The sequence below is a fragment of the Symphalangus syndactylus genome, chromosome 13 (assembly GCF_028878055.3).
Source record: "Symphalangus syndactylus isolate Jambi chromosome 13, NHGRI_mSymSyn1-v2.1_pri, whole genome shotgun sequence".
In the NCBI taxonomy this organism is placed as follows: Eukaryota; Metazoa; Chordata; class Mammalia; order Primates; family Hylobatidae; genus Symphalangus; species Symphalangus syndactylus.
This window is the reverse complement of record NC_072435.2, coordinates 34,404,286-34,685,985: the sequence shown is the minus strand read 5'-3', so window position 1 is coordinate 34,685,985 and position 281,700 is coordinate 34,404,286. Positions and strand designations below refer to the sequence as shown.

Below are 281,700 nucleotides of genomic sequence, written 5' to 3'. Positions count from 1 at the left end.
TGGTGCAATCATACCTCACTGCAGCCTCGATCTCCTGGGCTCAAACAATCCTCCCACCTCAGCCTCCTGAACAGCTGGGAATACAGGCATGAGCCACTGCGCCCGGCAACTAACGTCTCTCTTTCTTTCATGACGCCACTGCCTGTCTTTCTTCCTCGTGTTGTATCCTCACTGTGGGGGCTGGCATATAGTAGATGCTTAATAAATACCTGTTGAATAAATGAATGAATGAATGAATGAATGAATAGAATCCTCTCATCACCCCGGACTCTGATTTGATAGGTGAGGAGAATGAAGCTTGTTCACTTAAGGTCACACCAGAAATCCTCACTTGTCCTGTGCAGATCCCACCCCAGTCCCCCCAGGCAGCCTCCCACTCCTGGCCCCACTTCCAACTTTAGGACAATGGTTCTAAACCCAGGGGAAAGTTGTCAATGTTTTTTGTTATCCCGTCTTGGGAAGTGCTACTGTCACCTGGTGGGTAGAGACCAGGTGCCTCCACTGGTCTCTAAATATTTACGCTGCTAAATATCTTACAATGCACAATGCAGCCCCCCAAGACAAAAGACTGCCTGGCCCCAAATATCAATAGGGCATGGTGGAGGGGAAGTGCCCACAATAGGGCATGGTGGAGGGGAAGTGCCCACAGCTGAGCCTGTTAGGAAGATGTGCACCCCAAATAGGCTTGGGCCCAGGAGCTCCCAGCTCGGAAGTGGTGGTTGTAACACCAAATCATCCTGATACCTCTCGATCATTCTGTTTCAGGCATGCAGGCCTCCTTGCTCTTCCTTCAACACACCAGGCACTGTCCTGCCTCAGGGCCTTTGCACACGCTGGCTGTGCCCTCTGCCTGGAATGCTCCTGCCAGATATCTGCATGGCTGGTCCTCTCTCCCAATGCCTGTAACCCTCTCGGTTCCCCCCTCACCAGGGAGAGTCCCTGCACCCACCCAAGACCCCCAGTCCTGCCACACCCACCAAGCCCCTCACCCTCAGCCTTGAAGTTTGAGAACAAGGTCGGAATGGAGTGTGGTCTCTGAGACCCAAACATCTAGCTCTTTTGGCCCATGTGAGCCAGTGATTCCCACCTCCAGGGCTGATCACAGGTGGTGGGGAAAATGAGGGGTGTCCTGCCTCCTCTCCCCATCTGAGCAGGGCTGAGAGCCCCCCAGAAACCTGCTGCAGTCAGACGCTGGCCTCATTGTAATTATTCCAATGATTCCTCAACAAATCTTTGAATGAAAGCACGGTGTGGAGGGACAGAGAAAGAGGTAGAGACAGAGAGATTTACAGTGAGAGAGGACTGTCACTCACCCACTAACTACAATCCCACTCACAGCGATCAGACTCCAGCAGACAACAGCTGGAGGTCTGTGTCCCTAACTTGCCTGCAACAAATACTCCCAACCCTTTAGCAACTGTCACTCACAGCAGTCACGCCCCCACAACCATCATTCTTAAAGCAACAGGACCCTGCAGCAGCCAGAGTCCCCAACGACCCCCTGCAGACAAAAGCAATCGCCAGGCCGGGAGCCGTGGCTGATGCCTGTAATCCCAACACTTTGGGAGGCCGAGACGGGTGGATCACGAGGTCAGGAGATCGAGACCATCCTGGCCAACATGATGAAAGCCCCTCTCTACAAAAAAAAATCAGCTGGGTGTGGTGGGTGCCTGTAGTCCCAGCTACTCATGAGGCTGAGGCAGGAAAATCGCTTGAACCAGGGAGTTGGAGGTTGCAGCGAGCTGAGATCGCACCACTGCACTCCAGCCTGGTGACAGAGTGAGACTCCATCTCGAAAAAAAAAGCAATCGCCAATCTCCACAGATTTGGACCTCCCACCGGGGAGAAAACCGCCCCCCTCCACAAAACCACCCCAGACAGGCACAGGAACAAGACTCCTTTCAACAGCAGAGCCCCCAGAATACTGCACCCCAAATCCTTACAACAACTGGATCCCCTCAATAGTCAAACGCCAACCACGGACAGCCCCCGGGACAAAGACCTTCAGCACGGCGACTGGACCCACCTAACCACCAGATTTACAGAGCCAAGCTGCACTCCCCCACCTCCCCTAGAGCAGATCCCAAGAATAACGACCCCTACAGCCACACGACAGCCAGACCCTCCCTGGTCCATGAGGCATCATCTTTGGAGACCTCCAGACCTCCCTTCAGTTCCCCGCTACACACACACAGGTGTCGCCACCCATAGGGGCCCAGGATTAGCTGCTTTGCAGAGGTGCAAGGAGGCCATGCTCTTCCATTCACCTAGCACAGGCCTGGGCACAGCAGGCAAACATTGGGCGGCAGCAGCTGTGCTGTGTGGGGAGCAGGGCCAGGTGCGGGGGCTGCACCCGTAGAAGTAAAAAGGCAGAACAGGAGTTTGGAGCCAGGTGGGAAAACAAGTGGGGAGAAGGGGAGCTTCAGAGAGAAGGTGGGCTGCAGGAGAAGGTGGGCTTCAGGAGAAGGTGGGCTGCAGGAGAAGGTGGGCTTCAGGGAGAAGGTGGGCTTCAGGGAGAAGGTGGGCTTCAGGGAGAAGGTGGGCTTCAGGGAGGTGGGCTTCAGGGAGGAGGGGACTTTGGAGGAGGTGGGCTGCGGGAGAAGGTGGGCTGTGGGAGAAGGTGGGCTGTGGGAGAAGGTGGGTTTCAGAGAGAAGGTGGGCTGCATGGAGAAGGCAGGAAGGTTTCTGGGAGAATGTGGGTTTCAGAGAGAAGGTGGGCTGCATGGAGAAGGCAGGAAGGTTTCTGGGAGAAGGTGGGCTGCAGGGAGAACACTGGCTTTGTGCACAAGGTAGGCTGTAGGGAGAAGGCGGCTATGGAGGTCCTTCTCAGATGGAGGCAGCATGGGGGTCTGCAGCCTGGTGCTCCCTCCTCCTTCCTGGGCAGTGCCTGGTGCTCCCCCTTAGGGACCGGGTCAGAGTAAGCCGACGAGGGAGAGAACCTCGGAGAGGGTAGAACCTGTTCTCCCCACCCTGAGAGCAGGGCTTGGATGGGGCAGCATACAGGGACAGGCAGAGACACAGAGAGAGACAGAGACTCAAACAGAGACAAAGACCCCCCTGAACCAGAGACCCAGGGAGAGAGAGGGCCAGAGACAGCGAGAGAGACATCGGGAGACACAGAGAGAGAAAGAGACAGAGCATGGAGAGCTCCAAGACAGTGAACAAGACCCAGAGAGAGACAGCGCCGGAGATAAAGGACAGAGTTGAGAGGATGGAGGGGACAGAAATGGGGAGACAGAGTCAGACAGAGGGCCCGAGACAGGCAGGGGGCGGCAGCTGGGTGTGGGGTCCCTGAATGTCCTCCAGCCCCCTGAACAGGCCAGCCCAGCATGCCGTCCTCACCTGCTCTGGACGCTGTCTCCCCGGTGAGTCCCACGTGAGCCTCATCAGCCTTGTGGAACCTCCCGCGGTGGAGGTAGTCACCGGCGCTTCCGTAAAGGTGACACCCGGGCCCCCAGCCTGCAGCTTGTGGCTTTCCCTCCAGGGGTGTCCCCGCACCTAGTGTCTGCCCAGGGAGCAGGTGCTGTGGGCTGGCCCAGACTCAGGGACATCACTGGAGAGTAAACAGCCCCACCAGGAGGGCACAGGGGGAGGAAGACCTTCTTGTCCAGCCCCTGGGAGCCCAGCAAGTGGAGTCTGAGCTGGCCACAGCTAAAGTCTCCCATTCCAACCCCGTAAGACCCTTCTAGAAAGATCCAGAGGCAAAGGGAAGGAGGCTCTGTCCTTCCTTACATCTGAGGACACTCTCCTGCTCAAACACCCTCTATGGCTCCCCATTGCCTTTCAGATTGTCTAATTCCTGGCCCTGAACTTTTCTTGGACAAAGCCTCTCTGTCCAGCCTCTGCATCAGGGGAAACTGAGGCACGGAGCAATTAAGTGGTATGCCCCCAGGAAGTAGAGGAGCTAAGGACTATATGAGTTTTCTAATGAAAGGGCATTCCAGGCAGAGGGAGCGGCAAAGGCCCAGAGGTAAGAGTCCTGTCCCGGGAACCCAACAGGAAGTGGAGGAATGTGGTCAGAACTGCTTATAGGAAAATTTCTGCAAGTGGCTGCGGGGTTGACTGGACTCCAGGGGCAGAGTGGGAGCCTTGCGGTGAGGGAGGAGACCGAGCCACGCTGCAGATTGGAAGAGGAGACGTCCTGAGTTGCGACCCTGAGGAGGGGCTGGAGTTGAGATTCACCCTGCAGAGTCGCTGAGCGGGCCTATGCTTGGGAACACAGCGGCGCCTGGTGGGCGCTGTGTGGAACTGCACCCTCCTTCATTGGTTGATTCAACAGATATTTCTTTCTTTTTCTTTTTTTTAATTTTTCTTTTTTATTCTTCTCTTTTTTTAATAAATATTTTTTGAGGCAAGGCTCGCTTTCTCTGTCACCCAGGCTGGAGCGCAGTGGCGCCAACACAGCTCACTGCAGCCTCGATCTCCGGGACTCAAGCAATCCTCCCACCTCAGCCTCCCTAGTAGCTGGGATTACAGATGCGTGCCACCAGCCTGGCTAATTTTCTGGTTTGTAGAGATGGGGCCTTGCCATGTTGCCCAGGCTGGTCTCGAACTCCTGGGCTCAAACAATCCTCCCGCTTTGGCCTTCCAAACTGCTGGGATTACAGGCATGAGCCACCATGGCCAGCCATAAATATTTTTTTTAATTTCAATAGCTTTTGGGGTAAAAGTGGTTATTGCTTTTTGTTTTTGGTTTTTTGGTTGGTTGGTTGGTTGGTTGGTTTGCTTGTTTGTTTGTTTGTTTGTTTGTTTGTTTGTTTGTTTGTTTTGAGACGGAGTTTCGCTCTTGTCCCCCAGGCTGGAGTGCAATGAGACGACCTCAGTTCACTGCAACCCCCACCACCTAGGTTCAAGTGATTCTCCTGCCTCAGCCTCCGGATTAGCTGGGACTACAGGTGCCTGCCACCATGCTCAGCTAATTTTTTTGTGTTTTTAGTAGAGATGGGGTTTCACCATGCTGGCCAGGCTGGTTCTCAAACTCCTGACCTCAGGTGATCCACCTGCCTTGGCCTCCCAAAGTGCTGGGATTACAAGCGTGAGCCACCACCCCGGCCTGGTGTTGATTACATGGATGAATTGTTTAGCGGTGAAGTCTGAGATTTTAGAGCACCTGTCACCTGAAAATGTACACTCTACCCAACATGTAGCCTTTTATCCCTCATCCCCCTCCCAACATTTCCCACCCCAAGGGCCTGAAATCCATGATTTCATTCTATGCGTTTGCGGCCTCATAGCTTAGCTCCCACTTATAAGTGCATGAGGACGCACAGTATTTGGTTTTCCATTCCAGAATTACTTCACTTAGAATAATGACCCCTAGCTCCATCCAAATTGCTGCAAAAGACATTATTTCATTCTTTTCATGGCTGAATAATATTCCATGATGAATATATACCACGTTTTCTTTATCCACTCATTGATTGATGGGCACCCCGGTTGGTTCCATATCTTTGCAATTGTGAGTTGTGCTGCAAAAAACATATGCGTGCAGGTGAACATTTATTTCGAGCAGTATTCCTGGTGTATTTGACACCAGCTAGGATCATTTTTCGATTTCTCCTCTCTATAAAATAGACTCATCTTCAGCAATAATCATGAAATAAAACAATAACCATGAAATAAATGCAGGCCAGGCACAGTAGCTCACGCCTGTAATCCCAGCACTTTGGGAGGCCAAGGTGGGCAGATCAACTGAGATCAGGAGTTCGAGACCAGCCTAGCCAACATGGCGAATCCCTGTCTCTACTAAAATGCAAAAATTAGCTGGTTGTGGTGGTGCGTGCCTATAATCCCAGCTACTTGGGAGGCTGAGTCAGGAGGATCATTTGAACTTGGAAGGCAAAGGTTGCAGTGAGCCAAGATCGCACCATTGCACTCCAGCCTGGGGAACAAGAGCAAAACTCTGAGGAGGAAGGAAGGAAGGAAGGGAGGGAGGGGGGAGGGAGGGGAAAGATAGAGAGAGAGGAAGAGAGAAAGAGAGAGGGAGGGAGAGAAAGAAAAGAAAGAGAGAAAGAGGAAAGAAAAGAAAGAGAAAGAAAGAAAGAAAAAGAAGAAAGGAAAGAGAAAGAAAGAAAGAAAGAAAGAAAGAAAGAAAGAAAGAAGAAAGAAAGAAAGAAAGAAAGAAAGAAAGAAAGAAAGAAAGAAAGAAAGAAAGAAAGAAAGAAAGAAATGCAGACACTGAAAATCTGGTTAATGCCTAACATAATCGTATTTTATGTAAATAATTGTCCGGTAACTAAAGGAACTTTAATAAAACCGAAATATCTGCAAGCAGCGCAATTCCAGCAAGTCACTAAATCAATGGTGTAAAGACTGATGTAAAATGATGTAACATTTTATTTTCTTGCCTCATTCTTTAGCGTGAAAACAATGAACAAATTTTAAAGTGTAAGTTTCCATGTTAAAGATATCATTCGAATTCAGCACTAGAGTTCATGTATGAACTAAAATTTACACTTGCAAACAAGTATACCTAACGGTTTGCAATGCTCCACTGGTTTCAATAAAAATAAAATCTCCCAGTGGTCACAGCAAAGTACAGAATTGAAGTCATTCAAGTTCTGTGTTTTCATCTTTAAATCATCTTTTATTATTTCTTTCTAGTCTAAATCCAGGAAGACTTAGAGGTATTATACTATCATGAGGTTTAGAGACACTCAAGCCATTCCAAACCATTATGTTTCTCCAAATGAAAGTAGATAGTTGAAGGATGGTTACCAGAGGCCAGGAAGGGTAGTGAGGAGGAAGAGGGAGAAGGGATGTTTAATGGGTCCAAAATACAGTTAGAGGCCGGGCATAGTGGTTTGCACCTGTGATCCCAGCACTTTGGGAGGCCACAGAGGGAGGATCACTTGAGGCCAGGAGTTCAAGACCAGCCTGGAAAACATAGTGAGACGCCCATCTCTATTAAAAGTTTAAAAATTAGCCAGGCATGGTGGCACATGCCTGTGGTCCCAGCTACTCAGGAGGCTGAGGTAAGAGGATCGCTTGAGTCCAGGAATTTAAAGCTGGAATGAGCTGTGATCTCCCCACTGCACTCCAGCCTGGGCAACAGAGCAAGACCCCGTCTCTAAAGAAAGAAAAAAGTTAGATAGAAGAAATAATACCTAGTGTTCCGTAGCACTAGAGAGCACCCATGGTTAACAATAACTTATTGAAGGCCAGTCGTGGTGGCTCACGCCTGTAATCCCAGCACTTTGGGAGGCCGAAGCGAGTGGATCACTTGAGGTCAGGAGTTTGAGACCAGCCTGGCCAACATGGTGAAGCCCCGTCTCTACTAAAAATGCAAAAATTAGCTGGGCATAGTGGTGGGCACCTGTAATCCCAGCTACTCAGGAGGCTGAGGCAGAAGACTCGCTTGAACCTGGGAGGCAGAGGTTGCAGTGAGCTGCAATTGAGCCACTGCACTCCAGCCTGGGCAAGAGAGCAAGATTCCATCTAAGAAAAAGAAAAACTTGTTATATATTTTGAAATAATTAAACAATTGTAATTGAAACGTTCCTAACACAAAGAAATGTTTGGGGTAATGGACGTCCCAATTACCCTGATTTGATCATGACACATTGTATGTTTTTATCAAAATATCACATATACTCCATAAATATGTACACCTATTATGGTTCCACAAAAGCTAAAAATAAATTTAAAAAAAGAAAGCGGATAGTTGAATCCACTTGTGTCTGGACTGCCTGTGTATATGGGAAGTTCTCTGAATTAATTTCCATGGAGAACACAAAGTTCACGACCAATAAATGATGAAAATGCACTAAGTTGAAATTTACATGTACATTATGAAACCTCAAAATAAATAAATACATAAATTATGAAAAGAAACGTAACTAGAGAAATCCAAGTAAACTCTGTACTGGAGGGAATCAGTCATATTCTATCAGCATCAATGGCCTGATTTTTTTTTAGCATGAGTTTCCTTTTATTTCTAGTTCTTTCTTTTTTTTTTTTTTTTTTTTTTGAGATGGAATCTCGCTCCATCTTACAGGCTGGAGTGCAGTGGTTCAATCTCTGCTCACTGCAACCTCCGCCTCCCGTGTTCAAGCAACTCTCCTGCCTCAGCCTTCCCAGTAGCTGGGATTACAGGTGCGTGCCACCACGCCCGGCTAATTTTTGTATTTTTAGTAGAGACGGGGTTTTGCCATGTTGGCCAGGCTGGTCTCAAACTCCTGACCTCAGGAGATCCCCCTGCCTTGGCCTCCCAAAGTGCTGGGATTACAGGCGTGAGCCACCGCGCGCAGCCTCTGTTAATTTCTTTATACCCATCCATGTAGGGCTAACTCACTCATGCAATGTGCTGACCTTGACACTGGACTGTGGTCATGTAAGACCTTGTTAGAGGAAGCTGGGTGCAGGGGACATGAGAGCTGTGTGCTATTTTTGCAACTTCTTGTAAGTCTTAAACTATTTCAAAATGTAAAACTTATCAAAACAAACAACCACAAAAAAAAAAAAAAAAAAAAACTCAGCTGTAACCGCAGTAATTTTTTGGAACCAATTTTTTTTTTTTTAGACGGAGTCTTGCTTAGTCACCCAGGCTTGAGTGCAGTGGCATGATCTCGGCTCACTGCAACCTTCGCCTCCCGGGTTCAAGCCATTCTGCTGCCTCAGCCTCCCAAGTGGCTGGGATTACAGGCGCCCACCACCAAGCCGGGCTAATTTTTGTATTTTTAGTAGAGACGGGGTTTCACCATGTCAGGCAGGCTGGTGTCAAACTCCTGACCTCAGGTGATCTGCCCGGCTCAGCCTCCCAAAGTGCTGGGATTACAGGCGTGAGCTACCACACCCAGCCAAAAGATTTTTTTTTCAGGGTATTTTAATACTAACATTCTTTAGAATTGTGGGCATATGTGAATGATAAAGGCAGACTGCCTTCTGGTGATTTTTATTCTTGCTTTTCAATTCTCTGCAGACAATGTTGTGAGGCAACCTGCTTTCCCCACCCTGCCCAGGGACTGGGCTGGACCAAGAAGACACAAAGATCAATAAAACAGGACCCATACAGCAGAGTGGGCAAGACAGGCACTCACGGAAAAATTATGCTTTGAAAATGCTTAATTAGGCCAGGCACAGTGGCTCACGCCTGTAATCCCAGCACTTTGGGAGGCCAAAGCAGGTGGATCACCTGAGGTCAGGAGTTCAAGACCAGCCTGGCCAACATGGCGAAATCCCGTCTTTATTAAGAATATCCCATACAGAGGAAGTCACTTTTCATAATGAGGCTAGTGGGCTAGCCTGGAGGTTATGGTCTCTAGTTATAAAATCTTTTAGTCTGCTCTGCCTGCCCTAACAACATAGGGTCTCTGGTCTTAAGGGTCCACATAATTAGATTGGGCCCCCCTAGATAATCCAGAATAATCTCCCCATCTCAAAAATCTGTAACATTAATCACATCTGCAGATTTCTTTTTGCCATGGAAGGAAATACATCCACAGGTTCCGGGGATTAAAGTTTCTATAGCTTTGGGGAGAGGTGGGCATTATTCTATGTGCCACACACGGACACCATACAGGTAAATACGGGTCAGTGGCTAGCTCACAGAGCACCTTTGTGCAAATTAAAACAAGTCATCTGCCAGGTGCGGTGGCTCACACCTGTAATCCCAGCACTTTGGGAGCCCGAGGCAGGCGCATCATCTGAGGTCAGGAGTTCAAGACCAGCCTGACCAACATGGTGAAACCCCATCTCTACTAAAAATACAAAATTAGCCGGGCATGGTGGTGTTTGCCTGTAATCCCAGCTACTCGGGAGGCTGAGGCAGGAGAATCCTCTGAACCAGGGAAGCGGAGGTTGTGGTAAGCCAAGATCATGCCATTGCACTCTAGCCTGGGCAACAAGAGCAAAAACTCAGTCAAAAAAAAAAAAAAGTCATCTGGCTGGACGTGGTGGTTTAAGAGTGTAATCTCAGCACTTTAGGAGGCCGAGGCAGAAGGATCGCTTGAGCCCTGGAGTTCAAGACCAGCCTGGGCAACATGGTAAGACCCCCATCTCTACAAAAAAAAAATTTGTTTAATAGCCAGGCGTGGTAGCATACACTTGTCCCAGCTACTCAGGAGGCTGAGGCAAAAGGATCTCTTGAGTATGGGAGGTTGAGGCTGCAATGAGCCATGGTCTCCACTGCGATCAGCCTGGGCAACAGACTTCAAAGTCATAGCATAGACTGACTTTAATAGCATGAGACTCTTGACTGACCTCTGCTGGAAATGAGTTGGAATACATGTACAAGTTGACCCTATTACCGGCTACGGTGGCTCGTGCCTGTAATCCCAGCAATTTTGGAGACTGAGGCGGGTGGATCACTTGAGGTCAGGAGTTGGAGACCAGCCAGGCCAACATAGTGAAACCCCGTCTCTACTAAAAATACAAAAATTAGTTGGGCGTGGTAGCAAGCGCCTGTATCCCCAGCTACTTGGTAGGCTGAGGCACGAGAGTCATTTGAACCCAGGAGGTGGAGGCTGCAGTGAGCCAAGACCATACCACTGCACTCCTGCCTGGGTGACAGAGCAGGACTCCATCTCAATCAATCAATCAATCAATCAATCAATCAATGCCCTGTCTCCAAATTCAGTCACACTGGGGTTTGGGGCTTCAATACGTGCATTTGGGGTGGAACAATTCAATCCATAATGGGGGAAGGAGGTGTTGGGGGAATGCAAATGGCTGAGAGAACCCCACAATAAACGAAGAAATGGAAATGTCCTGTGAATTAGTCAGAGTTCTCCCGAGAAGCAAAATCAATAGGTGATCAGAAAGATGGAGAGAGACAGCAACAGAAAGAGATAGAGAGATCTAGCGTGAGATTTATTATAAGGAATATAAAATTACAGGGCTCATCTGATTATGGAGGCTGAGACATCCTATGATCCGCTTTCTGCAAGCTGAAGATCCAGGAAGATTCGTGGTATTGTTCAAAGGTTGGAGAGCCTGAGAGCCAGTGATGCAGATTCCAAGCCAGGTCTGAAGGCCTGAGAGCCAGGAGCACCAGGGATAGAAGATCAATGTCCCTATTCAACAGTTTGACACAGAGAGAATTCAATCTTCCTCTCTGCCTTTTTGTTCTATTCTGGCCCTCAACAGATTGGATGAGGTCTGCCCACGTTGGGGAGCACCATCTGCTTTTCTCAGTCCACCAATGCAAATACTAATCTCTCCCAGAAACACCCTCCCAGATACACTCAGAAATAATGTTTAACCCATATATCTGGGTGTCTTATGGCCCAGTCAAGTTGACACATAAAATTAACCATCACATTCCATACAGAGGAAGTCATTTTCCATCATAAGACTGGTGGGCTAGCCTGGAAGTTATGGTCTCTACTTATAAACTCTCTTCTTTTGAGAAGTGAAAACACGTGAAAACATATCTTTAGAGTCAAAATCCTTAGCCAGGTGTGATGGCTCACGCCTGTGATCCCAGCACTTTGGGAGGCTGATGCAGGATGTTCACTTGAGCCCAGGAGTTTGAGACCAGCCTGAGCAACAGAGGGAGACCCCATTTCTTCAAAAAATTTTAAAATTAGCCAGGTGTGGTGGTGCATGCCTATGGGTCCAACTATTCAAGAGGCTGAGGTGGGGGGATAGCTTGAGCCTAGGAGGTTGAGGCTGCAGTAAACTATGATCACACCACTGCACTCCAGCCTGGGTGACAGGGAGAGACCCTGTCTCAAAAAAAAAAAAAAGAGTCAAAATCCTTTAAGTTGAAACTGACAGTTCAACAACCAGCCACTCGCCAGCAAACATGTGTGGCAGATTGGGGAGTGGGAAGAACAGCCCCAATATTTACAATATTTGTCACTTCCTCCAATCAAGAGATAGATCCTGTTTCCTTACTTCCTGAGTCTGGATTTGACCATATGGCTTATTTTAGCCAATGAGACATCACCAAACATGACACAGGGAGAAGTGCTTGCACATTAGGTCTATATTCTCTGCTTTTCCTAGCAACTCTGCAACTACCATGGGAATGAGCTTGAGCAAGCCCACTGGAGAGGTCACATGGAGAAGAAACAAGGCACCCCAGCAAACAGCCTGCTAATGGACTCATGAGTGAAGCAATCCAAGGTAGTCAGCCCCAGCCAACCCACCAGCTAACTGTAGCCACATGCGTGGGCCCAAGCAAGACCAACAGAAGAACCGCCTGGCTGAACTCAACCAAGTTGCCAACCTACAGAATCAAGGGTTAATAAGTGGCTATGGTTGCAATCCATAGGGTAGTTTGTTACACAGCAAAGGCTAACAGATACGATGTGTAAACACATTCTCTTTGGAAAGAGACATAGCCACTAATTCCCCAACAATAACCACACAGGCAAAGATATGCATGTGATCACCATGTTTCAGTGCTACAAACCCTACTTTATTCATCACAGAACCACTAGGTGGCAGGAGTTCTTTGGTTCAAACTTTGACATTAACTACAGGCTAAAGAATCAACTTGGGTCTACACTTAAAAAAGAAAAAAAAAGAGAACAGTGATAAAAATTAGAGCCATAGGCCAGGCATGGTGGCTTCACACTTGTAATCCCAGCACTTTGGGAGGCTAAGGCAGGAAGATCATTTGAGCCCAGGAGTTCAAGATCAGCCTGGCCAACATAGCAAGACCCTGTCTCTATAAAAAACATAAAATGTAAAAAAAAGTACTAGCTGGGCATGATGGTGCACATCTGTGGTCCCAGCTACTCAGGAAACTGAGATGGAAGGATCGCTTGAGCCTGGGAGTTTGAGGCTGCAGTGAGCTGTGATTGTGCCACTGCACTCCAGCAGCCTGGGCAACAGTGAGACACTCTCTCAAAAAAATAAAATTAAATTAAATTAAAAAGCTAACATTTATTAAGGCATTGGTTCTAAATGCTTCACATATATGTCATGTGATCCTCATAGCATCCCTACCAAGTAAGTGCTATTATTATCCTGGCTTTGCAGATAGGGAAACTGAGGCACAGAGAGAAGACAGCTAGTAAGGGAACTCACATCCAGTTCTTACTCTAACACCAAGGTCTGTCATGAAGTGTCTGCATAATCCTGAGCAAGGCTTTGTGCTCTTTTGACTCAGTTTCCCCATGTGTAAAATAAGAGAACCAAGCTAGATCAGAGGTTATTAACCCAGAATTGGAATGGGCTCTGTGGATAAAATTTTGGAGCACCACAATACCATATAACTATCTGCAAAATCTTTTGGGTAAATATATTTGTGGTGGGAGGAATTGTGGCAATGGGCCAGCGGTGGTCTTTAGATTTGGGTGAATTCCTAAACAAGTCTGCGGTCCAGAAACATTTAAGAAACACTGGAGAGGCCAGGCATGATGGCTCACACCTGTGATCTCAGCACTTTTGGAGGCTGAGGTGAGCGGATTGCTTGAGCCCAGGAGTTCAAGACCAGCCTGAGCAACATAAAGAGACCCCATCTCTACAAAAAAATACAAACATTAGTCAGGCGTGGTGGTGCATCCCAGTAGTCCCAGCTACTCGGGAGGCTGAGGTGTGAGGATCACTTGAGCCTGGGAGGTCGAGGTTGTGGTGAGCCATGAGAAAGAAGCACTGGAGAATATGCTCTTGAAGACCCATTCCAGGGATCAAGCTTCTATTCAAGCGAACACCAAATGCTACAATTACAAAGATGCAGAAACCAAGCAAACCTTGCAGGGAACAGTCTTAGTTACAATTTGGTCCATATTACCAAGGCATTGAACTGCAGTCAAGATTAAGTGTAACCCTGGTCTTCTTCCAGGCTTGAGTGATATGCATCTTTCCAATACTATCTGCACCCTCGTCTCAGAACTAAACCAGTTCTGGGCTTATCCCATACATCATGACCTGCCCAAGGAGGTTCTCCTCACCCCTGCCCCTTGCAAGGTGCTGTTGCTATAACTTTGACCTCTGGTCCTTGAATATCCACATCCTGAGAAAGCAGTTAATGATTACAGAAACTGTGAGAAGAATCCACAACAGATTCTGTTGCCAACGCTTGCCTAATTTTCCAGAAGTCTGGTGCAACTTGGCTGTTTCTGGTCTCTTGAGGTTTGTCTGGGGATGGGTTGCTGTCTCTCATCGTGTCGCCGCCTCAATTTTTCTGGAATGTGCCAGCTCTTACCCAACCGGGAGCAGCAGCATTCAAGGCAGCTTGACATCAAAGGCACCTCCTGCTGCTCGCAGCCATTGGCCCTGGGTGTCCTAAATGAACTTCCCCTTCACAGGACAGCCTGCTAAACTCCAAACCAGTCATCACGCTCTATGCTGGGTTACGTAAGAAGTGTGTAAACTTTTCCTGTTGGCGGTGGAATGCTTTGTCAAGCAACATCTTATGCAGAAGCTCAAGCAATGGTTAAAAAAAAAAAAAAAAAAAAACTACAGCAGGATCAATAGGGTCTTGCTACATTGGCCAGACTGGGAGAGCACAGTATCTTGAGGGGGAACTTGCAGGCAGTCCATGTGCAAGTGTGATCTGAGGAAAAATCAAGAACACAGGACCGGTTCACCCACAAAGCATTGGCCCCAGGAAGGTGGGTAAGAGCAAGAGTTCAGCGGGCAGGAACTCAGGCCAAGATGCAACCATGAGAACAGAGGCCCTGGGAATTCACAAGCATCTCGCAGAGGGCACCAGGCTTCCCACAGGTCGTGGGAGAGAGGCAGATGCCAAATCTCTGAGGCTCTATTGACCCCAGCTGACATCTGGGTAACATCTGTTATACAAAAGAGCCGGGACCCAGCCAAAACGCGGCAACCCCAGTAGGGCTTTTAAACACCCGGCAGAGTTTTTTAAATAGTGTTAGAGAGATTCTTTCACAACAACAAACTCACTAATGGCCACCTGGCTCAGCTGCCGCCCAGACACACCCAACACACACACGCCCACTACACATAAAAATAAACTAATCTTTACCCCATGTGTGGTATACGCCAGACACTGGCCTATCACTTTACACATATTAATTCATGTCGTCTTTCAAACAACTCCTTCAGGTAGGTGCTATTATCATCCACCCAGCAGCCAGAGAGGACACCCTCAACTCAACACATCCCAGGGTAAAAGCTTGAGTACTTTCTGCAACTCTTTTTTTTTTTTTTAATTTTCTTAAGAGACAGGGTCTGGCTCTGTAACCCAGGCTGTATTGCAGTGGTGCGATCATAGCTCACTACAGCCTCGAACTCCTGGGCTCAAGCGGTCTTCCTGCCTCCTGAGTAGCTGGGACTACAGGCACATGCCACCTAATTTGTTTTGTTTTGTTTTGTTTTGTTTTGTTTTGTTTTGTTTTGTTTTTGTAGAGGCGGGAGTCTTGCTATGTTGCCCAGGCTGGTCTCAAACTTCTGGGCTCAAATGATCCTCCTGCCTCAGCCTCCCAAAGTTCTGGGATTACAGGTGTGAGCCACCATGCCTGGTCTGCCATGCCTGTAACTCTTGAGATCTTGTGAGCTCTCCTTCCCCACAACACCCACTGTCACCTCCCTGCCTTCCCCCTCCTTCCTCTCGCCCCTTCTGTCACTCTGCTCCAGCCACACGGACCTCCTCGCTGTTCCTTAAACAGCCAAGAAGGCTGGGCTTGGTGGCTGACACCTGCAATCCCACCACTTTGGGAGGCCGAGGCGGGCAGATCACTTGAGGCCAGGAGTTTGAGACCAGCCTGGCCAAAGTGGTGAAAGCCTGTCTCTATTACAAATACAAAAAATTAGCCAGGCGTGGTGGCGCGCACCTGTAATCCCAGCTACTTGGAGGCTGAGGCAGGAGAATCCCTTGAACCGGGGAGGCAGAAGTTGCAGTGAGCCAAGATCATGCCACTGCACTCCAGTCTGGGCGACAGAACGAGATTCCATCTCAAAAAAAAAAAAAAAGCAACAGCAAAGTAAATTCCTGCTTCAGGGCCTTTGCACTTGCTTTTCCCTCTGCCAGAAAGACTCTCCCCTCCCCTCCATCCCCCTAGAAGCACCTCACTCTCCTCACCTTCCCCGGGAGGCCCCCCACCTCTAAAGCTGCAGCCTCCTCCCCATGTACACAAACGCAGCCCTACCACCCTGTGACATACTGCAGACTTGACCAACTCTTCATCTTTATTTCTGCCTGCCTGGCCCACCAGGGCAGGCATTTGTGTCTGTTTTGTTCACCGCTGCAACCCCCAGTGCTTGGAATGGAGCCTGGCACACAGGAGGTGTTCGTTCCGTAAATATTTGTTGAATGAATGAATCCACACTGAAAGAGGAAACGGGCAGGAGAGAAGTTGGGCAATTCGCCCAAGGCCCCACAGTCCTTAAGTGGCAGAAGCAAGACGGGAGCCCCCACAGTTCAACTGCACAGGCTTCCTAACCACCGTGTGAGGTTTCCCCCCAGGCACATCCCTTTGCACGCCCACAAATGCACACAGCGGCTAACGCACATGCACACTCATGAACACACGTGTAAATTCCACCGCCAACAGGATAAGCGTGCGCACTTCTAGCATCACACAGCGTAGAGTGTGATGCCTGGCTTAGCGTTTACCGCAGAATGGCAATGAGTTCATTGTAGAATCTAGGGGTGGGTGTGCCCGTGCACAATTCTTTCCATTTTTCTGTGTGTTGGAAAGATTTTCTAATGTCGAGAAAATTTGACTTCCCATGGCAGCTACTGATCTTTTCTCTATTACGGTGGCCCAGCAAGGTCATGCTGGCACTAACCTATGTTGGGGAAAGGTCTATGAAGTCCTTCTCTGTTCTACAAGAGCAAGGGGACTACGTGGAGGCTTTTTCTTTTCCTTTTCTTTTTTTTTTTTTTTTTTGAGACAGTCTTGGGTCTTGCTCTTGTCGCCCAGGCTGTAGTACAGTGGCGCAATCTCAGCTCACTGCAATCTCCGCCTCCCTGGTTCAGGTGATTCTCCTGCCTCAGCCTCCCAAGTAGCTGAGATTACAGGCATCTGCCACCATGCCCGGGTAATTTTTTGTATTTTAGTAGAGACAGAGTTTCACTATGTTGGTCAGGCTGGTCTCGAACTCCCGACCTCAGGTGATCCACACGCCTCAGCCTCCCAAAGTGCTGGAATTACGGGTGTGAGCCACTGTACCCGGCCTTTTTTTTTTTTTTTTTTTTTTTGAGATGGAGTCTCACTCTGTTGCCCAGACTGGAGTGCAGTGGTGCAATCTCAGGTCACTGCAACCTCCACCTCCCCAGTTCAAGCTATTCTCCTGCCTCAGCCTCCCAAGTAGCTGAGACTACAAGTGTGCACTGCCATTCCCTGCTAATTTTTGTATTTTTGGTAGAGAATGTTGGTCAGGCTGGTCTCGAACTCCTGACCTCAAGAGTTGCTGAGTTCTATGGTAACTTTGTGTTTAAGATTTTGTTTTGTTTTGGTTTTGGTTTTCTTTCTATTGCCCAGGCTGGAGTGCAGTGGTGTGATCTCAGCTCACTACAATCTCTGCCTCCTGGGTTCAAGTGACTCTCCTGCCTCAGCCTTCTGAGTAGCTGAGATTATATGCGCACGTCATCATATCCGGCTGGAGAGCACAGTCCTAGCTCACTGCAGCCTCGAGCTCCTGGGCTCAAGTGATCCTTCTGCCTTGGCCTCTTGAAGTACTGGCGCTACAGGTGTGAGCCACCACACTCAGCCGTGCCCATTTTTTTTAAAACTAGGCAAGGATTTGGTTAGAATGAAGATTCTGGCCTCCCCTCCAGGCACCTTATCCTATACCTCACCTGATTCGCACTTCTATATCTTCCCCTTGGCCCTAGCTCTATCCCTGACTGTCCCCCTGCAGTACCCAGGGGACCAGCGTCCTGTCTCTCCCTACAAAAGCCTCCATATAGGCCAGGCACAGTGGCTCACGCCTGTAATCCCAGCACTTTGGGAGGCCAAGGCAAGCAGATCACCTGAGGTCGGGAGTTCAAGGGCAGCTTGACCAACATGGTGAAACCCCGTCTCTACTAAAAATATATATTAAAAAATAAAATAGCTGGGCGTGATGGTGCATGCCTGTAATTCCAGCTACTCAGGAGGCTGAGGGAGGAGAATCGTTTGAACCCAGGAGGCAGAGGTTGCGGGGAGCCGAGATGGAGCCATTGAACTCCAGCCTGGGTGACAAGAGCAAAACTCCATCTCAAAAAAAAAAAAAAAATTAGCTGGGCATGGTGGCACACACTTGTAATCCCAGCTACTCAGGAGGCTGAGGCAGGAGAATTGCTTGAACCCAGGAGGCAGAGATTGCAGTGAGCCGAGATTGTGCCACTGCACTCCAGCCTGGGTGACAGAGCAAGACTTTGTCTCAAAAAAAAAAAAAAAAGTAGCTACAAGGAATAAATAAGACCTAGTATTTGACAGCATAACAGGGTGACTATAGTCAATAATCATTTGATTGTACATTTAAAAATAACTAAAAGAGTACAATTCGATTGTTTGTTACACAAAGGATAAACCCTTGAGGACATGGAGACCCATCTCCATGATGTGATTATATGCATTGCATGCCTGTATCAAAATACCTCATGTACCCTATAAATATATAAACCTACTATGTACCCCCAAAAATGAAAAAAAAATTTTTTTTTGAGATAGAGTCGGGGCTGGGCACGGTGGCTCACGCCTGTAATCCCAGCACTTTGGGAGGCCGAGGCGGGTGGATCACAAGTTCAGGAGTTCGAGACCAGCCTGACCAACATGGTGAAACCCTGTCTGTACTAAAAATACAAAAATTAGCTGGGCATGGTGGCACGCGCCTGTAATCCCAGCTACTTGGGAGGCTGAAGCAGGAGAATCGCTTGAATCTGGGAGGCGGAGGTTGCAGTGAGCTGAGATTGCACCATTGCATTCCAGCCTGGGCGACAGAACAAGACTCTGTTTCAAAAAAAAAAAAAAGAGATGGAGTCTCACTCTGTCACCCAGGCTGGAATGCATTGGCACGATCTCGGCTCACTGCAACCTCCACCTCCCAGGTTCAAGCATTTCTCCTGCCTCAGCCTCCCAAGTAGCTGGGACTACAGGCATGTGCCACCATGCCCAGTTAATTTTTGTATTTTTAGTAGAGACGGGGTTTCACCATGTTGGTCAGGCTGGTCTCAAACTCCTGACCTTGTGATTCACCCGCCTCGGCCTCCCAAAGTGTTGAGATTACAGGCATGAGCCACCACGCCCAGCTGAAAATGAAATTTTTTTAAAAGGCTGGTTTTGGCTGGGTGCGGTGGCTCATGCCTGTAATACCAGCACTTTGGGAGGCTAAGCCGGGCAGATCACTCAAGGCCAGGAGTTCAAGACCAGCCTGGGCAATATGGTGAAACCCCCTCTCTACTAAAAATACAAAAATCAGCTGGGTGTGGTGGTGCGCACCTGTAATTCCAGCTACTCTGGAGGCTGAGGCAGGAGAATAGCTTGAGCCCAGGAGGCAGAGGTGGCAATGAGCTGAGACTGCACCATTGCACTCCAGTTTGGGTGACAGAGCAAGACCCTGTCTAATAAATAAACAAATAAATAAAGAGAGAAAGAGAAAGTCAGAGACACAGAGAGAGAATAAGGACTCATAGGTATTCACTGTAGAGAAATGAAAACTTACCTTCACACCAAAACTTGCACATAAATGTCTGGCACATTATTGTTTATCATCGCCTATGAATTTGGCTATTCGTCGCCAAAACTGGAAACAACTCACATGTCTGTCAACAAATGAATGGATGCATGGTGACACATCCATACCAGGGACTCCTCAACATTAAAAGAAACAAAAAATGCTGACACCCAACAACATGAATGAGCCTCAAATGCATTCTGCTGCCTGGAAGAAGCATGCGCCAAAAGCTGCCTATGGTACGATTCCACTGACATAATATCCTAGGAAAAGGCAGAAATATAGCAACAGAGAGGAAGTCAGCAGGGGCCAGGGCCTGCAACTAAGGGAGAGAAATTGACTCCAGAGGGGCACGCAGGAATTGCAGGAATTGGGAGAGAAAAGGGTATTCTGTATTTCTTTTTTTTTTATTTATTTTTTTTTTTTTTTTGAGACGGAGTCTCGCTCTGTTGCCCAGGCTGAGGTGCGGTGGTACGATCTTGGCTCACTGCAACCTCCACCTCCCAGGTTCAAGCGATTCTCCTGCCTCAGCCTCCTGAGTAGCTGGGATTACAGGCGCCCACCACCACACCCGGCTAATTTTTGTATTTTTAGTAGAGACGGAGATTCACTATGTTGGCTAGGCTGGTCTTGAACTCCTGACCTCAAGTGATCCACCCACCTCAGCCTCCCAAAGTGCAAGGATTACAGGCATAGCCACCACACCTGGCTGGTATTCTGTATTTCTACCGAGGCTGTGGTTATATGGTTGTGTGATTTGTCAAATATCACAGAATTGAATACTAATTGTTTGGGTTTTACTGTCAGTAAATTACACTGTTTTTTTGTTTTTTGTTTGTTTTTTTTGAGATAGGGTCTTGGCTAAAGTGCAGTGGGGCCATCTTGGCTTGAAGCAGCCTCGACCTCCTGGATTCAAGTGATCCTCCCACCTTAGCCTCCCAATTAGCTGGAACTACAAATGCACACCACTACACCCAGCTAATTTTCTGCTTTGTTTTCTTGTAGAGACAAGGTCTCACTGTGTTGCCCAGACTGATCTCCAATGCCTGAGCTCAAGCGATCCGCCCGCCTCAGCCTCCCAAAGTGCTGGGACTATAGGCCTGTGCCACCACACCTGGCCAGTAAATTACAATTTAATTTTTACTTACATGAAAGGAAGAAACACTATAATAATAAGGCCCAGCATTTTGGTAGGCTGAGGCAAGAGGATTACTTGAGGCCAGGAATTTGAGAGGGATTCCATCTCTACAAAAAATGAAAATTAGCTGGATGTGATGGCACGCACCTATAGTTCCAGCTACTCAGGAGGCTGACGTGGGAGAATCACCTGAGCCCAGGCATTCAAGGCTGGATTGCGCCACTGCAATCCAGCCTGGGCAACAGAGTGAAACCCTGTCTCAAAAAGAAAAAAAAAAAAAAAAAAAGGCCAGGCAGGGTGGCTCACACCTGTAACCCCAACACTTTGGGAGACCAAGCGCGTAGATCACTTGAAGCCGGGGGTTCAAGACCAGCCTGGCCAACATGGTGAAATCCCTTCTCTACCAAAGATACAAAAATCAGCTGGGCATGATAGCACACACCTGTAGTCCCAGCTACTCGGGAAACTGAGGCAGGAGAATCGCTTGAACCCGGCAGGTGGAGGTTGCAATGAGCTGAGATGGCACCACTGTACTGCAGCCTGGGTGACACAGTGAGACTCTATCTCAAAAAAAAAAAAAAAAAGGAAAGAAGAAAGCAAGCAAGAAAGCAAAAAAGAGAGAGAGAGAAGGAAAGAAGGAAGGGAGGGAGGGAAGGAAGGAGGGAAGGAGGGAGGGAGGGAGGGAAGGAAGGAAGGAAGGAAGGAAGGAAGGAAGGAAGGAAGGAAGGAAGGAAGGAAAGTTATACTAATGATATCTGAGTAAGAAAGAAAGCCATACTCCCCAAATCCACTTCCTCCCCTTCCACAACCTCCTGTCCAGCCTCGACATCTGTTTCTCCCTCCCCAGGACCCTGCTCCCTTGACCAGGAGGCAGGGGCCCTTGTCCCAGGACGAGAGCTGAGTTGGGCAAAGCTAAGCTGGTCTTCAGAGCGGGCAGGAAGGGAGGCAGGAAACCATCCTCAGAGCTGCTGGAGGCCTCTTCCCACGGCAGCTGCAGGTGCACTTCCAATAGCCAGAGGTGGGGGAAGGTAGAGAGAGGGAAAGGAGCTGGCCCTCACAGCCTAGGCAAAGGCCCAAGGTCAAGGTGTCAAGTTCAAGGTCAAGACACCTTCCCTGTGCATCCTCAGCTTAGCCGCAGCTTTTCTATCTCATTGCCAACACCACCAACTTTTACTGGAAAGGGGTCCCGATCCAGACCCCCAAAAGAGGGTTCTTAGGTCTCGTTCAAGACAGAATTCAGGGCAAGTCTGCAGAGTAAAGTGAAAGCAAACTTATTAAGGAAATAAAGGAGGCCAGGCGCAGTGGTTCCTGCCTATAATCCCAGCACTTTGGGAGGCCGAGGTGGGTGGATCACCTGAGGTCAGGAGTCCAAGACCAGTCTGGCCAACATGGTAAAAACCCGTCTCGACTAAAAATACAAAAAATTAGCTGGGCATGGTGGTGCATGCCTGTAATCTCAACTAGTCAGGAGGCTGAGGCAGGAGAATCCCTTGAACCCAGGAGGCAGAGGGTACAGTAAGCCAAGATCTCACCACTGCACTCCAGCCTGAGTGACAGAGCAAGACTCTGTCTCAGAAAAAAAAAAGGCCGGCGGAGTGGTTCACGCCTGTAATCCCAGCACTTTGGAAGTCTGAGGTGGGCGGATCACCTGAGGTCAGGAGTTCGAGACCAGCCTGGACAACACGGTGAAACCCTGTCTCTACTAAAAATACAAAAATTAGCCGGGTGTGGTGGTGTGCCCCTGTGGTCCCAGCTACTCAGGAGGCTGAGGCAGGACCATCGCTTGAACCTGGGAGGCAGAGGTTGCAGTGAGCTGAGATCGCACTACTGCACTCCAGCCTGGGCAACAGAGCGAGATTCCGTCTCAAAAAAAAAAAAAGGAATAAAAGAATGGCTACTCCACAGACAGAGCAGCCCCGAGGCCTGCTGGTTGCCCATTTTTATGGTTATTTCTTGATGATATGCTAAACAAGGGGTGGATTATTCATGCCTCCCCTTTTTAGAGCATAGAGGGTAACTTCCTGACGTTGCCATGGCATCTGTAAACTGTCAGGGCGCTGGTGGGAGTGTAGCAGTGAGGACAACCAGAGGTCACTCATGTCGTCATCTTGGTCTTAGTAGGTTTGGGCCGGCTTCTTTACTGTAACCGGTTTTATCAGCAAGATCTTTATGACCTGTATCTTGTGCCGACCTCCCCGCTCATCCTGTGACTTGGAATGCCTTAACTGTCTGGGAGTGCAGCCCAGTAGGTCTCAGGCTCATTTTACCAAGCCCCCATTCAAGATGGAATCGCTCTGGTTCACACATCTCTGACACAATAGCAGCAATAATAACCCCCCAACACATACACACACTGCATGGCCGGGCAGTCAGCCCTGAACCTGCCTCTCCCTCTGGCTCCTCTAGAGCATCCCCAGTAATAAAACACAATGGGTGCAGTGGCTCACGCCTGTAATCCTAGCACTTTGGGAGGCCAAGGCAAGTGGACCACCTGAGGTCAGGAGTTCGAGACCAGCCTGACCAACATGGTGCAGCCCCATCTCTACTAAAAGTACAAAAATTAGCCAAGCGTGGCGGCAGGCACCTGTAATCCCAGCTACTGGGGAGGCTGAGGTGAAAGAATTGCTTGAACCTGGGAGGCATAAGTTGCGGTGAGCTGAGATCTAGCCACTGCACTCCAGCCAGACAACAAGAGCGAAACCCCATCTCAAAAAAAAAAACAAAACACACACACACACACACACACACACACACACACGGGCGAGGACTGGAGTGATCAAGCCCCCAGGGTCCCCATCACTAGAGATGCTTCAAGAAGTCAGCGAGTGTAGACAGAGGAGGCAGAAAGTGAAAGGCCAGGAGGCTGAGAGGCTGGAGCCGCAGCAGAAAGGGGCTGGACACGAAGGCCTGGCGGCTGGACGGAGGGGAAGCCAGGCCAGCACGGCCTGTTTACTTTCAGAAGAACAGGGCCAATCTGCGGCCTCCCACTGTGACCCTGGACTCGGGGGAAGAGGGGGCCAAGACTCAGATGTTTGTCTACTGAGCTAATCCCTGGGCTTTGTCCCAGGGGACTCCGCCGCCTCCCCGAAAGACACGCCTGCCTCCAGACCCCCCAGAGATCAAGGGACAGGCAGAGGCAGAACTCCAGTTCAGAACCCTGCCTCTCTGTTCGGTCCCCCTGTTCATCCCAAGCCTAGCCCCCAGCCCTGCCTGGGCTGACCCCCTCCAGCCTCCCTGTGAGCTCCTAATTTGGCCTGCCTAGAATTTGCAACCCCACTGGGCCACCCCAGAGAGAGCTGTGGGGTGCCAGCCTTGTTCTCAGTGCCTGGGTCCTGGGAGGGGGAAGCAGAGAGGGAGGAGCAGGAGGAAACCTTTGATGCTTAGCCAGAAGCCTTTGCCTGAAATTCCACCATTCAGGCACCCTCTTTGAGTTAAAGCAATGATTCCTGTATCCCTTCCAGAAACCCCTGGTACCCCAAAATGCCACAGAGGAAAAAATATCAAGGGAGTTAGGTAAGTTTGAGAAAGCTGTGCAAAGCACAGGTGTCTATTAAAGGCTCTGAAAAGATCTGCACGAAATGATCCTAATCAGCTTCGCTTAATCCCCTCACTTGGCCACAGTTCCATGCAACATGACCCGGGCATCCAAGGCCCCAATTAAAGGCACATCATGAGATCCCAGAGGGGAGATGGAGGCAGTTAAGCTGCAGGGGGCATGAGCTGATCCAACCGGACCTGTGTGGGGGTGAGGGGAGCCTAACCCAGGTCTGCATGCCCTCCTGTGTCAGAGACCAGAAATGTCCCACCCAAGGCATGGGAAGGAGGACTCAGCCTCTCATCATTACCACCTTGCTTCCTGCTCCTTGCTCCTCCTGGCTCTCCAGTCTTCCACCCAAGCCCTCGGGTTCCCCCAGAGCTCTTTCCCACTTCCTAGTCCCCAGCCATGGCAGAGAACTCCGTGCCCGCGAACAGGGTTATAACGGAGATATCCCACGTACTGTCAACCAACAAAGTGCCATGGAGGTGACATTATAAATATCAGTGATAGGCTGGGTGCGGTGGCTCACGCCTTTAATCCCAGATCTTTGGGAGGCCCAGGCAGGTGGATCACGAGCTCAGGAGTTCAAGACCAGCCTGGCCAACATAGTAAAACCCTGTCTGTACTAAAAGGACAAAAAATTAGCCAGGCATGGTGGCACGCGCCTATAATCCCAGCTACTCAGGAGGCTGAGGCAAGAGAATCATTTGAACCTAGGAGGCGGAGGTTGCGGTGAGCCGAGATCACGCCATTGCACTCCAGCCCGGGTAACAGTGTGAGACTCCAACTCAAAAATAAATAAATAAATATCAGTGACAGGAGTTTGAAGCTAGTGAATACAATGTTCGTGGACACTATGAACACTCATGGGTTATTCCTGATGCCACACACCAGTGTGGATTTCAACTGTGCATCTACCACTGCACAATTGTGTGATCCTGGGGAGTGAGTTAAACTACCAGACCTCATCTAGAAGTTTGTAGTATTTTGTTATAGCAGTCAACATACACTCTCTCCCTTTCTCTCCCTGTTTTCTTTTCTTTTTTTTAATTTATTTTTATCTTTTCTTTCTTTTTTTTTGAATTGGAGTTTCGCTCTTGTTGCCCAGGTTGGAGTGCAACGGCACAGTCTTGGCTCACTGCAACCTCCGCCTCCTCGGTTCAAGCAATTTTCCTGTCTCAGCCTCCCAAGTAGCTGGGATTACAGGCATGTGCCACCACACTTGGCTAATTTTGTATTTTTAGTAGAGACGGGGTTTTACCATGTTGGTCAGGCTGGTCTCTAACTCTTGACCTCAGGTGATCCACCCGACTTGGCCTCCCAAGGTGCTGGGATTATAGGCGTAAGCCACCGCGCCCGGCCTATCCTTTCTTTCTTTTTATTAATTTTTATCTTTTCTTTCATTTTATGTATTTTTATCTGACTGAGATAAAGTGTCCAACACCAGGAGATTGTGGGGTTTCTGTGAGATACTGAACCCGGACCCTAGCCTGCCCTTGTGCTATCTTGTCCTTCTCTGGGGTCTCACAGCCTTCCTCTGTCCACAGTCCTCCACGGCTCCCACCTCCCTCAGGGTAAAAGCCCAAGTCCTTCCTGCAGCCCACAAGGCCCTTCATGACCTGTCCCTGTCACCTCCCTGTCCTCACCTCTCCCCTATCAACTCACTTCCTTCCAGCTATACACACAGACCCTGTTATGATGCCAGAACAGATAACAAAACAGGCACAGCCCAACCTCAGGACCTTTGCACATGCTGTTCCCTCCACTTAGAATGCTCCTGTCCCAGATCCCCTTGACTTCAATCAGGCCTCTGATCATATATTGCCTCCTCCAAGAAGCCTTCCATGCTTCCATGAACTCCCTCTCTAAAAGAGCCCCCTGGACTGGGTTGAATAGTGTTCCCTCTCCTAAATTCATGCCCATCTAGAACTTGTGAATGAGACTTTATTTGGAAATACTGTCTTTGCAGATGAAATCAACTTCAGATGAGGTCCTCCTGCATGAGGGTGGGTCCTAATCCAATGTGACTCATGTCCTTATAAGAAGAGGGAAATGGCCAGGAACAGTGGCTCATGCCTGTAATCCCAGCACTTTGGGAGGCCAAGGCAGGCAGATCACCTGAGGTCAGGAGTTCAAGACCAGCCTGACCAACATGGAAAAACCCTGTCTCTACTGAAAATACAAAATCAGCCAGGCATGGTGGCCGGTGCCTGTAATCTCAGCTACTTGGGAGGCTGAGGCAGGAGAATCACTTGAACCCGGGAGGCAGAGGTTGCAGTGGGCCAAGGTTGCACCATTGCACTCCAGGCTGGGTGACAAGAGTGAAACTCCGTCTCAAAAAGGAAAAAAAAAAAAAAGAAGAAGGAAATTCAGAAACAGAGACAGACACACGCAAAGGAAAAGGCTACACGACGGAAGCTGAGATTGGAGTGATGCACCTACAAGCCAAGATAGCTGGCCACCACCAGAAGCCAGGGAGAGGCGAGGGAGGGTCCTTCAGAAGGAGCATGGCCCTGTTGACACCTTGATTTTGGACTCCTGGTCTCCTCAACTGTACAATAAAGTTCTATTGTCAAAAATCGCCAGTTTCTAGTATTTTGTTACAGCGGTCCTAGGTAACTAACATACACTCTCTCCCCTTGTCTCCCTGTTTTCTTTCGTTTTATGTATTTTTATCCTTTTTTTCTTTCTCTCTTTTCTGAGATAGAATCTCGCTCTGTTGACCAGGCTGGAGTGCAGTGGTGCCATCTCGGCTCACTGCAACCTCTGCCTCCCAGTTACAGCAATTCTCCTCCCTCAGCCTCCCAAGTAGCTGGGATTACAGGTGCATGCCACCACGCCCAGCTAATTTTTGTACTTTTAGTAGAGACAGGTTTTGCCGTATTGACCAGGCTGGTCTCTAACCCCTGACCTCAGGTGATCCACCAGCCTCGGCCTCCCAAAGTGCTGGGATTACAGGCATGAGCCACCGCGTCCAGCCTATTTTTATCTTTTTTTTTTTTTTTGAGACAGAGTCTCGCTCTGTCACCCAGGCTGGAGTGCAGTGGCGCAATCTCCGCTCACTGCAAGCTCTGCCTCCCAGGTTCACGCCATTCTCCTGCCTCAGCCTCTGGAGTAGCTGGGACTACAGGTGCCCAACCACCACGTCGGGCTATTTTTTTTTTTTTTTTGTATTTTTAGTAGAGACGGGGTTTCACCATGTTAGCCAGGATGGTCTCGATCTCCTGACCTCGTGATCCGCCCACCTCGGCCTCCCAAAGTGCTGGGATTACAGGCGTGAGCCACTGCACCTGGCCTATTTTTATCTTTTTAGAGACAGGGTCTTGCTCTGTCACCCAGGCTGGAGTGCAGTGGTGCAATCATAGCTCACTGCAGCCTCAAACTCCTGGACTCAAGCGATTCTCCCGCCTCAGCCTCCCAAATAGATGGGACTACAGACACGTGCCACCACACCCAGTTATTTTTCTAAAAAACATTCTTTTGGCAGAAACAGGTCTTGCTATGTTGCCTAGGCTGGTCTCAAACCCCTAGCCTCAAACGATCCTCCCACTTCAGCCTCCCAAAGCAATGGGATTAAAGGCGTGAGTCTGTTTTCAACCCAGCCTTTTATTTCCCGCACAACATTCATTTCCACCTGTAATAAGATACAGCTGATGCTTATTATTCATGGATTCTGGCATCACAAATTGGCCTGCTTGGCCGGGTGTGGTGGCTCATGCTTGTCATGCCAGCAATTTGGGAGGCCAAGGCGGGCGGATCACCCGAGGTCAGGAGTTGAAGACCAGCCTGGCCAACATGGCGAAACCCCATCTCTACTAAAACTGCAAAAAGTAGCTGGGCATGGTGGCAGGTGCCTGTAATGCTAGCTGCTTGGGAGGCTGAGACAGGAGAATCACCTGAACCCGGGAGGCGGAGATTGCAGTGAGCCGAGATCACACCACTACACTCCAGCCCGGGCAACAGAGCATCAAAAAAAACAAACAAACAAACAAATTGGCCTGCTTGCTAAAATGTATTTAACCCCAAAATCAGTACTGGTGGGGCTCTCATCAGTCATGTGCAGACAGAGCAGCAAAAACTTTGAGTGGCGCTACACACCTGTCCCCAGCTGAGGTCACCAAGGCGACACTCTGCCTTCCTGTCTCAGCTCTTATCGTATAAACAAGTGCCCTTTTGGAGTCTATTGAGTGGTGCTGGGGTTTTTTGGTTTTTTTGCGGCTTGTTTTTTCTTTTCATTTCTGTGCTTTTTTTTTTTTTTTTTTTTGGTGATTTTGCTGTTCACAATGGCTCCAAGCACAATGCTGGTGTGGAGTCCTGTGTTCCTGTGCACAGTGTCTTATTTCACTTTGTGCTGCCATCACAGAATTCCATAGACTGGGTATTTTATGAAGAACAGAGATTTATTTCTTACAGTTGGAGGCTGGGATGTCCAAGGTCAAGGGGCCTGCACCTGGCAAGGGCCTTCTTGTCCCATCATCCCATGGCTAAGTTTCTTAGAAAAATTACACTTTTCCAGACCAGGCGCAGTGGCTCATGCCTGCAATCCCAGCACTTTGGGAGGCCGAGGCGGGCGGATCACAAGGTCAGGAGATCGAGACCATCCTGGCTAACACAGTGAAACCCCATCTCTACTAAAAATACAAAAAATTAGCCGGCGTGGTGGCGGGCACCTGTAGTCCCTGCTACTCAGGAGGCTGAGGCAGGAGAATGGCGTGAACCCGGGAGGCGGAGCTTGCAGTGGGCCCAGGTCGCGCCGCCGCACTCCAGCGTGGGCAACAGAGCAAACTCCGTCTCAAAAAAAAAAAGAGTTCGAGACCAGCCTGGCCAACATGGCAAAACCTCGTCTCTACTAAAAATACAAAAATTATCCAGGCATGATTGTGGATACTTGTAATCCCAGCTACTCGAGAGGCTGAGGCAGGAGAATCTGTTGAACCCAGGAGGTGGAGGTTGCAGTGAGCCGAGATCACTCCATTGAACGCCAGCTGGGGCAACAGAACAAAAACTCTGTCTCAAAAAAAAAAAAAAAAAAAGAAAAGAAAAAGAAAAATCACACTTTTCCATTTTTTGTTTTGTTTTGTTTCAGAGACAGGGTCTCACTCTGTCATCTAGGCTGGAGTGCAGTGGCGAAATTATGGCTCATTGCAGCCTCGACCTCCCTGGCTCCAGTGATCCTCCCACCTCAGCCTCCCAAGTAGCTGAGACTACAGGCATGTGCCACCCTGCCTGGCTAATTTTTCTGTTTTTTTGTAGAGACGGGGCCTCGCTATATTGCCCAGGCTGATCTCAAACTCCTGGCCCCAAGCAACCCTCCTGCCTCAGCCTCCCAAAGCACTGGGATTACAAGCATGAGCCACCTCGCCTGGCCAGAATTATGTATTTAATCTAATCCTTACCACAACTCCATTAGATGGTGCTATGGTTTGAATGTGTCCCCCAAAATTCATATGTTGGAAGGGCAAAGAGAGAGTGTGAGAGAACAAGAAAAATCAGGCTCATAGCCTCAATCCTCCTCTCTTTTTTTTTTTTTTTTTTTTTTTGAGACAGAGTTTCACTCTTGTTGCCCAGGCTGGAGTGCAATGGCGCGATCTCAACTCACTACAATCTCCACCTCCCAGGTTCAAGCAATTCTCCTGCCTCAGCCTCCCAAATAGCTGGGATTACAGGCACACATCACCACGCTCAGCTAATTTTGTATTTTTTTTAGTAGAGACGGGGTTTCTCCACGTTGGTCAGGCTGGTCTCGAACTCCCGACCTCAGGCGATCCGCCCGCCTTGGCCTCCCAAAGTGCTGGGATTACAGGCGTGAGCCACTGCGCCCAGCCTAATCCTCCCCTTTTTTTGAGATAGAGTTTTCCTCTGTTGCCCAGGCTGGAATGCAGTGGTGTAATAACAGCTCCTGCAGCCTCAACCTCCCTGGGCTCAGGTGATCCTCCTGCCTCAGACTCCCAAGTAGCTGGGACTACAGACTCATGCCACCACACCCAGCTAATTTTTTTTTTTTTAGAGACAGGGTCTTGCTATGTTGCCCAGGCTGGTCTCAAACCCCTGGCCTCAAAGGATCCTCCTGCCTCAGCCTCCCGAAGTGTAGGAGTTACAGGCATTAACCACTGCACCCAGCCCTCAACCCCTTTTCAAATTGGTCCTAATCTATTCATGAGGGTAGAAACTTCATCACCTAAACACCTCCCCTTAGGCCCCACTTCCCAACACTGTTGCACTGGGGACTGAGTTTCCAACACATGTCTTTTGTGGGGACACATTCAAACCACAGTACACAGAAGACTGTGATGAGTCTCACAGAGAAAATCTATGTGTTAGAGAAGCTTCATTCAGGCGCGAGTGGTCTTGTTGTTAGCCGTTGAGTTCAATCTGAATGAAGCAACTATATATATTTAACAAGGTGTCTTTAAAAATCAGCACACATAGGCCGGGTGCGGTGGCTCATGCCTGTAATCCCAGCACTTTGGGAGGCTGAGGCAGGCGGATCACTTGAGGTCAGGAGTTCGAGACCAGCCTGACCAACAGGGAGAAATCCTGTCTCTACTAAAAATACAAAATTAGTCGGGCGTGATGGCGGGTGCCTGTAATCCCAGCTACTCGGGAGGCTGAGGCAGAAGAATCACTTGAACCCAGGAGGCAGAGGTTGCAGTGAGCCGAGATTGCACCATTGCACTCCAGCCTGGGTAACAAGAGCGAAACTCCGTCTCAAAAAATAAAAAATAAATAAACACATATAGGGCCGGGTGCAATGGCCCACATGCCTGTAATCCCAGCAGTTTTGGAGGCCAAGGTGGGCAGTTCACTTGAGGCCAGGAGTTCAAGACCAACCTGGCCAACATGGCGAAATGCCATCTCTACTAAAAATACAAAAATTAGCCAGACATGGTAGTGCGCACCTGTGGTCCCAGCTATTTTGGTGACTGAGGCATGAGAATCACTTGAGCCTGGGAGGCAGAGGTTGCAGTGAGCCAAGATCCTGCCACCACACTCTAGCCTGGGCAACAGAGCAAGACTCTGTCTCAATAAAATTAAATTAAATTAAATTAAATAACACATATAAAGCAATGTTATGTATTGATCAGTTGATTAAAATGCTGTGACCAGAGGGTCATAGGAACCTAACCTTGTATCTCCCCAGGAACAACAGTTTAGTGTTCCCTAATTCAGTGTCCATGGCAACATCAAAGAACAGACCTATCACAAATAAAGAGAATCTACTCTGTGTGTATTCGTTTATTGGTTCTTTTGTATTTTTCTCCTGCAATGAGAGTGGAGATGTTGTTTTCTTCTGCCTGAACAAGGCACACAGTAGGGGCCCAATAAAGGTTTCTTGAATCAATCAACTAATTAATGATATCAGAGTGGCCGGGCACGGTGGCTCACACCTGTAATCCCAACACTTTGGGAGGCGGAGGCAGGTCGATCATCTGAGGTCAGGAGTTCGAGACCAGCCTGGCCAACAAGGTGAAACCCCGTCTCTACTAAAAATGCAAAAATTAGCTGGGCATGGTGGCAGGTGCCTGTAATCCCAGCTACTCAGGAGGCTGAGGTTGGAGGACTGCTTGAGCCCAGGAGTCTGAGGTTGCAGTGAGTTATGATGGCACCACTGCACTCCAGCCTCTGGGTGGCAGAGTAGGACCCTGTCTCAAAAAATAATAGTAACTAAAAGGCTAGGCATGGTGGCTCATGACTGTAATCCCAGCACTTTGAGAGGCTGAGGCATGTGGATCACCTGAGATCAGCAGTTCAAAACCAGCCTGGCCAAAATGGTGAAACCCAGTCTCTACTAAAAATAACAAAAATTAGCTGGGCATGGTGGTGGGCACCTGTGATCCCAGCTACATGAGAGGCTGAGGCAGGAGTATTGCTTGAACCTGGGAGACAGAGGTTGCAGTGAGCCAAGATCATACAACTGCACTCCAGCCTGGGAGACAGAGAGACTCTGTCTCACACACACACACACACACACACACACACACACACAAAATAATAATAATAATAATAATAATAATAATAGCTTCTGTGCCAGGCACCATTCTAAGTCTTTTATAAGAATTACATATTTAATCTAACACTCACCACAAGGAGCTGCCAATCTGGGTCTCGGATTCTGTGGCTGAAAAGTGGAGATAGGAAAAGGCTTAGGGGCTGTGGAAGAGGGCGGTGGGAGCTCAGAGCCTTTTGGAGACAGGGGTTCAGGGGAGATAGCTGCAGCTGAGCCCAGGTCCCAGCCCAGCCCAGACACAGCAGGAGACAGCAGGGAGATGGCTCCAGGGGACACTGGCATGGAAGCAAGAGGGAGCAAATCATGGTCTATATGTACAACGGAATATCATTCAAACTTAAAACATGTATCAGCAGCCAGGCACGGTGGCTCATGTCTGTAATCCCCAGCATTTTGGGAGGCCGAGGCGGGTGGATCACCTGAGGTCAGGAATTTGAGACCAGCCTGACCAGTATGGTGAAACCCTATCTCCACTAAAATATGAAAATTAGCCAGGCGTGATGGCAGGTGCCTGTAATCTCAGCTACTTGGGAGGCTGAGGCAGGAGAATTGCCTGAACCCGGGAGGTGGAGGTTGCAGTGAGCCGAGATCACACCATTGCACTCCAGCCTGGGCAATAAGAGCCAAACTCTGCTTCAAAAAAAAACAAAAAAAAACGTATACGAGCTTGCTAGGGCTGCCAAGAAAATGCACTGCAGACCTGGCTAAAACAACAGAAATTCGTTTTCTCACAGTTCTGGAGGCTGGAGGTCCAAGTTCAAGGTGTCAGCAGGGTTGGTTTCTTCTGAGGCCTGTCTCCTTGACTTGTAGATGGCCACCTTCTCTCTGTGTCTTCACCTGGTCATTGTTGGAGGGCTGGTGGGGCAGGGTTTTAAATGCTCACAAAGGCCAGACTCTGTGGCTCACTGTAATCCTAGCACTTTTGGGAGGCTGAGGCAAGATGGTTGCTTGAGGTCAGGATCTTGAGACCAGCCAGGGCAACATAGTGAGACCCCATCTCTATAAAAAATTTTAAAATTAGCTCGGCCTGTAGTCCCAGCTACTCAGGAGACTGAGGTACAACGTGGGAGAGGATCACTTGAACCCAGGAATTCAAGGTTGCAGTGAGCTATGATTGTGCCACTGCACTCCAGTCTGGGTGACAAAACAAGACCCTTCCTCTTAAATAAAACTAATTATTTAAAAAAAGCTCACTGAGAGGCCGGGCGCGGTGGCTCACGCCTGTAATCTCAGCACTTTGGGAGGCCAAGGCAGGTAGATCACGAGGTCAGGAGTTCAAGACCAGCCTGGCCAAGATGGTGAAACCCCATCTCTACTAAAAACACAATAAATTAGCCAGGCGCGGTGGCAGATGCCTGTAATCCCAGCTAATTGGGAGGCTGAGACAGGAGAATCGCTTGAACTCGGAGGGCAAAGGTTGCAGTGAGCCAAGATCGCACCACTGCACTCCAGCCGGGGTGACAGAGTAAGACTCCATCTCAAAGAAAAAAAAAACACTCACTGAGTTTTGTCTCATCCTGGGTCCCATTCCTTCATCTGACTAACAGCCAATGATTGGCTCCTACTGTCTTAGAGAGAGGATGCCTTAGCAAGACAAAAAGCAACAACAAAATGTCTTATGAATGTCTAAAGTAGGGATACTGGCTGGCCACGGTGGCTCATGCCTGTAATTCCAGCATTTTGGGAGGCTGAGGCAGTTGAATCACTTGAGGTCAGGAGTTCAAGACCAGCCTGGTCAACATGGTGAAACCCCATCTCTACTAAAAATACAAAAAAAAAAAATTAGCCGGGCATGGTGGCGGGTGTCTGTAATCTCAGCTACTCAGGAGGCTGTGGCAGCAGAATCACTTGAACCTGGGAGGCAGAGGTTGCAGTGAGCTGAGATCATGCCACTGCACTCCAGCCTGGGCAACAGAGCAAGACTCCATCTCAAAAAATAAAATAATAAAATAGGGATACTGGAATAATTAACAACCTGGGCTGAGAGGAAATCTACTCTTCCTAGTGGATGGCAGCATAGGCAGAAGATGACCCAGGATCAGACTGGTTGTTCTCACTCCCACTCCCACATCTGCAGGGGACACTGGACAGTGTTTGGAAATGTTTTTCATTGTCACATTTGGAGGTGCTACTGGCATTTGGTAGGTAGAGACCAGGGATGCTGCTGAACACCATACAATGCATAGGACAGCCCTCCACAGCCAGGAACTATCTGGCCCAAAACATCAGCAGTGCTAAGGGTGAGAAACCACATGCTGGAAATCGTGTGGTCCACCACAGGCATAAACATCATCACCATCATCATCATTATCACTATCACCAACATCATTATCATCATCACCATCATTATTATCATGATCACCATCATCACCATCACTGTCATCACCACCACCATCATCACCATTGTCACCATCATCATCATCACAACCACCAACACCATCATCATCCCCACCATCATCACAATCTTCACCATCCTCATCACTATGATCACCATCATTATTATAATGATCACCATTATCACTGTCATCATCAGCACCATCAACACCATCATCATCACCATTACTATCATCACCATCATCACCACCATCACCATCATCATCACCATCATCATCATCACTATCATTACGATCATCACCATTATCATCACCATAATCATTACCATCACCACCACCAGCAGCAGCAGCACCATTATCACCATCATCCTCACCATCATCATTATCATCACTGCCATCACCATCATCAGCACCATCATCATCACCATCATCATCGTCACCACCACCACCATTACCATCACATCATCACCACCACCATCACCATCATCATTATAATGATCACCATCATCACCATCAGCAGCAGCACCATTAATACCATCATCATAACCACCATCACCATCATCATCCCCACCATCATCACCATCATCACTATGATCACCATCATCATCATAATGACTACCATCATCACTGTCATCATCAGCACCATCAACACCATCATCATCACCATTACCATCATCATCATCACCATCACTACCATCACCATCATCATCACAACCATCACCATCATCACCATCATAATCACCATCACCATCATCATTACCATCATCACCATTATCATCACCATCATCATTACCATCACCAGCAGCAGCAGCACCATTATCACCATCATCATCATCATCATCCCCATCATCATCACCACCATCATCACCATCACCATCATCACTGCCATCACCATCATCAGCACCATCATCATGATCACCATCATCATCATCACCACCCCACCATTACCATCACATCATCACCAGCATCACCATCATCATTATAATAATCACCATCAGCAGCAGCATCATTAACACCATCAACACCATCATCATCACCACTATCACCATCATCATCACTATTACCATCATCAGTATCATCACCATCATCATGGCCATCACCATCATCACCATCAGTAGCAGCAGCACCACCCTCATCAGCACCATCAGCACCATGATCATCACCACCATCACCATCACCATCATCATTATATTGATGAGATTTACTGTGCACTAACTGGATATCAAGTCCTGTTCTAAGTGCTTTACATACATTGACCCTTTAACCCTCATAACAACACTATAAGGTGGGTACTATTACAGTCCTCATTTTCAGAGAGGGTAACTGGCTGCAATGGACTGAATGTTTATGTGCTCCCAAAATTTATATGTTGAAATCCTAACCCCCAAGGTGACGTTACTGGGAAGCAGGGCCTTTGAGAGGTAATTAGGTCATGAGGGTGGAGCCCTCACGAATGGGATTAGTGCCCTTATAAAAGATACCTCAGAGAGCTCACTCGCCCCTTTCACCATGTGGGGCTATAACAAGAAGATGGCGCTGCCCTATGAATCAGGAAGTGGGCCCTAACCAGATATGAAGTTTCTGGCACCTTGATCTTGGGCTTCCCAACCTCCAGAACAATGAGAAATAAATCTCTGTTGTTTATAAGCCACTCAGTTTACATAGTTTGTTACAGTAAGCAAAAGTCACTCAACTGGTAAACAGCAAAGACAGATTCCAACTCAGATGCCTGGCCACCCCCAGGTAGGGGTGGCAGAATACCCCAAAACAATTGGATCAATTGGGCTTACATTTTTTCTCCTGTAGCTGAATGAAGACTTGGAATAGGAGTTAAGAGGGATTATAAAATATTCATTCTGCCAGACGCAGTAGCTCACACCTGTAACCCCTACATTTTGGGAGGCCAAGGCAGGAAGACTGCTTCAGCCCAGGAGTTCAAGACCAGCCTGGGCAACATAATGAGACCCCATCTCTACAAAGAACTAAAAATTAGCCAAGCATGGTGACACATGCCTGTAGTCCCAGCTACTCAGGAGGCCGAGGTAGGAGGATCACATGAGCCCAGGAGGTTGAGGCTACAGTGAGCCATGTTTGCACCACTGCACTCCAGCCTGGGTGACAGAGCAAGATCCTGTCTCAAAAATATAAAATAACAGGGCTGGGTGCAGTGGCTCACACCTTTGGAATGCCAAGGTAGGCACTTTGGGATTCCAAGGTGGGCAGATTGCTTGAGGCCAAGAATTCAAGACCCACCTGGCCAACATGGTGAAACCCTGTCTCTACTAAAAATACAAAAATTAGCCAGGCGTGGTGGCACATGCCTGTAATCCCAGCTACTCGAGAGGCTGAGATAGGAGAATCGCTCGAACCCGGGAGGTGGAGGTTGCAGTGAGCCAAGACTGCACCACTGCACTCCAGCCTAGGTGACACAGCAAGACTCGGTCTGCTCAAAATAATAATAATAAAAATAATAATAATAATAATGAAGTAACAAAATAAAGTATTCATCCTATTTCTCACGCACCTGAGCTTTAGGATTCATGTGTGTGTGCCTCCCTCTGGGAGTACCAAGCCCCCACATTGGTACTTGTGGGACATTTGCTCCAGCTATGAATAAGCTGAGCTCTTCCTATTACAGAAATAATCTTGCTTGGCTGTGGGGCGATGGGGGTCTGTGTTGGGACTAAACATGAGGCTAGTTATTCCAGGAGCTAGTTCAGAAATTGGAGGGTGCAGCCGGGCACGGTGCTCATGCCTGTAATCCCAGCACTTTGGGAAGCCAAGGTGGGCGGACCACCTGAGATTAGCAGTTCAAGACCAGCTTGGCTAACCTGGCAAAACCTCGTCTCTACTAAAAATACAAAAATTAGCTGGGCGTGGTGGTGGGCGCCTGTAATCCCAGCTACTCAGGAGGCTGAGGCAGGAGATTTGCTTGAACCTGGGAGGCAGAGGTTGCAGTGAGCCAAGATCGTGCCATTGCACTCCAGCCTGGGCAAGAGAAGGAGACCCTATCTCAAAAAAAGAAAAAAAGAAAGAAATTCAGGGGCGTGAGGGACAGTGCAGCAGGACCCACATGCTGCCATCTTCATCCTCATCATCCTCATCATTATTAATAACTCCACAATAACAACAGTTCACACTAATTGAGCACCTACCATGAACCCAGCCCTGTCCTATATCCGTTAGGTTTTTAACTCAACCATCCCCAAAGCCCTGTGAAATCGATACTACTCATCAGCCTCACTTTACAGATGAGGAAACTGAACCTCAACAAGATCAAGCCACCTGCCCTGAGCCATTCGGTAGAGGGTGTGGCTCCAAGGCCCCTGCTCTTCTCCCAGAGCTTCTTTTTGTGTGTGTTTGTTTTTGTTTTTGTTTTAAGGCAGAGTCTCACTCTGTGGCCAGGCTGGAGTGCGTGGCAAAATCTCGGCTCACTGCCACCTCCGTCTCCTGGGTTCAAGTGATTCTCCTGCCTGCCCAAGTAGCTGGGACTACAGGCACCCACCACCACACCTGGCTAATTTTTGTATTTTTAGTAGAGACGGGGTTTCACTATGTTGGCCAGGATGGTCTCGATCTCTTGATCTCATGATCTGCCCGCCTCGGCCTCCCAAAGTGCTGGGATTATAGGCATGAGCCACCACGCCCAGCCTCACCCAGGGTTTCTCCACGTCCATCTGCTGTTTGCACTTGAGGCTGGATCATTCTTTGTGACGGGGGCTGTCCTGTGCATGGTAGGAAGTTTCACAGCATCATCAGCCTCTACCAACTAAATGCCAGGAGGATCCTCCCCCAGTTGCAATGACCAAAAAATGTCAGATATCCCCTGGAGGGCAGAATTGCCCCCTGATTGAGCGCCACTGCCTTAACCCTGTGCTTTGGGATGAGGCAGGGAGCAATTCATATAACTGAGGTCTGGCTGCTGCAGCCCCAGAATAATCTATAGCCTGCCATGTGAGCCAGTAATAATAATCAGCATGGGCCGGGCATGATGGCTCACACCTGTAATCCCGGCGCTTTGGGAGACCAAAGTGGGCGATCACCTGAGGTCAGGAGTTCGAGATAAGCCTGGCAAACACGGAGAAACCCCCTCTCTACTAAAAATGCAAAAATTAGCTGGGCGTGGTGGCACACACCTGTAATCCCAGCTACTCGGGAGGCTGAGGCAGGAGAATCGCTTGAACCCAGGAGGCGGAGGCTGCAGTGAGCCGAGATTGCACCATTGCACTCCAGCCTGGGTGACAAGAGTGAAACTCTGTATCAGAAAAAGATACTAATAATCAGCATGATGACAATACAGTGATATAGCACCTACTATGCACCAGACCTTTGAAGTCTCTTCCCTCATGTCATCTTCACGAGGACCTTGCCAAGGGAGGAGGACAATGAATCCCATTTGCAGGCGCAGAACCAGGAGCAGAGGGAGGAGGAAGGATTCCCCTGAGGTCACGACACTTTTGCCTGACTGCAGAGGTGATGCTGGTCAAGACAGGTGAGAACAGGGGAAAATAAGTTCTAAATTTGCAACAGCAGAGCCTTCTGCTAGGTTTTATTGGGGACCCACTGGGTGCTCCATGCCCTGGCGAAAAAGAGAGCGACAAAGCTGATCTTGAGCTCTTCACCTTCCTGCCTGAACCCTCTTCTGTCTGGGATTCCTTTCCCAGCCTCTCAATCCAACAGCCAGAAAAGAGCGGAGAACCTATGAAGTGCCAATATTTGCATCCTCATTTAACACATGCACACGCTGGGGTTCAGAGAGGCCAAGCAATTTGCCAGGGACACACAGCAGTCGGGCAGGCACTAAGAGGTTCTCCCTCCATTTCTCCAGGTCCCTCTTTCACCTGTGATAAATTGTCAGCAAGAATCTACAGCCTCCCCGGCCCCTACAGCAGCCCTGACCATCCTGGCAATCATCGATCCACACTTTCAAGTCCACAGCCCTGGGGAACTGCCTCGGTGTTGGCAGGGTCTGAGTCCAGAGTATGTGTTTGCTTTTCTCTCCTGATGGGGGCCCAGCAAAAGGCTATAGACTTGAGGGGAGGAGTTTTGGGGTCTCCTAGACGCTACCCCTCAGGGGACCCTCTGGAGCAGAAACTGCTTCCCTCGGGACGTCCACCATGTCTGCTTCTTTTTTTTTTTTTTTTTTTTTTGAGACTGAGTCTGGCTCTGTCGCCCAGGCTGGAGTGCAGTGGCGCCATCTCTGCTCACTGCAAGCTCCGCCTCCTGGGTTCACGCCGTTCTCCTGCCTCAGCCTCCAGAGTAGCTGGGACTACAGGCACACTAGAGACGGGGTTTCACCATGTTAGCCAGGATGGTCTCGATCTCCTGACCTTGTGATCCGCCCACCTTGGCCTCCCAAAGTGCTGGGATTACAGGCGTGAGCCACAGCGCCCGGCCCACCATGTCTGCTTCTTTTCCCAGCTAGACTCCACCAACCCGACTCCCTCATCCCTCCTGATCCTCCCCAGCAGCCTCCCAATGCCTGGTTAATACTTGGCCCCTTTGGGCCAGGTGCGGTGGCTCACATCTGTAATCCCAGCACTTTGGGAGGCTGAGGTGAGCAGATCACGAGGTCAGGAGATCGAGGCCATCCTGACCAACATGGCAAAGAAACCCCGTCTCTACTAAAAATACAAAAATTAGCTGGGTGTGGTGGCACATGCCTGTAATCCCAGCTACTCAGGAGGCTGAGGCGGGAGAATCGCTTGAACCCAGAAGGCGGAGCTTGCAGTGAGCCAAGATCGCGTCACTGCACTCCAGCCTGGGCGACAGAGCGAGACTCCATCTCAAAAAAAAAAAAAAAAAAAAAAAAATACTTGGCCCCTTCTACCAGACCCAGGCCACCCCAGAAAAGGTGGCCACGGGCTACTCCATTCCAGGCATGACTTCCTTGGAGGACCGGGAGATGGATGCCCGGGCAAGCAAACCACTTGGGCATCTCTGGTCCTCAGCACCAACAGAGAGCTGGTTCTAGACGAAGAACTGGAGCCCCAGAAGCCAACTCGGTTTTTTCTGAAGTTGGACCCACAGCCTGAGACCTTCTTCCGCGCTCACTCACCACCCCTCCACCCCAGGCAAGGGGTAAGGAGGTCACACTCCGGGGTCTCTCACTCAGGGGTGGGGGATTTTTTTTTTTTTTTTTTTTTTGAGGCAGGGTCTTGCTTGTCCAGTCTGGAAAGCAATGGTGCAATCACAGCTCACTGCAGCCTCCAACTCCTGGGCCCAAGCAATCCTCTCGCCTCCTCCTCCCAAAGTACTGGGATTACAAGCATGAGCCACCACACCCAGGTGGGGATGGGAATTTTAGTCACCTTCTGCCAAGTGTCCCCTGAGAAACCTCTGGGGTGGTCAAGGTGGCAGAACAGGACCAGAAGGTGCAAAGACAGCCATCCCCCCGCCCCAGGTGTACCAGGGGCAGCACAGAGGCCCACCTAGAACAGGACAAGAAAGGGGGCAGTGTTTGAAGTTTACATCGAAATCACAAAGTGCTGGGCTCGAGGAAAATCACGGGGGATGCCGGGAGCTGCACTGCATCTGCCCCAGCTGCAGAGGGGGAACTGAAGCCAACCCCAGGCCAGGTCTGTGCAACAGGAGTGATTATCCCACCAGGAGCCAAGATGGGAGCCAGGGCGGGGAAACACATGAAGCAGGATCAGAGCATCTCCTGGGACGGGCTGAGACCGGGAAGCCAGGGATGCCCAGGGGAGACCAGATGCAGTCAGGAGGATATCAAGGAAGGATCAGAAGAAATTAACATTGCATGAAGTCGCAGAGACAGGGCGTCTCCCCAGTACCCAGCACTCGGACCTCCTCAACACAGCTGCACCCAAACACCCCCTCCTGCCTTATCCTCATCTTCCTCCTGGCCCATGCAGCCTGGACACCTGGGCAGTTTGGGGCACTCCCACCCCCAAACTGTGACAGCATCCACCCCACACTCAGGCCAGGCACACAAACCTCACGTCTGCTCCCTGGGACGAGGGACCTGTAGGGACCGCCCGCTCTACGACCTGTTTCTGCCCGTTCTATCCACTTCACCAGCACTGCTCCCTCCATGTGGCCTCAGGGACCTGCACGGAGCTGTCCAGCCCACATGTTGTGACCTGGTCCCCAGCCTGCCTGAGGTTTTCTCCGTGCCCAACTCCAGCCTCCCATCCAGAGACCTCCCCCCCAGGTCTCTATTCTTCCTCCCACCCAGAAAATCTCTTTCCTGGACACTGGGCTGGGATACTTGTTTCTTTCTTTTTTTTGTTTGTTTTGTTTGTTTGTTTTGTTTTTTGAGACGGAGCCTGGATCTGTTGCCCAGGCTGGAGTGCAGTGGCACCATCTCACCTCGCCACAACCTCCACCTCCCGAGTTCAAGTGATTCTCCTGCCTCAGCCTCCTAAGTAGCTGGGACTACAGGCACGCCACCACGCCTGGCTAATTTTTGTATTTTTAGTAGAGATGGGGTTTCACCATGTTGGCCAGGCTGGTCTCAAACTCCTAACCTAGTGATCCGCCCGCCTCAGCCTCCCAAAGTGCAGGGATTACAGGCGTGAGCCAGCACACCCGGCCTACTTGTTTCCTATACAAGATTCTCTCTGGCTCACACCTATAATCCCAGCATTTTGGGAGGCCAAGGCGGGCAGATCACCTGAGGTCAGGAGTTTGAGACCAGCCCGGCCAAGATGATGAAACCCCGTCTCTACTAAAAATACAAAAATTAGCCAGGCGTGGTGGTGCATGTCTGTAATCCCAGCTACTCGGAAGGCTGAAGCATGAGAATCGCTTGAACTTGGGTGGTGGAGGTTGCAGAAAGCCAAGATTGCATCAGGACTGTACTCCAGCCTGGGCAACAGAGCGAGACTCCATCCCAAAAAAAATAAAAATAAAAACATTCTCTCAAAGCTGTTTTTGCTGGAAGCCTTCCCTATCCCCGTAGGCATTATGGAACTTCGGGTCCAGAAAATGCCTCTTTTTTTCCAAGGTGGACACTCCCTTCTTGGGGATATGAGACCAGTGCCCTTGCTCAGGGAAAGAACAGAGTAGAATAATAATAACCACAAATATTTTAAAAAAAAAAAATTTAAACAAAGCTTAAAACCAAAAAAAGAAAAATAAAGATTAATAAACAGAAACATTTCTAAAAATCAAATCAAAAACAAATAAATGTTAATAAACAAAGCATTTTAAAAATCAAAACAGAAAAATGAGTAAGGTTAATAAACAAAAAAATCAAAACAAAAACAAATTGGGCGCAGTGGCTCCTGCCTGTAATCCCAACACTTTGGGAGGCTGAGGTGGGGTGATCGCATGAGCCCAGGAGTTTGAGACCAGCCTGGGCAACATAGCAAGACCCCATCTCTACAAGAAAAAAAATTTTAAATAGCCAGACAAAATAGTACATGCCTGTAGTCCCAGTTTCCTGGGAGGCTGAGGTAGGAGAATTGCTTGAGCCTGGGAAATTGAGGCTGCAGTGAGTCATGAGTGCGCCACTGCATCCCAACCTGGGCAACAGAGCAACGCCTTGTCTCAAATAAAAAAAAAGAGAGAGAGATGGGAGCTCTACCCACTGGGAAAAGGGTCAGCCCTCAGCACAACGATCCCAGGGCCCCCCCAGGACTCCCTCCTCCCCCCGCCATCCCATGGGAAGGTCTTCAGCCTCAAAGTTCACCTGCCTTCCCCCTAAATGGTCAAATTATGGGTGACTTTTACCTTGGTTGCTCTATTCCGGTTCTACCACTCCTAGCTGAGAGACCTTGAGCAAGTTACTCAACCTCTCTGGGCCTGTTTCCTCAGTTGCAAAATGGGCACTTACCTCGAAAGGCTGTCGTGAAGTTAAGACAGACCTCACGGCCCATGCTCCATCACCATCACCATCATTATCACCATTATCATTGCTACTTCTTCTTCTTTTTTTTTTTTTTTTTTGAGACGGAATCTCAATCTGTCACCCAGACTGGAGTGCAGTGGCGCGACCTTGGCTTACTGCAACCTCCGCCTCCCAGGTTCAAGCGATTCTCTCGCCTCAGCCTCCTGAGTAGCTGGGATTACTGAATAGCTGGGATTACAGGTCCACACCACCACGCCCGGCTAATTTTTGTCTTTTTAGTAGACACGGGGTTTCACCATGTTGGGCAGGCTGGTCTCAAATTCCTGACCTCGTGATTCGCTCGCCTCGGCCTTCCAAAGTGCTGGGATTACAGATTACAGGCGTGAGCCACCGCGCCCTGCCGATTAGCATTACTTCTATTTTCCTAATTCCTACTTTCCAAGGGAACAATGGAGTTCCATTGCGCCCTCCTGTGGCAGAGCTGCAGTACTGCATCCCTAGGCACAACCACTCAGGATTCTAAAGGTTGCAAAGAATCTGAAAAACAATTTTTTTCTTTTAAGTCAGTCCAGGCTGGTTTAAATAAAAAGAGAATGGGCACAGGAACCTTGCAGTTACTGTGCACTCCTCCTAGAATGCCTTCATCCTCACACTGCTTCTTTTTTTTTTTTTTTTTTTTTTTGAGACAGGGTCTCACTCTGTCGCCAGCACGTTCACGGCTCACTGCAACCACGAATTCCCTGGCTCAAGTGATCCTCCCGCCTCAGCCTCCCAAGTAGCTGGGACTACAGGTACGCACCACCATGCCCAGCTAATTTTTTTTATCAGTAACAGGCTCTCTTTCTTAACATTCAAACCACAATGTCATTGTCACCTCTTCTGAGAGCCCTTTTACTTACTAGTGAGCCTATTTATTCAACAGTGGGCACTAACTGTGGGTGAGACCCTGCTAGGCACCAAGGATACCGCTGTGGACCACACAGAGGAAAACCCCTTCCCTCACGGAGCTGCCATTCCGGTGGAAGACACAGGAAGTCAGCAGATATAAGTATTCCATAGAGTATGTCCAGTAGTGACTCACACTAAGAGTAAAATAAATCGGGGAGTGGGAAAGGAAGCCCGTTGGGGTGTCCTGTTGAAGTGAGGGGATCAGTGTAGGCCTCCCTAAGGAAATGATGTTTGAGTCAAAACTTGAAAGATGGCCAGGTGCAGTGGCTCACGCTTATAATCCCAGGACATTGGGAAGCTGAGGCAGGCAGATCACTTGAGGTCAGGAGTTCGAGACCAGCCTGGCCAACATGGCAAAATCCTATCTCTACTAAAAATACAAAAATTAGCCAGGCGTGGTAGCATGTGCCTGTAATCCCAGCTACTCGAGAGGCTGAGGCAAGAGAATCGCTTGAACCCAGAAGGCAGAGGTTGCAGTGAGCTGAGATCGTGCCACTGCATTCCACTGAGATCACGCCACTGCACTCCAGCCTGGGTGACAGATCGAGACTCTGTTTCAAAAAGAAAAAAAAAAATTTTTCAAAGACAAAACAGAGCTGGCCATGGAATATGGGGGGTGGGGAGGGAGGGTGTTCCAGGCAGAGGGAACAGCAAGTGCAAAGGCCTTGAGGCAGGACGGTGACCTTTGTGGGATGGAGATTGTTGTTCCTGGCCATGTCCCCAGTACCTGGATCAGCACCTGATACAATATAATGCTCAATAAGAGTGTGACTGGATTAAAGCCCATCATAGGCTTCAGGAACAGCTTGCTCAGGGCTCAAATCATGATGGCCCCAGGGCCATTACTCTCTCCATCCTCTCCATCTGGTGACTTCATTCATTTTTTATTTTTATTGTATTTATTTACTTAATTTTTTTTTTTTTTTTTTAGAAAGAGTCTCACTCCATCACCTCACCCAGGCAGAAGTGCAGTGACCCAATCTCAGCTCACTGCAACCTCCACCTCCTGGACTCAAGCCATCCTCCCACCTCAGCCTCCTGAGTAACTGGGACCACAGGCATGCACCACTACGCCCTGGCTATTTCTCTGTATTTTTTAATAGAGATGGGGTCTTGCCATGTTGTCCAGGCTGGTCTTGAACTCCTGAGCTCAAGCGATCCACCTGCCTTGGCCTCCCAAAGTGCTGGGATTACAGGCGTGAGCCCACGTTCCCAGCTGGCTTCATTCTTATAAGAGGCCTCGCTCTGTTGTCTCAGATAGGGACTCAGCTTCAAATCCATCCCACTCAAGACGCAAAAGTCAGGCCAGACTTACTGGCTTACAGCTGTAAATCCCAGCACTTTGCGAAGCCGGGGCAGGGAGATTGCTTGAGGCCAGGAGTTCAAGACCAACCTGGGCAAGAGAGAGAGACCCTGTCTCTACAATTTGAGGCCAGGCACAGTGGCTCACACCTGTAATCCCAACACTTTAGAAGGCTGAGGTGGGTGGATCACTTAAGGCCAGGAGTTCAAGACCAGCCTGGCCAACATGGCAAAGCCCCATCTCTACTAAAAATACAAAAATTAGCCGGACGTGGGTGGCTTGTGCCTGTAATCCCAGCTACTTGGGAGGCTGAAGCAGGAGAATCGCTTGAATCCGGGAGGTGGAAGTTACAGTGAGCCGAGATCGCACCACTGTACTCCAGCCTAGGCGACAGAGCGAGACTCCATCTCAAAAAAAAAAAAAGAACTTAATCGGGCATGGTGGCTCACATGTGTGGTCCCAGATACTCAGGAAGCTGAGGCAAAAGGATCATCTGAGCTCAGGAGTTCAAGGCTGCATTGTGCTATCATCATACCACCTCACTCTAGCCTGGGCAACAGAGCAAGATCTTGTCTCCAAAGAAAAAGACACAAAAGGGCCAGGTGCAGTGGCTCACGTCTGTAATCCCAGCACTTTTGGAGGCCAAGGCGGGCAGATCACAAGGTCAGGAGTTTGAGACCAGCCTGGCCAAGGATAGTGAAACCCCATCTCTCCTAAAAATACAAAAATTAGCCAGGCATGGTGGCACGTGCCTGTAGTCCCAGCTACTCGGGAGGCAGAGGCAGGAGAATTGCCTGAACCTGGGAGGCAGAGGTTGTGGTCAGCCGAGATCGCGCCATTGCACTCCAGCCTGGGCAACAGAGTGAGACTGCGTCTCAAAAAAAAAAAAGGAAAAAGAAAAAAACACAAAAGTTTGTTTCCCAAGACTCACCACAAAAGCCTTAACACAGCTCACTGGAGGCTTCAGGTGGGGAAAGTGCATCCCCTAAACAATCAGCCAGGCTCTAGAGGGCCACACACCCTCGAGGGAAAAAAGAGACACCCCCCCCCAGGGAAGTCTGGGGCTGTGGTGGGAAGTAGTGGGAGTAGAATTGTCAAAGTTTCACAGAGTAATTTTTTTTTTTTTTTTTTTTTTTATGGAGCTGGAGTTTTGCTCTTGTTGCCCAGGCTGGAGTGCAATGGCGCGATCTCGGCTCACTGCAACCTCCGCCTCCCAGGTTCAAGCAATTCTCCTACCTCAGCCTCCCGAATAGCTGGGATTACAGGCATGCACCACCACACCCAGCTAATTTTGTATTTTTAGTAGAGACGGGGTTTCTCCATGTTGAGGCTGGTCTCGAACTCTTGACCTCAGGTGATCCGCCCACCTCGGCTCCCAAAGTGCTGGGATTACAGGCGTGAGCCACCGCGCCCGGCCTCACAGAGTAATTATAATGAGAGGTTTCACAGCTAGGAGTTCCAGAACCTGGGAGCGCCTGGCTCAAAGTAACCCTGAAATTCCCAGTGCGGTCTGGAAGCCACCCATCCTTAAGAGGAGGGACTGGTGGGCTGGGCGCAGTGGCTCATGCCTGTAATCCAAGCACTTTGGGAGGTCAAGGTGGTCGGATCACTTGAGGTCAGGAGTTCAAGACTGGCCTGGCCAACATGGTAAAACCCCATCGCTACTTAAAATAAAATTAGCAGAGCATGAGCCGGGCGCGGTGGCTCACGCCTGTAATCCCAGCACTTTGGGAGGCTGAGGCAGGTGGATCACAAGGTCAGGAGATCGAGACCATCCTGGCTAACACAGTGAAACCCTGTCTCTACTAAAAATACAAAAAATTAGCCGGGCGTGGTGGTGGGCGCCTGTAGTCCCAGCTACTTGGGAGGCTGAGGCAGGAGAATGGCTTGAACCCGGGAGGCAGAGCTTGCAGTGAGCCAAGATTGCGCCACTGCACTCCAGCCTGGGCGACAGAACGAGACGCCATCTCAAAAAAAAAAAAAAAAAAAAAAAAATTAGCAGAGCATGGTGGCGGGTGCCTGGAATCCCAGCTACTCAGGAGGCTGGGGCTGGAGAATTGCTTGAACCCGGGAGGCGGAGGTTGCAGTGTCGGGAGGCTGGGGCTGGAGAATTGCTTGAACCCGGGAGGCGGAGGTTGCAGTGAGCCGGATCACGCCACGGCACTCCAGCCTGGGCAACACAGCAAGACTCCATCTCAGAAAAAAAAAGTAGGGACAGGTGGCTAGACCAGTCACTAGGCTAAGAGTGAGAGCCTTAAGCATCTACGGCAAAGAAAGGAAGCCACCACCTCTTTGATGGAGAAAGAGGGCCCCATAGGTAGTAGAAGAAGAGCTAGCAGAGGCCAGAAATGGCTGACTTAACACTCGTTCCTCAAATGGGGGCCCGAGAAGCCCTGGTGGGAAGGAGGGAGTGTGGGGAGCAAACAGGAGGGTGGGGGCTGCGCCTCTGGTCTAGCCTGGAGTCCCAGGAGGTTGGGGTAAGGTAGTGTGGTGGGAACTCCAGGAGTCTGGTATTTATGCAGCGCCTGCTGTATGCGTGAGTAATGACATGTCATTCCAAGTTCAAAAGGAAAAATTCTGAGTTGGGAAGCTGCCCTCCTGGTCTCAGCTGTGTCCCTGGAACCCAGCACGTAACAACAAATCTTTGCTGCAGAATGAAACCCCTCCTCCACCCCCTACTCCAGCCCTGGGAAGGCTGTTATTACCCCCACTGTGTGGATGAGTAAACCCAGACTCAGACAAAGCCAAGGCCAAGGTTCTGCCCAGCTCCCTGGGGGGGCGTTCCTGGGAAATGCCTGCAATTGTGAGGCCTGGGGGTCACCGCCCTTCCCTGGAACCAGGCACTGTACCAGGCACCTGGGGTTCAAATCCCAGCCCTGCCCCAACCATCCAGGTCCTCATTATTCACGCATTTGTTCACTTTATGGAGCGAGACCCAGAGTGACCAAGACCAAGAGGGCTCCGGTTCCAACAGAATTTTCACTCTCCCCATCTCTGTGGCCTCAGTTTCCTCATCTGTGAAATGGGACCAGCTGCGCCTACATCATGGCAAAGGAGTTAAGGCACAGAGACGAAGGCCAGGCCCAGGACCCATCAAAACCCCCTGAGAGCTCAGAGAGGGCGGGGCCGAGCTGGGACTTATTTCCCGCCCCGGGCACCGTGCCTGGCACACGGGAGGCGCCCAATAAATGCTTGTTTGAGCCAGGCCCAGCCCTCAATAAATAACAGCTGTTGTTGATGCCGCAGAGGCTGGCGAGGAAGTGGGCTCTCCCCTCCCCAACCCCAGCATCTCATGCTCCCATCCCCCCTCCTGCCCCATTCCTTACCCCCCTCCACTCCTTCCCGTGGCCCCCAACCCAACTCAGCCGCTTCCTCCAGGCCCCCACCTCCCCCCACCCCACTCAGCCCCTCCTCTAGGCCCCCACCTCCCCCCACCCCACTCAGCCCCTCCTCCAGGCCCCCACCTCCCCCCACCTCACTCAGCCCCTTCCTCCAGGGCCCCACCTCCCCCCACCCCCCCCACCCCACTCAGCCCCTCCTCCAGACCCCCACCTCCCCCCACCCCACTCAGCCCCTTCCTCCAGGCCTCCATCTCCCCCTACCCCTTCCCATTCAAACTTCCCCCTCCCCCAACCTCTCCCTTCTCCTCTTCCTCCCTTTCCCCGAACCCCCACCCGCCCGATTCTGCCTCCATCCCCATCCCCCACCTGATTCTTTCTCCCCTCCCCCGCCCATTCTCCCCGCCGCCACTCGATTTCTCCCGCTTCGTCCCCTCCCCGCCCCCCGCGGTTCCCCAGCCCCCTCCCCCGCGGCGGGGGCGCTGGTCCCGGGCGGGGCGGCCCGAGTTCCCGGGTCCCTGGCTGGGGTCCAGCCCGCGGCCCAGGCCGGGCGGCGGCGGGCGGGCGGGGTTTCTGGCCGCGCGCGGTTTGGGGGTTTTTTTATAACCCTGGCAGGCGGCTCAGGAAGTGCCTTCCCCGCGCCCCCTCCCCCGGCCACGCCGCCGCGCTCGCTCGCTCCCTCCCTTCCTGCGCGCGCGGGGCGGCGAGACAGCGGCGGCGACGGCGCGGAGGCCCCGGGCGCGGCGCAGGTAGCGGCGCGGGCGGGGGGCCCGGGGGTGTGTGACTCAGTGGGACTTCGTGTGTCCGCATCGGGCTGTGAGGGCGTGGGGCTGTGGTGCCCTGGATGGGGGAGGGCGTCCCGCTGTGCGACTCCGGTCGGTGCCTGAGGTCCCCAAGTGCGCGCGCCACTGATCGCGCCCGGGGTTGCCGTGGGTTTGTTTGCGCTGTGTGTGTGTGTGTGTGTGTGTCCGTCCAAGTAGGGGCAGAGTGGTTGTGCATTACATGTGTGTGTCAGTGCCTGGGGATGAGTCTCTTGTGTGTCTGTTTGGACAGTGTGTGCGCATAGGGGTTTGCTATGTGCGCGCAGATCTGGAGGTGAGTGTGTGTGTGTCTGGGTTTGTGTGTGTGTCCTCAAGCATGTGTGCGTTTGCCTCTGAGTGTGATGAGTGTGTAAATGCCTGTGTGTGTGTGTCTGGTGTGGGGGGGTGTCTAGGTCTGTGGGACTCGTGAGTTTGTCTCTGGTTTGGTGTGAGCATGCAAATGAGTGTGTATGTGTCAGCGTGTAGGCCTGTGTGTCTGTCTCCTTGGATTGTCTGTGTATGTATGTGAGTGTGTGTTTCTGTGTGTGTAGGCCCCGGGTGCGTGTATTTGTGTGTCCGCGTGTTTCTCTGTCTTGTCCCGTGTGTGCGCGTGTAAATGAGTGTGTGTTTACACATGTCTGGAGTGTGTGGTTGTGTGTCTCCATGTGTTTGTCTCTGGGTGTGTGAGTGTGCACTGAGCCTGTCGGCGTGTGTGTCTGCGGTGGAGGCGTCCTGGCGTCTTTTGTGGGTCTGCAGTGCCCGAGCGCCGGTCTCTGGTTGTGCGGGGTGTGTGTGTCGCTGCCAGTGTGTGTTTGTGTGTCTGGGTGTGGGAGTGGCGCCGCCCACTTCCCCTGAGTTGGTCACTGAGGCCACAGCCGTCTGTCTCAGGGTGTCTCCAGCGGTCGGGCTCAGGGCCTTTAATTAGCGGCCGGTTGTGGGGGACCAGCTCGGGCGCCGGCCCCCTCCTCCTGCAGGCCCCGGCTGGGCCTTTGTCTGCTCTCAGGCAGGGGCTGCCTCCTGCTGGCCCGGCCAGATGTGCAGCCGAGAGGAGGCCGGCAGGCTGGGGCCTCTGCCTGGGGAGACTCGGCCTTGGCCTCCACGGGGGACCCTCCGTCGGCCTTGTCCCCTCAGCCTGGCCGGAGAGGTCTGGGTGTGGAGCTTAGCGTCCCTTCAGGATCCCCGGGATGGGATGGGACGGGACCCAGCCTCTGTTTCTAAGCCACTTCCATTTCCCGGAGGCATTTCCTCCTCCAGGCCTGGCACCCTCCCCGACGCTGGCCACCTCCCTCCTGCCTTTGGGGAGGAGGGGCTGGAGGAATGGCCAGGCCTGGGTACACACACACACACACACACACACAGGGTCACACACACATGCTGTAATGCACATGCAGTCACGCACACACACAGGGTCACACACACAAGCCATAATGCACATGCAGTCACACGCTCACAGTCACACACAGGGTCACACACTCACATACATGCTGTAATGTACATGCAGTCACACACACACACGCCGCAGTGCAGATCCCTCACTGACATCCTGTTGGCCACCACCATCTCTGTCCCTGAGCCTCTCTCAAGCTTCATCTTCTGCCCCAGACCCACTGCCTTGTTCATGTCCCCCCACCACCCGGTGCCCTGGGCTGTGTCACACCTCCCCACCACCCTGTGGGCTGGGCCCCAGCTCAGACACCTGTGAGCCTTCTGCAGACCTCCCTCCTCCCCCTACCCCATACACTGTGCACAGGTGAGTCCCCTTCCCCTGTCCTCACCCCCTATGCTGGGTCCTTCCACTATGTCCCAAGCCTTGTCCCTCATACCCCTCCTGAGCCCAAAGCACAGAAGGGGGTGTGAGGGTTTTGGGAGGAGCGCCTCACTTCAGAGGACAGTGATGAGGACTGAGGGTCTTAGGGGGACCGGGACAGACCCAAAGACACTCTAGACAAGAGCAGAGAGAGCCCCTGAAGGACGAGGACAGGGCACCAGGCCTGGCAGTGCAAGAACAGGAGAGGAGGGAGGGAGCCAATGGGAGAAAGGGGTGAGGTCCCTGCTTCACTTGCAATGAGAATGTTGCCACCTTTCGGGGGTGGCTCAGGGCAGGAGCAGGGGTCAGAGGTGCCCAACCAGGAAGGGCCTTGATCTGGGAGCTGGTTGACACTTCCAAAGGAATAGGGGAGAAGAAGCAAGAAGAGAGGGAGAGGGAGAGGAGGTAGGTTTTTGTTGGAGGGGGTTCATTAGGAACAGAAGAAAGAAGAAGTCTAAGAGGAAGTTCTCCAGGGGCAGAGAGAGGGTCAGAATTTCCTCAGCGATCCCTCAACTACAGACCCAGCTCAGTGCTGAAGACCAGCCCGGCTCCTCTTCTTTGACCCCTCCCTGCCCAGGCTCCAAAGAAGAAGAAACCAAGGCCCAGAGAGGCCCAGGTGCAGGGAGCAGGCGAGGGAAGGATCCATACAGGGGCCCAACACCACTCCACCAACTGAAGCCCCCAAAAGGTAAAAAAAATAAAAATAAAAAGGAGAGAGAGGCCAGGTGCTGTGGCTCACACCTGTAATCCCAGCACTTTGGGAGGCCAAGGTGGGCGGATCATGAGGTCAAGAGATTGAGACCATCCTGGCCAACATAATGAAACCCTGTCTCTCCTAAAAATACAAAAATTAGCTGGGCATGGTGGCACACACCTGTAGTCCCAGCTACTCAGGAGGCTGAAGCAGGAGAATCACTTGAACCCTAGAGACAGAGGTTGCAGTGAGCAGAGATCGCACCACTGCACTCCAGCCTGGTGACAGAGTGAGACTTCGTCTCAAAGAAAAAAAAGAAAGAGACAGAGAGAGAACAACAACAAAAGGAATGGACATTAGCCCAGCTAAAGAGTGCAGCGGGGTCATAGAATATCTATGAGTGAGCTCCCCGTCACTAGAGGGATCCAAGCAGAAGTGGGGAATGTGGGCTTCTCGGCCCATCAGCAACTTGGCAAAAACCTGGCTCCCTCCCTCGGGGCTGAACTGCCCTGTTTGGGGATTGACTCTCAGACTTGGCTGGTCTGCAAAGAAAACAAGACTCTGTGATTAAGGGATTTTGCACAGAGGAGGAGGAGGGTGGAGACAGGAGGGTGGGGGAAGAGGGTTTGGCACAGGGTGGTGGCCCAAAGTGGTGTCTGCGGCAGGCTGGCCTGGGGCAGATGCTGGAGAGACTGAGACCTGCGGGGCGGGCTGGCTTGAAGCCTTGAAAGAATCTGAATAGAGGACGGGGACGGAAACACAGGGTGGAGGAGAGGCCTGGGAGGGTGGGAGTGAATAGTGCTACCCGGTGCGGAGAATCCAAAGACGGCCCAAGACAGTGGGTGCGTGGGTGGGCATATGAAAGTCTGGAGGACTGGAGTACTAGCCTTAGCTTTAAAAATCTGGCTTGAATGGTGCTACCCATTTCAGAGAATCCAAAGACAGGGCCCAGGACAGTGGATGCGTGGGTGGGAGCCTTAGCTCTAATCTGGCTTGAAAATTCACACTGACCACCCCAGCCTTCAAGTGCCTCTGATGCCAGCCTCCCCTTGCTCTTCTGCACCCACCTTGCCTGGGCGCATGCCAGGCTCTACCCCACTTCCAGACCTTTGACCTTGCTGTTTCCCCTCCTGGTGCACCTTCTCCTGTCTCTTCACACCGTTGATTTCTTATGCTTTGAACCTCTGCTTCCCAGTCTCCCCATTGATACCTTCTAGAGAACATGTCACAATCTGAACTATTCTCCATTCACTTGACTGTTATCTGTCACTCCTAAGAGATGGAACCCCACAGGGCTAGGGCAAGTAGGGGTTGCTATCCTTAGCATGCCTGGCTGTCATGCCCCCCTCCACCCTCCACCAGAGGCTATAACCCAATGAATGAACCCAGGTTCCACCACTTTCTAGCAACGTGACCCACGGCAAACTCTGTCACTCCTGAGTCTATTTCCTCATCTATAAAAAGATGAGTGATACGAGTGTGATGCAAGGTCAGGAGTTCGAGACCAGCCTGGCCAACATGATGAAACCCCATCTCTACTAAAAATACAAAAAAGTAGCTGGGCGTGTTGGCACGTGCCTGTAATCCCAGCTACTCAGGAGGCTGAGGCGGGAGACTCAAATGAACCCGGGAGGCGGAGGTTGCAGTGAGCTGTGATTGCACCATTGCACTCCAGCCTGAGCCACAGAGTGAGACTCCATCTCAAAAAAAAGAGCGTGATGACCATGACTTCTCAGTTATTTTGGAAATGAAATATGGTGGGCTGGGTGCAGTGGCTCACGCCTGTAATCCCAGTGCTTTGGGAGGCCGAGGTGAAAGGATCCCTTGAGGCCAGGAGTTCAAGATCAGCCTGGGCAACAAAGTGAGACCCCCGTCTCTCCAAAAGAACAAAAACATTAGCCAGGTGTGGTGGCTTGCACCTGCAATCTCAGCTACTTGGGAGGCTGAGGCAGGAAGATTATTTGAGCCCAGGCGGTGGAGGCTGCAGTGAGCTATGATCACAACACTGCACTCCATCCTGGGTGACAGAGCAACACCCTGTCTCTTAACAAAAGAACAGAAATGCAGTGGTGTGAAAACTAGGGCCAGTAGCTGGCACATAGGAGGTACTCCCAGCGTTTCAGTCCCTGCCTGTCCTCTTGTAGGCGTGTAGGAAGGATTGGAAGGGGAGGTGGGGAGAGGGGAGTGACTGAGTGAGAAAATGCGTTGAGAATCTTCAGAGTCAGGTGAAAAGCTTTGGCCATGATTGGCCTTGGCATTGGTTGTGCTGGACAGCGGGACCAGGCGCCCCCTTACCTGGCTCCCCCCTCCCAGGAGCCCGGTGATGCTGCGCAGGCTGTGAACAGGGGAGGCGGCACTGTGGGGGCTGCCGGCAGCCGGGGCTGGGGAGAGACATGTGGACACGTGGCCTCTATGGCTCCCGCCTGCCAGATCCTCCGCTGGGCCCTCGCCCTGGGGCTGGGCCTCATGTTCGAGGTCACGCACGCCTTCCGGTCTCAAGGTAGGGGATGTCCGGTGGTGGCGGTGGGGAGGGAGCGAAAAATGTAAGAGACCAGATGGGCTCCAACAGAAAGAGGTATCAGGGGGCTGGCGTGGGGGTCAATGGGGGAAGGCCCTGGGGTCAATAGGCGGGAGCCTTGCAGCCAACTCCCTGGATTTCGGGGGTCAGTGGGGCCAGCATCACTTGCTCCAGCAGCCTAACAGCCAGGACACAGGGGTCCACTAAAACCAGGGCCCACCCCAGGCCTCTGACCCTCACCCACAGATGAGTTCCTGTCCAGTCTGGAGAGCTATGAGATCGCCTTCCCCACCCGCGTGGACCACAACGGGGCACTGCTGGCCTTCTCGCCACCTCCTCCCCGGAGGCAGCGCCGGGGCACGGGGGCCACAGCCGAGTCCCGCCTCTTCTACAAAGTGGCCGCGCCCAGCACCCACTTCCTGCTGAACCTGACCCGCAGCTCCCGTCTACTGGCAGGGCACGTCTCCGTGGAGTACTGGACACGGGAGGGCCTGGCCTGGCAGAGGGCTGCCCGGCCCCACTGCCTCTACGCTGGTCACCTGCAGGGCCAGGCCAGCAGCTCCCATGTGGCCATCAGCACCTGTGGAGGCCTGGTGAGCTGAGGATTCTGGAAAGTGGGGGGAAATGCCCACAAGTTTGGAAGTTAAGAAAAACACTTCTACATAAAGGGCAGAGAAGGAATGATAGTGGGACATTTTTAAAGTGTTTTGAGCGAATCAGTACTTTGGGGATGCAGCTAAAGCAGTACTTAAAGGAAAATGTACAGCCTTAGGTAAGGCTGAAAATGAATGAGCTGAACATCAATCTCAAAAAATTAGAGGCTGGGTGCAGTGACTGATGCCTGTAGTGCTGGCATTTTGGGAGGGTGAGGCGGGCAGATCACTTGAGGTCAGGAGTTCGAGACCAGCCTGGCCAACATGGTGAAACCCCGTCTCTACTAAAAATACAAATAAAAATTAGCCAGGCATGGTGGTGTGTGTTTGTAATCCTAGCTACTCAAGAGGCTAAGGTGGGAGAATCAGTTGAACTCAGGAGGGGGAGGTCTCAGTGATCCGAGATCACAACACTGCCCTCCAGCCTGGGCGACAGAGCAAGACCCTGTCTCTTTAAATATATATATATATATAATATATATATTTTATATGTATAAATATATAATATATAATTATATATGTGTATGTGTATATATACACATACATACATAATATACACATACACTATATATAATTTTAAAATAAAAAGAAATTAGAGGCTGAGCATGGTGGCTCATGCTCGTAATCTCAGCACTTTGGGAGGCCGAGGCAGGAGGATCACTTGAGGCGAGGAATTCGAGACCAGCCTGGGCAACATAGTGGAACCCCATCTCTATGAAAAATAAATTAAAAATTTTTTAAATTAGCCAAACATATTGGTGTGCTCCTGTAGCCCCAGCTCCTTGGGAGGCTGAGGCAGGAGGATCGCTTGAGCCCAGGAAGTTGAGGATGCAGTGAGCTATGACTGCACCACTGCACTCCAGCCTGGATGACAGAGTAAGACCTTGTCTCCAAAAAAAGAAAAAAATAAATAAATAGCATGGATACTAATTACCTATGCCAAAAAAAAAGAAATAGCAAAATAAACCTGATAAGAATGAAATCATAAAGACAGAGAGAAGGTCCCAGGGGTCCTAAGCTCCAGAACCTGATCCTGAGAGCTTTCTGTCCCACTTCTCAAAACCCAGCACGGCCTGATTGTGGCAGACGACGAAGAGTACCTGATTGAGCCCCTGCACGGTGGGCCCAAGGGTTCTCCGGGCCCGGAGGAGAGTGGACCACATGTGGTGTACAAGCGTTCCTCTCTGCGTCACCCCCACCTGGACACAGCCTGTGGAGTGAGAGGTACATTGGTCTTTCTGGGGATGGGCAGAGGGCTACACAGTGTCTTTCCCTTGAGGCAGCAGTGTCTTTTTATCCAGAAAGTCAGCAGGCAGCTATGCGAGGGGAAGAATGGAGCTGCTGAGAAGGGGACACAGTGATATAATTACGGAGTTCCGGCCGGGTGCAGTGGCTCACACCTATAATCCCAGCACTTTGGGAGGCCGAGGTGGGCAGATCACCTGAGGTCAGGAGTTCAAGACCAGCCTGACCAACATGAAGAAACCCCGTCTCTACTAACAATACAAAAATTAGCCAGCCATGGTGGTGGGTGCCTGTAATCCCAGCTACTCAGAGGCTGAGGCTGGAGAATCGCTTGAACCAGGGAAGTGGAGGGTGTGGTGAGCCAAGATCACGCCACTGCACTCCAGCCTGGGTGACAGCAAGACTCCATCTCAAAAAAAAAAAAAAAAAAAAATCAGGCCAGGCGCGGTGGTTCACACCTGTAATCACAGCAATTTGGGAGACCGAGATGGGCAGATCACCTGAGCTCAGGAGTTCAAGACCAGCCTGACCAACATGGTGAAACCCCCATCTCTACTAAAAATACAAAATTAGCCGGGTGTGGTGGCGCATGCCTGTCATCCCAGCTACTCGGGAGGCTGAGGCGGGAGAATCACTTGAACCCGGGAGGCAGAGGTTGCAGTGAGCAGAGATTGTGCCATTGCACCCCAGCCTGGGCGACACAGCAAGACTCCGTCTCAAAAAAATAGGGAGTTCTATCCAGGGGCCAGCAGAGACATATCCTCAGACGGCAAACCAGTGGAGCTATGGAATAATCTTATCCCTGCTGTAGTCACCTAGCCCAGCGCTGAGTAAGACAGCCAGAAAGGTGTTCAGGTATAAAACCATTCCTTCTCTAGGATTATCATCCGATCAGACAGTTAGACAGTGTGGTGGTTGTATCAGATACTCCAGCAGTTATACAGCCAAAAGGCCAGATTTACGATCAGACTGGTAGGAGGATGGTTGCACAATCAGGCATTTAAGAAATGAGAGAGAAGGAAAGCTGTATACCAACAAAATACTTACCAACACAATCGTACTGCTAGGAAACCAGGTCACATCGGGCATGGTGGCTCACACCTGTAATCCTAGCACTTTGGGAAGTTGAGGCAGGAAGATCACTTGAGCCCAGGAGTTTGAGAACAGCGTGGGCCACATAGTGAGACACTATCTTGACCAAAAATAGAAAAACTAAGCCAGGTGTGGTGGTGTACTCCTGTAGTCCCAGCTACTTGGGAGGCTGAGGCAGGAGGATCACTTGAGCCAGGGAGGTTGAGGCTCCAATGAGCCTTGATCACACCACTGCACTCCAGCGTGGGCAACAGAGCAAGATCCTGTTTCAAAAAATATATATAGAAAATCAGGGTCAGGCACAGTGGCTCACGCCCATAATCCCAGCATTTTGGGAGGCCGAGATGGGCAGATCACTTGAGGTCAGGAAATCGAGATCAGCCTGGCCAACATGGCGAAACCCTGTCTCTACTAAAAATACGAAAAAGTTAGCCAGGCGTAGTGGTGCACGCCTGTAATTCCAGCTACTTAGGAGGCTAAGGCAGGAGAATCGCTTGAACCCGGGAGGTAGAGGTTGCGGTGAGTTGAGATTGTGCCATTGCACTCCAGCCTGGGCGACAGAGCAAGACTCCGTCTCAAAAAAGAAAATCAGATGAATGTTAGATGGAAAAGCAGAACAGTGTGATATTGAATTAACTATATAATCAAATACTCTATGAGTAGGATGCTGTGGTAGACATACAGCCACAGTCGGCAGTACAGACAGAAAAAAGGTGGATGATGTCACAGTTAGGTGGTCCATGAGACCATCTGGTTGTAGTACATCAGGCAGTATGATTGTTCTAACTGCAGTGCTTTGCAGTTAGAACTAACTGATCTAATTGGGCAGTGCATTGATTGGAAAGTTGCTCAGCTAGAAGGACAATGTGTTGTCCAAGCACACAGTTCAGATTGCAAAACAGGCTGGTTCACACCATTCCATTCGGGCAGTGGAATTGTCAGTGAATTGTACAATCATGCTGGTCATCATGGGACAGTGGTTCAACAAATCAGCTTAGCTGTGGGACAGTCGTGCAAGTGTTCAGTTGGACATTTAGGCAGGGGGGCAGGCTGGTAGCTGAACAGCTTGGCAAACAGGCAGTGGAACAGCCATACAACCAACAGTGGGAGAAGTCAGGCTGTTATTCAACTCAACAGTTTGGCAGTGGGACAGTGACATCATGGTAGACTACAATATTCTCAAGAAGTAGGACATTGACAAAAAAATAGAGATGGTATTGCCAAGATGCCCTGTAGACAAACAATCAGGCAGTCGGGCACAGTGGCTCACACCTGTAATCCCAGCACTTTGGGAGGCTGAGACGGGTGGATCACTTGAGGTCAGGAGTTCGAGACCAGCCTGGCCAACATGGTGAAATGCAGTCTCAATTGAAAATACAAAACTTAGCTAGGCACAGTGGCACATGCCTGTCATCCCAGCTACTCGGGAGGCTGAGGCAGGAGAATTGCTTGAACCTGGGACGCGGAGGTTGCAGTGAGCCAAGATCGCACCGCTGCACTCCAGCCTGGGTGACAGAATGAGACTCTGTCTCAAAAAAAAAAAAAAGAATAAGAAAAACGATGAAGTGTTTGGCAGCCCATTGGGCAGACAGACCATGACACAGGTAGCTGGACAACAAGAGAAGGCAGCAGAATGACCAGAAATTGTCTGTCCAGACTGTTGGGGAGAGAGGTAGCCAGTCAGAGGTTGGACAAGACAGTTGTCAGGCAGCTCTGCATCCCACCAGCAGGGCAGGGCTTAATTGCTCTACTGGGTTCCCTAGATGAGAAACCGTGGAAAGGGCGGCCATGGTGGCTGCGGACCTTGAAGCCACCGCCTGCCAGGCCCCTGGGGAATGAAACAGAGCGTGGCCAGCCAGGCCTGAAGCGATCGGTCAGCCGAGAGCGCTACGTGGAGACCCTGGTGGTGGCTGACAAGATGATGGTGGCCTATCACGGGCGCCGGGATGTGGAGCAGTACGTGCTGGCCATTATGAACATTGTAAGTGCCTTCCCCTCCCTGGGCACACAGCCCTGAGGACTTGGAGCCAGCCTCCAGTGTTAGGCAAGGGGGTGGCTACCATCCCACCCCAATCCCTGACGTGGGGACACGAGTAGAAAGGAAGGTTGCAGGCTGGGCACGGGGGCTCATGCCTGTAATCCCAGCACTTTGGGAGGCCGAGGCGGGCGGATCACAAGGTCAGGAGATTGAGACCATCCTGGCTAACACGGTGAAACCCCATCTCTACTAAAAATACAAAAAATTAGCCGGGCGTGGTGGCGGGCTCCTGTAGTCCCAGCTACTCGGGAGGCTGAGGCAGGAGAATGGCGTGAACCCAGGAGGCGGAGGTTGCAGTGAGCCAATATTGCGCCACTGCCTTCCAGCCTGGGCGACAGAGCGAGACTCTGTCTCAAAAAAAAAAGAAAGAAAGAAAGAAAGAAAGGAAGGTTGCATATGGCAATGAACGAGGAGGAGAAAGAGCATAAGCACAGTGACTAGATGCAGAGGTGCCCTGGGCAGAGGGAACCTGCCTGGGCTTAAATTTCCACTCTGCCACTTTTTAACTATCTGCCTTTTAGCAAGTTACTTCACCTCTCTGCCTTGTCTTACCTATCTGTAAAATGGGCATAATTGTGGTATCTACTTTATAAAGCTAAGGTAGATCCAGTGCATTCATAAAGTATATAGAACAGTTCTTGGCATGCAGTAGGTGGCATATAAGTGTTTGCTGTGTGTAAAAATACACACAGGCGGAGCACAGTGGCTCATGCCCAAGGTGGGCAGATCACTTGAGGTCAGGAATTCGAGACCAGCCTGGCTAACTTGGTGAAACCCTGTCTCTACTAAATACAAAAAATTAGCCGGGCGTGGTGGTGGGCACCTGTAATCCCAGCTACTCAGGAGGCTAAGGCAGGAGAATCGCTTGAACCAGGGAGGTGGAGGTTGTAGTAAGCTGAGATCACGCCACTGTGCTCCAGCCTGGGCAACAGAGCAAGACTCTGTCTCAAAAAAAATTAAAAAATAAGCACACAGCAGCCTGGGAAACATAGTGAAACCCCATCTCTACAAAACATTTAAAAATTAGCGGAGCATGTGGCACACGCCTGTAGTCCCAGCTACTCAGGAAGCTGAGGCAGGAGGATCACTTGAGCCCAGGAGTTTGAGACTGCGATGGGTTATGATCCCTGTCATTCATTCATTCATAAATAAATAAATAAATCGCAGTAGGCTGGGCACGGTGGCTCACGCCTGTAATCCCAGCACTTTGGGAGGCCAAGGTGGGTGGATCACCTGAGGTCAGCAGTTCAAGACCAGCCCGGCTAACATGGTGAAACCCTGTCTCTACTAAAAATACAAAAATTAGCTGAGCGTGGTGGTGGGTGCCTGTAATCCCAGCTACTTGGGAGGCTGAGGCAGGAGAATTGCTTGAACCCGGGAGGCAGAGGTTGCAGTGAGCCAAGATCGCACCATTGCACTCCAGCCTGGGCAACAAGAGGGAAATTCTGTCTCAAGATAGATAGATAGATAGATAGATAGATAGATAGATAGATAGATAGATAATAGATAGGTAGATAGCTCACTCACAGGTACTCGTTGAGGTTAGCAGTACACACACAGGCACACATCTGTATTCACGCAGCATTCTTGCACAAGCACCTACTTATAAATTCCTACAGACTGACCTCCCTGACCCACATTCAGATATAGTCCATTTCCATCCGAGATCTCAGGCAAGAGTCTTGACCTCTCTAAGCCTCAGCGTACCACTGTATCAAATGGAGATATAATGGTAGCTACCCTAGAGAGTAGGGATTGGTGGGAGGGAAGCCAGGTAGGCTATTTGGCACATAGTAAGGGCTTGATGAATGGTGCTCTTGTTTCACTGAAGCAAAAGGGAAAACAAAAAGTTTAGCAGACAGGCAGAGGGTCCAAAATGTTGTGTAGTGTCGTCCCTGATGGCACTCTGTTGTGCCTGAGCCTGGCCTCTCTCCCTAGGGCGTTCAGAATTTCCTGGGGGTTTCCAGCCCAGCGCAGTGGCTCACGCCTGTAATCCCAGCACTTTGGGAGGCCGAGGCAGGTGGATCACCTGAGGTCGGGAGCTCGGGACCAGCCTGGCTAACATGGTGAAACCCCATCTCTACTAAAAATACAAAAATTAGCTGAGCATGGTAGTGGGCACCTGTAGTCCCAGCTACTCGGGAAGCTGAGGCAGGAGAATCGCTTGAACCCGGGAGGTGGAGGTGAGTGAGCCAAGATTGCGCCACTGCACTCCAGCCTGGGCAACAGAGAAACTCCATCTCCAAAAAAAAATGCTGGGGATTTCCAGACAGGGAAATGATTACTCAGGGTTCCAAGATCCCTGCACAGCCTGGCCCCTGACTTCTGTGCCAACTCATCCCTGGGGCTGCTTCCTCCTTTCCTCTGACCACTGTCTCCAGAGCCTCCTGCCCTCACAGTTTTACTTTCCTGTGGTGATGGGCAAATTGGTACCTTCAGACAGCTGTGGAATGAACCCAGACATGTATATCCCTCAGGTCGCCTCTGGACAAAGACACTTGAGGCAGTCAGCAGGGTAAGCAGGGGTTGGGGGACTTGACTCTCACTTCTGACACCTACCAGCTGTGTCCTAACCTCTCTTTGCATGTCTCCTCATCTGTAAATTGGGGATGATAATAGCACCTATTCGTGAAAAGACTGATGCATGGCCAGGCGTGGTGGCTCACACCTGTAATCCCAGCACTGTGCCAGGCCAAGACAGGAGGATCACTTGAGGTCAGGAGTTCGAGACCAACCTGGCCAATATGGTGAAACCCAGTCTCTACTAAACATACAAAAATTAGGCAGACATGGCCGGGCGCAGTGGCTCACACTTGTAATCCCAGCACTTTGGGAGGCCAAGGCGGGTGGATCACGAGGTCAGGAGATCGAGACCACGGTGAAACCCCGTCTCTACTAAAAATACAAAAAAAATTAGCCGGGCGTGGTGGCGGGCACCTGTAGTCCCAGCTACTCGGAGAGGCTGAGGCAGGAGAATGGCGTGAACCCGGGAGGCGGAGCTTGCAGTGAGCCGAGATCGCGCCACTGCACTCCAGCCTGGGCAACAGAGCGAGACTCTGTCTCAAAAAAAAAAAAAAAAAAAAAATTAGGCAGACATGGCTGGGCACGGTGGCTCACGCCTGTAATCCCAGCTACTCGGGAGGCTGAGGCAGGAGAATCGCTTGAACCTGGGAGGTGGAGGTTGCAGTGAGCTGAAATCACATCATTGTACTCCACCCTGGACAAAAAGAGCAAAACTCTGTCTCAAAAAAAAAAAAAAAAATTAAGTGGGCGTAGTGATGTGCTCCTGTAGTCCCAGCTACTTGGGAGGCTGAAGCAGTAGAATCGTTTGAACCCGGGAGGCGGAGGTTACAGTGAGCTGAGATTGCACCACGCACTCCAGCCTGGGCAACAGAGCGAGACTCCATCTCAAAAAACAACAACAACAACAAATAGTAACAACAACAAATGCTACCTATTCGTGAAAAGACTGATGCATGGCTGGGTGTGGTGGCTCACACCTGTAATCCCAGCCCTATGGGAGGCCAGGCAGGAGGATCACTTGAGGTCAGGAGTTCAAGACCAGCCTGAGCAACATACCAAGACCTCCATCTTTAACAACAACAACAAAAAAAAACCCTAATAGCAGGTTTAGCCTAAGACCCAACACACAGTAGGTGCCTGATGAAAGCAAAGCTGTTATCATGGTTTTTGCTTTTCATTTTCTACCCTGGGCTCCTCTTAAGACTCGGTCTCTCTTGTTTCTTGGAGGTCAGGTTGCCAAACTTTTCCAGGACTCGAGTCTGGGAAGCACCATTAACATCCTCGTAACTCGCCTCATCCTGCTCACGGAGGACCAGGTGCGGGGGGCTCCCTCCCCTTCCCCTTCCCTTTCCCCTTCCCCTTCATACCAGCATGTCCTGCCGTCCCCTGGGTGGTGGGTGCCCACGCACTTCCCTCTGTCCATCCCCAGCCCACTCTGGAGATCACCCACCACGCCGGCAAGTCCCTGGACAGCTTCTGTAAGTGGCAGAAATCCATCGTGAACCACAGCGGCCATGGCAATGCCATTCCAGAGAACGGTGTGGCTAACCATGACACAGCAGTGCTCATCACACGGTGAGGGGACAGGAGAGGTCTAGGACTGGGGCTGAGAAAACAGGTGGTCCAGGGAACCGTGAGGGTCCAAACAGAGATCACTTCTGCTGGGTTTGCGAGGAGCAGAGAAGCTTGGGCCACCCATAAGGGAGCCAGGGATGGGGAGGGGCTGCATGAGAATAATGGGTAAGGGAGGTTTGGGACCATTTGGGCACTGATGCCCTCATTCACTCATTCTCTCGCTCATGCATGCATGCACTCATTCATTCATTCAAGTGGTCAGTCACTCCTGTATGCAGCTTCAGGTGAGAGGCAGATGGCACCTCCAAGGCAGGACTCAACCCCCAGAGCTGGGCATGGTGGCATCAGCAGGGCTTAGGGAGACAGCCCAGCCCCCTCACTGCCCCCGTCTCCTTTTACAGCTATGACATCTGCATCTACAAGAACAAACCCTGCGGCACACTAGGTACCTGAGCCCCGTAGGTTTCAGGCGCCTATGAAGGCAGTGGGCTGGGGTGAGACCTGGCAAGTGGATGGGGCCAGCCAGCACCATCCTGAGCCTCCCAGCCCCATCCCCACATGTCCATCTTCCCAGGCCTGGCCCCAGTGGGCGGAATGTGTGAGCGCGAGAGAAGCTGCAGCGTCAATGAGGACATTGGCCTGGCCACAGCGTTCACCATTGCCCATGAGATCGGGCACACGTGAGGCCGGGGCACACAGGAGGGGGAGGACGGGAGGAGCTGGGCGGGTCCCTCAGCGCCCGGCAGAGCCGACACCCCTTTCCCCAGATTCGGCATGAACCATGACGGCGTGGGAAACAGCTGTGGGGCCCGTGGTCAGGACCCAGCCAAGCTCATGGCTGCCCACATTACCATGAAGACTAACCCATTCGTGTGGTCATCCTGCAGCCGTGACTACATCACCAGCTTTCTAGAGTGAGGATGCACTTGAGTGTCCCTCAGAGCGGGTCACACTCATGGTGGGGCAGGGTGCATGGGAGATGATAGAAACCAGGGCTGCTCCCTGGGACCCCCATCCAGCTGAGGCTCCTGAGCTCTTGATTTGCAGCCACCTAGCATGACAGTTGCTTTTCTCTCGAGGCAGCTCGGGCCTGGGGCTCTGCCTGAACAACCGGCCCCCCAGACAGGACTTTGTGTACCCAACAGTGGCGCCGGGCCAAGCCTACGATGCAGATGAGCAATGCCGCTTTCAGCATGGAGTCAAATCGCGTCAGTGTAAATACGGGGTAGAGAGAGCCTTCCTGCTTTCCTTCCTGGGAGGGGAGGGGGCCGCTGGGGCTGGGGGAGGGGACTCCACCAGGGCACCCACCTGGGAAGTGGGGGGGTGGGAGAGCCGGGAAGGGGGTGAGGTGAGCCCCCGTGGGGACCTGGGAGGACAGAGGTGCATGGAGTGTGCAAAATGTCCCAAGCAATCAGACAGTGCTTGGGAACAAAAATGGGATCACCTGCTTCTCCAGACCCCCGATTTGAGGGCTGGGCTGGGGGGCCACCTTCTGTCTGGCACATCACACCCCCTGTGGGCTACAGCAGGATCAAAGTCTCAAGACCTCTCACGGGGCAGTTTTTAACTAAACATCCAGTCCTGATTGAAATAATTTCCCTGGGGATGAGCCATCTTCCCTACTTGGCAAAGAACTAGACAGAACCTTCCAGGGACTCCCTGTCTGGAGGAGCTCTGAGCCTCCTGACCTCTCCCCACTCTTTCCTGAAGTTTAGACTCCCAAAGCCCCATTCGTGCATAGAGAAGGGCATTGGGGGCAGGGGGTTCCACTCCCAGCTCCCCCCAGGAAGCTGAAGACCTACTGGCTTCCTGCTTCAGCCACCCACCCGCCTCGATTCCCTAAATGCACCCCTAAGCTCCTCACAGTCTCAGCCCTAGGGGCCCAGGCTCAGCCCCAGTTCTTCACACCATCACAACTCAAAGGATCAGAGTTTTTGTGATGCCATGTTAATGCAAAGCAGAGGGCAAGCAGCTGCCAAATTGCCCTCCCTCCATTCCACTGCAAGACAGAGACAAACCCTGGAACAATTTCTGTTTCATTGACATTCCACCCTTGACACCCGCCAACACCCTAACTTAGCTGGTAACTACAGCACTCTCTAAGGAATTGCTAAAGAATTCCGAAGCTACTCCTCAACATCTGCTGTGACCCAGGTATCCTAACAATGATCGTGGTATCTGACATTTACTGAGCTCTATGTGCTAAGCATGTGCTGTGTATCATCATCTAAACTCCTGACAATCCTATTAGCCCCCAAGTTACAGAGGAAGGGACTGAGGCATAGCATAGGGAGGATGACTTGTCCAAGGCCACAGTTCGAGACCATGACAGAGCTGGGATTTAAATCCAGGTCTCTCATGACTCTCTAAATTTTACAAAGGGGCAGGGGAGGGGAGGAGCTGTCAAAATATCAAGCTTGGGCTGGCAGCGGCTATATGTTGAATTGAGCCTTCCTTTTAGTTTTTGAAGGAACATCTTTCAAGCCATCTTGGCAAAGGGGGATTTATTTACTTCATGTGAACTGGTTAATATATGTAAAGGGTTCAGTCTTGTGCCTGGTCCAGAGATAGCGGTGGTCATTGTTACCCAATAATGGCATTGGTGCAAGTCCTTTCTTATCTATCCTGTCACGTGCCTCATAGCCATTTATATAGGCAAGGCAGGCATTAGGCTGTCCATCTAGTAGATGAGTAAACTGAGGCCCAGAGAGAGGAAATATGTTGTAAGTCGGTAGCAGAATTGAGGTCTCTGCACAACTCAAATATACCACAGTGCCTCCTTGTGGAGAGGAGGACAAAAGCAGGGCTGAAATCATTCACTTGAAGAGGTGTCAGAAGTGGGATTGCGACTGGACTGATGTGATATTTTTAGATATGGCCAGAAGGACACAGTCTGAGTTTCTAGCTGAGAAGTGTCTTCTGTAAGGCAGAAGGCAGAGACTCTAGAGGACCTTTGAGGGAGAATGTGTTTGAGAACAACTCTTCCAACTTCTCACGTATGTACAGCTATCTCTCAGGGGCTGACCTAGGAAGGGTCCCTTCCAATGGCCATTGATCGATCCAGTCCCACATCTGGAAAGCTTACAAGAATTGGGTTCAAAGAGGGGATTACACTTGATAATTACAGAAGGACCACCTACTTCTTAGAGGAAAGACCCTGGGAGATTGCTTAGGATGTGGGCCAAGAGGGTCAGAGATTTTGCTTCACCTGAACTCAGTGAGGCTTCTCCAGGGATATTAACCTGGACTTTAAGAGTCAGAGTGAGTCCCTGGGACTAGTCCAGCCCATCCAGCATTCAGACGGGAAGAAGATTGGGCTGATTTTTCACCTGGAGAAAGAGGAATGTCGCACACAGACCTAACTTGGCATTATCCCCTCCCAAACTCCTACCCCTCCCCATAGCTTAAAAGTGTTGGGAGCTTCTCCACTTTAGATGGGGGAACAGAGAACCAACAGCTGGAAAAAACTAGAGATGAGGCCTTTGGCCTAGTCAACATCCAGGCCGATTTCTCAGAGCCACCACTTTCCCTTCGGCTACTTTGCCCGTCCCATAAAAGAACCCCAAATCCTTCCTGTTCCTTCCTCAGCAGGTCCCAAGTTTCCTTCCAGAAACTCAGAAGGCACCAGGAGCCGAATTGCAAAGTTCGTTAGAGCACAGACTCTGAATTAAAGAGCTGGGTTAAACTCCAGGCTACTCCCTTAGTAGCTGTGTGACCTCTAGCAAGTCTGAAGCTTGGTTTTCTCCCAGTAAGATGGGGTAGTACTGCCTAAAGGGGTATATGGCATGTATAAGGTGTTCCATAAATGGAGCTTATTGGCAGAGGATAAGTCACAGGCCATGCCCTGCAAGGGGATGCACGAAGACCCACTGCGAGCCAGGAAGGGAGTATGGGGCTCTCTGCTCCGGGACCGGCAGTGAGCCGAACATCTGGGTCCTCCCAAGCCGGGCGGGCTGCCCCAGGGAGGAAGGGAGGGGGGCGAGCCTGAGCGGGCGCCTCGGCCCGCAGGAGGTCTGCAGCGAGCTGTGGTGTCTGAGCAAGAGCAACCGGTGCATCACCAACAGCATCCCGGCCGCCGAGGGCACGCTGTGCCAGACGCACACCATCGACAAGGGGGTGAGCGCCTGCCAGGCCCCCCAACCTGGCCACGCCCCCTGCGCCACCTCCCCCGTTGGCCACGCCTACCCGCCTGTCCTTCGGCCTATTATCTGGTCCCTCCCGCATTGGCCACGCCCGTCATCTGTGCTCCCTCGGCTGTGGCCACGCCTACTGCTTGCTCCTTCCCGCGTTGGCCACGCCCACCGTCTATGCTGCCCTTGGTTCTGGCCACGCCTGCTGTTTACTCCCTCCCGCGTTGGCCACGCCCACCGTCTAATGATTCCCACGGCTCTGGCCACGCCTACTGTTTGCTCGCTCCCTCATTGGCCACGCCCGTCCCCTGTGCTGCCCTCGGCTCTGGCCACGCCTACTGCCTGTAGACCCCTCCCCGGCCTGGAGCCACGCCCCACCTCGTCTCCACGCTTATCGTGGTCCTGTCTACACCCCTCCCCATTCAGCACCCTGTGCTCAGGACACGTCTCTCGCTTGTACCTTGTCTGTCTCCCAGACCACTCTCCTACGTAACATGACCCTGTCCGCATGTTCAGACTCCGCCTCTGCCCATCCCCTTCCAGCCCCATCCCGAAGAGGCTGATATCTCTCTGGCTGGGGCCTGGAGTAGGGAACGGTGCACGGGGCCCGGGCTGGACTCACTCCTTCCTGTCTCCCCCCACCCAGTGGTGCTACAAGCGGGTCTGTGTCCCCTTTGGGTCCCGCCCAGAGGGCGTGGACGGAGCCTGGGGGCCTTGGACTCCGTGGGGCGACTGCAGCCGGACCTGTGGCGGCGGCGTGTCCTCTTCTAGCCGTCACTGCGACAGCCCCAGGTCAGCCCTCAGGACCCCCACCCGGGAGGGCAGAGCGACCCCCGCCCCCATCGCCCCCTGCCTCATCCCTCTCCTATCCCACCACCCTTTCCAGGCCAACCATTGGGGGCAAGTACTGTCTGGGTGAGAGAAGGCGACACCGCTCCTGCAACACGGATGTGAGTTCCCCCAAACCCCTTGAGGAAGGGGGGAGGAAGCACTAAAAAACAGCTATCAGAGGCCGGGCACCGTGGCTCACGCCTGTAATCCCAACACTTTGGGAGGCCAAGGCAGGCGGATCACGAGGTCAGGAGATCGAGACCATCCTGGCTAACACAGTAAAACCCCGTCTCTACTAAAAATACAAAAATTAGCTGGGCGTGGTGGCGGGCGCCTGTAATCCTAGCTACTCGGGAGGCTGAGGCAGGAGAATCGCTTGAACCCGGGAGGCGGAGGCTGCAGTGAGCCGAGATCGCACCACTGCACTCCAGCCTGGGTGACAGAGCGAAACTCCATCTCAAAAAAAAAAAAAAAAAAGACTCTCAGAGTGCTTCATCCGGGCACCTGCTGCCTCCTAGGGAACCTGCAGCCGCCACCCCCCTCTCTTCCCTCCTCTCCCTGACCCCCACCACCATCTAGTCCCCAACTCCTCCTCCTTAAAGACCTGGCTCCTTCCAGCTCTCTTTTCCTCCTACGTTTAGACTACAAGCCCCCATCTTGAAATCACTGCTTGACCCTCACAATCCCCTACCATCCAGTCTCTCCCCTCCCTTTACAGCCCAACTTCCCCGGAAGAGTCCCACCCCTGCCTTCTGTCATCCCCCAAAGTTGTAGCTGAAGCTTCCTCTCACCAAACCCAGTGACAGGTGTCTGTCCTCTGCTTCTGCCCTCAGCTGACCTGGGACCACCAGTGAGCAGTAAGAAGTTTACTGGGGAGGGGGTGTTTCAGAGGGCAGTGACAGCTTCGGACTCTTCAGCCGCCCGGCCGGGGGGACCCAGGTCTTCAGAGAATCCACATGCTAGCACCTTCTATAAACCCTGATCCCTTCCAGACCTTCTCTCTCAAGAAAGACTCCATGTGGCCAGGCACAGTGGGTCACGCCTATAATCCCAGCACTTTGGGAGGCTGAGGCAGGCAGATCACCTGAGGTCAGCAGTTCGAGACCAGCCTGGCCAACATGGCAAAACCCCGTCTCTACTAAAAATACAAAAATTAGGCCAGATGCGGTGGCTCACACCTGCAATCCCAGCACTTTGGAAGACCGAGGCGGGAGGATCACCTGAGGTCAGGAGTTCGAGACCAGCCTGGCTAACATGGTGAAACCCCGTCTCTACTAAAAATACAAAAAATTAGCCAGGCCCAGTGGCGTGAGCCTGTAGTCCCAGCTACTCGGGAGGCTGAGACAGGAGAATCACTTGAACCCCAGAAGCGGAGGTTGCAGTGAGCCGAGATTGCGTCATTGCACTCCAACTTGGGCAACAAGAGCAAAACTCTGTCTAAACATAAATAAATAAATAAAAATACAAAAATTAGCCAGGCATAGTGGGATGCACATGTAATGCCAGCTACTCGGGAGGCTGAGACAGGAGAATCGCTTGAACCCAGGAGATGGAGGTTGCAATGAGCTAAGATCATGCCACTGTACTGCAGCCTGGGCGACAGAGTGAGATTCTGTCTCAAAAAAAAAAAAAAAAGAAAAAATGCGAGCAAGAAAGATTCCATAGTCTGGAACCAGAAACCCAGGTGTGTCCTGCCCAACTCACCCTCAGACCTCTAATGAGGGATCCAGTCCTATCCCAGATGTGTCTACATGCCCAGCCCAGGCTACCTTCCAGGCCTAGTCTCACACAGACCGCCACAGCCTCCTCCCTGGCCTCCCTGCCTCTAGCCTCCCTCCTCCACACCATCCTTCTCCGAGCACCCCTTTTCTGCTCTGACTTCATCCCCCAAGCCTGGCCTCCCTCCATCTCTCCTCTCCTGCCCCCAGGACTGTCCCCCTGGCTCCCAGGACTTCAGAGAAGTGCAGTGTTCTGAATTTGACAGCATCCCTTTCCGTGGGAAATTCTACACGTGGAAAACGTACCGGGGAGGTGAGTGTGGGACTCCGAAGGCTGTGGGGCTGTGAAGGGCAGCCGTGGGAGTGTCCAGCAGCAGGTGGATGAATGCAGCATCCCGGGGTCTGCCCTGAGCCCTGTCCCCACCTAGGGAGCCAGAGTACTTGGGATATGGTACTATGGGGGTTCAACATGACGCTAGGAGCCCCCACTCCCTCTGCCCAAGCTGCCCTTCCTCTTGGGTCTCGGGTCTGTCTCTCTTGGCCTCACTCCCCCAGGGAGCGAGCAAGGAGTTCCGGGGTGGTCTGGCCCATGGTATGACGGGGCCGTGCCCCCCAGGGGGCGTGAAGGCCTGCTCGCTCACGTGCCTAGCAGAAGGCTTCAACTTCTACACGGAGAGGGCGGCAGCCGTGGTGGACGGGACACCCTGCCGTCCAGACACAGTGGACATTTGCGTCAGTGGCGAATGCAAGGTGGAGGGGACTCCCAGGGAGGTGGAGAGGGGATGGGGAGCAGGGGTGGGTTAGGGGGTCGCCTCACTCATGCCTTTTCCATGCAGCACGTGGGCTGCGACCGAGTCCTGGGCTCCGACCTGCGGGAGGACAAGTGCCGAGTGTGTGGTGGTGACGGCAGCACCTGCGAGACCATCGAGGGCGTCTTCAGCCCAGCCTCACCTGGGGCAGGTGAGAGTCTCCAGCTTCCCTCCCACACTCCCTGCATGGGCCAGCTGGCTGTGGGTGGAGCTGATCTCAGTGCAGTAGTTGAGATCACTAACTCCTCAGACCCCAGGGGCCCCGTGGAGTGTCAGGAGTCCCCAAAAGTCCTGGGGGCTCAGCCAGGCAAAGTGGCTCAAGCCTGTAATCCCATCGCTTTGGGAGGCCGAGGCAGGAGGATCACTTGAGGCCAGGAGTTTGGGACCAGCCTGGCCAACATGGTGAAACCCTGTTTCTACTAAAAATACAAAGATTAGCCGGGTGTGGTGGCGAGCACCTGTAATCCCAGCTACTCAGGAAGCTGAGGCATGAGAATTCCTTGAACCTGGGAGGTGGAGGCTGCCGTGAGCCGAGATCACACAACTGCACTCCAGTCTGGGTGACAGAGCGAGGCTCTGTCTCAAAAAAAAAGAGTGTCTCAGGAGATAGGAGCCTAAATCTGTCTCCTCTGCCTCCTGGAGGAGCTCATGCCACATCTGGGTGGAAGCGAGCGTCACTTTCCATCCTCTGTGAGCCAGAGGAGCTGCAAGAATGTTCTGTGCTAGCAGGGAAAGGCTTACAATGGGAGGGGATATTCAGAGAGTGTAGAAAGCACCTTTTCCAGCTTGGGCTTTGGGCGAGTGAGAGAGAGCCCAGGGGAAGAGGGGAGGAGGCTCAGGAAATATCTGGAAGGCTGAGGAAGCCGTAGGCACTGTCAGAGGGAAGGAGTGTGTCCAGGTGAGGCAGGAGTAGGTTGCAGAGTGTGAGTTTCATTCCCTAGGTAGAGTCCCATTGGGGTTTTATAATAAGCAGCCTGGCCGCTGGCATCAAAACTGAGACAGGCACCGTGGCTCACGCCTGTAATCCCAGTGCTTTGGGAGGCTGAAGCGGGAGGATCCCTTGAGCCCAGGAGTTTGAGACCAGCCTGGGCAACATAGGGAGACCCCAACTCTACAAAAAACAAAAATTTTTTTTTGAGACGGAGTCTCAATCTGTCACCCAGGCTAGAGTGCAGTGGCTTGATCTCAGCTCACTGCAACTTCTGCCTCCCAGGTTCAAGAAATTCTCCTGCCTCACCATCCCGAGTAGCTGGGACTACAGACATGCACTACACAGCCGGCTAATTTTTGTATCTGTAGAAGAGATAGGGTTTCACCATATTGGCCAGGCTAGTCTAGAACTCCTGACCTCAAGTGATCCACCCACCTAGGCCTCCCGAAGTGCTAGGAATACAGGTGTGAGCCACCACACCTGGCCAAACTCTGCAAAATTCTTTTTTTTTTTTTTTTTGAGATGGGGTCTCGCTCTGTCACCCAGGCTAGAGTGCAGTGGCACCATCTCGGCTCACTGCAAGCTCCGCCTACTAGGTTCACGCCATTCTCCTGCCTCAGCCTCCTGACTAGCTGGGACTACAGGCGCCCGCCACCACGCCCAGCTAATTTTTGTATATTTAGTAGAGACAGGGTTTCACCGTGTTAGCCAGGATTGTCTCCATCTCCTGACCTCGTGATCTGCCCGCCTCGGCCTCCCAAAGTGCTGGGATTACAGACATGAGCCACCGCGCCAGGCTACAAAATTCTTTTAATTAGGCGGGTGTGGTGGTATACACCTGTAGTTCCAGCTACTCAGGAGGCTGAGAGGCAGGAGGATCCCTTGACCCCAGGAGGTCAAGGCTGCAGTAAGCTGTGATCGCACCACTGCACTCCAACTTGGGTGACAGAGTGAGATCCTGTCTAAAAAAAAAAAAAAAAAAAAAGCTGGCCAGGCTCATACCAGTACTCCCAGCCCTTTGGGAGACTGAGGCAAGAGGATCACTTGAGCCCAGGAGTTTGAGACCAGCCTGAGCAACTTATGGAGACCCCAACTCTAAAAAAAAAAAAAAAAAAGTTTTTTTTTAGTCAGTCAGGTGTGGTGGCTCACACCTGTAGTCCCGGCTACTCGAGAGGCTGAGGCGGGAGGATCACTTGAGCCTAGGAGTCTGAGGCTACAGTGAGCCAAGATCACTCCACTGCACTCCAGCCTGGGCAACAGAGAGATCCTGTCTCCAAAAAAAAAAATAAAGAAAAAAATAATCCCAACCCAGCCATTTCCTAGCTGTAAAACCTGGTCAAGTTCTTTAGCTTTTCTGTGCCTCAGTTTTGTCATCCCTAAAATGGGGACAATGAAACACCTGATTCACAAGGGTGGGGCAGAGGTGCAGTTAGATGTGTGTTTAGCGCAGTAACAGTTAGCTGTTATCCTCATGGGCCGGGGACAGGGGAGGCAGGCAAGTGTTGGGGACATGCCAAGTGGGTGACATCTGAGCTCTGCTGTTCAGGGTACGAGGATGTCGTCTGGATTCCCAAAGGCTCTGTCCACATCTTCATCCAGGATCTGAACCTCTCTCTCAGTCACTTGGGTGAGCAGATGGTGGGGAGGGGATGAGGATTAGGGGTTAGTGGGGAGGGAGGTTTTAGCATGACTAGAATTCTGAACCCTGCACTGTGCCCTAGCCCTGAAGGGAGACCAGGAGTCCCTGCTGCTGGAGGGACTGCCCGGGACCCCGCAGCCCCACCGCCTGCCCCTGGCTGGGACCAACTTTCAGCTGCGACAGGGGCCAGACCAGGTCCAGAGCCTCGAAGCCCTGGGACCGATTAATGCATCTCTTATCGTCATGGTAACAGGGAGACTGGGGGCAAGGTGCAGCCTTTAGAATTAGAGACTCCATGCGATCCTTCCACTGGCTGCCGCCCCCTTCCTCCAGGTGCTGGCCCGGACCGAGCTGCCCGCCCTCCGCTACCGCTTCAATGCCCCCATCGCCCGTGACTCGCTGCCCCCCTACTCCTGGCACTATGCGCCCTGGACCAAGTGCTCGGCCCAGTGTGCAGGCGGTGAGGCCGGGGGTGGGGGAAGGCACAAGATACCTGGGCTGAGGTTCTCTGGGCCGGGAGGGGCTGAGCAGGCCTCTCACCCTCCCCCAGGTAGCCAGGTGCAGGCGGTGGAGTGCCGCAACCAGTTGGACAGCTCCGCGGTCGCCCCCCACTACTGCAGTGCCCACAGCAAGCTGCCCAAAAGGCAGCGCGCCTGCAACACGGAGCCTTGTCCGCCAGAGTGAGTGCCGCCAGGGGGCAGTGTTGCTCAGGGTGAGAGGAGAGTACTCCCTGGAGTCAAGAGCGAGTGCTCCAGGGGGGTGGGGACCAGGTTAGTGCAGAGTCAGAGTGACAGTGGGCCGAGTGCTACAGTAATGGTTCTATAGAACTTGTGGGGGAGTCCAAGGTAATAGTGCCCCCAAGGTGGGGGTCAAGTTTGCATGGCCCTGGAGTCAGAATGATGGCGCTGCCTGGTCACTCGCATTGTCCAAAGATTTATTTCTCCTTAGGGTAATGCACCTCTCTGCTCTCTGCCCCGAGTCTGGGTGCAGGCTAACGATGCCCCAGGTGTGGAATGTGGAGGTGACTGGTGCCAGTTTCCACATGACGGCTTGGTGGTTGGAAGGGTGGGGGTAGGCTATAGTGCCCCCTGCTCTAGTGTTGGGACCCCCTGCCCTGCTTACTTGCTCAGACCCCTTCATCTCCTACAGCTGGGTTGTAGGTAACTGGTCGCTGTGCAGCCGCAGCTGCGATGCAGGCGTGCGCAGCCGCTCGGTCGTGTGCCAGCGCCGCGTCTCTGCCGCGGAGGAGAAGGCGCTGGACGACAGCGCATGCCCGCAGCCGCGCCCACCTGTGCTGGAGGCCTGCCACGGCCCCACTTGCCCTCCTGAGTGGGCGGCCCTCGACTGGTCTGAGGTCAGCTGCCCCCTTCCTTCGCGCCCACTCCCTGTGCAGAGAGGGGCAGGGACTGGGATGCCTAGGTGGGGTGTCCACGGAGACGCCTCTGCGCGATCTCCGGGTTAGCTGTCCCCTCCTCACTTCGCACTGGGGCAGCACCCTGAGCACGAAACGCCCCTTCCAACTGCAGTGCACCCCCAGCTGCGGGCCGGGCCTCCGCCACCGCGTGGTCCTTTGCAAGAGCGCAGACCACCGCGCCACGCTGCCCCCGGCGCACTGCTCACCCGCCGCCAAGCCGCCGGCCACCATGCGCTGCAACTTGCGCCGCTGTCCCCCGGCCCGCTGGGTGGCTGGCGAGTGGGGTGAGGTAGGAGGGCGCGCCCCAGAGGGGTGGGGGCCAGGGCAGGGGCTGCGGGACAGCAACTGAGTGGTGCCCCCTCGCAGTGCTCTGCACAGTGCGGCGTCGGGCAGCGGCAGCGCTCCGTGCGCTGCACCAGCCACACGGGCCAGTCGTCGCACGAGTGCACGGAGGCCCTGCGGCCGCCCACCACGCAGCAGTGTGAGGCCAAGTGCGACAGCCCAACCCCCGGGGACGGCCCTGAAGGTATGTGGGTGACCAGCCAGGGTGCGCCAGGAGGGTCCTGGCCAGAGCCAGCCACAGAGGGCTTTGGGGATCCTGACTTCATCCTAGAACTTCTGGAACCTCGGAAATGCATTGCTTTGTCTCTGCCAGGCCATCCTTCACCATCCCCTCCCTGCAAGCATTTATTAAGTGCCACTGTATGCTGAGTGTTTCAGGCACCTGACCCTTCTGTGCACCCAAACTTGTGACATTTCTCCAGTCACTTTCATAACCTGTACCTATTCATCTCCACCTGTAGCACACTTTCCTGAATATTTTTCCTTTAAATCGGTTTTTCAACCTCAGGCACTAGTGACATTTTGAGCTAGATGATTGTCGTGGGGAGCTGTCCAACGCAGTGTACGGTTTTTGTTTGTTTTTGTTTTTTGGAGAGATGGCGTCTTGCTGTGTTACTCAGGCTGGTCTCCAACTCCTGGGCTCAAGCGATCCTCCCACCTCGGCCTCCCAAAGTGCTGGGATTTGTGCCAGCCTGTAAGATGTTTAGTAGCATCCCTGGCTTCTACCCACTGAGTGCCAGTAGCAGCCCTCTCCCAAGTTATGATGACTAGAAATGTCTCCAGACATTGCCCAATGTCCCCTGGGGGTCAAAATCGATCACTTCCCTTGAGAACCACCACATTTAAGTATACACATTTTTTATGCCTAATTTTTTTTATTTTTTTATTTACTTTTTTTTTTCTTTTTTTGAGATGGAGTCTCGCTGTCACCCAGGCTGGAGTGCAGTGACCTGATCTCGGCTCACTGCAACCTCTGCCTTCCAGGTTCAATCAATTCTCCTGCCTCAGCCCGCTGAGTAGCTGGGAGTACAGGTGCCCGCCACCACACCCAGCTAATTTTTGTATTTTTAGTAGAGACGGGGTTTCACCATGTTGGCCAGGCTGGTCTCAAACTCCTGACCTTGTGATCCGCCGGCCTTGGCCTCCCAAAGTGCTGGGATTAAAGGCGTGAGCCATCATGCCCAGCCTTATTTACTTATTTATTTTTGAGACCGGGACTCACTTTGTCACCCACGTTGGAGTGCAGTAGAGCGATCTCGGCTCATTGCAACCTCCACCTCCCAGGCTCAAGCAATCCTCCTATCTCAGCCCCCCAAATCTCCCCAAGGACTACAGGCAAGAGCCACAGTGCCCAGTTAATTTTTGCATTCTTGTATTCTTTGATAGAGACGGGGTTTTGCCATGTTGCCCAGGCTGGTCTTGAACTCCTAGCCTCAAGCAATCCACCCGCCTCGGCCTCCCAAAATGGCGGGATTACAGGCATGAGCCACTGCACCTGGCTGTAATTTTTTTTTTTCTTTTTTTGAGACAAAGTCTCACTCTGTCGCCCAGGCCGTAGTGCAGTGGCACGATCTCAGCTCACTGCAACCTCCACCTCCTGGGTACAAGTGATTCTCCTGCCTCAGCCTCCTGAGTAGCTGGGATTACAGGCACGTGCCACCATGACCAGCTAATTTTTGTATTTTTAGTAGAGATGGGGTTTCACCATATTGGCCAGGCTGGTCTTGAACTCCTGACCTCAGGTGATCTGCCCGCCTTGGCCTCCCAGAGTGCTGGGATTACAAGCATGACCCACCGCGCCAGGCCCATAAATTTATTTTTGATAGAGAACGATTAATTTCTTACTCTGGGCACTGCAACCAAACTACCTGGGTTCATCTTCCACCTCTGTGTTTTTGTTTCTTTATCTGTCAAGGGATGTAAATGATATATTCACTTGAGGGGTGCCCCAGAAGGGAGATGCAATAAAATGATCCACCCAGGCCAGGCGAGGTGGCTCACACCTGTAATCCCAGCACTTTGGGAGGCTGAACTGGAAAGATTGCCTGAGCCCAGGAGTTGGAGACCAGCCTGAGAAACACAGTAAGACACCTGTATCTACAAAAAACAAAATTAGGCTGGGCGTGGTGGCTCACGCCTGTAATCTCAACACATTGGGAGGCCGAGGTGGGCAGATCACCTGAGGTCAGGAGTTTGAGACTAACCTGGCCAACATGGCGAAACCCCAGATCTACTAAAAATACAAAAATTAGACAGGGGTGATGGCATGTGCCTGTAATCCCAGCTACTCGGGAGGCTGAGGCAGGAGAGTCTCTTGAACCCAGGAGGTGGAGGTTGCAGTGAGCCAAGATTGCGCCACTACACTCCAGCGTGGGCGACAAAAAAAAAAAAAAAAAAAAAAAATCCATCTGTAGCTCTTAATTTGCCCCAGGTCCTGCCATAAATCACTGGCCACTAGATGGAAGCCCATATCCATCCATAGTCATCAACAGATATCCTGATCACACAAAATAGTCAATGCTCTGAAAAATACCCTGACTCACCCACTCAGCTGGGACTCAAGATCTTCAGGTTTTGTTTTGTTTGTTTTTGTTTTGTTTTGTTTTGAGACAGAGTCTCACTCTGTCGCCCAGGCTGGAGTGCAGTGACACGATCTTGGCTCACTGCAAGCTCCACCTCCCGGGTTCACGCCATTCTCCTGCCTCAGCCTCCTGAATAGCTGGGACTACAGGCGCCCACCACCACATCCAGCTAATTTTTGTATTTTTAGTAGAGACAGGGTTTCACCGTGTTAGCCAGGATGGTCTCAATCTCCTGACCTCATGATCCGCCCGACTCAGCCTCCCAAAGTGCTGGGATTACAGGCTTGAGCCACCGCGCCCGGCCTGTCTTCACTCTATTAAAAAAGAAAACGAGTGAGGATTACAGCCCCAAATGGACATTTTTTCCTGGGTGCTATGAAAAGGAACGATGGAAAGGAAAGGGAATATTTGTCTTCTTTTGTTTTATTGGGTCGTGTTTGTTTGTTTTGTTTGACAGGGTCTCGCTCTGTCGCCCAGGCTAGAGTGCAGTGGTGCCACCATAGCTCACTGCAGCCTCCACCTCCTGGGCTCAAGCAATCCTCCAGCCTCAGCCTCTTGAGTAGCTGGGACTACAGGTACATGCCACAACACCCGGCTAATTTTTCCTTTTTTTTTTTTTTGTCGTTTTGTTTTGTTTTGTTTGGTTTGGTTTGGTTTGGTTTTGTGACAGAGTCTCGCTCTGTCTCCCAGGCTGGAGTGCAGTGGCGTGATCTCGGCTCACTGCGACCTCCGCCTCCCGGGTTCAGGCAATTCTCCTGCCTCAGGCTGTCGAGTAGCTGGGATTACAGGCACCCGCCACCACGCCCAGCTACTTTTTATATTTTTAGTAGAGATGGGGTTTGATCACGTTGGCCAGGCTGGTTTCAAACTCCCGACCTGAAGTGATCCACCTGCCTCGGCCTCCCAAAGTGCTGGGATTACGGGCATGAGCCACCATGCCCAGCCTATTTTTTTCTTTTAATTAGTTTTTGTAGATGCAGTGATCTCACTATGTTACCCAGGCTGGTCTCGAATTCCTGGGCTCAAGCAGTCCTCCTGCCTTGGCCTCCCAAAGTGCTGGGATTACAGGCATGATACACTGTACCCGGCCCTTTTCTCATTACTAATGTGTCTGTGTTGGCCCCCAACCCTACACTCTCTTAAATCCTCAAAACAGCCCAGTGACATCGGTGCTATTATAAGCCCCCTTTGATAGTTGAGGAAACGAAGGCACAGAAGTCAGGCGTGGTTTGCTCACACCTGTAGTCCCAACTACTCAGGAGGCTGAGGTGAGAGGATCACTTGAGCTCAAGAGTTGGAGACCAGCCTGGTCAACATAGCAAGACACCATCTGTTAAAAAAAAAAAAAAAAAAAAGTAAATCTAAAAAGAAAGAAACTAAGGCAAAGTCACTGGCCAGGAAGCACTGCAGGTCATGTGCGCAGCCCTGCGGGGAGGGCGGCTAAGACCTGATTTTCATTCCTTCTCCCGCCCCCGCAGAGTGCAAGGATGTGAACAAGGTCGCCTACTGCCCCCTGGTGCTCAAATTTCAGTTCTGCAGCCGAGCCTACTTCCGCCAGATGTGCTGCAAAACCTGCCAGGGCCACTAGGGGGCGCGCGGCACCCGGAGCCACAGCTGGCGGGGTCTCCGCCGCCAGCCCTGCAGCGGGCCGGCCAGAGGGGGCCCCAGGGGGGCGGGAACTGGGAGGGAAGGGTGAGACGGAGCCGGAAGTTATTTATTGGGAATCCCTGCAGGGCCCTGGCTGGGGGATGGAGAGGGGCTGGCTGTCCCCCTAGGGCCCCTCTTCAGCATCCCCCCCTTCCAGTTCACATAGTGAGACCCCCTCCAGGGTGGGTCTGGGAGGGGACAGCTGTTCACCCCAGCATCCTTTGCACCCACCCTTAGGGAGTCCTCAACACTCCCCCCCTCCTTTGATCGGAATACGTACTGTGAAGAGTAGGGGTGGGGAGGGGGTCTGCCGGTGCCCTGCCCCCCAGCACTGCCCTACCCCTCCACTCCGAGCTGGGGGGGAGTCTGTGTCTGCTATGGGAGAGGGGGGTAGCACCACCTCCCTGACACCCTCCCCTGACCTGACCAGGGGGAGGATCCACCCCAACCTCTGCCCTGCCTGCCCCAGGGGCACCCCGACATCCAGGCCACCCCCTCATGGTGCTACAGACCCTGCCCTGGGGCCCACACACTCCTGCCAGGAAGCCCCTACATCAGTAAAGTTCTGTCTTGTGTAGATTTCTACGAATTGCAGTGTGTGTGTGTCAGTGCATCCAGTAGCCCCCACCCAGGTCTGGAAAGGACCACCCATTTTCCCAGGTCTACCCAGCAGGCAAAAGGGGACTTTTTTTTTTTTTTTCTGAGACAGTCCCTGTCGCCCAGCTATGCCTATCATAGCTCACTGCAGCCTTGATCTCCTGGGCTCAAGCGATCCTCCCACTTCCACCTCCTGAAGAGCTGGGACTACAGGCGTGCACCACCACACCCAGCTGATTTTTTAATTTTTCTAGAGACGAGGTCTCGCTCTGTTGCCCAGGCTGGTCTGGAACTCCTGGGCTCAAGCGATCCTCCCACCTCAACCTCCCAAAATGCTGGGATTACAGGTATGGGCCACCATGCCGAGCCAGAAGGGGACTTTTAACAATGCAGACAGGAACCCAGGGATTTTAGGAGAAAAGTACAACAGCTTCTCGTGGAAGCTTTTTTTTTTTTTTTTTTTTTTTGAGACAGGGTCTCACTGTGTAACCCAGGCTGGAGTTCAGTGGCACGATCTCAGCTCACTGCAGCCTTGAACTCCTGGGCTTAAACGATTCTCCTGCCTCACCCTGCCAAGTAACTGAGATTATAGGTGCAACAGCACACCTAGCTGATTTTTCAATTTTTTGTAGAGACGAGGTCTTGCTATGTTGCCCAGGCTGGTCTGGAACTCCCAGGCTCAAGCGATCCTCCCACCTCAGCCTCCCAAAGTTCTGGGATTACAGGCATCAGCCACCATGCCTGGCCCTCACAGAGGCTCTTAAAGCCACACGGTCTAGCACCTGCCACCCTGGCCATCGCACTCCCCGTCACTCCGCATGCTCCAGCCACACCAGCCTCCCTGAACTTCCTCAATTGCCCTATGGTTTTCCCATCTCTGGGCTTTTGCTTGAGCGGTTAGCATGGCCAGGTGCACGCTCCTGCCCCTCTTTACCTTTTTTAACTCCAGCTTACACGTCGGTGTCAGCACAAACGTTGTCTCTTCCTAGAAGTCTCCCCTGATGGCCCCCAGCAAAGTGGGGTCCTCCTACCATTCATATTCACTCTTGAGTGCCTGGAGGCATTGCTGAGAATTGCATGCACCAAGCCCATCAATTCTGCAAACTCGCTCAAGAGATTCCAGCAGAGACGGGCTCCTTCCCAGCTGTGGCCACTAGGGGCGCTGCATATTAACATCTTCAAGGGGGATGCGGGTTTATCGCCCTGGACCAAAGATGGATCTGAACATGGGTTCCCCCACGGTCTCCCAGGGTCGGGTCCTGCCTCGGCCACCTCCTTGCTGGGTGGCGTGGGGAAGTAACAACCTCTTAGAACTGCCATTTCCTCACATGTCAAGAGGATCCTCAGGTGGTTGGCTGGTGTCCCAAAGACCATCTCATGGGCTGACACGTACATCGGCCAGGCTCTGCTGGGGGGGACCCACGTTCCCATTTTACAATGAGAAAAGGGAGTGACTAAGTCATCTAGGAAGTGGCCAAGCTGGTGGCTGTTAAATCTAGATGTGACGTCCAAAGTCAGGGAACTTTCAGATGCACCTGCTTCCTGGTACCCTCCACTTCTGCACACAAACACGTGTGACTTCTGAGGGTCATCTAAAGAGGGAGGTTGGGCCGGGCATGGTGGCTTATGCCTGTAATCCCAGCACTTTGGGAGGCCGAGTTGGGAGGATCACCTGAGGTCAGGAGTTCAAGGCCGGCCTGGCCAACATGGCGAAACTCCGTCTCTACTAAAAATACAAAAATTATCCAGGCGTGGCAGTGGGCACCTGTAATCCCAGCTACTCAGGAGGCTGAGGTACAAGAATCGCTTGAACCCAGGAGGTGGAGATTAAAGTGAGCTGAGATTGCACCACTGCACTCTAGCCTGGGCGACAGAGCTAGACTCTTGTCTCAAAATAATAATAATAATAGTAATAATAATGAGGGAGGTTGTCCAGGGATGCCCAGAGCAGACACAGCTGAAGAAGGCACCCTTCCCTGTTTTTGTTTTTTTGGTTTTTTGGTTTTTTGGTTTTTTCTGGTTTGTTTTTAGAGACAGGGTCTCACTCTTTCACCCAGGCTGGAGTACAGTGGCACAATCACGGCTCACTGAGGCCTCCACCTTCCATTCAAGCGATCCTCCCACCTCAGCCTCCTGAGTAGCTGGGACTGCAGGTTCATGCCACCATGCCCAGCTAATTTTTTTTTCTTTTCATTTTTTGTAGAGATGGGGTCTTGCTATATTGCCCAGGCTGGTCTCGAACTCCTGGACTCAAGTGATCCTCCAATCTTGGCCTCCCAAAGTACTGGGATTACAGTCGTGAGCCACCTCCCCTGCGCCCCTTCCTTCATTTTAAAAAGAGACCTGGGAAGTCCAAATGCTTCCTGAATCGCCCTGAAAAGAGGTGGTCGGTCCTGCAGCCAGCTGACCCGAATGTTCCTGCAGCAGCCCTGTCCCCAAGGAGTTGGGGAACGGGCCTCTGAGGTCCAGTAGTGGCTGCCATCAAGTTCTGACCCCTCCCTTCAGGCTCAGAGCCCCAAACAGCCAGCTCCCCGCCCCCCTCCACACCCAGCTTCCCTCCCCCATGGCCTCGGCCCCTCCCGCCAAAGGAAGTGAGAAGGGGCTGTTGTAAGAGGAACTAAAGCTGGGAGTCCGGTGAAGGGGCAGAAGCAGGGCCATGCCCAAGCCACCCCCGAGATCCCCCTGAACCTGCACCTCCATCACAACACATTCAGGTGCCTCCAGGAGCCCAGACATCAGCCCCCCACCATGGTAAGTCCTTCAAGGATGGGATCTGGAAGTGCAAAGATGAGGGACACCAGCCAGGTGGTCCTGAAAATGACCATCAGAAATTGGGGTGAGGAGAGGGGCATGGTGGACTTCTGTGGGGGCGGGGGTGTCTCAGTGCAGCTCAGGTGCCTCCAGCATCCCTTACCAGGGAGCAAGCTCCCATCTGTAGGTGGTGGGGATGCCAGGGTGGTAGACAGAGATCCAAGGATAGGGCAGGACCTGGAAGACAGAAGGTGGCCCAGGGAGAATCACAGAGTCTGCAGGGACAAGGACATACTCTCCTTTGCTTGCAAATTAAGGGAGCCCTTTCCCAGTCCAGCCCAGTCCCTCGTCTCCCTGTGTAGCCTTGGGCCAGTCACTTCCCCTCTCTTGGCCCCGGTTCCCACAGATGTCATATTTGGAAGTCCGTCTAGAAGCGGAAGTTGCTCTTCAGGGGTCTTTCAGTTGCAACATTCTCAGGGTCTGTGGGTTCTACACAGAGTCCTCAGCTGAGATGGGAAGCTGTGTCTAACAGGCTATGGGGTGGAGTGACGCCCTCCCTGTGCCGGTGACGGGCGGTGTGGCTGCAGCAGAGGCAGGAGAGGCTGAATACGTCCATGCCACCCTTTGGTGGCCATCCCTTATCCCAAGACGAGGATGGCAGCCAGAGGTGTTGCTGCCTGTCGAGTTTGAGGTCTGTTGATGGTGGCAATGGGGAGACTGTCGTGATCATGGGGCTATTCCTAGCAGCATCGCAGCACCATAAGACGAAAAGTAAGAGGTGGCCAGGGCTGACTACAAACCCCACCCCACAGCTCTCTGCTGTGTAGACCACTTCAGCTTTCATTTTTCGTCATTCGGTCAATGAGAATGAGAGCATCTGGCTGGGACAGCGGCCACTGCAGGATTCTTGGCAGGTACAGCTTACCAGGGTGGAGTCAGGGACATAGGGCAAGAGTGGTGTTAGTCTCAGGGACACCTTTCAGGAAGTCAGTGAGGGCCAGGTGTGGTGGCTGACACCTGTAATCCCAGCAATTTAGGAAGGCTGAGGCAGGAAGATCACTTGAGGTCAGGTGTTCGAGACGAGCCTGGCCAACATGGTGAAACCTCGTCTCTACTAAAAAATACAAAAAATTAACCGGGCGTGGTGGCACACGCCTGTAATCCCAGCTACTTAGGAGGCTGAGGCAAGAGAATAACTTGAACCCAGGAGGCGGAGGGTGCAGTGAGCCGAGATCCCGCCACTGCACTCCAGCCTGCATGACAGAGCAGACTCCGTCTCAAAAAAAAATTTAAAAAAAGGAAAGCCGATGAGAAATTGGGCATCCTGGAATTCACACCCAAACCATCAGCTGGAGCTCTGAGATTGTTGGGGTGGGAATTCTTCCAAGATGAGAAGCAAGCCAGGGGGCTCAGGTCCTGGGATGGGCAGGGCTTTGATCAAAAGAACACAGGAAGTGATTTGCTACTTGAATGAAAGGCAACCCCTCCCCAAGGAAGCCCTCTGAAAATGCTTAGTCAACAGTCGGCTTGGCAGAGAAGGTCTGGGAGGGGCCAACCGTATCGCAGAGGATGATGGAAGAGAAAAAAATGACCCCCACTTCTGTCTGGGGATGCTGAAATCTTCCTGGAAGAGTGGTGAATGCCAGGAAGATAGCTGAAGGATTCAATGACACAATATTTCTGAAGTCCTTTACATCAGGGGTCCCCAACCCCCGGGGCCACGGACTGCTATCGGGCCATGGTCTGTTAGGAACCAGGTCACTGAGCAGGAGATGAGTGGCAGGTGAGCGAGCCTGAGCTCCACCTCCTCTCAGATTCTCAGAGGCGCCTTAGATTATCACAGGATCGCAAACCCTGTTGTGAATTTCGCACACGAGGGATCCAGGTTGCATGCTGCTTATGACAATCTAATGCCCAGCCGGGTATGGTGGCTCACACCTGTAATCCTAGCACTTTGGGAGGCAGAGGCGGGCAGATCACGAGGTCAAGAGATCAAAACCATCCTGGCCAAAGTGGTGAGACCCCGTCTCTACTAAAAATACAAAAATGAGCTGGGTGTGGTGGCACATGCCTGTAATCCCAGCTACTCAGGAGGCTGAGGGAGGAGAATCGCTTGAACCCAGGAGGCAGAGGTTGCAGTGAGCCAAGATCGCGCCATTGCACTCCAGCCTGGGCGACAGAGCCGGACTCCATCTCAAAAAAAAACAACAAAAAAAAAAAGAAAATCTAATGCCCTTGGCAGGGTGCAGTGGCTCACGCCTGTAATCTCAACACTTTTGGAGGCCGAGATGGGCGGATCACCTGAGGTCAAGAGTTCAAGACCAGCCTGGCCAACATGGCAAAATCCTGTCTCTACTAAAAATACAAAAATTAGCCAGTCGTGGTGGCATGCACCTGTAACCCCAGCTACCCAGGAGGCTGAGATAGGAGAATCACTTGAACCCAGGAGGCAGAGGTTGCACTGAGACGAGATCACACCACTGCACTCCAGCCTGGGCCACAGAGCAAGGCTTCATCTCAAAAAAAAAGAAAGAAAGAGAGAGAGAGAGAAAGAGAAAGAGAGAGAGAAAGAAAAAGAAAGAGAGAAAGAAAGAAGAAAAGAAAGGAAGAAGAAAGAAAGAGAAAGAAAGAAAAAGAAAAAAGAAAGAAAGAAAAAGAAAGAAAAAAGAAAGAAAGAAAAAGAAAGAAAGAAAGAAAAAAAAGAAAGAAGAAAGAAAGAAAGAAGAAAGAAAGAAAGAAAGAAAGAAAGAAAGAAAGAAAGAAAGAAGAAAGAAAGAAAGAAAAAGAAAGAAAGAAAGAAAGAAAGAAAGAAAGAAAGAAAGAAAGAAAAAGAAAGAAAGAGAAAAGAAAGAAAGGGAAAGAAAGAAAAGAAAGAAAAGAAAATCTAATGCCCTACTCCACCGTCCATGGAAAAGTTGTCTTCCATTATACCGGTCTCCAGTGCCAAAAATGTTGGGGACCATTGCTTTACAGAGCACATAACAGGCACTTGATCCATGGTAGCTGCCATTAGCTGGGATGTCCATTCATTTCTGGATTTAGCAATGGGGATGGACGGAGGTGACGATTGTGGTAATTAGGGAGGAGCTGCTGCGAGTGGTCATTGCTGGGTTGTTGGTATCATTGGTTGTGGTGGTGGTTGTGGCTGTTTCTTGTTGCAGGTTCGTGGTGATAATGGCTCTTGCGGGTGGGCTGGCGGTGGTGGCGGTTGGTGTTTAATGTTGTTCATTGGTGGCGGATTGTTTTCAGCTGGAAATGCTGGAGATGCTTGGTGACCAGTGGAATGATGACCGTCGGTGGTTGCTGTTATTTGGAGAGGAAGGGTGTTGGTAGTAGCATTCACTTGCTGCTGGTAGTTTATTGTTGGTTTCTGGTAAGATGATGATCAGCAATGGTGGTGCTGGTTCAATGTTGGTTTTTGAACAGAATAGGACTGGTGACTGCTGCTTTCTGGGGTTGCTAATGGTAGTTGGTTATGTGTGGTTGTTGATGGCTAGTATTGTTTTTTTGTTTGTTTTGTTTCTGAGACAGAGTCTTGCTCTGTCACCTCGGCTGGAGTGCAGTGGTGCAATCTCAGCTCACTGCAACCTCCGCCTCCTGGCTTCAAGAAATTCTCGTGCCTCAGCCTCCCAAGTAGCTGAGATTACAAGCACCTGCCACCACACCCAGCTAATTTTTGTGCTTTTAGTGGAGACGCAGTTTCACCATGTTGGCCAGGCTGGTCTCCAACTCCAAACCTCAAGTGATCCACTCGCCTCGGCCTCCCAAAGTGTGAGATTACAGGTGTGAGCCACTGTGCCTGGCCGATGACTGGTGGTTTGTTATTATAGCTTGGTGGTGGTGGTGGTGATCGTGGAAGAATGTAACGAAGGCTGATAGTGGAATTGCTCATGGTACCTGTCTGACATTGGCTAGTCATGATGGTATTGGAGTTATCAGCAGTTTCTGTTTGTCTTCGAGAAGGGTAGGAGAGAGAGTAAAGACGTTCACTGGTTGCCTTTGGTTGGTGATGGTGGGGATAATAGTGGATAATAGTGATTGTCTTTTTTTTTTTTTTTTTTTTTGAGACAGAGCCTTGCTCTGTCACCCAGGCTGGAGTGCAGTGGCACGATCTTGGCTCACTGCAAGCTCCACCTCCCAGGTTCATGCCATTCTCCTCCCTCAGCCTCCCGAGTAGCTGGGACTACAGGTGCCCACCACCATGCCTGGCTAATTTTTTCTATTTTTTTAGTAGAGACGGGGTTTCACCGTGTTAGCAAGGATGGTCTCGATCTCCTGACCTCGTGATCTGCCCGCCTCAGCCTCCCAAAGTGCTGGGATTATAGGCGTGAGCCACCACGCCTGGCCAATAGTGATTGTTTCTAAGGTACAGTCACAGGGCCAGGAACAATGGCTCATGCCCGTAATCCCAACAGTTTGGAAGACGGAGTTGGGAGGATCACTTGAGGCCAGGAGTTCGAGACCAGCCTGGGAGACATGGCAATACCCCATCTCTACAAAGCATTTAAAAGTTAGCCAGGCGCCGGGCACGGTGGCTCACGCTTGTAATCCCAGCACTTTGGGAGGCCGAGGCGGGCGGATCATGAGGTCAGGAGATCGAGACCACGGTGAAACCCTGTCTCTACTAAAAATACAAAAAAAAAAAATTAGCCGGGCGTGGTGGCGGGCGCCTGTAGTCCCAGCTACTTGGAGAGGCTGAGGCAGGAGAATGGCGTGAACCCAGGAGGCGGAGCTTGCAGTGAGCCGAGATTGCACCACTGCACTCCAGCCTGGGTGACAGAGCGAGACTCCGTCTCAAAAAAAAAAAAAAAAAAAAAAGTTAGCCAGGCATGGTGGCATGGACCTGTAGTACCAGCTAATTGGGAACCTGAGGTGGGAAGATCACTTGAGCCCAGGAGTTCCAGGCTGCAGTGAGCTGTGATGGCCCTACTGCACTCCAGCCTGAGCAACAGAGACAGACTCTGTTTCTAAACAAATAAATAAGATACAGCCACAAAGCAGGGAGACCAGTGAAGTGGCTGCTGGGTCCAGAATCAGTGGCCATGAGGATGGACAGGAAAGGCTGGGAGTCAAAAAGAATTTAGGAGAAAGAATCAGTAAGACCACTAACTGGGCACCGGCACAGTGGCTCATGCCTATAACCCCAGCACTTTGGGAGGCCGAGGCAGGTGGATCACTTGAGGACAGGAGTTCAAGACCAGTCTGGCCAACATGGTGAAACCCCGTCTCTACTAAAAATACAAAAATTAGCCAGGCAGGGTGGCATGTGCCTGTAATCCCAGCTACTCAGGAGGCTGAGGCAGCAGAATCGCTTGAACCCGAGAGGCAGAGGTTGCAATGAGCTGAGATCACACCACTACACTCCAGCTTGGGCAACAGAGCAAGACTCTGTCTCAGAGGGAAAAAAAAAAAAATGCCCGTAATTGATTGGATGCAAAGAGTGAACGTAGCAATGAATCAGAGACAGGCAGGTTTCTGTCTTGGGGGTTGGGGACCACATCCCAGAGGATCTTCCCCAAAAAGCAGGAGGGGCAACACCAGGGTTCCCCAGCTCCAGCTTCTGCGTGGAGATGTTTGAGGTGGTAGCCACCGACTGTCAGCATCTCCAGCGACGAGACAAAGGGCCCAGCTCCAGAAAGACAAGGGTCCCCACATACAAAGGCCGGGCGCGGTGGCTCACGCCTGTAATCCCAACACTTTGGGAGGCCGAGGCATGCGGATCACAAGTCAGGAGATCGAGACCATCCTGGCTAACACAGTGAAACCCCATCTCTAAAAATACAGCGGCCGGGTGCGGTGGCTTACACCTATAATCCCAGCACTTTGGGAGGCCGAGGTGGGCGGATCATGAGGTCAGGAGATCGAGACCATCCTGGCTAACACTGTGAAACCCCATCTCTACTAAAAATACAAAAAATTAGCCGGGCGTGGTGGCCGACGCCTGTAGTCCCAGGTACTCGGAAGGCTGAGGCAGGAGAATGGCGTGAACTCAGGAGGCGGAGCTTGCAGTGAGCCGAGATGGCGCCACTGCACTCCAGCCTGGGTGACAGAGCGAGACTCCGTCTCAAAAAAAAAAAAAAATACAAAAAAAAATTAGCCAGGCGTGGTGGCGGGCGCCTGTAGTCCCAGCTACTTGGGAGGCTGAGGCAGGAGAATCACTTGAATCCGGGAGGTGGAGGTTGCAGTGAGCCGAGATCACGTCACTGCACTCCAGCCTGGGGAACAGAGTGAGATTCCATCTCAAAAAAAAAGAAAAGAAAAGAAAAGAAACAGAGTCCAGTCCCCCTGCTCCCCTGAGGGATGGAGCCTTTGGGGGTGAGAATGTTGTTTGCACAGTGCATGGACGCAGAGTGTGGCCCCAGAGCCCCACTGAGCTGGGGGCAAGGCTCCAGGGCCACCCCCAGGCACCAGGGCAGGGTCTGGGAGCTGAGAGCTGGCTCCAGAAGCAGCTACGGAGGCTTAGCTCTCCTCCCGGCAACCACAGCTCGCAGGACCCGGGCGAGGAAGGAAGTGGCTGTTGGTTGCTGTCTTCAATCTAGAGCTCTTGCTCATCACACCCAGAAAAAGCAGACAGCCTGGAGCTCACGGGGTGAATTGCAAAAGCTCCCTCCTCCAGCCCTTCCTCTTGGCCAGCTCAAGGCCACCGTTGACGAGGCAGTGAGGAAGGCTAGCATTTACACTGGACAGAAAAGAAACAGAGTCCAGTCCCCCTGCTCCCCTGAGGGATGGAGCCTTTGGAGGTGAGAATGTTGTTTGCACAGTGCATGGACGCAGAGTGTGGCCCCAGAGCCCCACTGAGCTGGGGGCAAGGCTCCAGGGCCACCCCCAGGCACCAGGGCAGGGTCTGGGAGCTGAGAGCCGGCTCCAGAAGCAGCTTTGTTGAATCAAGCAGCTTTGCTTCGTTGAATCTGCAGAGCAGCCGTGAGACCTGCATCCCTCGATATTCCCATTTTCCAAATGAGGAAACTGAGGCAGAGAGGTTAAGTGAGCTGCCCATACAACCTAAAGTGAAAGAGGATTTTGACTCAGTGACTCCCAAGGCCGCACTATTAACAGCCATCTTGGGCGGGCGCAGCAGCTTGCGCCTGTAATTCCAGCGCTTTGGGAGGTCAAGGCAAGAGGATCAGGAGCCCAGGAGTTTGAGACCAGCCTAAGCAACATAGTGAGACTTTGTCTCTATTTAAAAAAAAAAAAAAAAAAAAAAAAATGTGGCTGGGTGCGGTGGCTCATCCCAGTACCCATCATCCCAGCACTTCGGGAGGCCGAGATGGGTGGATCACGAGGTCAGGAATTCAAGACCAGCCTGGCCAACATGGTGAAACCCCATCTCTACTAAAAACACAAAAATTAGCCAGGTGTGGTGGCGTGCACCTGTAATCCCAGCTACTCAGGAGGCTAAGGCAGGAGAATTGCTTGAACCCGGGAGGCAGAGGTTGAGCCAAGATCACGCCACTGCACTCACACACTGAGCAACAAGAGCAAGACTCCATCTCGAATAAAAAAAAAAAAATGTGGCTGGGTGCAGTGGCTCACGCCTATAATCCCAGCAGTTTGGGAGGCCGAGACGAGTGGATCACCTGAGGTCAGGAGTTCGAGACCAGCCTGGCCAACATGATGAAACCTGGTCTCTACTAAAAATACAAAAATTAGCCAGGCGTGGTGCACGCCTGTAATCCCAGCTACTTGGGAGGCTGAGGAAGGAGAATCACTTGAACCCAGGAGGCAGAGGTTGCAGTGAGCCTAGATCATGCCGCTGCACTCCAGCCTGGGCAATAGAGTGAGACTCCATCTCAAAAAAAAAGAAAATGTATTAGCCAGGCGTGGTGGTGTGCACCTGTGGTCCCAGCTACTCAGGAGGCTGAGGCAGGAGGATCGCTTGAGCCTGGGAGGTCAAGGCTGCAGTGATATCAGTCAACCCACTGCCTTCCAGCCTGGGCAACAGAACAAGACCCTGTCCAAAAAAAATAACAGGCACCTTGACCACAGCCTCCTGTCCTCCTAAGCGATGAGAGGCCAGCAGGACTATGTGCTGACCCCACAGGGCCTGGGCTGTCCATCCCTCCAATACCATGACCCTCCATTCCAAACAGACTAGAATCCTGAATCCTGGTGTCCACCACACACCCAAGGCCTCTGTGGCTGATGTCTCTTGCAGCCACCACTGATGCTGCCTGGAAAGTTCATGTTGCAAGACCTGCCTTCCACAGGAAGCCCTCTCGCCTCTCCACAGTACCCTCCAGCCATGGTCTCCTTTGGGCAACTGAGACACCACTTGGGGAACACCGAGCCCCCCAAGGAAGGGCAGGTTCTGGGCCTGGTCCACCTAAGCCTGGTCTCCACCTACCTCCATGCACAGTAGGGGCCCAGGAAGTGTGTTCCCTCCATGGCACACATCCCCCAGCCCCATAGGCGCCATCACCTTCACCACAAACAGCCCCTCCTTGGTGTGACACCAGGAAGGTTGTCCCCGCCTGCCCTAGTTCTGCCTTCTGCCTTGGGGTAGAGAGACCTCTCTGAAGAGCTGAAGGAAGAAGCTACCCGTCCTTCCTACCCCAACCATCTCAAGCCCCTGACTGCCTTTCACAAGAGCTCCAGCAGGTTGAGTCATATTCAGCTTGTGGTCAACTGTGACCACAAGCTCTTCGTTGCATCCCCACCCCCAAGGAAGAGACTTACAAACAAACAGTTTTGACTTGACCCGTGGAGACTTGGAGGCCACAGAATGAGAGAGATATCTGGTAGACATGGCAGGGGGCAGTCTCATCCCAATGGGACTTCATTCATTCATTCAACAAGTATGTATTGACCAGGCTTTCTGTCCAACACTGATGCCTTAAATCCTCTCAAGGTCACAGATGACATTTCCTGAGGCATCTCGGTGCATTTTTTCTCTTTGTTCGCTCCTGTACTCCTTTCAGAGACCCCACACAAGTGTCATTATGGAATCCATTTGGTTATTTGTTCTTGTTATTGTTGCTGTTGTTGAGATGGAGTCTCATTCTGTTGCCCAGGCTGGAGTGCAGTGACATAATCTCGGCTCACTGCAACCTCCGCCTCCTGGGTTCAAGCAATTCTCCTGCCTCAGCTTCCCAGGTAGATAAGACTACAGGCACCCACCAGCACACCCGGCTAATTTTTGTATTTTTAGTACAGATGGGGTTTCACCATGTTGGCCAGACTGGTCTTGAACTCCTGACCTGAAGTGATCTGCCTGCCTCAGCCTCCCAAAGTGCTGGGATTACAGGCGTGAGCCACCATGTGCGGCCAAATCCGTTTGCAAAGAGGGGAAACTGAGGCTTGGAGAAGAGAAGTGACTTTCCCAGAGTCACACAGTCAGTCAACTGTCAAGCCAGGCCTTGACTCCAATCTGTCACATGCCAAAATTCTCGACTATCCTCCCCGTACGGTATTCACTTGAGCAAAACCCTCTCTCCCTTCGATGCAAACAGCCTGTGATTTTTACGATTGGCTGGAGCATGGAGTGTCTGGGGGCCTCTAGTGCCTGGGGCAGGATAGAGAGGGAGAGAATGGTAAGAGAAGAGGGCCACTCTACCGGATGAGGGAAGAGGGGAAGGGCAGGAAGAGGAACCAAGTCGTCAGAGCCGGGAGAGCCAGGCGAGCTGACGGGCCTAGCCAGACACAGCTGACCCCAGTGAGGGGAAATGGCCTTGGGTCTTAGTTCAACCTGAGTGGCCTGGCAGGCTGAAGGCTGGACTGGCCCCCAAAGGGGAAATTGTAGACATGACCCATCTTCTCCCCACCCCATCCTCATCTGACCTCAGCAACAACCCCAGCGATCTCTGATACAGACCGGGCTGGGGATGGACAGCTTCGTGGGTCCTCCCCAAGGTCCTCTCTGCACTGCTGTGTGTCCTTGAAGAGGACGCTTAACCTCTCTGTGCTGTAGTTTTCTCTTCTATAAAATGGACCCAGGACGGGTGCGGTGGCTCACGCCTGTAATCCCAGCACTTTGGGAGGCTGAGGCGGGAGGATCACCTGAGGTTGGGAGTTCGAGATGAGCGTGCCCAACATGGTAAAACCGCGTCTCTACTAAAAATACAAAAATCAGCCGGGCACCTGTAATCCCAGCTACTCAGGAGGCTGAGGCAGGAGAATCGCTTGAACCTAGGAGGTGGAGGTTGCAGTGAGCCAAGATAATGCCACCGCACTCCAGCCTGGGTGCGACAGAGCAAGACCCTGTCTCAAAAAAAAAAAATGGACCCAGTGGGCTGGGCGTGGTGGCTCACGCCTGTAATCTCAGCACTTTGGAAGGCCGAAGCAGGTGGATCACGAGGTCAGGAGTTCAAGACCAGCCTGGCCAAGATGGTGAAACCCCGTCTCTACTAAAAATACAAAAATTAGCAGGCATGGTGGTGAGCGCCTATAATCCCAGCTACTCGGGAGGCTGAGGCAGAGAATTGGAATTGCTTGAACCTGGGAGGTGGAGGTTGCAGTGAGCCGAGGTCATACCACTGCATTCCAGCCTGGGCGACAGAGCAAGACTCCATCTCAAAAAAGAAAAAAAAAAAATGGACCCAGTGATAGGACTGACCTCAACCAGCATGTGTTGAAATGATAAGATGAAGTAATTCACATAAAAAGCTTAGACCAGGCTCGGCCTGATGGCTTATGCCTGTAATCCTAGTACTTTCATAGGCGGAAGCAAGAGGATTGCTTGAAATTCAGGAGTTCAAGACCAGCCTGGGCAACATAGCGAGACTCTATCTCTGTTTGTAAACATATATATTAAAATAAATAAATAAAGGCCAGTTGTGGTGGCTCATGCTTGTAATCCCAGCACTTTGGGAGGCCGAGGCCGGTGGATCACTTGAGGTCAGGAGTTCGAGACCACCCTGGCCAACATGGTGAAACCCCGTCTCTACAAAAAATACAAACATTACCTGGGCATGGTGGCATGCACCTGTAATCCCAGCTACTTGGGAAGCTGAGGCAGGAGAATTGCTTGAGCCAGGGAGGCGGAGGTTGCAGTGAGCAAAGAGCATGCCACTGCACTCCAGCCAGGGCAAAAGAGCAACACTCTGTTTCAAAAATAAATTAATTAATTAAATTAAATAAATAAAAATAAAAAATTTTTTAAAAAGCATAGACCAGGCCAGGCACAGTGGCTCACGCCTGGAATCCCAGCACTTTGGGAGGCTGAGGCGGGCGGATCATGAGGTCAGGAGCTCGAGACCATCCTGGCTAACACGGTGAAACCCCATCTCTACTAAAAACACAAAAAATTAGCTGGGCATGGCCGTGGGAGCCTGTAGTCCCAGCTACATGGGAGGCGGAGGCAGGAGAATGGCGTGAACCCGGGAGGCGGAGCTTGCAGTGAGCGGAGATGGCGCCACTGCACTCCAGCCTGGGCGACAGAGCGAGACTCCATCTCAAAAAAAAAAACGTAGACCAGAGCCTGGCACACAGAATAAGTGCTAGTTTGGTGTTTGGGTTTTTTTTGGGGGGTCTTCGTCTGTCATCCAGGCTGGAGTGCTGCCACAATCATAGCTCACTGTAACACCAAACTCCTGGGCTCAAGTGATCCTCCTGCCTCATCCTCCTGAGTGGCTGGGACCACAGGCACACACCACCATACCTGGCTAATTTTTTTTTTTTTTTTTTTTTTTTTTTTTTTTTTTGCAGAGACGGGGGTCTCACTATGTTGCCCAGGCTGGCCTCAAACACCTGGCCTCAAGTGATCCTTCCACCTCAGCCTCCCAAAGTGCTGGGATGACAGGTGTGAGCCACCACCCGGCCAGGTGTTAACTGTTGTTGTCATTGTTTTCTATTGTTGTTATTTCCATCCAATCTCCACCCTTAAGCTCTTCAGAGACAAAATGCACTTCCTGTGTCCCCACCCACTGGCACAGCTGTGCCTGTCCCCAGCCTCTCCCCAAATACCTGTTTAGAAAAAGAACAGACCCTTACCTCTCACGACCCTGCTTCTGCCCCACTAGGCCCATGAATGATGCCACTTTGCCCACAACTATTTATTTTTTAATTTTTTTATTATTTTTTTTTGAGACAGAGTTTCGCTCTTGTTGCCCAGGCTAGCTTGCAATGGCACGATCTTGGCTCACTGCAACCTCTGCCTCCCAGGTTCAAGCTATTCTCCGGCCTCAGCCTCCCGAGTAGCTGGGATTACAGGCGCCCTCCACCGCACCTGACTAATGTTGTATTTTTAGTGGAGACGGGGTTTCGCCACGTTGGTCAGGCTGGTCTCAAACTCCCAACCTCAGTTGATCTGCCCGCATCAACCTCCCAAAGTGCTGGGATTACAGGCGTGAGCTACTGCACCCAACCTGCCCACAATTTTTATTGTCTCTTCTCATCAACCATCTGGTCACCCCATCTTGAAAATGAAATGAGCTGGGCGTGGTGGCTCACGCCTGCACTCCCAGCACTTTGGGAAGCTGAAGTGGGTGGATCACTTGAACTTGAGGTCAAGAGTTACAGACCAGCCTGGCCAACATGGTGAAATCCCTGTCTCTGGCTGGGCACGGTGGCTCATGCCTGTAATCCCAGCACTGTAGGAGGCTGAGGTGGGCAGATCACCTGAGGTTGGGAGTTCGAGATGAGGGTGTCCAACATGGTGAAATCCTGTCTCTACTAAAAATACAAAAATCAGCCGGGCTTGGTGGCGGACGCCTGTAATTCCAGCTACTCGGGAGGCTGAGGCAGGAGAATCACTAGAACCTGGGAGGCGGAGGTTGCAGTGAGCCGAAATCATACCACTGCACTCCAGCCTGGGTGACAGAGCAAGACTCTGTCTCAGAACAACAACAAAAAAAAAAAACACAGGAAACACGGGCTCCCCTGACCCCACTTCTCCCCAACAGCCTCCCTCCCTCTTCCCCTTCTCAGCCAGATCCTCATTCCTGTCTATACCTCCTAGCCTCCCAATCCTGCTTCTGACCCTGGGGCCCCTCTTAGTCTCCAGTGAGCTCAGACACTCTTCAGGGTTGAGTTGATGGCTCCTAACCCACCCTCGTCCCATCTGGGCCTCCCCGGCCTGGTCGGGGTTTTGCCTCTGACTTCCCTGGCAGTTCCTACTCAGCCAGTCTGTGGTGAGGGTCAACTTCACCCCCTCCACGCCACTGCTCCCCAGGATTCTGTCATCTCCCAACGCACCCCAGGGGCTCTCAGTGCATCCCAGTCAGCACCTCCTTCTTTTTTTGTTGTTTTCAAGACAGGGTTTCACTCCTGTTGCCCAAGCTGAAGTGCAGTGGCGCGATCTTGGCTCACTGCAACCTCTGCCTCCAGGTTCAAGCGATTCTCCTGCCTCAGCCTCTCGAGTAGCTGGGATTATAGGCGCCTGACACCACACCTGGCTAATTTTTGTATTTTTAGTAGAGACGGGGTTTCACCATGTTGGCCAGGCTGGTCTCGAACTCCTGACCTCAAATGATCCACCACCTTGGCCTCCCAAAGTGCTGGGATTACAGGCATGACACACCATGCCCGGTCAGCACCTCCTTCTTTTTTTGTTGTTTTCAAGACAGGGTTTCACTCCTGTTGCCCAAGCTGAAGTGCAGTGGCGCGATCTTGGCTCACTGCAACCTCTGCCTCCCGGGTTCAAGCGATTCTCCTTTCTTAGCCTCTCGAGTAGCTGGGATTATAAGCGCCTGACACCACACCTGGCTAATTTTTGTATTTTTAGTAGAGATGGAGTTTCACAATGTTGGCCAGGCTGGTCTCGAACTCCTGACCTCAAATGATCCATCCACCTTGGCCTCCCAAAGTGCTGGGATTACAGGCATGACACACCATGCCCGGCCAGCACCCACTTCTTATAAAAACACCTAATCTGGCCTCCTTTAAATCCCGACATTAACCTCAGACAATGGACACACTCGACTCCCATAGTTTCAAAAAGAATCAATGTGATTGCCTGTAATGAACACCTTAGTCCAAATATGAGAGTGCTAGGGTCAGGCCAAAGCTAATCTCAGCACTTTGAGAAGCCAAGGCAGGTGGATCACCTGAGGCCAGGAGTTTGAGATCAGCCTGGCCAACATAGAAAAACCCTGTCTCAAGCCAGGCGCGGTGGCTCACGCCTGTAATCCCAGCACTTTGGGAGGCTGAGGTAGGTGGATCGCCTGAGGTCAGGAGTTCCAGACCAGCCTGACCAACATAGTGAAACCCTAACTCTACTAAAAATACAAAAAAATTAGCTGGGCCTGTTGGCGGGCTCCTGTAATCCCAGCTACTAGGGATGCTGAGGGAGGAAAATCACTTGAACCCGGGAGGCGAAGGTTGCAGTGAGCTGAGATCACATCATTCTCCAGCCTGGGCAACAAGAGAGGAACTCCGTCTCAAAAAAAAAAAAAAAGAAAGAAAAAAGAAAGAAAGGAAGGAAGGAAGGAAGGAAGGAAGGAAGGAAGGAAGGAAGGAAGGAAGGAAAGAAAGAAAAAGAAAGAGAGAGAGAGAGAGAAAGAAAGAAAGAAAGAAAGAAAGAAAGAAAGAAAGAAAGAAAGAAAGAAAAGAAAAATCCTGTCTCTACTAAAATTACAAAACATTAGCTGGGCGTGGTGGTGCATGCCTGTAATCCCAGGTACTCAGGAGGCTGAGGCACGAGAATCGCTTGAATCCGGGAAGCAGAGGTTGCAGTGAGCTGAGATCTCACCACTGCACTCCAGCCTGGGCGATACAGCAAGACTGTGTCTCAAAAAAAAAAAAAAAAAAAAAAAAAAAGCCTGTAATCCCAGAACTTTGGGAGGCCAAGGCGGGTGGATCACCTGAGGTCAGGAGTTCGAGACCAGCCTGACCAACATGGTGAAACCCCATCCCTACTAAAAATACCAAAAATTAGCCGGGCATGCTGGCAGGTGCCTGTAGTCCCAGCTACTCGGGAGGCTGAGACGAGAATCACTTGAAACCGGGAGGCAGAGGTTGCAGTGAGCTGTGATCGCACCACTGCTCTCCAGCCTGGGCGACAGAGTGAGACTCGGTATCAAAACAAAAAAAGGAAAGAAGGAAAGAAGGTGCTAAGGTCAGCAGTCCAAGAAGGCCCAGGAGAGCCACCAGGTGCTCCCACCTGTACACAAGTAGGAAAGTCCCACCTACAGGTCATTTTTTTTTTTTTTTTTTTTTTTTTGTGAGACGGAGTCTTGCTCTGTCGCCCAGGCTGGAGTGCAGTGGCGCGATCTCGGCTCACTGCAAGCTCCGCCTCCCGGGTTCACGCCATTCTCCTGCCTCAGCCTCTCCGAGTAGCTGGGACTACAGGCGCCCGCCACCACGCCCGGCTAATTTTTTTTTGTATTTTTAGTAGAGACGGGGTTTCACCGTGGTCTCGATCTCCTGACCTCGTGATCCGCCCGCCTCAGCCTCCCAAAGTGCTGGGATTACAAGCGTGAGCCACCGCGCCCGGCATCATTTTTTTTTTTTTTTGAGACGGAGTCTCGCTCTGTCGCCCAGGCTGGAGTGCGGTGGCGCGATCTCGGCTCACTGCAAGCTCCACCTCCCAGGTTCACGCCATTCTCCTGCCTCAGCCTCTCTGACTAGCTGGGACTACAGGCGCCCGCCACCACGCCCAGCTAATTTTTTTTGTATTTTTAGTAGAGACGGGGTTTCACCGTGGTCTCGATCTCCTGACCTCGTGATCTGCCCGCCTCGGCCTCCCAAAGTGCTGGGATTACAAGCATGAGCCACCGCGCCCGGCCACCTACAGATCATTTTTAACGCCACCACCGGCATGACTTTCAATGAAGTGAGCTTCCAAAATGTTTAACTTGGCCAGGCACCATGGCTCATGCCTGTAATCCCAGCAGTCTAGGAGACTGAGGCAGGAGGATTGCTTGAGCCCAGGAGTTAGAGACCAGCCTGGGCAACACAGGGAGATCCCATCTGTAAAAAAAAAAAAAAAAAAAAAAAAATTTAAGTAGCTGGGCACAGTGGTACTTGCCTGTGGTCCCAGCTAGTCAGGAGGCTGGGGTGGGAGGATCACTTGAGCCCAGATGTCAAAGCTATAGTTAGCTATGATTGCACCACTGCACTCCAGCCTGGGCAACAGAGCAAGACCCTGTCTCAAAAAAATAAATAAGTAAATAAATGTTTAAAATAAACAAAGTGTTGAGCTCTTAGCACACTGAACAAAACTAAAATCTCCCAGCCGGGCCCAGTGGCTTCCACCCATAGGCCCAGCTACTCAGGAGGTCAAGGCAGGAGGATTGCTTGGGCCCAGGAGTTCGAGGCTGCAATGAGGTATGATCGCACCAGTGCACTCCATTCTTGGTGACAGAGTGAGACCTTGTCTCAAAAAAGACAAGAAAAAGAAAGGAAGGGCCGGTGCAGTGGCTCATGCCTATAATCCCAGTGCTTTGTGAGGCCGAGGTGGGCAGATAACGAGGTCAGGAGATCGAGACCATCCTGGCTAACATGGTGAAACCTCGTCTCCACTAAAAATACAAAAAAAAAAAAAAAAAATTAGCTGGGCAGGAGAATGGCATGAACTCTGGAGGCAGGGCTTGCAGTGAGCCGAGATTGCATCACTGCCCTCCAGCCTGGGCAACAGAGTGAGACTCCATCTCAAAAAAAAAAAGAACAAAAAGAAAGAAAAAAAAGAAAAAGGAAGGAAGGGCCGGGTGCAGTGGCTCATGCCTGTAATCCCAGCACTTTGGGAGGCCGACATGGGTGGATCACGAGGTCAGGAGTTCAAGACCAGCCTGGCCAATACGGTGAAACCTCGTCTCTACTAAAAATACAAAAATTAGCCGGGTGTGGTGGTGCGCGCCAATAGTCCTAGCTGCTCAGGAGGCTGAGGCAGAAGAATCGTTTGAACCCGGGAGGTAGATTTTGCAGTGAGCCAAGATCACGCCACTACACTCCAGCCTGGCCAACAGAGCAAGACTCCATCTCAAACAAACAAACAAAAAAAGATAGAAAAAAAAGAGGAAGGAAGGAAGGAAGGAAAGAAGGAAGGAAGGAAGGAAGGAAGGAAGGAAGGAAGGAAGGAAGGAAGGAAGGGAAGGGAGGGAGGGAGGGAGGGAGGGAGGGAAAGGAAGGGAAGAAAGGAAAGAAAGGAAAGAAGGAAAGAAAAAATGGAAGGAAAGAAAGAAGAAGAAAGAAAAAAGAAAGAAAGAAAGAAAGAAAGAGAAGGGAGGGAGGGAAGGAAGGAGGGAGGGAGGGGAGGGGAGGGAGGGAAAGAAAGAGGAAGAAAGAAAGAGAGAAAGAGAGAAGAAAGAAAGAGAGAGAAAATAAAAAGAAAAAAGGAGAGTGAGAGAGGGAGAGAGGGAGGAAGGAAGGGAGGGAGAGAAAGAGAAAGGAAGGGAGGGAGGAAGAAGGAAGGAAGGAAAGAAGAGAGGAAGGAAGGAAGGAAGGAAGGAAGGAAGGAAGGAAGGGAGGGAGGGAGGGAGGGAGGGAGGGAGGGAGGGAGGGAGGGAGGGAATTCATGCTGACTACTCAGGCCAGGAGCAGTGTGAGGGGTTGAAGCCCTGACTACCCCAGCATTCCATTCTCTGTCCCTGCTGCCACCACACCTCCACACCTTTCCCCAGTTAACCCTGGCTGGTGCACCCTTTCTCCCAGCTGTTATCAAAACCCTTCTCAGGCCAGGCACAGTGGCTCACACCTGTAATCCCAGCATTTTGGAAGGCCAAGGTGGGAGGATCACTTGAGCCCAAGAGTTATAGACATCAGCCTGAGCAACAAAGCAAGACCATATCTTTATGAAATATTTAAAAATTAGCCAGGCGTGGCCAGGCGCGGTGGCTCACACCTATAATCCCAGCACTTTGGGAGGCTGAGGTGGGCAGATCACAAGGTCAGGAGATTGAGACCATCCTGGCTAATACAGTGAAACCCTGTCTCTACTAAAAATACAAAAAATTAGCCGCCATAGTGGCGGGCACCTGTAGTCCCACCTACTCGGGAGGCTGAGGCAGGAGAATGGCATGAACCCGGGAGGCGGAGCTTGCAGTGAGCTGAGATCGTGCCACTGCGCTCCAGCCTGGGCGACAGAGCAAGACTCTGTCTCAAAAAAAAAAAAAAAAAAAATTAGCCAGGCGTGGTGGCATGTGCTTGTAGTCTCAGCTACACAGGAGGCTGAGACAGGAGGATCACTTGAGCCCAGGAGGTCAAGGCTGCAGTGAGCCATGACCTTGCCACTGCACTCCAGCCTGGAAGACAGAGTGAGACCCTGTCTCAAAAACCATACCAAAACAAAACAAAAAAATACTTCTCAGCACCAGCCCGGCCTCCTGTGCGTGTAGATAGAGGCAAGAACCTGTTCTTTTTTTTTCTTCTTTTTTTGAGACCAAGTCTACCCCTGTTTGCCCAGGCTGGAGTGCAGTGGTGCAATCTCGGCTCACTGCAACCTCTGCCTCCCAGGATCAAGCGAGTCTCCTGCCTCAGCCTCCTGAGTAGCTGGGATTACAGGCGTGCACCACCACACCCGGCTACTTTTTTGTATTTTTAGTAGAGACGGGTTTCATTATGTTTGCCAGGCTGGCCTCGAACTCCTGACCTCAGGTGATCCACCCGCCTCAGCCTCCCAAAGTGCTGAGATTACAGGCATGAGCCACCGCGCCCAGCCAAGAACCTGTTATTTGCTGTTGAATAGACCCAGGTTCAAATCCCACACCCTTGGAAACAATACCTGTATCTTTAGTCCAGTGTCCTTAAGGAAGCTGCTATACTTCTCCAGCTTCCGCTTCCCTTCGAGCCTACCCCACACTGAGATGGTGTGATGATGGCTGGCAGTATCAATGATCTACATCCCCCAAAGCAGGCACAGCACAGGTGCTCGGTGAGTGTTAATTCTTTCTTTTTTTTTTTTTTTTAAGATGGAGTTTCACTCTTGTTGCCCAGGCTGGAGTGCAATGGCACCATCTGGGCTCACCGCAACCTCCACCTCCCAGGTTCTAGTGATTCTCCTGCCTCAGTCTCCCGAGTAGCTGGGACTACAGGAGCCTGCCACCACGCCCAGCTAATTTTTGTATTTTTAGTAGAGATGGGGTTTCACCATGTTGGTCAGACTGGTCTCAAACTCCCGACCTTAGATGATCCACCCGCCTCGGCCTCCCAAAGCGCTGGGATTGCAGGTGTGAGCCACCACGCCTGGCCGTGTTAATTCTTTCAAATGCCCCTCAGCCTGGCTCTATCCTCATGACCACTCAGGCTTGGGGAGGGGCACCAGCCTCCCATCCCACCTTGTTCCCCCAGAGTAGTTCATCCTCTCATCAACCCTGGGAAGTGGAGCTGCCATTCCCTTTTTATAGATGAGACAATGGAGACGCACAGCAGCATCTGTTCGCCCAGTCAGGATCAGAACCCAGATCTAACCCCATGCCAAAGGCTGGGCTTATTTAATACCCATGGGCATCCCTCAACAACCTCTAGCTGTCAGCATGTCCAGAATCTGATCATGCACCTCCACCCCCCCCCAACCCCACTCAAGAACATTCCGTGGCTCCCCAGTACCCCCAGGAGAGACTGGCTCCACTTCTGCCTTACAGTTGCCCATGTGGACACTTCTGCTTGTGCCCTGCCTGTATCCCTGGAATCCACTGGCAAACACAGTCCACTTTAAAGACTTCAATCCCGGGCTGGGAGCGGTGGCTCATGCCTGTAATCCCAGCAGTTTGGAAGGTCGAGGCAGGAAGGTCGCTTGAACTCAGGAATTCAAGACCAGCTTGAACAACATGGTGAAATCTCATCTCTACCAAAAATACACAAAATTAGCAGGGCTTAGGTGTGTGCCTGTAGTCCCAGCTACTCAGGAGGCTGCGGTGGGAGGCTCACTTGAGCCCCTCAGGCAGAGGTAGCAGTGAGGCATGGTCTCACCACTGCACTCCATCTAGCCTGGGCAACGCAGTGAGACCCCATCTCAAAAAAAACAAAAATACTTCAATTCCCAGCTTTGTTTGCTCTGGTGGTTTTTGCTCTGAATCTGGGTTTCTTTCTTTACCTTTGTGCCCTGTTATTTGACAGAGAAAAGACTCAGCCCCAATCTCTGTCTCCAGGAGCTCCTGGTCTGGGGATGGGGGGCTTCCAGGAGGAGAGACATCTTATCTGACCATGAGTTCACCAAATGGGGTAGCTCCAAATTGCCATCACTCCTATCTGTCAGACTACTCCTTTGCAGAGATGTATTGAATAGAGATAGAGTGAGCCTGAGAAAGGCAGGGTGTTTAAGGCACTAGATAAATTCAGTCGGGCTAAAAGGAGAGCAACCAGGGCAGGCTTCCTGGAAGAGAAGTTTTTTGGAGAGCATGTGCCTCAGTCTCCTCCATGGGGCCTAAAGAAAACGTTGTCTGGGTCAGGCAAGGTGGCTCATGCCTGAAATTCCAGCACTTTGGGAGGGTGAGGTGGGAGGATCACTTGAGGCCAGAAGTTAAAGACCAGCCTCAGCAACATAGCAAGACCCCATCAATACAAAAAAATTTAAATATTAGCTGGGCATGGTGGCACACACCTGTGGCCCCAGCTATTCAGGAGGCAGAGCTGGGAGGATCTCTTGAGCCCAGAAGGTCAGGGCTACAGTGAGCTATGATCCTGCCACTGCACTCCAGCCTGGGTGACAGAACAAGACTCTGACTCAAAAGAAAAAGAAAAAGAAAAACTGAGAGAGGAAATGAAATGAAAAAAATGGCAACCTAGGAAGGTGCTGGCATTGCTGAGGGGCAAGGTGAAGGGACACAGAGGAGAAGGCCGCGGCAGGGGCAGCAGGGGCAGCAGGGAGGCAGGGCTGGGAGTAGAGGGTGGAACTGAGGAACAAAGTCATACACAGGCAGAGTGCAGAGGTCACAGCACATGGTGGCCTGGAGGAGCTCAAAGGGACCAGCTGGTATGTGTGACCACAAGAGAAGAGGAGAGGTGGGAGGGGAGAAGGAAGGAGGCCACCTGGCAGCAGTGGGTCAAATGCCACAGAGAAGTCAGGGACTGGCCTGGGCCTGGGGAGGGGACGGGGGATGTGAAAGGGAGAGGCTGGGAGGCTGGCAGGAAGTGGGAACCGGGATGCGCCCACTCCCCACCAAGCTGCCCGGTCTCCCTGCTCTGCTCCTGCAGCCTGCAGAGCCCCAAGCACCCTGTGCCCTGCCCGCCAAGCCTGGCATCCTTCATGGGAAGTGAGGGGCACTAAGTGGGGTGACGGATGGACAGAGAGACCAAAGGAGAGGGCTGAGGGGCTGGGCACAGTAGCTTACGCCTATAATCCCACCACTTTGGGGGACTGAGACAGATAATCCATTCAGCCCAGGAGTTCAAGACCAGCCGGGGCAACATAGCAAGACCCCATCTCTACGAAAAAATACACAAATTATCCAGGCATGGTGGCACACGTCTGTAGTCCCAGCTACCTGGGAGGCTGTGGTGTGGTGGAAGGATTGCTTGAGCCCAGGAGGTTGAGGCTGCATGGAGCTGTGATCACACCACTGCACTCCAGCCTAGGCGACAGAGTGAGACCCTGTCTCAAAACTTTTGTTGTTGTTTGTTTGGTTTTTTTGTTTTCGTTTGTTTTTGAGACAGAGTCATCCAGGATGGAGTGTAGTGGCAAAATATGAGCTCACTGCAACCTCTGCATCCTGGGCTCAAGTGATCCTCCCACCTCAGCTTCCAGAGTAGCTAGGACCACAGACACATGCCACCACTCTTATCTAATTTTTCTATTTTTTGTAGAGATGGGGGGGGTCTCACTATGTTGCCCAGGCTGGTCTTGAACTCCTGGCCTCAAGCAGTCCTCCCGCCTCGGCCTCCCAAAGTGTTGGGATTACAGGTGTGAGCCATTGCGTCTGGCCCCACTGATCTTTTACTGTCCTCATAGTTTTGCCTTTTCCAGAATATCCTATAGTTGGAATAAGACAGTATATAGCCTTTTCAGATTGCCTTCCCTTTTTTTTTTTTTTTTTTTTTGAGACAGAGTTTCGCTCTTGTTGCCCAGGCTGGAGTGCAATGGCACAATCTCGGCTCACCGCAACCTCCGTCTCCCGGGTTCAAGTGATTCTCCTGCCTCAGCCTCCCGAGTAGCTGGGATAACAGGCATGTGCCAGCACACCCAGCTAATTTTGTATTTTTAGTATAGACAGGGTTTCTCCATATTGATCAGGCTGGTCTCGAATCCCGACCTCAGGTGATCCACCCGCCTTGGCCTCCCAAAGTGTTGGGATTACAGGCGTGAGCCACCGCGCCTGGCCCCAGATGGGCTTCTTTCACTTAGTCATATGCCTTTAAGTTTCCTCCATGTCTTTTCATGGCTTGAGATCTCATTTCCTTTCTTTCTTTCTTTCTTTCTTTCTTTCTTTCTTTCTTTCTTTCTTTCTTTCTTTCTTTCCTTCTTTCTTTTTTATAGAGACGAGGCCTTGCTATGTTGCCCAGGCTGGTCTCGAACTCCTGGCCTCAAGCGTTCCTCCTGCCTCAACCTCCCAAAGTGCTGGGATTACGGGCATGAGCCACTACACCTGGCATAAAAAATTTTTTTAATTAAAAAAAAAAAAAAAAGTCGGGCGTGGTGGCTCACGCCTGTAATCCCAGCACTTTGGGAGCCTGAGGCGGGTGGGTCACTTGAAGTCAGGAGTTCCAGACCAGCCTGGCCAACATGGTGAAACTCCGTCTCTACCAAAAATATTAAAAATTAGCTGGTCGTGGTGGTGGGCACCTGTAATCCCAGCTACTCGGGAGGCTGAGGCAGGAGAATCACTTGAACCCGGGAGGTGGATGTTGCAGTGAGCTGAGATCGCGTCACTGCACTCCAGCCTGAGTGACAGAGTGAGACTCTGTCTTTAAATAAATAAATAAAAATTAAAAATAAAAAAAATAGAGGGCTGAGGGCTGGATCTGAGCACTGCAACTTCTGTCTGAGGCAGGGGGCCTGGCTTGGACCCTGCCAGCCTCTCCTGGAGTTGGGGAAGGAGGAATGGAGGTGGGGCAGGGGAGGTGGGACAGAACCCGGAAGCCGATGGTGTTGGTGAGCCAGGTGCCGCGTCCCCGTGCAAGGACTCACCCCGACCCCCTTCTCACCCCCCAGGGCAGCAAGGAGCGCTTCCACTGGCAGAGCCACAACGTGAAGCAGAGCGGCGTGGACGACATGGTGCTTCTTCCCCAGATCACCGAAGACGCCATCGCCGCCAACCTCCGGAAGCGCTTCATGGACGACTACATCTTCGTACCCTGGGCCAAGGCTAGGGGTGGGCAGGCAGGGAAGGAATGAATGGCTGGGCCATGGACGGAGAGGAGGGTGAAGGAGCAGAGGGAGGAATGGGCCGGGAGAGCACCAGGCGGTAAGACAGAGGACAGATGGAGTGACAGCAGGGCTCTGATTGGGGGCAGCTGTGGCTGCCACTGCTCCCTCTGTCCTGGGGAAGCTCAGCCCCAGCGTGTTCCATTTCCCCCATTCGGGATCCAACCCTGTTTGTTCTTTTTTTTTTTTTTTTTTTTTTTTTGAGATGGAGTCTTGCTCTGTCACCCAGGTTCCAGGCTGGAGTGCAGTGGCACGATCTCAGCTCACTGCAACCTCCACCTCCCGGATTCAAATGATTCTCCTGCCTCAGCCTCCCAAGCAGCTGGGATTATAGGCATGCGCCACCATGCCTGGCTAATTTTTTTGTTTTTGTTTTTTGTGTTTTGTCTTTTGTTTTTGAGACTGAGTGGCTCTTGTTGCCTAGGCTGGAGTGCAATGGCACGATAGCTCGCTGTAACCTCTGCCTCCCAGGTTCAAGCGATTCTCCTCCCTCAGCCTCCCAAATAGCCGGGATTACAGGCACACACCACCATGCCCGGGTAATTTTTTGTATTTTTAGTGGAGACAAGGTTTCACCAAGTTGGCCAGGCTGGTCTCAAACTCCTGACCTCAAGTGATCCGCCTGCCTCGGCCTTCCAAAGTGCTGGGCTTACAGGCATGAGCCACCACGCCTGGCCAGCCCTGTTTTTTCCAAGAGACTCGAGATGCATCCATTATCTCCATCTCTTCCATCTCCAAGCAATGGAGTTTTAGGAAGCCCTGGGTGGGGGCAGGATGAGGGGACACGGAGGACAAAACCTACCAGGACACCACACGACCCTTAACCATCCCTCAGACCTACATCGGCTCCGTGCTCATCTCCGTAAACCCCTTCAAGCAGATGCCCTACTTCACCGACCGTGAGATCGACCTCTATCAGGGCGCGGTGAGGCTGGGGCTGGGTGGGAGGCACAGCCCCAAGACCTCTGGCCCCCCGCCCCGGGCTGAGACCTGACCTCCCCCGCCAGGCCCAGTATGAGAATCCCCCGCACATCTACGCCCTCACGGACAACATGTACCGGAACATGCTTATCGACTGTGAGAACCAGTGTGTCATCATTAGGTATGGACAGAGTTGGGGGCCACAGACCCTGCTGACCAGGCCCCCGCTGAAACATCATCATCGCCCCCAGGGAGGTTTGCCTGAAACTCCCAATCTGAACAGAGCCCTGCTGTCCCTCTCTGCCCTCATTCTGTTTTATTTTCCTTGTCACCATCTGACTCACGATGTATTTTATCGATTCATTCTGCTATTGTCTGTCTGTCCCCTCTAAATGTCACCTCAGGCCAGGTGTAGTGGCTCATGCTTATAATCCCGGCACTTTGGGAGGCCAAGGCAAGAGGATCTCTTGAGGCTAGGAGTTCAAGACCAGCCTGGGCAACATGGCAACACCCTGTCTCTTTATAGATAATAATTAGCCAGGCACGGTGGTGCATGCCTATAGTCCCCAGCTACTCAAGAGGCTGAGGAGGGAGGATTGCTTGAGCCCAGGAGTTCCAGGCAGGAACAGGTGCTATGATCACACCACTGCACTCCAGCCTGGGCAACAGAGTGAGACCCCATCTCAGTCAATCAATCTATGCCAGCTCTATGAGAGCAGAGAGAAAGAGAGAGAGAGAGAGAGAGAGAGAGAGAGAGAGTGTGTGTGTGTGTGTGTGTGTGTGTGTGTGTGTGTGTGTGTGACAGAGTCTCAGTCTGTCACCCAGGCTGGAGTGCAGTGGCGCAACCTCAGCTCACTGTAACCTCTGCCTCCCAGGTTCAAGCAATTCTCCTGCCTCAGCCTCCTGAGTGGCTGGGATTACAGGCACCCACCACCATGTCCGGCTAATTTTTGTATTTTAGTAGAGACTCGTTTCACCATGTTGGCCAGGCAGGTCTCAAACTTTTGACCTCAAGTGATCCGCCCTCCTCAGCCTCCCAAAGTGCTGAGATTACAGGCGTGAGCCACCGCGCCCAGCTGAGAGCAGAGATTTTATCTGTCTTGTTCATTACGGTATCCCTAGTACCCGGAATACTGGCAGGCACACAGTAGGTGCTCAATGAATGAATGGTCAGGCACTAAAAAGGGCTCTTCCCCATCCACTGATCATTTATTCCTCCATTCATCCCCAGTGGAGAGAGTGGAGCTGGGAAGACAGTGGCAGCCAAATACATCATGGGCTACATCTCTAAGGTGTCTGGCGGAGGCGAGAAGGTCCAGGTGAGATGAGGAAAACAGAAGGATGAGCTAGGTCGCCCTCACCTGCATGGTAGTGCAGCCCCACCCATCTGCACTCCTGCCTCAGTCTGACTTCTTCCCACCCCACCTGCCTCTGCCCCAGCACGTCAAAGATATCATCCTGCAGTCCAACCCGCTGCTCGAGGCCTTCGGCAACGCCAAGACTGTGCGCAACAACAATTCCAGCCGCTTTGTGAGTCTCTGCAGCCCTGCTTGGAGCAGCTGCTCCCTCCATGCTGACCTTTCTACACACACACCCACACATACACACACTTGCATTGCCAAGACAAGAGCCCATTGGAAACCCAGCAGGAAATACCTACTCCTGAAGGCGAGACTCACTTCCTGCTCATGGTCCATTTCAAAAGAGAGTCCCCCATTGGCAGAACTGTGGAGGCCATGACACCCCTGTGTAACATTCTTAAATGCTCCCCCAGCTGCAGCCATGCTACATTGTTCCCATTCACATTTCAGGTCCAATTTATTCCCTCATTCATTCCTTCTTTCGACAATAGTTCTGGGACTCGTTCTTTGTGTGGGTGCTGCGCTGGGCCCAGTGGAAGTCAGGATAGGTAAACAGATCTGGATTCAGGGTTTGATTCTGTCGCTGTGAGCTGTGTAGCCTGGGGGAAAAAAAATCTATGCAACTTCCTGAGCTTCCTCTGTTTGCTCATCCATAAAATGGGGATGATGTTAATATCCATCTCATAGACTTCAGCATTACACCTGCACATGGATGTGGTTTAATAAATTCCATACCCTTGGGCTGGGTGCAGGGGCTCACGCCTGAAATCCCAGCACTTTGGGAGGCTGAGACAGGCGGATCACTTGAGGTCTGGAGTTCAAGACCAGCTTGGCCAACGTGATGAAACCCCGTCTCTACCAAAAATACAAAAATTAGCTGGGCATGGTGGCGGGTGCCTGTAGTCCCAGCTACTCAGGAGGATAAGGCAGGAGAATCACTTGAACCCAGGAGCTGGATGTTGCAGTGAGCCAAAATCACGCCACTGAAGCCCAGCCTGAGCAACAGAGTGAGACTCTGTCTCAAAAAAAAAAGGAAGAAGGGAAGAAAGACGAGGCTTACAAGACCCATCCCCAATCCTTTCCCCACCTGCACCCCAGGACACTGGGGTGCTGACATGGTTCTCTCGGATTCAGGGCAAGTACTTTGAGATCCAGTTCAGCCGAGGTGGGGAGCCAGATGGGGGCAAGATCTCCAACTTCTTGCTGGAGAAGTCCCGCGTGGTCATGCAAAATGAAAATGAGAGGAACTTCCACATCTACTACCAGGTGCAGGGAAGGGGCCGGGGGAGAGGGAGCCCCACCTGGAGCCCAGCGGGGTGGACAGTGGGAAGGTAAACACCTAGGAGGGCATGGCAGGGCAGATGGAGGATCACAGGGGCTGAGCCAGGCAAGCACCAGATGCATGAACATGGCACACCCTCCAGCTGCTGGAAGGGGCCTCCCAGGAGCAAAGGCAGAACCTGGGCCTCATGACACCGGACTACTATTACTACCTCAACCAATCGGACACCTACCAGGTGGACGGCACGGACGACAGAAGCGACTTTGGTGAGACTCTGGTGAGCACCGGCCTCCACTCCAGTCCCCGGCCAGGCAGACCTCAGCCCCAGAAACCCTCCTGAGTTACAAATTAGGAAACCGAAGCCCAGGCCAGGCACGTGGCTCAAGCCTGTAATCCCAGCACTTTGGGAGGCCGAGGCAGGCGGATCACTTAAGGTCAGGAGTTTGAGACTGGCCTGGCCAACGTGGTTAAACCCTGTCTCTACTTAAAATACAAAAATTAGCCAGGTGTGGTGGTGCGTGACTGTAATCCCAGCTACTGGGGAGGCAGAGGCAGAAGAATTGCTTGAAAACGGGAGGCGGAAGTTGCAGTGAGCCGAGATCACACCACTGCACTCCAGCCTGGGCAACAGAGTGAGACTCCATCTCAAAAAAAAAAAAAAAAAAAAAAGGCACGGTGGCTCACATCTGTAATCCCAACACTTTGGGAGCCCGAGGCAGGTAGATCACCTGAGGGCAGGAGTTCAAGACCAGCCTGGCCAACATAGTAAAACCCCGTCGTTATTAAGAATACAAAGATTAGCCGGGCGTGATGCCATGCGCCTGTAGTCCCGGCTACTCGGGAGGCTGAGGCAGGAGAATCACTTAAACCCGGGAGGTTGAGGTTGCAGTGAGCCAAGATAGCACCACTGCACTCCTGCCTGGGTGAAAGAGTGAGACTCTAAAAAAAAAAAAAAAAATAGGAAACCAAAGCCCAAGCTGGACATGGTGCTCATGCCTATAATCCCAGCTACTCCGGAGGCTGAGGCAGGAAAATCGCTTGAACCTGGGATGAGGAGGTTGCAGTGAGCCAAGATCATGCCACTGCACTCCAGCCTGGGCAACAGAGGGAGACTCTGTCTCAAAAATATAAAATATAATAAAAAACAAAGCCCAGAGAGGTGCAGGCACTTACCCAAGGTCACACAGCAAGTGATTGAAAGGGATAGGACAGGGACCCAAGGGTGCTCACTCCCTGAATCCGTGCCGTGGTCCCTCAAGCCTGCCCCTGGTGGCAGGTTGGAGGCCAGGATTCACGGCACAGTTTCTGCCCCCGTTGTACCCACAGAGTGCTATGCAGGTCATTGGGATCCCGCCCAGCATCCAGCAGCTGGTCCTGCAGCTCGTGGCGGGGATCTTGCACCTGGGGAACATCAGTTTCTGTGAAGACGGGAATTACGCCCGCGTGGAGAGTGTGGACCGTGAGTGTGGGTGTCAGGGAGGGCGGGATGGAGGCCTGTGGGTGTGTGAACTGCGTCCTCCTAGCTCAGCCCCCAGGAAGCTGAGAGCCCACGAGGCAAAATGTGGGTGTCACTGGGCAAGATGGGGATAATAGGAGGCCCATGCAGGAGGCACAAGAGCCCAACCGTCCCGTTTTTGCCCTGACCTTTGCCCTGGTAGTCCTGGCCTTTCCCGCCTACCTGCTGGGCATTGACAGCGGGCGACTGCAAGAGAAGCTGACCAGCCGCAAGATGGACAGCCGCTGGGGCGGGCGCAGTGAGTCCATCGATGTGACCCTCAACGTGGAGCAGGCAGCCTACACCCGTGATGCCCTGGCCAAGGGGCTCTATGCCCGCCTCTTCGACTTCCTCGTGGAGGCGAGTAGGGCTGGGGCTGGAAGGCAGAGTGGACGCTCTGGGGTCACAAACATTTATGGAGGCCGAGTGCAGTAGCTCACGGCTGCAATCCCAATGCCTTGGGTGGCCGAGGTGGGAGCATCCTTTGAGGCCAGAAGTTCAAGACCAGCCTGGGCAACATAGCAAGGCCCCCATCTCTAGAGAAATTTCAAATTAGTTGGGTGTGGTGGTGTGCACTTGTAGTTCTAGCTACTCAGAGGGCTGAGGTTGGGGGATCATTTGAACCCAGGAGGTTGGGGCTACAGTGAGCTATGATTGCACTGTTGGTACTCCAGCCTGGGTGACAGAGCAAGACCCTGTCTCTAAAAAAAAACTTTTGGCCAGATGCAGTGGCTCATGCCTGTAATCCCAGCACTTTAGAAGGCTGAGGTGGGCGGATCACTTGAGGTCTGGAGTTCAAGACCAGTCTGGCCAACATAGTGAAACGCCATCTCTACTAAAAATTACCTGGGTGTGGTGGCACACGCCTTTAATCCCAGCTACTTGGGAGGCTGAGGCAGGAGAATCACTTGAACCTGGGAGGTGGAGGTTGCAGTGAGCCAAGGTCGTGCTATTGCACTCCAGCCTGGGTAACAGAGAGAGATTCTGTCTCGAAATAAATAAATAAAATAAAATAAAAACTTTTTTAATGTATGGAGTCAGCCTGGGCAACATGGCAAAACCCTGTCTCTACAAAAATACAAAAATTAGGCAGGCATGGTGGCTGGTGCCTGTAATCCTGGCTGCTCAGGAGGCTGAGGTGGAAGAATCCCTGACCCCAGGAGGTTGAGGCTGTAGTGAGCCATGATCAAGCCACTGCACTCCAGTCTGGACAACAGACTGAGACTCTGTCTCAAAATAAAAATTAAAATAAATAAAGTATGAAATGTATGGCCGGGCGCAGTGGCTCATGCCTGTAATCCCAGCACTTTGGGAGGTCAAGGCGGGCAGATCACCCGAGGTCAGGAGTTCCAGATCAGCCCTGGCCAACATGGCAAAACCCCGTCTCTACTAAAAATACAAGAATTAGCCAGGTGTGGTGGCACATGCCTGTAATCCCAGCTACTTGGGAGGCTGAGGCAGAAGAATCTCTTGAATCCTGGAGGCAGAGGTTGCAGTGAGCCGAGATTGTGCCACTGGCATTCCAGCCTGGGCAACAGAATGAGACTCCATCTCAAAAAAAAAAAAAAAAAAAGAAAAGAAAAAGCCCCATAAGGTAATTGCTATTATCAACCCCTTTTAAAGATAAGGAAATAGAGGTGCAAGGTCGGGCGCAGTGGCTCACGCCTGTAATCTCAGCACTTTGCAAGGCTGAGGCGGGCGGATCATGAGGTCAGGAGATCGAGACCACGGTGAAACCCCGTCTCTACTAAAAATACAAAAAATTAGCCAGGCGTGGTGGTGGGCCCTTGTAGTCCCAGCTACTCGGGAGGCTGAGGCAGGAGAATGGCGTGAACCCGGGAGGCGGAGCTTGCAGTTAGCTGAGATCATGCCACTGCACTCCAGCCTGGGCGACAGAGCGAGACTCCGTCTCAAAAAAAAAAAAAAAAAGGAAGAAAAGAAAATAGAGGTGCAGAGAGGTTCAGGGGCAGAGTCAGCTCCGGAGTCAGGGACCCTGATACACTGACACTTGGGTTTCTCCTCTGAGTGACTGATTAGGGGGTGGGGACACTGTACACAGAGCCAGGAAGGGCAGAGCTAAAGAGGGCTGGAGGGAAATTGGCATGAGGGGACATCACCCATGAAGTTGGCTAGGCGTGTGTCTAAGGAGTGGTGGGCAGGGGCTTCAGATCTGACCGATGCCCACTGACCTCCTGTCCCCACCCACACCGCAGGCCATCAACCGTGCTATGCAGAAACCCCAGGAAGAGTACAGCATCGGTGTGCTGGACATTTACGGCTTCGAGATCTTCCAGGTACGGCCCCCTGCCTCCAGCCCACATCCTGTCCTCCCTGGGGCTGCCCAGGGTGGCCACAAGAACTTCCAGCACCAGGACATTGAGAGAAGGACCCTTTTCCTCCTTCTGCAGAAAAATGGCTTCGAGCAGTTTTGCATCAACTTCGTCAATGAGAAGCTGCAGCAAATCTTTATTGAACTCACCCTGAAGGCCGAGCAGGTGGGCAGCCAAGCAGTCAGGGATGGGGGATCCTGGGGTGGAGGTGGGGTGGAAGGACCATGAGGATCCCTTAGCAACTAGGGGACACCCCAGCCCTCCCCACCGCGTTCCCACCTCTCTGTGCCAACCTACCCAGGTTCTATAGTGATACTTCCTTCTGCCTCTAAAGCTTTGGGAAGGACCGTGCCTCTTAGTTCATTCATTTAGCAGTTATTTATTCAGCACCTGTTGTGTGCCAGGCACTGTTTAGGGTGCTTGGAGACACAGCCATGAACAATAAGGCAATAGTCCCTGCTGTCTTCATTTTGCCCCTCCCCCAGAAGCAGAGCCTGAGGCAAGGATTCAGAGACAAATGGTTTTTCTGGGAGGCAATCCCAGGAAGCTCCAAGAGGAGACTGAGGAAGTAAGTCAGGGATTTTTTTTTTTTTTTTTTTGAGACAAAGTCTTGTTCTGTCGCCCAGGCTGGAGTGCAGTGGCATGATCTCGGCTCACTGCAACCTCTGCCTCCAGGGTTCAAGTGATTCTCCTGCCTCAGCCTCCCGAGCAGCTGGGACTACAGGCACCCACAACCATGCCCAGCTAATTTTTGTATTTTTAGTAGAGACAGAGTTTCACCATATTGGCCAGACTGGTCTCAAACTCCTGACCTTGTGATCCACCCACCTCAGCCTCCCAAAGTGCTGGGATTACAGGTGGGAGCCACCATTCGCCGCTGTTTTTTTTTTATTTGAGACAGGAACTCGCTCTTTTGTCCAGGCTGGAGTGCAGTGGTGTGATCACAGGTCACTGCAGTCTACACCTCCTGGGCTCAAGCAATCCTCCCACTTCAGCCTCTCAAGTAGCTGGGACCACAGGCACACACCATCATGTCTGGCTAATATTTTAAAACATTTTTGTACAGTTAATGTTACACTTTGTTTCCCAGATTGGTCTTGAACTCCTGGCCTCAAGCAATCCTCCTGCCTTGGCCTGCCAAAGTGCTGGGACTACAGGCATGAGTTAACATGCCCAGCCCTGAGACAGGGATTTTTTAAAAAGAGAGAGAGAGAGTGAGAGAGGCGCAGTGGCTCACGCCTGTAATCCCAGCTCTTTGGGAGGCTGCGGTGGGTGGATCACCTGAGAGCAGGAGTTTGGGACCAGCCTGGCCAACATGGTGAAACCCTGTCTCTACTAAAAATATAAAACTTAGCCAGGCGTGGTGCCGGGCACCTGTAATCCCAGCTACCCAGGAGTCTGAGGCAGGAGAATCGCTTGAACCCAGGAGGCAGAGGTTGCAGTGAGCCGAGATTGCACCACTGCACTCCAGCCTGGGCAACAGCAGAATGAGACCCTGCCTAAAAAAATAAAAATTAAAAAAAAAAAAATAAAGAAAAGAAAAAAGAGAGACAGACCGAGCCAGACACAATCACTCACACCTATAGTCCCAGCTATCTAGGAGGCTGAGGTAAGAGGATTGCTTGATCCTGGGGGTTCAAAGCCAGCCTGGACAACATAGTGAGACCCCATCTCTACAAAAAAACATAAAAATTAGCCAGGCATGGTGGTGTGCTCCTATGGTCCCAGCTACTCAGAAGGCTGAGATGAGAGAATCACTTGAACCCTGGAGGTCAAGGTTGCAGTGAGCTATGATCCCATCACTGAGCTCCAGCCTGGGTAACAGAGCAAAACCCAATCTCAAAAAAAAAAGCAAGCTGTGTGCAGTGGCTCATGCTTGTAATCCCAGCACTTTGGGAGGCCGAGGTGGGCAGATCACCTGAGGTTGGGAGTTCGAGACCAGCCTGACCAACATGGAGAAACCCCGTCACTAATAAAAATACAAAATTAGTCAGGCGTGATGGCACATACCTGTAATCCCAGCTTCTCGGGAGGCTGAGGCAGGAGAATCACTTGAACTCGGGAGGCGGAGGTCGCGACGAGCCAAGATCATGCCATTGCACTCCAGCCTAGACAACAAGAGTGAAACTCCATCTCAAAAAAAAAAAAAAAAAAGAGTCCAAATAATGTGTTAATGAGCACGTTATGCTGTGGACAACTGGGGAGCAACTGCACTGGGACTCGAGGAGGCTTCATAGAGCACACAGAGAAGCGAGGGAGCTGGGGTATTTATCCACCCACTCCTGTTGATTGGTCAAGGACTGCTGAAACCAGATGTAATTCCCTGGCACTTCCAGCCTTGCCCACACAGGAGTGATGGGCTTTGTTACCAGAGACAGTCCTAAGTGATGAGATGGAGAAGGGGAGAGGACATGGGGGGAAGGGTGGCCACACCTTTTTCACTGGCTCCCACATCCACCCCCTTTTCCACCCTAGGAGGAGTACGTGCAGGAAGGCATCTGCTGGACTCCAATCCAGTACTTCAACAACAAGGTCGTCTGTGACCTCATCGAAAACAAGCTGGTGAGGGCTGGGTCAACTTTGGCGGGGGCATCTCACTGGGCCCCTGAGCTGAGTCCGGAAGATGGGGGGAGGGCCAAGGGCGTTATGGCATCCTCAGGCCCTTCCCTACCCTACACTCAGGCTTTCCAGCGACAGAGCACAACCAAAATGTCCCTTCCGCCCCTCATCCATTCATTCCACCTACTTGTCCACCTTTCGCTTAATCATTCAATAAACATTCCCCGGGAACCCCAGCTCAGAGTTAGAGTCAAATTTGCTGATTCCATGCCGGTGGCTCACGCCTGTAATCCCAGCACTTTGGGAGGCCGAGGTGGGCGGATCACCTGAGGTCGGGAGTTCGAGACCAGCCTGACCAATATGGTGAAAACCCGTCTCTACTAAAAATACAAAAAATTAGCCAGGCGTGGTGGCGGGCACCTGTAGTCCCAGCTACCCGGGAGGCTGAGGTGGGAGGATCACTTGAGCCCAGGAAGTCAAGGGTGCAGCGAGCTATGATTGCGCCACTACACTCCAGCCTGAGGAACAGAACAAGACCCTGTCTCAAAAAAAATTAAATTTAAGATGTATTTAGGTGGGACACGGTGGCTCATGCCTGTAATCCCAGCACTTTGGGAGGCCAAGGCAGGTGGATCACCTGAGGCCAGGAGTTCGAAACCAGCCTGGCCAACATGGTGAAACCCCATCTCTACTAAAAAATACAAAAATTAGCCGGGCATGGTGGCGGCATGCCTGTAATCCCAGCTACTCCAGAGGCTGAAGCAGGAGAATCACTCGAACCTGGGAGATGGAGGCTGCAGTGAGCTGAGATCACACCACTGCTCTCCAGCCTGGGCAACAGAGCAAGACTCCGTCTCTAAATAAATAAATACATACATAAGGCAGGTCCCCCTACCAAGGGATTCTAGTCTGGGGCCTGAATCTCTTGAGGGGTCCCCATGCACTTCTGCACCCCAGTGAGCTTCCACAGCAGCCCCACACACCCTTGCCCCCCTATCCCTTCCATCCCTGACCCCTGCAATGCTTTTTGTACTTATATTTGGAAGCTCCTGGTGCCCTCCCCGCTCCCAAAGCTCTAGCTCCCTCCACTCCTCCACCCCCTCCCTCCCCTAATCTCCCCACTGACAAGCTGTGGGGAAGCAAGGCAGACCAAACTGAGCCGCTGCTGGCTCCCGCTCGCCCTGCAGAGCCCCCCAGGCATCATGAGCGTCTTGGACGACGTGTGTGCCACCATGCACGCCACGGGCGGGGGAGCAGACCAGACACTGCTGCAGAAGTTGCAGGCGGCCGTGGGGACCCACGAGCATTTCAACAGCTGGAGTGCCGGCTTCGTCATCCACCACTACGCTGGCAAGGTGCACCCCCTGCCCCTACCCTACCCTGTGCCTCCTCACAGACCCCCAGGGCTCTGGGCTGTAGCCCCCACCCTCCAGCACCCAGGCTGGAAAGAGCGTGCTAGGACCCTCATCCAGGGCTGTAGAATTCCACTGTCCCCCTGCCTCAATCCACCCCCTACTAACCAGAACTACAGACCCTTCCGGCTGACCCCCCCCAGGAACTCTCTAAGCCCCAGACTTGCCTGGACACCACCACCAACAACAACAGCAGCAGCAGCAGCAGCACCAGCAGCACCATCACCACAATCACCACCACCACCAGCACCAGCACCACCACCACTATCACCATCATCACCATCACCACCACCGCCACCATCATCACCATCACCACAATCACCACAATCACCACCACCACAACCAGCACCACCGCCACCACCACCACCACCACCATCACCACCACCACAACCACCAGCACCACAACCACCAGCACCACCACCACCACCACCACCACCATCACCACCACCACCACAACCAGCACCACCATCACCACCACCACCACCACCATCACCACCACCACCACCACCATCACCACCACCATCACCACCACCACCACAACCAGCACCACCGCCACCATCATCACCACCACCATCACCACCATCACCACCACCACCAGCACCACCATCACCACCACCATCACCACCAGCAGCACCACCACCATCACCACCATCACCATCACCACCACCACCAGCACCACCATCACCACCACCACCACAACCAGCACCACCACCACCATCACCACCATCACCATCACCACCACCACCAGCACCACCACCACCACCACCACCACCACCACCAGCACCACCACCACCACCATCACCACCACCATCACCACCACCACCAGCACCACCACCACCACCACCACCACCGTGTTCCCTGGGCCAGGGCTGCAGAAACCCTGGCCTCTGATCCAGGCCACAGCTTCCCTTACACATCAACTCCCCTAACAGAGGGAACAGAATTCCCCCCAATTAACACCAGCTTGGGTACTAGACTGCCTATGCTCATGGATAAGCCCCAATGTAAGTCATAACCCCCTGACTAGGACACAGCCCTCCACCTTCTGATCCTAATTTGGAGAGGAAATCCCCAAAGCCCCCAGGCCCCTCCTGTGAGCCACCAGCCTTCAAAATGTGCTGAAGCCTCCTACAGACCCCTACCGAAGGCTACAGAAATCCACTGGACTCCAACCATGCCCGCAGCCCCGCTCCCCAAAAGACAGGACTACAGATTCTCAGGCAGTGATCCGAGGATCTCACAATATGAGAGCAGAAGTTCCTAGGAGTGCCCCTAAAATGGGCTGGAGAGGCTGGGAGTGGTGGTTCATGCCTGTAATCCCAGCACTTTGGGAGGCCAAGGCGGGCGGATCACCTGAGGTCAGGAGTTCGAGACTAGCCTGGCCACCATGGTGAAACCCAGTCTCTACTAAAAATACAAAAATCATCTGGGCGTGGTGGTGGGCACCTGTAATCCTAGCTACTCAGGAGGCTGAGGCAGGAGAATCACTTGAACCCAGGAGGCGGAGGTTGCAGTAAGCCAAGATTGTGTCACAGCACTCCAGCCTGGGCGACAGAGCAAGACTCCAACTCAAAAAACAAAAGCAAACAGGGCCGGGTGCAGTGGCTCACGCCTGTAATCCCAGCACTCTGGAAGCCTGAGGCGGGCGGATCACAAGGTCAGGAGATCGAGACCATCCTGGCTAACATGGTGAAACCCCGTCTCTATTAAAAATAAAAAAAAATTAGCCAGGTGTGGTGGCACACGCCTGTAATCCCAGCTCATCGGGAGGCTGAGACAGGAGAATCGCTTGATCCCGGAAGGTGGAGGTTGCAGTGAGCTGGGATCGTGCCATTGCACTCCAGCCTGGGTGATAGAGCAAGACTCTGTCTCCAAAAAAAAAAAAAAAAAAAAAAGCAAACAAACAAAAAGGGCTGGAGCTCCCATGTTCCCTCAGCCAGGGTTGCAAAAGCCCTGCTCGGAACTACAGAGAGCCCCAAGGTAGCAGCTCCAGCCCCCAACCCTGGCTGAAGGGCCCCCAGGGATCCCTGAGCCAGGGCTGTTACCCTCCTGACACAGGCCCCCTGCACTGGCCCCCGATTGACCAGGTCACAGATATCCAATCTAACCTCTGACTCCCAGGGACCCCCCACCCAGGCTGCAGCCCCACACCCACCAATCTGAGCTATAACTTTCACTGCCCCCCGGCCTGTGATGCAAGCTGCAGCTCTCTCCCGGCTCATCTAGGTTGTAACCCCCACCTCCCCTTACCTCTGACCTGGGATACAGCCACGATTCTCTAACCTCAACTTGAACATCAGCCCTCCAGGAAGCCCGCCCCCCATCCCCTATTCTGAACTGTAGATACCCGCCAGCCAGCGCTGTAGACACTCCCTGATCCTCTCACCCCACAGCAGGCCCCAGGAAACCCTTGACCACCTGGGCTGTAAGCACCCCACGCCCACCCTCCCAGCCAGGTCTCTCAGTCCCTCACTGTCCCCTCCAGGTCTCCTACGATGTCAGCGGCTTCTGCGAGAGGAACCGAGACGTTCTCTTCTCCGACCTCATAGAGCTGATGCAGACCAGTGAGCAGTGAGTGGTCCCGGGCACGGGGACCTCTGGCTACAACCCCCCAAGGGGATGGAGGGAGGACCGGGGCACCACCCCATCTTCCCCAGAGCTGCCATCTCGCCACAAACTCTAGGGAAGTGGCTGTGCAGCCAGGATGGTGTTTCTATGGACTAGTAGAAAAGTAACTATGGACTGAGGTAAAGGGTAACTCCAGAGGCCAGGCGCGGTGGCTCATGCCTACAATCCCAGCACTTTGGGAGGCCGAAGTGGACAAATCACTTGAGGCCAAGAGTTTGAGACCAGCCTGGGCAACATGGCAAAATCTTGTCTCTACTAAAATTATAAAAATTACCTAGGCATGGTGGCACGCACCTGTAATTCCAGCTACTCAGAAGGCGGAGGCATGAGAATCGCTTGAACCCAGGAGGCAGAGGTTGCAATGAGCCAAGATTGCGCCACTGCACTCCAGCCTGGGTGACAGAGGGAGATTCTGTCTCAAAAAAAAAAAAAAAACAAAAAAAAACACAAAGAACGTAGTATTAGGTGTAAAGTAGTAAGTCGGGGATCCTTAAAGTGTTTGACATGTGGTTACTAGACCAGCAACCTGGACATCTTTGGGCCTTATTTCCAATGCAGAATCTCCCTAGCCAGAAGGATCACTGGAGGTCCCAAGTTTAAGACCAGCCTGGGCAACATAGCAAGACCCCTGTCTCTTAAAAAAAAATTCTTTTTTTTTATACTTGTCTACTCTGCCAGCAAACATAATAATACTTAATTAATTAATTAGCTGGGTGTGGTGGCGCATGCCTATAGTCCCAGCTACTCGGGAGGCTGAGATGGAAGGATCACTTGAGCCTAGGAGGTGGAGGCTGCAGTGAGCCGTGACTGCGCCACTGCACTCCAGCCTTGGCAACAGACCTTACCTCTGAGGGGAAAGAAAAAGCAGAATCTCAAACTCCGCCCCAGACCTCCAGAATCAGAATCTGCATCTGATTCTGAACTATCTGAATCTGAACAATCAGGTTTAGAACTATCTGAATCTAACCTGATCTTTAAACCAGGATGTACCCACGCCTCCCAGGGATCCATGTGCACATTAGGGTTTCAGCAGCGCTAACCATTAAATCCACCCACTTTAAGCAGTGTCTAAATCAATGACGTTTAGCAAATTCACAGAATTGTGCAACTATCACCACAATCCAATTTTTTTTTTTTCTTTTTGAGACAGTGTCTCTTACCCTGCCGCCCAGGCTGGAGTGCAGTGGCACGATCTCAGCTCACTGCAACCTCCACCTCCTGGGTTCAAGCGATTCTCCTGCCTCAGCCTCCCGAGTAGCTGGGATTATAGACGCCCACCATCATGCCCAGCTAATTTTTGTATTTTTAGTAGAGACTGGGTTTCACCATGTTGGTCAGGCTTATCTCACCTGTCTTCAGGTGATCCACCCACTCAGCCTCCCAAAGTGCTGGGATTACAGGCGTGCACTACCACACCCAGCCTTATTAACCATTTTAAAATGTACAATTTATCCACGTTGTTCCCTTTTTGTGACAAAGAAAAAAACAAATGAAATAAATAAATAAATAAACACAATAAAATAAGATAAAATAAAATGTACAATTCAGTGGCATTCAATACACTCACACATTGGCTTGAGCCTAGGAGTTCCAGGCTGCAGTTCCTATGATCGCACCAATGCACCCCAACCTGGAGGACAAAGCAACCTGTCTCAAAAAACAAACAAAAAAACCAACCCTCTGCATCTCACCCATCACAGCTCCCCTCCACACTGAGAGAACCATATTTTGCATTGTGGCATTGAGGCTGCCCCACCCCTGGAGGAGGGCACCCCAAGGTCCAGCCATACCTCCAACTCCTCCTCTCCCCTCTCCTACCCAGGGCCTTCCTCCGGATGCTCTTCCCTGAGAAGCTGGATGGAGACAAGAAGGGGCGCCCCAGCACCGCCGGCTCCAAGATCAAGGTGGGCCTGGGGTGTACAACGGGGAGGTGGGCCTGGGGAGGGCTGAGTTCCACCCTGCCTGGGGTCCGGACTCTGTTTCTCTCATTCCAATGTCTGTCTGTCCACCAATCCTGGGCTTTTGCCTCTGTCTGTGATGTCATCTGTTCAGCAGGGTCTTCCTCCAGCTCTGGGTTTAGGGGGCTTGAACCAGCTTCTTGGAGGTCTCCATCAACACCTTCAATGCAGAAGTGGACCACTATCCTAACACATTTTTGTTTCATCTTTAGTCATTTACCATTTTTTTAAATTTGTGATAAAATATACATGACATGACATAAAATTTACCATCTTAATAATATCCAATAAATTTTTTTTTTTGAGACAGAGTCTTGCTCTGTCACCCAGGCTGGAGTGCAGTGGCACAATCTGGGCCCCCTGCAACCTCCGCCTCCCAGGTTCAAGCAATTCTTCTGCCTCAGCCTCCCAAGTAGCTGGGATTACAAGCATACGCCACCACACCCAGCTAATTTGGGGTTTGTTGGGTTTTTTTGTTTGTTTGTTTGTTTTGAGATGGAGTTTCACTCTTGTTGCCTAGGCTGGAGTGCAATGGCGTGATCTTGGCTCACCGCAACCTCTGCCTCCCGGGTTCAAGTGATTCTCCTGCCTCAGCCTCCTGAGTAGCTGGGATTACAGGCATATACCACCATGCCCGGCTAATTTTGTATTTTTAGTAGAGACGGGATTTCACCATGTTGGCCAGGCTGTTCTCGAACTCCCAACTTCAGGTGATCCGCCCGCCTCAGCCTCCCAAAGTGCTGGGATTACAGGCATGAGCCACCGTGCTCAGCCTAATTTTGTATTTTCAGTAGACATGGGGTTTCGCCATGTGGGCCAGGCTGGTCTCCTGAGCTCAGGTGATCCTCCCGCCTCAGCCTCCCGAAGTGCTGGGATTAGAGGCGTGAGCCACTGTGCCCGGCCTATCTAAGAATATTTTAACCAGTTTTAAGGTCACAGCTCAGTGGTATTAAGCGCATTCACATGGTTGTGCAACCATCACCACTACCCATCTCCAAAACTTTCTCATCTTCCCAAACTGGAACTGTGTCCCCATGAAATACCCCCTATCTGCTTTCCAAGTCCCTGGCACTCACCATTCTGTCACTATGAATGTGACAACAACTCTAGTCTGGGCAATAAAACAAGACCCTGTCTCTACAAAAAATAAATTAAAAATGCAAGCATGGTAGTGCATACCTGGGGTCCCAGCTACTCGGGAGGCTGAGGCAGGAGGATCAGTTGAGCTCAGGAGGTCAAGGTTGCAGTGAGCCATGATTGCATCCCTGCACTCCAGCCTGGGAACAAAGTGAGACCCTGTCTCTTAAAAAAAAAAAAAAAAAAAAAATCAGACCTGGAGCAGTGGCTCACACCTGTAATCCCAGCACTTTGAGAGGCCGAGTCAGACAGATCACTTGAAGTCAGGAGTTCGAGACCAGCCTGGCCAACACGGTGAAACCCCATCTCTACAAAAAATACAAAAATTAGCCGGCATGTGCCTGTAGTCCCACCTACTTAGGAGGATGAGGCAGGAGAATTGCTTGAACCTGGGAGATGGGGGTTGCAGTGAGCCGAGATCATGCCACTGCACTCCAGCCTGGGTGACAGAGCAAGACTCTGTCTTAAATAAATAAATAAATAAAATAAAATAAAATAAAATGCAAGCCAGGCACAGTGGTTCAAGCCTGTAATCCCAGGACTTTAGGAGGCTGAGGCAGGTGGATCACCTGAGATCAGAAGTTGAAGACCAGCCTGGCCAACATGGTGAAACCCCGTCTCTACTAAAAATAGAAAAAAAAAAGAGGAGCTGGGTGTGGTGGCACGTATCTGTAGTCCCAGCTACTCAGAAGGCTGAGATGGGAGAATCACTTGAACCTGGGAGATGGAGGTTGCAGTAAGCCAAGATCACGCCACTGCACTCCAGCCTGGGCAACAGAGCAAGATTTTGTCTCCAAATAAAAATAAAAACAAAACAAAATGCAAAATCCAAGGCACACCTCTCAGGCATACACACAGTTTCCCTACCTCCAAAGTACCTGTCTCAGCCAGGCACAGTGGCTCAGACCTGTAATCCCAGCTACTCCGGAGGCTGAGGCAGTGGATCACTTGAGCACAGGAGGCTGAGGCTACAGTGAACTATCACGGCGCCACTATACTCCAGCCTGAGTGACAGAGCAAGACCCTGTCTCAAAAAAAATCACCCAGCCAGGCACGGTGGCTCATGCCTGTAATCCCAACACTTTGGGAACCGGAGGCAGATGGATCACCTGAGGTCAGGAGTTTATGACCAGCCTCACCAACATGGCAAAACCCCGCCTCTACTAAAAATTAGCCAGGTTTGGTGGCACATGCCTGTAATCCCAGCTACTTGGGAGGCTGAGGCAGAAGAATCTCTTGGATCCAGGTGGTGGAGGTTGCAGTGAGCCAAGATGGCACCACTGCGCTCCAGCCTGGGTGACAGACCAAAATTCCATCTCAAAACAAAACAAAACAAAACAAAAAAACAAACACCCAAGGTACCTATCTCCCTAAAGGACAAAAAGAAATGCTCTCATAAGTGCTCTATTACTCACTCAGCAAACATTTACTGAGCACTTACTATGTGCCAAGCTAAGTGGTGAGTGCGGTAGACGTGAGAGCTCCTTGTCTTGGGCTCGAGGGTCAGGCAGACACCCCACATCAGTCCCACTAGCATGGTGTGCACTAGTGGAGGTGCACACAGACCAGGGACATCTGGCCCCTGTGGCTTATCTGTTACCAGCCCTCACCCACCCCCAGTCTCTGTCTGTTGGGACTGTATCTAGGGTGGAGAAAAGAAGGGGCCAGAGGGTCCCATCTCTGTGCCCCCCACCCACCCCTGCCTTCGCTTCTGCCTCAGAAACAAGCCAACGACCTGGTGGCCACGCTGATGAGGTGCACACCCCACTACATCCGCTGCATCAAACCCAACGAGACCAAGAGGCCCCGAGACTGGGAGGAGAACAGGTGATCCCCCCGCCAACCAATCCAAGATTCATCCCCCCCAGGCCCTGCAGTTACCCCTAGAACTGACCTAGACACCTCCCTGACCTCCTGTAGGATGACCCAGGGACTAGCACAGCCCCTCCCACAATCCCCCACCTGCAGAACTGACCCCAGAAGGGACGATCAGGACAAGATCCCTCCCCTCAGTCCCCAGACTGACCCCTGAAGCCCCCCCAGACCACAGAACTCACCCCCCAAACTTCCCCCAGCATGAATCCAGATACCCCCAGGCCCCCCACCTCCAGCACCTCCCACCCATCCCCAGTACTGGTGACTCCCCACCCCGAGGGGACTCAGCCTACCCTCCCCACTAGGGTCAAGCACCAGGTAGAATACCTGGGCCTGAAGGAGAACATCAGGGTGCGCAGAGCCGGCTTCGCCTACCGCCGCCAGTTTGCCAAGTTCCTGCAGAGGTGAGGAGCCCTCCACCCCCGCCCTCGCCATCCCCCTCATCAGAACGCCCAGCCAGGCCTGTCTGCTACGAGCACTCCCACACCTCAGCCCTCCGCCCCCAGGTATGCCATTCTGACCCCCGAGACGTGGCCGCGGTGGCGTGGGGACGAACGCCAGGGCGTCCAGCACCTGCTTCGGGCGGTCAACATGGAGCCCGACCAGTACCAGATGGGGAGCACCAAGGTCTTTGTCAAGAACCCAGAGTCGGTGAGTGTGTTTGAGGGACAGGCAGAGAAGGAGGGAGACGGGAAGAGAGAGAAAGGTATAGAGAGGAACTCAGAGAGACAGAGGGAGACAGAGATTGAGAGAAAGATTGAGGCCGGGCGCGGTGGCTCACGCTTGTAATCCCAGCACTTTGGGAGGCCGAGGTGGGCGAATCACAAGGTCAGGAGATCGAGACCATGGTGAAACCCCGTCTCTACTAAAAAAAATACAAAAAATTAGCCGGGCGTGGTGGCGGGCGCCTGTAGTCCCAGCTACTCAGAGAGGCTGAGGCAGGAGAATGGCGGGAACCCGGGGGGCGGAGCCTGCAGTGAGCCGAGATCGCGCCACTGCACTCCAGCCTGGGCGACAGAGCGAGACTCCGTCTCAAAAAATAAAAATAAATAAATAAATAAATAAATAAAAAGATTGATAGATTGACTGAGAAACAGACTGAGAGAGAGAGACTGAGAAAGCAATTGAGAGATTAATAGACTGAAAATAAGAGACTGAAGAGACTCAGCGAGAGATTAAGAAAGACTGTGATTGAGAGAGAGACTGAGACAGACACTCTGGAAGAAACAGACCAAAAAATTTGACATAGAACAGAAAAAAGGCAAAATAAAACTAGCACCAGATCAGGTATGGTAGCTCATGCCTATAATATCAGTGCTTTGGGAGGCTGAGGCAGGAGGATGGTTTGAAGCCAGGAGTTCGAGACCAGCCTGGGAAACATAGTGAGACCCTGTCTCTACAAAAGACAAAAAGAAAAAAGAAAAATAGGCTGGGCGCGGTGGCTCACGCCTGTAATCCCAGCACTTTGGGAGGCCGAGGCGGGCAGATCACGAGGTCAGGAGATCGAGACCATCCTGGCTAACACGGTGAAACCCTGTCTCTACTAAAAATACAAAAAATTAGCCGGGCGAGGTGGCGGGCGCCTGTAGTCCCAGTTATGTGGGAGGCTGAGGCAGGAGATTGGCGTGAAACCCCGGGGGGCAGAGCCTGCAGTGAGCCGAGATCGCACCACTGCACTCCAGCCTGGGTGAAAGAGCGAGACTCCGTTTCAAAAACAAAAAAAAAAAAGAAAAAGAAAAATAACTATCACCAGAAAAGACTATATAAAGTAAAATTTAATTTAGACAAAAATTTCAGTCTATAGATTTTGATTTGGAGAAGATAAATGGGGTAGAAATAATGAAATTCACAACAGCAGATGCTTAATGGTAAAATCTTATAAGAACATCAACAACAAAGACAGACTGAATATTTATAAAAGAAAGAAAATGATCCTGATGAAAGTAACTTTACTGACCAGGCACAGTGGCTCACAACTGTAATCCCAGCAATTTGGGAGGCTGAGGCAGGTGGATCATTTGAGATCAGGAGTTCGAGACCAGCCTGGCCAACATGGTGAAACCCCTTCTCTATTAAAAGTACAAAAATTAGCCGGGCATGGTGGTGCACACCTGTAATCCCAGCTACTCAGGAGGCTGAGGCAGGAGAATCACTTTAACCCAGGAGGCAGAGGTTGCAGTGAGCCAAGATCGTGCCACTGCACTCTAGCCTGGGCAACAGTAATTTAATTTTAGTAAAATAAGCCAGGCGCGGTGGCTCATGCCTGTAATCTCAACACTTTGGGAAACTGAGGCGGGTGGATCACGAGGTCAGGAGTTCAAGACCAGTCTGACCAACAGGGTGAAACCCCGTCTCTACTACAAATACAAAAAATTAGCTGAGTGTGGTGGTGCGCACCTGTAATCCCAGCTACTCAGGAGGCTGAGGCAGGAGAATCATTTGAACCCAGGAGGCAGAGGTTGCAGTGAGCCGAGATTGCACCACTGTACTCTAGCCTGGGCAACAGAGCGAGATTCCATCTCAAAAAAAAAAATTAGTAAAATGAAAATAGAAGAAAAGGCCAGGCGCAGTGGCTCACAACTGTAATCCCAGCACTTTGGGAGGCCAAGGTGGCGGATCACTTGAGGGTAGGAGTTCGAGACCAGCCTGGCCAACATGGGGAAACCCCATCTCTACTAAAAATACAAAATAAGCCAGGCATGGTGACACGTGCCTGTAATCCCAGCTACCTGGAAGGCTGAGGCAGGAGAATTGCTTGAACCTGGGAGGCAGAGGTTGCAGTGAGCTGAGATTGCACCACTGCACTCCAGCCTGGGGGACAAAGTGAGACTCCAAAAAAAAGAAAAGAAAAGAAAAGAGAAGAAAAATAGCCAACAGTTTAACTGTGCTATATTTAAAAAGTAATGAAGAAATTAAATTAGCTTAATGGAGTTGGAGCCTTTCTCAACCAAAAATGCATTTATGTTGGGATGAATCTTTTCGTTTTTTTTTAGACAGAGTCTCGCTCTGTCACCCAGGCTAAAGTGGAATGGCACAATCTTGGCTCACTGCAACCTCCACCTTCCTGGTTCAAGCAATCCTCCTGCCTCAGCCTCCCAAGTAGCTGGAATTACAGGCACCCGCCACCACATCCAGCTGATTTTTGTGTTTTTAGTAGAGATGGGTTTTCACCCTGTTGGCCAGGCTGGTCTCCTGATCTCAAGTGATCTGCCCACCTCAGCCTCCAAAAGTGCTGGGATCATGGGCATGAGCCACCGCACCTGGCCCCTATTTTGATTTTCTTATGAACATGGTTTGGGCCATCTTCAAACATTTTATCTGCCTGTTGGCCTTTGTGGCCCAGCATCCTAGGTATATTATAATAGTTTCCTGGGACGGCTGAAACAAAGTACCACAAACTCCATGGCTTAACACAACAGCAATTTATTCTCTCACAGTTCTGCAGCTCAGAAGTCCAAAATCAAGGTGTTGGCATGGCCATACTCTCTAAAGGTTTTAAAGAAGAATCTGAGGCTGAGCGCGCTGGCTCACGCCTGTAATCCCACCACTTTGGGAGGCCGAGGTGGGCGGATCATGAGGTCAGGAGATTGATACCATCCTGGCTAACACGGTGAAACCCCGTCTCTACTAAAACAATACAAAAAAGTTAGCCAGGCGTGGTGGCGGGTGCCTCAGCTACTTGGGAGGCTGAGGCAGGAGAATGGCGTGAACCCAGGAGACCGAGATCGCGCCACCGCACTCCAGCCTGAGCGACAGCAAGACTCCATCTCAAAAAAAAAAAAAGAAGAATCTGAGGCTGGGCACGCTGGCTCATGCCTGTAATCTCAGCACTTTGGGAGGTCAAGGCTGGTGGATTGCTTGAGCCCAGGAGTTCCAGATCAGCCTGGGCAACATGGCAAAACCCCATCTCTACCTCTCTACCAAAAAATAACAATAATAATACAATAATTAGCCGGGCATGGTGGCATGTGCCTTTAGTCCCAGCTGCTTGAGCGGCTGAGGTGGGAGGATCCCTTGAGCCCGGGAGCCGAGATCGCACCACTGCACTCCAGCCTGGGAAACAGAGCAAGACCCTGTTTCTGAAAAAATTAAAACTATTTTGGTCGGCAGAGCGGGCAGCAAGGCTCTTAGCAGCAATGTGCTATCTATGGACTTGTGAAAGCACTGTGGGTGAAGTGCTAATTTTTCTAAATAAAGCCCAATTGTGTGTGTGTGCGCGTGTGTGTGTATATATATATACATATACACATATACATATATATACATATACATATATACACATATATAAATATGTATGTGTGTGTGTATATATATTTTATATATATATATATTTTTTTTTTTTTTTTCTGAGACAGGATCTCACTCTCTCTCCCAGGCTGGAGTAGAGTTGCACAATCATAGCTCACTGCAGCCTCAACCTCCTGGGCTCAAAGAATCCTCCCACCTCACCCTCCGAAATAGCTGGGACTACACATGCATGCCATCACCCTCGGCTAATTTTTATTTTTTGTAGAGACGGGGTCTTTCTGTTGCCCAGGCTGGTCTTGAACTCCTGGGCTCAACAATGCTCCCACCTTAGCCTCCCAAAGTGCTGGGATTAGAGGCATGAGCCGCCGCACCTGGCCTATATTTGCATTATTTCCCATCTTCACTAATTGACAATATTGTTCCTTTGATCACAGTTTCTCTTTGAATTAGGATGTTTCTCAAGCATCTGCCCTATTCCAGTTAATCGTTCTATTCTCTGACAGGCATGCTATTGTTTTTATTACTATAGATTTACAGTATTTTAATATCCAGTAGGTTCCTCACCTTGTTCACCTGCTATTATTCCAAATGAACAGACATTCCTTTTAGAGTTTGCACTTTGACTTACTGTAATGTAATTCATTCTCTATGTCCTCTCTGGGTCTAGACTCTTACAACTCAAAACCCTTTTCTCTGCTTCCTGCAAAAGCTTCCTTTCTGGGCCTGCCACAGATGGCTGTGCAGGTTGTACACTGCCCAACCACACAGCTGCCAGTCACATCACAGTCCTACACATCAGATTTTCTTTTTCTTTTTTTTTTTTTTTTTTGAGATGGAGTTTCATTCTTTCCTTTTTTCAGGGGTCGGGGGTCAGGGGACTGAGTCTTGCTCTGTCGCCTAGGCTGGAGTGCAGTGGCGCGATCTCCGCTCACTGCAACCGCCACCTCCCGGGTTCAAGCGATTCTCCTGCCTCAGCCTCCCGCGTGGCTGGGATGACAGGCGTGCGCCACCACACCCGGCTAATTTTTGTCTTATTAGTAGAAACGGGGTTTCACCATGTTGGCCAGGCTGGTCTCAAACTCTTGACCTCAGGTGATCCATCCACCTTGGCCTCCCACAGTGCTGGGATTACAGGCATGAACCACTGCGCCCAGCCACATTTTCATATTTACTGTGTTTTATTGGGTTTCCAAGATGCACACTGGTTCCTATTTCTACCGTCTCTGACACGGGAGTGTACCTCATGGATGGTGTATAGTAACAGTGTGAGAAACCGTGACATTATACTGTTTCTTGCAAGAGCACACAGGTAGTAAGTGGCACAGCTGTGATCTGAAGCTAGTGACCTACTGTTATCATGTAACGCAGAAGTGTGTACCCCACATGGGGAGAGAACCACAGGGAGGTCCAGTCATTTGGAGGAAGATAAAAATTTTTCCAGCCTGGGCAACGTGGCAAGACCATGTCACTACAAAATTAGCTGGGCATGGTGGCTCACAGCTGTAGTCCCAGCTACTCAGGAGGCAGAGGTGGGAGGATCACTTGAACCCAAGAGGTTGAAGCTGCAGTGAGCTGTGAATGCGCCACCACACTCCAGTCTGGGTGACAGAGCGAGACCCTATCTTTTTCTTTTTTTGAGATGAAGTTTTGCTCTTGCTGCCCAGGCTGGAGTGCAATGGCACAATCTCGGCTCACCGCAACCTCCAGTTCCCAGGTTCAAGTGATTCTCCTGCCTCAGCCTCCTGAGTAGCTGGGATTACAGCCATGTGCCACCATGCCTGGCTAATTTTACATTTTTAGTAAAGACGGGGTTTCTCCATGTTGATCAGGCTGGTCTCAAACTCCTGACCTCGGGTGATCTTCCCACCTCAGCCTCCCAAAGTGCTGGGATTATAGGCGTGAGCAACCAGCTTTTTTTGTTTTTATTTTTGTTTTTTGTTTTTTTGAGATGGAGTTTCGCTCTTGTTGTCCAGGCTGGAGTGCAATGGCGTGATCTCAGCTCACTGCAACCTCTGCCTCCTGGGTTCAAGTGATTCTCCTGCCTCAGGCTCCCGAGTAGCGGGGATCACAGGCATCTACCACCATGCCCGGCTAATTTCTTTTTGTATTTTCAGTAGAGATGGGGTTTCACTATGTCAGTCAGGCTCGTCTCAAATTTCTGACCTCAGGTGATCCACCCGCCTCGGCCTCCCGAAGTGCTAGGATTACAGGCGTGAGCCACTGTGCCCAGCCCCTTTTTCTTCTTTTCTTTTTGAACGAGTGTCACTAGAAAGACCCTGCCTCTTAAAAAAAAATTAGCACGTGTTGGGGTGGGTGAGCAAAAGCGTGTGAGTAGGGTGAGCCCAGGGAAAACCCGGAACTGCAGCCCCTGGGGAGACACCAGGACTCACTCTTGCCCTCCACGACCCCCGCCCAGCTTTTCCTCCTGGAGGAGGTGCGAGAGCGAAAGTTCGACGGCTTTGCCCGAACCATCCAGAAGGCCTGGCGGCGCCACGTGGCTGTCCGGAAGTACGAGGAGATGAGGGAGGAAGGTGAGAGGCTTTGGGTAAATGGCGCGGGGTGGGGGCACAAGGACCTGGAGGAGCTGTGTCAGGAGCTCTGCCCTCCACCCTCTGTCCCCACAGCTTCCAACATCCTGCTGAACAAGAAGGAGCGGAGGCGCAACAGCATCAATCGGAACTTCGTCGGGGACTACCTGGGGCTGGAAGAGCGGCCCGAGCTGCGTCAGTTCCTGGGCAAGAGGGAGCGGGTGGACTTCGCCGACTCGGTCACCAAGTACGACCGCCGCTTCAAGGTGAGACACTAGTGGGTGGGCACAGCAAGACCCTGGCTACAGCCTGGCACCCTCACCTGGCCCAGATGCACCTGCCCACAGCCAGATATCCCCTAGCCTAGATCCATCTGTTCCATCACAGGTATATCCTCACCTGGCACAGACACACCTATCCACAGGTATCTATCCCCCAGCCTAGATCCATCTGTTCCATCACAGGTATATCCTCACCTGGCCCAGGCACACCTGCCCACAGGTATCTATCTCCCAGCCTAGATCAATCTGCTCCATCACAGGTACATCCTTACCTGGTACAGACACACCTGCCCACAGGTATACACTGAAGTATAGCAGACACAGCTGTCCATCAAACATGAACTTGTAGCCCAGACACACCTGTCAGATACACCCTCACCTGGCCAGATGCATCTCTCAACAATCACACATTCATTCACCTTGTCCAGAAGCCCCAACCACGGGGTCACCCTCGCCTATCCTAGACATGCCCATCCATTAGGTACACTCTACCTTCAACCTGGAAATTAGATATACCTTCACCTGGCCCAGATACACCTGTCCACAGGTACACTCCCACCTGGCCCAGGCAGCCTAGTCCATAGGTACATGCTGTCTACAGAGATACACCACCTGACCCGTGCATTCATGCTTGGCATAGACAGCTGGGCACCTCCACCAACAGACACATCCTCTTCTGCCCCAGACAGCCCTGAACCTAGGTGTACTCTAATAACCTAGCCTGGACTCTCCTGTCCACAGGTACACCCAGACTTGGCCTGTTTACCCTCATCTGTACCTGGGCGGGCCAGGTACATACTCACTTGACCCATATCTCATGTCCCAGACAGTCACCTAGCCCAGTAAGTCACCCTACCCCACCTTAGAGAGGCCTATGTGTGGCAGGTACACACTGAGATCACCTATATACCATCTTCACCTGGATGGATAGTCTCATATGGCCTGGACACCCTCACCTACCTTGGACAAGTTTATGTGGCAGGTGCCTCCTCACATGATCTGTACAACCTCACATACCAGACATACAGTATTGGGTACCTTCACCTGATCCACACACCTGCTTTGGACAGGTCTGTGTGGCAGGTATGCCCTCTCAGGTGACCTGTATACCATCACCTAAAATGTTTTCACCGAGACAGGTATCCCCACTAGACCCAGAGAACTCTGACCGCAGGCCAGCTCAACCGGCTTGCACATTCACCCTTCTACCAGGTACACCCTCACCTGCCTTCCTGTACAAACTGTTAAGAGTTCAGATACACACCTGCTCACTTCCTCTCATGATCCAGATACTCCTATTTACGTGACTTGTACACCCTCACCTGAACCATAATACCTTTACCTAAGCTGGCTACAGTCACATGACCCAAGTACTTTCACCTGGTCTAAGTGCCCTCATCTGGCCTGGGAACCCATGTCCAGCAGGTGCCTTACCTACCCAGCACCTGTTCACTGACCCAAACACCCTTTTCTAGCCAACCAACCAACCAACACATTCCCATCTGACCTCCTTGTTTTTTTGTTTTTGTTTTTCTGAGACAGAGTTTTGCTCTTTTGTGTGTGTGTGTTGAGTCAGAATCTTGTTATGTCGCCCAGGCTGGAGTGCAGTGGCACAACCTCGGCTCACTGCAACCTCTGCCTCCCAGGCTCAAGCGATTCTCCTGCCTCAGCCTCCCGAGTAGCTGGGACTACAGACATGTGCCACCACGCCCAGCTAATTTTTTGTATTTTTAGTACAGATGGGGTTTCATGGTGTTAGCCAGGATGGTCTCAATCTTCTGACCTCATGATCTGCCCCTCAGCCTCCCAAAGTGTTGGGATTACAGGCATGTGCCACCACACCCGATCTGTTATTGTTTGTTTTTGAGACAGAGTCTCTCTCTGTCACCCAGGCTGGAGTGCAGTGGCAGGATCTGGGCTCACTGCAACCTCAGCCTCCTGGGTTCAAGCGATTCTCCTGTCTCAGCCTCCTGAGTAGCTGGGACTACAGGTGCCCACCACCTCACCCAGCTAATTTTTGTATTTTTAGTAGAGACGGGGTTTCACCATGTTAGTCAGCCTGGTTTCAAACTCCTGACTTCATGATCCGCCCGCCTCGACCTCCCAAAATGCTGGGATTACAGGTGCGAGCCACTGTGCCCAGCCCTCCTTCTGTTTCTTATGTAACAACTCATGGCCAGGCTGGTGGCACACACCTGTAATCCCAACCCTTTGGGAGGCCAAGGAGGACAGTTTGCTTGAGCTCAGGAGTTCAAGACCAGCCTGGGCAACAGGGCAAAACCCTGAATTTACAAAAAATACCAAAATTAGCTGGGCATGGTGGTCTGCACCTGTGGTCCCAGCTACTCAGGAGGCTGAGGCAGGTGGATCACTCAAGCCCAGGAGGGGGAGGTTGCAGTGAGCTATGAAGGCACCACTGCACTCCAGCCTGAGCGACAGAGTGAGACCCTGTCTACAAAACAGACGCCTCATACACCTTCACCTGGAGGGCTCCCACCTTCCTCACCTGACCTGCCAGCACCATCCCTCTGCCTGGGGTGGATCCTCTGTGGCCAGGCTGGCCAGGCTACAGGCACTCACCTCTAATCCTGCATCCCCACAGCCCATCAAGCGGGACTTGATCCTGACGCCCAAGTGTGTGTATGTGATTGGGCGAGAGAAAGTGAAGAAGGGACCTGAGAAGGGCCAGGTGTGTGAAGTCTTGAAGAAGAAGCTGGACATCCAGGCTCTGCGGGGAGTCTCCCTCAGGTGAAGCTAGGTCCCTACCTGCCGCACAGTCACTCTCACCTGTCCCCTGGCTGCCTTCATTCTAGTGACCCCGTCTGTTACCCTGACAATCTTACCTGGTGCCATGCCTGTAGCCCTCTCTTGGCCCCACCTGTCATGTTCACCTGCCCCCTACGCTCATGATCCTTAGGTGCCAAAAGCTTCTGTCCTGCACCTTACCCTCTTACTAGACCTCACCTGGCTCTCTTCTGTAACCACCTCTTCCACTCCTTGCCATATCCCCCTTTTTCTCCTACCTGGTCACCCCTGACTTGGCCCTTAACTGACCCTTCGCTAAATCCACCTTCAGCCACCTTCATCTGTCACTCTCACCTGTCGCCCTCACCTGTGTCCCACCTGACGCTCTCACCCGCCCCTCCCCAGCACGCGACAGGACGACTTCTTCATCCTCCAAGAGGACGCCGCCGACAGCTTCCTGGAGAGCGTCTTCAAGACCGAGTTTGTCAGCCTTCTGTGCAAGCGCTTCGAGGAGGCGACGCGGAGGCCCCTGCCCCTCACCTTCAGCGACACGTACGGCCCCGCCAACCCCAGCACCATCTCGGGGTGGTCTCGGCGCGGCGCACCCTCTCCCGCCCCACCGACCCGGCCGAACTGCGCTTCGGCCCCGGCCCCGGCCCCGCCCCTGCCCCGGACCAGAGAGAGTGGTGTGGGGCGGATGACCCTGGCCAGCGCCCCCAAGCTTTCTTCTCTCCTCATAGACTACAGTTTCGGGTGAAGAAGGAGGGCTGGGGCGGTGGCGGCACCCGCAGCGTCACCTTCTCCCGCGGCTTCGGCGACTTGGCAGTGCTCAAGGTTGGCGGTCGGACCCTCACGGTCAGCGTGGGCGATGGGCTGCCCAAGAGCTCCAGTGAGTCTGCGCGGAACTAGGGCAGAGGGGGCGGGGAAAGAGAGCGGACCAATGAAGGGGCGGGGGCGGGGCCAGCGAGGCTGGTTAAGAGTGGACGAAGGCCAGGAAGGGGAGGGTCTACAGAGAGAGGGAGAGAGAGACTTTTTTGAGTTTTTTTGTTGTTGTTGTTTTGTTTTTTGAGACGGAGTCTCACTCTGTCGCCCAGGCTGGAGTACAGTGGCACGATCTTGGCTCACCACAACCTCCGCCACCCGGGTTCAAGCGATTCTCCTGCCTCAGCCTCCCGAGTAGCTGGGATTACAGGCGCCTGCCACCGCGCCCAGCTAATTTTTGTAGTTTTAGTAGAGACGGGTTTCACCATCTTGGCCAGGCTGGTCTTGAACTCATGACCTCATGATCCACTCGCCTCGGCCTCCCAAAGTGCTGGGATTACAGGCGTGAGCCACTGCGCCCGGCCAGAGAGACTTTTAAAGAAAGGCCACAACCAATTAGTGGGCGTGAAATGTGGAGGAGGGACGTGCCATGGAGGAAACCAATCAAAACAGTGGGGCGGGGCCTGAGTGGGCAACAGCAAGGAAGGGGCGGGTCTAGAGAGAGAGAAAGACTGTAAAGGAGAAGACATGACCAATGAGGGGGCGAGAAATGTAGAAGGGTGCTGTCAAAGCGGCAACCCTGGAACCGGGTAGTGATGAAGGCGTGTCCTAAAGTGGGCGGGCCCAAAGAGCAAGGCCAGTGAGGTGTTGGGCCCTTGGGGGCGAGGCCAATTAGTGGGCGGAGCCAGTGTACCTTTACCTAAGGGGCGGTGCTAATGGGAGAGCCTGAGGGGGCGGGGTGCGGCGGAGCCTCAGAATGGACTAGACTTGTGGGCGGAGCAAAGAGCGTGGTCTGTCTATCACTCAAATCCCTGACACTCTTCTTTCAGAGCCTACGCGGAAGGGAATGGCCAAGGGAAAACCTCGGAGGTCGTCCCAGGCCCCTACCCGGGCGGCCCCTGCGCCCCCCAGAGGTGAGGAGCTGCGTCCCTTGCTATCTTCCCTTGTCTGTTGTGGGTCCCATGGCCTAAGCCAGACCTTCAGCAAACGAAATCTAACAAACACAGTTTACCACTCACTTCTCTGTCCAGAACTCTCCATAGCTCCACATCTCCCGCAGAATAAAGGCTAAACTTAATTTGGCATTCAGAGCCCTTCAAAACCCAAACCCAGCTATCCTCCTACCCTACACTCCTGCCCTGTAAACTACATCTTTTTTTGTTTTTTTTTTTTTGAGATGAAGTCCAACTCTGTCTCCCAGGCTGGGGTGCAGTGGCGCGATCTTGGCTCACTGCAACCTTCGCCTCCTGGATTCAAGCAATTCTCCTGCCTCAGCCTCCCGAGTAGCTGAGATTACAGGCACCCGCCACCACGCCCGGCTAATTTTTGTATCGTTATAGTAGAGACAGGGTTTCACCACGTTGGCCAGGCTGGTCTCGAACTCCTGACCTCAGGTGACTCGCCCGTCTCGACCTCCCAAAGTGATGGGATTAACAAGCATGAGCTCAAACTACGGCGCCTGGCCTCAAACTACATCTTATTTTCCCAACTCACCAAATTTATTCTTACCTCCAGGCCTTTGGACCGTTTTCTCTGCTTCTCTCTCAAATTCCCATTCCATTTGTTGAGCTCTTATGTATCCACCAAGACTTACCCACAGAAGCCCTCCAACAGAGGATAGGAGGAGGGAAACTTGCCCCTGCAAAGCCGCTTCTGGCCAGGCGGGATGGTTCACACCTGTAATCCAAGCACTTTTGGTAGGCCAAGGCAGGAGGATCACTTGAGTTCAAGATCAGCCTGGGCAACATAGCAAGATCCCATCTCTACTACAAATTCTTTTTTTTTTTTTTTTTTTGAGACAGTCTTGCTCTATCACCCAGGCTGGAGTGCAGTGGTACGATCTTGGCTCACTGCAACATCCACCTCCTGGGTTCAAGCGATTCTCCTGCCTCAGTCTCCTGATTAGCTGGGACTACAGGCGTGTGCCACCACGCCTAGATTTTTTTTTTTTTTTTTTTTGAGACAGAGTCTAGCCCTGTTGCCCAGGCTGGGGTGCAATGGTGCGGTCTCAGCGCACTGCAACCTTCCACCTTCTGGGTTCAAGAGATTCTCCTGCCTCAGCCTCCCTAGTAGCTGGGATTACAGGCATGCACCACCACACCCAGCTAATTTTTTTTTTATCTTTAGTAGAGACAAGGTTTCACCATGTTGGCCAGACTGGTCTCAAACTCCTGACCTCGTGATCCACCCACCTCGGCCTCCCAAACTGCTGGGATTACAGGTGTGAGCCACCGCGCCCGGCTTTTTTTTTTTTTTTTTTTTTGAGATGGTGTCTTGCTCTGTTGCCCAGGCTGCAGTGCAGTGGTGTGATCTCGGCTCACTGTAACCTCCACCTCCCGGATTGAAGCAATTCTCCTGCCTCAGCCTCCCGAGTAGCTGGGACTACAGGCACACACCACCATGCCTGGCTAATTTTTGTATTTTTAGTAGAGGCGGGGTTTCACTCTGTTGGCCAGGCTTGTCTTGAACTCCAAACCTTGTGATCCACCCCCCTTGGCCTCCCAAAGTGCTAGGATTACAGGCGTGAGCCACCATGTGCAGCCTAAAAATTCTTTTTAAATTAGCTGGGCATGGTGGTGTGTGCCTGTAGTCCCAGCTATTTGGGAGGCTGAGAGGGGAGAATATCATGAGCCTAGGAGTTGGAGGCTGCAGTGAGCTATGATCTCACTGCTGCACTCCATCCTGGGCCACAGAGCAAGACCCTATCTCTAAACAAATAAAAAATAAATAAAGCCAAGTACAGTGGCTCATGCCTGTAAAACCAGCATGTTGGGAGGCTGAAGTGGGAGGATTGCTTGAGGCCAGGAGTTTGAGACCAGCCTGGGCAACATAGTGAGACCCCATCCCTACTTTAAAAATTATAAAAATCAACTGGGCATAGTGGAGTATACCTGTAGTCCCAGCTCCCCTTAAGAGGAGGCTAAGGAGGGAGGATTGCTTGAGCCCAGGAGGTCAGAGTTGCAGTGAGCTACGATTGTACCACTGCACTCCAACCTGGGCGAGAGTGAGACCATGTCTCAAAATAAACAAAAGGAAAAAATAATTGGCCAGGCGCGGTGGCTCACGCCTGTAATCCCAGCACTTTGGGAGGCCCAGGCGGGCGGATCACAAGGTCAGGAGATTGAGACCATCCTGGCTAACATGGTGAAACTCCATCTCTACTAAAAATACAAAAAAAATTATCCAGGCGTGGTGGTGGGTGCCTGTAGTCCCAGCTACTAGGGAGGCTGAGGCAGGAGAATAGCGTGCACCCAGGAGGCGGAGCTTGCAGTGAGCCAAGATCGTGCTACTGCACTCCAGCCTGAGCAACTGAGCAAGACTCCGTCTCAAAAAAAAAAAAAGTAAAAAATAATTTTAAAATTATGCTTAAAAAAGCTTCTGTTGGGGCCGGGCGCGGTGGCTCACGCTTGTAATCCCAGCACTTTGGGAGGCCGAGGCGGGCGGATCACAAGGTCAGGAGATCGAGACCACGGTGAAACCCCGTCTCTACTAAAAATACAAAAAATTAGCCGGGCGTGGTGGCGGGCGCCTGTAGTCCCAGCTACTCGGAGAGGCTGAGGCAGGAGAATGGCGTGAACCCGGGAGGCGGAGCTTGCAGTGAGCCGAGATAGCGCCACTGCACTCCAGCCTGGGCGACAGAGCGCGACTCCGTCTCAAAAAAAAAAAAAAAAAAAGCTTCTGTCTAGGCCCTTGTAGTTCCAGAGTCCCTCCGTCTGGCCCAATCCTTACCACACTGGGTTGAAAGTGTGGCAGTCACCTCCCTCAGACTGAGAACTTGCAGCCAAGTCCTCCTCAAATCCTCCTAGCATCACCCTAATACATGTCTGCATCCTTGCTTCTGCCACAGGCATGGATCGCAATGGGGTGCCCCCCTCTGCCAGAGGGGGCCCCCTGCCCCTGGAGATCATGTCTGGAGGGGGCACCCACAGGCCTCCCCGGGGCCCTCCGTCCACATCCCTGGGAGCCAGCAGACGACCCCGGGCACATCCGCCCTCAGAGCGCAACACAGAATTCCTCAACGTGCCTGACCAGGGCATGGCCGGGTAGGTGGGGTGGGAGGGCAGCCCCAGGAGGTAGGCAGTGGGTAAGGGAGTGTCTGGGGCTGTGACTCAAACCCCCTGTGCCCACAGCATGCAGAGGAAGCGCAGCGTGGGGCAACGGCCAGTGCCTGGTGTGGGCCGACCCAAGCCCCAGCCTCGGACACATGGCCCTAGGTGCCGGGCCCTGTACCAATACGTGGGCCAAGATGTGGACGAGCTGAGCTTCAACGTGAACGAAGTCATCGAGATCCTCATGGAAGGTGTGTGTACCAGGGCAGAAGCTGGGGTGAGGGGAGTGGTAAGAATCCTGACATCGGCCGGGCGCGGTGGCTCACGCCTGTAATCCCAGCACTTTGGAAGACCGAGGCAGGCGGATCACAAGGTCAGGAGATCGAGACCATTCTGGCTATCACGGTGAAACCCCGTCTCTACTAAAAATACAAAAAATTAGCCGGGGGTGGTGGCGGGCGCCTGTAGTCCCAGTTACTCGGGAGACTGAGGCAGGAGAATGGCGTGAACCTGGGAGGCGGAGCTTGCAGTGAGCCGAGATTGCACCAATGCACTCCAGCCTGGGCGACAGAGCGAGACTCCATCTCAAAAAAAAAAAAGAACCCTGACATCGCCAGGCAGACCTCACCACTGCAAACCCTCTCCACGGGAGAACAGAGAGAACAGATGGGCGAGGTGGCTCATGCCTGTAACCCCAGCACTTTCGGTGGCCGAGGCAGGAGGATCATTTGAGGTCAGGAGTTTGAGACAAGCCTGGGCAACCTAGCAAGACCCCATCTCTACAAAAGATTTACAAAAAAACCTTTTAAGAGTAGAAATGGCCGGATACAGTGGCTCACACCTGTAATCCCAGCGCTTTGGGAGGCTGAGGCAGGAGGACGGCTTAAGCCTAGGAGTTTAAGACCAGCCTGGACAACATAGGGAGTCCCCATGAACAAGACGGACAGAGCAGGCATGAGATCTTTCTCCAGGGCCAGCTAGGGGCACCTCAAGCTTTCCTGTCTCCCACAGATTCCTCGGGCTGGTGGAAGGGCCGGCTTCACGGCCAGGAGGGCCTTTTCCCAGGAAACTACGTGGAGAAGATCTGAGCTGGGCCCTGGGATTCTGCCTTCTCTTTCGCCCGCCTGTCTGCCTGCCTGGTGGGGAGCCAGGCCCTGCCAATGAGAGCCTCATTTACCTGGGCTACAGTGGCCTCAAAGTCCAGTCCTGTGGCCTCCAGTCCTGCCCAGGCCCTGGGTCAGTGGGTCACGGCTGCAGCCCCTGCCCCTGGGCCCTGGTCTTCCTCCAACATCACACCTGCTGCCCATTCTCCATTTCTGCGTGTGTCAAATGGGACTAACAGCAGAATCTGCCTCCCAACTGCCATGTGATTAAGAAATGGGTCTTGAGTCCTGTGCTGTTGGCAAAGTGCCAGGCACAGTTTGGGGGGGTCCTTGACAAGCGTGACTTTGCTCATTCTGTCATCACTAAGGCAATAAACGTTTGCCAGGGGCCGGGCGCGGTGGCTCACGCCTGTAATCCCAGCACTTTGGGAGGCCGAGGTGGGCGGATCACGAGGTCAGGAGATCAAGACCTTCCTGGCTAACACGGTGAAACCCCATCTCTACTAAAAATACAAAAACAAATTAGCCGGGCGCGGTGGTGGGCGCCTGTAGTCCCAGCTACTCGGGAGGCTGAGGCAGGAGAATGGCGTGAACCCGGGAGGTGGAGTTTGCAGTGAGCCGAGATAGCGCCACTGCACTCCAGCCTGGGCAACAGAGCAAGACTCTGTCTCAAAAAAAAAAAAAAAAGTTTGCCAGGTGAAAGCATGAGTTAACTTACTAAGTGCCCAACAAGGACGATGTTTTCACAACCCTGTGAGGTAGGAGCTGTGAAGGACCCCATCTTACAGGTGGAACAATGGAGGTTCGGAGAGGTTCACTGACCCAAGACTGCACAGAGCCATGCCTTGCATTCATATGTGACCACAAAGCTTGAATTTGTCTCAGTTTGGGCCGGGCGCAGTGGCTCACACCTGTAATCCCAGCACTTTGGGAGGCTGAGGCGGGCAGATCACATGAGATCAGGAATTCAAGACCAGCCTGGATGACACAGCAAAACCCTGTTTCTACTAAAAATTAAAAAAATAAAAAAGCCAGGTGTGGTGGTGCCTACCTGTAATCCCAGCTACTGGGGAGGCTGAAGCAGGAGAATCGCTTGAACCCGGGAGGCAGAGGCTGCTGTGAGCCGAGATCATGCCACTGCATTCCAGCCTGGGCAACAGAGCCAGACTCCATCTTGAAAAAAAAAAAGCAAAAAAAAAAAGAAAAGAATTTGTCATGGCCAGGTGCAGTGGCTCATGCCTGTAATCCCAGCACTTTGGGAAGCCGAGGCAGGTGGATCATGAGGTCAGGAGTTCAAGACCAGCCTGGCCAACATGGTGAAACCCGTCTCTACTAACAATACAAAAATTAGCCGAGTCTGGTAGTGGGCACCTGTAATCCCAGCTACTCGGGAGGCTGAGGCAGGAGAATTGCTTGAACCTGGGAGGTGGAGGTTGCAGTAAACCGAGATCATGCCATTGCACTCCAGCCTAGACGACAGAGTTAGACTCCATCACACACACACACACACACACACACACACACACACACACACAAATTAGCCAGGCGTGGTGGTGGGTGCCTGTGATCCCAGCTACTCAGGAGGCTGAGGCAGGAGAATCGCTTGAACCCAGGAGGCGGAGGTTGCAGTGAGCTGAGATCGTGCCACTGCACTCCAGCCTGGGCAACAGAGCAATACTCCGTCTCAGAAAAAAAGAAAGGAAGGAAGGAAGAGAGAGAGGGAGGGAGGAGCCGGGCGCGGTGGCTCACGCTTGTAATCCCAGCACTTTGGGAGGCCGAGGCGGGCGGATCACGAGGTCAGGAGATCGAGACCACGGTGAAACCCCGTCTCTACCAAAAATACAAAAAATTAGCCGGGCGTGGTGGCGGGCGCCTGTAGTCCCAGCTACTCGGAGAGGCTGAGGCAGGAGAATGGCGTGAACCCGGGAGGCAGAGCTTGCAGTGAGCCGAGATCGCGCCACTGCACTCCAGCCTGGGTGACAGAGCAAGACTCCGTCTCAAAAAAAAAAAAAAAAAAAAAAAAAAAAAGAGAGGGAGGGAGGAGGCGGGCGCAGTGCCTCACATCTGTAATCCTAGAACTTTGGGAGGCCAAGGCGGGCGGATCACAAGGTCAGGAGATCAAGACCATCCTGGCTAACATGGTGAAACCTTGTCTCTACTAAAAATACAAAAAATTAGCCAGGCCTGGTGGCGGGTGCCTGTAGTCCCAGCTACTCGGGAGGCTGAGGCAGGAAAATGGCACGAACCTGGGAGGAGGAGCTTGCAGTGAGCTGAGATCGCGCCACTGCACTCCAGCCTGGGCAACAGAGCGAGACCATCTCAAAAAAAAAAAAAAGAAAAGAAAAGAAAGAATTTGTCTCAGTTTCCCTTCCAAAATCTGCATCCCAAATGGTCCAGCAGGTCCTGTTAGTCTTGAAGCTACAGCCGCCAAACCCATCTGGGACCTATGGAGAGAGGCAGGTCCCACGTGCTCCCACCCTTAATGCACTCTGGGTCACTCCTGCGCCCTGCACCCCAATCCCATGTCTGTGCCCTCTTAGTCTTCACCCAACTGGGACTAAGACTGCAGTCCTGCTATGGTCTGAGCCTAAAGATCCTGAATTTTGGGCTGGACGCAGTGGCTCATGCCTGTAATCCCTGCACTTTGGGAGGCCAAGGCGGGCGGATCATCTGAGGTCAGGAGTTCCAGACCAGCTTCGCCAACATGGTGAAACCCTGTCTCTACTAAAAATACAACAATTAGCTGGGCGTGGTGGCACGCGCCTGTAGTCCCAGATACTTGAGAGGCTGAGGCAGGAGGTGGAGGCTGCAGTGAGCCAAGATTGCACCATGGAACTCCAGCCTGAGCAATAGAGTGAGACTCTGTCTCAAAAAAAAAAAAAAAATTCCTGAATTTTGGGAGTGGTGGTGCATGCCTGTAGTCCCAGCACTTTGTGAGGCCAAGGCTGGAGGATCACTTGATCCCAGGAGTTCAAGGCTGAAGTGAGCTATGATCACGTCACTGCACTCCAGCCTGGGCAACTCAGCAAGACCCTGTCTCTAATACTAAAATAAAACAAATCCTGGCCAAGCATGGTGCCTCACCGCTGTAATCCCAGCACTTTGGGAGGCCAAGGCAGGAGGATCACTTAAGGTTTGACCACCCTAGGCAACCTACTAATACCCTGTTTCTACAAAAAAATTTTAAAATTGACCGGGTGCAGTGGCTCACACCTGTAATCCCAGCACTTTGGGAGGCCAAGGCGGGCAGATCACAAGGTCAGGAGATCAAGACCATCCTGGTTAACACAGTGAAACCCCATCTCTGCTAAAAGTACAAAAAATTAGCTGGGCGTGATGATGTGCGCCCGTGGTCCCAGCTACTCGGGAGGCTGAGGCAGGAGAATTGCTTGAACCTGGGAGGCGGAGGTTGCAGTGAGCTGAGATGGCGCCACTGCACTCCAGCCTGGGTGACAGAGTGAGACTCCACCTCAAGTAAAAAAAAAAGCTAGTGTCGTGCCTGTATTCCCAGATTCTCAGGAGGCTGAGATGGGAGGATCACTTGAGCCCAGCAGGTCGAGGCTGCAGTGAGTTGATTGCAACATTGTACTCCAGCCTGGGCAAGAGAGCTAACCCTGTCTCTCTCTAAAAAAAAAAAAATAATAATAATGATAATTAATTAATTCTAGCTTTCTAATATGGACACCTGCTCCGTGCTCAGCCCCTCAAAGAGAAGCCAGTCCAGTAGAGATGGGGCTGACTGGTGAGGTGAGGGCTGGCCCACAGAAGAGAGGGTTAATTCAGAGGTGGAATGGGCGTTGCAGCAGGAGCCAGGAAGGTGGGGGAGGGTCGGTCTCAGCAGATTTGGTTGACAAGCACTGCACAGAGTGATCTAAGCTGTGATGAGCGAATTTCAGGCACAGAATACCTACCCGACGGGAGAATGGGGCATTGGGAATCCCCAGTAGAGCCAGGAATCAAGGCAAGACTAGCGGCCGGGCACGGTGGCTCATGCCTGTAATCAGATCACTTGGTGGGCAGTGATCTTGAAGTAAGGAGTTCGAGACCAGCCTGGCCAACATGGTGAAACCCCATCTCTACTAAAAATACAAAAACTAGCTGGGCGTGATGTGCACAACCATAGTCCTAGCTACCCGGGAGGCTGAGGCAGGAGAATCGCTTGAGCCCGGGAGGTGGAGGTTGCAGTGAGCTGAGGCTGTGCCACTGCACTCCAGTCTGGGCAACAGAACAAGACTGTGAGACACACACACACACACACACACACCAGAACAAGACTGTGAGAGACACACACACACACACACACACACACACACACACACACACACACACAGCAAGACTGGCCAGCAGAGCCTTCTGCAGAATCTATTCTCCCTTCTGTGCCTGTCTTGGGAAGCTGAGCATGGCTGGAAAAAATTCTCAAGGCTGCAACCAGGTCTCGAGGGCCCTTTTATTGCTCAATGATGACAGAAAAGCATTTAGCAATCTCTTGAATGGGCCTGGTGCTTTCCATCTCTGAATTTCCTTTTCTTTTTTTTCGAAGATGGGTCACGGCCGGGCGCGGTGGCTCACGCTTGTAATCCCAGCACTTTGGGAGGCCGAGGCGGGCGGATCACGAGGTCAGGAGATCGAGACCACGGTGAAACCCCGTCTCTACTAAAAATACAAAAAAATTAGCCGGGCGTGGTGGCGGGCGCCTGTAGTCCCAGCTACTCGGAGAGGCTGAGTCAGGAGAATGGCGTGAACCCGGGAGGCGGAGCTTGCAGTGAGCCGAGACTGCGCCACTGCACTCCAGCCTGGGTGACAGAGCGAGACTCCGTCTCAAAAAAAAAAAAAAAAAAAAAAAAAAAAAAAAAGAAGATGGGGTCTCATTGTGTTGCCCAGGCTGGTCTCAACCACCTGGGCTCCTGTGATCCTCCCACTTCAGCCTTCTCCCAGTAGCTGAGATTACAGGCACGCACCACTGTACTCCAGCATCTGATTCTTGTTGCTGTTGTTTTGAGACAGCGTTTCACTCCGTTGTCCCAGACTGGAATGCAGTGGTATGATCATAGCTCACCGTAGCCTTGGATTCCTGGACTCAAATCATGATCCCGCATCACCCTCCCTAAGTGCTGTGATTACAGGTGTGAGCCACTGTGCACGGCACCATGGGCCATTATCTTAAAGGTTTAGCATATGCTAAAAGATATAATCTCCTATCTAGGTTATAGGCATCTTCAGACTGCAGACCTCAGTCATGTTTGCCCTGCCTGCTGCTCACCCCCACATCCTGTTGACTCTTTTACAAAATTTCTTAAGTTGGGTCCCTCCTCTCCCTTCCTTCCTTGGGTCCCTGTCCCTTCTGCCACCTCACCCCATCCTTCCCCAGATTGCACTACCCTCCCCTGCGCGCACACACACACACGCACATACACATCCTTACCCTACATTAAAATGATCTTTGTTTTTTTAAAGCAAATGAGTTTTTAACTGAATGAATAATAATTAAAAGAAAAAATTTTAATTTGTTTTTGTTTTATTTTTTATTTTTGCATGTATGTATGTATTTATTTTTGAGACTGAGTCTCGCTCTGTTGCCCAGACTGGAGTGCAGTGGCGCGATCTCGGCTCACTGCAACCTCTGCCTCCTGGGTTCAAGCGATTCTCCTGCCTCAGCCTCCCGAGTAGCTGGGATTACAGGCACGTGCCACCATGCCCGGCTAATTTTTATATTTTTAGTAGAGATGAGGTTTCACCATGTTGGTCAGGCTGGTCTCTAACTCCTGACCTCGTGATCCACCCGCCTCGGCCTCCCAAAGTGCTGGGATTACAGGCGTGAGCCACCGTGCCTGGCCTTTTGTTTTATTTTCTTAGAGATATGATCTTGCTCTGTTGCCCAGGATGGAGTGCAGTGGCATGAACACAGCTCACTGCAGCCTCTAAATTCTGGTCTCAAGCAATCCTCCCACCTCAGCCTCCCAAGAAGCTGGGACTACAGGCATGTGCCACTACGCCCAGCTAATCTTTTTATTTTTTGTAGAGATGGGGTCCTGCTCTGTTGCCCAGGCTGGTCTCAAACCCCTGGCCTCAAGTGATCCTCCCACTTCAGCCTCCCAAAGTGCTGGGATTGCAGGCTTGAGACACCATGCCTGGACAGAAAAAACAAAAAAAAATTCAAAAAACACTAAAGTGAAAACTCAGTCTCTCTCCCACTCAAACATCCCTGTTCCTCTCCCCAGTTTTTAAATATCTCCTAAAGGTATTCTCTGCATATAAAAGCCCATAGTGGGCTGGATACAGTAGCTCACACCTGAAATCCCAACACTTCGGGAGGCTGAGGAGGGTAGATCACTTGAGCCCAGGAGTTCTAGAACATCCTGGGCAATGTGACGAAACCCCATCTTTACAAAACATATAAAAACTAGCGGGATGTGGTGGCACACACCTTTAGTACCAGCTACTAGGGAGGCTGAGGTAGGAGGATCACCTGAGCCCAGGGAGGTTGAGGCTGCAGTGAGCTGTGATCACATCACTGCACTCTAGCCTGAGCAACAGAATGTGACTGTGTCTCAAAAAAACAAACAAAAAAGCCGGATGCAGTGGCTCATGCCTGTAATCCCAGTACTTTGTAAGCCCAAGGCAGGTGGATCGCTGAGGCCAAGAGTTCAAGACTAGCCTAGCCAACATGGCAAAACCCTGTCTCTACTAAAAATACAAAAAAAATTAGCTGAGCGTGGTGGCACAAGCCTGTAGTCCCAGCTACTTGGGAGGCTGAGGCACGAGAACTGCTTGAACCCACGAGGCGGAGGTTGCAAGATCATGTCACTGCACTGCGGCCTGGGGGACAGAGTGAGACTCCGTTTCAAAAAAAAAAAAAAGTGCATAGGTACAACTTGCTTTGCAGATGGAAATACATTGCACATAAAACCTACAGTTGTGGCCAGGTGCAGTGGTTCATGCCTGTAATCCCAACACTTTGCGTGGCTGAGACAGGCGGATCACATGAGGTCGGGAGTTGAGACCAGCCTGACCAACATGGAGAAACCCCAACTCTACTAAAAATACAAAATTAGCCTGGCGTGGCGGCACATGCCTGTAATCCCAGCTACTTGGGAGGCTGAGGCAGGAGAATCGCTTGAACCCAGGAGGCGGAGGTTGCAGTGAGCCGAGATCGCACGACTCCCCTCCAGCCTGGGTGACAGTGCAAGACGTCGTCAAAAAAAAAAACAAAAACCCTACAGTTGCCTAGAACTCAATGAACACCTCTGAATGGCAGCGTGATGTATTAGAGAGATCTAAGATGTCAGATCTACCTTACCGCCCTCTCAACAGCCCATCCTCCTCCAAGTGACTGCCAGGAATCAGATGATGCGCCTCCCCCTGCTAAAAATTCATCAGTGGTTACAACAGAAACCACACTCCTCTCTCTGCACCACTCCCATGGCCCTGCATGACCTGCCGCGCACCATATTCGCTTTCTGACCTCCACACCCCGCCTCCACTCTGCTCCAGTGGTGCCCTGGCCGCCTCGCTGCTCTTTGACCAAAATAAGCCCGTCCTGCCCCACTCCACGACATCATCACCAGCTATCCAGTAGAGTCCCCTGCTCCTCGGGCTTTCCACCAGCTCACTCCTTGTTCAATCTGGAGACAGCTCCGAAGTCACCTCCTCAGAGTGGCTTCCCTGACCCATCACTTCGACATTTCATTGTTTCCTTCATTGCTCTGAATAGGACAAAAGATTGTTTTTGCACTTGTTGATTTACTATTTCCCCATTTTTATTTATTTTTATTTAACTTTTAGAGATGGGGGTCTCGCTTTTTCGACCAGGCAGGAGTGCAGTGGTGCCATCACGCTCACTGCAGCCTCGACCTCCCTGGCTCGAGCGATGCTGTTTCCCCATTTTAAAATGTGAGTGCAAGGGGAGGCGAGGTGGCTCACGCCTGCAATCCTAAAACTTGGGAGGCCAAGGCGGGAGGATCGCTTGAGCTCAGGAGTTTGAGACCGGCCTGGGCAACACACAGAGAGACCCTGTCTCTAAAAAGAATTTAAAAATTAGCTGGGGACAGTGGCGCACGCCAGTAATCCCAGCTACTCGGGAGGCTGAGATGGGAGGATCGCCTGAACCCAGGAGGTCAACGCTGTAGCGAGCTATGATCGCATCACTGCACTCCAGCCTGGGCAATAGAGCAAGACCTGTCTCAACACTACAAAAAATAAAGAACTGGCCGGGCGCAGTGGCTCACGCCTATAATCCCAGTACTTTGGGAGGCCGAGGCGGGTGGATCACCTGAGGTCAGGAGTTCACGACCAGCCTGGACAACATGGTGAAACCCAGTCTCTACTAAAAATACAAAAAATTAGCCAGACGTGGTGGTGGGCGCCCATAATCCCAGCCACTTGGGAGGCTGAGGCAGAAGAATCGCTTGAACCCAGGAGGCGGAGGTTGCAGTGAGCCGAGATCGCGCCATTACACTCCAGCCTGGGCAACAAGAGCGAAACTCCGTCTCAAAAAAATAAAAAATAAAAACAAAGAAAGAAGAACTGCTGTTTATCGCCTGTCCAGGGCTGATCTTGGAACAAGACTATAGGGGATGAAGGTGCCCACTTTGAAGACTAGGACAGCGAGGTCATCCCGGATCTCCGTGCAGGCAGTCTGCTGAAGTGCGCGCTGACTGCCCGGGGATAGCAAGATTGCACCAGCGTCCAAGCTGCGCTCCAGGATGACTCTGCCCTCAGGCCCCGCCCGCTCCCCGAGCACCCGCACAGGCCCCGCCCCCAATCTCGCGAGAGCTGAGAGGCGGAAAATGGCGCTGACGTGAGCGCGAGCGCGCACTGCCCAGAGGGTGGCCGCCGCCTAAGCTGCAGCCGCCGGAGCCGCAGAAACAAGAGGCAGAGCCGTGTCGAAGATGGTGAGCGCGGCACCGGGGTCGCGGGCGCGGCGGAGCGGCGGGGACTGGCGGGGAGCCGCCCTGTCGCGCCTGCAGCCTCCGGCCGACCCCGCCCCCACATCCGGGCACCCGTCCGCCGCTGGCTGTCATTCGGAGAGCGCCCTACTTCCGGGCTCGGCCCGGAATTGACCACGCCCACCAGGCTAGGACTCCGCCCCCAAAACTTCTTATATCCGGGCCCCTAGCACCTCCAACCTCCAGGATTGTCCACACTGCTCGAGGCGGGCCAGTGTTTCTCGGTCCTCAGACAATCCATGTCTAGCTTCTCTAGCATCTTCCCAGTGGCTGCCTGCCCATAGCCCCGCCTCCGTAGCCTTGTCCCCGCCCACTCTAGGCCACGCTTGTGTCGCATACTGGGGCTCCCACCTATCCTAGTTGAAGAGAGGAGATGCTTCTCCCATGTGCATAAGGAGCTCAATCCGGGCCAGTGCAGTGGCTGGCGACACTAATCCCAGCACTTTGGGAGGCTGAGGCAGGAGGATCACTTGAGACCAGGGGTTCAAGACCAGCGAGGGCAACATGGCGAGACCCCATCTTTATAAAAAGAAAAAAAGAGCTTAGTCCACCCTTATGTATTTCCCTATCCTCTCCTGCTGGTGATTCCTTAGAATTGGGGCCGACTGGGTTGACCCAGAGCCCAGAAGGGTTCTCTCTGCCTCTTCCTTCCACCAGGAGGAGAAACCCTCAGGGCCCAGCCCGGACATGCTGGCCACTGCAGAGCCCAGCTCCAGTGAGACCGACAAGGAGGCGTTGTCCCCGGCTGTGCCAGCTGCAGCCCCCTCCTCCATGTCGGAGGAGCCAGGCCCTGAGCAGACAGCCACACCGCCAGTGTGGGAACGTGGAGGGGCTGGAGGGATGCAGCAGGGCTCCTCCCCAGCCCCAGACAGCTGCCAGCCTGGCCCTGGACCCAGCCCTGGCCTGACCAGCATAGTCTCCGGGACCAGCGAGGACCTGCGGCCTCCCAGACGACGCCCACCTCCAGGTGATCTGTGATGGGGTCTTCTGGGGAATCACAGTCCCTGGAACAATAGAAGCAAAATGTAGAGAATCTCTAACCCCAGGGCCTCTCTAGAAGGATGCCACTCATCATTTTACTGAGCAGCCGGTGGATGCCAGGCTGTGTCTCCAGTGGTGAGCCCGGCCAGTCCAGCCCCTGCACTGTGGCAGACCAGTCTGTTGTGGTAGGCAGAGTAAAGGCCCCAGCACATCATATTTGCGTCTCTGGGGCAGAGCCCTGGGGTCAGGGACAGCACTAGTGAGGAAGGGACCAGTGACCCCTGTTCTGTGCATCCTGCAGGGAAGCAAATCCCTTGCTCCAGCCCTGGCTGCTGCCTCAGTTTTCCCAGCATCCGTGACCTGGCACAGCATCTGCGAACCCACTGCCCACCCACACAGTCCCTGGAAGGTAGGGCCAAGACCGGTAATGGGGAGGCACGTTAGGGTGGGAAACAGGCGGAGCCCCTCGGAGCCAGCCTTGGCCACCCCTCTCCACTTCTCTGTCCTTCATCCCTACCAGGCAAGCTCTTCCGCTGCTCAGCCCTGAGCTGCACCGAGACCTTCCCCAGCATGCAGGAGCTGGTGGCTCACAGCAAACTGCACTACAAACCCAATCGCTACTTCAAGTGAGACCCTGACCTCTTGAGCTCCGCCCTGCCCTAGCCTCACCCTGTGTGTGGGCTCCAGACCTTCCTCCCTTCCTGGTCAGAGTGTTGGAGGGCGGGACTTGATGTGGGTGGGCCTTTGGGGAAGCCCCGCCCTCACCTCCCTGGATGGGGCGGGGCATAAGTGGGCGTGGCTTCACTCAGCCGGGCTTTACCTCCCAAGTGGAAAACCGGCCACATAACTTAAAATTGAGACTTCTTTCTGGGTTTCCCCAGGGTTCCCACCCGAAGTGGTCAGGAAGGGTCGCTGCTACAGTTGTAAGGGAGCGGGGAGGCGATTAGTGCCCAGGCTCCGTTCCCACGCTCGAAGGGTGGGTGGCATTGCACAGGACCCTCTCCCTTGTCTCCCGGGAGGCCCAGCCCAGCCCTCTGCCCACCTCCAGGTGTGAGAACTGCCTCCTGCGCTTCCGCACGCACCGCTCGCTCTTCAAGCACCTGCATGTTTGCGCGGAGCATGCGCAGAGCCCAGCCCCGCCACCACCCCCGGCCCTGGACCGAGAGCCGCCCGCGCCCGAGCGCCCCCCGGAGGTTGACCCCGCGTCAGCGCCGGGCCTGCCGTTCCCGCTGCTGGAACCCTTCACGACCCCTGCCCCTGCCCCCACCGGACCTTTCCTGCCGTACTTGAACCCTGCGCCCTTTGGCCTAAGCCCCCCGCGCCTGCGCCCCTTCCTGGCCGCTGCACCCGGGCCGCCGGCTTCCAGCGCCGCCGTCTGGAAAAAGGGCCAAGGTGAGTGTGGGGTCAGGGGCCTCCAGGAGGGCGGGCTGGGCTCGCCCTGACTCTGAATTTGACCCGCCCCTTTACCGCAGGTGCTGGCAGCAGCCCCCGAAGACCCCAGGGCGGCTCCGACGCGCCCTCAGGTGCGTGCAGGTGACCACCAGGGAGGGGTGGAGGGGCTTTCTGTTCTGCCCTCTGCGGGGTCCGGTGGATACCAGGAGGCAGCAGTGCCCATCCCCTTCCCAGGGGGCCACAAATGCCACCGTCCCGAAATACAGGATTTTTGCCTTAAAAATGACTGGCACCTGCGCCTTCATCTGCGCCGGCGTTCCCGTGTAAACCTTGCGCCCCTTTCACCGTTCACCTCGGAGCGGGCTTTTCCCCGACAGTGAATCTGGGGATGATAGTAGGGGACGCGGAGAAGCCAAGTTGGGTGTCCCCAACTCTAGGGGCAGACAGACCCGGGAGAAACTGAACTAGGCTCCCGGAAGCTGATGGGAGGCGGGAAAAGGTCCCACCCACCCTCGCCGGCGTCCTCCATCCTTGGCGCACGGGTCTTCTGGGTTGGGGGAGCCCGGGACTGACGGGATCCCGCCTGCCCGCAGGGCACGCGGCCCCGAGCCGCATCGTGTGGGAGCACACACGCGGCCGCTACTCGTGCATGCAGTGCGCCTTCTCCACGGCCTCGCGGCCCGCCATGACCCTGCACCTGGAGGACCACCGCCCCGGCGCCCCCGCGGCCCCCGCGCCCGGGCCGCCGCGCCCCGACGCCCCCGCGGGTAAGGCCGAGGAATGCGCGGGTGGAGAAGGGGGTGGGGGCCCAAGGCGCTGAGGCTCAGGCGCCCCCCTCCTCTGCCCCACCCAGATCCGGCCCCGCTTGCACCCAAAGTGTCGCCGCTGCTGTCAGAGGGGGAGCTTCCAGTGTTCTCGCAGCTCTGAACCCCGCCGCTTTGGGGGTGGGCCATGGGATGTGGGTAGTTTTGTCATTTGGAGGGGGCTGCAGGGAAGGGGGGCTGGGGGTGGACAATAAAGAAGGCGCCATGAGCCAGCCTGTGCTGTGTTCCCATCCCTTGCCCCTCCAAAGGACAGTGGGCTGGAGCCCAGCAGTCATGGAGCGATCACATCTTGGGAGGACCACCTGGGTCCACAGGTGCAGGCCTCACAGCCCACCTGTGTCCTACCTTCATCACCCCAATCCTGGGACCCAGGTCCCCACCTCCAGCTGTGGTTGAGGTCCCCAATACCCACTGTGGCACTGTTCTCCCTTGTCCAGAAACCAAATGGGATGGGGACTCTCCAGTTTTCTTTTTTTTTTTTTCTTTTTTTTTTTTTTTTTTTTTTTTGAGACAGAGTCTTGCTCTGTGGCCCAGGCTGGAGTGCAGTGGCGCAATCTTGTCTCACTGCAAGCTCCACTTCCTGGGTTCACGCCATGCTCCTGCTTCAGCCTCCCAAGTAGCTGGGACTACAGGTGCCCACCACCACACCTGGCTAATTTTTTGTATTTTTAATAGAGATGGGGTTTCACTGCATTAGCCAGGATGGCTCGATCTCCTGACCTCATGATCTGCCCGCCTCAGACTCCCAAAGTGCTGAGATTACAGACGTGAGCCACCACACCCGGCCTCCAGTTTTCTTTTAAGAAGTCCCGGCCGGGCACGGTGGCTCACGCCTGTAATCCCAGCACTTTGGGAGGCTGGGGCAGGTGGAGCACCTGAGGTCAGGAGTTCGAGACCAGCCTGACTTACATGGTAAAACCCCATCTCTACTAAACACAAAAAATTAGCTGGGTGTGGTGGTGCACGCCTGTAATCCCAGCTACTTGGGAGGCTGAGGCAGGAGAATCACTTGAACCTGGGGGGTGGAAGTTGCAGTGAGCCGAGATTGTGCTATTGCACTGCAGCCTGGGCAATACAAGTGGAACTCCATCTCAAAAATAAAGAAAAGAAAAAAGCAGTCCCATAACGAGGAGAGGTGACTCATGTCTGCAGTCTCAGTGCTTTAGGAAGCTGAGGCAGGAGGGGCGCCTCAGGCCAGGAGTTTGAGACCAGCTTGGGCAACCTAGCAAGATCGCATCTCTACCCCCGCCCTCCCAAAAATACAAAAAATAGCCAGGCATGGCTGGGCATGGTGGCTCGTGCTTGTAATCCTAGCACTTTGGGAGGTCGAGGTGGGTGGATCACTTGAGGTCAGGAGTTGGAGACTAGCCTGGCCGACATGGTGAAACCCCATCTCTATTAAAAACATGAAAATTAGCCGGGCATGGTGGTGGGCGCCTATAATCCCAGCTACTTGGGAGCCTGAGGCAGGAGAATCGCTTGAACCCGGTGGGACGGAGGTTGCAGTGAGCCAAGATCAAGACCCTGCACTCCAGCCTGGGTGACAGAGCGAATCTCTGTCTAAAAAAAAAAAAAAAAAATCCGTGGTGGCTACCTGGGAGGCTGAGGCAGGAGGATCACTTGAGCACAGCAGTAAAGGCTGCAGTGAGACATCATCACACCATTGCAACCCTGGCCTGGGAGACAAAAAAAAAAAATCCCAGGAGCTTCCGGGACAGGCTGGGAGGCTGGTCCTGAGAAAGTGCAGGGACTGGCCAGGATGGCCCAAAGACCCCCAGACCCTGAACCCCATAGTGACTCAGGGGAAGAGTCCTTTGGGATTGGGGAGGCAGGCTGGGGACTCAGGTCTTCATCTTCCTCACTGTCTGCCAGACCAATTTCCACCATGTGCCAGCTCTGAGGAGCGGGGTGGGTCAAGGCCAGCCCTCCGTGGCCTGGTCTTTCTCCTCACCCCCGAATCCAGCCTTCCGGGTATGGAAGTCACGGGTGATATCCACAGCCACCCCTTGGAGGCTGGTTTTACCTCCATGATGCCTCTCCCTTCTATCCTCATCTCGCCAGCCCCAGGGTCCCCTAGCCCACCCCCTATTCTCCCCAACCTGCCCTTCCCCCAAGACTGAAAACAGAAAACAGAGTCTCTTCTTCTCTTCTTCTTCTTTTTTTTTTTTTTTTTTTTTTGGAGACAGAGTCTCACCGGAGTGCAATGGCAGTGCCAGGCTGGAGTGCAATGGTACACTCTCGGCTCTCACTGCAACCTCCGCCTTCCAGGTTCAAATGATTCTCCTGCCTCAGCCTCCAAGTAGCTGGGATTACAGGTGCCTGCCACCACCCCTGGCTAACTTTTTGTATTTTTAGTAGCGACGAGGTTTCAACATGTTGGCCAGGCTGGTCTCGAACTCCTGACCTCAGGTGATCGACCCACCTTGGCCTCCCAAAGTACTGGGATTACAAGTGTGAGTTACCACGCTCTGCCAGGGTCTCTTCTGATTGTTCCCCTCTCCTGCCCGGCACCCTTCAGTGGCTTCCCACGGCCCTCTGGATGAAGATCTTATTCTCCCAGTAGCCCACAAGGCCCCACCTTGAACCTCTCGGTCCCCTCCCAGAACAACACTGTCTCCCTCCTCATCCTCCTGGATACACAGACATCCTGTGAGCAAGAACCCGGGGACCTTCACGCAGTCCACCTTGTCTCAATCCTTACCTCCTCCTCTTTTCTCCATTCTCTGAATCCACTTCGGGGTTCCCCCTCACCTCATCCTGGCATCTGCAGCCAAGACACCAGTAACCCCTGGGCGGGGCCCCCGGACCCCACTCCTCCGTCACTGCCCTCCCACCTTCTCCTTGCTCCCCGCCACCCTCCTTGTCGTCTTCCTGAGTTTTTTTTTTTTTTTTTTTTGAGACAGAGTCTCGCACTGTCGCCCAGGCTGGTGTGCAGTGGCGCCATCTCGGCTCACTGCAACCTCTGCCTCCCGGGTTCACACCATTCTCCTGCCTGAGCCTCCCAAGTAGCTGGGATTACAGGTGCCGTCCACCATGCCTGTCTAATTTTTTGTGTTTTTAGTAGAGACGGGGTTTCAGCATGTTGGCGAGGCTGGTCTCGAACTCCTGACCTCAGGTGATCCACCTGCCTCGGCCTCCCAAAGTGCTGGGATTACAGGTGTGAGCCACCGCACCTATCTTCCTTGGACTTTTCATCCACCAACGTGTCCACCTCAGGCTCTGAGTCAAAGCCATCCAGATAGACAAGCCAAGGGCCACCTGTCCCACACCTGCTCAGTGCCATGTCACCTCAAAGATGGACAGCTCTGGGCTCCGGAAGCCCTTCAGCCACTGCAAGGGGTAGGAGGGGATCCTCAGGCCCTTGGGACCCGTCTATCTGCCCCACTGCCTACCGCCTCACCAGGGGCCTGAAGACTGCTCTGTCCTAGATGGGGCTGTGATGTGACAGGGCGGCAGCCTCAGCTCACGTGGCTTGGGCTGGGTGTCCACTCTACCAGCACCCGTAGGCCCCAGCTGAGGTGGTTGTCACTCAGGATGGGGTAGGACAGGCCATCAGGAGGCCCCGGGGCTCCGAGGCCCCCTAACTTCCCCCTTCTCAGCCAGAAGCCTTGAAACCACCACTGTGGGACCCTGGAAAAGACTCGACCTCCCTGCCTCCCAGTTCCCTCGTCCTTAAAAGGGTGTCATGATGACAAGTGAGTCCTTTGCGGTGGATGGGAGGATGAAAAGAGAGGCTGCAGGGAGAGGAGGGGCTTGGGAAATGTCTGCTGAGAACTTCAGGTCCGGAGCCCATGGCTGCCTGGGACTCTCTCAACCTGGGGAGGAGGGTGGGACAGGGTGAAGGGGCCCATTTTACAGATACATGGAGAAAGTGAGGCTAGGAGGCCCCTAGCCAGCCCCAGTTCCAAGTCAGCAGCACTGATTCTGCACCATCTTGGGAGCTGCGCACAGTTACCACGGGAAGAGAAAACCCTGCCAGCAGGTCCAGAGGACACGCCCCTGTTCCCGCACTCTGGAGGTCCCTAGATCTGGCTGTAGTCCAAGCCTCTCCCCCATCTCCAGGGACAGTGCTGTGTTCTCTGCCCCCCAGGCCCCTAACCCCTCTCCAGGGTCCCAGGGGCCCCCAAGAGTCTTCGTCCCCATCAGTTTCTTCATTCGGCCACCCCCAGATCTAGGCCGCGCCTCTTCCCAGTCTGTCACTATCTTTCCAGAGAGACCTAGAGCCAACACCTCCTTCCAGGGACCTCTCCCCTACCCCATCACCCACAGAGATGGGACAGCCCTTCTTGTGTGTACAGCGGGCCCACGGCCACCACACTACCCTCTGGAGTGAACTGACTGCCACAAGGCCTGGGGAGCTGGGTAACCACCTGGCCTCCGCCGTTCACCCTGTCCATTACAAAAATGACCTACCCTCAAGCCGGCCCCCAACCCCCATGCACAGGAGCCCAGTCCTCTTGGGCCCCGGCTCTGCCCAGCAGGGGGCGCCCAGGAGTCTCAGACTTGGGGGAATGAAAGCCGGACGAGCAGTGGGAATAGTGGGCAGGTTGGCTGGAAGCCGCGGGCTCGCGCTGAACAGCTCTGAGGCCGGCCAGAGGCCTGTGCCCGGCATTTGTCCAGCCCCAGCTGTCACCTGCAGGTGCGGGTCCGGTTACCCTCATTGCGGGCCGGGAGCGGAGAGGTGGAGGGCGCCCTGCGGCCCTGGGATCCGCCGCCCACGTGCTCCCCGGGCACCTCCCCCTGCGCACCGTTGTTCCCGTTTCCGACCCCGCAGAGTCTCCAAGGCGCGCCCTAACGAACTGTCACTCTCCCGGTCCGGGCTCCCTTCTCCGGGATTCTGGAGCCCTGTTGGTCCCTGTCTGCGGCCGCGCCGCGCGGAACCCTGCCGGGAGCCCTTACGGAGGCGCCAAATACACAAAGGGGAGTTGGCGGGGAGGCGCACCATGACGACAGCTCCGGGACCTGCGCTTCACCCCCACGGCGCCCCCGTGGGGCCTTGGTGCGCGCGCCCTGGCTGGACCCTCCTAGCTGCGAGAGTGCACGGGTAGTGATCAGCCCAGGCACCGGGGAATCCATGAGCTGTCATCCAATCCTTTAATTACCTTGATTGAGCTCCTACTGTGGCCAAGCATTGCTTGATTGATTGATTTTTATTTATTATTTATTTTGTTTATTTATTTATTTATTTTGAGACGGTGTCTCGCCCTGTCACCCACGTTGGAGTGCAATGGGGCAATCTCAGCTCACTGCAACCTCCGCCTCCCGGGTTCGAGCGATTCTCCCGCCTCAGCCTCCCAGGTACCTGGGATTACAGGTGTGCACAAACAGTGTTTTTTTTTTTTTTTTTTTTTTTTTTTTTTTTTGAGACGGAGTCTTGCTGTGTCACCCAGGCTGGAGTGCAGTGGCGCAGTCTCGGCTCACTGCAAGCTCCGCCTCCCAGGTTCACGCCATTCTCCTGCCTCAGCCTCTCCGAGTAGCTGGGACTACAGGCGCCCGCCACCACGCCCGGCTAATTTTTTGTATTTTTAGTAGAGACGGGGTTTCACCGTGGTCTCGATCTCCTGACCTCGTGATCCGCCCGCCTCGGCCTCCCAAAGTGCTGGGATTACAAGCGTGAGCCACCGCGCCCGGCCACAAACAGTGTTTTTAGTAGAGACAGGGTTTCACCATGTTGGCCAGGCTGCTCTCTAACTCCTGACCTCAGGTGATCCGCCCACTTGGCCTCCCAAACTTCTGGGATTACAGGCACCGCGCCTGGCCACTTGTTCTTTCTTTCATTCTTTCCTTCACTTGTCAAGGTTCTGGAGACCCACAGAGGGCCCATACTGTCCTCCCGAGACTCCTGTTTGGGAGGGCAACTCACATCGGGGAACTGTGCCCCAGGACAGGATGCAAAGGCACAACAGAGATGGCAGAATCCTGATGTCTGTGCTCTTAAAGGAGGCATGAAAACAAACGGGCAGGCTGGGCACAGTGACTCACGCCTGTAATCCCAGCACTTTGGGAGGCCCACGTGAGTAGATTGCTTGAGGTCAGGAGTTTGATAACAGCCTGGCCAATGGTGACACCCCATCTCTGCTAAAAATCCAGAAAATTAGCCGGGCATGTTGGCAGGCACCTGTAATCCCAGCTACTTGAAGCCGGGAGGCAGCCTGGGCTACAGAGCAAGACTTTGTCTCAAAAAAAAAAATTAAAAACTTTTTAAAAAATACTTGCTCGGGCCACACCCCAGATTGATAAGTCAGAGTTTCTTGGAGGTTCTGTTTTTCGGTTTTCTTTTTTTTAGATGGAATTTTGCTCTGTCACCCAGACTGGAGTGCAGTGGCGCCATCTCGGCTCACTGCAACCTCCGCCTCCTGGGTTCAAGCGATTCTCCTGCCTCAGCCTCCCGAGTAGCCAGGATTACAGGCATGCGCCACCACGCCGAGCTAATTTTTGTATTTTTAGTAGAGATGGGGTTTCTCCATGTTGCCCAGGCTGGTCTTGAACTCCCAACCTCAGGTGATCCGCCCGACTCAGCCTCCCAAAGTGCTGGGATTACAGGCGTGAGCCACATCGCCCGACCACCAGTTCTTTTTTTTTTTTTTTTTTTTTAACTGTTGAGGCAATTCCAACATGTGCTCAAACTGAAAACCAGGGCTCTCTACTCTCTTACCAGGTGTTTTCTCCCTTTGTCTACCGTGACAGAGATTACCGATCTCCTGTGGGCGCTGAGCCCTGTGGTCAGGACTTGTCCTTATCTGGCCAGTCCTCGGCACCACAAGTGACTGCCTTCACCCCCTCTTGGCTCCTGTCTCTGTCTCCTGGTTCCTCTTCTCTCTACTACCTCTAACCTCTCTAACCTGTGGGAATCTGGTGTGTCCTCGGGTCCTCAGACCCCCTCACTCCTCCAGAACTGCAAAGCTTTTTTTTTTTTTTTTTTTTTTTTTGAGATGGAGTCTCTCTCTGTCACCCAGCATGGAGTACAGTGGCGTGATCTTGACTCTGCAACCTCCGCCTTCCGGGTTCAAGTGATTCTCCCACCCCAGCCTCCCAAGCAGCTGGGACCACAGGCGTGCACCATCACACCCGGCTAATTTTATATTTTTTATAGAGATAGAGTCTTGCTACGTTGCCCAAGCTGGTCTTGAACTCTTGGGCTCAAGTGATCCTCCTGCCTCAGCCTCCCAAAGTGTTAGGATTACAGGCGCGAGCCACGGTGTGTGGCCCAGGTGCAAGGCCTTTGACACCACTCACCCACCGACCCCCAAATCTGCTGTACCAGCTGAGCTTTCTGCCCAGGGCGGCAGCCTGGGGCCTCCATGGCCTATGTGATATCTGCCCCAGAACAGGTGAGTCCTGCTCAGAGCCGGGAATCGGATTTCATGAAAGTGTTGAAATGAGGAAGGCGGATGAGCCAACCAGGGCAGACAGCAGAGGCCTCACCCGGTCACATGGGCCCCCAAGTCCTGGGCCTCTGGGCCTCCCCAGGAGCCTCCTAAACCCCAGAGCTGTCCGTACCCCTGACCTGCTGAGATCTCCCCATCCTGTGGCTCTCTAGCCCAGGAGGTCACCAGGGCCTGGCATGGAGTCCTCCCTGGAGTCCAGAGATGGGGACGCCAAAGTAGTAGGAATGATGGGGACTACAGAGAGTAAGAAACTAGTTGGCCGGGCGCGGTTACTCACACCTGTAATCCCAGCACTTTGGGAGGCCGAGGCGGGCAGATCATCTGAGGTTGGGAGTTTGAGACCAGCCTGACCAACATGGTGAAACCCCGTCTCTACTAAAAATACAAAAAATTAGCCGGGCGTGGTGGCGCATGCCTGTAATTCCAGCTACTCAGGAGACTGAGGCAGGACAATTGCTTGAACCTGGGAGGCAGAGGTTGCAGTGAGCCGAGATTGCACCACTACACTCCAGCCTGGGCAACAAAGTGAGACCCCGTCTCAAATTAAAAAAAAAAAAAAAGAAACTAGTGACCATGTTAGGAACATGTGGGCAACCAATGCCCCAAGCTTGGGACAGTAGCAGGCAGGACAGGAATTCAGGGGAAATAGACGTGCCAGGCAGGGGCCAGGGGCAGTGGCTCACACCTGTAATCCCAGCACTTTGGTAGGCCGAGGAGGACTGATCCCTTGAGGTCAGGAGTTTGAGACCAGCCTACCCAACATGGTGAAACCCCTTCTCTACTAAAGATACAAAAACTAGCCAGGAGTGGTGGTGCATGCCTGTAATCCCAGCTACTCAGGAGGTTGATGCAAGAGAATTGCCTGAACCCGGGAGGCAGAGGTTGCAGTGAGCCGAGATGGCACCATGGCACTCCAGCCTGGGCGACAGGGCGAGACTCAGTCTCAAAAAAAAAAGAAGTGGCTGGCAGGATCTGGAGACAGACTGGAGCCTCCCCACCTCCTTCCCTTCCTCCTCTGCCCTCCCCCGCCCCACCTCTAGCAGCCCCCACCCTGTGTGCTGACCGTGGAGCAGAAGCCACAGTCACTTCCTGAAGGCAGCGGCCCCAGCTCGGGTCCCACTCATCCCGTGGCCCATCACCTGCCTGCAGCCATGGTGAGTGCGGGGAGAGGCCTGTGCCTCGCTGGCCGGGAAGCAAGGGACACAGGTGTTCCCGGAAGGATAGGATCCACCTGTGGAGGGGTGGGGGGTGGCTGGGAAAGATATCTGGGAAACGGGAAAGGTCGGCAAAAAGGACCTGAGGTAGGAGACGGCCAGGCACACCCCAGGACAGCACGGGCTCCTGGAGGCTCAGGCTCAGGTTGGGACTGCGAGGGGGACAGATGGGACTCCCCGAGGGGACAACTCCCATCTCCCCAGGTCAACATGAGCAGCCATGTGGGAACAGGCAGCTGAGGTGAGAGCAGTGCTTTCCTGCGGGGTGACAAAGTGGGTCATGGCCCTCCCCCGTCGTCACCCAAGTTGTGACCTGCTAACCCTGACTTATCTAGCCCTGTGGTCGCCCGGGAGCACTTCCTTCAAACCACTCGGGGCTTCGACAGGGGCACTTCAGGCCCCAGGTGGGAATCGCTGCCTTTCCAAGGCGCACTCCTGGTCCCTGGTCCTCTGGATGGGGAAAGTGAGGCACACGCAGGAGGCCCTTTCCCTCCCCCAATCTCCTTGACCACAGGTGAAAGGGGCGTTTGTAGGACTAAGGAGGCCTGGCCTACTTGTGAATCTGCCTACCTCTGTGAGGAGTGGTTGCAGGGCCAGCTAGGAGGGCAGCTGGGACAGCTGGGTATGCAGGAGACGGCGCCTGTGCCCACGGTGTCCGCACCAGTCCTCTCAGGCCCTGTCAACTGTGAGCATTCCTGACCATCAGCCCACATGTCAGAGACGGTGTGAGAGGGACCGCATAGCCATCTCCAGGCATCTCTGTGTTTTCCTGATGGTCAGGCTGAGTACATGGCTGTCTCTGTGCTGCCTGAATATTATTTCAGCAAATATTTACTGAGCACCTACTATGTTCCAGGCCCTGGGAAGACAGCAATGAATGAGCCAAGTCTCTGCCTTGCAGAGGCTGAGGAACTGGGGGAAGTTGCGGTGTAGAGAGACAAAAAAAAAAAAAAATCAAGACACATTAAAAACAATGTAAAATAGTATGATACGTAGGGGTGGGTACGATGGGGAAAATCATGCATGCTGAATGCAGGGCAGTAGTGGGATGGGGTGATCCATTTAAAATAGGGTGATCTAGGCCAGGCGTGATGGCTCATGCACTTTGGGAGGCCAAGGTGGGTGGATCACTTGAGGTCAGGAGTTCGAGACCAGTCTGGCCAACATGGTAAAACCCATCACCATTAAAAATACAAAAAAGATTAGCCGGGCGTCATGGCAGACACCTGTGTTCCCAGCTACTCAGGAGGCTGAGGCAGGAGAATCGCTTGAACCCAGGAGGCAGAGGTTGCAGTGCGCCGAGATTTCGCCATTGCACTCCAACCTGGGCAACAGAGTGAGACTCCGTCTCAAAAGAAAGAAAGAAAAATAGGGTGGTCTAGGCTGGGCACAGTGGCTCACACCTGTAATCCCAGCACTTTGGGAGGCTGAGGTGGGTGGAGGGTGGATCACCTGAGGTCAGGAGTTTGAGACCAGCCTGGCCACCATGGTGAAACCCTGTCTCTAGTAAAAATACAAAAATTAGCCAGGCGTGGTCGCAAGTGCCTATAATCCCAGCTACTTGGGAGGCTGAGTCACGAGAATCATTTGAACCTGGGGGATGGAAATTGCAGTGAGCCGAGATCGCACCATTGCACTCCAGTCTGGGTGACAGAGCAAGACTCCATCTCAAAAAATAAAAATAAACAAATAGGGTGGCCTTGGACGGCCTCTCTAATAAGAAAATATGAGAACAGAGGCTGGGAGGAGGAAGAGGAGAGACCCAGGTGGTGCAGGGACATGTCCTGGGTCAGGGACAGGGCAGAGGCCCCGAGGTCGGAGGGAAGTGTTCAGGGTGCAGGAAGGAGAAGGTGGCTGGGTAGGGAGGCTGGTTCGCCCAGGCCTTCATGAGGCGTTTAGCTTGAACTGTGGGGACATGAGGAAGCATTGCTGAGTTTTGAGCAGAGGGACACAAACAGACTCAGGGTTCAACAGGCTTCTGCCTCCGGCTGCCATGGGGGGAACTGACCAGGGAAGGGGGTAGGCAGTGGCCCAGGGAAGGGCTTGTTAGAATAATCCAGGCAATTGGTTGGGGGAGGGCAGACACTGCCTCCCACTACCTCCTGGGGTGACAGTGGTGAAGGCAGTGAGAAGTGGTTGGATTCCGGATGTGTTTTGAAATTAGCACAGAAGGGACTGGGGGCCTGGGCGCGGCGGCTCAAGCCTGTAATCCCAGCTACTGGGGAGGCCGAGGTCAGGGGATCATTGGAGCCCAGGAGTTGCAGGCGGCAGTGAGCTATGATTGCACCACTGCACTCCAGCCTGGGCAATGGAACAAGACTGGAGACATGCAGTGGGAGGGGTGAAAGAACGAGGGGGTCAAGGATGCTGGGAGGGTGGGGTACCACCCATGGTGGGAGGGCTGTGGGACTGGAGGCTGCAGGAGGGATGTCAGGAATTCCAGTCCTGCTAGAGGAGGTTGGGTGTGGAATCAGCATTAAATGGAGAAGTAGGGAGGGGTGTGGGTCCCAGGATCCTAGAATCCATGAGGGCTCCTCGGAAAGAGAGCTGAGGGCCGATGGGGCCTGGGCGCAGGGGTGGTGGTTGTGGGCTGTTCCTGAGGGTCCCCAGGCCCTTCCTTCCATGCCCCTTCTGTGTGTTTGAGCCCCTGCCTCACTGGCTCTGCGTCTCCTAGGAGAGCCATCAGGACTTCCGGAGCATCAAAGCAAAGTTCCAGGCCTCTCAGCCGGAGCCCAGCGACCTGCCCAAAAAACCCCCGAAGCCTGAGTTCAGTAAACTCAAGAAGTTCTCCCAGCCTGAGCTAAGCGAGCACCCCAAGAAGGCCCCGCTGCCTGAGTTTGGTGCAGTGTCCTTGAAGCCCCCGCAGCCTGAGGTCACTGACCTCCCCAAGAAGCCCCCACAGCCTCAGTTCACTGACCTCCCCAAGAAGCCCCCACAGCCTCAGTTCACTGACCTCCCCAAGAAGCCCCCGCCGCCTGAGGTCACTGACCTCCCCAAGAAGCCCCCGCCGCCTGAGGTCACTGACCTCCCCAAGAAGCCGTCCAAACTGGAGTTCAGTGACCTCTCCAAGAAGTTCCCACAGCTGGAGGCCACTCCATTTCCAAGGAAGCCCCCACAGCCTGAGGTCGTTGAGGCCTCTTTGAAGGCCTCGCTGCCAGAGCCTGGTGCGCCGGCCCGGAAACCCCTGCAGCCCGACGAGCTCAGTCACCCCGCCAGAACCCCCTCCGAACCCAAATCCGGCGCATTCCCCAGGAAGCTCTGGCAACCCGAGGCTAGTGAGACTACCCTGAGGCCCCCGCAGCCTGAGTTGAGTACCTTTCCCAAGAAGCCCGCGCAGCCTGAGTTCAACGTGTACCCCAAAAAGCCTCCGCAGCCTCAGCTCGGTGGCCTCCCTAAGAAGTCCGTGCCGCAGCCTGAGTTCAGCGAGGCGGCTCAGACCCCCCTCTGGAAGCCTCAGTCCGGCGAACCAAAGCACGACTCCAGCGCCTTTCCCAGAAAGGCCTCCCAGCCTCCTCTGAGTGACTTTCCCAAGAAGCCTCCGCAGCCTGAGCTTGGGGACCTCACCAGGACCTCCTCAGAGCCCGAAGTCAGCGTGCTTCCCAAGAGGCCGCGGCCGGCCGAATTCAAAGCACTCTCCAAGAAGGCCCCGCAGCCCGAGCTGGGCGGCCTCCCCAGGACCTCCTCAGAGCCCGAGTTCAACTCACTCCCCAGGAAGTTGCTGCAGCCGGAGCGCGGGGGGCCACCCCGCAAGTTCTCACAGCCTGAGCCCAACGCTGTCCTCAAGAGACACCCGCAGCCTGAGTTCTTCGGTGATCTCCCTCGAAAGCCTCTACTCCCCAGCTCCGCTTCAGAGAGCTCACTGCCTGCGGCCGTGGCCGGCTCCAGCTCCCGGCACCCGCTCAGCCCTGGGTTTGGAGTCGCTGGGACACCCCGCTGGAGGTCAGGAGGCCTTGTTCACAGTGGAGGGGTCAGGCCAGGCCTCAGACCCAGCCATCCACCCCGGCGGAGGCCTCTGCCCCCTGCTAGCAGCCTGGGACCCCCTCCAGCCAAGCCCCCGCTGCCCCCGGGCCCCGTGGATATGCAGAGCTTTCGGAGACCCTCTGCAGCATCCGTAGGTAGGTGAGGGCGGGCGGCACCGGCAGGAGGGGGTCTGAGGTCCAGGCGGTGCCGGCCTCCCTGCCTCACTCTCTACCCCACAGATCTACGGAGGACCCGCTCGGCCGTGGGGCTCCACTTCCAGGCCCGACAGCCTGAAGACATCCCGCAGTGAGTGTGGGGAGGAAGCGGGGGTGGGTGCGGATTGTGGGCCTCAAAGAGGTCTCATCTTGGCCGGGAGCAGTGACTCACGCCTGTAATCCCAGAACTTTGGGAGGCTGAGGTGGGCGGATCACCTCAAGTCATTAGTTCGACAGCAGCCTGGCCAACGTGGTGAAACCTCGTCTACTAAAAATACAAAACTTAGCCCGGTGTGGTGGGGGGCACCTGTAATCCCAGCTATTTGGGAGGCTGAGGCAGGAGAAACGCTTGAACCCAGAGGCTGCAGTGAGCCGGGATCACGCCCCTGCACTCCAGCCTGGGCGACAGAGCAAAACTCCGTCCCCCCCCCCAAAAAAAGAGGCCTCATCTCAGGTATCCCCACAGGGTCCCAGATGAGATTTACGAGCTGTACGACGACGTGGAACCCGGAGATGACTCCAGCCCCAGCCCCAAGGGCAGAGGTTTGTTGGTGGCCTGCCCGAGTCCCTGCAAAACATTTGGGGCAAGGCCATTTTCTGCCAGGCTCCTGGTGTAAGAGCAAGTAACATTTTAGGACCTGATGGCTCCTGCGGGGTGGAACTACATAAGGGGATCCCATAGCCGGGCATGGTGGCGGGCGCCTGTAGTCCCAGCTACTCGGGAGTCTGAGGCAGGAGAATGGCATGAACCCGGGAGGCAGAGCTTGCAGTGAGCCAAGATTGCACCACTGCACTCTAGCCTGGGTGACAGAGCGAGACTCCGTCTCAAAAATAAATAAATAAATAAATAAATAAGGGGAGCCCAGAGGCGAAGGGCCAGTGAGAAGGCTGTTGTAGGCAGAGGTGTGGCCCAGGCTGGCAGCAGGAGGTGTGGGAGCAGTGGGTGAATCCAGTAATCAAAAGCAAGCATCAGGCCGGGTGTGGTGGCTCATGCCTGTAATCCCAGAGCTTTGGGAGGCCGAGGCAGGAGGATCATTTTTTAGCCAATCCCAGGGCTTTGTGAGGCCAAGGCAGGAGGATCCCATAAGTCCAGGATTCCAGACCAGCCTGGGCCACAGAGTGAGACCTCATCTCTACAAAAAAATTTAAAAATCAGCCAGGCGTGGTGACAAGCATCTGTAGTCCCAGCTATTTGGGATGCTGAGACAAGAGGATTGCTTGAGTCCAGGAGGTCGAGACTTCAGTGAGGCTGTGACTGCACCACTGTACTCCAGCCTGGGCAGCAGACACCCTGTCTCAAAAAAAAAAAAAAAAAAAAAAAGCAGGACTTGCTGGTATATAAAGCAGGGAAGTTTCAAGCCTAGTACCCAACGGGATGACAGAGCCGCCCCTGGGTTGACGACAAGATGTTAGGTTCCATCCATCCATCCATCCATCCATCCATTTATTTATTTATTTTTTGAGACAGAGTCTCGCTGTCTCACCCAGGCTGGAGTGCAGTGGAGCAATCTCAGTTCACTGCAAGCTCCGCCTCCCGGGTTCACGCCATTCTCCTGCCTCAGCCTCCCAAGTAGCTGGGACTACAGGCGCCCGCTACTGCGCCCAGCTAATTTTTTGTATTTTTAGTAGAGACGGGGTTTCACCGTGGTCTCGATCTCCTGACCTCGTGATCCACCCGCCTCGGCCTCCCAAAGTGCTGGGATTACAGGCGTGAGCCACCACGCCTGGCCCTTATTTATTTTATTTACGTATTCGTTTGTTTTTTTGTTTGAGATGGAGGCTCGCTCTGTCGCCCAGACTGGAGTGCAGTGCCTCGATCTTGGCTAACTGCAACCTCCGCCTTCCGTGTTCAAGCGATTCTCCTGTCCCACCCTCTGAAGTAGCTGAGATTACAGGCACGCGCCACCAAGCCCAGCTAATTTTTGTATTTTTAGTAGATATGGGGTTTCACCATGTTGGCTAGGCTGGTCTCAAGCTCCTGACCTCAAACGATCCACCCACCTTAGCCTCCAAAGTGCCGGTATTAGTCATGAGCCACCGTGCCCGGCCTTATTTTTTTATTTTTAATTTTTTTGGAGACATAGTTTCGCTCTGTTATCGCCCAGGCTGGAGTGTAGTGGTGCCATCTCGGCTCACTGCTACCTCTGCCTCTTGGATTCAAGCGATTCTCCTGCCTCAGCCTCCCAAGTATCTGGGATTATAGGCACCCACCACCACGCCTAGTTAATTTTTGTATTTTAGTAGAGCCAGGGTTTCACTTCTTTGGCCAGGCTGGCCTTGAACTCCTGACCTCGTGATCTGCCCGCCTCAGCCTACCAAAGTGCTGGGATTTCAGGCGTGAGCCACCGCGCCCGGCCTGATTTATTTAGACCTGTTGTGTTCAAGGTAGCTGAGGGGATGTCCAGGCAGAACTTGGACCTGAAACTCAGGGGGAGGTGTGGCCTGCAGGCAGGTGTGGCAGTGGCAGGGGAGGGAGGCTGCCAAAGGTTTCTTAGAAATTTGTGCTGGGCGGCCGGGCGCGGTGGCTCACGCCTGTAATCCCAGCACTTTGGGAGGCCGAGGCGGGTGGATCACAAGGTCGGGAGATCGAGACCATCCTGGTTAACACGGTGAAACCCCGTCTCTACTAAAAATACAAAAAAATTAGCCGGGCGCGGTGGCGGGCGCCTGTAGTCCCAGCTACTCCGGAGGCTGAGGCAGGAGAATGGCGTGAACCCGGGAGGCGGAGCTTGCAGTGAGCCGAGATCGCGCCACTGCACTCCAGCCTGGGTGACAGAGTGAGACTCCGTCTCAAAAAAAAAAAAAAAGAAAGAAATTTGTGCTGGGTGAATAGGGAGCAGGCCTGCACCTCCTGCCCAGCTCCAAAGTTAATGCCTTCGTGAAAACACAAGCAGCTTCCAGGCAAGCACCTTGCTTGCATGTCCCTAAATCTGTACCCTCCACTCTCAAATCCCCACAAGGCAGCAAGGCAATGCATCCCCATTTTACAGATGCACAAGGTTGGCCGGGCGTGGCAGCTCACACCTGTAATCCCAGGAGTTCTGGGAGGTCCAGGGGGTGGATCACTTGAGGTCAGGAGTTCCAGACCAGCCTGGCCCTCATGGCAAAAACCCATCTCTACTAAAAATAAAAAAATTAGGTGGGGCCGGGCGTGGTGGCTCATGCCTGTAATCCCACCAGCACTTTGGGAGGCCGAGGCGAGTGGATCACCTGAGGTCAGAAGTTCGAGACCAGCCTGAACAACATGGAGAAACCCCATCTCTACTAAAAATACAAAAATTCGCCGGGTGTGGTGGTGCGTGCCTGTAGTCCCAGCTACTAGACAGGCTGAGGCAGGAGAATCGCATGAACCCCGGAAGGAAGGGTTGCAGTGAGCCAAGATCACGCCACTGGACTCCAGCTTGGGCGACAGAGTGAGACTCAATCTCAAAAAAAAAAAAAGAGTCGGGCATGGTGGCACGCACCTGTAACCCCAGCTATTCGGGAGGCTGAGGTGGGAGAATTCCTTGAACCCGGGAGGCGGAGGTTGCAGTGAGCCATCGCACCACTGCACTCCAGCCTGGGTGACAGAGTGAGGCTCCGTGTCTGTCTCAATTGAAAAAAAAAAAGGCCGGGCTCAGTGGCTCATGCCTGTAATCCCAGCACTTTGGGAGGCCGAGGCGGGTGGATTTCCTGAGGTCAAAATTTCAAGACCAGCCTGGCCAACATAGTGAAACCCTGTCTCTACTAAAAATACAAAAAATTAGCTGGGAGTGGTGGCAGGCGCCTGTAATCCCAGCTACTTGGGAGGCTGAGGCAGGAGAATCGCTTGAACCTGGGAGGCAGAGGTTGCAGTAAGCTGAGATCCTGCCATTGCACTCCAGCCTGGGTGACAGTGAGACTCCGTCTCAAAAAAAAAAAACAAAAAAAAACAAAAAAAAACAACAACAACAAAAATAGGTATGCAAGATTGAGGCTCTGGGAAGGGGCTTGCCCTGGCTTACACAGCCAGTCCATGAGCTGGATCTGTGGCAGGGCTTTCAGCAGGAACCTGAGCTTGAGCTTCTAAGGTGCTCCTGCTCTCCCTGACAGCCTCAGAGGGCCTGGGGCAGAGAGGCCCCCTCTGCTTCTCCTGGGCTTTCTCCCGTAGTGGCTTGCAACACCTCCCTGTGAGCACACAGCTTCCTGGTGGGGCCCCTCCTGCTTCCGCTCTAGGGGAGGTTCTGTGGCTTGGGTCTGGGGGCCACCCTTGGGGATGCCGATGGCCAGGAGTGGGGCTGCTGAGAGCCTGGGCTAGTGACAGCCTGCCTCCACCCACTCCCAGAAGCCCTGCTGGAATCCCCCACCTCTTCCGAGGCTAGGAGCATCTCCCTCTCCTCAAACTTCATACAATCCCCACCCTTGGCCCATTGTTCCTGTCACCAACCAACCTTCTCCCCCTTCCTTGCCAGTCATTTGAGATTCTGATATGAAAAAAGAAAAAAGGGGCCGGGCGCGGTGGCTCACGCTTATAATCCCAGCTCTTTGGGAGGCGGAGGCTGGCGGATCAGTTGAGGTTGTGGGTTCGAGACCAGCCTGGCCAACATGGTGAAACCCCGTCTGTACTAAAAATACAAAAATTAGTTGGACGTGGTGTTGCACGCCTGTAGTCCCAGCTTCTGGGGAGGCTGAGGTGGGAGGATCGCTTGAACCCAGGAGATGGAGGCTACAATGAGCTGAGCCGAGCTTGCACCTCTGCACTCCAGCCTGGGCAACAGAACAAGACCCTGTCTAAAGAAAAAAAGAAAAAAAAAAAAAAAAAAGGTCCCACTTCCCTGGATCTCCCGCTTCTCAGGAGTGACGTGGGCTTCTCACTGTGGGTGCAGCTTCTCAAAGGCAGCTTAGGTTTCTTGGGGCCAGGACTCTGGACTCCCCTCTCCCACTGTCTGCCTTACTTGGAGCAGTGGCAGCTCCACTGCAGAGGTTCCTGGAAGGCAGGGGGCTCCTTTGCAGGTGGGGAGAGCCCAGCCTTTCCCAGGATCTGAGCTGACCATGCGGGGAAGGCGGGCAGAGGCCTGCTCAGGGTCAGCTGTGGATGAACCGGGGCTGCCTGCATGGCGGTGCCAAGAGGTGCTCTGATGTGGCGGGTTTGCAGGGACCCTGGAGTGCTGAGGTCAGGTTCACTCCTGGTGGAGTGACTGCTCATGGCCGGGGAAGCCTCTGAGAGGCAGGAGCAGCTGGAGGGGCTGTGCGTTCCGGGTGAGACTGTGGATGGCCATGCCTGGTATCTGGCGGGCACGATCCAGGTGCTGCTCCTTGGGCTGCTTGGAGGGACTACAGGCCTGAAATGTCCGGCGGGATGCTTTGAGCCATTTGGAAAGGACATGCTGGGGCTCTGGGTTCTGGATCTTTCACTCACCAGGGTTCCTGGGGCTCCCGCCTGAAGCCAATTCCTTGGCCAGCAGGGCTTTGACTTGGGAGCCTGGTCATTTGCCAGGAAGTGGCACAGGGAGGCTGGCACCATGGGAGACCCCTCAGTCCAGAGTCTCATCATCAGTCACCAGTCCAGGACGCTTACCCCAGCAGCATCTTTTAAAAATTATTTTATTTACTATTTTGAGACAGGGTCCTGGTCTGTTGCCCAGGCTGGGGTGCGGCGGCGCCATCTTGGCTCACTGCAACCTCCAGCTCCTGGGTTCCAGCGATTCTCCTGCCTCAGCCTCCTGAGTAGCTAGGATTACAGGCGCCCACCACCACACCTAATTTTTGTATTTTTAGTAGAGACGGGGTTTCATCATGTTGGCCAGGCTGCTGTCGAACTCCTGAACTCAAGTGATCCGCCCATCTTGGCCTCTCAAAGTGCTGGGATTACAGGCACGAGCCACTGCGCCCGGCCACGATATTTTACTGTCAACTATCATTGCCCTACTGTGCAATGGAACACCCAATTTCTTCTTCCTAACTGTAACTTTGTACCCATGGGCCAGCTTCTCCTCATCCTCCCTTCTGCCTTAGTTTTTCACCCAAATCTCATTACAGTAGAACCCTAGAACCCACCAGGTGCGGTGGCTCAGGCCTGTAATCCCAGCACTTTGGGAGGCCAAGGCAGGGGCATCACCTGAGGTCAGGAGTTAGAGACCAGCCTGGCCAACATGACGAAACCTTATCTCTACTAAAAATACAAAAATCAGCTGGGTGTGGCAGTGGGTGCTTATAATCCCAGCTACTCAGGATGCTGAGGCAGGAGAATCGCTTGAACCCAGGAGGCAGAGGTTGCAGCGAGCTGAGATCATGCCATTGCACTCCATCCTGGGCAACAAGAATGAAACTCCGTCTCAAAAAAAGAAAAAAACGGTCTAGGCACGGTGGCTCATGCCTATAATCCCAGCACTTTGGGAGGCCGAGGCAGGTGGATCACCTGAGGTCAGGAGTTTGAGACCAGCCTGGCCAACATGGTGGTGAAACCCCATCTCTACTAAAAATACAAAAAATTAGCCGGGTGTGGTGGCATGTGCCTGTAATCCCACCCACTTGGGAGGTTGAGGGAGGAGAATCGCTTGAACCCAGGAGGTGGAAGTTGCAGTGAGCTGAGATTGCGCCATTGCACACTCTAGCCTGGGCAACAAGAGCAAAACTCCATCTTAAAAAATAAAAAAGAACCCTAGACCCAACTTGCTTTAGGAGGCAGAAGTGAAATGGCCTCGAAGCCTACAGATAAACCCTGCCTCTACCATTTACAAGCTGGGTGACCTTGGGCAGTTTGCTTGACCTCTCTGAGCCTTTATTTCCTCATGGACAAGTTGGGCATGACAGTGCCGTCTACTGGCATGAACAAGGTTGCTGAGAGGGCTGCCACGAGGGGTGTGACCCAGCAGTTCCCACCATGCTGAGCACGTGGCAGGAGTTAAGGGAATGGAAGGCAATCCAGAAGAACCCATGACCCCTGAGAAAGGCTTGCAGAAGAAGGTGGGCAGGGAGAGATTTGGGAGGGGACCTGGTGGAATTTGGGGAGTCCTCAGAACTGACACAGGGAGGCCTCAAGATCCAGCCACCGGCCAGGCGCATTGACTCATGCCTGTAATCCCAGCACTTTGGGAGGCCGAGGCGGGTGGATTGTCTGAGGTCAGGAGTTCAAAACCAGCCTGTCCCACATGGTGAAACCTGTTTGTATTAAAAATACAAAAATCAGCCAGGTGTGGTGATGGGCACCTGTAATCCCAGCCACTCAGGAGGCTGAGGTAGGAGAATCGCTTGAACCCAGGAAGCGGAGGTTGCAGTGAGCCGAGATTGTGCCATTGCACTCCAGCGTGGGTGACAGAGCAAGACTCCGTCTCAAAACAAAAACACAAACAAAAAACAGCTACCAGGGTAAAGGCTGAGCCGGCAGGCCCTGCCTTGACTCGGAGTCCTGACTGTCCCCAGATGAAGCACGCTCGGTTCAGCAAGCCGCCAGGAGACCACCACAAGACCCAGCGCTCAGGTGCCATGGGCAGAGGGTGTGGGTGGATGTGGGGGCGAGCTCCAGGAACCCCCAGAGGAGCACACCTTGCTCACGAGCACACAATTCCTTGGTGTGGGGTATCAGGAAGGAGAAGGATCCCCAGCCACAGCAGTTGCCACCCATGGACCCAAAGTTGCTGAAGCAGCTGAGGAAGGCTGAGAAGGCCGAGAGGGAGTTCCGGAAGAAGTTCAAGGTGAGGCCTCTGAGCTAAGCAGGAGTCCTGGCAGGGCAGAGACCAGGGTCCCACCGATCCCAGGCTCAGAAAGAAGACAGGGCCCCAAGGGCGGCAGCATGAGCAGAGGCCCTAACATCTCGCGCCCCAGTTTGAAGGGGAGATCGTGGTTCACACGAAGATGATGATCGACCCCAACGCTAAGACGCGTCGTGGGGGCGGCAAGCACCTCGGGATCCGGCGCGGGGAGATCCTGGAGGTGATCGAGTTCACCAGCAACGAGGAGATGCTGTGCCGGGACCCCAAGGGCAAATGTGAGTGTGCCCGGCCCCGCAGCCCCGGGAGGCCCCCCCTGCCACCCTGGGCCTCAGAACCCACCATGCCCTCTCTCTCTGCAGATGGCTATGTGCCCAGAACAGCGCTCCTGCCCCTGTGAGTGCCAGCCCTGACCGTGGGGGGGGGGAGTGTGGGGTGGGGGGAACGGGCCACGGTGCCCCTTGCTGACCCAATTGTGCTCTGCCAGGGAGACGGAGGTGTACGATGATGTCGACTTCTGCGGTACGTGGACACTCTGGGAGGGCTGGAGGGACCCTGGCGATTCCCCGGGGGGGCTGCTCGCTATTGGGCTTCTAGGGAGAGGGTCCATGGAAGTCACGCTTCCTCGGCAGACCCCCTGGAAAACCAACCACTCCCCCTGGGACGGTAAGACTGGTAGGTGTGGGGCCAGGACAGCCAGCCAGCCAGCCAGCCCAGCACCCGCTCACCCAGGAGCCCTGGATCCCGGCGCGGGAGTCACAGAGCTGTCCAGGCTTGTACCTGGCCACATAAAGCCCCAGTTTAAAGCAGTCCCTGCTTCTTGTCTTTTCTTTCCCTCCTGATTGGCACACAATGGAGCAAAGGCACGGACCCCCTGACCAAACACAAAAGGGGGTGTGTCTGGGGTCACCCTGCCATGGTCTCACCCCTCAGGGATAAAAGCCAGGGGGGAGAAAAGGGTGGCAAGAAGCTGGTGAGTGGCCGGGCGCAGTGGCTCACGCTTGTAATCCCAGCACTTTGGGAGGCCGAGGCGGGCAGATCACGAGGTCAGGAGATCAAGACCACGGTGAAACCCCGTCTCTATTAAAAATACAAAAAAATTAGCCGGGCGTGGTGGCGGGCGCCTGTAGTCCCAGCTACCCTGAGAGGCTGAGGCAGGAGAATGGCGTGAACCCGGGAGGTGGGGCTTGCAGTGAGCCGAGATCGCGCCACTGCACTCCAGCCTGGGTGACAGAGCGAGACTCCGTCTCAAGAAAAAAAAAAAAAAAAAAGCTGGTGAGCAAGGGGGGGCTCTGGGTGATCAGAACCCTATGTGCTGCCAGCCAGGCAGGACGTGCCCCTCCACAGAACAGCAGCAGCCAGGCCTCCTTGCCAGGTATGCACACCTGCTTGGCCTGAGTGGATCCTGCGGGTGCTTCACTGGGGGAAGGGGTGGGGCCTATACCCAATTCTGACAGAGCCCAGGTATCAATCAGATTTGGCCTGAGCCTCTGGCAGGACTGAACATGCGTGGAAGGTGGCACACAGTTTGGTCTGTTTCAGCGGGGGGGGGGGAAAGCCAGGGAACAAGCCTGACTCAGGCAGGGTCTGTGCCCCAGGGCGTTAACCTCACAACAGGGAGACAGGATGGCTTTCGGGAGGCTTTTTTTTTTTTTTTTTTTTTTTTGAGACAGAGTCTTGCTCTGTTGCCCCAGGCTGGAGTGCAGTGGCACGATCTCATTCACAGAAACCTCCGCCTCCCTCCTGGGTTCAAGCCATTCTCCTGCCTCAGCCTCCTGAGTAGCTGGATTACAGGCACGAACCACCGCGCCTGGCCTCAAAAGGCTCTAAACAGCCAGACGCTCCATTATCAGCCTGGGGATTACACACAGGAAGGCAGTTTCCAGGGAAGAGTCTCCCATCTGTGGGCAGGCACCCACCCCTGGGGCCTCAGACAAACAAGAGAGGGGATGAGATCCCTGCTCCTTGGACTGGAAGCTCGAGTGACCCCAGCTCCCCACACCTCGGGTGGTTGCCCACACAGCACACACAAGCAGGCCATTTTCAGGAACCGGTATTTATTATCAAAGTCATATTCGATGTCAACAAGATGCCACAACTACAAAAAAAATTGCGCACATTGCAATCTCAATGCAAACAGTCAAATGGAACCCCAGTCATTAAAAAAGTAATTCAAATTACCCCAAAAAGCAACTGAATTTTTTAAACATCTTTATACATCCAGCCAACAAATTAAAATGGTTAACAAGAAAAAATACAAATTCAGAGGTCTCGTATCGATGTTTAAAAAAGGCAACTGCTTAAGCGTTTCTATCAATTCTAACGTCAATCTCTCGGCCACTGAGCTTCATGCCGTTCATCATCCGGCAGGCTCTCTCAGCCACCTCTGGCGACTCGAACTTAACCACACCACACCCCTTGGACTTCCCGTTCTCCATCTTGATGTCGGCGTACAGCACGTGGCCTGGGACAGGGAGGGAAGAAGAGACCACACTCAGTCTCCATTTTGTTAGATTTTGGTGGATAGAGTCAAAAAGGAGAGGCCCTGACGCCTGAAGCACAAAGGCTCAGAATACAATGGCGAGAACCAATGACTACGGCCCCCTTGGCCACACTGCCATTCTTCTGCTAACAGAGCCTGCTCCTGCCCCATGAAAAACCTTCCTGGCGGATTCAGTGCATGCCTTTACGCTTCAGAAAGCTCAAAAAAGAAGGCACCGTGTAAAGCCAGCTTTATAGGCAGAAAGTTGGCTATACATTTTACCAAGTCTTCATTTTTGATATGCCACCGCCCCTGGTTACAGAGCCATCCGCAATCCAATGGACACGTCTGTATTGTCCAAATGAAAGCCAGCAGGTTTCACTTATTCATTTGAGCACCCGTTAAGCATCCAGATATGCGTCAATGCTGTGGACAGAGCCCTAGAGGACAAAGGCTCTACTCCAGGAGTACCAAAGGTGCTAGGGCCACAATGCCAGACGCAGGAACTCAGTGCCTAAGAGAGGGCCCACGGCAGGTAGGGTGGAGGGGTCCTCAGGGGCAAGTTGAGTGAGTTTACACAGAAATGCACCAGAAAGAAGACTTGCCAGTAATGGCTCACACGAGAGCATTGCGGGACACGTGCAGCACTTGCCGCTCAGGTTCTGGGACAGGAGGGAGATGGAGGAGGATGGGACCAGGTCTTCAAGGGGCTTGAGTCTGGACTTCCTCTTGAAGGCACAGGGCCCCTCCAGGCATTGCAAAAGTGGGGGTTGGGGGTGCTGTGATCCCACTGGCCTTTTCAGAATATCTAGCTACAACATGGAAACTCAGGAGTGGGGAAAGAGGTGAAGAATGGGGCAAAGAGGCAGATCATGACTCAACGGCTTGCCCCAAGAACCATGGAGAAGCAGCAATGGTGGTGAAATCAGAGCCACTGCTGAAACAGGAAGCGGGAGGACAGTGCGGAAGCAGCTGCCCAGCACTCTAGCTCAGGCCCCTCTAGCTAAAAAGAACAGAGGTGGTGCATGAGGGGTGCAGGCTCACCCTGGAGGGCAGGGACGGAAGACAACTTGCTTTCAGCCACAGAGGGAGCCCTCCAGAAGAGTTGCCCGATGTGCCAGGAAACCACAAGGCCTTAGCCTCACCCTCACAGGAGCTGCTGTGTGCCCAGAGCCTGTAGCGCCTCCCCATGGCACCTGCTGGGCAAAGTGTTCTGAGGCCCCACACCAGCTGTGCTGAGGGGAAAGCGACGTCGTCTGGGACGTATTTGTTTAGCCTTGTCACCTAGAAGCCGGGCGACCTCAGAAGGAAGACTCTCCCTGACCCATCTGTGAAATGGGGACACTACTACCTTGTTTCAAAAGCCTCAAAAAGGAAGAAAAAAGGAAATAAGGATGAAATGGGAACACAGTTGAAAACATGTGACACATCACAGGACACTCAACAACCTGCCTGAGCATTGGCGTGGGCAGAACATGGCAAGGCCATAGGTCCGGAGCCGATGGAGGGGGCTGGGAGGGAGGCTTTGCTGCTGACTCGGCTGCGTCACCACCACCAAGCATGAGGGAAGCACCTAGAAAGCCGTTCCCAACACTTACCGCACTCGTTGAATTTGTCCTTTAGCATCTTCCATGTGAAATCAAATGGGAGCTGAGGGGGGAGAAGAAAAGGGAGACTGATGTGTGATGAAACCAAATCCTAAAGCATGCTTTGCAGCTGGCTCTGAGGGCCACACTAGATTTCTTACTATGCCGAGAAGCTGGCTGCCCTTCAGACTGAGGCGATCAGCAGGGAACTAATAGATCCATGTGGGACAAGGCTGTGAAGCAGCACAGCCAGCTCCCTCCCTGGGGCTCTGCCTGTGGGAGCACCGTGTGGGATGGGACATTCGGGCCTGCGGTGCGCAGCCCACAGTCACTAAATAGTGGCTAAGCGTGGCTGAGCTGGGGAAAATAATTCCGTTACAGCCACTTCTTTCCCTGGATCATCGTGCAAGACACAGTGCCTCTTTAAGCCAAGCAATCAGAAACTGGAGTCCCTGAGCTTAGAGTCTGCTCCACATTCTAGCACAGTGGAGAAAGAAGCCCAGGCTCTTTCAGAACCCACAGTTCTCACATTCCTTACTTGTCCCACTAGCATAAAACGTTTGGGACAGGGGCAAGGAGGTGTGGTCCCCTTTAAAGGGTGCCACCTCTGACCTCATCCTGCTCATCTTTGCCTCCCCTGTCCCCTCATGCTCACCACCACCAAGAAGTTCCCCAAGAGCCACTTACATTTCTCACAAATATCTGGCAGGCCTTCCTGGCCACCCCAGGAGCGTGGCCTCCAGCTCCACCAAAGGAACCTGCGAAGCTTCCTCCAAAGTTGCCACGCTCCATCTCAATGGCACGGTCAAAGCTGGCACCGCCACCGCCACCCATGGCCAGGCCCATGCGCTCAATGCCAGCACCCAGGGCCGGGCCCATGGCGGGGCCCATGCGCTCGAGGCTGTTGGCACCCATGCGCTCCAGGCCCATGCGCTCGAGGCTGTTGGCGCCCATGCGCTCCAGGCCCATCCGCTCCAGGTTGTTGGCGCCCATGCGCTCCAGGCCGGTGGCCATGCGATCCATCACGGGGCCCATGCGCTCCAGGCCAGCCCCCATACCTGCGGGCACCATGCGCTCCATGCTCAGGCCCATGCGCTCGATGGCAGGGCCCATGCGCTCCACGCCAGAGCCCATGCGCTCAATGGTCTGGCCCACACGGTCGATGGGAGCGGCCATGCGCTCAAGGCCGAAGCCCATGCCGGCACCCATGCGCTCCACACCAGAGCCGATGCGCTCCATGGTCTGGCCCATGCGCTCAATGCTGGAGGCCATGTGGTCGAGGCCTAGCGGGCCCATGCGCTCAATGCCGGAGCCCATGCGCTCCACGGAGCCCATGCGGTCCATGACCAGGCCCATGCGCTCGATCTCGGAGCCAACACGATCCATGCCGTGGCCCAGGCCTGCGCCCATGCGCTCCATGCCGGCACCCCCGAGGCGGTCAATGCCAGGACCCATCCTCTCAATCCCAGGGACGCTTCCTCCACCTCCACCTGAAACAGGGACACAAAACACAGGTGGGTGTCAAGAACTTGAGTGTGCGTGTGCACAACACGCCAGACCACTTCAGCTCATGAGCATGGATCAGGGGTAAAGCCCCACCATAATTTACAATTAAGACACCCCTCAAATGTTGACAACAGCTACAGCTGGGTGGTGGGCACACGGGGGCCTCCCAGCATTCTCTCTGCTCTATGCCATAGCTGAGATTTCCATAACACAACTTCTAAAGAACACCCCTGTATGTGTGTCTGTGAGGTGCTACTGTCTGTGACAAGCTTTGTTAACCATGGATTTCAATTCCTGAGACCTCTGAGGTTTCTCCATCAGCAGACACTGAGAAATACTCCAGGGGGAGGCATGGACACCCCCCACTCAGAGGGCCACCCAGGGTAATGAACAGGAGTTATGTGGAGACAAGTCAGAGTCACTCCCACCTTCCCCTCCCAGCCTGTCCCTCTAGGATGTTCTGCTGGGGGCCACTCTGGCTGCATTTCCTCAGCGCTCCCAGGGCACAGAGAAAGGATTTTTGGCCACACCACACACCATCAAGCAGAGGTCAAAAAAACACACCGAGAGATCCTCTGTGTACAAACGCACACAGGTGGCCACTTTTGGGGGCCTTATTGTCAGGGAAACCAGATGACTTGCTGGCTTTGGAAAGATGTTGATGGCACTGCAGAGTGGGCTCTGGTAGCGGCTGGGGGTCAGTCAGCAGAACAAAGGGACGCCCCCACCTGTGGTGCTTGCAACTCCGGAAAGCAAGGGTCTGGCTCCATCAGCAAGGCCACCCCTTTCCATGTGCCGAGCTTGGGGCTCCTCCCCAAAACCCTGTCGCTTGCCTCTGAGAGTGGCCATCAGCCCAGAGCCAGCCTGTGACTGACCCAAGCAGCCTAGTCAAAGATACCAATTCAAGAGGAAACTCGGCAGTTTCTCTAACTGGCTCTATAACTGACCACGGCCAAGTCTCTCTGCTGCTCCGTGCCTACTTCCTTAGCTGCACAGCAGCACAGTGAGCAGCAAAAAGCAGGCCCAACTTTAAGAATGTGTGACTTTCAGAGGGGAGATGTCTCAGAACTTCCCCACAGTATAAGGAACCTAGCGAAAATGGGCACTTTGCCCAAAGGCATCAGAAATGAGGTGGGGCGGCTGGGTGTGGTGGCTCACGCCTGTAATCCCAGTACTTTGGGAGGCCGAGGCAGGCGGAACAAGGTCAGGAGTTTGAGACCAGCCTGGCCAACATGGTGAAACTCCATCTCTACTAAAATTACAAAAATTAGCCGGGCATGGTGGCGTGCGCCTGTAGTCCCAGCTACTTGGGAGGCTGAGGCAGGAGAATCGCTTGAACCCAAGAGATGGAGGTTGCAGTGAGCCGAGATCGTGCCACTGCACTCTAGCCTGGGCAACAAAGTGAGACTCCATCTCTCAAAAAAAAAAAAAAAAGAAAAGAAGAAAGAAAAGAAATGAGGCAGGGCAACTCCCAATGCCAACAGAAGCAAAAAACTGGGAGGAAATGGTGCTGGTGTGGAGCTCCAGAGCCAGCCCAACATAGAAGTCAGGAGGTGAGATGCCAAGACACTCAGAGGGAAAATCAGGCTGAAAAAGTACATTTGGGCCAGGTGTGGTGGCTCACATCTGTCATCCCAGCACTCTGGAGGCGTGCAGGTCACTTGAGGCCAGGAGTTTGAGATAAGCCTGGGTAACGTGTCAAAATGCCATCTCTACAAAAAATTAGCCAAGCCAGGCAGCACACGCCTATAGTTCCAGCTACTTGGGAGGCTAAGGTGGGAGAATCGCTTAGGCCTGGGCAGTCAAGGCTGCAGTGAGCTGAGACTGTGCCACGGCACTCCAGCCTGGGCGACAGAGCGAGACTGTCTCCAAAAATACTCAAAAAGTACATTTTTGTTCTCAGTATCCATAAAACTGTGTATGAATGAAAGATTCAGAACAAAATGTTTCCAGCACTCATCACTGGACGATAGGGCTTCAGACCATACTTTCTTCATATTTTCCTATTGAGTACATGTATCTATTTTACAAGCATTTATTACATGTTGGGTGGTGTACTTTCAGTCTTCTCATCAAGTCTAAGGAAAATATATTTACTTTTAGGAATTTATAACGTGGAAAACAAACCCCCCAAATGAGAGGTACTCTAACAATGAGGATGGCCGACCTGTGCACAGCACGTGCGGAAGCACTCTTTCACATGCATCCACTCTCCACAGCATCCCTGAGGCAGGTACTATTACACCCCCATTTTACAAATGAGTGCTATGAGAAACAGTGAGGTTCAGTGACTTGCCAAACGTCACACAGCTGGAAAAAGGCAGAGCTGCTCCCACCCCAGGCAGTCCGTGTCAGAGCCCACACTTCTCACCACTAAGCTCTATGGTCCCCAGCGATAACAGCCTGTTCTAAAAAAAACAAAACATCAAACTAAGCGGTTCCTACCTCCTCCCTGCTTTGCAATGATCTCTCCTCTCTTCAGTGCATTACTTAGGATTTCTAAGGAAATCAGGAAGAAAAAAAATTAGCCAAATTTCTCTATAGCAATAGAAACGTGCTCATTACAGATTCCAAATACTACTAATAAAAATGACAAGATAAAGGGAAAGGGGTTTGAGAAACACACGCACAGACAAGATCATTTTACATAGAACTAGGAGAGTCCTTGATGCTGGGTCACGATGCCAAGACCCCACGTAGCTCCAGAGTCTGAGGCCCAGCATGCGGGGTCACCTGCAAATGCACCCAGCAGAGATAGGAGCCGTGTGCATTCATGAACTGAGAGCCAGAGCAAGAAGGGAGCCATCGGGTCTTGCTCAGCGGCAGTTTTCTAAAGCTGGTCCAGGTTCTCAGGACTGAGGCTTCCTTGCCTCACCTGAGCTGGAAACTAAACCCCCACCCCCACCCCAGCCAACTTCTTGTTCAGAAGACCGCCCAGCATCACCCACTTGGAGCCCACATTTATCCACCCAGAGGCACCTGTCATCATCATAGAGCAAATTAAAGCTGCAGCTCCACGGACAGCCTCAACGCTAACAAATGAGCTCTGCGTGGAAATCCTTGAGCATGCCAGCCCTGCCTGAAATGAACTGGGTGTGCTGTGACTACGCAACAGATAAGGTTTCAGGAAAATACCTAAATGCAACCCCCGCCAAGTATCCCAAACACAATGCTGCTGCTCACTTGCCCACGGCTCACCCACACCTCCTTAAGGTTTATCTGATGCTATCACAGCGTTATGTTTCCAAGCTTCTGGTCCATCTTTTGCTATGTAGAAGACACTTGTACCCACCCGCTCTGGTCTCAAAGTATATGCTCAGCAACTTGGACATTAAGCCATGAGGCACATTTCACTTTATGACCATGGCCACAAAGCCATTAAAACCTGTCCCCCGGCCGCGCAGTGGCTCATGCCTGTAATCCCAGCACTTTGGGAGGCCGAGGCGGGTGGATCACCTGAGGTCAGGATCAGCCTGGCCAACATGGTGAAACCCAGTCTCTACTAAAAATACAAAAATTAGCCGGGTATGATGGCGGGTGCCTGTAATCCCAGCTATTTAGGAGGCTGAGGTGGGAGAATCGCTTGAACCCAGGAGGCTGAGGTTGCAGTGAGCCGAGATCGTGCCACTGCACTCCAGCCTGGGCAACAGAGTGAGACTCTGTCTCAAAGAAAAAAAACAAAAACAAAAAACAAAAAAAAACACCAAACAACAACAAAAAAAGCACCTGCCCCCCACACAGTTGCTTCTTATATCCCAACTAACTGCCGTGGGACGAGGTGGGAAAGTTCACCAAGAGACACAGACTTCAGTCTACTAGCAGGTACAGCTCATTCTCCCGGAACGGCTGCGATCCTGCCCAGCATGACTGAGCTGAGGCTGGCTTTCCAGACCAAGCTTGTCCAACACACGTCTTACTTCGCTTTGTTCTGTTTTGGGCTTTTTGGCAGCCTGAAACCATGGTTTTTAAGTTTCTGTCTCTAGTAATAAGTGGAAAAGAGGGATGAGGAAGGGGCTTTACTGACCCAAACAGAAACCAACTGAGAACCCATGACTATATTCTCCCGTGCACACCCCTGAACTAGATCAAGCTTTCAACTAACACACCTGCAAGACACCTGCAAAAGCTTTCAACCAACATGCCACTGATTTGAAGAGAATGGTGGAATTCTCCCATCAGCATTCACAGGCCTCCCCACACTGACCACAACTGGAGCCTGTTCTGCCCATGCTCCTCCCCTGCCTCACAGAGACCTGCACCTCCAACCTGTGCACCTGACGCCGCCAGCCGCTCTATCTGCACACACCTGCTGCCTGTGCCAAGCCCGCTGGGCCCTCTAGCAGAGCCGATGCCCTGAGCAGCAGCACCTAGAGCAGCATCTGGCAACCCATGTCTCCACCAGAGTCCTCACTAGGCCACTTGGATGCACAGACCTCTGGCGCTGTCCCAAGCCACCCACCCTTAGTATCGCCTCAGCTACACCTCATCCTTGAAGGTCAAAGACCACAGGCCTATCCAAATTTTTGAAGCAGCAAGTACAGCTGTTTGCACAAAGGAGCACAAAGATCTACTGCCTAGGCACAGGAAGGGGCACCAAGTAGGAAAGCATTATGGAAAGGAACACCACAATGATTCACCTCTCATGGCAAAGGACACGGGAAAGAGGTCAAGAATTGCATCTTGAAAAACCAACTCAACCACTCAGAACCTGACGAGATCACTTTACTCATGTAGGTCTGATCACGGCGGCAGCAGGGAATTCCGGGACAAAGAGATCGCAGTCCCAATCAGAAAGAAGGTGTAACTGCAGCAGGAGGGGTGGCACCCTGCCAGTCAGGACAGGAACAGTTTCCTGTGACCACGTGAAGTGACCTCACAGGCAAGAAGCCCACATCCACCTCTCTGTGTACCACTCATGTGCCACTCCAGAAAGCGGAATTAGGCGAGAGGTGCCGCATAGTGGCAAGGAGCTGAAGGCTCTTGGCAAGAAAAAGTTCCTACAGAAGTAAAGATGCCTTTTTTTTTTTTTTTTTTAATTTAGAGACAGAGTCTCACTCTGTCGCCCAGGCTAGAGTGCAGTGGTGCGATCTCAGCTCACTACAAGCTCTACCTCCCAGGTTCAAGCAATTCTGCCTCAGCCTCCTGAACAGCTGGGATTACAGCACGCACCACCACACTCAGCTAAATTTTTTGTGTTTGTAGTAGAGACGGGGTTTCACCATGTTGGCCAGGCTGGTCTCGAACTCCTAACCTTGTGATCCACCTGCCTGGCCACATGCCATCTATTCTTGCCATAGCTATCCACAAATTAGTATTTGCAGGCAAATGACAGTAAGTTTTAATGTGTTTTTTTTGTTTGTTTTTTTTGAGATGGAGTCTCACTCTGTCACCCAGGCTGGAGTGCAGTGGCGTGACCTCGGCTCACTGCAACCTCCGCCTCCCAGGTTCAAGCAATTCTCTGACTCAGCCTCCCGAGTAGCTGGGATTACACGCACCCGCCACCATGCCCGGCTATTTTTTGTATTTTTAGTAGAGACGGGGTTTCACCACCTTGGACAGGCTGGTCTTGAACTCCTAACCTCGTGATTCACCAGACTCGGCCTCCCAAAGTGCTGGGAATACAGGCATGCGCCACCGTGCCCGGCCAGTAAGTTTTAAAATATTTTTTTGGCCAGGCGCGGTGGCTCACGCCTGTAATCCCAGCACTTTGGGGTGCCGAGGCGTGGGGATCACGTGGTCAGGAGTTCAAGACCAGCCTGGCCAAGATGGTGAAACCCCGTCTCTACTAAAAATACAAAAAATTAGCTGGGCGTGGTGGCACACGCCTGTAATCCCAGCTACTCCGGAGGCTGAGGCAGAGAATAGCTTAAACCTGGAGGGGCGGAGCTTGCAGTGAGCCAAGATCGCGCCACTGCGCTCCAGCCTGGGCGACAGAGTGAGACTCTGTTGCAAAAAAAAAAAAAAAAAAAAATTTTTTTTTTTTTTTTAAATACACCACTGGCCAGGCATAGTGGCTGTTGTTGCCTATAACCCCAGCACCTTGGGAGGCCAAGGCGGGAGGATCACTTGAGCCCAGCAATTTGTGACAAGCCTGGGCAACATACAGAGACCCTGTCTCTACAAAAAAATCAAAAAATTAGCTGGGCATGGTGGCATGTGCCTGTGTTCCTAGCCACTCAGAGGCTGAGGTAGGAGGATTGCTTCAGCCTGCTACAGTGAGATAGTGCCCACTGCACTCCAGCCCAGATGACAGGGCAAGACTGTCTTAAAAAAGAATCTTGCCCCTCTGATGAGCTGAAGGACGAATCTCATGACTACCTTTCTAGGGCTTTCATAAATTTGAAGAATACAGCTAATATAAAATGGACATCAACAGACCTGGCATGATGGCTCACACCTGTAATTCTAGCACTTTAGAGGCAGGTGGATCACTTGAGGTCAGGACTCAAGACCAGCCTGGCCAACACAGTGAAACCCTATCTCATTAAAAATACAAGAAAATTAGCTGGGTGTGGTGGCGCGCCCCTGCAGTCCCAGCTACTCAAGAGGCTGAAGCAGGAGAACCACTTGCAACTGGGAGGTGGAGGCTGCAGTGAGCTGAGATCGCACCACTGCACTCCAGCCTGGGCAACAAAGCGAGACTCCGTCTCGAAAAAAAAAAAGAAAGAAAGAAAAAAGAGGAGGAAATCGCTGTCACCTAACCAAAACTGAAAAAATAATTTCTCTGCATACAGATAGGCCTAAATACTCAAGACCTTCCAACTTTAGAAAACCTCTCGGCCGGGTGCGGTGGCTCACGCTTGTAATCCCAGCACTTTGGGAGGACAAGGCGGGCGGATCACGAGGTCAGGAGATAGAGACCACGGTGAAACCCCGTCTCTACTAAAAATACAAAAAATTAGCCGGGCGTGGTGGCGGGCGCCTGTAGTCCCAGCTACTCGGAGAGGCTGAGGCAGGAGAATGGCGTGAACCCGGGAGGTGGAGCTTGCAGTGAGCCAAGATTGCGCCACTGCACTCCAGCCTGGGCGACAGAGCGAGACTCCGTCTCAAAAAAAAAAAAAAAAAAAAAAAAAAAAAAAAAAAGAAAACCTCTCTAGTCGGTCTAGATGCCTCTTTCAAAGGCATCAGCAAGTGCATGACTCACTCCATCCTGCTAACTGGACTGGACACCACAGCACCCTGGGGTAAGGAAACTCCTGCCCCAATTAGCAGGGCCTTGAAACACGCTCCAGGCCTAGGGAGCCAGAGGGTCATGAAACACTCTCCAGGCCTAGGGGGCCAGAGAGTCAAGTATACGCAGCACTTTCCATTCCCACAGCCTGCACAAGCCTTATGCCAATTTTTTAAAAAGCCATCTGAAAAGACTTAAAGATAAATAATGCTACTGATATAGCAATAAAACACTAAAACATCTAAAGTTTTTACCTAGGTCTGAAACATCTTTTTTTTTTTTTTTTTTTTGAGATGGAGTCTCGCTCTGTCACCCAGGCTGGGGTGCAGTGGCGCAATCTCGGCTCACTGCAAGCTCCGCCTCCCGGGTTCACGCCATTCTCCTGCCTCAGCCTCTCCGAGTAGCTGGGACTACAGACGCCCGCCACCACGCCCGGCTAATTTTTTGTATTTTTAGTAGAGACGGGGTTTCACCGTGGTCTTGATCTCCTGACCTCGGGATCCGCCCGCCTCGGCCTCCCAAAGTGCTGGGATTACAAGCGTGAGCCACTGCGCCCGGCGCTAAAACAACATCTTTTTTAAAAGCTTAAGAAAAAACAGCTGACTCTAAGAGAGCAGGGACATCAGGTGAGCCCTGGCAGCCTGCACCCCAGAGGGCGGACACCAGCCACTGAGGCCCACAGGGCCTTCTTACCCATTCCTCTGCCAAGAGGCTCTCCAAAGCTTCGAGATATCCCCATCTCCTTCCTGGCAAAGTCTCTTTCAAGTCCTCCACCCATGCCACGCTCCATCTCTGTGGAAAAATCACCCTAGGCCTTTCCAGGAATACCACTGTGTTTGAAACATCAAAAACAAAACAAAATCTATACACACGACAGCCACCACCAAGTCAGCATGTTTAACTCTTCTGCAGGAAACCATTATTCACTCTTTATTCCCTAAAAAACAAAGTCACTACAACTGAATCCCTGAACAACCTACCTAACGTTAGTCCATCAAGTACCAATGAACAACTTACAGCCACACAAACCACACATACTGGGTACACCAAGCACTCACTACCACAGTAACCAAGAGGTCCCCTGCCGTGCAGCTAAATCAAACTTAGGCTGCAGAAGGTACCATCTACCGGGCACTCAACACATGCCCTACCCCAAAGGCTTTGTGTATAATTCCATCAACTCTTCACAACCATGCTACGCACGCCTGTTACCCTCCACCACCACTACCACTTTACAAAGAAACTGAGGCTCACACAATTTAGTAACTTGACCAAGGTCACATGCTGGTGAGAGGTGAGGCAAAGGCTGGGACTCAAATCCAGTGCAAAAGCCCATCATCTAATACAGAAGCCTGTGCCCTAACACAGAAGTGAGTGTGCACGGCGAGAAGTATGTCTGCACAGAAATATTTCTCTGCTGACGACTGCGGTGGCTGCATCTACATAATGGGGTTTGGGTCATAACTTTCTCATATTTTGTAAGGTTCTTTTTTTTTTTTTTTTTTTTTTTTTGAGACAGGGTCTCACTATGTCAACCCAAGCTCCCAAGCTGGAATGCAGTGGCATGATCATGCTTCACTGCAGCCTCGACCTCCTGGGCTCAAGTCATCCTCCCACCTCAGTTTCCCAGGCAGCTAGGACAGGTGTATGGCACCATGCCCGGCTAATTTTGTTTATTTTTTGTAGAAAGGAGGTCTCACTATGTTGCCCTGGCTGATCTTGAACTCCTGAGCTCAACTGATCCTCCTGCCTCAGCCTCCCAAAGTGCTGGGATAACAGGTGTGAGCCACTACACCCAGCCTTACAATGTCTTTTAAAACAAAGGTCCTAGCTTCTGTAGTGAAAGGCCCACCACAGTGGTCACTTGCTTGAGAAGCCTTTCATGATTCCTACCGCTGGCCACTTCTTTCCTTGTGCGTCCATCTCATGCAGGCTGAAATGGGGATCACACTTTTCATGCTGCGAGGTCCTTGAAGAATCTCTCCCTCCCATGCTGAGAGGGCCTTGAAGAATCTAGTTATTATTAATCTCACTCCTTAGAAATGTCAGATAAGACAGGTGCGATGTAATGAACACCTTGCATTATACAGCCAGAATCCCTATCTTTCAATAAAATAAGCAATTCCATTAGAGATGTGGCAGCAGGAGCACATTATGAGTTAACAAAGACTGGCTGCTAATGGTGGGCTTAACATTCCTAGTTTGAATTAACCCAAGTGACCTCATGGTTCAGCATGCTCCTCATGGGTGCTATCTGCTGGATAGCAGAGCCCAGGACTCAGTGGCGAGGGGGGGGGTGGGGGGGTGGGGGTGGCAGGGTGGGGTCTGGGGCGGAGGCAAGGACAGAACCCTGCAGCCCCGCAGCAGCATCCTCATGGAGCTCTGCTGCTCTCCTTCAATCCTGCCACCTGTCTGCAAGAAGGCAGCACCCCACTCCAGACAAGTATGCCACAGGCTGGCATCAGCATGTTGGCAAGGGCCTCACAACTCATCTTGCTGGCTGTCAACAGGGCCCCAGAGCTCAGGGAGCACTGTGAACTCCAATTTACACCCACAAAGGGTAGCATTTTCACTGTCAAACGCTGCCTCACAACAGTCAAGTTTTTGACATTTAATAATCTTTTTTTTTTAACGTTAATCTCAAAGTGCTGGGATTACAGGCGTGAGCCACCGCGTCTGGCCGACATTTAACGATCTTCTGATTTACATTTTTATAGCCACTCTATCAAGATTTGACTCATGCTGAGTGTGGTCCCTGGGAACCTGCATGACCAGCAGTCTGATGGGAGCACCCATGACCATAATGACTACACTCTCGTCATGAACTAACATTTCACTAAACCCAAACGTCTGCTTCAATTCCTCCTCCAGTGTGATGCACTCCGAGTGCCATATCTCAGAACATCTAAGAACAGTCTAGGAACACACACTCCATTTGTGGTTCTCCAGAGAATCGGCACTTGGAATCCTTTGCCACCGCCTACCCAGGCTCTGAATCCTGACTGCGAGACTACACCTGCCAGTTCACCACCGACTGTGTCACACAGCTCAGCACAGCTCCCAGGCCAACCCATCCTGGTTTCCATCTACTTCTAAACTGCACCACTCTGCTCCTCACAGCAACAACTCAAATTCCCTTTCTAATGATTAATGTGTTCTTTATAAAAAAAAAAAAAAAAGAAAAAAAAAAAGAGAGATGGGGTTTCGCCATGTTGCCTAGGCTGATCTTGAACTCCTGAGCTCAAGCAATCCTCTTACCCCGGCCTCCCAAAGCGTTGGGATTACAGGCGTGAGCCAGCACACCCAGACTAATTTGCTCTGAGTAACATTTTACCAAGCCAGATTTCTGAAACTTTTTTTAAAAATTAAAATCCCATGCACACACAAGTTACAGGCAAGCTTGAATGTACACTGGAAACACAGACCTTTGTTGCTTTATTACTAATGGTGACAATTTTCCTACATCCTTTTACCAGCTTCTAGAACAAGGCACCCATGAAGAGGGCAACACACATCATGCCCCACTGCTCCCTGTGCACCGGAAGAAGGGCCTGATCACCAGGGATAGCCGCCTTTCAAGCCTGACAGTGATGTCTGTCCTTGTACCATTTTCACATCTTCTGTTATGACAGACCTGCAAAGGAAGGTTTATACCCAAATCCCTAATGACTTCCCATTCCAAGAAAGTTTCTGTGTAAAAAAGCAGCAGCTTTCCTGCAGTGAAGGGGAAGGTCAAAGAGTCACCAACACATCGAGGATTTCAAAAAGGAAGATTTCCAATTTCTCATGCACACTCTACAGCCCCGCTGGTGCCCTGGGCCAAGTGCTGTGCTGGAGGCACTTCTAAAAGGCAGGATTCGCACGTGATGAAGTGCCAGGCTCTGGAGCCAGACAGCCTGGGTTCACATGCAGGCACCACCGTTTACCAGTCACTTGACCTAGGCATGTCACTCTCTGTGCCTCAGTTTTGGGTGAAACGGGGATAGCAGTATGCACATATGTGGTTCTCACAAGGACTAAATGAAATACTACAATGTTATTATATTATCATCATATTTCTGTTAAAAAGTTGGGGGCGGGGGGCCAAGCATGGTGGCTCATGCCTGGAATCCCAGCACTTTGGGAGGCTGAGGCGGGTGGATCACCTGAAGTCAGGAGTTCAAGGCCAGCCTGGCCAACATGGTGAAACTCCGTCTCTACTAAACATATAAAAATTAGCCAGGCATGGTGGCACACACCTGTAATCCTAGCTACTCAGGAGGCTGGGGCAGGAGAATCACTTGAACCTGGGAGGCAGAGGTTGCAGTAAGCCAAGATCGCACCATTGCACTCCAGCCTGGGCGACAGAGTGAGACCCTGTCTCAAAAAAAAAAAAAAAAGTTGGTGGAGGATTTGAATTATACTAAACCAGAATTTGCATTATGTAAATGCTAAATTAAAAAAGCCTGTGATTTTTTATTAACGCCTCTATAGACAACTTGCAGCTGGGGCAGATGATCAAGAACTACCCCTTCCAGCACTCCCAGAGACAGACAAACTTGATCACAAACTTTAAAGAATCCCTCGTACTCGGAGACCATAACCATGAACGTGTACATGCTTTTTAACATAGTACTCGAAAATTACTGCAGAGCCTGGGAACACAGGACATCTTAAAAGACTAGCGATCAAGTGAAGTAAGTCTACTATTATGTCTAGTTTTTGAAATATTTAAGGCAATTCAAAAGACATTTGATTCGGCTGAAAGGCAGAAGTGAGAAATCACTTATTCAGTGGGCCTGCAGCCTAAAAGTCACCTGAGAGGCAACAGCCGACAAAGGGTGGGTGAAAGCAGGAAGAAAACACGATGCTTACCATTTATCCTGCCCATGTTCATCCCAGATCCAAATCGACCCATGTTTTCCATACCACCACCAAAGGGCCCCTCCATTCCTGCAAGACAGGTTCACATTTCAGCATCATCCAACAAGACTACTTAGACTGAGCAGGGAAAGAAAAATTCTATGACATGTTTCAACTGGAGTATCTTCTGCCAAGAACTTACCAAGTTTAAGGGCTTTTGAAAAACAAAAAAATGCTAGCACCCTTGTTTAAAAATCACCCATCTTCAAAAAGCTGGTCTGATCCAACCCCCTGAATGAATAGACAAGCAAAAAGAGGCACAGAGATGGAGTGGTCCGCCCAAGGTCACAGAGCTAGTTAGTGAGACAGCCAGAACCAAAAGCCAAGACACCCGCTGGAAGGATGGACAGGCAGGAGGAAGTCATTTCTAGACTCAAACTGAAACCAAAGAGAATTTCATGCAGGGTTTAAACAAGAAAGAAAAGAGGAAAGAGGAAACTATGCCTAAAAGTGATTATGCTTGTACTTCATTTTAAATTTCTTACCTCCCATTTTATTTATTCCAAATCCTATGCCTTCCATTCCCATTCCTTAAAAAGAAAAAGTCAATGCAAACTAAATTATGTCAAAGCAGTAAATAACGTTTGAACTTAAAAAGCATAATTCCAAACCAGCAAATGAACTCAAAAGAAAATCCCTGATGACAAGTATATTTTATATATTTTAATTAGCAAGAAAAAAAGCCCTTACCATTTCAACTGTCAAATATCACATAGCTAAATTATTTATTTATTTATTTATTTATTTTAAAGATACAGTATTGCTCTGTCACCCAGGCTGGAATGCAATGGCACAATCTTGGCTCACTGAAACCTCCACCTCCCGGGTTCAAGTAATTCTCCAGCCTCAGCCTCCCGACTAAGCTGAGATTACAGGCGCCTGCCACCACGCCTGGCTAATTTTTTTCTGAGGGATCTACATAGTTTAATGACCCAGTTGGGAAGGGTATTTTTGGTTTTTTTGTTGTTGTTTTAAGACAGGGTCTCCTTCTGTCACTGAGGCTGGAATGCAGTGGCATGGTCACAGCTCCCTGCAGCCTCAACATCCCAGGCTCAAGTGATCCTCTTGCTTCAGCCTCCCAAGTAGCTCTAGCCCGGCCTGACCAACATGGTGAAACCCTGTCTCTACTAAATACAAAAAATTAGCTGGGTGTGGTGGCACATGCCTGTAATCCCAGCTACTTGGGAGGCTGAAGCGGGAGAATCGCTTGAACCCGGGAGGCAGAGGTTGCAGTAAGCCGAGATTGAGCCATTGCACTCCAGCCTGGGCAACAAGAGCAAAATTCCATCTCAATCAATCAATCGATCGATCCCTGTTAAAGGTAAAATCTTCAAAATAAAAACCAGTCCCTAAAAACACCAAGACTTCCTCCCCAACCCCCAGTCTTTCTGTTTAGGTGTCAGACACAGGGTGTGTGTTTTGGGTCGGGGTGAAATGTTAAGAGCCATTTGAAGTTGTGGCCCAGAACTTAAGTCAGCCCCAGGGTGACTCTGGAAGAGAGTCTAGGGATATGCAACACTGACAATGGTGGGACAGAGGGGCTTCCATATTCCAATTTCAAAGGATTCCAACAAAGACCAAAGCCTGAGGTCATAAAAATGAAATATTCCTTAATAGAATCAAAATACATCATTACACAGAAATGAAAATGCTAAACAGCAAAGCCAAAGCCTAAGTTTGTTCTACACATCAAAGCTTTCCTGCAGTTTTTTTTTTTTTTTTTTTTTTTTTGAGACGGAGTCTTGCTCTGTTGCCAGGCTGAAGTACAGTCATGTGATCTCTGCTCATTGCAACAACCTCCACCTCCCGAGTTCAAGTGATTCTCTTGCCTCAGCCTCCCGAGTAGCTGGGATTACAGGCACACGCCACTACGCCTGGCTAATTTTTGTATTTTTAGTAGAGACGGAGTTTTGCCATGTGGGCCAAGCTGGTCTCAAATTCCTGACCTCGGGTGATCTGCCCACCTCGGCCTCCCAAAGTGCTGGGATCCCTGCCTTCTTAAAGACAACACTGTCCACATGCTTCCTGTGACGGCCACGTTGTCACAGAGTGAGGCCCTCTCCATCTTTTCTGTCGCCCAGGCTGGAGTGCAATGGCGCGATCTCGGCTCACTGCAACCTCCGCCTCCCGGGTTCAAGCAATTCTCCTGCCTCAGCCTCCCAAGTAGCTGGGATTACAGGCATGCGCCACCATGCCCGGCTAATTTTTGTATTTTTAGTAGAGACGGAGTTTCACCATGTTGGCCAGGATGGTCTCAAACTCCTGACCCTGTGATCCGCCTATCTTGGCCTCCCAAGTGCTGGGATTACAGGCGTGAGCCACCGCCCCTGGCCTCTCCACCTTTTTTGCATCTATCAATGCCCCTAGCTCTCTAGCAGCAGCTGTGCAAATACCAGGAGGGCCCAAAGGGGTCTTGGTAAGACACTTTTCAGGGTACTGCAGCAGTGCTATGGTCCCGTGGTCAGGAGACCTGCAGCCTGTCACTAACTGACAGTGTGACCTTGAGCAAGATCAACTCTCTGGCTTGCCTCCTCTTATCAAATGGCACAACTACTTCAGCTTAGAAGGTTGTTGTGAGGTTACAATGAAAAAGCATAATGACTTTTTAAAAAAGGACTCAACTTGATAAAAATACAAAATACTGCCTTTATTCAAAATGAGGCAGAGATGAATAAGGAGGGAATTTTGTCCCAGTTAAATATTTATTCAATTTAAACTACTCAAAGTCCAGTTGCCCCAATAATTAATAATTTTCACTTCCCCAAACCACCAAGCAAGGTGCACTGTCATTCTCACCTGCGGGACCTATGTTTCCCATTCCGATGCCTTTATTCAGGTGATTGGCATCAATGGGTTGCCCTCCTGGTCCTAACCCCATGCCAATACCACCAAGGCCATCTGGAAGGAAAAGAGAAAGAAGCTTAGTTTTCCCCAATTTAGCAAACCTTGATCCTCAAGGGAAAAGAGTATTTAGTGAGTTGCAACTATCCATTTCAGCCTACCCACCCCCACCCACCAGTGACCCCAGGGCCCAATGCAAAATTCAACATCAGCACACTTGGAAACAGAGCCTTGTTCTGGCGTTTGGGATATGTGTGTATACAACAAAGGCGGCTGAAAACCAACACAGGAAAGTTAACAGCCCCCACACTAAGATTCTTGAAAGCCTATCTGTTTCGCTAACCCATGGACTGAGAACTGTCTGATCAAAAAAGGTGACTCAAGACATCAGGTGGCAAGCAGCACAAATGTGCCCAATCCCTAGTAGCCCAAAGGACGTTTCTCATGAAAAAACACGTTACAAACCAGCCAATCAACATCCTGGGTGTACACTACTCTCTGAATCTGGGTGGTTTTAGTAACAATGAAGCTAATGTATGTATTCAAAGAACCTACCTTCCTTCATCCAAAGCTTCCTAACCCACAACTGGATACCCAGCCCACACTCAACTCCATGCCCTACCAATACAAACAGGGACACAGAAATACAGGCTGGCCTCTGGAAACAGTCAAAAGAGCCGACACTTGCAATATCTGGGGTAACCACCATCTGAGGCTTAAACTACAACCAGGTAAGGTTTTACAAATCGTTAACAAGGCCAGGCGCAGTGGTTCACGCCTGAAACCCCAGCACTTTGGGAGGCCAAGGCTGGTGGATCACCTGAGGTCAGGAGTTCGAGACCATCCTGGCCAACACGGCGAAACCCCATCTCTACTAAAAATACAAAAAGTAGCCTGGCGTGGTGGCGCGTGCCTGTAATCGCAGCTACTCGGGAGGCTGACAGGAGAATCACCAGAACCCAGGAAATGGAGGTTGCGGCGAGCCCAGACTGCGCCACTGCACTCCAGCCTGGGCGACAGAGCGAGACTCCATCAAAAAGAAAGAAAGAAAAAGGAAGAAAGAAAGGAAGGAAGGAAAGAAAGGAAAGAAAGAAAACAAAATTCATCTAAAAAGTAAATAAAACCTGCCACCACTTCCCAGGCGTTTAATCTGATGAACATTCCATCTTTAATTGCATAGCAACAGCAGCAAGAGATCACTAAGGTTACTTACTCCCCAAAGCACTGAAGGCTTTGAAGTCAAGCCTCTGAAATGGCTGGGAGACCAAGAGCCATGGATAACAGGCTCCCTGGAGCAATGTGCTCCTCCTCCTGCTCCAGCACAAGAGTCAACAGGAGCCATCGCCATGGTCCAGGGTGACCACTGCTCAGGTGAGCACACTGACAACTTATTTGGGAAATGAGTATGTTACTTCCAGGAAATGCAATCCTTCTCTAACTAATGTTGCCTTTCAACAGATGAGCCTTCTCTTGAAGCCAGATTTCCCTTCAAGATACATCTGTCATGCTGCCTTAATGCTACGCTGCAAAGGTGCTCTGGCCTGGGCTCCCATCCAACTCAGTAAGTGAGTAGGGCCCTGAGCTTAAGCTGCTGCTCCAGACCAGGCCCCCTCAACCCACCTGGTGGAGGCCACCCCAGCACAGCACACACAGGCCTCTCACCGTCACCCATCTTCCTTCTCCAGGAGAGCTTTACCTGTGCCAGTGATTCCCTGAGTCATCCCACCGCTGTCTGCACTCAGGTTCTTGCTTCCAACCTCTGGCTTATCTACAACTCTGCACTAATATTTGCCACTTCTACCTATGTGCTGGCGCATCAACTAGCCTTCCCTGTCACAAAACAGATTTTCACCTGGGTGCCACACATAGCCGATGCCTTTCCCCTCTGCATACACATTATTTGTTCAAGACACTTCACATACCATAAAACTCAAAGTATTCAGTGGTTTTTAGTATATTCAGAGATATGCAACTATCACTACCATTTAATTCCACAAAATTTTCATCACCCAAAAAAGAAATCCAACCTTATTAGCAGTCCCATCCCTACTTACTCCTTCCCGGCCACAGGCAACCACTAATCTACTTTCTGCCTTTATGTATTTATCTATGCGGAGCATTTCCTGTAGATGAAATCAAGGTTCATCCACACTGCAGCATGTGTCTTTCATCCTGCTGCAAACATCTGTGTACGAATTTCTGTGTAGATGTCTAGTGTGCACTGCTAGCCCACATGGGACTAACCAATATCTTCTGAGTTAGAGTGCAGCCTGGTTTTCATTCCCTTCACAGGTTCTGATTCTTCCTTCCCCAGGACACTTTCAAAATGCTTAACAACATCCTCTACATCCTGGTATTACAATCCCAGGATTACCACAAGGTAATCCTAACAATATCCTCAAGTTGTGAATCTCTGCTCATTTCTCACCCTGAAAAATCTATAGAAAAGAACTGGCCAAGAGAACTGAGGGCTAACCTGGCACAGGTTCAAGTGAAACTGTAAGGTAATTTTCTGTTTATTAGTATAACTCAAATTCAAACTCTCAGCCCTAATCACTGAAACACTTACGGGGAAGTTGTTGTGGACGCTCAGGAGGGAAGAAATCTCCTTTTGGTAAGGCCCTCTCATCCTGAAAGAGAAAGAAAACGAATAAATCTCAGTATCCAGAGCAGCAGTGTTTGCAATAGCAAAAGACTGAAATGCCCCCCCACATCAAGAGAGGACCGGCTAAACACATTATCCACGCCATGGAGTAATACGCAAGGGTAGAAAGGCATGTGGAGCGTGCTTCCTATTTATGTCAAGGGGAAAGATCAAAAGACACATGGATATTATCGTGGGGGATGATGGGGACCTGGGCAAGAAGTCCAAGTAGGACTAACACTATCTTCGCACTATCTTTTCATGCTTTTTGACTTTTGAGTCACGTGAATCTACCATCTATTCAAAAAACTTAACTACTCTATTTAGAGTAATGAAAAAATTGCTTTATAGTTTCTTTTATCTTTTTCCTGAATTTGAGTCCCGACTAGATTGCCCACAGCATGTTCCAGTCATGCCTGTAGTAATTATCATCTTTGGCACAGCCACAGCAGAGCAAATGTTTATTAAGATTGAAATGCTCCAACAGACCTTTAAAAGCTGTCTGAATCAACGACTTAATTATGTTCACAACAAATTTGATGCTAACCAAACATTATACTGTAATACTTTGAAAAACTGGAACCCCACATATATAACCATTCTTTTGAAACGGATCACTTGCTCAACCAGGATACCCAGGTGACTTCTTGAATGTGCCATGAACAGTCAACTGTGCAAAAGGAAAAATATCTAATGCAGTCAAGAGCTGCCATGAGCAAAATGGTTTTTTTTTTTCTGTTTTTTTTTTGTTTGTTTGTTTTTTGTTTTTGAGACGGCGTCTCACTCTGTTGCCCAGGCTGGAGTGCAGTGGCACGATCTCGGCTCACTGCAACCTCCACCTCCCAGGTTCAAGTGATTCTCCTGCCTCAGCCTCCCAAGTAGCTGGACTACAGCGCATGCCACCATGTCTGGCTAATTTTTGTATTTTTAGTAGAGACGGAGTTCCACCATGTTGGTCAGGCTGGTGTCAAACTCCTGACCTCATGATCTGCCAGCCTCAGCCTCCCAAAGTGCTGGGATTACAGGCGTAAACCACCACGCCCGACCAGCAAAATGTTATTTCTCTCACGAATTTGCTCAACATACTGCACCCTATTTAACTTAGACTAATCCATAAATATTTTATAGTGGCTATGTGTACACTCTTATTAATTCCATGTTTTTGCTAGACTTGAGTATATCACAGAGAAAGAGCCTACTGACTTACCATCTTGACGTGCATTGGTCTATCAAATAGCAGCTGGCCATTGAACATAGCTGGTATTACAATTAAGGCTATTTCTTGCAATTCTAACAATGTGCACAAGAGAAACACAAAAAGAAAGAAAAATACTCCAACTGCTACCAGTCCCTCTAAGTGATGAATTTATGAGCAATTTCAATTCTTCATTATGCTTTCAACAATAAGCACAAAAGGAACAATACATAAAGCTGGCAGGGAAGACAAGACAACTTCCGCTTATTCCTTAGGTGTGAAGCTTCATTGGCAACCTTACAATTTCACCAAACCATCCTCTTAAGCAGTGGCATCAAGGTTCTCTGAATGTGGCCAATGGGCCAGGCAACTACCACTATCTAAACTGAAGGACCACGTTTTCTGGGTAAGACACGCAGTGACGGTCTTGTCTGAGTTGCATGAATGTGCTCCCGTGGGGTACTCTCCATGGGATTAAAAACTCTAGGCTAAGCCTAGGGTCAAGGAGAAGTGGCCTCTTCCAAAATGATGTCTACTCACTGGAGAGAGTGAGGTCCTATAAGGTTGTATTACACATGAAACAACACATGAAACAACAACCCAGTTTCTCTCTAGTAGCACGTTCTTTGGGCTTCCTCCTTCAAACCTAGACTCTTCTGAAAACAGTAGAAAGACTACTCATGGGCGTATGCCCATGTTCTAACCATCCCCTCTATCCATACTGTATTGAATCAACTCCACCCCCAGAAAACCTTTTTTTTTTTTTTTTTTTTTTTTTTTTTGAGACTGAATCTCACTCTATCACCCAGGCTGGTGGTGTGCAGTGGCACAATCTCGGCTCACTGCAACCTCCACCTCCCGGGTTCAAGCGATTCTTGTGCCTCAGCCTCCCAAGTAGCTGGGACCGCCACTGCTAATTTTTGTATTTTTTAATAGAGACGGGGTTTCACCATGTTGGCCAGGCTGGTCTCGAACTGACCTCAAGTGATCTGCCCGCCTCGGCCTCCCAAAGTGCTGGGATTACAGGCGTGAGCCACCATGCCCGGTCCGGCCCAGAGAACCTTTTAATTCCACAGTAATGCAGTCCCCCTAGTCACATAAAAAACATGAATACACACAGTCACCTCTTCCTCACACAAACCTACATTACTAACACAGCAATTTAGGTCAAACTGTTCACAAGTTGAATTCCTGCAGAAGGATACATATAGCTTGCACAGCTTCAATGGACTGTTCAAAAGTAACAGTGCCTATTCCACGACTTTTTCCATCTTTATCTTCAAGAATGTCTGCTCGGACCACCACACCAGCCATACTAAATACTTCCTTCAGTTTCTTCCAGCCAACTTTATAATCCAGCTAATCGAGAGAGAACGGGGTAAAAACCTCAATGTAAACATTTTAAGAAACACAACATTTTTACTACGTGAATGAAACATGCTTTGGTTGGAAAGAAGTATTAGGAAATAATGTCACAAAAACTAATCAACTGCAATGGAAATTTTATTTTATTTTATATTTATTTAATTTATTTATTTTTGAGACAGAGTCTCACTCTGTCGCCCAGGCTGGAGTCCAGTGGCACAATCTCAGCTCGCTGCAATCTCCACCACCTGGGTTCAAGCGAGTCTCCTGCCTCAGCCTCCCAAGTAGCTGGGACTACAGGCGCCTGCCACTACACCCAGCTAATTTTTTGTATTTTTAGTAGAGACAGGGTTTCACCATGTTGGCTAGGCTCGTCTCGAACTCCTAACCTTGTGATTCGCCCACCTCGGCCTCCCAAAGTGCTGGGATTACAGGCGTGAGCCACTGCACCCAGCCAGGAAATTTTAAAATAGGATTATAAAGCCTGGCCTTCGCTGTAAATAAACTGTACTTACAGTAAACATACTGTCTCTTTTCTCAGAAACTTAACTCACCTCATACTTCAAATTAATAACTCATTTTCTGAACATTTTTTAAAAATTGTTTCCCTGATAAGCTTTACCACACCCCATCCCACCCAACCTACTTTCTTCTAAAAATATTTCCCCTTGCAGATGGCAGAGGTATTATCATTCACCCCAGACACAACAAGAGGAAGGTGTCAGTGCACTTCTGCTCGTACAGTCTTACTCTGCACCAAAACTGCACAAAATAAACCGACGGAGAATGCAGACTCGGTTACTGCTTGTGGAAACACCTGCAAAACTCAGGAATCACAGCCCCAATGAGACCACGGTCAAGCTTGTGACTTAGCAATACAGACAAAGCCCACCTATAAGGCTGATTTTTAAAGAAATCAAGAACACAACCCTTCTTTACATTTTTCTTCTCAAATGTGAGAATTACTTTTATAACATATTGACAAGGTCATTTCATAAAGTTCTGATTTTCTACTTTAGACGATGGTTCTGTTTACTTACATTTGCTACAAATACTGTGCTTCCAAGTCTTCCAGCCTGTAATGCATGGATAATCTCATTTGGGATGTTGGGATTATTTAGGATACTGGGTGGGATAGTAATCATTCCTGGGCCACCTGGTCCCATACCCATCCCACCAGTCGTAGCCATCACCTTTTGCATTGCTCTCCTGGCATGTTCACCATCAGGATCCTAAAACAAGCAGAAAAGGTGTTATAACTGACCCAGTGACAACGCAAACCATGCTTGCACAGTAAATGATATTCTCAAGACTTAGAAACTGAAAGGTTGTTTGGAAAGCATCTCTCAAATCTATTAACAAGAAAGTCAAATGAACTCAACTACCAGCTTAGAAGAGTCCAGCTAAAGGAATAGGAAAGGAAGAAAAGGCATGAAATGTAGCACTAAAAACACAGCTCTCAACTGAACTAAGTAAAAAAGAAAAGCAGGGTAGGGAGGGAAACATGATTAGCTGATATAATGTAGAACCGCCAGACTGAAATTAGAGCTTCATGGGCTTGGTATAGCTGAATCTTACTAATTCATCAATGGGGTTTTGTAATTTCTGCAAACCCCATCAATGGCTTCCAGAAGTTTGAGAAAGTTCTAGACCACACAAGCGCCCCCATCCTTCAAGTCCTTCAGGTGTCGGAGGCGTGTGTGTGAGGGCTGCACAGTGAAACAACATCTGGGAAGGTCTGTGAAGCTCTGTACTGACTCTCTTCTTCAACTCTCTGTCCTGTCATTTACCACCATCAGCACTAAAAAAGACACCATAACACATGAGAGACCTTAGACCCTACCACGCTTCACTCTGAATCTACTCATCTTCCTCCCCAAGAGAAGAGGTGAAAAGAAGACAAAAGGGATGTTTTTTTGAGACAGAGCTTTGCTCTTGTTACCCAGCCTAGAGTTCAATGGCGCGATCTCGGCTCACTGCAACCTCCGCCTCCTGGGTTCCAGCGATTCTCCTGCCTCAGCCTCCCGAGTAGACAGATTATAGGCACCCCCCCACCACGCCCAGCTAATTTTTTTGTATTTTTAGTAGAGACAGAGTTTCACCATGTTGGTCAAGCTAGTCTCGAACTCATGACCTCAGATGATCCACCCACCTCGGCCTCCCAAAGTGCTGGGGATTACAGGCGTGAGCCACTGCGCCCAGCCAAGGGGATTTAATCAAAACAACCTTCTTCCTCAAGGAATATATTTGATTCAGATGAAATGTGAAAGCAGGTGAAGAATAACAAACTCACTTTATTATTTATTATTTTTTATTATTTTTATTTTTTTGAGACAGTCTCGCTGTGTTGCTCAGGCTGGGGTGCAGTGACGCAATCTTGGCTCACTGCAAGCTCCACCTCCCGGGTTCACGCCATTCTCCTGCCTCAGCCTCCTGAGAAGCTGGGACTACAGGCGCCCACCACCACGCCCGGCTAATTTTTTTTTTTGTATTTTTAGTACAGACGGGGTTTCACCATGTTAGCCAGGATGGTCTCGATCTCCTGACCTCGTGATCTGCCCGCCTCGGCCTCCCAAAGTGCTGGGATTACAGGCGTGAGCCACCACGCCCAGCCTATTTTTTATTTTTTAGACAGGGTCTCACTGTTGCCCAGGCTGGAGTGCAATGGTGCGATCTCAGTTCACTGCAACCTCCACATCCTGGGCTCAAAACGATCCTCCTGCTTCAGCCTCCCAAGTAGCTAAGACTACAGGCATGCACCACCATGCCTGGCTAATTTTTGTACCTTTTGTAGAGATGGGGTTTCACCATGTTGCCCAGGCTGGAACAAACTCACTTTAAAAAAAAAGAAAAAAGATGGGCCAAGAAAGTTCAGACGGAGTAGGCCGGGCGCGGTGGCTCACGCTTGTAATCCCAGCACTTTGGGAGGCCGAGGCGGGCGGATCACGAGGTCAGGAGATCGAGACCACGGTGAAACCTCGTCTCTACTAAAAATACAAAAAAATTAGCCGGGGGTGGTGGCGGGCGCCTGTAGTCCCAGCTACTCGGAGAGGCTGAGGCAGGAGAATGGCGTGAACCCGGGAGGCGGAGCTTGCAGTGAGCCGAGATTGCGCCACTGCACTCCAGCCTGGGAGACAGAGCGAGACTCCGTCTCAAAAAAAAAAAAAAAAAAAAAAAAAAGAAAGTTCAGACGGAGTAAAACTTAATGGCACAAACCCACGGGCTCACGGTTTGAGAGTCCCTGAGACAACAAGGCCTCAGACAAATCACAGATGTTAGAAGGTGGTCAGCAGCCACTCAGGATCTGCTTGGCCACCACCCCAAAGTCCTTGCAGGGAATGGCTGCTGTAGGCTGTGACCGACACTCTTCATTAGAAACAACAGGCTGGCACTTGCTTTGTAAAATGCCGTCTGGGACCCATGACCCTCTTTCCCTAATTCCAAAGTGCGATCACTCAACAATTACACACAGTATCCACAGTATTATGCAAGAGCTTACTTCTTTGACTTTCAGTGGTCTTCCACTCAGACTATGCTTGTTTAGGACTTCCGCAGCTTTTTTCATGCTCTCTTCCATCTTGAATTCAACAACGCTACAGAGTCAAAAGGAAATGAGTCATGTGAAACCAGTCCTACAAGTTAGAAGGCTCAAATACCAATAAGTAACTAGACGATACTTACGCACATCCCTTTGGAGGAAGCCAGAGACCAGTCAGAAGAGCACGGAAGGGGAAAAAGAAAAGAAAAAAATAGTAAATACCAATGACAGTTATAAACAAACTAAAAATATGATTTATGTCACAAAGTTAGTCTTTCAAAATGAACCCTTCTAAGGGGAAGCTGACAGAAGTGCCTCGCCTCGCCTTCCTTGTTAAAAGCTGGGCTCCTTAATATCTCCTTCTCCTACGCATTACCAGCATTGCACTAGAGCTGCTGACGTTTAATAAGCAGACCTAAATTCAGGGTCTCCAAGAAATCACACCAACTTTAGATCTGCTTCCCTCTGTACTCAATCGAGTCCTTACCATATTCCTCCTAAATCCATCCCTTCCGTAAGTTAAGCTCATCCTTTTGATTATTCTAAGCCATTCTATTGCACAACAGAAAATAGTTTATGTTCTCTTTAAACTAGGCCAATTTTGAACATTCAGGTTTTTAATATTTGGTTTACAATTTACTGGCACAAAGGCAACTTTTCGGAATCTTTGGTTCAGACAACTTTCAAATTCAGCAAACAACCAAGAGTAACATTTTCTAGACAAGAACACACGTTTTACATTAATTATACCACCGCTAAAATTCCATGCATAATTCACACACAGCCAATTCCTCTGTTAACAAAGAGACAATGCTGCTATTGGTCCCCAGTTATCCAAATTGGGCATCCAAACAGAATACCAAAAAGCTCTTTGGCCAGCCATTTGGAAAAGCGGGACTCCCATTTGCAAATCCCCTCCCACCCCACTCAAATGTTTGGCAAAATCAAACATAGCTACTGTAACATGAGCACTCACTGCCTTCCTGATTTCATTCGATTCCACGCCACCATACAGTTACATTTTTCATGTAGTAAATCCACAGAAGAAATTCTCTCAGACACTTACCCTTGACTTTCCTTCAGCGTCCATTAAGAGCTCCACGTATGTTACCTCACCAACTACAAATCAGTTTCCAGACGACACATAAACCAAGGGAGAAAAGCCAAGAAAACAATGGGAATTTAGAACAATCATCAGCAACCTTGTATGGAGCCTCTGCCTTATAAGAAAGCCCAGAAACACTCCATATTCTCTAAACCACCAAACTAGGCATTACAGGTGTGCAGTAAAAGTAGGTGAAAACACGTTAACAATATGTCCTTGATTTTCCTCCCACCACAAACAAGCTATTCCACAGATTTCCATATCAATTTCCCTGTCTGGAAGACTCATTCATGACTAGAGGCAATCCAAATCTATAGGAAAGAAGTCTGCGTGATTTACTTTTCTGGGGAAGGGAGGAAGTTTTACACATACGCTCTCATTGGTGGCAAGTAGGTGAAATGCATACAAATTGCGATGCCATCGGGCTGAGCTCACATGCTATAAATACAAGGACACACGTATGCGAAGGTATAAGCTCACAGGCACACACGGCCGCCGGGCCAGCTTCACAGGTGAGCAACCCGTGCAATCATACAGAGCCCCGCACTCAGGGGCCCTGAGCTTGGTTTAATGCTGTTATCGCTGCCATGACATTCTTAGCTTTTTTTAACAAGAGGCCCCTTGTTTTTGTTTTGTGTTGGGCCCCACAAACTCTACAGCTGGTCCTGCATACAGCACTAGGCTCCACATCTGTAGAGGCAGAATGTTTGAATATAGTAAGATCACAAAACCAGAGCAGCATCTGGATTCTCTTCAGTGAATTAGGCCAGGCTTCATTCTTGCTGCTTTCTAAACCTCCCCATTTAAAGGACACAAATAAATTCAAATTTAGAGCTCAGATTTTGTATCTAAACAGTTAAACAAACTCACATGATTCTAGTCTATACAAAAGGGAAAAAATCAAAGCATTTCAAAAGTTTCTGCAGATTTTCCTCAAGGTTTGGATTGCCAATTCATGACCACCATGACCAGATGTTAGAATCCATCAAGACAACCACCAAAATGGCTGCTGAACTTGAAGATGGCACACAGAAAACAAATGTAAAGTGTTACCCTGGAGAAAACTATCGCTAACCACTCTCCAAAGTCAAAAAATGGGCTTTTGTTGTCCTCTGGATCGGTTTGGTTTAGCAGTACAAGGGTAAAGATAACCCACTTAATGGCCTCAACAAGTCCTGCCTATTCCAACTCTTTTGTTTAAAGGACATTAAAATTATGAGGCTATAGGAAGAAAAAATTTTAATGAAAAACAAGATAAAATTATTTTACAAAAAATTTAAAGATCTGAAGGACATATTTATTAACCACTCTGCACACTGGTTGAAGGCAAGAAAGCCAAGTGTCCAAAGTTTACATCTAGAGCCTCACCCTCTTTGCCCTCTCCTGAAATGTTTCAGAACTAAACTGACACTTTGCACAAAACAGGAGAGAGAATCATCAGTGCAAAGAAATGAAGAACGGAAACATGAGGGATCAGTACAATTTACTTTTGGAGTATGTACTCCTGTGGGACAAACTGAAAAATTATCAGAGCCAAGGGACAGTTATACAAAGCGGCTTTATTTAACCCTTAAAAAGTAAAGCAGTTCCAAAAATGCGGCCACCCTGAGGCCACGTTAAAAGCCATTTGTTTCAAGAGCAGCAGCCATTCAAGGACCACCAACCCTTGTCTCCACTTTGATGAAAATGCCACATAGTGTCAAAATAGTGACTGAAGAGGCCCCAAGTTGATTTCCTACCAGCTATGACTACCACCTAATAACCTTTAAAAAATAAGACTCACAATAATTAATTCAAAACAGCTGCAACCATGTTGTCGAAATTCAAATCCTAGTTGCATGGGAAGTTTCTAGTCTGTGTCCATAAGACACTTGATCAAAAAGCTGTAATTGCAACCCAGAAACCAAGCAAATCCAAACCAAACTTTTTCTCATGGCCATAACCACTTTAACAAAAAGAGAGGTTTAGAAATTAGGACTTCTTCCACCTAACAGTCTAGTCTAGAAATAGCACACCTGACTTCAATCCTTTGTATTAAAAATTTGCTTAAAACATTCTCCCTCTTTTTACCTCAAATGGTATCATCGTTTAGCAGTCACCCGGGGGTCCAGAATGAGTAGTGCTGTCCCCAAGATCATAAGTAATGACCATGCTCCTCACAAACTCATAAAATTCCAACCTCTACCCTGAGAGACCACCAATTAAGTGTTAAGGGATCTGCAATAGCTGCTCATTCATAGTTTCCTACAGGAAAATGGAGCCTTTAAAAGACCACCTCCCTTTTGGTTCTACAGTACCAAGGCAAAGATTTATTTCATGTAGTCAGCACAACTATCGACAAGAATGTGAGGGCAAAATTTGTCAAGTAAACACAGTCTGGTCACATTCCATGAAGTGAAGTTTAACGAGCAAACCATCCAGAGCAGATCACACAGTCAGGACTCAGGGGTAGAGGTGACAGCTTGGCAGTAGCAGCAGTCTTACAGAAACGGCACTCGCAGTTATTAATAAAAAATACGGTTGCTCCTCCCCCTGTGTAAACATGGATGGAATTCACGGAATCCCAAGAGTAGGCTAAGACAAATTCTACTGCAGCTTAAAACATCAAAATATTGAAATGAAAAAACTAAGACATTAAAAAATCTAATACCATATGTTATCTACCTCTATTTAAAATGCTCTAAGAAATCATTTTTGACCAACATTTAAGTGAATTATTAAGAAGACTGCCTTATTCTTAAAACACATCAGGAGGATAAGCAGATGAGCAACCCAAAAAGAACTCAGGCGGTCCCTTGGAGCTACTGTGACCTCACTCTGCTGCACAAACCTTTAGCAAAGTGAGTATTTGTTTTTGTGTTCCCATTTACTGCTCAAGTCTGAAAAAGAAAAAAAGAGGGAATACGGTGCCGAAGCTTCACTGAAGAGAATTCACATGTGATAAGGCCTATATATTTTTTTTAACAGGAGTTTTGGAGGGGGCTTGAAAGTCAGGCATGTTGTCAAACATTCTTCACCTCATAACGGTCAATTCTCAGGCTGCCGCTCTATTGGGGGAGGGGAGTGCACAGAACACATGCACACTCTTTAATATAAAGACACCTTGAAACATGGTAAAATAATTATTCTACATACCTACTTGGCTTATGGCCATGTTAGGAAATGACTGAGCCCACACTCCTCCTTAATTGCGTGGCAATAAGAGAACGGTATTGCTTCCCTAAGACCAGAGACCACACAGGGTAAGCCAGACAGGCTGCACTGCTGGGGCTCAACCTAAGTATTCATGCATATGAACGCTTTAGCATAACAGGCCTTTCTAAAATGCAGGCTGTGGCTGGGCCTGTAATCCTAGCACTCTGGAAGGCCAAGGCAGGCAGATCACCCGAGGTCAGAAGTTCAAGACCAGCCTGGCCAACATGGTGAAACCCTGTCTCTACTAAAAATACAAAAATTAACTGGGCGTGGTGGCGGGTGCCTAATCCCAGCTACTTGGGAGGCTGGGGCAGGAGAATCACTTGAACCCAGGGGGTGGAGGTTGCAGATCACACCACTTCATTCCAGCCTGGGCAAAAGAGCAAGACTTCATCTCAAAAACAAAATAAATAAAATGCAGGCTGCATTTCCAACAGAGGAAAATATGAAAGAGCAAGTAGACTGGGTAGGAATTTTATTTAAACTGAAAATACAGTTCTGCCTAATAGACCCACAATGCAAATTATCTCCAGGAGCCAAGATGGAGGCTTTCTATTGGACTACACTTGCCCTCTGGGCCTTAGTTTTCTGTCAGCTGCAAGTTGAAATTTACTTAAAGTGGTGCATTAAATACTAACAGAAGGATTAAGTGCTTAAAAGAAATCTTTGCTTACACAAGTTAAACTGACTGCTGCTAAACTTGGGATTGACTGAGGGTAAACTACATTCCCGACCTTCCTTTCTTCCTCAACCTGGGCTCTGTTTACTCACTGCAGGTGCAGCTCAGTCCTGCTCTGGTGGCACTGCCCCACCTGGATGCTGCCGGCTGCCTGGTGAGGTCAGGAGAAGCAGCCCATCAAGGAGCTTCCTCCACTCACACAGGACTTGATGGTCTCAAACAAATGTAGCACGACACTAAGTTTAAAGGCCTAAGATCGCCTTTTCTCACAGAAATATTTATTTTTCCCACCCAGTCCTTATGGTCAATCACTTTAAGATGTGTATCCCTTTACCTGTCAGGATACAAACTGGGAGCTGTGGCCTGTTAAGTCACTTTCAAAGGCATAAATGACCAGTTTACTTCCTATGTGGATTTTTAATAGGAAATGCTAGAACGCTGCTAAATGCTAAAATTAAAGCTGGAGAATATGCAGCTGGTATGAAAGATGGGGAAGAGGATCAAGAGTGAGGGAGGAGAATGTGAGACAATCTCTCCCAGGAGTATCCTTAGGAAAAAAAAGCTCCCCTCTTGGCCTAGCTACTTTAGTTCTGAGAGGCTGCAATTAGACAGTACTACAATGACAGAAAATTTCAGTTGAGGACAACTAATTCTAGTTCTTGTTCTACTCATTTCCTGAAACAAAGCTAAGATTCATCAGACCTTAAAACGCAGACTGATAGAGTACTTAGGTTACGACAGCCGAGATCTCTGTGTTTTGGAATTGAGACTAATACTTTTAGGGTTGTAAGTGCCTCTATCTGCCAGTTCTTCTTGTGTATAGTCTTCAAAACACTTAAAACTTATGGGCAACAAATTTCAAGTAAATATTTCAGATTTAAACTAACCACTTAAACATTTTTTGTATACCAAAACGGGAATGAAACCGTCTTTTTAAAAGCACATAAGAAGAGGAGTATTTCTTAAGAAGTCACATGTATGCAAACACAGTAAATTTCTTTAGACCTCACATACTGAATATAAGCATTATCATAAAAAGATTACCTTTCTCTTATGAGTCACTTTACCCACAATCCTATACTGCTAATAAGTTAATTAAACAGCAAAGTAATTAATTTAACCAGTACAGGGGAGCTCTAAACAAGAACATTTTAAGGCTCATTAAAAATAACTGATTTACTGCACACCTGTAATTCTAAATTACACCACCAAAAATACACTGAGAGGGCTGAGCCCAGGCATTCGTAGCAGTATGCCAGGGGAATATGAGAACCAGTTTGGAAGTATCCCAATCAACCACCAGGCTGGCTCCACACTTAAGAGTGCAAAATAGTGAATTGAGGTGAACTGCTTCTACATCCAGAAACACCATGGCTGCTGCTGCTACTACCAGCTTTAAGGTTTCCCAAACCAAATTACTGAATGGTAAAGCAGTAAAAATGTCACCTACTTTATCCAGCATGTCCCAAAACTGGTTCACACACTCCTAAAAATGAAAAAATAATTTGGCCTGCAATCTCTTACAAAATTCTAACAATTGCATTTTCAAAGCCACATTCCTGGTTCTTGGAACTACTATACCTTATTATCAATGGAAATAGCAATTCAGCGGTTCAACCAAATCACGAGAACACAAATTTGGAGGTTATTCCAAAAGCTAATTCGAATGAGGCCCAACTGTACTGTACAGAAATTCTAAGCTTCTATTGAAGCAGCAGTCCCAAAAACCAAGAACACTGCATCTGGGATGCAGCATGACACGCCCTCAGACAAAAAGAAGAAACTGCACTCTTGCCCTAGGAGCATTGGCAGGAATGATTTGGCTGATCAAGGCAGGCACATCAATCTCACACCAAAACGTTTTTCCATCTGTGTTATCTGGAGAAATACCATGTGGGAGCAGCACGCGTGACTGTACGGAGAGGTTCACAGTGCCTAGTGCTTCTTGCATGTCATGGTCAAAATAAGGGATGGGACAATGATGGCAGTGCCATTCATAATTTCAAAATCCAATGCAGGGAGCACCAGTACACATACCAAAATGGCCTATCCACGGGGCATCTCTGTCACTGAAATGTTAAATCATTTGACAAATCAAGCTCACATCTCTTTTCATAATGAATGCTCCAGAAAACCAATGCCTTTCAGTCATGCAAAGACTCCATGAAGGGTAGTTTGAGTCTAGGTCGGGGTGCGGGGGAGGGCGCCTCAAGGCAATATACAAATTGTTCTCTACCACGGTGTTGTCTAAACCAGGGCTGAGCAGTCTCTTTAGTCCTAAGTGCCACCAGCAGGGCCAAGAATCAGGAAAGGAAGACGATAGCAGCACAAGAGGGAAGGAGAGAGAGAGAGGACACCGCAGTGTGCACGGGGGTGAGGATCACAGAGGCAGGCCTCCTCGGGCCTCCTGGGGGCAGCAGAGCTTGGTTGCTTCCCCTGCCCTCGGCTGGAAGGTGGACACCTAGGCTATGACAATCCACATCCTAAGGCACCGCGTTATAAAGCAGATACCTTATTCTGAGCTCTCCAATGGCCAATCTACTCTATTTTTTCCCAGAGGGGAAAAAGCCTAAAAGTTAAAATACAAGCTAATGTTTTATAGTTTGGAATCTGAGAAGCATAAGGTACAGCTACCACATTTTGATCCCAGGAAGACATCCACAAAATTTTAAACAAGCTATCTTCCTGTGAAACTTAAAAAGCTTAAAAAAAAAAAGAAAAAGGAAAAAAAAAGAAAAAAAGGAAAGAGGAAAAATCTCTCCCACCTAACGTGCAAAATTCAAAAAATTTCAACACAAAAAAGGCTCCCCGGAAGCTAATCGAAGCCTTATTAACCATACTAAGCCAGTAAAATCAACTGTAGGCCAAAGGACCATACAAACCATCCTGTTTGACACACAGGAATATGACCACAAAACAAAACAAAACAAAACAAAACAGCAACAAAAAAAAAACACAAAACAAACAAAAAAACTGAGGTGGGGTAAGGGGGCTTCACTCTTAAGCCTGAAAAGAACATCCTCTACCCAGAGCCGCTTCCACTGACCAAAAATAACCAAGGAATTAGCCACAGAAAAGATGACACACCAACCTTCTCACCCTACTCAATCACCAGTACCATTACCTTTTTCTTTAACCAGGTCTTTAAGTGACTGCCATTTCACATCAAAAGGTATGTTTGTAATGAAGGCTCTGTATCTTTTAGTTGGATTGGCATATGGCTCAAAGCGATTGCCTCCTCTTTTTATGTTTTTCTCCTTCCTCTTCTCATTCTGAGCAGGTCGTTCTCCTTCACTGAATTCAAGAGAGAAAAAAAGGTAAAGGTTTTATATGTCAGCACAATGTGAAAGACAATTATTTGATTTGCCAGGTTTACAATTCCACACAAAGTTACATATGACACAAGACTAGTATTGGTCAGATGCGGTGGCTCACACCTGTAATCTTAGCACTTTGGGAAGCCAAGAAGGGGGGATTATTTGAGGCCAGGAGTTCAAGACTAGCCTGGGCAACACAGCAAGACCCTGTCTCAACAACAACAAAATATATATAAAACTTAGCCAGGTGTGGTGGTGCACTTGCAGTCCCACTTTTTAAAAATCCAAAAAGGTGGGAAAGAAACCATTCCCTACACAACCCTACTACTTTGAAGCTGGGAAACTCGAGTCTGAGCAACGCTGGGAGGTGGAAGACAGCATGCAGACAATCCCACCTTTGACAAAGAAGGGTGGCTGCTTTTCTGGCACAGCCTTCCCATCGCACTCTTTACCTTTGTGTGTTAGGTGCCAACACACTGTAACACCAGCCATTTTTTTTTTTTTTTTTTGAGACGGAGTCTCGCTCTGTCGCCCAGGCTGGAATGCAGTGGCGCAATCTCGGCTCACTGCAAGCTCCGCCTCCCGGGTTCACGCCATTCTCCTGCCTCAGCCTGTCCGAGTAGCTGGGACTACAGGCGCCCGCCACCACGCCTGGCTAAATTTTTTGTATTTTTAGTAGAGACGGGGTTTCACCATGGTCTTGATCTCCTGACCTCGTGATCCGCCAGCCTCGGCCTCCCAAAGTGCTGGGATTACAAGCGTGAGCCACCGCGCCCGGCCAACACCAGCCATCTCTAGGTAGCAGCCATCAGGCTTGGAAGCCCGGGCACTGGCTGACAGGGCTCCTTCCTCAGCTGCCAGCTCAAGTGCAACCCCTCTGACTACAGGGAGGCACAGATGAAAGCTGACCAGGAACAAGTGAGGAGCCAGAAGCCACCTCAAGTTTCTTAAGCAACTCAGCCTTGCACCTTCTGCTTCCCAAGTCCTGTGTGTCCCACCAGTGAGAATCCAGTGACTCCCAGATCACAGGCTCTACTACAGAATTTGTGATCTATGACAAAACTGGAAAAAAAAACAAAAAGCCAAGACTACAGTATTAATGATTTATAAAAGTATCTTTAACTGAAGAGCTGATCTTTATTCTGGGATGTAACTTTCTTCCGTGGAAGAAAGGTAGTGTTTAAACACCAGATAGTAGCTGGAGAAGCTACTATTTTAAAATGTTAAAATAACATTTTAAAATGTGATTTACTTGAGGCCAGGTGCGGTGACTCCCATCTGTAATCCCAGCACTCTGGGAGGCTGGGGCAGGTGGATCACTTGAGGTCAGGAGTTCAAGACCAGCCTGGCCAACATGCTGAAACCCCATCTCTACTAAAAATACAAAAATTAGCTGGTCGTGGTGGCACATGCCTGTAATCCCAGCTCTCAGGAGGCTGAGGCAGGAACATCGCTTGAACCCGGGGTGGGGGAGGTTACAGTGAGCCGAGATCGCGCCATTGCACTCCAGCCTGAGTGACATGATGAGACTCTGTCTCAGAACACACAAACAAAAAGAAGTATTCACTTGAAACCAGGTATGGTGGCTCACAGCTATAATCCCAGCACTATGGGAGGTCAAGGCAGGAGAATCTTACTTAAGCCCAAGAGTTTGACAAATAAGACCCTATCTTTATTTTAAAAAATAATAATAATTAGCTGAGTCTAGTGTCGTGCACCTGTAGTCCCAGCTACTCAGGAGGCTGAGCTGGGAGGATGGCTCGAGTCCAGGACGTCAAGATTGCAGTGAACTATGATTGTACCACTGCACTCCAGCCTGGTTGACAAAGCGAGACCCTGTCTCAAAAATAGTAACGTATTTACTTGGAAAAATTTTAAAGTCAGCAACTTTGTGTAGTCCCCAAACACAAGAGTGCCAAGTGGTATCCCAGCAGAGGTATCACTGGTATGAGCTACACCCAAATCAACACAAGGTAAAACCAAAGAAAGCAGCTTCCTCTGTGATCTCAACTATACCAATACACAAGCAACAGGCTTCCCTTCCCAAGGGCTGGCAGACGAGGCGATGTTACGGCGGCTCCAATCCCTAGATGCCTAGAACGCAATCTACCTGAGTCCACGAGACTGGCTTCACACCACAAAGCAGATCCCACAGACCTACAACTGTTACCCAGGCCACTTGTCTACTCCAAAAGAAAGTCCTTCACCAAAGTCTGCCAAATAGAATCTATCTGCCAAATCATCTCCTACTCTTTCCTGGAAAATGATGACGACAGTGTTAGAAAAACTCATAAAACATAACAGAATCTACACATCATGGTCCACCAGAGGATTCACAGATGGAAATGAATTTTAATATTGTTACTTTTGAAGTCCCAAATACTTTTAAGATTTACAAAAAAAAAACATTCTGACACAGAGTCCATGATGAATATTTCCAGTCTTTCACCAGACTGCTTAAGCTCACCTATAAACTACAAAATGTATAAATAACTAATTACAGCCAAAGCAGGTAACAAAGTGTCTAACCTATATTCCACAGGTGCATACTATGGCTACGAATAAACTACCCAATCTAACCACAGAAGCTGAGCATTTGGTTTGGGGTTAATCCACATGACATCACTCACCATTGAGAAAGCGTCTCTCACCATGCTTAATGGGCACAGCACCTCTGAAAACAAATCCTTCCCTGGCTAATCATGCCCTCTGAGAGATTTCCTCAGTAAAGAGATTAGAACTATCTCTTGTCATTTCCAACTTTTAAAAATTGACCTTTTTGGAAACCGACCACCAACTAATTCTTGACAGACTTATAGAGAATGACCCTCAAAGAAATATCATTCAAGACACATATTCAAGCAGACTGGCCACGGTGGCTCATGCCTGTAGTCCCAGCAGTTTGGGAGGCTGAGGTGAGTTGAGTGCTTGAATCCAGGAGTCTGAGACCAGCCTGGGTAACATGGCAAAACCGTGTCCCTACAAAAAAAATAAAATTAGCCAGGTATGTTGGCGCACGACTGCGGTCCCAGCTATGCAGAAAGAAGACAGCCTGGCTCCAGGAGGTCAAGGGTACAGTGAGCCATGATTGCACCACTACACTCCAGCCTGGGGTAACAGAGGGAGACCCTGTCTTGGCAAGGGAAGGGGAAGGGGAGTGACATATTCAAGTTTAGATGATGTGATAGTATAAAAGTGATGTCCTGAAAAGCTCTTTTTTAACACGTCCAATCCTATTTTCTCACTATCTTCAGGATAAAATTAGGGGAATATTCTTCTCTAATCCATGTATATGTATATAAACTTAACTCTGCAAGTTTTTTCAACTTTTGGCTGGGCGCGGTGGCTCACGCCTGTAATCCCAACACTTTGGGAGGCCGAGGCGGGCAGATCACCCGAGGTCAGGAGTTCAAGACCAGCCTGGCCAACATGGTGGAAACCTGTCTCTACTAAACATACAAAAATCAGGCCAGGCACGGTGGCTCACATCTGTAATCCCAGCACTTTGGGAGGCCGAGGCAGGTGGATTATCTTAGGTCAGGAGTTTGAGACCAGCCTGGCCAACATGATCAAACCCCGTCTCTACTAAAAATACAAAAATTAGCTGGGCGTGGTGGCAGGCACCTGTAATCCCAGCTGAGGCAGGAGAATTGCTTGAACCCAGGAGGCGGGGTTGCAGTGAGCCGAGATTATGCCACTGCACTCCAGCCTGGGTGACAAGAGTGAAACTCTGTCTCAAAAACAAAACAAAACAAAACCAAAAATTAGCCGGACATGGTGGCGGGCGCCTGTAATCCCAGCTACTCTCTACTTGGGAGGCTGAGGCAGGAGAATCACTTGAACGGGAGGCGGAGGTTGCAGTGAGCTGAGATCGCGCCACTGCATTCCAGCCTGGACAACAAGAGCAAAACTCCATCTCAAAAAAAAAACAACTAATTAATTAATTAAATTAAATTAAAAATACGATTAATGCCTGTAATCGCAGCACTTTGGGAAGCCAAGGTTGGTGGATCACTTGAGCTCAGGAGTTCAAGAACAGCCTGGGCAACATGGTATAACCCTATCTCTATAAAATATTAGATCGGCATGGTACCATGTGCCTGTGGTCCTATTTACTCAGAAGGCTTAGGTGGAAGGATCACTTGAGCCCAGGAGCTGGAGTTGCAGTGAGCAGGGATCGTACACTGCACCCCAGCCTGAGGGACAAGAGTGAAACTCCATCTCAAAAAAACAAAAAAAAAAACAAAAAAACAAACAAACAAAAAAAAACCCTAATAAAAAGATTGAGTGCCAGGCCGGGCGCAGTGGCTCACGCTTGTAATCCCAGCACTTCGGGAGGCCGAGGCGGGCGGATCATGAGGTCAGGAGATCAAGACCACGGTGAAACCCTGTCTCTACTAAAAATACAAAAAATTAGCCGGGCGTGGTGGCGGGCGCCTGTAGTCCCAGCTACTCGGAGGCTGAGGCAGGAGAATGGCGTGAACCCGGGAGGCGGAGCTTGCAGTGAGCCGAGATCGCGCCACTGCACTCCAGCCTGGGTGAGAGAGCGAGACTCCGTCTCAAAAAAAAAAAAAAAAAAAAAGATTGAGTGCCTAATCTGCGAAAGACCACCAAATAGTGAGTGACTGCCTACCCTCTCTTAAGGTCTTCATGCCGTTCCCATGCATAACACTCACTACTTTTGGAGTTTCTCATCAAGGAAAGGGTGCAGTTTGAAACGGCAATCCCAATACCCTGAAATTGTGATCACATCTCCTGAGGGACAAGGACCCCTCTGCCCTTGTGAGAACCATCCCTTATATAAAGTGATTCTTCACAGAAATCCCTTAAGTCCTGCGCTGCTCTAATGTATGTAAGGTTTGGAGAGCACTATTCACAGCACCATCCCAGCTCCAAGGCCACCACTGAACTACCCACATGACTCAAGCTCTTTCTGTCTCTAGTGCTTTACCAGCAAAACCAGCCCAACCTGTATGCATGGTAGCTCAGACGGACACTGTGACAATCAACAAAGAATGGCAAAACAAAAAGCAGCTTATCTAGGGAAGCAGTACTGCATGTGGCTAAGAGCTAGGGTCACTATGTCGTCACTAGGCCTCGGTCCTATGGAGGTTACTACCTACACACTTACAGCTTTAAAAGAGACTCTTGGCACACAGTAACTGAGGCAATGATGTATTTTTCTACCAATAATTTTATTGAGAAGGGTAGAGAGGGGGACTGATTCACTCCTAGCCTTCTACTGTTCAGACTTTAAAACTAGTAAACCAGAGCCAAGGCTGAGAAAACCTAGGCATTATAATCATTACAGACTACCAAAGGGACAATTTAGCTTTTAACCCTATGACTGCAAAATATGGTAATGGGGAAGTCCATTGGAGAACCACCCCTCCCCCAAAAAAAAACAAGCAAGCTAATCTCTGCAGGCTAGCATCTCTTTCCCTAACCAGAATAAAAGCAAAGAGCCGAGTGAAAGCAAAGGCCTGGCAGCAGGCATTCAAATAATCCAAAACCCTGTCTTCTAATCTTGAGCTTACCATCTGACATGCCTCCAAAATCCTTTTTACTGAATAAACAATCACTTTTTAAAGTACAGCAAACACTCGAATGCATTGTATAGAGAATCTGATTTAAATAAAACAATTCAAATGACTGTTTACTGAGTGGTTACCAAGGTAGTATCATGAAAGCAGCAAGCTGCCTGGGAGTCAGAATGGCCTCCCCTGGAGTCTTTAGGTCAAGTTTCTGAACCTGGGTTTAAGTGTTTAAAACGAAGTTTTCTTGATTGTCAAACGGAGTCAACTCTAACAGTACCTCCTCAGGAATCTACCCTAAATATATATTTTTATTTTTAAAAATAACCAATCCATCTGTTTCTGATTCACCCACAAAATTACTCAGGAAGGGGCCGGGTGCGGTAGCTCACGCCTATAATCCCAGCACTTTGGGAGGCCAAGAGTGGAGATCAGCTGGCTGCCAGTGCTCCAACCTTAAAACGCTATAGCAACTTCAGTGGGTTTTTTTGTTTTAAGAAAGAGTCTCGCTCTGTCGCCCAGGTTGGAGTGCAGTGGCCCGATCTCGGCTCACTGCAAGCTCCACCTCCCAGGTTCACGCCATTCTCCTGCCTCAGCCTCCCCAGTGGCTGAGACTACAGGGGCCCAGCACCACGCCCGGCTAATTTTTTGTATTTTTAGTAGAGACGGGGTTTCACCGTGTTAGCCAGGATGGTCTCGATCTCCTGACTTCGTGATACGCCCGCCTCGGCCTCCCAAAGTGCTGGGATTACAGGCGTGAGCCACCGCGCCCGGCCTGTTTTTTTTTTTTTTTTTGGGAGAGACAGGGTTTCACCATGTTGCCCAGGCTGGTCTTGAACTCCTGAGCTCAAACAGTCCTCTCACCTCAGCCTCCCAAAGTGCTGGGATTACAGGTGTCAGCCACTACACCCAGCACAACTTCAGTTCTTAATAAAGCATGCACTCAAATCTCTGCTCTTGGGATACTCTCTTCTCTGCCTCTCCCCAACCATCTTCTTCTCCTCCACTTCATCTTCCTGTCATGAAGGAACAGGTCTCTGCCCCCAGCAGGTGGCGGGGGTCACCTCCTCCACTCTTTCTACCAAGCAACTCCACTAACTTCTATCACAGCATAATTACCTTACTACAAATATGTTAATGGCCTCTCCACTCTGCATGGAGTGCAAAAGTATAGGCTTCTAAAGAGCTTTCCTTGTTAAGACTTGTAATTTTTTTTTTTTTTTTTTTTTTTTTTTGAGACGGAGTCTCGCTCTGTCGCCCAGGCTGGAGTGCAGTGGCGCAATCTCGGCTCACTACAAGCTCCGCCTCCCGGGTTCACGCCATTCTCCTGCCTCAGCCTCTCCGAGTAGCTGGGACTACAGGCGCCCGCCACCACGCCCGGCTAATTTTTTGTATTTTTTAGTAGAGACGGGGTTTCACCGTGGTCTCGATCTCCTGACCTCGTGATCCGCCCGCCTCGGCCTCCCAAAGTGCTGGGATTACAAGCGTGAGCCACCGCGCCCGGCCAAGACTTGTAATTAAAAAAAAAAAAAAAAAAAAAAAGTTTTCCACAGGCCCTATCAAAAACATCCAAGTGCTGCCAGCTTCCTAAACTATCCTCTATGAAGCTAGTACTAGACCTTGAGACTTTGAGGCTCTTTCTCACAAAGGCTATTTTATTCTACAACTTTCAGGTTCCAACAGTCCACATGTAGTTGTAAAATGACTCAGTCACAAAATGACTATTTGAAAATGGACAGGGGAAAATGGAAAATTTGAGAAATGCACCCCAGATGCTATAATCTATTAATTTACCCTATCACCTAGCAAGTTCTACCAGCACTCCTTCCTGCATACGGTAAATAAATTTATCTTAAAGCCCTCCAAATACCACCCTCAGAAATCCTACCAGCTTCCGTAGATAGATGCTGAAAAAGTCAAAATTAACACATTCCTTCCCAGAGTTTTCAATAGTAAAATGCTGAGAATAGAGGAAGCTTTTCTCATTTCTAAGGGCCAGTAACCATGGTATTTTATTTCTCCCTACCTAAGGAGGAAAAGAATCTGGAATTTTCTCCGGATTTATTATTTAACAATATAGCTAGCACTTAGGGAACGTTCTTAACGTAAGCGTTCAACTAGGCAGGGCGCAGTAGCTCATGCCTGTAATTTCAGCATTTTGGAAGGCCTAGGCAGGAGGATGGCTTGAGCCCAGGAGTTTCAGACCAGCCTGGGCAACACTCGGAGACCTCGTCTCCTCAAAAAATAAAAAAATTAGTCGGGCATGGTGGTGCCGCGCCTGTGATCCCAGCTACTCAGGAGGCTGAGATGGAGGGATCGCTTGAGCCCGGGAGTTCGAGGCTGCAGTGACCTGTGATCGTGCCACTGCATCCCAGCTTGGGCAACAGAGCAAGACCCTGTCTCAAAGAAAAAAATTAAATATATAAGTGCTCAACCACATTCATTTTAATCTCCATAAACTAAGTTTCACACATTACAATATGAGGAAGGCAAAAATCACAGACAGAAAGGAAAGAAAACGGAGGAAGTCAGTATTTAATGGCTACACTTTCTGTTTCCGATGGTGAAAAAGTTCTGGACATGAAGTAGTGACGGTTACAGCACACTGAGTCAGTGTACTCAATGCCACTGAACTGTACGCTTAAAAAATGGTTAAAATGGCAAAGTCTACGTTATGTCTATTTTACCATAATGAAATAAATGTCTGGGAAATCCAATGTTTACCCAGGCTTCCCCTTCCTTCCTGGCCGCTGATCTTGGAGCCAAAACCTCTCTCTCAAGTGTCTGTAATCAGAATGAATGAGTTTCACCGGGGCACAAATCATGCTTCCTCCTTTAAAGAAACTTTTAAAAGCCAAGGAGTCGAAGAGCCCCGAGCAGGTCTCGAAAAGCTGATGAAGCCTGAAAGTAAATGAACCCGCCTCATGACAGAACAGCTTCCCCAGAAACACGGGAAAAAGGGGATTCCTCCCCCGACTTCGTGTCTGTCTGCCTCTGAGGGTGAACGCTGAGCAGCAGATCCCATCTCTCCGCTAATACCTGCGGCGCACCCGGGGAGGAGCGGGAAGCGGCGAGGGACTTGAGCCAGGGCCAGAGCGTGGGGCGAGGGGCGGTTCCGAGGGAGGCACTTCCCGCGGAGCGCGGTCGGCGCGCGCGGGGACTCAGGGGAGGGGCAGGAGGGGAGCCCCCCGACCCGGCCTCGCGGCCCTTCCTGACGCTTCCCTCGCTCGGTTACCGTTGACTCGGGTTGACTGCCCGCGAGGCCCCGGGCGCACATCCCCTCTCCTCCCCCAACGTTACGGATCGGAAAACACACCCCGGGAGGAGAGGGGGCGGGGGGGTGAAACCCGGCCCCCGAGGTCACCCTCCCGGGGAGCGGCCGGGTAGGCCTCAGAGACTCTCCGGTCCGGACCCGCGCCATCAACCCCCATGCGCAGCGGCTGGGCCTGAGGCCTCGGCGACGGGGTTAGCCCCGGCCTGGAAGGACTGAGGGTGCAGAGGCTCGAGGCCTGGGGTAGGGGACGATTCTGGAGGCTCCCCCGGCTCCCCGCTTACGGCCCTGGACGCCGCCACCCTGGGCAGGCGGTACGGGAACAGCCGGGGCCGAGACCGCGCGGGGGTTAGGCCGCCAACAGACCTGAGCCGTCGGCCGCAGACAGGAACCCTTACCCGTGGCAAAGGACCGTGGGATACTCACCCCTTAGGGCCGGGAGCCCCGTTGCCGCTCGGCACGCCGGGCGCGCCGCTCTCTTCCTCCATTTTGATCTCCGTCGCCGCCACCTCGGCCGCCGCTTCGACCCCTGCCGCCATTTTCTCCGCGTCTGGGCTTTGTGTGAGCGAACGGGCTGCACCGCGCTGCGCCTGCGCGCCCACGTGACCCGACGCGACCAGTAACACCTGCGCGCGCAGCTGCCGGCTGCCTCCTTGGCCCCACCCGCCCCGGGCCACGCCCCCGCCGCGCGCAGGCGCAGACCGCCAGCTGTTGATTCCTTCTCTCTCCAGATACACTCGCGTTAGGCACCGACTGGCTGTTCCCGGCGCCCTTCCTCGGAGAACGATAAAGGAGGCATCTCCCCACTCCACCCCACACAAACACCTAGACCTAGTCACTCTCAGCTTTCTGTAACCAGAGCTGGAGCATAGGGGAAGCAATCATCCTGTCTAGAGATTCCTGGAAGTTTTAGATCAAGCTTGTCCAACCCGCGGTCCGGCACACGATTCGTAAACTTTCTTAAAACATTGTGTCTTTTTGTGTGATTTTTTGTGTGTGTGTGTGGTAACGCAATTGCGCGGTTCTCCAGCGCGAACTTTGTAGCCAACAACGGAACGACATGGAATAATATCAGAGTATTATCCGTAATTCGCATTATAATTGCAAACAGTTCGGCCAGAAGAAATGGAAAACTGTTAAAACTCACTAATAAAGGCCGGGCGCGGTGGCTCACCCTTGTAATCCCAGCACTTTGGGAGGCCGAGGCGGGCGAATCACGAGGTCAGGAGATTGAGACCACGGTGAAACCCCGTCTCTACTAAAAATACAAAAAATTAGCCGGGCGTGGTGGCGGGCGCCTGTAGTCCCAGCTACTCTGGAGGCTGAGGCAGGAGAATGGCGTGAACCCGGGAGGCGGAGCTTACAGTGAGCCGAGATCGCGCCACTGCACTCCAGCCTGGGCGGCAGAGCGAGACTCCGTCTCAAAAAAAAAAAAAAAAAAAAAAAAAATTCACTAATAATGGGGCCAGGCGCTGTGGCTCACGCCTGTAATCCCAGCACTTTGGGTTTGGGAGGCCGAGGCGGCGGATCACCTGAGGTCAGGAGTTCGAGACCAAACTGGCCAACATGATGAAACCCCGTCTCTAGTAAAAATAAAAAAAATTAGCTGGACGTGGTGGCGGGCGCCTGTAATCCCAGCTACTCGGGAGGCTGAAGCAGGAGAATCGCTTGAACCCGGGAGACGGAGGTTGCAGTGAGCCGAGATCACACCACTGCACTGCAGCCTGGGAGATAGATTGAGACTCCATCTCAAAAAACAAAAAGATAACTATTGAGTACTGGGCTTAATACCTGAGTGATGAAATAATCTGTACAACAAACCCCCATGACAAGTGTTTACCTGTTTAACAAACCTTCACATTCACCCCCAAACCTAAAAGTTAAAAACATAAAATTTTTAAAAAATTAATGGCCGGGCGCGGCAGCTCACGCCTGTAATCCTATCACTTTGAGAGGCCAAAGTGGGCAGATCACGAGGTCAAGAGATCAAGAGCATCCTGGCCAACATGGTGAAACCCTGTCTCTACTAAAAATACAAAAATAAGCCCGGCGTGGTGGCAGGCGCTCGTAATCCCAGCTACTGGGGAGCCTGAGGCAAGAGAATCGCTTGAACCCAGGAAGGAGGAGGTTGCGGTGAGCCGAGATCGTGCCACTGCACTCCAGCCTGGTAACAGAGCAAGACTCCATCTCAAAAAAAAGAGAATAGTAATAATAATAAAGAGCGAAAGGACTCTGTTGCAATGTTGCATAAAATGAATTATGACAGAATTCAGGGTGTATTCTGTACTAGGCATAATGCCGTATAGTCTTATTTTTGTACACATTCGTGGCTTCAGTTTTATGGTGCTGTGCAGCCTCCAATGTGCCATTCTCCAAGTGCAGACAGTCGAATTGGCACCATCAGATGTTACGTGTGCTTGTGGCAACTTGGGCAGTAAGATGCAGCGATTATCTTTTTTTTTTTTGAGATGGAGTTTCGCTCTTGTTGCCCAGGCTGGAGTGCAATGGCGCGATCTCGGCTCACTGCAACTTCCACCTCCTGGGTTCAAGCTATTCTCCTGTCCCAGCCTCCTGAGTAGCTGGGATTACAGGTGCGTGCCAGCACGCCCGGCTAACTTTTGTATTTTTAGTAGAGACAAGGTTTCATTATATTGATCAAACTGGTCTCGAACTCTTGACCTTGTGATCCGCCTGCCTCAGCCTCCCAAAATGCTGGGATTATAGGCATAAACCACCGCGCCTGGCCTTCAATGCAGCGATTATCAATAATACTTCTGTTTTTTTTTTTTTTTTGGAGACAGTCTTGCTCTGTCACAGAGGCTGGAGTGCAGTGGTGCCATCTCAGCTCACTGCAACCTCCACCTCCTGGTTTCAAGCGATTCTTCTGCATCAGCCTTCCAAGTATCTGGGATTACAGGCACATGACACGACGCCTGGCTAAATTTTGTATTTTTTAGTAGAGATGGGGTTTCGCCATGTTGGCCACGCTAGTCTCGAACTCCTGACCTCAGGTGATCTGCCCACCTCAGCCTCCCAAAGTGCTGGGATTACAGGTGTGAGTCACTGCACCCAGCCTATCAATAATATTTCAATCTACCTTTGTAAATGATAGCTCACTGCAAACTTGAACTCCTGAGCTCAAGCGATCCTTCCCTGTTTAGCCTGTCAAGTAGCTGGGACTACAGGTGCATGCCACTGCACTTGGCTAATTTTTTATTTTTATTTTTTGGTACAGATAGTGTCTTGCCGTTTTGTCCAGGATGGTCTCGAACTCCTAAGCTCAAGCGATCCTACAGCCTTGGCCTCCCACAGTGTGTTGTAAGCCTGAGCCACTGTGCTGGTCCTTAGGAGATTATTAAAGACAGGTTAGCACCAAATTAAAACTCTTCTCTATGAAAGTATTGGAATAGATTTGCAAAGAAAACAGTTTTCCTTCTCTCTCTCTCTGTTTATCTCTCTTTTTGTAGAGACAGGGTCTCGCTATGTTGGCCAGGATGGTCTCTAACTCCCAGCCTTCAAGCAATCGTACTGCCTTGGCCTCCCAAAGTGCTGGGATTTCAGGCATGAGTCACCCCACCTGGTCTCTCTCTTCCTCGTGGCATGTCCTGAGGCATCTGTATATCAACTCCTGGGGCACCATATGCCAAAGTTGGCCTGAGGAAAGATGAGTGTCAGGCTGTGTAGGGAGTTCAGCTGCAGGGGCAAGGAAGGCCCCCCCGAGGGGCAGGAGAGCTCATGTGCACAGGTGTGATGCTCCGTTTTTGCAGACCACTGGCACGTCAGTCACCCCATGCCTAGGAGGCCCTGCCCATCTCTCTGGCTACCTGCCCCTCAATCACACTGCCCCAGCCCTGGGGTTCCTCCCTGCTGTGCTCTTCCTACAGGCTAAGCAGTTTCCAGCCTCTGGGCCTTTGTGCTTAGCTGTTTCCTCCACTCCCATGGTCACACAGGCTTCTCCTTGCCCTTCCAGTCCAGGCAGAGTTTTTCTTCCTTTGTGAGTGAGCTACATACCAGGCGGGGATTCATATGGAAAACAGACCTTGAGCAATCAGCTCCTCCACTCTGAGGCTCAGTTTGCTTAACTGAAAATATGGTTAATACGAAATGCACCAGGCTGGGGTGGCTCACGCCTGTAATCCTAGCAGTTTGAGAGGCCGAGTCAGGTGGATCATTTGAGGTCAGGAGTTCAATACCAGCCTGGCCAATATGGCGAAACCCCATCTGTACTAAAAATACAGAAATTAGCCAGGCATGATGGTGGGTGCCTGTAGTCCCAGCTACTCAGGAGGCTGAGACTGGAGAATTTCTTGAACTCGGGAGGCGGAGGTTGCAGTGAGCAGAGATAGCGCCACTGCGCTCTAGCCTGGGCAACAGGGCGAGACTCCATCTCAAAAAAAAAAAAAAAAGAAAGAAAGAAAAGGAAGGAGGGAGGGAGGAAGGAAGGAAGGAAAGAAAGAAAGAAAGAAAGGCACCAGAACTCACCTTTCAGGGCTGCCCTGAGCTTTAAAAGCAGACAGATGCCAAGAGCCTTTAAATATAAAAGAATTGGCAGGCAGAAAGCACTCAAGAAGTAGGTGTTGTTATTAGAATAACTGCATTCTGGGCCAGGCTCAGTGGCTCACGCCTGTAATCCCAGCACTTTAGGGGGCCAAGGTAGGTGGATCATCTGAGGTCAGGAGTTCGAGACCAGCCTGGTCAACATGACAAGACTTCATCTCTACTAAAAATACAAAACTTAGCTGCCTGTGGTCCCAGCTACTTGGGAGGCTGAGGCAAGAGAGAATCGCTTGAACCCGGGAGGCAGAGGTTGCAGTAAGCCAAGATCACACCACTGCACTCCAACCTGGGTGATGGAGTAAGACTCTGTTTCAAAAAAAAAAAAAATAGCAACAACAACAAAAAACACGCATTCTGCATCTTTCCTGAGTCTTCCTCCAAAAGGAGTCCTGGGGTCACCCCAGCTCCACTTCCTACAGCTCTGGGACCTTAGATTAAGGCTTCCCTGCCCTGGGCCTCAGTCTTCTTACCTGTAAAATGGAGGTAGTAACCACTTCTTCCCTAACAAGTGACAGTCAAAGGAGGGAAAGACTCAGAACTATGCCCAATCTATAGTCACCCGACGTCAGTGTGGATATTGTCACCATTTTTTAAAAATTGTTTGTTTGCTTTAGAGACAGGGTCTTACCCTGTTGCCCAGGATAGAGAGCAGAAGTATAATTATAGCTCACTGCAGCCTGGAACTCCTGGATTCAAGGGATCCTCCCACCTCAGCCTCCTGAGTAACTGTGACCACAAGTGCATGCCACCATGTCCAGCTGATATATATATGTATTTATATATTTAGTAAAGACACAAATATATATATATATTTAGCAAAGACAGGGTCTCACTATGTTGCCAAGGCTGGTCTCAAACTCCTGGGCTCAACTGATCTTCCTGCCGAAGCCTCCCAAAATGCTGGAATTACAGGCGTCAGCCACCAGGCCTGGCCCATGTTGGACTCTCTACACTTAACTAAAAACTAATAGTGGCTAGGCGCAGTGGTGCATGCCTGTTGTCCCAGCTGCTGGGGAAACTGAGACAGGATTGCCTGAGCCCAGGAGGTTGAGGCTGGAGTGAGCCGTGATTGTGCCACTGCACTCCAATCTGGGTGATGGAGCAAGACCCCATCTCAAAAAAAAGAAAAAAAGAGGCCAGCATGGTCTGTGGACTGGTAGATGCAAAGTAAGAGGAAATTGTTCTTATGTCTACTTTATTTTTCTATTTTTTATTTTTATTTTATTTTATTTTTTTTTTGAGACAGAGTCTCGCTCTGTCGCCCGGGCTGGAGTGCAGTGGCGCAATCTCGGCTCACTGCAAGCTCCGCCTCCCGGGTTCACGCCATTCTCCTGCCTCAGCCTCCGAGTAGCTGGGACTACAGGCGCCCGCCACCGCGCCCGGCTAATTTTTTGTATTTTTTAGTAGAGACGGGGTTTCACCGTGGTCTCGATCTCCTGACCTCGTGATCCGCCCGCCTCGGCCTCCCAAAGTGCTGGGATTACAAGCGTGAGCCACCGCGCCCGGCCTATTTTTTGAGACAGAGTTTCACGATGTCACCCAGTCTGAAATGCAGCGGTGCAACTGATCTCGGCTTACTGCAACCTCTGCCTCCCAGGTTCAAGCGATTCTCCAGTCTCAGCCTCCAGAGTAGCTGGGATTCCAGGCACCTGCCATCACACCCCACTAATTTTTTTTTTTTTTTTTTGTATTTTTGGTAGAGACGGGGTTTCACCATGTTGGCCAGGCTGGTCTTGAACTCCTGACCTCAGGTGATCCACCCATCTCGGCCTCTCAATGTGATTACAGGCATGAGCCACCATGCCCAGCCCTTATGTATATTTTAAAAATCATTTCTTTTATAACACTGCTACCTGATTTTCACTTAAAGACTGAGACTTTGCTTCTTCCCATGGGCTTCAGAACAGATTCCTCAAAACAAGCCAGTGGTTTTTATTGTTTTTTGTTTTTGTTTTTTTTGAGACAGAGTCTCGCTGTCTCGCCCAGGCTAGAGTGCAATGGTGCGATCTTGGCTCACTGAAACCCCTGCCTCCCGGATTCAAGCGATTCTCCTGCCTCAGCCTCCCGAGTAGGTGGGACTACAGGCATCTGCCACCACGCCCAGCTAATTTTTGTATTTTTAGTAGAGACGGGATTTCACCATATTGGCTAGGCTGGTCTCAAACTCCTGACCTTGTGATCCGCCCGCCTCAGCCTCCCAAAGTGCTGGAATTACAGGCGTGAGCCACTGTGCCTGGCCAACCAGTGTTTTTTTTTTTGTTTTTTTTTTGGTTTTGTTTTGTTTTTGAGATGGAGTCTCTCTCTGTTGCCAGGCTGGAGTGCAGTGACGCCATCTCAGCTCACTGCACCACCTCCCAGGTGCAAGCGATTCTCCTGCCTCAGCTTCCTATGTAGCGCCTGGGATTACAGGCGCGCACCACCACGCCCAAGTAATTTTTATATTTTTAGTAGAGACAGGGTTTCACCATGTTAGCCAGGATGGTCTCGATCTCTTGACCTTGTGATCCGCCCGCCTCAGCCTCCCAAAGTGCTGGGATTACAGGCGTGACTGAGCCACCGCACCCGGCTGGCCGCCAGTGTTATTTTTTTTACCTCCATGTGATCCCTCCCTGGGAGGCCTCCTTTGAGAAACATAACTGACAAGTCCATTTTGTCCAGCCAGGGCTCCTTTTATTCATTCAGGGGTGGGTTTTTGAAACGCAGTGCAACTTTTATATAAAGTCGAGGGTGCCAGGAAAGTGGGCCTGCCGGGTGCAGAGAAGCGCAGGAAGCTTGCCGGAATGTTCCAGCTTTAAGGGCGCCCTTGATACACCGGCCACAGCTGCTGGCCCAGAAGGTGCCATGTGGACCTCAGAATGAGATCAGGGTGCCTGCTCTGTCCAGAGCTCAGGACCATGTCCACCTGTCCTCCATATGAACAACAGTGTGCAAAAAAAAAAAAAAAAAAAAACCCTGAAAATATCTTCACACAGGATCACAGACTAGGCTCCGCATGGTGTCTCTTGGCCTAAGAAGCGTTCAGGCCGTGCGGGAAGTGTTGGGCAGTTTCTGTCCTTCCACAGAACAGGGTATCGCCAGCTACCTCTGGCCTCTCTGCTGCAAGGTCCGGAGAGCCCAGCGTTCATACTGGAGTCTCCTCTGCCACCTTCTTCAGGAGTCCAGCCGCCAGCGGAGAATGCTGGGGGCCCTCGGTGCTGTCCGCCTCCCGGATCTTCAGGCGAACTTTCTGGTTGGTCTTTCTCCACTCGGAGTACAGCTGGCAGTGGTAGCGGAAGGAGACCTGCGAGGCAGTCCTGCAGTGAGCGGAGGCGGTGAAAAAGCCTCCACCCCGCAAGGGAGGAAAACAAGTCGCCGTGGCACTTGCGTTGGCCCAAACCACGGCTGGGGCTCATGCTTCCAGAAGCAGAGCTGCCTTATGAACATTTCCTCCCACAAAGTGCACACACACAGACCCATTCACACTCCTGGTGACACCCACCAGCTTTCAGAGTCCTGCAAAGACAAGATACACCCCACATCCACCAGCAGGAAAGGAGCTCCTTTCCTGCCTCTCAGTGGGAAGGGAGTGAAACAGCCTCTTGGAAGGCATTAAATGTTAATCAATCAGGCCAGGCGCAGTGGCTCACACCTGTAATCCCAGCAGTTTGGGAGCCCGGGCGCGGGGGAAGATCACTTGAGCTCAGGAGTTCAAGATCAGCCTGGGCAACATGGAGAAACCCTGTCTCTACTAAAAACCCTGTCTCTACTAAAAATACAAAAATTAGCCCGGTGTGGTGGCATGGGCCTGTAGTCTCAGACACTTGGGAGGCTGAGGCAGGAGAATCGCTTGAGCCTGGGAGATATGGGCAGCAGTGAGCCGAAATCATGCCACTGCACTCCAGCCTGGGCGACAGGGTGAGACCCTGTCTCAAAAAAAATTTTTTTTAATGTAAATTAGTCACATAATTGCCAAATGTGCAACCAAAACGTGCAAAAAAAAAAAGTTTAAAAAGTCACAGTGGCTCACGCCTGTAATCCCAGCACTTTGGGAGGCCGAGGCAGGTGGATCACGAGGTCAGGAGACTGAGACCATCCTGGCTAACACGGTGAAACCCTGTCTCTACTAAAAATACAAAAAATTAGCCGGGCTGGTGGCGGGCGCCTGTAGTCTCAGCTACTCGGGAGGCTGAGGCAGGAGAATGGCGTGAACCCGGGAGGCAGAGCTTGCAGTAAGCCGAGATCGCGCCGCTGCACTCAAGCCTGGGCGACAGAGCGAGACTCCGTCTCAAAAAAAAAAAAAAAAAAAAAAATAGGTGAATGAATAAATAAACAGTGGTGCTTCCAGATAATGAGATATTATTCAGTGCTAAAAAGAAATGAAGCTGGGTAAGGTGGCTCATGCCTGTAATCCCAGCACTTTGGGAAGTCGAGGTGGGGGGATCACTTGAGCTCAGGAGTTGGAGGCTAGCCTAGGCAACATAGCAAGACCTTGTCTCTACCAAATATTTAAAAATTAGCCAGGTGTGGTGGCCCAGGCCTGTGGTCCCAGCTACTTAGGAGGCTGAGGTAGGAGAATCATTTGAGCCCTGTAGGTTGACGCTGCAGCAAGCTGTGCTCACGCCACTACAATCCAACAGAGTGAGATCCTGTCTCAAAAAAAAAAAAAAAAAAAAAAAATGCTGGGTGCGGTGGCTCAAGCCTGTAATCCCAGCACTTTGGGAGGCCAAGGTGGGTGGATCACCTGAGGTCCAGAGTTCGAGATCAGCCTGACCAACATGGAGAAATCCCGTCTCTATTACAAATACAAAATTAGCCGGGTGTGGTGGCAGGTGCCTGTAATTCCAGCTACTCAGGAGGCTGAGGCAAGACAATCGCTTGAACCTGCGGGGGAGGGGTGTGGAGGCTGCAGTGAGCCAAGATCACGCCACTTCACTCCAGCCTGGGTGAAAGAGCAAGACTCTGCCTCAAAAAAAATAAAAAAAAAAAAAGCCCTTAAGCCACGAAAATAACCTTAAATGCATATCACTAAATGAAATCAACCAACCTGAAGATGCTGCATACTGAATGACTCCAACTATAGGACATTCTGGAAAAGGCTAAACCATGGAGACAGTAAAAAAATCAGCAGTGGATAGGGGTTGGGGAAAAGGAAGGTGGCATGAATAGATAGAGCACAGAGGATTTTCAGGGCAATGAAACTACTCTGTCTGATATTATAATGGTGAATATGGCCGGGTGCAGTGGCTCACGCCTGTAATCCCAGCCCTTTAGGAGGCCAAGGTGGGCAGATCACGAGGTCAAGAGATCGAGACCATCCTGGCCAACATGGTGAAACCCCATCTCCACTAAGAATACAAAAATTAGCTGGGCATGGTGGCACAGGACTGTAGTCCCAGCTACTCGGGAGGCTGAGGCAGGAGAATCGCTTGAACCCGGGAGGCAGAAGTTGCAGTGAGCCAAGATCGCACCACTGCACTCCAGCCTGGCACAGAGTGAGACTCTGTCTAAAAAAAAAAAAAAAAAAATAGTGAATATATGTCATTATACATTCATCAAAACTTATAAATGTCCAACAGCAAGAGTCAACTCCCAGCCTGGACAACATGGCAAAACCCCATCTCCACCAAAAAAATACAAAAATTAGCCAGGCGTGGTGCGCACACCTGTAATACTAGTTACTCAGGAAGCTGAGGTGGGAGGATCAATTGAGCCTGGGAGGTTGAGGCTGCAGTGAGCCATGATCACACCACACTGCACTGCAGCCTGGGTGACAAAGCACAATCCTATCCCCTGCCCGCCACACACACACACACACACACACACACACACACACACGCCAGATGCGGTGACTCACACCTGTAATCCCAGCACTTTGGGAAGCCAAGGTTTGAGCCCAGGAGTTTAAGACCAGCTACAACAACATAGCAAAACCCTGTCTCTACAAAAAATACAAAAATTAGCCAGGTGTGGTAGTGGGCACCTGTGGTCCTAGTTACTCGGGAGGGCTGAGGTGGGAGGATTGCTTGAGCCCAGGAGGCAGAGGTTGCAGTGAGCGGAGATCACACCACTGCACTCCAGTCTGGGAGACAGGGCAAGATACCATCTCAAAACAAACAAAAAAAGTGAATCCTAATGTGAACTATGGCTTTAAAGGGATAATGAAGGTTCACTGATTTTAACAAATGCACTGCTTGGGTACACGATGTTAATAGTGGGGGAGGCTGTGCAGGTTGTGTGTGTATGGAGCCGGGTGATATACAGGAACTCTCTGTACTTTCTGCTAAATTTTGCTGTGAACCTAAAATTGCTCTAAAAATTAGTCTATAAAAAAATTTAAAAATGGCCGGGCATGGTGGCTCACACCTGTAATCCCAGCACTTTGGGAGGCAGAGGTGGGCGGATCACAAGGTCAAGAGATCGAGACCATCCTGGCCAACATGGTGAAACCCTGTCTCTACTAAAAATAAAAAAAATTATCTGGGTGTGGTGGCACACACCTGTAGTTCCAGCTACTCGGGAGGCTGAGGCAGGAGAATTGCTTGAACCTGAGAGGCAGAGGTTGCAGTGAGCCAAGATCGCATCACTGCACTCTAGCCTGGTGACAGAGCGAGACTCTGTCTCAAAAAAAAAAAATTAAAAAAAAAATGTCGCTTAGCACAATGGCTGATGCCTATAATCCCAGCATTTTGGGAGGCCAAGATGGGCAGATCTCCTGAGTCCAGGAGTTTGAGACCAGCCTGGCCAATATGGTGAAAACTCGTCTCTACTAAAAATATAAAAATTAGCCAGAGATGGTGGCAGATGCCTTAATCCCAGCTACTCGGGAGGCTGAGGCATGAGGATTGCTTGAACCTGGGAGGCGGAAGTTGCAGTAAACCGAGATCGCACCATTGCACTCCAGCCTGGGCGACACAGTGAGACTCCAGCTCAATAAATAAATAAATAAATGTCACTGGTTCACATCCTTTGACCAAGCAAGTTCCCAAGAAACATTTGCATGGACAGTGCCCAAAGCACTGTTCATAATGGGAAAAAAAAAAAAGGAAGAAGTAGAAATAAAACCATACACACATTGGAAAAAATCCCAGTGCCTGTCAAAAGTGATTGGTTAAATAAATATGGTCCACCCATACAATGAATGTCTGCTGGGTGGCTGCCTCGTTGTTTGTGTGGGTTTTTTTTTTAAAGAACACCAGCAAAATGAAAACAAGCAGATGCTAAAATAGTAGCTATGATTTCATCCTATTTACATATTTTAAAATATGCTGGTAGGGGCAGGGCGTGATGGCTCATGCCTGTAATCCCAGCACTTTGGGAGGCCAAGGTGGGTGGATACCTGAGGTCAAGAGTTCAAGACCAGCCTGGCCAACATGGCGAAACCCCGTCTCTACTAAAAATATAAAAATTGGCTGGGTGTGGTGGCGCATGCCTGTAATCCTAGCTACTCAGGAGGCTGAGGCAGGAGAATCGCTTGAGCCCAGGAGGCGGAGATGGCAGTGAGCCAACATTGCACCACTGCACTCTAGCCTGGGTGACAGAGCAAGACCCCGTCTCAAAAACAAAAAAAATGCTGGTAGGTTCATTGAAAAATACTTTGTGAGGCAGGGACTCCCCTACAGCTGGACAATAGTGGTTGTGTCTGAGGGGTGAGATTTGGGGGAACTTTTGCCTCTAAGCAAGGGTTCTGCTGCCTACCAGAGGCCTAGAACAATACCTCACACCCCCATCATTCTGTCAGTCTCTCATTCAGGCTTTTTTCTTTTCTTTTTTTTTTTGAGACAGAGTCTTATTCTGTCACTCAGGCACCCAGGCTGGAGTGCAGTGGCACGATCTTAGCTCACTGTAACTTCCACCTCCCAAATTCAAGTGATTCTTGTGCCTCAGCCTCCCGAGTAGCTAGGATTACTGGCATGTGCCACCACACCTGGCTAATTTTCTTTTTTTTTTTTTTGAGATGGAGTCTTGCTCTGTTGCCCAGGCTGGAGTGCAATGGTGCAATCTCAGCTCACTGCAACATCTGCCTCCCAGGTTCAAGCGATTCTCCTGCCTCAGCCTCTTGAGTAACTGGGATTACAGGCACGCACCACCACACACAGCTAATTTTGTATTTTTAGTAGAGAAATGGTTTCACCATGTTGGTCAGGCTGGTCTTGAACTCCTGACCTCGTGATCCACCCCCTTCAGCCTCCCAAAGTGCTGGGATTACAGGCGTGAGCCACCATGCCTGGCCAATGTTTTATATTTTTAGTAGAAACTCCTGACCTCAAGTGATATGCCCGCCTCAGCCTCCCAAAGTGCTTGGATTACAGGCATAAGCCACTGCACCCAGCCATTTTTTTTTCCTTTTTCTTTTATTAATATTATTATTTGCTTTGAAACAAGGTCAGGCTCTATCACCCAGGCTGAAGTTCAGTGGTGCAATCTCGGCTCACTGCAACCTCTGCCTCCAGTGCTCAAGCGATCCTCCGCCTCAGCCTCCAGAGTAGCTGAGACTGCAGGCACGCACCACCACGGCCGACAAAATTTTGTATTTTTTGTAGAGATGGGGTTTTGCCACTTTGCCCAGGCTGGTCTCGAACTTGTAAGCTCAAGCAATCTGCCTGCCTCAGCCTCCTAAAGTGCTGGGATTACAGGTGTGAGCCACCATGCCCAGCCCCTATTATTATTTTTTGAGATGGGGTCTCACCATCTTGCCCAAGCTGATCTTTTTTTTTTTTTTTTTGAGACGGAGTCTCGCTCTGTCACCCAGGCTAGAGTGCAGTGGCGCGATCTCGGCTCACTGCAAGCTCCGCCTCCCGGGTTGATGCCATTCTCCTGCCTCAGCCTGTCCAAGTAGCTGGGACTACAGGCACCCGCCACCACGCCCGGCTAATTTTTTGTATTTTTAGTAGAGACGGGCTTTCACCGTGGTCTCGATCTCCTGACCTCGTGATCCGCCCGCCTCGGCCTCCCAGAGTGCTGGGATTACAAGCGTGAGCCACCGCGCCCGGCCACCAAGCTGATCTTGAACTCGTGGGCTATGGCGATCCTCCTGCTGCGGCCTCCCAAAGTACTGGGATTACAGGCAGGAGGCACCACACCCAGGCTTTTTTTCTTTTTTTGATACTGGGTCTTGCTTTGTCACCCAGGGTGGAGTACAGTAGTGTGATCACAGCTCACTGCAGCCTCAAACTCTTGGGCTCAAGTGATCCTCCTGATTCAGCCTCCCAGGTAGCTGGGACTACAGGCATGTGCCACCATGCCCAGCTAATTTTTAAAAATTTTTTGTAGCCACAGAGTCTTTCTATGTTGCCCAGGCTGGTCTTGAACTCCTGGCCTCAAGGGATTTTCCCACCTCGGCCTCCTAAAGTATTGGGATTACAGGTGTGAGCCACCATGCCCAGCTAATTATTTTCCTTTTGTAGAGATGGGGGTCTCCCTAAGTTGGCCTGCTAGTCTCAAACTCCTAACCTCAAGACATCCTCCCACCTCGGCCTCCAGAGTAGCTGAGACTATAGGTGCATACCCACTAATTTTTAAATTTTTTATAGAGATGGGCATCTTGCTTTGTTGCCCCATCCTGGTTTTGAACCTCCTTGCTTCAAGCAATCTTCCTGCCTCGGCCTCCCAGTGTGCTAGGACTGCAGATGTTACAACCACTGGGCCTGGCCTCACTGAGTGTTTTCATCTCAGTTCCTCTCTCTCTTCCCCTTCAATTTCTTTTCCTTTTCTTTTCTTTCTTTTTTCTTTTTTTTAAGACAGAATTTCACTCTGTCGCCCAGGCTGGAGTACAGTGGCAGGATCTCGGCTCATTGTAACCTCTGGCTTCTGGGTTTAAGCAATGCTCCTGCCTCAGTCTCCCTAGTAGCTGGGATGACAGGCACATGCCACCACACCAGGCTAATTTTTTGTATTTTTAGTAGAGATGGGGTTTCACCATGTTGGCCAGGCTGGTCTCAAACTCCTGACCTCAAGGAATCCGCCCGCCTCAGCCTCCCAAAGTATGGGGATTACAGGCGTGAGCCACCACACCTAGCTTTCCCCTTTCAATTTATTTTTATTTTTATTGAGACACAGTTTTGCTCTTGTCGCCCAGGCTGGAGTGCAGTGGTGCAATCTCAGCTCACTGCAACCTCTGCCTCCCGGGTTCAAGTGATTCTCCTGCCTCAGCCTCCTGAGGAGCTGGGATTACAGGCACCCACCACCATGCACAGCTAAATTTTTGTATTTTTAGTAGAGACAAGGTTTCACCATGTTGGCCAGGCTGGTCTTGAACTCCTGGGCTCAGTTGATGCACCTGCCTTGGCCTCCCAAAGTGCTGGGATTAGAGTGAGCCAATGTGCCTCGGTTTTCCCTTTCAATTTCTTTCTTTTTTCTTTTCTTTTCTTTTTTTTTTTTTGAGATGGAGTTTCGCTCTTTTTACACAGGCTAGAGTACAATGGCACAATCTCAGCTTACCGCAACCTCCGCCTTCCGAGTTCAAGCAATTCTCCTGCCCCTCAGCCTCCCGAGTAGCTGGGATTAGAAGCATGTGCCACCACACCTGGCTAATTTGTATTTGTAGTAGAGATGGGGTTTCTTCATGTTGGTTAGGCTGGTCTTGAACTCCCGACCTCAGGTGATCAACCTGCCTTGGCCTCCCAAAGTGCTGGGATTACAGGCATGAGCCACCGTGCCTGGCCTCAATTTCTTAATCAATATATATTTCCCCACTATCTTGTTCTCCCCTAATCTCTCTCTCAGGCTTTTGCTCCTCTCTGCCCCGCTCCTAATCTTGGGGGTTCATGGATGGGGGATACTGCACTCAGGTCAAGGTTCACACCTGGCTCAGGGATTCCCTAGACCTTTGTCACATTTGGAATCTGAAGTCCTGGAGAGGCAGGGTGACCTCAGAAGCTCTCTTCTACCCACGGCCATAGACAGAGGCAGCCAGGGAGCCCCGTACCCCACAAGCCAGGGGCCAAATCCTTGGCCCTGCTGCTCCCAGCGGCAGAGCTCCAGATGCATGCTGCGCAAGTGCGGCCACTCACCAGCGTCCAGAGGACATAGATGGTGAAGAGGGCGATGGTGAGGGCAATGAGACCCACGGCCTCCAGCTGGCTGTGGAGCCGGAGGTGGTCCTGGGCCCCACGCAGGCACAACCAGCCCGAGATGGCGGCCAGCGGCGTGATGAACAGGAAACACACCATGTCACAGCACAGTGTCCGCTTCTCCGTCCGCGGCCCCGGGTCCTTCAGCCACTGCAGGGGAGAGGATAGGGGAGAGGATAGGGGAGAGGGGGCAGAGAAGGGGCTACTGAGGGGGAGGGGTCAGGACCTCCAGGCCTAGGCCTCCCTCTGTCCTTTCCTTCTTTCTTTTTTTTTTTTTGAGACAGATTCTCACTTTGTCGCCCAGGATGGAGTGCAATGGCGTGATCTCGGCTCATTGCAACCTCAACCTTCCGGATTTAAGCAATTCTCCTGTCTCAGCCGCCGGAGTAGCTGGGATTACAGGCAAGCGCCACCATGCACGGCTAATGTTCTACGTATATATATTTTTTGAGACAGAGTCTCGCTCTGTCAGCCAGGCTGGGGTGCCGTGGCACAATCTTGGCTCACTGCAACCTCGACATCCCAGGTTCAAGCGATTCTCCCACCTGAGCCTCCTGAGTAGCTGGGATTATAGGCAAGCGCCACCACGCCCAGCTAATTTTGTATTTTTAGTAGAGTTGGGGTTTCACCATGTTGGTCAGGCTGGTCTCGAACTTGTGACCTTAAGTGATCTGCCCACCTCGGCCTTCCAAAGTTCTGGGATTACAGGTGTGAGCCACCGCGCCTGGCCCTTTCCTTCTTTCAAACATTTATTGAGCCTGTGAGGAGCCAGGCGCTGCCAGGTGCTGGGCACTTTTACCCCCATTTTACAGATGGGGAAACTGAGGCACACAGGAATTAACTCAAGTGAGCAAACTCACACAGCTACATAATCCACAAAGCTGGGGTTCCAACCTGGGAAGTCTTGCTCCAGGGCCGAAGCGTCCTTGGCAACTAATCTACTATGCTTGGCCTCCCCCAGATGACAGGCCAAAAGAAATGGGCTTTAAAAAAAAAAAAAAAAAAAACCCTGGCGTGGTGGCTCACGTCTGTAATCCCAGCACTTTGGGAGGCCAAAGTGGGTCAATCACTCGAGGCCAGGAGTTCGAGACCAGCCTGGCCAACATGGAGAAACCCCGTCTCTACTAAAAATACAAAATTAGCCAGGTGTGGTGGCACGCACCTATAATCCCAGCTACTCGGGAGGCTGAGGCAGGAGAATTGCTTGAACCCGGGAGGTGGAGGTTGCAGTGAGCCAAGATCGCGCCACTGCACTCCAGCCTGGGTGACAGAGTAAGACTCTGTCTCAAAATAATAATAATAATAATAATAATAATAATAATTTCTTTTTTTTTTTTAATTTTTTTATAGAGACAGGGTCTTGCTGTGTTGCCCAGGCTGGTCTTGAACTCCTGGCCTCAAGTGATCTTCCCACCTTGGCTTCCCAAAGTGCTGGGATTACAGGCATGAGCCACCGCACCCAGCCAAGAAATGGGCTCAATTCATGAAATTCTGGTGGATGAGACAGAAAGGGCCCCTGCTCTCCCATGCTGGCAGTGGAGCTATGAAATGAGTGAACGGTCACATAGGGCAAGGCATTGCCAAGGAGGTGACATTGAAGAGAACGGAATGAACAGAAGGAACCACATAAAGAATGGGGGAGATGGGGCTCTAGGCTGCAGGGGCAGCAGATGCAAAGGCCCTGGGGTAGGGGGAGGCTGCCTAGACAAGCTGCGTGCGGAGGGGGCCATGTGGCTGTAGACCAAAGTGGGTGTGGGAGGGTGTGTGAAGGGGGCTGAACCTCCCTCCCATTTTTCTCCTTATACCTTGGCTCTCAGATGGGCTAGGGGCTTTTCTAGGGTTTCTGTTTTTTGGTTTTTTTTTTGAGACGGAGTTTTGCTCTTGTTGCCCAGGCTGGAGTGCTGTGGTGCAATCTTGGCTCACCTCTCCACCTCCCAGGTTCAAGCTGGGATTACAGGCCCCCACCACCATGCCCAGCTAATTTTTGTATTTTTAGTAGAGACGGTGTTTTACCACGTTGGCCAGGCTGGTCTCAAACTCCTGACCTCAGGTGATCCACCCGCCTCTGCCTCCCAAAGTGCTGGGATTGTGAGCCACCACATCCAGCCTTTTTTTTTTTTTTTTTTTTTTGAGATAGAGTCTCATTCTGTTGCCCAGGCTGGAGTGCAGTGGCGCTATCTCAACTCACTGCAAACTCCACCTCCCAGGTTTAAGTGATTCTCCTGCCTCAGCCTCCCAAGTAGTTGGGATTACAGGCATGCGCCACCACACCCAGCTTTTTTCTTGTTGTTTGAGACAGAGTTTTGCTCTGTCACCCAGGCTGGAGTGCAGTGGCTTAGTCTCAGCTCACTGCAACCTCCGCCTCCTGGGTTCAGGCAATTCTCCTGCCTCAGCCTCCCTAATGGATGGGATTATAGGCACCCACCACCATACCTGGCTAAATTTTTTTTTTTTTTGAGACCGTGTCTCACTCTGTCACCCAGGCTGGAGTGCAGTGGCATGATCTCAGCTCACTGCAAGCTCCGCCTCCTGGGTTCAGGCCATTCTCCTGCCTTAGCCTCCCGAGTAGCTGGGACTACAGGCGCCTGCAACCACACCCGGCTAATTTTTTGTGTTTTTAGTAGAGACGGGGTTTCACCGTGTTAGCCAGGACGGTCTCGATCTCCTGGCCTTGTGATCTGCCCGCCTCAGCCTCCCCAAGTGCTGGAATTACAGGCGTGAGCCACTGCGCCCAGCGCACACCTGGCTAATTTTGTATAGCTAGTAGAGACAGGGTTTTGCCATGTTGGCCAGGCTGGTCTTGAACTCCTGACCTCAAGTGATCCATGCACCTTGGCCTCCCAAAGTGCTAGGATTACAGGCGTGAGCCACCGCGTCTGGATTTTTTTGTATTTTTAGTAGAGACGGGGTTTCACCATGTTGGCCAGGCTGGTCTTGAACTCCTGACCTCAAGTGATCCGCCCGCCTCGGCCTCTCAAAGTGCTGGGATTACAGGCATGAGCCACTGCGCCCGGCAGCTTGTTCTTTTTCATCTCTCAGGCCTCAGCTGGGGGGTTCACCTCCTGTTGAGGCCTTGCCTGACACCCCAAGTTGCCCCAACCCCGTGACATGTTTTTCCCTTATTGCACTATTGCTCCTAGAAACCAGTTGCTTCGTTGATTTTTTTTTTTCTGTAACCTCATATCAAAAGCTATGCTTCAAAGTCCAGATTAAAGTTATTGGACTTTAATCTCCATGAGTGTCCAGCCCTATGTGTCTTGTTGGTGGCTGGGTCCCCAGTGCCTAACAGAGTGCTGGGCATGCTGGAGGTGCCCAAGAAATCTCTGCTAATGAAAGACACAGGCTGGGCACAGTGGCTCATGCCTGTAATCCCAGCACTTTGGGAGGCTGAGGCAGGCAGATCACTTGAGGTCAGGAGTTTGAGACCAGCCTGGCCAACATGATGAAACCCCATCTCTACTAAAAATACAGAAAATTAGCTGGGTGTGGTGGTGCACACCTGTCATCCCAGCTACTTGGGAGGCTGAAGCAGAAGAATCGCTTGAACCTGGGAGGCAGAGGTTGCAGTGAGCCGAGATCGCACCACTGCACTCCAGCCTGGACAACAAGAGTTAGACTCTGTCTCAAAAAAAAAAAAAAAAGAAGAAGGAGAAGGAAGAAGAAGAAAGAAGAAGAAAGAGAAAGACTGAATGAAAACAGGGAGAGGGTAATGGGTCTGGGAGCTCTTAAACCCCAGGCCTGGTTTCTGACACACAATCAGCAGACCCACCCGGTGGACAGGGGCAGTAGGGAATTCTGCTCTAGGGAGACCACCAGATTGCCCAGGGCAGCTCCTGCCTTTGGCCCCCACGTCTGCCCTCTCCCCGCTGCCCACCGCAGTCTCAGACTCTTAAGGGTACCTCTGTGAGGGGTCGAGGCCGTTTCTCCACTGCAAACTCCGTGTGGCACAGCTCGCAGTAGTTGGTGTTAGATGAGGAAAGCCACCTCTCCAGACAGCTCTTGTGCACGGCACCCAGCGTGCCGGTGCAGCCACACGGGGACAGCAAGCACTCCCCGTTCGCTCCCTCATGGCAGATCCGGCAGAAGGGACCGTCACTGGACACAGAGATAGGACCCGTGAGCAATGATTGGGCTTCCTGTCTATACCTGCTTCACTACCCACTGGATCACAAGCTCACCCTTACCCCATGCTGCCACGTGGTGAACTCCTACTCATCCTTCAATGCCCAGCTCCAAATGTCCTTCCCTTTGGGAAGGAGATGCAGGGAAGGTAACCTTGCAAAGCCTTCCCAGACTCCCACTGGTGGAATGATGTGTTCCCTTCCCAGGAACCCTGCAGTACCCTCTCAGACCCAAGATGGGCATCTGTTATACCTGCCCCCCAATGTCCTCTCCAGATTTTCCTAAAATACCCACGCTGATTGTCCTGCACAACTTCCCCACCTTCAACTCTTTTTTTTTTTTTTTTGTGACAGAGTCTCGCTCTGTCGCCCAGGCTGGAGTGCAGTGGTGCAATCTCGGCTTACTGCAAGCTCTGCCTCCCAGGTTCACGCCATTCTCCCGCCTCAGCCTCCTGAGTAGCTGGGACTACAGGCACCTGCTACCACGCCCGGCTAATTGTGTTTTTGTATTTTTAGTAGAGACGGGGTTTCACCATGTTAGCCAGGATGGTCTCGATCTCCTGACTTTGTGATCCGCCTGCCTAGGGCTCCCAAAGTGCTGGGATTATAGGCATGAGCCACCGCACCCAGCCCCCAACACTCGACGCTTAATCCTCAAAGACCAGCTGAGTGAGGTGGCTCATTCCTGTAATCCCAGTACTTTGGGAGGTCGAGGCAGGAGGATCACGAGGTCAGGAGTTCGAGACCAGTCTGGCCAACATGGTGAAACCCTGTCTCTACTAAAAATACAAAAATTAGCTGGGCGTGGTGGTAGGTACCTGTAATCCCAGCTACTGGGGAGGCTGAGGCAGGAGAAATCACTTGAGCCTGGAAGGCAGAGGTTACAGTGAGCCGAGATTACACCACTGCACTCCAGCCTGGACGACAGAGCGAGGCTCCGTGTCAAAAAAAAAAAAAAAAAAAATCCTCAAGGATTAGGGCAGAGCAGACAACACTTCTCATGACCTCAGGCCTCACACTGGACCAGTCAGAACACCAGGTCAGGCTCAGTAGCTCATGCTTGTAATTCTAGCACTTTGGAAAGCTGAAGCGGGAGGATCACTTGAGCCGAGGAGTTCAAGGCCAGTGTGGGCAACATAGTGACATCTCATCTCTACAAAAAAAAATTTTTTTTTTTTTGAGACGGAGTCTTGCTCTGTCATCAGGCTGCAGTGCAGTGGTGTGATATCAGCTCACTGCAACCTCTGCCTCCCAGGTTCAAGCGATTCTCCTGCCTCAGACTCCCAAGTAGCTGAGACTACAGGCACATGCCACCACGCCCAGCTAATTTTTTTTTCTTTTTTTTTTTTGAGACGGAGTCTCGCTCTGTCGCCCAGGCTGGAGTGCAGTGGCGTGATCTCGGCTCACTGCAAGCTCCGCCTCCCGGGTTCACACCATTCTCCTGCCTCAGCCTCTCCGAGTAGCTGGGACTACAGGCGCCCGCCACCACGCCTGGCTAATTTTTTGTATTTTTAGTAGAGACGGGGTTTCACCGTGGTCTCGATCTCCTGACCTCGTGATCCGCCCGCCTCGGCCTCCCAAAGTGCTGGGATTACAGGCGTGAGCCACCGCGCCCGGCCAATTTTTTTTTTTTTTTCTGTATTTTAGTAGAGATGGGGTTTCACCATGTTGGCCAGGCTGGTCTCGATCTCCTGACCTCGTGATCCGCCCGCCTCAGCCTCCCAAAGTGCTGGGATTACAGACGTGAACCACTACGCCCAGCCCCAAAAGTTTTTTTAAAGACTTAGCTTGGCGTGGTGGTGCAATGTTGTGGTCCCAGCTACTTGGGAGGCTGAGGCGGGAGGATCACTTGTGCCCAGGAGTTCAAAGCTCCAATGACCCATAATTGTACCACTACACTCCAGCTTGGACAACAGAGTGAGACCATTTGAAAAAAAGAAAAAGAAAATAGAACAGCACGCACCCCTGCTCATGGCGACCAACTCAGGCTTGTATGATACCATCAGAGTCACCGATAATCTATTCCTAAAATTCTTTGTTTCCCCGTAAACTCCAGAACTGCCGGCCACAAGGCGGACAGAAGCCTGGAGCTCCTGCAGCTGCCTAGTTTCTGTGTGGAGCCTGTGAATGATGCCAGCACAGAGGAGAGCAGAGCCAAGAGACAGGGAAAGGTAGATTCCTTTTTTTTTTTTTTTTTTTTGAGACAGAGTCTTGCTGTGTCGCCCAGGCTGGAGTGCAGTGGCGCGATCTCAGCTCACTGCAAGCTCGACTTCCCAGGTTCACGCCATTCTCCTGCCTCAGCCTCCGGAGTAGCTGGGACTACAGGCGCCCGCCACCACGCCCAGCTAATTTTTTGTACTTTTAGTAGAGACGGGGGTTTCACCGTGTTAGCCAGGATGGTCTCGATCTCCTGACCTCGTGATCCACCTGCCTCGGCCTCCCAAAGTGCTGGGATTACAGGCGTGAGCCACGGCGCCCGACCTGGGAAAGGTAGATTCTTAAGGACATTTTTGCAGGCCCCTGGATCTAATCACACCTGAAGCCCATGCTATCTGAGAAACCTGTGTATCCAGAGAGAAGTGCTCACCTGCTCCTCTGCCCTTGTGAGGGGGAAATAGAAATAAAAAGCATCTGCAGAAAGCTGCCTCGGAAAAGTCTCCAGCCCTGGCCCAGTCTCTGGGGATGCCGGGTCCTTCCCGGGGCAGCTTAGGAGGCAGGGGGCGTGGCCCAGAGGCCAAATAGCCATGAGTCACCGTTTCCCAAACATTTCTGGCCAGAAGGCAGACTGTGAGGTCGCACAAAGAAGAGCTATTTTCCAGACAACGCCAATTTCCTCTCGGAGAGACTGTATTCTTTTTTTTTTCTTTTTTTTGTTTTTGAGTCACCCAGGCTGGAGTGCAGTGGTGCAATCTCAGCTCACTGCAACCTCGGCCTCCTGGGTTCAAGCTATCCTCCTGCCTCAGTCTCCTGAGTACCTGGGACAACAGGCACTCGCCACTATGCTTGGCTAATTTTTGTATTTTTAATAGAGACGGGGTTTCACCATGTTGGCTACACTGGTCTTGAACCCCTGACCTCAAATGATCCACCTGCCTCAGCCTCCCAAAGTGCTGGGATTACAGGCGTAAGACATCATGCCAGACCTTCTTTTCTTTTTTGAGACAAGGTCTGGCACTGTTGCCCAGGCTGGAGTGCAGTGGTGCAATCACAGCTCACTGCAGCCTCGGACTCCCTGGCTCAAGCGATCCTCCTGCCTCAGTCTCCTGAGTAGCTGGGACTACAGGCAGCACCACCCCACACAGCTAATATTTTTTAACTTTTTCTAGAGACGGGGGTCTCACTATGTTGACCAGGCTGGTCTTGAGCTCCTGGGCTCAAGCGATCCTTCAGCCTTGGACTTCCAAAGTGCTGGGACTACAGGCATGAGAGACCACGTCTGCCTGCAAATGACTGTTTTCTATCCTTCTCTCAGATTCTCATGCTGCGGGGTGGGGTTGGGCTGCTTTAAAAAGAGCCCAACAGGCTGCTCATGGCTGCTTTCTCAACAGTCCTGTCCCTAGACTGCTATTTCCTCCTGCAATGGCAAAAGCGCATGCCTGCCTGCCTGCCTCCTTTCTGAACCCATACCCTGATCCCACCCTCCTCCCAGTACACACACAAACAAAGTTAACAAAAAAGGAACCCCTCATCCGGAAACCAACCCAGGGAAACAGAAGTGACGAGAATCTTGAGAAAGAATCACGTCAGTTTGGAGCTTGTTCTGGGAAACTGTGAAAAAAGGCCGGGCGCGGTGGCTCACGCTTGTTATCCCAGCACTTTGGGAGGCCGAGGCGGGCGGATCACGAGGTCAGGAGATCGAGACCACAGTGAAACCCCGTCTCTACTAAAAATACAAAAAATTAGCCAGGCGTGGTGGCGGGCGCCTGTAGTCCCAGCTACTTGGAGAGGCTGAGGCAGGAGAATGGCGTGAACCCAGGAGGCGGAGCTTGCAGTGAGCCGAGATTGCACCACTGCACTCCAGCCTGGGCGGCAGAGCAAGACTCCGTCTCAAAAAAAATAAAAAAATAAATAAAAAATAAAAAATAAAAAATAAAAAAATAAATAAAAAGAAAAAAAAGAAAAAGTTTGGGAGAGCAACTTCAGAGAGGAGGCCAGGCACAGTGGCTCACGCCTGTAACCCCAACACTTTGGGAGGCCGAGGTGGGTGGGTCATCTGAGGTCAGGAGACCAGCCTGACCAACATGGTGAAACCCCGTCTCTACTAAAAAAAATACAAAAATTAGTTGGGCATGGTCGGGGCGGGGGCGGGGGCTGTAATCCCAGCTCCTTGGGAGGCTGAGGCAGGAGAATCGCTTGAACCCAGGAGGCAGAGGTTGCAGTGAGCTGAGATCACGCTACTGCACTCCAGCATGGGTGACAAAGTGAGACTCTGTCTCCAAAACAACAAAATAAAACAAAAAAACAAATTCAGAGAAGAGGGAAAAAAAGCCTTAATATTTGTTGAGCACTTACTATGTACCAGGCACTATTCTTTTTTTTTTTTTTTTTGAGACAGCATCCCGCTCTGTTGTCCAGGCTGGAATGCAGTGGCGCGATCTCAGCTTACTGCAAGCTCTGCCTCCCAAGTTCATACCATTCTCCTGCCTCAGCCTCCCGAGTAGCTGGGACTACAGGCACCTGCCACTGCACCCGGCTAATTTTTTGTATTTTTAGTAGAGATGGGGTTTCACCATGTTAGCCAGGATGGTCTCGATCTTCTGATCGCCTCAGACTCCCAAAGTACTGGGATTACAGGCGTGGGCCACTGCGCCCGGCCGTACCAGGCACTATTCTAAGAGCAACATCTGGATTAGTCTGTCTCATTCTATAAGGAAGGTGCTTTTTTTTTCTTTTTTTTTTGAGATACAGTCTACTTTGTCACCCAGGCTGCAGTGCAGTGATGTGATCACGGTTCACTGTAACCTTGACCTCCCAGGCTCAAGCGATTCTTCCACCTCAGCTTCCTGAGTAGCTGAGACTACAGGTGTGTGCCACCACTCTTGGCTAATATTTTGTTTTTTTTTTTTTTTTGGTAGAGACGGGGTCTCCCTATGTTGCCTAGGCTGGTCTCAAACTCCTGAGCTCAAGCGATCCACCCACCTCAGCCTCCCAGAGTGCTGGGATTACAGGCAGGAGCCACAGTGCCTGGCCATCAGGTCCTATTTTTGCTTCCATCTTACATATGAGAAAACGGAGGCCAGGAGGAGTGAACTCATTTCTGCAAACTTACAGTCAGGAGTCCATGCAGCTGGGACTGGGACCCGGGAAGTCTGACTCCAGGGCAGAGTACCCTAGGCTGCTATGCTGTGTGCACTGCCTGCCTCAGATGCTGCGCTAGGGAAATGGGCTTTGCTCATTAAATTTTGGCAGGGGAATAATGCAAAAGATTAGAAGGAAATGGGGGCCGGGTACAGTGGCTCACCATGTCTACTAAAAATACAAAAAGTAGCCAGATGCGGTGGCTCCCTCCTGTAATCCCAGCTACACAGGAGACTGAGGCAGGAGAATCTCTTGAGCCCAGGAGGCGGAGGTTGCAGTGATCCGAGATTGTGCCACTGTACTCCAGCCTGGGCGGGTGACACAGCAAGACTGTGCCTGCCTCAAAAAAAAAAAAGAAGAGGCCAGGCACAGTGGCTCACGCCTGTAATCCCAACACTTTGGGAGGCTGAGGTGGGTGGATCACGAAGTCAAGAGATCTAGATCAGCCTGGCCAACATGGTGAAACCCCATCTCTACCAAAAATACAAAAATTAGCTGGGTGTGGTGGCATGCGCCTGTAGAACCAGGTACTCAGGAGGCTGAGGCAGGAGAATCGCTTGAACCCAGGAGGCGGAGGTTGCAGTGAGCCAAGATCACAACACTGTACTCTAGCCTGAGTGACAAAGTGAGACTCAAAAAAAAAAAAAAAAAAAAATTAAAAAGAGGCTGGGCACGGTGGCTCACACCTGTAATCCCAGCACTTTGGGAGGCCGAGGCGGGCAGATCACCTGAGGTCAGGAGTTCGAGACCAGCCTGGCCAACATGGCAAAACCCTGTCTCTGCTAGAAGTACAAAAACTAGCCAGGTGTGGTGACGGGTGCCTGTAATCCCAGCTACTCAGGTGGCTAAGGCAGGAGAATCACTTGAACCTGGGAGGCGGAGGTTTCAGTGAGCTGAGACTGCGCCACTGCACTCCAGCCTGGGCAACAAAATGAGACTCTGTTTCAAAAAAAAAAAAAAGACAGATACAGTGGTGAAGTAATTTGTCCCAGGTCACTCTGGGAGAGAGGGAGGTGTCCACTCAGGGTCAGAGCCCAGGCACTGAGCCCACAGCCTGCACTCCTGACCACCCCCTATACTGCCTCCCAAAAGTGTGTTACTTGACAACATTTGACCTTCAGATTTCACATAATAATCTGGAATTTCAGCTTTTCCTAAAGAATCAGACCTGGCCAAAGCTAGGCTTCTGTTTCCACAAGGCGATAACTGTTTGTGTCTCTTTCTGTATTTACCTACTCGGCCCTCTGTCAATGGTTGGACTTCTGACCCCAGGCTGGAAGAAAGTCACTGCGCCCAGAGAGAAGAGGCAACAAAGGCCAGGACATCCATGCAGTCACCACTCACCTCGGTGTGTCCAAGGCACGGATGACGGTGGAGAGGAGCCGGCCATCCCTTGAAGTCACCTGTGCCACATACTGGGGCGGTCCGAGGCCCGTAGCCTCCACGACCTTGGAGAAGGCAGGGCTGCCGGAGCAGTCACACAGGGAGCCGGGGAGGTGGCAGCAGTCACCCGTCGTCATGGCCACAGGGAGCCCTGTATCCTCAGGGCCTGAGGCCCATGGTCCCAAGAGCCTGGAAACAGGCCAGTGCGGAGGTTAGGAGCAAGGTTAGTGAGCCTGACGGACTAAGGTTTGAGTCCCCGCTTGTCAAGGCTGTAGGGACCACTAGACCATTTACATCTCTGAGCCTCAGTTTGCACGATCTGTAAAATGCGCCTCTGTGGGGCCAGTGAGGATTCAAGGAGACGATGCATGTAACTCAGCACGAGGCTGGTATACAGCAGGATCTTGGGTTGTATTATTTCTCACTCTCCTAAGAAAAGCTATGCTTCCCTGGCCAGGCGCGGTGGCTGATGCCTGTAATCCCAGCACTTTCGGAGGCTGAGGCAGGTGGATCACGAGGTCAAGAGATCGAGACCATCCTGGCCAACATGGTGAAACACCGTCTCTACTAAAAATACAAAAAAGAAAAAATTTAAAAAAAAAGAAAAGCTAGGTTTCCCATTCTGGCTAACACAGTGAAACCCTGTCTCTACTAAAAATACAAAAAATTAGCCGGGCATGGTGGCACGTGCCTGTAGTCCCAGCTACTTGGGAGGCTGAGGCAGGACAATCGCTTGAACCCAGGAGCGGGAAGTTGCAGTGAACCAAGATCATGCCACTGTACTCCAGCCTGGGCGACAGAGCAAGACTCTGTCTCAAAAAAAAAAAAAAAAAAAACAGGAAAGCTAGGCCTGGCCAGGTGTGGTGGCTCATGTCTATAATCCCAGTGCTTTGGAAGCCAAGGTAGGAGGATTGTTTGAGCCCCAGGAGTTTGAGACCAGCCTAGGCAACACATCAAGACTCTATCTTTACAAAAAATAAGAGAATTAGGCCAGGAGCAGTGGCTCACACCTGTAATCCTAGCACTTTGGATTCAAAACAATCCGCCTGCCTCCGATTGTCTCAGCTCTGGAGTTTGAGACCAGCCTGGGCAACATGGTGAAACCCTGGCTCTACAAAAGAAAACCAAAAATATTAGCCAGGTGTGGTAGCACAGGCCTGTAGTCCCAGCCACTTGTGAGGCTGAGGTGGGAGCATGACTTGAGCCCGGGGGTTTGAGGCTGCAGTGAGCTATGACGGTGCCCACTGCACTCCTGCCTGTGTCACACAGAGTGAGACCCTGTCTCTAAAAAAGAGAAGACAAGAAAAGCTAGGCCTGCTCTTACCCTCAAAGTCTCCAGGGCCAGGACCACCTTTCAACTAATATCACCTTTCCAGATATGGTATCAGAAACAGTTCTTTTTTTTTTTTTTTTTTTTTTTTGAGACAGAGTTTCGCTGTATGGCCCAGGCTGGAGTGCAGTGGCACGATCTCGGCTCACTGCAACCTCCACCTCCTGGGTTCAAGCGATTCTCCTGCCTCAGCCCCCCAAGTAGCTGGGACTACAGGCGTGCACCATCACGCCTGGCTAATTTTTGTATTTTTATTTATATTTATTTATTTATTTTTTTGAGATGGAGTTTCACTCCTGTCGCCCAGGCTGGAGTGCAATGGCGTGATCTCCACCTTACCTTACAGGTTCAAGCGATTCTCCTGCCTCAGCCTCCCAAGTAGCTGGGATTACAGGGGCCCACCACCACACCCAGCTAATTTTTTTTTTTTTTGAGACAGAGTCCTGTCTGTCGCCCAGGCTGGAGTGCAGTGGCGCGATCTCAGATCTCAGCTCACTGCAAGCTCCAGCTCCCAGGTTCACGCCATTCTCCTACCTCAGCCTCCTGAGTAGCTGGGACTACAGGTGCCTGCCACCACACCCGACTAATTTTTTGTATTTTTAGTAGAGACGGGGTTCCACCGTGTTAGCCAGGATGGTCTCCTGACCTTGTGATCCACCCGCCTCGGCCTCCCAAAGTGCTGGGATTACAGGCGTGAGCCACCACGACTGGCAATTATTATTATTATTATTATTATTATTTTTTTTTTTTTGAGATGGAGTCTCGCTCTGTCCCCCAGGCTGGAGTGCAGTGGCGCGATCTCGGCTCACTGCAAGCTCTGCCTCCCAGGTTCACGCCATTCTCCTGCCTCAGCCTCCCCAGTAGCTGGGACTACAGGCGCCCGCCAACACGCCCGGCTAAGTTTTTGTATTTTTAGTAGAGACGGGGTTTCACCGTGTTAGCCAGGATGGTATCGATCTCCTGACCTCGTGATCCGCCCGCCTCGGCCTCCCAAGGTGCTGGGATTACAGGCTTGAGCCACCGCGCCCGGCCTGCAATTATTTTAATTGTATTTTATTTATTTATTTTTTGAGACGGAGTCCAGCTCTGTTGCCCAGGCTGGAGTGCAATGGCGCGATCTTGGCTCACTGCAACCTCCGCCTCCCGGGCTCAAACAATTCTCCTACCTCAGCCTCCTGAGTAGCTGAGACTACAGGCGCACGCCACCACGCCCAGGTAATTTTTGTATTTTTAGTAGAGATGGGGTTTCACCATTTTGGCCAGGATGGTTTTGATCTCTTGACCTCGTGATCCGCTCGCCTCGGCCTCCCAGAGTGCTGGGATTACAGGCATGAGCCATCATGCCCGGCTAATTTTTGTATTTTTAGTAGAGATGGGGTTTCACCATGTTGGCCAGGCTGGTCTCAAACTCCTGACCTTAGGTGATCCATCTGCCTCGGACTCCCAAAGTGCTGGGATTACAGGTGTGAGCCACAGCACCCGGTCTGGCCGAGAATTTCATTGAAGAAACAAGGGCCCTTTCTGGAGACCTCCTTGAAGCCAACACAGGTGCCCCGGGGCCGAGGATCTCTGTCCCCAGCTTGTCCAACCCCCAAGAGCTATAATGTCCAGAGCCCCTGCAGCCCCTAAAGTGTTCAGAAAGTCCAAGCAAGGGAGGCAATCAAGTACTCAGCAAAATATTCCCACCCCTACCCCAAGTCAGCTTTTAAACTGCCAATCAAAATCCGAGCCCCAGACCAGGGGAAGTTGTTCATACCTGTAATCCCAGCGCTTTGGAAGGTCCAAGCAGGAGGATCACTTGAGGCCAGGAGTTTGAGACAAGCTAGGGCAACAGAGAGAGACCCTATCTCTCTGAAGGTTTTTTTTAATTAGCCAGGCATGGTGCTGAAAGCCTGTAGTCCCAGCTACTTGGGAGGCTGAGGAGGGAGCCTCAACCTCTTAAGCCCAGGAGTTCAAGGCTGTAGTGAGCTATGATCACACCACTGCACTCCAGCCTGGGTGACAGAGCAAGACCCAGTCTCCAGTCTCTAAAACAAAACAAAAGAAAGCAAACAAACAAACAAACAAAAACCAAATCTGAGCCCCAGTCTGAGCCCTAAAGTGGGGAGGTGAGGGAACAGGGGAGCAATTACTAACTCTTGCGCTAGGACAGTTCACTGCTGGATAAATGCCCTCTAAACAGCTCAGCCAGCAGCCTTCCTGGCCTCACATGTTCTTCTGAGCATCATAGTCAGGCCTCTGCAGGCCAGATAAGCAAGTATTGCCCAAAGGCAGGGACCCAAGAGGAAGACTGCAGGCCTGAGATAACACCCACAGGGCAGCGGCCAGGCCTGACACAGGCTGCCTGCTGCTGTCCCTCCCAAGTCCCTGCAACCAGAACCTTAAGCTCAGAGGCCAAAGGGGAAGCGGCTGGGCTCTTTACGGGAAGGCAGGCAGAGGCGGGTCCTTTCCTCCAGCCCAGCCCCTCTGAGGATAGGTCTTTACATTTTTTTTTTTTAAGACAGGGTCTTGGCCGGGTGTGGTGGCTCACGCATGTAATTCCAGCACTTTGGGAGGCCGAGGTGGGCAGATCACCTGAGGTCAGGAGTTCAAAACGAGCCTGACCACATGGATAAACCCCGTCTCTACTAAAAATACAAAAAAATTAGCCAGGGGTGTTGGCGCGTGCCTGTAATCCCAGCTACTCGGGAGGCTGAGACAGAAGAATCGCTTGAACCTGGGAGGCAGAGGTTGCAGTGAGCTGAGATCGCACCATTGCACTCCAGCCTGGGTAACAAGAGTGAAATTCTTTCTCAAAAAAAAAAAAAAAAAAAAAAAAAAAAAGACAGGGTATTGGCCGATTGGCCGGGCGCGGTGGCTCATGCCTGTAATCTCAGCACTCTGGGAGGCCGAGGCGGGCGGATCACCTGAAGTGAGGAGTTCGAGACCAGCCTGGCCAACATGGCAAAACCTCATCTCTACTAGAAGTACAAAAATTACTTGGGCATGGTGGCGGGCACCTGTAATCCCAGCTACTTGGGAGGCTGAGGCAGGAGAATCGCTTAAACCTGAGAGATGGAGTTTGCAGTGAGCCAAGATCACGCCACTGCACTCCAGCCTGGGTGACAGTGAGACCTCAACCCCCTCCCCCCAAAAAAAGACAAGGTCTCACTCTGTTACCCAGGCTGGAATGCAGTGGTGTGATCTCAGCGTACTGCAACCTCAGCCTCCTGGGTTCAAGCGATTCTCTTGCTTCAGCCTCTCGAGTAGCTGGGACTACAGCTGTGTGTCACCACACCCAGCTCGTTTTTGTATTTTTAGTAGAGACAGGGTTTCACCATGTTGGCCAGGCTGGTCTCCAACTGCTGACCTCAAGTGATCTGCCCACCTCGGCCTCCCAAGTGCTGGGATTACAAGCTTGAGCCACCACCCCTGGCCTGGTCTTTACATTTCTGCAAATAACTGGATATTACAGGAACTATCCCAGCTACTGCATATGGTATTCTAATATTTCTTCTATCAGGGAGAAAAAAAAAACCACAGGTAAATCTGCTAATGCAAGGCCTGCAAACCACCAAAATTATACTAGCAGCTTCTATCTATTAAGAACCAGATACTGTGCCAAGCAATCTCCATACATAGTCATCATCTCACTGAACTCGAAACAGTTGTTATAAGTGTCTCCTTCAAAGGTCACCTTCCTGAAGAAGCCTTCTCAACAATGCTGTCTGGGATCCGGTGCATTGGCTCATGCCTGTAATCCCAACACTTTGGGAGGCTGAGGTGGGAGGATCGCTTGAGCCCAGGAGTTTGAGAGAAGCCTGGGCAACATAACCAAGACCTCATCTCTACAAAAAATACAAAAATGAGCCAGGTGTGGTGGCGTGCACCTGTAATCCCAGCTACTCAGGAGGCTGAGGTGGGAGAATCGCTTGAACCCAGAAGTTTGAGGCTGTGGTGAGCCATGATTGCACAACTGCACTCCAGCCTGGGCCACAGAGCAAGACCCTGTCTCAATCAATCAATCAAGTGCCAGTGGGGTCCATTTGATTCCACTCGTGGCATGTGTCCCTGTCTGAAACATTCTACTTATTCATCTACGTATTTAGCCACGTCTGTTGTCCTACCCTGCAGTGAATTCTGTAAAAAAGAGACCCTGTCAGATTGCCTCCCACTGTCCCCAGAACCTGGCCCTCTGTCTAGCCCAGAGCCACTGCATTTCTGGTTGCTGCTGCAGTCAATTTTTTTTTTTGGGGGGACAGAGTCTCGCTCTGTCGCCCAGGCTGGAGTACAGTGGCCGATCTCAGCTCACTGCAACCTCTGCCTCCTGGGTTCAAGGGGTTCTCCTGCCTCAGCCTCCCGAGTAGCTGGGATTACAGGCACCCACCACCATACCCGGCTAATTTTTGTATTTTCAGTAGAGACAGGGTTTCACCATGTTGGCCTGGGGCCAGTCTCGAACTCCTGACCTCGTGATCCGCCCACCTCAGCCTCCTAAAGTGCTGGGATTACAGGCATGAGCCACCGTGCCAGGCCATGTTGCAGTCATTTCTCAATCCTCATTCTGTTTAAGAACAGCGTCAGAGAGCCACATCTCTTGACCCTCCAATCCTGGTCGGCCAGCCCCTGTGGTGGGCATCAGAGATATTTAGAGGCTAGAGGTCCACTCAAACCACAGAGGCTCAGGCCTGGAAGAGGCCAAACTTGAGGCTGGACACAAAGAGAGGGTGACTACAAGTCGGACTCAGCTCTGAGGCTGCTGAAATGGGAGAGTGATCCGATGGCTCCAGCAAACTTGGCCCAGTGCCCAGGAGATATATTTCTCTTCTTTCTTTTGCCTGTTTTTTTTTTTTTTTTTTTTTTTTTTTGAGATGGAGTTTCATTCTTGTTGCCCAGGATGGAGAGCAATGGCACCACCTCGGCTCTCTGTAACCTCCGCCTCCCAGGTTCAAGCGATTCTCCTGCCTCAACTGCCAGAGTACCTGGGATTACCGGTGCCCTCCACCCACAGCTGGCTAATTATTTGTATGTTTAGTAGAGACGGGGTTTCACCATGTTGGCCAGGATGGTCTCGAACTCCTTATCTCAGGTGATCCACCCGCCTTGGCTTCTCAAAGTGCTGGGATTACAGGCGTGAGCCACTGCGCCCGGCCCTTTTTTTTTTTTTTTTTTTTTTTTTGAGGCAGGGTCTCAATCTGTCACCCAAAAGGCTGGAGGGCAGTGTAGTAATTACAGCTCACTGAAGCTTCCACTGCCCCCAGGTTCAGGTGATCCTCTCACCTCAGCCTCCTGAGTAGCTCTGCACACCACCACATCCAGCTAATTTTTGTATTTTTTTGTAGAAATGGTGTTTTGCCAAGTTGCCCAGGCTGGTCCTGAACTCCTGGCCTCCAGTGATCTGCCCGCCTTGGCCTCTCAAAGTGTTGGGATTACAGGCATGAGCCACCATGCCCAGCCTGGAGATAGATCTCATTGAGTCTTCACAACAAACCAATAATTACACCCTATGATGGGGAACGAGGCTGAAGCTCAGAGAGAGGCACCTACTTTCCCAAGGTCATACAGCTAGGAAGGGGTGATGTCAGAATTTGAACTTAAAACAGTCCAGGGAATGGTTCTGGACCTCAAGAGACCTGGGTTCTTTAACTCCTGGCCCTCCTGGCTCTGCCACCAATGCTGGGTGTCCTGGTTCAAGTCACTTTGCTTCTCTGGGCCTCATTCTAATGATGGAGCTGGTGGACTCTGTCTGTGGAGGGGTCTCCTGAGAAGGATCCTCCAGGCTGAATTCATCAAGTAAAGCTCACCCTTAGCTAGGCTTGTTTAGGGTGGCACTGAGGCCCCCCAGTCTTTTCCATACCTGCCCAGGCTCCTTTACCTGAAGGTAGGAAACACAGGGCAGAGGAATCAGAGGGCCCTAAAACTCCCTACAGTGTGGTCTCAGGCAGCTGTTTTACTCTCTCAGCCTCAGTATTCTCATCTATAAAATAAGTGTTATAGGCTGGGTGCAGTGGCTCACGCCTGTAATCCCAGTACTTTGCGCACTTTGGGAGTTCAAGAAAGGTGGATCACTTGAGGTCAAGAGTTCGAGACTAGCCTGGTCAACATGGTGAAACCCCGTTTCTGCTAAAAAGACAAAAATTGGCTGGGCACAGTGGCAGGCGCCTGTAATCCCAACTACTTGACCAGGGTGAGGTGGGAGAATCGCTTGAACCTGGAAGGCAGAGGTTGCAATGAGCTGAGATCGTGCCACTGCATTCCAGCCTGGGCAACAGAGAGAGACTCTGTCTAAAAAGAAAAAAATGATGGGGAGTCATAATGATATGTAGTTCATAAATTAGTAAAAAATTAAGAAGTTAATTAACTATTAGCTCTTATTATAATTACTATCGTCAGCTTGCAGAGCTGTTGATGAGAGGTCACACAGTCAACCCCTGGCACACACAGTAAGTGCTCAACAAAAGCTCTATTAATATTTTTTAGGGTAAATGTGGAGGTGGTTATTGCATTCATTCCTCCCTGCATGAGAAGCAAGGTTCCAATCCCAGCTCTACTCCTTATGTGCTGTGTGGCCCTGGGCAAGACACTTAACCTCTCTGAGCCTGGACTCTCTCATCTGTATAACAAGGGACATTTCTAATGCTTCCACCTACTCAGTATGGTTTCAAAAGAACTGAATGAGCTCAACGTGCCCATTTGACTGCCCTGTTTTGAGCACCCACATAGCACAGGGCATCCTGTTTGAGCATCTTTGTGCAAAGTGGCTGGGTCATTATATTATAACTTACTATTTTGCAGGCAGAGCCGCTCTGAGAAGGAGGTTGGGGAAGGGCACTGGCCACTTAGCAGTTGCCTACTGTGTGTCATGCGTTTTCTGCACCAGCCACCTCCTGAATCCTCCCAGGAGCCCCATCAGGTTGGCAATGGGATGACCCAGTTTCACAGGTGGGGAAACCGAGGTTCGGAGAGGCGCCTATGTGTGCCGGACCCTGGAGACCTCCCACCGGCCTTGACACGGGAACTGAGGTCCCCGCGTCCCCGAGAAGGCTGTGGCCAAGGGATCGAGCCCAGCCGTCCCGCCCGGGTGCCGAGCTCCGGCCTCGAACCCGGAGCCGGCCCGCGGACTGGCGTCCTCCGGCCCTACCTGCAGGCCCGTGCCTACCTGATCCGTGGCCGGGCCGGGCGGCCGCGCAGGCCCCTCCGTTCGCCTCGGCCCCGGTCCCGGCCCGGCCCGGCCCGTCGGCGCCACTAGCTCCGCTCCGGCCGGCACCAGCGTCCGGGCACCGCCCTCCTAGCCGACAGCGCCGCGGGCCAATAGCGACCGCCTCTCGCCTGCACTCGCCAATCGCCGTGCACGTCCCGCCCTAAGAGGCGGGGCCGGAGGCCACGGGGACGCCTTGGGCCGCACAGGCCCCGCTGCGCCGCAGCCGCTGGCTCCGCCCCTGCCGCGCCTTGGCTCCGCCCCCAGCTCTGGCACCGCCCCAGCACTGGCCCCGCCCCAGCCCAGCCCCAGGCACGAGGGGTGCTGCTGCGCCACCTGCAGACGGCCAGCGTCCTCTAATAAATAAAACCTCTGCAGAATTCAACTTTTTTTTTTTTTTTTTTTTTTTCTTTGAGACTGGCCGGGTGCAGTGGCTCACGCCTGTAATCTCAGCACTTTGGGAGGCCGAGACGGAAGGATCGCTTGAGGCCAGATGTTGGGGACCAGCCTGGGCAACATGGTGAGATCCCGTCTCTACAAAAAATTTAAAAGTTAGGATGGGCGCGGTGGCTCACGCCTGTAATCCTAGCACTTTGGGAGGTCGAGGCGGGTGGATCACGAGGTCACTCGAGACCATCCTGGCTAATACGGTGAAACCCCGTCTCTACCAAAAATACAAAACAATTAGCCGGGCGTAGTGGCGGGCGCCTGTAGTCCCGGCTACTCGGGAGGCTGAGGCAGGAGAATGGCGTGAACCCGGGAGGCAGAGCTTGCAGTGAGCCAAGATCGCGCCACTGCACTCCAGCCTGGGCAACAGAGCGAGACTATCTCAAAAAAATAAATAAATAAATAAAATAAAATAAAATAAAATAAAATGAAAGTTAGCCAAGTGTGGTGGCCCGGGCCTGTAGTCCCAGCTGCTCTGGAGACTGAGGCAAGAGGATCACTTGAGCCCAGGAGTTCGAGGCCAGTCTGGGCAACATAGTAAACTCACCCACCCCCATCTCTAAGACAGATCAATTTTTAAAAAAATACTGCACTATATGTTCACTTGGTATAAGCACACTTTTGCACATAATCACAGTATAACCTTTAAAATCAGAAAATTAATGTTCATCTAATATTATCATGTAATTCCCAGAGCCCATTCAAAGGCCAGGGGCAGTGACTCATGCCTATAATCCCAGCACTTGGATCATTTGAAGTCAGGAGTTTGAGACCAGCCCGGCCAACATGGTAAAACCCTGTCTGTACTAAAAATACAAATAATTAGCTGGGTTTTGTTGTGGGCACCTGTAATTCCAGCTACTCAGGAGAATTGCTTGAATCTGCAAGGTGGAGGTTGCAGTGAGCGGAGATCTTGACCTGGGCAACACAGCCAGACTCCGTCTCAAAAAAAGTTTCCAATAAAGTCCTTTAAAAATCCAAAGTCCAGGCCAGGCACAGTGAGTCATGTCTGCAATCCCAGCTCTTTGGGAGCCCAAGGCAGGAAGGTCTCTTGGGTCCAGGAGTCTGAGATCAGTCTGGGCAGCACAGTGAGACCCCATCTCTACAAAATAAAATAAAACATATTACCCAGTTGTGATGGCATCCTCCTGTGGTCCCAGCTACTTGGGAGGCTGAAGTGAGAGGATCAACTGAGCCCAGGAGTTCTGGGCTGCAGTGAGACATTCCCTCACCACTGCATTCCAGCCTGGGCAACAGAGCAAGATCCTATGTCAAAAAATAAAAAATCCCAAATCCATCCTAGGATCAAGTGTTGTATTTTGTTTTTATGATTCTAATTTAGTCTCTCTTTCTGGAACATTTTATCAATCTTACCTTCTCTCCATGACATCAATATTTTTCAAAAATTCCAGGCTAGTAATTTTGCAGAAAGTCCTTCCATTGCTATTTGTCTAATATTTCCTCATGATTTTGCATTTGTGGCAGGAAACAGATGTGACATTGTGTTTTCAGGATGCATACAATGTTGATTTTGTCCACTATCGATTGTGCTCACTTGGTTCAAATGGTGTCTGCCAGTTTCTCCAGTGTTAGTATGTTACACTTTGGTGTTTTGTTGTTGTTGTTGTTGAATATTTTATTTAATTTTAATTTTTTTTTTTTTGAGACAGAGTCTTACTCTGTCACCCAGGCTGGAGTGCAATGGTGTGGTCTCAGCTCACTGCAACCTCTGCCTCCCAGGTTCAAGGGATTCTCCTGTCTCACCTCCCGAGTAGCTGAGATTACAAGCTTGCACCACCACGCCCAGCTAATTTTTGTGTTTTTAGTAGAGACAGGTTTCACTATGTTGGTCAGGCTGGTCTTGAACGCCTGACTTCAAGTGATCTGCCCACTTCGGCCTCCCAAAGTGCTGGGATTACAGGCAGGAGCCACCATGCCCGACCAATTTTTTTTTTTTTTTTTTTTTTTTTTTTTTTTTTTTTTGCGATGGAGCCTCACTCTGTGGCCCAGACTGGAGCACAGTGGCGCCATCTCGGCTCACTGCAACCTCCGCCATCGGTTCAAGTGATTTTCCTGCCTCAGCTTCCTAAGTAGTTGTGATTACAGGCCCACACCACCACGTCCAGCTAATTTGTGTATTTTTAGTAGAGACGGGGTTTTGCCATGTTGGCCAGGCTAGTCTCAAATTCCTAACCTCAGGCATGAGCCACGGCACCTGGCTTTACACTTTGTTAATAAGTGCTTTCTGGGGAGATACTTCGAAAGTAATTAAATAAGGCCGGGCGCGGTGGCTCAAGCCTGTAATCCCAGCACTTTGGGAGGCCGAGGCGGGTGGATCACGAGGTCAGGAGATCGAGACCATCCTGGCTAACATGGTGAAACCCTGTCTCTACTAAAAAATACAAAAAAATCAGCCGGGCGTGTTGGCGGGCGCCTGTGGTCCCAGCTACTCGGGAGGCTGAGGCAGGAGAATGCCGTGAACCCAGGAGGTGGAGGTTGCGGTGAGCCGAGATCGCGCCACCACACTCCAGCCTGGGGGACAGAGAAAGACTCCGTCTCAAAAAAAAAAAAAAAAAGAAAGTAATTAAATAGCCTGTTCCTCAACACAATCAGTTTCCAAGAACTTAATATCAATTGATGACCCTTGCCTGAGTCAGTTATTACCATAATGGCAACCAAATGGTGATTTTCTTTTTTGAGACAGAGTCTTGCTCTGTTGCCCAGGCTGGAGTGCAGTGGCAGGATTTCGGCTCACTGTAAGCTCCGCCTCCCAGGTTCACGCCATTCTCCTGCCTCAGCCTCCCGAGTAGCTGGGACTACAGGCGCCTGCCACCACGCCCGGCTAATTTTTTTGTATTTTTAGTAGAGACGGGGTTTCACCATGGTCTCGATCTCCTGACCTCGTGATCCGCCCGCCTCGGCCTCCCAAAATGCTGGGATTACAAGCGTGAGCCACCGCGCCCAGCCGAGGTGAGTGGATTTCTTGGGCCCAGGAGTTCGAGGCCAGCCTGGGCAACACAGTGAGACCCCTGCCTCTACAAAAAAATACAAAAATTAGCCAGGTGTTGTGGCATGTGCCTGTGGTTCCAGCTACCTGGGAGGCTGCGGTGGGAGGATGGCTTGAGCCTGGGAGGTGGAGGTTGTAGTGAGCCGAGATCATGCCACTGCACTCCAGCCTGGGCGACAGTGAGACCCTGACTTAAAAAAAAAAAAAAAAAGTTTTTTTTTTTTTTTTTGAGACGGAGTCTCGCTCTGTCGCCCAGGCTGGAGTGCAGTGGCACGATCTCTGCTCACTGCAAGCTCCGCCTCCCGGGTTCACGCCATTCTCCCACCTCAGCCTCCCGAGTAGCTGGGACTACAGGCACCCACCACCATGCCTGGCTAACTTTTTTTTGTATTTTTAGTACAGATGGGGTTTCACCGTGTTAGTCAGGATGGTCTCAATCTCCTGACCTCGTGATCCACCCGCCTTGGCCTCCCAAAGTGCTGGGATTACAGGCGTGAGCCACCACACCTGGCCAAAAAAAGGTAAGTTTTATGTTATGTGTATGTTGCCATAATAATAAAAGATCTAAGAACACGTTCTGGCAGAGTGAGCATGACGTGCTTATTAAATCACTGAAATCAGAGTAATTAAACTGGTATTGCTGGCCTCTGACTCTTAAAGGGACATAGAGTATGTCAGTCAGTCCCCACCTCAGGCCTAGCAGATAGTGGAGGCTCTAGAAATATTTGTTGACCTTTTGACTGCTTGAAATTCAAGGTGCTAAGGCCAAGCACGGTAGCTCATGCCTGTAATCCCAGCACTTTGGGAGGTCAAGGTGGGTAGATCATCTGAGGTCAGGAGTTCAAAACCAGCCTGGGAAACATGGTGAAACCCTGTCTCTACTAAAAATACAAAAATAAGCCAGGTGTGGTGGCACGTGCCTGTAATCCCAGCTACTCTAGAGGCTGAGGCAGGAGAATCCCTTGAACCTGGGAGGCAGAGGTTGCAGTGAGCCGAGATCACGCTACTGCACTCCAGCCTGGGTGACAGAGCAAGACTGTCTCAAAACAAACAAACAAAATACTCAAGGTGCTTTCTTGCTTAGCACCCAATGCCTCTGTCCACCACATGACCTGCCCTGTCCACACCCAGGGGAATCCATGTCCCTGGGGTCTCTGTCAATGGGCCTTGGAGCCCAGGATGCCCGGGTGCCTCCAATTCTGCCAGTTAGCTCTGTGCCAGGCTGCTCCCTGGGCCTGGAGCGCACCCCTTGGCTCACTCCAACTCCCGTGTCTAAACAGCTCCCAGCGACCTGGAGCTCTTCTGGGAAAAGGTGTCTGCGATCCCCTATCCCTCCAGGCAGGGCAGCCAGAGTCTAGAATCAAGAGGGAATGGTGCTGTCCTCTCTCATGGGTCCCCAGGGTGTCCAGGGTGTGGGTGGCCTCTTCAGCTAGAGGCTGGAGCTTTTGGGCAGCTGCTGGCAGCTCACACTGGTCCCAAGGTCACTGCAGGGGTGAGGTGGAGGGAGACGCTGGATCCTGGGAAGAGGAACTCCATGCCACACGTTTTGCTGTCCCTGGCATTTCCCCACTGGGCCCTCCTCCGGTGTCAGTCTAGGGTGGAGACAGCTGGCATCACCAACATCCACTGGGCAAGGCACCCTCGTCAGGACCCCAGGGGAGGGGAGGCCCTGGCAGGAGACAAAGTGATGAACCCTGGTCACTGCCCTTGGCTCCCGTCCCCACCAGGGGGCGCCCGCAGGCCTGGGGTCCTAGGACCCAGGAATTTAAGGTCAAGGACAAGCGGCAGCCTTCCCTCCCTCCCTGCCACAGGGGCAGCTTGGCGAGGGCCCACCCCAACTGCGCTGGCCAACTTCCACGCTGCCCTTGGTAGGTGCTGGGGTCCTCTCGCTCCCTGTGGGGTGGGCCGGGGAGACAGGGGGTCTGGCCTGCATTGGGGAACGTGCAGCGAGAGGGGCCTCGGCCCAGGAGCTGGCGCCTGGCGGAAAAGAAAGAAGACAGAGGCGCAGCGGCAGGTTTCTGTACAGGAAGTCAGATTATACATTTCAGTAATGGGTGGGGTGACAGGGACCGGGCAACAGTGCAGGGGCCACGGGGAGAAGAAGAGATCGAGAGCTGGGGTTTGGCGTAAATCTTACAAAGTGTATAAAGAATCTGTGTTTCTCTACATTAACAAAAACCAAAGGCTACAAGAGCGGTTGTATATACAAAACACGGAGATATTGCTTCACTTGCAAACAGGTTCCAGACCAGATGGGGAGACGAGACAAAGGAGGGGGACAAGGAGGGCCGAGAGGGCGCGTTGCGTGCAGGAGAGGGGAGGGTGGGGGGCGGGCTTCTCCCTGCATCGATCAACAGGCAGAGGTGGGAAGCCTGTGCGAGCTGCTGTGCGCGGAGGAGCAGGTGGGCGCTGAGAGCCCGGGGGGTCCGCCTGCCCCAGCCCCCGCTGCCTGGTTCTTCGGGTTGGCCCAGAGCAGGGCTCTGGGTGGGGGTCAACGGGCTGGCTGGGTCACCCGGCCACAGAGGGAGGGAGGCAATCGCTCCCTGGAGTCGGCCGAGGAAAAGCGGAGAAGCCGGCGCCGTTTGCCAGTCCTCCTCACCTCTGGCCAGCCCCGTCCATCCTGCCGCCCTCCCCACCCCGCCAAGATGCTCGCGGGGACCCGAGTTTCATGGGTGCAGCAAACCGGGGCTTCTAGCTTTTCCCCGGGCAGGACGCGGGTAGCACTGGCTCCTGTCCTTCCTGGGCCCCGGCCTGGCCGTGCAGAGCTCACTGGGAGGGCTGGAGCGAGCCGGCCACAGAGGGACAGCAGGGAGGGGCCGGAGGACACCGTGGCGGGGGCGGGCGGAGGACGTGCACGCACGCTGGGCGGAGGCGCGGGGGTCACAGGTTCTGGCAGCACTGCAGCTTGTTGGGCTTCTGTCCATCCGTGGTGGGCGGCACGCTGATGTCCACCACGTTGTTCCCTGGGGACTCGTCGTGGGCAGCGCGGTCTGCGATCTGTTTCTGTGACACGATGCGGTAGATCTCTGCAAAAGGGGGTGCAGGGGGTCGTGGGGTGAGCCAGCACGTGCCCTGCCTGCCGAGGGGGACCCCTCCCTGCAGGACTCCAGAGCCCCTCTCCAGACCCCCACAGCGCCCCCATCACATCAGGGGTAACAAGGACAGGGGCTGCGCACCCAGCCAGGGCAGGACCCACATCTGGTCACAGCCAGCCCAGGCCTCTCGCTCCCTAAGATCAGAAGCGCCCTCCTCCCTCAGAGGTAAACTCCCAGAAGGCAAAAGGCTCCAGGTCCCTGAGGCTACCCGCCTCCCCACAGCGCCAAGAGTTAAGGCAGGGCCCATCCCCAGGAACTGGTGCCAGGGGGTCTCTGTGTCCCCAGTACCAGCAAGGGCTAGACCTGGTCTGACTCTGGGAAGTGTCCAGGTGGACCGGCAGGTTTAACAAGCAAAGGTTAGGGGCAGTGGTGGAAAAAAAAAAAAATCAAACAAACAGGCCAGGTGCAGTGGCTCACGCCTGTAATCCCAGCACTTTGGGAGGCCAAGGCAGGAGGATCACTTGAGCCCAGGATTTCAAGACCAGCCTGGCCAACATGCTGAAATCCTGTCTCTACTAAAAATTACAAAAATTAGCCGGGTGTGGTGGTGGACACCTGTAATCCCAGCTACTCAGGAGGCTGAGGCAGGAGAATTGCCTGAACCTGGGAGGCGGAGGTTGCAGTAAGCTGAGATCGAGCCACCGCACCCCAGCCTGGGCAAAAGAGCAAGACTCCATCCCGCCCTGACAAAAAAAAAAAAGAAAGAAAAAAACAAGCAAATGAACAAAACAAGCGAAGGTTCTGAGGCCGTGTTCCACCCTGCCTGGCTGGTGCCCTACCCACACCCATCCAGTCCCCGGCCACCTGTGAGGATATTCTTGAATGCTTCCTCTACGTTAGTGGAATCCAAGGCTGAGGTCTCGATGAAGGACAAGTTGTTCTTTTCTGGAACAAAGAATACTGCCTAGGTGAGTGGGGAGGCAGGGTGACAGGCTCCCACATGCTCTCAGGGACCCCGCCCACCCACCTGGCCCATCCCCAGGCCACTCCTCAGGGAAGGGAGACCAGGGCTGTGGCCTGGGGCCTCAACACTGTGAGTGGCCTCCTGCCTTCCAGACACCTCTCTGATGCCTGCATCTCCGTCCGCGTCCGCTCACCTGCGAAGGCGCGGGCCTCGTCAGTGGGCACGGCCCGCAGGTGGCGCAGGTCACTCTTGTTGCCCACCAGCATGATGACGATGTTGCTGTCTGCGTGGTCCCGCAGCTCCTTCAGCCAGCGCTCCACATTCTCATAGGTCAGGTGCTTGGCGATGTCGTACACCAGCAGGGCGCCCACTGCGCCACGGTAGTACCTGCGGGGTCAGGGGCCCATGAGCCTCTCTGGAGGACGACCATGGGTAGCAGCGGCCTCACGGGATAACAGCACACGTCACGCCCAGGGTAGGTCGTCCACGGCCGAGCCAAGGGGCAGTCATTATGGCCTCAAGGGAAGGGTGTGTGTCTGGAGGCCCCAGCGCTGCTCCCTGGATCCAGCTCTGAAATGTGGGGGTCTCAGGAGTGAGTTTGGGAGCTGGAGATAGAAGATACCATGAGGTCATCAAAAAAAGGGAAGAAGGGGCTGGGCGTGGTGGCTCATGCCTGTAATCCCAGCACTTTGGGAGGCTGAGGCGGGAGGATCACTTGACGCTGGGAGTTTCAGACCAGCCTGAGCAACATGGTGACACTCCATCTCTACCAGAAAAATACAAAAATTGGCAGGGCACGATGGCTCATGCCTGTAATCCCAGCACTTTAGGAGGCCAAGGAGGGCGGATCACCTGACATCGGGAGTTCGAGACCAGCCTGACCAACATGAAGAAACCCCATCTCTACTAAAAATACAAAATTAGCCAGGCATGGTGGCACATGCCTGTAATCCCAGCTACTAGGGAGGGTGAGGCAGGAGAATCGCACCATTGCACTCCAGCCTGGGCAACAAGAGCGAACCTCCATCTCAAAAAAAAAAAAAAAAAAAAAGGCCGGGCGCGGTGGTTCACGCTTGTAATCCCAGCACTTTGGGAGGCCGAGGCGGGTGGATCACGAGGTCAGGAGATCAAGACCACGGTGAAACCCTGTCTCTACTAAAAATACAAAAAATTAGCCGGGCATGGTGGCGGGCGCCTGTAGTCCCAGCTACTCGGAGAGGCTGAGGCAGGAGAATGGCGTGAACCCGGGAGGCGGAGCTTGCAGTGAGCCGAGATTGCGCCACTGCACTCCAGCCTGGGCGACAGAGCGAGACTCCGTCTCAAAAAAAAAAAAAGGAAAAATACAAAAATTAGCTGGGTGTGGTGGCATGTGCCTGTAATCCCAGCTACTCGGGAGGCTGAGTGGAAGGATCACTTGAGCCTTGAAGGCCGAGGTTTCAGTGAGCCGAGACCACGCCACTACACTCCAGCTTGGGGGACAGAGCGAGACAAAAAAAAAAAAGGTGGGGGGCGGGGAGAAGGAAACAGCAGCAGCACAGAGAAAAGGGCACTGCCTACCATGCAGGGCCAGACTCAGCCCACTGAGGAGACAGACACCCACTCTCAGCACTTTGGGAAGCTGAAGTGGGAGGATCGCTTGAACCCAGGAGTTCAAGGCTGCAGTGAGCTATGATCACACCACTGCACTCCAACCTGGGCAACAGAGCGAGACATTGTCTTTACAAATAAATAAATAGGCCGGGTATGGTGGCTCACGCCTGTAATCCCAGCACTTTGGGAAGCCGAGGCAGGTGGATCACGAGGTCAGGAGTTCAAGATCAGCCTGGCCAAGATGGTGAAACCCCGCCTCTACTAAAAATACAAAAATTAGCCAGGCGTGGTGGCAGGCGCCTGTAATCCTAGCTACTTGGGAGGCTGAGGCAGGAGAATGGCGTGAACCCAGGAGGCGGAGCTTGCAGTGAGCTGAGATTGCGGGGCAGAGGTTGCACTGAGCCAAGATTGTGACACTGCACTTCAGCCTGGATGACAGAGTGAGACTCTATCTCAAAAAAATAAATAAATAGGCCGGACACGGTGGCTCACACCTGTAATCCCAGCACTTTGGGAGGCTGAAGCGGGCAGATCATGAGGTCAGGAGATCGAGACCATCCTGGCTAATGCGGTGAAACCCCGTCTCTACTAAAAATACAAAAAATTAGCTGGGCGTGGTGGCGGGCGCCCGTAGTCCCAGCTACTTGGGAGGCTGAGGCAGGAGAATGGCATGAACCCAGGAGGCGGAGCTTGCAGTGAGCTGAGATTGCGCCACTGCACTCCAGCCTGGGTGACAGAGCGAGACTCTTTCTCAAAAACTAAAAATAAAAAACAAATAAATAAATTAATTAATTAAATTAAATTAGCCAGGCATGGTGGTGCACGCCTGTAGCCCCAGCTACTCAGGAGGCTGAGGCAGGAGAATCTCTTGAGCCTGGGAGGTCAAGGGGGCAGTGAGCTGCAATTGTGGCACTGCACTCCAGCCTGGGCGACAGAGCAAGACCCTGTCTGTCTCCAAAAAAGAGGAGGTGACAGCCAGGCACGGTGGCTCACGCCTGTAATCTCAGCACTTTGGGAGGCCGAGGCGGGTGGATCACCTGAGGTCGGGAGTTTGAGACCAGCCTGACCAATATGGAGAAACCCCATCTCTACTAAAAATACAAAATTAGCCTGGCGTGGTGGCATGTGCCTATAATCCCAGCCACTCGGGAGGCTGAGGCAGGAGAATCACTTGAACCCATGAGGCGGAGGTTGCAGTGAGCCGAGATCGCGCCATTGCGCTCCAGCCTGGGCGACAAGAGTGAAACTCCATCTCAAAAAAAAAAAAAAAGAGGAGGTAACAGAGAGACAGATGTACCTGAGGGATGAAGGAGATGGGAGGGAGCCCAGAGGACCTCAAGACGGTGGTGGGAATGGCTGGGGGGCTTGGGAGGGGTCCAGAAAAAGGCAGCTGAGTGGGTCCTGGTGGTCGGGAAGCCTTTGCAGGGAAGGGGAGCCAGGCCCAGGTGGGACGACAGGAGGCGTGTGGGACAAGGTGTGGGCACCAGTGAGGAGGGAAGCTGAGGGAGGAGGAAGGCTGGGATGCTGGCTGGGCAGGGGCAGCGGCAAGGCGGAGTGGCCTGAGCCAGGTCCTCACTGCACTTGGTACCCAGAGATACCCTGGTGTGGCCAAGGCCGGGCACTGGTCAGCCTGAGGGTCCCACGGCGCATGGCTAAGGTGTTCTTCCAGCCTCACTCCCTGCTCTTGGGAGCACAATCTCCCCTTCTCCTGCCCACCTCCTACACATCCTTCCAAGCCCACGCGCTGCATGCCCACACCCCCGAATCTCGGCGTCCCTGCCCAGGCTGCTGACACGCACGCGGAGGTGATGGCCCGGTAGCGCTCCTGGCCGGCGGTGTCCCAGATCTGTGCCTTGATGGTCTTGCCGTCCACCTGGATGCTGCGGGTGGCGAACTCCACGCCAATGGTGCTCTTGCTCTCCAGGTTGAACTCGTTGCGGGTGAAGCGCGACAGCAGGTTGCTCTTGCCCACGCCCGAATCCCCGATGAGCACCACTGGGTGGGAAGGCGAGGTTCTGTGAGTCCCCACGCTCCACCCACTACCGCCCCCACAACCTTCCCGCCAGTTCCCTGGGTGCTGCACCAACACGGCTGCGAACGGTGTGGAGGAGTCGGAGATGCCTGGAGCCCAGAGCCTGCAGGCGCTGTGCTAAGTGGTGCAGAAGTGAAGGAAAGCTCCTGCCTTCCAGAAACAGCCACTGCAGATAGCATACCTGCCTGTCTCTGGTCCTCAGAGCAGGGCTGTCCCAGGTGGGGCAAGGGGACCCAGGCAGCCAGGTAGGCAGAGCAGCTCGAGACCCATCAACCCTGAGCCTCCACCTGCAGCCAGACACAGCTTGAGAAGGCTCCTGAGCGGGGTGACCTTGGGCAAGTCACTTCACCTCTGGACTACTTTTTCCAAATGTGTGAACAGGGGGGCAGTCACAGGAAGAGGAAGTAAGAGCAGGCATGGCCAGGCACGGTGGCTCCCGCCTGTAATCCCAATGCTTTGAGAGGCCGAGGCGGGCGGATCACTTGAGGTCGGGAGTTTGAGACCAGCCTGGCCAACATGGTGAAATCCCGTCTCTATAAAAAATACAAAAATTAGCCGGGCGTGGTGGCTCACACCTGTAATCCCAGCACTTTGGGAGGCCGAGGCGGGAGGATCACCAGGTCAGGAGATCGAGACCATCCTGGCTAACATGGTGAAACCCCATCTCCACTAAAAATACAATAAAATTAGCTGGGCGTGGTGGCGGGCGCCTGTAGTCCCAGCTACTTGGGAGGCTGAGGCAGAAGAATGGCGTGAATCCGGGAGGCGGAGCTTGCAGTGAGCCGAGATTGCGCCACTGTACTCCAGCCTGGGCGACACAGCGAGACTCCATCTCAAAAAATAAAAAATAAAATAATAATAATAATAATTAGCCGGGCATGGCGGCTACTGTAGCCCCAGCTACTCAGGAGGCTGAGGCAGGAGAATCGCTCGAGCCCAGGAGGTGGAGGTTGCAGTGAGCCGAGATCGCATCACTGCACTCCAGCCTGGGCAATAGAGATTCTGTCTCCCCCCACAAAAAGAGCAGGCATCGCACAGGAAGGGATATGAGTGGGCAGCTGTCACGGTTGTTGTGGTTTCTGGTCAGGGCGTGGGAAGGGTCACTGCTCCAGGTAGGTGAGTGACAGGACATGAGGGGCTACTCCCACCTCAACCCCCACCTCTCTTGGTGCAGCAAACCCACATCCAGCTTCAGCACAGATGGCTGAGTGGGGAACAGGAATGTGCCCTGAGGACGCAGCCAGGAGGAAAGAGCCTGCAGCCACCTCCCACCACCCCTGTCCCCAGGGTCAGGTCCCCTGCTGAGCTGCAGGGAGCTCCAGCCAAGGCCAAGTCCTCATTCAAGGGGCAGTCTGCGCGGCAGTCCATGCGTGTGCACAGCTCCTCACAAGTCTCCAACACAGGTATGCATTGTCCCAGGAGGTGGGTGCGCGGCAGAGCAGCTTGCCAAGATGCAAACCCTGGCCCAGAAAGGAGTCAGCGCAGCACGGACCGAAGGGAGATGAGGGTTTGTGGGCAACAGCACCCAGGGACAGGGGGCCTGAGCCCAGTCGACACGGGGTGTGCAGCAGGCCTGTCTCATGCTGGCCAAGGAGCACCAGGAACGCGTTCCCTGAGCAGAGCAGGTGCCGGCTGGTCAGGCCAGGGGTGAGCCGCTTTGTAAACTGTTTCCTGTCCCAGCCATGGAAGCACTGTCGCTACGGGCCCAGGCACCCCAGGCTCTGGGGTGGGGTCTGGGTGAGCTGTCTCCAGACCCAGAGCATACCATGTGGGGAAGATCAGTGTGTGTGCGTACACTTGAATACAGCCAACCAGACGCCCCAGACAGAAGCCCTGTGGACCCCCAAGCGTGGGCCTTGGGCCCTGGCACCTGAGGATGGGTTGGCTCAGTGGCTTGGTCACCCCTGGTCCCAAGGAGTTAGGGGGCATCCACTGAGGATGAGGCTTCCTTGTCCGGGCAGAGATGGGCATGGCTGCTGCTCCGGAGCTCGGGGAGGTGCTGGCAGCCAGGCTGAGCCCTGGCTGACCCAGAGGTCCGCTGGCCCCACCCGGGACCCCTGCTTCATTGAGGGAGCAGGGCCTGGAGCCCACCAGGCAGCCGTCCTCTGACCTTCCCCTGGCCACACTGCGGGGCTGCACTCACACGCTTGGAATTTTCCCTCTAGAAAACATTCTCTCCTGACCCAACTTCCTGCCTCGGGCACTGGAAGGTATCGTCTACACTCACTCATTCCACCTCCTGTCCCCAAGTCCTAGAACTCAAACCAAGCATGCTTTTGCCCCCACAGTCAGCGTCAGCCTCAGCCACCCCCACTCCCCCTGGCCTGTGCAGCAGGCACCCAGCCAGCTCTCCCTCCTTCCCTGCCTTCAGGGGCTCCACACCCCGACTCCTCTCCTCACAGTCACTCCCACTCAGTCTCCCACTCCACCTTCGAACCTCAGGGAGCCTCAGGACAGGCATCTCTGTCCACACCCAGTACCCAGGTGACCCCGTCCATGCTCATGGCTGTAAATACCAGCCATGGGCTGGTAACTCCTATGTTACCTCTCTCCCTAGAAGCCCAGACTGGCGTGCTCACTGTCTCCTCAGGGGTCCCAGGCCCCTCTTACCCAGTAGAGCAGAGCCAAGCTCCCAATCACTCCCTAAGCCTGCTCACCCACCCCTCACCTACCCTCCTTATCTTGGTTAACTTTGGCTTGGTCCTACCAGGCACTCACGCCAGAAACCTGGAGTCATTCTTGACTCCTTCCTTTCTCTCGCATCTCAGAGTCAATCCTTCAGCACATCCAAAACAGATCCAAGAGAAGGGAGGATGAGGGGTGCACCCCACCATGTCTCCCTGGGCCATTCCATTCCAGACTCTCAGACCCTGGAAGGTATTGTCTGTGTGGTCCCTGTGTTCACGCTCATCACCAACCAAAAGGCTGTCCTCCTGCAGCAGCCACCAGAGGGCGCCCGGGAGTGCCAAGCCGGGGCACCTCCCTCCCTCCCTCCTCTGCAGGCAACCGTCCGTGGCCCCCACCTCCCGCAGGGGAAAAGCCCCCGTCCTCCCCACTGCCCACAGGGCCCTCCCCTCCTCCCTCTCGCCCCCTGGCTCACTCTGCTCCAGCCACACAGGCCTCCATGCTCTTCCCCCAACACGCCAGGTGCGATCCTGCCTCAGGGCCTTTGCACGGGTTGCTCCTGCTGCCAGAAACGCTCTTCTCCAGGCACCCACCTGGCTCCCTCCCTCATCCCCTTCGTGTGGCCCCTTAAATGCCACTTGGCCAAGAAGGCCCTCCCTGCTATGCTACTAAAAGTTTACTCTCCGAATTACCCTGCTCCCTGGCCCAGCTCTTCCTCCGTCACTCTTGCCACTCTCTCACCTGTCAGGTGGCATTTATCTTTTGCCAGTCTGCTCCAAAGGCAGGAATCAGCTCCTGGCACAGTGCTTGGCACACAATAAACACCCAAGAAAATGTCTGTCAAGTGAACAAACAAAACGCCAAAGAGGCTGGCAGAGCCTCCCAGGCATGCCCCCTGCCCCATACCTAGAGGATGCCAGGTCACCACCCTTGGGCCACAGGTGAGGAGGGCAGGATCAGGCAGCCCCTACAACCCCACCTGGTACCCCCTCTGGTTGGCTGCTTGGAAGGGAAGAATAACAAGAACAAGAAGAATATTCGATGAGCCTGTGCTAACAAAGCTCTTGATGTGCATTACTTCGCAGAAGCCTCATGTAGCCCATTTTTACAGATGAGGAAACTGAGGCTCGGATGGGGAACGGGACGCGGGGGCAGAGCAGAACCCTGAAGCTATGTATGTTTGTGGGCTCGCCCTCACCTCCCAACGGTGCTCCCCAAGTGACTTGTCTGGAGCCACCGCCTAGGAAGTGAGCCAGGCAGGATTTGAACCCAGGTCTTCTGCATCCACAGTCCAAGTTCTTCCTTCGCAACTCACTGCCACACTCACTGTCCTACTCCAAGCCCCAGCACGTGGCTCGGGAGTCGTGGTTCTGCCTTATGGGGTGGGCATTGAGGCTCTGGGCACCCCAGCTCCCACCGCATGGGGCAGCCTTTCCCCCTGGGGCAGCCAGCAAACTCCTACTCATCCTTCAAGGCCCCTCGGCTCAGACCTCTCCTCTCCCCAAAAACCACTGCTTGGCCTGGCGTGCAAGACCTAACACAACGGGGCTGGCATTCTCTCACGTCACCATGGGTGCCCAGCACAGGGCTACCAAGTGGACTTCAGAGAAAGACGGAAAGATGGCCGGGTACAGTGGCTCATGCCTGTAATCCCAGCACTTGGGGAGGCCGAGGCAGGAGATTCATTTGAGGTCAGGAGTTCGAGACCAACCTGACTAACATGGTGAAACCCCGTCTCTATGAAAAATACAAAAATTAGCCGGGTGTGGTGGTGGAGGCTGAGGCAATAGAATCATTTTTTTTTTTTTTTTTTTTTGAGACAGAGTCTCGCTCTGTCGCCCAGGCTGGAGTGCAGTGGCGCGATCTCGGCTCACTGCAAGCTCCGCCTCCCGGGTTCACGCCATTCTCCTGCCTCAGCCTCTCCGAGTAGCTGGGACTACAGGCGCCCGCCACCACGCCCGGCTAATTTTTTGTATTTTTAGTAGAGACGGGGTTTCACCATGGTCTCGATCTCCTGACCTCGTGATCCGCCCGCCTCGGCCTCCCAAAGTGCTGGGATTACAAGCGTGAGCCACCGCGCCCGGCCAGCAATAGAATCATTTGAACCCGGGAGGTGGAGGTTGCAGTGAGCCGGGATCGTGCCACTGCACTCCAAGCTGGGTGACACAGCGAGACTCCATCTCAAAAAAAAAAAAAAAAAAAAAAGAGAGAGAAAGATGGAAAGAGGTGGAGTGAATGTAGGCGTGTGGCCCAGCACCTCCCAACCAAGCCAGTAGGGATGAGAATTGGCTCCCAGGCCACTGGGGGCCAAGATGGACTCACTGTGGGGGCTCCCATCTATACCACCAACCTTCACCTCCTTTCCATGGCAGCTACGGGAGCCTGGCCAAGGCCAGGGAGGTCTGCTCAGTTCTCACGTCCTCAGGAAATTAGACAGGAAACTCGGGCCCTGCCCAGGCATTCCTGACACCCTCACACCATTCCAGCCTTGCCCCAGCTGTACAGCCTTAGGGGCTCCTCAGCCCCGTCAGTTTGTTTGTTTTTGTTTTTTGTTTGTTTGTATTGAGATGGAATCTCCCTCACTTAGGCTGGAGGGCACTGACACAATCTCAGCTCACTGTAATCTCCGCCTCCTGGGTTCAAGAGATCCTCCTGCCTCAGCCTGCCGAGTAGCCGGGATTATAGGCGTGCACCAGGACGCCCAGATAATTTTTGTATTTTTAGTAGAGATGGGGTTTTGCCATGTTGGCCAGGCTGTCTCGAACTCCTGACCTCAAGTGATTCACCCACCTCGGCCTTCCAAAGTGCTGGGATTCCAGGCGTGAGCCACGGCACCCAGCCCCATCAGTTTTGCCCTCAAGCACCTTGGCCAGGCTGGGTCCCCAGTGCTTTGCAGGCCTCAGCTGTCCACATTCTCAGGGCTGCCCCAGGGACAGATGTAAATATTGTCATTCTCCCTGAACAGCTGGGGACACTCAACCCAGAGTGACCAAGTCAGAGCAAAGGCCAAACGGCCACTGAATAGATCAATGGCAGGCCAGGTGCAGTGGCTCCCGCCTGTAATCCCTGCACTTTGGGAGGCCAAGGCGGATGGATCACTTGAGCTCAGGAGTTCGAGACCAGCCTGTCAACATGGCGAAACCCCATCTCTACTAAAAATACAAAAATTAGCTGGGCGTGGTGGTGGGCACCTGTAATCCCAGCTACTCAGGAGGCTGAGGCAGGAGAATCATTTGAACCCGGGAGGCAGAGGTTGCAGTGAGCTGACACTAAGCCACTGCACTTCAGCCTGGGTGACAAAACAGGTGAATGGCAAAGAGGCTGAGCTGCCCAGCCAGTCCCTGGCACTGGGTGCCCGATGCAGAGAGGTGGCCAGCGGGGCAGCGGCGGGGCTGGTCCAGGATGCAGACTGGGAATGAAAACGTCATTGTCTAGGACACAAGCAATCTGTTGTCTTGGGGAAATAAAGAGCCCTTGAGGACACAGCTCCAAGCATTTCCACAGAAGTTGGTGGCTTCACTGGCTGGGAAGCGACCCCCCTACCCCAGACATGCCACTTGGCTGACAGAGCAGGCAAGCCCAGTTGGCAAAAACAAAGAACTGGCACCTCTGAGAAGTCCTGGGTGCCCTGGCCTGCCCCATGACAGTATGGTGGCCCTGGGGGCCCAGACCCTAATGCTCAGGCAGACTGAGAGGCCCTTCAGGGGAATGGTGCCCCCATTCCGGCAGAGCCTGGTGGAGCCAAGCAGTGCCCCATCCCTCCCCTGGAAGCAGGTCCTAAGCATCCTAGGCCCCAGGGACCGGCACTGGGGGCCACTCTTGTCTCAGCTCTTCTCTGGGGAGGTGTACAGAGCCAGGGCACTGGAGGGACCTCCATTCTAAATGGGGAAGATGGTATGTGTGGGTCCCCAAACAGCAACTGGAACAGCAGGCCCACTGTGAGGTCTGCCCAGGCTTGAGGGCTGGGAGCTGCCTCGGGAGCCTCAGCAGAGAAAGGGAAGTACCAGGCAGGCCCGTTCCCTGGGGACAGGGGCCACCTTGTCCTTGGGCAGGGCAGGGGTGGACAAGACCCAGAGGACAGGGCCTGGGGCAGCTGCGGCCTGTTTCCCCCACTACCCATGTCCTCCGGGGCCAGGTGAGCCCTGATTGGTCAGGGCCTCTAGGGCAGGGGAAGGGCTCCGAGAGGGCCTCAGTGGCCCTTAGGGACACAGCTGCACCCATGGAGCCCCCAGTCCATCAGAAAAGAAATCTGGGGTCCCACGGCAATTAGTGGCAGGCTATGAAAATGGCCCGTGGCTAAAGGAGAAAATGTTAGGAGGATAAATGTGAGGCTCTATAATTAGGTACAAATCAATAGGGTCATTCCTGGGGGAGGGAAAGAACATTCACGGAGGAAAACAAACGGCACACGGGGCATCACCCGGGGGATCTGCTGGCCTCGGCCGCTGAGGTCAAGGGAGCCAGTGCGTGATGTGGCCACCAAAAAAAAAAAAAAACAAAGGCAGGGGCCAGGCGCGGTGGCTCATGCCTGTAATCCCAGCACTTTAGGAGGCTGAGACAGGTGGATCACCTGAGGTCAGGAGTTCGAGATCAGCTGGCCAACAAGGTGAAACCTCATATCTACTAAAATACAAAAATTAGCCGGGTGTGGTGGGTGCTTGTAATCCCAGCTACTCAGGAGGCTGAGGCAGGAGAATCGTTTGAACTCGGGAGGCAGAGGTTGCAGTGAGCCGAGATTGTGCCACTGCACTCCAGCCTGGGTGACTAGAGTAAAATTCTGTCTCAAAAAAAAAAAAAAAAAGAAAGAAAAAAGAAAGATAAATATTGAAAGAGAATAGAGGAGGTCCTCTGATGAGGCACAGCCGTGAAGGTGAGACGGCAGATGACCAGTTTGGGAAACGCTGACCTTTTGGGTTAGATTTTTGCTATCAAGTGGCTTCAGAAGGTCAGCAGGGCACCTGCTAGACTCAGTAAAAGGAGGCCAGTGTGGGAAGGGCAGCAGGGCAGGCACCCCCCGCCCCCGCCACCCCACACCGCCTGCCTGCCAAATGCCAGATGCCGCAGAAGCTAGATCAGTGTTTCCAGGAAGCAGTCTCTGCAGACGAGTCCCGGGAACCACACAGCCTCTCCGTTGCTCCTGACCCAGTAACTGTTCTGCTGGGAATGCACTTCAAGGAAATAATCCAAAGGGCAAAACCATGACTTGGGCAAACACTCGGGGCTGGGTCATTTAACACAGCAAAAGGTCGAAAATAACAAGGAGGGGATAACCACAGAAACCTGGACGGGGCACGTGGGGAGCAACACCCCTGCCCTGGCAGTGCCACCTCTGGGTGGGTGCCCAGCTAGGACCTGGGAGCAGCTGCCTCAGGGTGGGCTGAGTGGAGACGGCACCCGCTCAGCAGGATCCAAAGTTTAGTTCCCCTGTCTCCAGATGGCCCTTTAGAATCCCAGTCTCCAAAACCCTTCCAAAGCTTCCTCCTGCCATGAGGGCGAGACCTTGGGCCTGGCACCTGCCGACCACAGAACCTCACCCACCAGTGACATTATCAACCTGTGTGCAGCTGCCAGAGCCCTCAGTGCCGCAGGACGACTCTAGGCCCTTGCAGAGGCACTTCCTCTCCCTCTCCTCGGAAGGCTTTCGCCACACGGACAGCCCAGTTGGGGAGACCTCTGCCCCATTCCCCACAACCACAAGACGCTGGATGAGACCAGACACAAGGCCCAGCTAGGCCTGGTGCAAGCCACAGAGCACACTCGGAGGAACGGCTCAGCGAGGTGAGGATAACAACAGCTGATGTGGGACGCAGGCCCTCATAGAGCAGGCCGCAGGGTGAAGGCACCTTGGATCCAGGGGTTAGCCCTCAAGGGCTGCCATTGTCAGCCAGGGAGCCCTTCAACCAGGGCAGACCACTAGGCCAAAGTGTAGCTGGGCATAGAAGGATCAGCTGAGAAACAAGGGACTCCAGCTTCCTCCAGCTGGAGGAAGCTCCCCAGCTGTCGCCAAAGGGGCAATGGCTGCCTGATCTACCTAGGCCTTATTTGATGCTCCTAGAGCCCCCTCAGTCTCTCGGGGAGGGAAGACCCTCCAGCAGCCTGGCTGGGGCCCTGGCCACCAGTGCGCACATGTTGGAAGAAGTTGGTCTAACAACCCGAAGTCCCAGATGCTGGCCACAAGCCCCCTAAGACATGCTTCCTAAGTAGTAAGGCCTACAGGTGGCCTGGGCTCAATCGGACTCCAACAATTGTAAACTGTGTCTTTGTCACTCTGGGCCTCAGTTTCCTAATGTGTAAAAAGAAAGGCTGGTTAATATCAACCTCAAAGGGCTGCAGTGAGGATTTTAGTTAATTCGCGTAAAGTGCTCAGAAAAGTGCAGGTACTGGCTTAGCGCTGTTGAGAGCTCTGAGTGAAGAGATGGAATTCTTGCTGCACACACGGGTATCTTTCCACTCAATCCCAGCTTTGCACCCCAATCCAAGGCTCCTACCACCACACACCTCACCCCCAGGCCCTCATCTCGGCCCAGCCCCCATTGCCTGCCCCGCCTGTCCCGGGCCCCACCCCCAAACACGCTGCCCCAATCAGGACTGGCCTCGTGAGAGCCCCGCCCCCATTTGCCCAGGCCCAACCCACCTCTTGATCACGCCCATCACGCCTTAGACCCGCCTCTAAAAACCCCGCCCCCATCCCGAATCACGCTTTCAGCCCAGCCCGGCCCGCCAAATCTTGGGAAGGCTCCACCCCCTTCGGAGGCCCCGCCCTAACGGCCTCTCCCACCGCTCCGGGCCCCACCCCCTCTAGGCCCCGGCCCCGCCCCGGCGCATCCTGGGTCCCCCAGGTCTCTCCGGGCCTCCGGCTCCGTACAGCCGCGCATCCTAGCCCGAAGGTGATGCTGCCCGGTTGGCCCCGGCCTTCTGGGATGCCTGACCTGCCGGGCCCCAAGCCCCGGGCTCCGGCCTGGGCCCAGCGGCCTGGAGCGCGGCCTTGGCCCGTCTGCCCGCCGCCTCGCCGCCACGACCTCGCCCGTCTGTGCCCCACCGGCCGCACCTTTGAATAGGTAGTCGTACTCGTCGTCCCGGGTCCCCATTGTCCTGGCGCTTCCGGCGGGATCCGCGACTCCGCAGCCCCACCACAAACACCCGACGGGGGCCGAGCCGGCGCCGCGCAGAGCGGCGGTTGAATGGCCTATCAGCGGCGAGTGGAATAGCGACGGGCACCCAGCGGAGCCAATCAGAGATGGAAATAGTGCTCTGAGGGCGGGCGCCGCTTGGTATCCACCCTCCTCGCCCTCGGTGTCCTGGAGAAAGGCGGAAGGAATGCGGACCTTTTTGAAGTGACGGGCGCGCCAGCCTATCAGGGGCGAGCTTAAGAGGGCGGGGCGGAAGACTGCAGGAATGAAATGGATTGACAGACCAACTAACTAATGAGAGGCTTGATTGAGACCCTACCCGACTATCAGAGGACCTGTCCGGGAAGGGAAATGGGGCTACGTCCAGGTGATGCTACGATGCTTAACGTCCCAATGACGTCATAGGTCAGCGCGCGCTGCCCTGGTCACCTCCCAAGCCCATAAATGACCATTTCCGGGGACCTCAGCGCTGGGTCCCCTTTTTCGGTTGCAGTTTCCATCTCTATATTGGGACTCATTGGGTTATCCTTCTGTGCCTCAGTTTCCTCCTCTGTACACTGAAGAAACCCGTCTTTTGGAATCTTTTGAAAATAACCAGATCAGCCAGGCGCGGTGGCTCACGCCTATAATCCCAGGACTTTGGGAGGCCGAGGCGGGCGAATCACGAGGTCAGGATTTCGAGACCAGCCTGACAAACATGGCGAAACCCCGTCTCTACTAAAAATACAAAAATTAGCCGGGTGTGGTGGCTAGTGCCTGTGATCGCAGCTACTCTGGAGGCTGAGGCAGGAGAATCGCTTGAACTCGGGAGGTGGAGGTTGCAGTGAGCCGAGATTGCACCAAGAGTGAATCAACCATCCACTTTCTGCTATTCTTTGTTAAATAAATACTTTTAAATCCTTATTGGACACCAATGCTCTCCAACAGGACCTCCTACCACTACCCCTCTTTGTCCTATATTTTACCACATAGGTAAAATATAAATATAGGTAATACAGAAAGTAAAACACATACTGCTGTATTGTCAGGTAGTGATAGGATTTATCACTACCTGACAATACCGTATGTGTTTGTTTTATTTTATATATTTAGGGTGTATAGCATGCTGTTTTGATACACATGTACCTAGTGAAATAATAATTATGACAGTTTTTTTTTTTTTTTTTTTGAGACAGAGTTTTGCTCTTGTTGCCCAGGCTGAAGTGCAATGGTGCGATCTCGGCTCACCGCAGCCTCCGCCTCCTGGGTTCAAGCGATTCTCATGCCTCAGCCTCCCGAATAGCTGGGATTACAGGCATGCACCACCATGCCTGGCTAATTTTTTTGTATTTTTAGTAGAGGCGGGGTTTGTCCATGTTGGTCAGGCTGATCTCAAACTCCTGACCTCAGGTGATTCGCCCACCTTGGCCTCCCAAAGTGCTGGGATTACAAGCATTTTCACCACACCTGGCCAATTATGAAAGTTAAGCAATTAACCTACCCATTGCCTTCCATAATTAACTGTGTGTGTAGTGAGAGTATCTAAAATGTACTTTCTTGGCAAATTTTCAATATACTATGCAAAATTATTAACACAAAGTATACATTACTTTTGTTTGTTTGTTTTGGCTGGCTGCTGTGGCTTATGCCTAAAAACATGCCCTTTGAGGAGGCTGAGGTGGGAGGATCACTTGAGGCCAAGAGCTAGAGACCAGCCTAGGCAACATGTCAAAACCCAGTCTCTAAAAAAAAAAAAAAAAAAAAAAAAATCAAGGAAGTTCTAACAGGCAAAAAAAAAAAAAAAAAAAAAAAAAGAGAAAAGGAAAAAAAAGAAAAGAACAACAACAAAAATTAGCCAGATGTGGTGCTTCATGCTAGGGTCCCAGATACTTGGGAGGCCAAGGCGGGAGGATCATTCGAGCCTAGGAGATCGAGGCTGCAGTAAGCCATGATCACCCCACTGCACTCCAGCTTGGGCAACAGAGCAAGACCCTGTCTCAAAAAAACACAAAAAACAAAAAACAAAAAAAAAACCCTTGCTTTCCTGACTCATTGATCTGTTTGCTTTTTGTCCTCTGTCAGCAGCATATCAGCCTGATGACATCAGGGATTCTATCTGTCCCCATCATTGCTGTAAGTTCCCCACTGCTGAATAAATATGTTTATTTATTCAGTGGTGAACAATCTAAGCCTAGAGCCGATGTACTAGTTATTAGAGCAGATGCCATTATCGCCTCTTGGATCTCATTCCCAGGGTGTTCATTGGGCATCTGTCAAAAAAACAAAATTACAACACATTTAGTTTAAAGTCTTAATTGATTTTATTTGCAATTCTACAATTGGGCAACACTTCATTTCACAAAATGAAACTAGTTTTCCCATGAGCTGAGCCGGTAGGTTGGTTTTACAGGCAGAAAAAGGACCAAGTAAAGCAGAAACAGAAAATAAAACGTGGAGGTCAGGCGCAGTGGCTCATGCCTGTAATCCCAGCACTTTGGGAGGCCGAGGCAGGCAGATCACCTGAGGTCAGGAGTTCGAGACCAGCTTGGCCAACATGATGAAACCTTATCTCTACTAAAAATACAAAAACATTAGCTGGGTGCGGTGGCAGGTGCCTGTAATCCCAGCTACTCAGGAGGTTGAAGCAGGAGAATCACTTGAACCAGGGAGGCGGAGGTTGCAGTGAGCCAAGATCACACCATTGCACTCCAGCCTGGGCAAGCAGACCAAAACTCCAACTCAACAAAAAAGAAAAGAAAACTTGGATTGGTCATTTTAAAGTTTCCTTTTGGAGTCTGAGTCTTGCTCTGTCACCCAGGCTGGAGTGCAGTGGTACGATCATAGCTCACTGCAACCTCAACTTCCTGGGATCAAGCAATCTTCCCACCTCAGCCTCCTGAGGAGCTAAGATCACAGGTGTGTGCCACCATGCCCAGCTAATTTTTTTTTTCAGAGACAGGGTCTTGCCATGTTGCCCAGGCTGGATTTGAACTCCTGAACTCAAGCAATCCTCCTGCCTTGGCCTCCCAAAGTGCTGGGATTACAGGCATGAGCCACCACTGCACTCAGCCCAAAGTTACTTTTCTTGTAAAGGTTAAAGCAGAGAGGACATCCTTATCATGCCGGCTAAAACTGGCCTGGTGGGAGACTTGGCTATTCTCTCTCTCTCCTGATTTTGTAGAAGGTCAGATAAACAACTTAGTTTCGCCGGGCACGATGGCTCACACCTGTAATCCCAGCACTTTGGGAGGCTGAGGCAGGCGGATCACGAGGTCAGGAGATCGAGACCATCCTGGCTAACAGGTGAAACCCCATCTCTACTAAAAATACAGAAAAATTAGCTGGGCATAGTGGCGGGTGCCTGTAGTCCCAGCTACTTGGGAGGCTGAGGCAGGAGAATGGCGTGAACCTGGGAGGTGGAGCCTGCAGTGAGCCGAGATCGCACCACTGCACTCCAGCCTGGGGGACAGAGCGAGACTCCGTCTCAAAAAAAAAAAAAAAAAAACCAACTTAGTTTCGTTTTGATCATGTAGGACTTTAGCATTAGTGACTCCATTTTGGTTTAGTTTGTTGGGCCTGATGGAGGAAGTGAGTCCAAAGTAATAGCCTCCTATAAGTTTTGTATAACACATCCTGTGTCCAGATTGGTGGGTTCTTGGTCTCACTGACTCCAAGAATGAAGCCGCAGACCCTCACGATGAGTGTTACAGTTCTTAAAGATGGTGTGTCCAGAGTTTGTTCCTTCTGATGTTCAGATGAGTCTAGAGTTTCTTCCTTCTGGTGGGTTTGTGGTCTCACTGACTTCAGGAGTGAAACTGCAGACCTTTGCGGTGAGTGTTACAGCTCATAAAGGCGAGGCAGATCCAAAGAGTGAGCAGCAGCAAGATTTATTGGGAAGAGCGAAAGAACAAAGTTTCCACGGCATGGAAGGGGACCCAAGCGGGTTGCCGCTGCTGGCTCGGGTGGCCTGCTTTTATTACCTTATTTGGCCCCACCCACATCCTGCTGATTGGTCCACTTTACAGAGAGCTGATTGGTCCACTTTACAGAGTGCCGATTGGTCCGTTTTACACAGTGCTGATTGGTCCGTTTTGACAGACTGTTGATTGGTCCGTTTACAAACCTTTAGCTAGACACAGAGTGCTGATTGGTGCATTTACAATCCTTTAGCTAGACAGGAAAGTTCTCCAAGTCCCCTACCCGATTAGCTAGACACAGAGTGCTGATTGGTGTGTTTACAATCCTTTAGCTAGACAGAAAAGTTCTCCAAGTCCCCACTCGACCAAGAAGCCCAGCCGGCTTCACCTCTCAATCCCCCCTCTAAATAGGACACCCCAACTGCTATTGGGAATTTGGCGGATGACCACTCTAGCTACTTCCTGCTGGAAGAAGGGACCCTGCAGTTGCAGAGTCCTCCAGAGGGGAACTCTTTAGGCCAGTGGAAGGGCCAGTGGGTCGGTCCAGGGGTCCTCGGTAGAAGTTGCTAGTTGAACTCATTTGGGGTTCCATCTGTAAGACCATCTGTAGCTTGATGGCCTCGATTCTAGAAGAAACAAATTTGACAAGAAGGTTAAAAATACAGGGCCCAAAGGTGAGTAAGAGAAAGATGGCTGCCACAGGACCTAGGAGAGAAGCCATGTTGCCCAACTCCAGAGGTTGGTATTAGAGTTTGAAAGGCATTGTCTGATTTCAGAAGCCTTTTCCTGTAAACGCCAGGTGGCATCTCATACTATCCCTGACTGCTTAGTGTAAAAACAACACTCTTCCCCTAAGAAGGGCAGAGTCCTCCGTTCTCAGCAGTGAGGAGGTCTAGGCCTCGGCAGTTTTGGAGAGTTGCTGCTGCCAAAGAGTATATTTGGGATTGTAGAGTAAGGATAGATTTTATTATTTCTTACAAACTGTCTGAGAAATCCTTTGAGAGTGTGTGGTAGTAGGATAATGAAGTAGATAAACTGGCTATTCTGGTTCCTGTAGCAGTAGCCATTCCTAACCCTATAAGTAGGGGTATTAGTTGTATGGCCCTGGGCTGATGGACTTGAGCTTTGAGGGGCACAGATAGGGTCTGATTTCCATAAGATTAGAAGTTAGGATAATACATGTTACACTGTTAACTATTAGCAAACTTTACTTTTGTTGAAAATCCTGTAAGTTTGGGATTCCAATTATTCTTTGCTATTAATAAGAACTTGTTCAGTCCCTATTAACTTAGAATTGGTATAGATGGCTCCTTCCTGATTCTGTAAGTACTTTAACATTTGGCTGATGGAAACAACTGGCAAGTTTGAGCAGAACAATTATTAGGCAATTTTCCTAACTCTGCTTCTACAAGAGTTTCCTTATCACTTACTGAATACCCATTGTGTCTTTTTCCCTTAATCGCCTGGGAGGAACTATCTATCATCCTGTCCTGAAGGGAGTTCCTCCTAGATCTGGTTGGACCTTTGTATGGTAATTAATTAAGATTTGGATCTCCTGTTAGGAAACCTGCTGGGTTAAGGATTTTTGATAGGAAGGCTATGGTTGTCAGTGGCCTCAGTGATTTCCGGCTATGCCCTTGTTTACACTGACAACAAAGTGGTATTGGAGTGTTATAGGGTTACAGAGAAGACCTTCAATTATCAGTTTTAGGTTTTAAATTTACCCTAGGGTACACTTTTTTTTTTTTTTACTACTTCTATCTCCTTTTCTCTTTGACTTCTTCTTTGTCTCTGTC

General features: G+C 51.8%; 7 protein-coding genes and 1 long non-coding RNA gene across 25 annotated transcripts; 5 read left to right on the top strand and 3 right to left on the bottom strand.

The window, feature by feature from the left end:
- The first annotated feature begins 49,536 nt into the window (after positions 1-49,536).
- On the top strand, positions 49,537-80,522 carry ADAMTS10 (ADAM metallopeptidase with thrombospondin type 1 motif 10). Of its 6 annotated transcripts, none has more exons than XM_055236743.2 (27): positions 49,550-49,694; positions 52,130-52,240; positions 54,560-54,746; positions 55,011-55,357; positions 56,485-56,641; positions 59,518-59,735; positions 63,548-63,631; positions 63,745-63,890; positions 64,292-64,335; positions 64,465-64,570; positions 64,658-64,804; positions 64,974-65,115; positions 67,899-68,006; positions 68,667-68,812; positions 68,907-68,970; positions 70,780-70,882; positions 71,186-71,319; positions 71,406-71,529; positions 73,856-73,936; positions 74,031-74,194; positions 74,282-74,408; positions 74,499-74,628; positions 75,098-75,302; positions 75,475-75,651; positions 75,729-75,888; positions 78,744-78,861; positions 79,765-80,522. In XM_055236743.2, exons 3-27 carry the CDS (start codon positions 54,659-54,661, stop codon positions 80,168-80,170), a joined length of 3,726 nt encoding a protein of 1,241 aa, XP_055092718.1. In that variant the 5' UTR covers positions 49,550-49,694; positions 52,130-52,240; positions 54,560-54,658; the 3' UTR covers positions 80,171-80,522. The 6 variants fall into 6 exon arrangements, 5 of the variants coding, with proteins under 5 accessions (XP_055092724.1, XP_055092718.1, XP_055092721.1 ...); XR_008650029.2 differs by lacking the exon at positions 78,744-78,861 and adding an exon at positions 77,620-77,786 and having other exon boundaries at positions 49,551-49,694; positions 79,765-79,843; XM_055236746.2 differs by lacking the exon at positions 52,130-52,240.
- A 2,646-nt stretch (positions 80,523-83,168) lies between these two features.
- MYO1F (myosin IF) lies at positions 83,169-142,381 on the top strand. The gene is given in 31 exon segments (XM_055236889.2): positions 83,169-83,281; positions 106,242-106,379; positions 107,290-107,379; positions 107,462-107,556; positions 108,607-108,694; positions 108,816-108,905; positions 109,871-110,002; positions 110,161-110,295; positions 111,345-111,477; positions 111,677-111,873; positions 113,727-113,807; positions 113,922-114,008; positions 116,319-116,405; positions 117,590-117,757; positions 120,300-120,385; positions 122,265-122,346; positions 125,258-125,364; positions 125,718-125,816; positions 125,919-126,063; positions 132,077-132,191; positions 132,285-132,454; positions 135,072-135,217; positions 135,620-135,766; positions 135,955-136,103; positions 137,026-137,109; positions 140,043-140,096; positions 140,099-140,133; positions 140,136-140,154; positions 140,157-140,238; positions 140,326-140,495; positions 141,256-142,381. Coding segments are annotated over 31 exon segments (3,291 nt in total). The 5' UTR covers positions 83,169-83,278; the 3' UTR covers positions 141,333-142,381.
- Positions 142,382-150,114: 7,733 nt separating this feature from the next.
- ZNF414 (zinc finger protein 414) lies at positions 150,115-154,615 on the top strand. Of its 3 annotated transcripts, none has more exons than XM_055237521.2 (8): positions 150,115-150,238; positions 150,950-151,259; positions 151,575-151,682; positions 151,794-151,899; positions 152,322-152,665; positions 152,746-152,796; positions 153,259-153,432; positions 153,519-154,615. In XM_055237521.2, exons 1-8 carry the CDS (start codon positions 150,236-150,238, stop codon positions 153,590-153,592), a joined length of 1,170 nt encoding a protein of 389 aa, XP_055093496.1. In that variant the 5' UTR covers positions 150,115-150,235; the 3' UTR covers positions 153,593-154,615. The 3 variants fall into 3 exon arrangements, 2 of the variants coding, with proteins under 2 accessions (XP_055093496.1, XP_063471084.1); XR_010115054.1 differs by having other exon boundaries at positions 150,119-150,238; positions 152,759-152,796; XM_063615014.1 differs by lacking the exons at positions 153,259-153,432; positions 153,519-154,615 and having other exon boundaries at positions 150,119-150,238; positions 152,759-153,222.
- A 4,668-nt stretch (positions 154,616-159,283) lies between these two features.
- PRAM1 (PML-RARA regulated adaptor molecule 1) lies at positions 159,284-174,742 on the top strand. 4 transcript variants are annotated; one of them, XM_055237507.2, is made up of 11 exons: positions 159,284-160,820; positions 161,918-162,031; positions 164,766-166,206; positions 166,291-166,357; positions 166,733-166,809; positions 173,647-173,704; positions 173,810-173,918; positions 174,049-174,211; positions 174,296-174,329; positions 174,421-174,455; positions 174,566-174,742. In XM_055237507.2, the coding sequence occupies exons 1-11, from the start codon at positions 160,791-160,793 to the stop codon at positions 174,601-174,603; spliced, it is 2,166 nt and encodes a 721-aa protein (XP_055093482.1). In that variant the 5' UTR covers positions 159,284-160,790; the 3' UTR covers positions 174,604-174,742. The 4 variants fall into 4 exon arrangements, with proteins under 4 accessions (XP_055093482.1, XP_055093481.1, XP_055093480.1 ...); XM_055237506.2 differs by having other exon boundaries at positions 161,921-162,031; positions 173,647-173,918; XM_055237505.2 differs by having other exon boundaries at positions 173,647-173,918.
- Positions 174,743-175,973: 1,231 nt separating this feature from the next.
- Positions 175,974-220,914, bottom strand: HNRNPM (heterogeneous nuclear ribonucleoprotein M). 5 transcript variants are annotated; one of them, XM_055237511.2, is made up of 17 exons: positions 220,691-220,914; positions 211,267-211,436; positions 204,230-204,282; positions 203,307-203,314; positions 203,125-203,218; positions 200,819-200,857; positions 200,666-200,701; positions 199,466-199,619; positions 198,273-198,322; positions 196,991-197,051; positions 194,377-194,478; positions 192,066-192,110; positions 191,533-191,610; positions 181,953-182,006; positions 178,689-179,491; positions 178,014-178,065; positions 175,974-176,397 (listed from the first exon to the last, which is right to left on the bottom strand). In XM_055237511.2, the coding sequence occupies exons 1-17, from the start codon at positions 220,801-220,803 to the stop codon at positions 176,234-176,236; spliced, it is 2,076 nt and encodes a 691-aa protein (XP_055093486.1). In that variant the 5' UTR covers positions 220,804-220,914; the 3' UTR covers positions 175,974-176,233. The 5 variants fall into 5 exon arrangements, with proteins under 5 accessions (XP_055093486.1, XP_055093485.1, XP_055093487.1 ...); XM_055237510.2 differs by having other exon boundaries at positions 200,666-200,857; XM_055237512.1 differs by lacking the exons at positions 203,307-203,314; positions 204,230-204,282; positions 211,267-211,436; positions 220,691-220,914 and adding an exon at positions 220,265-220,269.
- On the top strand, positions 220,339-221,232 carry LOC129460021 (uncharacterized). Its single transcript, XR_008650124.2, has 2 exons — positions 220,339-220,578; positions 220,996-221,232. It is a non-coding gene; the product is annotated as an uncharacterized lncRNA (long non-coding RNA).
- A 6,237-nt stretch (positions 221,233-227,469) lies between these two features.
- On the bottom strand, positions 227,470-255,272 carry MARCHF2 (membrane associated ring-CH-type finger 2). 4 transcript variants are annotated; one of them, XM_055237524.2, is made up of 6 exons: positions 255,140-255,272; positions 249,758-249,823; positions 246,633-246,860; positions 239,769-239,964; positions 235,810-236,019; positions 227,470-228,101 (listed from the first exon to the last, which is right to left on the bottom strand). In XM_055237524.2, exons 3-6 carry the CDS (start codon positions 246,806-246,808, stop codon positions 227,943-227,945), a joined length of 741 nt encoding a protein of 246 aa, XP_055093499.1. In that variant the 5' UTR covers positions 246,809-246,860; positions 249,758-249,823; positions 255,140-255,272; the 3' UTR covers positions 227,470-227,942. The 4 variants fall into 4 exon arrangements, with proteins under 4 accessions (XP_055093499.1, XP_055093497.1, XP_055093498.1 ...); XM_055237522.2 differs by having other exon boundaries at positions 249,758-250,026; positions 255,140-255,267; XM_055237523.2 differs by lacking the exon at positions 249,758-249,823 and having other exon boundaries at positions 255,140-255,271.
- A 5,375-nt stretch (positions 255,273-260,647) lies between these two features.
- On the bottom strand, positions 260,648-276,240 carry RAB11B (RAB11B, member RAS oncogene family). The gene is made up of 5 exons (XM_055237527.2): positions 275,927-276,240; positions 266,021-266,216; positions 262,825-263,018; positions 262,532-262,612; positions 260,648-261,658 (listed from the first exon to the last, which is right to left on the bottom strand). Exons 1-5 carry the CDS (start codon positions 275,964-275,966, stop codon positions 261,513-261,515), a joined length of 657 nt encoding a protein of 218 aa, XP_055093502.1. The 5' UTR covers positions 275,967-276,240; the 3' UTR covers positions 260,648-261,512.
- Between the last annotated feature and the right edge of the window lie 5,460 nt (positions 276,241-281,700).

Coding starts and splice junctions, on each gene's coding strand:
- ADAMTS10 (XM_055236746.2), top strand. CDS start 54,659: ATGGCTCCCGCCTGCCAGATCCTCCGCTGGGCCCTCGCCCTGGGGCTG. Junction 65,116..67,898: donor CGCGTCAGTGTAAATACGGG/GTAGAGAGAGCC, acceptor CTCGGCCCGCAG/GAGGTCTGCAGCGAGCTGTG. Junction 71,530..73,855: donor CCCAGCCTCACCTGGGGCAG/GTGAGAGTCTCC, acceptor TCTGCTGTTCAG/GGTACGAGGATGTCGTCTGG.
- ZNF414 (XM_055237521.2), top strand. Junction 151,260..151,574: donor CAGACGACGCCCACCTCCAG/GTGATCTGTGAT, acceptor TGCATCCTGCAG/GGAAGCAAATCCCTTGCTCC. Junction 153,433..153,518: donor GCGCCCCGACGCCCCCGCGG/GTAAGGCCGAGG, acceptor TGCCCCACCCAG/ATCCGGCCCCGCTTGCACCC.
- PRAM1 (XM_055237505.2), top strand. CDS start 160,791: ATGGCCTATGTGATATCTGCCCCAGAACAG. Junction 166,207..166,290: donor ACCCTCTGCAGCATCCGTAG/GTAGGTGAGGGC, acceptor TCTACCCCACAG/ATCTACGGAGGACCCGCTCG. Junction 166,358..166,732: donor CAGCCTGAAGACATCCCGCA/GTGAGTGTGGGG, acceptor GTATCCCCACAG/GGTCCCAGATGAGATTTACG.
- HNRNPM (XM_055237510.2), bottom strand. CDS start 220,803: ATGGCGGCAGGGGTCGAAGCGGCGGCCGAGGTGGCGGCGACGGAGATC. Junction 198,323..199,465: donor TGAAGCTGTGCAAGCTATAT/GTATCCTTCTGC, acceptor TTGTAATACCAG/CTATGTTCAATGGCCAGCTG. Junction 194,479..196,990: donor GCGTCCACAACAACTTCCCC/GTAAGTGTTTCA, acceptor TTTTCCTTCCAG/ATGGCCTTGGTGGTATTGGC.
- MARCHF2 (XM_055237524.2), bottom strand. CDS start 246,808: ATGACGACGGGTGACTGCTGCCACCTCCCCGGCTCCCTGTGTGACTGC. Junction 239,965..246,632: donor CGTGCCTTGGACACACCGAG/GTGAGTGGTGAC, acceptor CTCTGTGTCCAG/TGACGGTCCCTTCTGCCGGA. Junction 228,102..235,809: donor TCTATGTCCTCTGGACGCTG/GTGAGTGGCCGC, acceptor ACTGCCTCGCAG/GTCTCCTTCCGCTACCACTG.
- RAB11B (XM_055237527.2), bottom strand. CDS start 275,966: ATGGGGACCCGGGACGACGAGTACGACTACCTATTCAAAG. Junction 263,019..266,020: donor TACCGGGCCATCACCTCCGC/GTGCGTGTCAGC, acceptor CTGACCCCGCAG/GTACTACCGTGGCGCAGTGG. Junction 261,659..262,531: donor ATTCAAGAATATCCTCACAG/GTGGCCGGGGAC, acceptor CCCCTTTTGCAG/AGATCTACCGCATCGTGTCA.